A 250,013-nucleotide genomic window follows, 5' to 3' on the forward strand; every position below is an offset into this window, starting at 1 on the left:
TTTCTTATTGTCAATTACTGTTGAAAATTTACTTCTCCATATTAAAAAAAAAAAAGAAGACGAAGATTGTGGGAGAACGAATTTCCGGCTGTTTGGTACCATTTGTTGATATATGTTTCTTGAACAGCAATAATTAAAAGCTGATGCTTCCAAATCACCCTCACACTCATTCGTAATGGTGTTCCCATAGGGGACCCATCCCCTCCCCCCCTCCTATATCCTCCTGTTTCCCTCTATACACGCCGTATACTCTCAAACATTTTTTCGACATGTAGCGTATACCCTCAAGCTTCAAAAGTTTTCATATTATGACATATTATACTAATACACATAGAAATATGACGACCAACAACAGCCTCTTGGTCCAGATAGGCTGGTCCTAGTCAATTTATTAGTCCCCAATGAATATCAATGGCCCTCTTAAAACTATCCATCCTCTTGCTCATTACCACCTCTTGCGGTACACTGTTCCAAGTGCCCACAACCCTACTAAAGTAGTAGTTTTTCCTTATATTCCAGGTTAGCTTGAGTTCTGAATAGCTTAAAACAATGATCCCTCGTTCTGCTTTCGGTGCAAAAATTTAATCCATTAACATCATTCATTTTGATAAAATTAAACAACTAAATCATGTCCTCTCTGGTCCTCTTTTGCTCCAGACTATACATATTAAACCTATTAAGTCTGGTATCATAATCTAAATCTGAAAGTCCCTTTACTAGTCTAGTTTCCCTTCTTCGAACCCTTTCCAATGCACAAATATCTTTCCTCAGATAAGGTGACCAAAACTGCACAGCATACTCCAAACGAGGTCTTACTAAACTCCTATACAAAGGCAGAAGAACCTTCTTAGATTTGTTTGAAATAGATCTATTGATAAACCCAAGCATTCTGTTGGCTTTGTTACTAGCAATACTGCACTGTTGACTAAACTTGAAGTCCTGATTTATAAAGACACCCAGATCCATAACATTTTCTGCCTGACTAATGACTGAACCTTGCAAATAATAACTTGTACACTTATTTCCATGCCCTAAATGTAGCACTTGACATTTCACTAGGATTCCCATCAATGTTATCTGCTAGCCTTTGCTCCAATTCCCTTTTCCGAATCCATTTCAAATACTTAAAATGTCGTCTTGCCTTGCAATACTGGAGCCTATCTGCACTCTGACCAGTTTCCTCAAACTGACGTAAAGCCGCTTACTTACAATTTAGAGCTTCTTTAATCTCCCTGGAGAACCACATGGGCCAAATTTTAGTACTAATACCTTTTCTCCAAGTGGAACATAATCCCCAACCGTTTTTGCCAGTTTTTCCTTAAATTCCGTCTACCGATGATCTACGTCGCTATTTTCCAATCCTGAAGAAAAAACCTCTTTCAAGCTCTGCTTAAGTGCAACAAAATCAGTGTTTCTGAAATTGAGCACAAGCATAAAATTTTCAACTTTGTACACTTCAAATTCAATCCAGAACCTAATGCTGTTATGATCACTATCTCCGATATGATACCCACAAGCCCTGAAAAGAACTTCCTACGTCACACAAAACTAGATCCAAAATCGCCTCGTCCCCTGAGTTACAACTTGAGTTACAACAGAAAGAGTCAACTATTACTTTTAAAAATTCCTCTTCTCTGCTATTACTAGAATAAAATTTTTTCCAATCGCATACACATATTGTGCATAACTGATAACTGGGAGTATACCCTCATAAAAATTGAAGGGAACATCACTGCTCATTAGTGTGCAAAATTAGTTTCCATTCAATCAATAAAAATTAAGGGAAACGTTTACTTAAAAGAATATTCTGCAAAAGGTAATGTTCCTTGTGTACATTTTTAGCATTCTTTCTCAGGAGTAACCACTTTGTAAGCGTTTCTCCCCGGAAAAATGCACGTATCACCTTTTCCGAATTCGGTTTGCACAGATTCACCAACCTTATCTTTCCATTTAATGAGTTCTTAACCCCATCAAAGAAAAAAAAATCCTTCCCACGAAATATCATATCAAATAACTCTTCTAAAACGCCTCACCCAAAACTCTCTCTAAGCACTGCTTGATTGCCGATTAATTTCGGCTGCTCAATTTGCCCAATTTGCTCAGCAAGCGATGCTCTGATGCGGATGCGCGGACTCAGACTGTACACTTCCCCTGTGCAGCAAATATAATTTGCTCCCTTTTATTTTCCGCTCCATGAGCAATGTACCCTACAGGAAGCCCTGACCGCATCCGGATTGCACGTGTTCAGTCCGGCCTTTAAAAGGTTTCTGATCGCGAAATCCAATGCACGATTACGCTTCGATGCTCTGAATTGAAGATTTAGTTACCACTCTTTGTGATAATTGTTGAGATTTTTCCCTTCGTTTGTTACTTCCGTTTAAGCCTCCTTGATGCGTGGTACCTTGCCTGACAGTGATAAAAGTTTTCGGTTAAAAGTTACAGAGGGACAGAGACATTGTTGAAATTTTTGCATGGCGTGGAAACTCTCCTTGACATTTTTTAGAGGAGAGAAACTCATTTTGGAGGAGTGAAAAAATGGACTATGTGTTTAGAAAAACAAAAAAATGAAGACCATATTGATCTCTTTCATTAAAAAAGCTAGCTTCCTAAGATAGCAAAGAAAGACTAGTTTAACTTTTGTGCATTAGTTAGATTTTTAATACTGCAAAATGCTCGACATTTTGCAATTTAAAAAAAAAAAGGAGAAAGCACTCGAATATTACGTTTAAAAAATTCAACTTTTCTTCGATTTTTCACTATGCGAAATTTTATTTAAAATACAGAACGTGAAAATCGGCTTGAATAACTGAGGCGTATTTCCGATTTTGGATCAATAAGCGTATTGCTAGAGACGTTAAAAACATCTCTAATGGATTGTAGTGTCATATACAACGTAAGTTGCATTTTTAACTATCTGAAGGATAGCGGATCAAATTGAAATTTCTATTTAAATTCATTTTTTTTAACCCTCTGCATATTATAAATTTGTTTATCCAAAAATTCGCAATATGCATTTCAAGACTCTACACTTTTTTAGGTTATTTATTTTTAATTTATGAATTTCATCATCATCATTATTATTATTATTATTATTATTATTATTATTATTATTATTATTATTATTATTATTATTATTATTATTATTATTATTATAGTTATTATTATTATTATAGTTATTATTATCATTATTATTATAGTTATTATTATTATAGTTATTATTATTATTATTATTATTATTATTATTATCATTTTATTATCATCATCATCACCATCATTATCACTATTGTCGTTTTTAATTATAATCATTATCATTATCTTTATAATAATAATAGAATATAATAATAACAATTTAATTAATGTTGCTATTGATGTTGCTATTATTATTATTATTATTATTACTTTATTGACTATTAAAAACAAAATGGAAGAAGACTTTAAATATTGTCTGGTTAAAATTAGGCACCTTTGTAAAGTATTGAGCAAGAACTATCCTTACTATATCTGAGTATTTTTTATATACATTCATTCGAAATTTAAAATCAGAAAAATTATTTCTGCAATTCGGTTTTAAAATTTGATATTTGTATGCCAGACAGTAGACGGGCGATTTTTTTTTGTTTATTTTTTAACTTTAACTTTGTTTATTAGTTGATTTATTGCTATTTTTATATTTATTGCTTTTAAACGAAACAATAGTTTACTTTAACTTTTAATAATTATTTTGAGGAACTAAACACTAAAAATAAAAGAAACTACTAAAAATAAAAAATAAAAACTGCATGCTAAGATTTTAGTTATTTATTTTTGTGTACCTGGAAACATTAGTTTACTTTAACTGTTAATTTTGCCTGAATTTTTAATGCTCCTTGAACTGTAATTACCCATTAAGTTTTATAATTAAAACAAATACTTTAGAACTTACAATTAACTTGGGGAAGTACAAATACAAAAAAAAAAACAAAAAACAAAGAAATAAATATTAATAATTTTAAAAAAACACACAATTTTTTTTTTTTTAAAGTTTTTTTATGTAAGGGAATATGGAGCACAGTGAAATGGTGAAATATTTACTATTTTTTTAGCACCACCAATCCAGTATTATTTTAACCATTTAGTACCACATGTACACTATTCTAGTCATGAAAAGTTATCTCTGAAGCTCAAAGCATATGATAACACAAGCAGTTTTTAAAAATGGAGACGTATAGTGTAATATTTTAACATAAGTCAAAAATTTATTTTGTTATTTTAAAGTGATAAAGTTCTTGTCATTAACATGTTGAAAATTAATAGGGATCTACTAATATTCAGTGCAGTATTTATTTATTATATACTAGTGGAACCCGCACGGCTTTGTCCGTAATAGAAAATTAAAAGGTCTTTTAAATCGCCTGCATAATTAGAAATAATACATGGGGAATTTTCTCGCCAATTGGCTTGTGCCCATGTTACGGTTCCACGTTATGATAATTTCGTAATTTACTCGTCTATCTTATGATAATTTTGTTCTTAAAATTGGAATAGAAAAATAACCACATCGAATTTTCAAAAAATCGCTTCGAGGTGCACACCCCCATGCTACAAATTAACTTTATGCCAAATTTTCATGAAAATCGGCCGAACGGTCTAGGCGCTATGCGCGTCACAGAGATCCTGACAGACAGAGACTTTCAGCTTTATTAATAGTAAAGATTAAGCTTATTTCGATTGTAAATGTTTTGCACAATTAATCAAGTGAATGCGGTTCAAAGTAAATGGGGCAAAGTGAAATAATTCATTTCATTTACAAAATCACTCACGTATTCATTTACTAATTGATTCATTCGCATTCCTTCATTTAATAATTCACTTATTTATTCATTTGTTCACTATTTTACTCACTTATTTATTAATTCTCACATATTAATCAATTTGTTTACTTATTTCTACATTTATTGTTTCATCATCTATTCATTTATTTATTCCTTGATTCGATCAAAAATATTTGAAAAAATCAAATAGAAAATATTTTATTAGAAAAATATTTTCTTTTCCACTTTGCCCTATAAATTTTTCAAGTAAAAAAATTTTCCACTTTTTTTTTTTTTTTTTTTGAAGCACAAATTTTCTGCCCAGAATAAAAAATAATGTTTAAAAGCAAGATTTATTATAAAATACACTTTTCTTTCTTTCTGTTCTGTAATTTTCAAAACACATTTCCAATTTGTTCATTTTGAAAAAAGTAAGTTATCTTAACTATTTTACTTAGCCCCACATTTTCTTACCTAAAAACGTAATTTACTTAGCTTTGACTTTTGTCCGAATTTTAAAGACTCCTTGAACTATAATTACTCATCAAGTTTTAAATTTTAAAAAATGTATTTTATTTTTTTATTTTGCATTTATTTTGGGGGAGTAATTTTTAAATAAAAATAAAAGAAATGAATGTAAATAGTGGGGAAAAAACTACATGTTAAGATTTTATTACATTTCTGTATATACCCGGCTCAAAGCATTAGGTTTGCTTCAAGTTTTAAATTTTGTCTGTATTTAAATACATGAACTTTAACTGCTCGTTAAGTTTTAAATTTAAAAATAATAATTTACTTTTATAATAATTTATAATTACTTTCTAAAAATAAAAATTAAAGAAATGAATAAACACGGAAAGAAACTACGTGCTAAAATTTTATTAAATTTCTTATGTAGGAAAATGTGGGGCAAAGTGAAATGGTGTAACATTTACTATGCTTTTAGTGCCACCTATCTAGTAATATTTTAACTATGTAGTAGCACATGTGGTCCATTCCAGTTAAGAAAAAAATTACCTCTGAAAATCATAGAATATGATAATACAAGCAATTTTGAAAAATGGATACTCAAATTTTAATATTTTGTTGTTAATCGAAAATTATTTTTGGTATTAAAAATGATTAGTCCTTGTAATTAACAATTGAAACATTAATTGAGACCTTCAAATATTTGGTGCAGTATTTACTTAGCTTTACTTAGCTCAGTATTTACATTAAGCTTATTTGTATTTTAAGTATTTTGTACAATTAGACAAATACATGCGGGACAAAGTGGATGGGGCAAAGTGAAATAGTTAATTTCGTTTAATTATTCAATCATTTATTAAATCTCTTACGTATTCCTTCTTAATTACTTTATTAACATACCTTAATTAAGTAATTCCCCTATTGATTCATTCATTCACTTATTTTCTTATTCATTCACTCTTTTACTCACTCATTTATTTGTACTCATACATTAATTAATTTATTTAATTATTCATTTCTTCTTTTTTTTCAGTCTTTTTTTCATTGATTCATTAAACCTTTTATTTACTGATTCATTTGATCAAAAAATTTTTTTTAATAATCGAATAGAAAATATTTCATTCGTGATTTGTGTGAAAATTAGAAAAACTTCCCTAAACCAAAAGTGAGTACTGAGGAGCCCCGATATGAGCTTGAGCTTCTCCTCATTACAGAGATTGATTGGACCATGAAGTAAACGTAGAAAATAGCAAAAATTACTAAAAATGAGAAAAAAATAAAAAAAAAGTAAACATTTTAAGATTTTATTAAATTTTTCTATGTACCTGGAAACGTTAGTTTAATTTAAGTGATAATTTTTTTTTAGCCTTTAAATACTCTTTTAACATAAATTATTTATTAATTTTTAAATTAAAAAAATAAGAGTTACTTTTTAGAATTTACAATTATTTTAGATAAATAAATACAAAAAAAGAAGAGGGGGGTAACGGACAAAAATGAAAAAAAAAAAAAAAAAAACAGTAGACTGAAAGTTAATTTTACTTCTCTATATAACTACAACCTTTAGATCAAAAAATGAAACAACTTAGAGCATTACAGTCACGAACATAAAAGCTATTCCATTATCTTCGCTTCCTCATATGTAATGAATTATCAGTTACTTTTTGACGATTCATTATGTTTGATTCATCTTCACAAACCTTATAAAGCACAAAAATTCAATACAAAATCCGGAACCTGAAACTATTATTTGTCGGCGGGTTGATCGACCGATAATTTGAAGCCATGAGTTCTCTCTTTACCAGAGCTTAATTTGTGCTCCCCACATCTATCGGAGTAGAGGTAATCAGAGCATTGGGAACTGCGGATGTGATACGTAAGGCCTGAACTGGGGGATGTTCGCATCCTGAAATTTGGCGGGAATCGGCACCGAACAATTTATAAACTAGTGTTAAAACTTATTGAATCGTTTCGTTTTTACAGTAGAGAATTTGCGATGACGCGCGACACCTGCCGGTTGTTGCAGTGATAAAATGTTTTAGCTGACTGAATATTCATTGATAGATGCTGAGAAAAACAGAGCTGAACCAATGTAAAGTGTGGGAACTTGGAATCGTTATTCATAGTTTTTTTTTTCATCACAATTCAAAAATGAATGTTTCAGTTTAAAAAGTCCATAATAAAGTCATGCTTGTGAAAGTTGATCCCGTTTTTGGAGATCCCGGATTTCCACTTTAGCTGCTTCCGCACAAAAATAATATAAATAAAAAAGTTTAAAGGATTGATGAAAATAAGAGTCGGGTTGAGAAATCGCAGTTGTATAGTAAAAGCCGAACTGGTTTTGTGGTAAAGAAGTCTCGGAGTCATTCTCCTCCTCCCCCGGACTCTGCAGCCCTGGTCATGGCGCAGACTGCGCCATTGAGATTTTTAGGGGGTTGTTTCGAAGGGTAATTTTCACTTTTTTTTTTGGAGGGGGGGGGGGCTGCTACTTTTGTGGACATTTAGGGCAAGTAATATCCCCAAATGAACTTAACCCTTAAGAGGGGTTCAAAGTATACGCACGATATTTAGAGGATGCGCCCTTGTTCTAGGGGAGGGGGGGGTGTCACTTCGAGTCTGGACAATCTGGTAGGCAGTATTGGGATAAAACCTTTCGCCTTCCTAGTGGAATACGAACGGCATTTGAAGTTTTATATGATGATCACTATAATGGAGGGGGCTCTGTTATGGGGGGGGGATTGTTTTAAAGAGAGTAGATTGTTGTACAATCGGAAATTCTTTTCCTTTTTTTGCCTTCAACGAGATCCATGTTTTATCGCATAAATTAATGGGTGAAGAATCAACACGGCATCGGCAATTCAAAATCTAGCACTTTTTTTTCCCACAAAGTACATTTAGTATATAACATTTGCTCCACAGTCTGATAAACTTTGAAATGACGCACCTGAACACAGATATAGCATTTTTAATTTAAAAGAAAAAAAAACTAACTGCTACAGTAAGGAAACAACTTTGAACCACCAGAAGAATTCGAACAGAACAAGTTTCGCATTCACAGGTTTTGAAATGATGCACACGCCCTAGGAGTTGCAGACAACAGCATCCCGCCAGACAAAACAATTTCGCGAGAAAAAGAAATAAGTGCTTTCGAAATTCGAAGGGCTTGAATCTTCCCCAAACAGGAATGTTCTAAAAGAGAATGCTCAGAGGAGAGCCTTTTGTTCAGCTAATGGTCATTTTCGTACCTGGCAGGCGTTCTATAGTGTCGCTTGTTCCCCCCTGAGGGCTCAGAAGGGGCTCGCTAAACACCTTTGCAATTGCCAATCACACTCTCCCTGTCTTGACACTCTTCCTTTGTGAAAGTCAAGACAAGAAAAGGAAATGTGAAATTCAATTACTTCGACCTGATAAGTTTTCGAAGTCCTTCAGACACTGAGTTCAGAATGCCATTCCAATCTTTTCTGCTTTCTTATGTTGGAAATTGCAGGAAAAGGCACTTGGCAGATTTCGTGCGCACATAATACAAATGCGTCAAACTAAGAAAAGTATTTATCGAATTGGATGACAAGTTGCAGGAAAGGGAAGTAGTATCTATAGAATCGCTTCATTCGGAGCATTTCATTTTATTTATATTAATTAAGTTATTTACAAAGTGATGTAAAAGAAATGCTCCGTAGTTGATTTGGTTGTTATCAGTGAATGATGACATTCTCGATTTTTGAATTTTTTTTAAATTTGGCAGCCGATTTGTACCAACTGGAGGGTCTAAAATGGGGTTGTTGCCTTCAATCAAAATTATTACTTTTAGACACTAAAGTTGATAGAATGAGCAAAAAAAAAAAAAAAAAAATCATGGACCCAGATTTTTTTTTATTTTCCCAGCAGTTATTTTTTAATTATTTTTTTTAAATGTCCGATTTTTCAAACAATGTTTGGTCTTGTGACGTCAGAAATGATGAACTTTGGCGCGTATTCCACCGGCGCCCTGGATGTAGGCTTGCTGTCTACCGCGTTTCCACGTTATGATAATCAAGAAGCGAATTCACTATTGCACTCTACACTTGCTATCACCCATATCGTTGCCAAACGTGTGAGTAAAGAAGCAGATTAAATATTACTCTCAGTGCTAATGGCAACAGTGAATGGCAGTTTATCATTTGTGGTGTCATGCACAGAAGCGTTTGAAATGAAATTGAGTCTGAGCACCGATTTAAATAATTTTTAAAAAATATTAATCTTTGTCAAATTATTTTAAAAATGGTCAAATCCTACGTATTTGAGCATGCTCTTTCAGAAAAAAATACTTTACAAAATTTCGGAAACGACCCCATTACAAATTGACTTACTCACAGTTCTGTTTTTGCCAGCATAGTTAAAAATTATTATTTTGTGAATAATCATTTTAAAAAATGATTATTCACAAAATAATAATTAACAATCTACAAAACTGATCCGGAACAACGGAACAACCGGAGTTCCGAATAAACGGAAGCCGGATAAATATGTTTCTGTTTATGGCTTGCTATGAATAAAGAAAAACTTTGACTTTCATTTGTTGTTTCACTTCATTATTTTTACAGCTGTTGAGAAAGAGACCAGGGGCGAACCGACCCGAGGGCCGTTGGACCCTTGGTCCTCAAGTCTGAGCATCTTTTTTTTTATTTATTTTTTAAATTTATTTAATTTTTTGGTGCAAATTTCTTTATTTTTAAATTTTTTTTTAAAAACATTTTATCGTATTTTTTTACTTTTTGGTACAACTTCCTTATTTTGTTTTATTTATTTATTTAATTTTATTTTATTTTATTTATTTATTTGCGCTCACAAACCTGTGCGACTTCACGTCGCTTTTTTTTCTTCTTTTCTTTAAAATCGTGAACGTATGTACCATCGTTTTTTAATTGAATTGAATTTTATTTATTTAATTTTTTTTGCACTCTTTTTTTTTTTTTCCTTTTTCTTTTGCGCCTTTTGGAGGCCAAGGTTGACGCCCTCTTGCGGGACCCAGACCGTCCTTGGAAAGAAACCCCAAGTTAGTGAGACCGGCCCTACCTCCTGTTGTTTACCCATAGGGAAGGGGGGTGGGGCTTCCCTATGGGTAAACAACACATCCGGGCAATAGACTTAAGAAATACAGTATCAGATGGTTTTTTCTTTTTTTTTTAATTTTAAACTTGGTTGCAGTTCAGTGATCAGTGAACGAGATTTGGGATTCGGATACATATTCATTTTCAATAATTTAAAAATAACGTTTTTTATTTTTTTTTCGAGTCATAAATTTGAAAAAGAATGGAAGTTGTCCAAGAAAGGGTTTCAAAAAGCTGTTATTTTTAAAAACCTTTTTTTAAATTTGGTTTTAAATTTGCTCGAATTAAATAAAAAAAAAGGGGGGGGGGGAGAAACCAGTGATTAGCGTGCTAACTTCTCTTCTTTTCGGAGGGGGACAAACTACTACTCGGTGCGAAATGAGTTTTTTAACCGTAAAATTTACACATATTTTTTTTGATCTTACTATTTTAAAATGCTTTTTATTTCATTTTATTTCCAACCCCGCCCCCCTCCCCCACACACACACACATTTACAGGTATTTTTATCGGAAAGAAAGGGATCGGGTACTCTTTCTTCTTCACAGACTTCACAATGGTTGAAAACTGTATTCTTTACTCATAAAGCTTCTATCATTGAAATGTATTGATTTTTTTCGATGAAGAACTGATCCAAATGTAAACTTAAAACACAGGCATGGGTCATTCTCATGGGGCAAGTTGTAATATTCATGTCTGACAATTTGAATTTTTTTTAAAAATAATTTCTACTCAAAAAAAAAAAAAAAAAATCCATTAATTTTTGAATGATAAAGTATTAATGGTTTGTATGTAAGTAATTTATGAAGTGTTTTTAGACATTTTGACCACTTCTTGTAACAGAATGGTCAAATCATTAAGTGAGCAAATAAGCCTTCAAAAAAAAAAAAAAAAAAAAAAAAATCTAAACATGAAGAAAAGTTACAATTATTTTATAAATATGAATAAAGTAATGATTCAAAAACTGTTATATATTCTGTCCACAATTTTAAGAAAGAGAAAAACTTTTTTTTAAAAAAAAATCGTTATTACAAATGTAATGTGTAACAAAGTGGACATTCAACAGTTCAATATCAGAAGAAAAAAAAAGTTACTCACCTTGGGTCGTTGACTGCAGAATTCAATGTATAGCTAACTAAGCACGGGAGTTATTCTACTTTTAGTCCTTAAAAATATTACCAGATTCAATCAAGTGGTCATTGCGAAACATAGAAAATATTAGGACATTAATTATATTTATTTAAAAAAAAAAAACAGATTCCCCCCCCCCCCCCCCTCTAATTGTGTTGTTACTTTATTTTTCATGTAAAACATATAATATAACGGATAATTTATGTTTTTCCTGCATTTCATTCTTAGATCATATTTTAACTCATAATGATTTATAGCTGGGGTGCAGTGGAACAGCGAAGGGGGGGGGGGGGGGTTGAAAACAAAAAAAAAACCCCCCAAAAAACCCCAAAGCCATTGGTTTTAACTTAAACGCAAATTCTAATGCAGTAGTTACTAGTTTTGCATATGAAAGTTCTGTTTTGATTTAAAAAAAAAAACCTTCATAAGGTATTTTTGATCAGAAAACCCTCTCCTGAAGGCATTTCTGGCTGCGCTAGTGCTGGGGAGCGTAATATTCTCCTTTTTATTTCAAAGCAAAATATTTTCGACCCCTTTATAAATCAATTGAAAGACTTGATTAAACACAACTAAATGGAGAACTAATAGAAAAATATGTATATACTGAACGGATTATCACACGTACATACTGGACTACCCTTAGGTTCAACAAAAAATTACTTACTGTCAAAAATATTTCGCATTCAGGCTGGGGCACATATTCATCCTCAGCAATATTTTTTAAATGCTGTTTTTTTTAAATTTTTTTTTTAGAAAGAAATTTGAAAAAAAGAAGAAAGAAGGAAATTAACCAAAAAGGGGTTTAAAAAAGCTACTACGTTCTAAAAACCTTTTCTTAAGCTTGGTTTTAAATTTGTTTGAATACATAAAGGAGAGAAGCCAGTGATTTACGTGCTACCTCATCTTTTTTTCTTTTCTTTCTTTTTTTTTTTGCGGGAAGGGGGATTGGGGGGTTCCAATTACTCTCTTGGGGGATGTGGGGGGGGGGGGGGGGTGATTCCACTCCAATTACTAACACAACTAAATGGAGAACTGGTAGAAAAAAAATATTATTTGGTGGTTCGTATAAAAATTGAAGGAAAAAAAAACTCCTAATTCTCGGAGATGATTTATAACTACCATTTCTTGCGAGAATGACCCGCAATAAAATACGTGGTTTTTAGTTAGCATGAAAATAATATGATATGAGTTTGTTACCACGACTAAATATAGAATAAAAAAACACTAAGGGTCACGTTTTTTAAATTTCCCACACCATATCTGCATTTGACATTCATTACACTGCACAAGGTTTATTTTCTTTCCAAAATGATTAACCGTAATGGCATCTAATCTCCATAATATTTGTTTAATGTCCGAGTTTTACCACAAAAAAAATCACGAGAAACTGTTCTTATCAGTTGACCTTTGCTGGCAGTCACTACTTCAAGTTTAAAACAAACAAGGGCTTTAAAAAACAAACTCGCTTGTTTAATTAATACGGTTAAGACTTTTTACTATTTCCTTAACCAATTGCGATTTTTTCTTTCTTTCTTTCTTTCTTTTTTTTTTTTTTTTTTTGTGGTTTATTTCCAAAAGTAATATAGGCGTCAAGAGCAGAATGTTTTTTCAGCAGTCTGCGGAGCAGATTAGAAAAACCAAAAATAGTCTGTTAGTTAAACCAGCATTAGATAAATCATAAAACTGTTCATAAGTCGCCATCAAGCAATGCGGTCAAATGAAATGTTAAATTAAAAACATTACGAGTTAAACGTAGGCTAAAACGTTTCAAAATAAATTCAAAACTAATGTACGGAGTTTCAATAATTTTTTACTGAAATGTGGTGAAAAATCAGATGAATCATTTAAAAATGTTTTAACAACTTCTGATTAACGTTTTAGACTTTCGGTTTTTATTTGATGTTCAAATAAATCTCTACATAGTATAAAATGAATCTCTACATAGTATAAAATGAAGTGTCCAAAAAGCGTCTGTTTGTTTGAACTCGCAAAACTCGAGAACTACCCGGCCGATTTCGCTGAAATTTTCACAATTTGTTCCTTTAAGTCCTGAGAAGGTTTGCAGACCAGTTCGAAAACAATTCGATGAATAGTTCCTTTTTTATTCCAATTTAGGCCCAATTTTCATATAAATTCCCATATATGGGGGTGAAAAATTACTCGCAGTTAGTAATATTATATATCGTTGGAAAGGGAAGAATTTTCCGCGTTCTATGCAATTTGTTCCAACGCTCTAACTTAATTGCGGCGGGAGTTATTTACGTTTTTAGCTCGACTTTGTTTAGGCTTAGCTGAAATTTAGGCACCACTTTCTTCATTAAATTTATCAATAAAAAGTGAAGGAATTGTCCTACAGTTTTCTTTTTGACACCATTGAAAAAAGCTACCTTTTTTACTCCAGATCTAACTCGACCTATGGTCGGAAGTTTAACCCTCTATCTCCATTAGAAAAAAAGTTACAAGCGAATGAAATGAAGTTCAAAAATCTGTTCTCTATTCAAGTTTTTAACCATTTTATTTTGCGTTTCCACGGTAACGCTTTTTGAATCCATTATTTGCATCTTTCTCATTTTCAATTCTGAAACTTATTTTATTTTGTGTTTCTATGGTTACACTTTTTTAATCCATCTTTCTCATTTTATTTTAATTTCTTAAAAGTATTTTAATATCTGTCGTCATTGTTTGGAGGGGAAATTTTGCATGATGATTTTTTGCTTTTGTTTATGCCTGATTGTTGAATATACGTCACTTGACACAATTTTCGTTTTCAAAATAGACCGGGCAAAGCCGGGCAACGCAGCTAGTTCACAATAAATTGTTCCCAATATGAGACGACGTTTTAAAAAAAAATTATTTATATTTTTATTTTATTTATTTATTTATTTATTTCATCGATGCTGTTTAAAATTTTCAATTCCGAGTATTCCCTTAGATGCACTTCATCCATAACAGTGTCGCTGCCGCACAAAGTAGTTAGGGGAAGAAAAGATATTGAACCTATAAAGATGTTTCGCAAGGCAATCATGATGACCTAATTGTAATCCTCGCTAATTGTTTTAGGTACTAAAATAGTATGGTAAACACATAAATGAAGAATTTTAAATTGTGCGATGTTTGGCCTTTGACACTCAAGCGGTCAATTTCAGAGATCTGGTGTCACAGCGAGTACTAATTTTTCGAGTGAACTAGTCACACATCTGTTCGAATTCGATCCAAATGTCTGGACATCACATTTAAGTGCAGGAAAAAGAGGATAAAAAATGATTTGCCCATGAAAAAATATTCTGCTACTGGTTATTCAGCAGAAACATTTACTTTAGGAAAGTAAAAAATCAAAATTGAATGGATAGAAAACGGTCATGAGTATCTCACCCACATGTTGATCTCCACATCGAACGACAATCTAATAAATCAATAATTCTGCAATAGAGAAATAGATCTTCAGTTCCAGTAACACTGAGCCCCATAGTTTCACGGTTTTTGGAGGATATATCAAAACCAGAACCAAGATCACTACAGTTGCAGATTTTATCATGATAGATTCTCTCGAAAGCAAACGAATCGTTCGGCGAAATAAATTTAAAGTACTATGTTGCTACTATATTGCGATCAATAAAAAGAAGATAAAAGAAAATGTTTATGAAAATGCTTTTCTATTTTTAAAACGTTTTTATTAGTTTCACCTATATGTATATATGTGTATACCTATGTATGTAGGGGGAGACCGGGGTTAGTTGTTACACGGGGTAAGTTGTTACATTCGAATTTAAAATTAACCGCCAGGAAAAAACTGACTTTCCTTGCAGTAGATGATAGCACTCACTCATCTGCATTCCCTGACAATCACTGGAGTGCATGCTATCAGTAGCATGGAGAGTGCTCAAGGAAAACGGTTTTTTGGGTCTGGAGGTAATTTTTCTCTCCGCTGTTATTTTTCTATTTGCGACGAAGTCGTTGCAGATATCGAATTTATTTCTACACCACGTGAAAGCCTGCATTTTTAGGTAAGTGCTAACATATTTAAAAGTTTTGTACAAAGATATAATCCCAGTAATATGTGCCAAGAACTAAAGTGGCGTCGTATGGGGCAAGTTGTTACAATTTTGTTGGGGTTAGTTGTTACAAGTAACAACTTGCCCCATGCAAGTTTTAATTTAATATTATGTTTTCTTTTTAAATGTCATATGGCGGAGGACTATAAAAACAAGACAGACAGGGGCAAGACACCAAAAGAAACAAACCTGGATGTGGCTAAAGATGTAATTGTAGGTAGTTCATTACGAAAGGCAGCCGATGAATTTCATGACACTAGAGAGGTTCTGCAGTAAGATGAAAAATGCTAGTGGTGGTAAGTAATATTTCTGATCCGTTTTATTGCATGATTTAATTCATATAAAATACTGTAGTTGGATGACGATAGTAATAATAGTAATAATAATAATTCTGATACCTTTCATTCTATGATTTAATTTATTGTACATATGTATGGTTTAATTAATAATAATAATAATTACAACAATGATAATAATAATAAATAATGTATTATTCCAATGTATAGGTCTTTCTCCAACGCTGCAGGCAGTGCAGAAGAGAAGACGGTTCGCAAGTGGCAGCGCCACTTCAACAGATACACCAGTAAAAAATGTTTCCAAGCCGAAGCTGGGAAACAAAAATCTGTGAAAAGGAAATTGTGTCTAACAGAGAAGAAATCAACAGACATAAAGGCAAAAAAAAAAAAAAAAAAAGCAAAAAGGTGCGTCCAAACAGTGCGTTTTTCGGAAGAAGATGATGAGACTGGTTCTGCATAGAGTACTCCAAACCGTTCTCAGAATCCAAAAAAACAACTAAACGGCGAATGTCGTAATTGTGACAAATAGGCACATGACCGATGTGCCAAATTTGAAAAATTTCATGCTTGTAAAAATTGTAATTCGGATATTGATGATGATAGTTCATTAGAATAAGTCATTAATGAAGTAAATCTGTAAAGCGAAAAATTTTATGATTTTTAACATGGTTAAGAATTTTTTAAATTTAACAGAATAAACCAGAAAATGTGTAAAATTCATTTCATTACTAAAATATATCTCATGTAACACCTAACCCCATATACTGTCACAACATGCCCCGTGGTGGGGTAAGTTGTTACACTCTACATCTATTCAAAAAACTTGAAATATTTTAGAGTAGTGGCTCCTAATCATTTTTTAAAAAAATATGTAATGAATGTTAAACAATCTAGATACATTTTAAAGTTTCACGCGTGTAAATAATTGAAATAGTTTAGCGTAAAAAAAAATTGAAAAAAATTGTAACAACTAACCCCGGTCTCCCCTATAACGGAATTTTACAACTCAAATTTCGCCCACTTCCTGCAATTGGATTCTTTTGAAATTTGCCATGCGACCTCCGATGACAATGCAATATTCTATAACCAAATTAATTAATTAACCATTAATTATTAATTTATTACAATTTTAATCAATTTTTGCATAAATCCAATAATGAGGACGAAAAATGCTCTCAAAAAATTAGAATTAAGTATCGATAGAAGCCCCTAATTTTTCTGTATCAGATAAAATTTGCTCGAATGTTCCAAGGTACTTAGAAAGTGAATTTAATTGTTGTAAATTAATTCATGCCAAAAAGTTGGTAAACCTTCAAATGAAAATTCATTGTTGATCACGATCATTGTTGAACAATGCTTTTATTAAAATGTATCTCAAACTCTTAAAGTAATATAAGTATTAAATTCATCCACATACATTGATGAATGGTATGGGTTAGCTGGATTAGACAGGCAATTTATCGGAGCAGTTGAACATTTTTAGAGCTCGACTATTATACCCTAAGGAGTATCAATATTATTTTGGAGTTCGAACGATCCCCGTTTCGAATGTTACCCGCGTCCTTTAGTCGTATTTTTTTTTTTTTTGGGGGGGGGGGATTTTATGAATACAAAAAATCTCGAATTATATTAAAATAAATATTTTTTCGTTAAGCAAGTTAGACTATAAAAAAGAAAAAATAATAATTTGAATTTTGATATCTGGAATTCAAATTATGTTTTTCGCAATCACGAGTGTGTGTGTATGTAGGCGTGTGTGTCTGTGTATATGTGTATGTGAGGGAGGCGGGGTTTAAAATAAAATCATGGGAATTCAAAGCAGTCAAATGAGAACAGTAAGCAATGTGATTGCTCAATAGTTTAAAAAACTAAAAAAAAAAAAAAAACACACTTTTGTAGCAACATGAACTAAAAAGTAAAAAATGATCTTCGGATGTTAAGTATGATAAAATAATTGACCAAACAATTAACTTTAATGTAAAAAAAAAAGCGTGGGGGGCTTCATATCAGTAGTTTCAAATTTCTTCCATTTTTTGTCCTTGCAAATATGTAGATAAGCAGCACCCCACGGTTCTGGTTACATTATAAAGTTAATTGTTTAGTCAATAATTTTATCATACTTAACATCCAAAGATTATTTTTTACTTTTTAATTCATATTGCTACAAAAGCGTGTTTTTTTTTAATTTTTATTTTAATAGGGCTTTTAACTTAGGAAACTACACAAAATTAATATCCTTATGCAAATATTTCTGTTTTACCTGATTCTTTCACTCACATAGCGACTACAAATCAGTTACGAGGCATATATGTGACAGGCGATTATAAAATTAATGTCATGGAAAATCCAGACGCTTCAACTGAAATTTAAAGAAAAAACATGCTTGAAAAAAAAATGTTTGCGTGGGAAAATACTTAGATTCTTTCTAAAAGATTTCATTTTCCAACTCATTCAGAATCGAATGCTACTGAAAGGAATTCATTTATAACGTTTGTTTAGGTAATAAATGTTTTCCCCGATAAATAGGTTAATTTCTAAGGAGTTCAGCAAGTAACAGAATACTTTCTAGATTTCCGTCCAAATCACGTCAAAGATCAAATAACAACCAATGACCTTGTAATTACATGTTATCAAAAGCGTTTCCTGAATGTTTCTTTTCATTTAATATCGATCACCATCGGACATCTAAATAGAGATGAAGATTTTCTCACGCTTTTTTTCCTGGTAAAACCCTTCTTCTTGCTCTCGAAATAGGTGACTAGACACTGGCAGTGGTATAGAGCTCGAGACATGGGAGAGCCCAGAGACTCAAGAAGTCCTAGATAAGGCCCGAAAATTGAGAATTTTTTGCAAATAAATACCATATTTAGAAACAGCTATGCCGTGGTATTGTATACACTGTATCTCAAAACATAAGCAACGAACAGAAAAATGTTGATAAAAAAAACACTTAATGAAATTTTCACCGTTTGATGAACAAAAGAAAAGGCATTGAGAAGGGAAATAATAGAAGAGACCAACAATAATCCTCACATAAATAATAGCCGATGATCGAGTATAACCCGCGAGTTTCAACAAACTCTCGCCACGGCATGATAATTTGATAATATGTTTTGGCAGTGGCGTAGCTAGGGTGGGGCGAAGGGGGCAGTCCGCCCTGGGCGGCCCGTTTTGGGGTCGGCAGTTTCACACATGGAATGCGAAAGAATTCAACGCATTTTTCTTACACGGAAATCATGCTTTTGATCTGTCACCATAGATTTAAAAAAAAAAGTCTGAATTGTAAGGTTTTGGTGCTATTATAATAAAAATACTCTAATACAAAACACGTGTTTTTCTTTTGGACATCTCAGCACTATTACCTGTTTTTTCTCTTCCTTCGTCTGAAGCTAGACTGAGGAAGATGGTTGTGTAAAGTCAAGGGACCAAGTTTTTTTTTTTACTATTGAAGTTTATTATTGCGGAAGAAAGTTTCTGGAAAACCACCTTAATTAAAAAAAAAAAAACACTATTATTTTTAGGAAAGTGACAACAAGAGTAAGAGGAGAGAGGTCTCAAATGGTGGGCGATTTCTTGCTCATTTTCAGGATAGCATTATCTGTTTTACCAATTGCTTTGATTGGTCATTGATTACAAAATTTTCATTAAGATAGAATGCATTTTATGTTCATTTTATAAAAGCACTTATTCACAATTCAAATAATAATTGCTTGTATCACTGCTTTATATCAACAAATTTCCTTAAACAATGAGTTTTGCATTTAGTCATTCATTTTAATAAAGGTTTTTAATCAGTAAAACGATGTCCGGAAAGCTTTTCAACAAAGTAGTTTACAACAAAAGTAATGATTTTTGATGCACTACTTTTTCTTCTCATGAATCACAGTATGGTTAATCGAATGTAAAGGGCCTCTTTATTTTATCGTCCTCTATCAGTGAAAAAGAGAAGAAGAAAAGAGAAGAATCATCCAATAATATAACAGTACCGGATCTATGAAAAGGTAGGGTCTTGCTTGTACACTGGGCGGCAATTTCTGAGTTTGTCAACATAAAGTGATTCGCTCAAGCACGAATTCAAAAGGAAGTTATAACTCCATTTGAGAAACCAAGAGACCCTAAATTTGCGTTTCAAAAATAAAATTTGGAAAATTTCCCACATTTTTACGCTTTTTCCTACAGTCCTAAAGTTTAAAGCGCATTTTCAGGAGTTTAATTACCACCCCTACCTCCCTTAACATGGCGAAACATGGCCTAAAACAGCGTTTTTGAGGTCTCATTTCAACCCCCTCCCCTTTTCGCTGTTAATGTGCCAAAGATAATTTTAAAATTGAACCTTTTTTAACAGATTTAAAACAGATAGTTTATTTGGCCGGAGAATTCTGACCCATCGAAGACAGCTTAAAATTGCGTTGTTAAATCCTCAATAAATGTCACCTTTTTCGGGGAAGAGCAACCGAACCTCCCTGTCCCTTAAAGTCACCAAACAGCCCAAAAAGGCAGTTTTAGGAGTCTCGAAACATTTCCAAAGGATGACCCATCCTTTCACATCTCATCTTTTAGCCTAATATTGGGTTTTTAAAACTTCATTACCTACAAAGTAATAGGGCAGTCAAACACTGACCCTCCTTGTAACGTGATTAAAGATAGTCTAAAATGAGTATTTCGGACATCAACTTCGAACTTTAAAATCCCCATCTCATCCAATGTCTCCAAAAATAACTCAAAGTTGGGTTTTTGAAACTTCAAATCCAGAAAAACCCTAAATGTCGACGAAATAAATAACCTAACGTCCTCACAGTTGGCTGCGAATTTCGGTTTTAGAAACTTTTGAGGAAAGTCCGCCAAGCCTTTTTCTATGATGAAGAGCTTAAAATAAGCAACAGTTTCGAAAAAGATTTCAGGTGGGAAACCCCCCTCCGAACTGTCTTTCACATCGTTGTCTGTCAAACAACGGTTAAAATCTCGCTTTCAGAGCCGGCCTTAGCACATGCGGGGCCCGATTGCAGAATTCTGGCGGGGCCCTTTATAGAATTATTACAAATTTGAGAAATAACGTCGATTTTTCCGCGGCGGGCAATTATTCGAAATCACTGCAATTATTCGTCTTCCATCAAGTTGCTACATCACTTTTTATTTTGATTTATTCATTTATTTATTAAGAAATGAATGAATGAATGCCCACAAAAATCTGTTAGTTTTATAAGAACGTAAGATAAGTAGCCGTGAAATTCTTTATGCACTATCTTAGGCGGCTGGTGCACGAAAAAAGTGGTGGGTCAAAAGAAGTGTGGGGATTAGGAAACGGTGCCCCTGGTGCTGATTTTTTTTTTCTTGTTTTTGTAAAATCGGACTTTATTACGGGATTTCAACATGATTAAATAATCTCCAAAACATGTGGAATATGGCCTCCAAAATAGGGCCGAATGATCACCGTAGACTTCCCACTTTAAAATCAAGTTCAATTATCGTGAGATACACGAAAAGGTCCATTTAGTTGGAATTTTCAGTTTTTATTTGAGGGAAATAAATCAATCCACCGAATAAAAAATCATTTCCCTATAGATCATTAATTTTAACTCTGAAAAGTAAGGGGGCGGTTTCTCCCCCCTCCCCTCCCTCACGTACGAGTCGCCTATGTGAGCAATTTATTGCTTTGACAGAAAAGTAAAATTCACCGAAATTTTATAGTTCTAAAAAAGAAAATTTGGACTGTCTTTGTTGATGTCGAAAGTAGAACGGAGTTGCAGGGAATGGGAGACCTCCTCTTGGAAATTCTTCAAAATTGAAATATTTTTTTCTGAGCAGTTTTCATACGGAAATGAGGAGGGAGTTAGAAGTTAGATAAACTGACTACGGTCCCCGGAAGAGTCTTCAAAGCTGGCCTCTGAAACCGCAAATGAGGGCATTTTTTTGTGAAATTAAGGGAGGGGGGGGGCGGAGGTTTCTACTTACCTAATTATTTTTTCAAATTTAGGATAAGTTGAGGCTAATTTTGATAACGACAAGAAATTGGGCGTTTCTCTCAGAAATTTTTTCCGCAATTGTAGTCCCAATGGGGTAATGTTTGATGAAGATGAAGAAAGGGAATTTGGTGATCGCCTGCAGAAAACTTTCAAAATCAAAGGATTTAAGGCGCTATTTTAAATTATCATTAGTGACGTCAGAAGATTCGGCGACTCTTCAAATAATTTTCGATATTGATGTGTTAAAAACGTAGTTTAAAGCCCTGTTTGGTAACGATAGAGGACAAGGGAGGAGACTCTGCCCGGAATCTTTTTCGAAAATGAAATCAATTTTAGGCTATTCATGGAAAGGGAAGAATTCAAGGGTTTTCTCGTGGTAATATTTTGTAAATGCGAAATTTTAAGCTATTGTGCTGAGGCTTAGAAAAAGGGTCATTAGAAAGAGGTGTTCAGAGACCTTCCGCTGGAAATGTTTTGAAATTTAAATCGTAAAAACACTATTTTAGACTACTTTTGGAGATGTTAGGGGAGAAGGGGAGGGCGTTGTGAAATTTATGAATCTTCCTTGATTGGAAATGTTTTGAAACTGAAAACTTCGTGATGTAATTAGTCTTTGGTGGTAAAGTTGAGGTAAGGGTAGGCGTTCGGGTAGCCTCTTCCTGAAATTTTTTGAAATTGAAGTCTTAAAAAAGCATTTTAAGTTACCTTCGTTTACATTAGGAGAAATGTCAGGGTTTGATAGCTGGCCCTAGAAATTTGTAGACATTGAAGATTTCAAAACCAAATTTCAGGCTAATAACGTTAGGAGAGGAATGAAAGCAATAGGCAATTTGTTCTCTTTAGAATGGTTATAGAAAAGTTTTACGCGTATTAAGCAAGCACTATTTGAAGTTTATTATTTATTCAATTATTTATTTATTTATTTTATTATTATTTTTTTTTAGAAACGTACCTACTTTAGTTTTAATTGTATATTAGAGAAATTGTCATTGCTGCTGAGTTTTAGCATTTTTTTTTCAACAAAAATGAAGAAATAAAAAAAATAATAATAAAAGTTAATATATTAAGTGAAATAAATGAAAATGGGAATTCCCGAACTAAAACCTTTGAGAATTCCTAAACTTTCGGGGCTTTGGGTAAATTCCTGCATTGCCCATGAGATATTACGGTCCTGGGATAGGGCCCCTTGACCTGTATGTTAATGCTCACCGTATTAATCGCCGATAATCATTAAAAATTTGTCCATTGGTTCCACACTACCTAGTCCCTTTCTCTAGATCGGAATTAATGGGGTACAGTGGGTATACGGCCTTGGATATAGACAAGAAACTCTCCCTAAATCCATTAGTCGAACTGAAAATAGCTCCATAATACCAAATTAAGTATCAGTTAAGCGTATTATATAATGAATATCAGTAAAGTTCATTTGAACTTTTTCTTTTCTTTTTTTCTTATTTATTTTCTTGAGAAAGGGAAAAAAAGACTTTTTAGAGCGGGGGTCCCTGCTGGCGCGGGGCTCAATTGGATCTTTTTGCTCTAATCGGCTTAAGGCCGGCTCTGCGTCGCTTTTAGGACGTCATTTTCCAAAAAACTACAGAGGAGATGGGGAGAGCCATCTGACTTCCCAACATTTTTGGAAACATTTAGCTACCCGCTTACGCTATCAAGGATATGCCTACAATTGTGTTTTTAAAACTTCGGTATCGAAAAATTTCTAGAGAGGTCCCGAACGTTCCCTGTTCTCTTTGACGTCATCAATGATAACCTAAAACTAAAATTGATTTTTAGCTTAAAAATATTTCGTGAGGAAAATCCAGTCTTTGTTGGAGTTAGGAGAAGCCCTTACACCACTAGATACAGCCTACATATACGTGTTTTTTCCGTTTAGTTAAAGTACTTTCCGAACAGTGCCCCCGAACCTTCCCCAATTTCTTCACGTATCCAAAGATAGCCTAAAATTGCTTTTTTAACACTTGAATTTCGGAAAGTTTCCTTCAGAAGTCCCGTCCCGTTAACTTCACCATAGAAAGCATAAAACTGATTTTAATTTTGAAAATTAGCGTTACTAAAAATTGCCTAAAATTCCAAATTTTCACTTAATTTTTGGATTTTTTCGGTGATGCTCTGAATTATAATTTTTTTTTCTTCTGCAAGAAAAATATGATGGAAAAAAGTTTCTTTTCTTTTTAATTACAATCTTATTATTACTTTAAATACTTTTGACTCTTTTCTGTACTAGCTATGTCTCATCAAAAGGGCGGCAAATTGAGGAATCACCCCGGACCAGGGCCGGATTAAGCCAGCGCGGGGCCCGTAGCAAATATTTCCAAGGGGCCCTCGTTTTTGCACGATATAGTAAACAATAGCTCTTCTTCATGGTGATGGGCAGTGCACTTATAACACGCATGAGTACATAAATGTGGATATAATTTTAGAGCTTTACGATGTCTAGGAGCCTCTTATAATGGCCTTCCTCTTCCCGTTACCACACGTTTTCAACTTTTAATTCCAAAAGTGCAAATTTTGGACGATATAAAGGGAGGGGGGTCCGGGGGATTACCCCCCGGAAAATTTTCGATATTTCAGTACTAAAAACTCACTTCTAACGATTCCTGGTGATATTAGGAAACGACTCCTGGTGATAAAGATTCGGAGGTCATCATTTGGAGAAACTGAAGTCAAAGAACCTCCATTGCATCCGATCTTAGGTAAGATCAAAGGAAAAAATTTGGGTTCACAACGACTCTCTCCAGGGAGTTTTTTAAAATTGAAGCCTTAAATAAAACTAGATTATCTTTAATGATGTTGCAGAGAGAGGGAAGAGGGCTGTTCAAGGAGGTCCCATTGGAAAATTTTCGAGCTTATTACCTATTATTAATTTAAAAACACAATTTTAAGCAGAAATTCTCGAAATTATATACTCTGAAAGGGTAGTTTTTTTTTTTTTTTTTACCTTCTTTGGTGATTTTGGGGCGGAATTCACGAAAGCCATCTCCTGGAAACTTCTTGAAAGTGGAGTTGTGAAAACGTGATAAATCGCGGGTTACGTTTCAGTATGGGATGGGGTTCAGGCACTCTCCAAGGCAACCTGGAAATTTTTCGAAGTTGAAATCTAAAAAGAACATTTTAGACCATTGTTAACAATGTTGGAGGGGGAGAGGTACACTCCCATAGAAATTTTTCGAAATTATAGTCCAAAATACGCATTTGTAGGCCACCTTATTAGACGACGTTATAGGACGAAATCGAGCTCCGGATTACAACCGTGAAAATTTTTCGAAACTGAAGTTCCAGAAAGCAGTTTTAGCGGGTTTTCGATTACGTTAAACAATTTTCTTTCTGATTTTTTCTGCTTTTCAAGTTCAAATAAAAAAAGTTTTGACTACTTTTGGTGATGCAAAAAAAATGGGTTATGTTCGGGACATGGGCGGCAGCTTTTTAGTTCCCTCCCATTCAGAGGAAAAAATTAAAAACGATATTTAAAGTCTTTCTTCTACCCATAATTATTTTAGTTCATCAAAAAATAATATCCTCTTATCAATTTATTTATTTCGCTCAGCATAACTGTGAAGTCTCAGAATCTTTTACTTTTCTTCTATCAGGATCTCTTAATTTTGCTCATTGTTGTTTACAGCGCCAGATCTACGGGCTCGTGTCGCGGGGAGGGGGGGGGGATTTTGAGAGTGAAAAATTGACATGAAGTTAAGTAACCAAAGAGGATTTAAGGATAACTAATAATTACCTTTTCAGGACTCCAATTTCGAAAGCTTTAAGAAGAAAGCCACTTTCAAACAATTTCTGAATGGTAAACCTTTCCCATCTCTTGTCTAACATTGTCAAAGAGAACTTTGAAATGTGGTTTTAGGATTTGTGCTTTAAGAGTTTCAGCATCCTCCTTCTCCGGCTATCAACAAAAATTGCCTAAATTTTTAGACCCCTAATTCCGGAGAAAGCCCTTGGACCATCTCGATTTCAAAATTTCAAAAAAATTCCAAAGGAGAATACCCACCTACTCTCCTAGCTTCTCAACATTCGGGGAGAAAGGCTCCAAACCACCACTCTTTACCCAAATCTAAAACTAAAGATACCCTGCGTCTTGAAATATTTCAGTTTCTAACATTTTACGTAGCAAACCTGTAACCCCCCCCCACATAACGTCACCAGTGATAATCTAAAACCGCGTCAGAATTGTTTCTGGGGGAGTTCCCTTTCTCTAATCTTCCCACATAGCTTGAAAAATTTTGTTTTTAGCTATACCATGGGACGATCCCTTAAACCCTTTCCTCCCAAAGATAGCCTGAAATTGACTTCAGTTTTGAACACAATTTCAGGAAAGAACCCCTTCCCTTAGGGCTCTCCAACCTGAGGCCCGTGAACTCATTGGAAATATAATTGACATAATATTTTTAATTACAAATAGTTACTTAAAATTTACTTAAAATCTTTTTACCGTTAATTTAAATTGTTTTTTAATCATTTTTTACTGTTAACTACGTTTGCAGCACCCATCTCACTTTTTGCTCTTTCCAATAACAAATATCTTTTTTCCGCGCCACATTCTCCCGCTTGTCCTCTGACATTGAGTTTTCCTTGACCCCAGGGAAAACATATGCTCCATTTTACAGTTCTCTACCAGATAAAGACTTTCTAAAAAAAAATCATGCTAAAGCTATGTTTTCTCTTTTTGCATCCACTTGCAACTGTGAACAGACATTTTCAAAATTATGTTGAAACTAAATATAGATTTTCTTTATCAGACGAACATTTAAAATTTCTCTTAATCATCGGAAGTACGAATTTTGCCTCGGAATGAACTGACATTTTTAGCGGTAAACAAATGCAATCTTTTCATTAATTTTTTAACTTTTTAATTTTTTTTTAAAAGCTTTACACGTGTTGTGTTCTTATTTATTTCCAAATGTTTAATCGTCATTAATTGAATAAAAAAAGTTGAAGTACATTGCAATCATTTTGTCTTGTATCACTCACTCATTAGCCTTTTTTAAAAAAAAAAAAAAAAAAACTTCACTTTATTAAATTGTGACAAAGAATACTTTTGTTTCAGTTTCATGAACTATTCTAAATTTTACAAGACCCACTATCGTTATATTATTAGAGATTTATTGGCACATAAAATGTAGTTTAATTTAGCTAACAGTAAACATGTATAAGGAAATATAGCAACTTAGAAGCAAGCCCAGAAATTTACGAAAACCACCACTGAGCGCTTAAATTAATATATATATATATATATATATATATATATATATATATATATATATATATATATATATATATATATATATATATATATATATATATATATATTTATTCGCTATGTATGGGTGGAGGTGGGGGGTCGGGATAGTGCTAAATAGATCATCTGAGCTAAAATATTGTTGGACTGGCCCGCCTCGCTTCCAAAAATTTACAATGTAGCCCGCGAGTGAAAAAGGTTGGACACCCCTCACCAAACAACCTAAGTTTTCTTTTTTTTTAATTTAGGATTGAATAGCTGAAATTTTTAGGACCCTAACTCCCTTAAATTTCTCAAGTTACCTTAAAATTGACTTCATTTTCAAAAAAAAAGGAGAGAAAAAAATATCTAGAGAAAACCCAATTCTCCGTTCTCCAAACATTGCTTAAAATTGTAATTTTTAGGTCAGTTTTGAAACTTTTCCGACCCAACAGCCCTTTTTCTCCTTCCACTGAGGAAGATCAACTAAAATTGCGTTTTTAAGACTTCAATTGAGAGAAATTTCTGGAAAGCAATCCAACGAAAAAATAAGATTTTTACTTTACCTGAGCATTTAGAAAAGATAGATCTAAATAAAAAGAGAAAGATAGAGATAAATTTAAACGGATTAAAGTACGGAAAGTAGTTTTTTTTCTGGAATTTTTTTCTCATGCCGCGGGGCCCGTAGCATTTGCTACTTCTGCTCAATGGCTAATCCGACCCTGCCCCGAACGGCAGAAAGTGAAGCTACGCCACTGTGTTTTGGTAATGTTTAACATGCAAAGAAAGGCTTTATTGTGACAAGGCTGAACTCGATTCGGTAACTTAACTGTTTTACTGGTAAGACTGTGTCATTTCAAAGGATAAGGAATGAAGAAACGAAAGAATGGTCAACAATTAACGCTACCTACTTTAGGGTTAATCCACTGGAGTTTGGGTTAAAATTTCAACTATCAAAGAATCACCGAACAGGCAATGACTTCGTTCAAATGTAGAAGCAATTTTCACCCGTCATATCTTGACGGGAGAATTTCTAGTTTTCAAATAAAGAGCTGAAACAACATCTTTAACTCGTGCTAAAAAAAGTTTAATTGCAATCTTTATCAAATGGGTGTGTGACGACCCACCTCTATTGGAGATGCAGAATCATTCTCAAAAATTTGGAACAAAAAAATTAAGAAATTAGCGCCAAGAATAAACAAAAGTAAATTCAACCCAGCAAAACTTCAGAAATGACTCGGTTTTTTATATCTATCGCAAAATACAGCCATGTGTATTTGCAAATATTTTAGTGCGGAACTGCGTTCCATTATATTGCAAAGTACATATGTAAAATTTTTTGTTGTAACTTTCTTCTTCTCAAGTTAAGCTAATTTTTGAGCTAGAATGAGGAAAATTGAAAGTTTTAAATGAAATGAAATGCTATCTGTTTTTGATGTATTTCTCTTGTGAAAAATTTCTTATTTAAATTTAAAAAAAAAAAAAAAAAAAAACACAATTTCATTTTTAAATGGAAATGTCGTTTTGTGTCATCTTCGTGACATAATAACGTTTTTCATGCAATGTTAAGAGGTGTTTATTTTAACAGCATTTTTTTGTTTTGGACCTCAATACTATTTAGTTATCTCGTGGAACAATAAATAATTTTAGCAGCCATGAATTATCTAGTGTATATAGCTGACAGTTTAATACCTCCCATTTATTCGTAATGGTAATAAAAATGGATAGTTGCAGTTCCTCGAACTGACCAGAGAGCCAAGTATTCTAAACAGACCTCATAATAAATGCCCATTTATCTAGAACTGGTCTCTCGGCGAAAGAAATTAAACGCGCCAGCAAGAAAGAGATTTGGTTTTATTTTTCCTAGAAATGTTGATTTTGGGCAGACGTTTTGACGAAGATAATTGCCATAGCCTACGGCCTTGGTAGTACCTGCAGCGTTGTTGAGAAGTAAAAGATATTTTACCAAATAACAATTAAAGAAGCCTAAGGCTCCTAATTATTCAGAAGTTCAACTGAACCTTGATCATCAAAGAGAGAGAAAAGATCTACTCTTGAAATGGCATTTTAAAAATATTATCATTATCCAGAAATTTAAGGATGTTTTTATTATTGAAAACGGCAATTTTAGCAACAACGATAACTTTTAAATGAGAAGAGAGACAGTGTTTGCAGATTAAAAGGAAAATATTTCTTTACCATCAACATAGGAATGCATTTGTGTTTCAGCGTTCATTTTAAAAGAAGCTGTGCAGGGGTCGTCAACCCGCGCCTCAGTAGAACCATACTTGCAGAATTAAAACCTTAAATATTTCATTTTTACTGTTGTATTGATAAACTAAGAACATATTCCCACTAAACTAACTAATTTTTAACACAATTACCCGAAGAGAATCCCCTGGATTCGTAGAATTAACTTGCTACTTCGTTAGTAGACAATTTAATAAACAGCAAGTAACTTGTTTTAAACCTCAGACAATTTAATGCTGTGTTGTGCGGTGCTTTATGCGTCCCTAAACGCCCCTTTAAATGACAATAGCACGGAAAACGTATCTTAGAAAATGAGAAAATGTTAGAGATAATGTTCAAAATATTTTGAATGCATTTTTGAATTACAAAAATCGCTAACAAACGCTGACAAAACTATTAAATCCCATATATTGTAGAGAGTTTCAACTTTTATAATCCGGTTTCAGTTCTTGCTGAAACCTGTCTATTCAAAAGATATTGACAATTAAAGCCTTAGTTAAATACATGCTTACAATTAAAGTCTTAAGTGATACAATTTAATAATACAATACTAATATTATATAATTTAATTCAATTCATTTCATTTCAATCAGGGAAATATATTTTTTTTTACAAATATGCATTTCATATATAAAATAAAGAAAAAAAAAGAAAAAAAAAAAAAGAAAAAAAGAAATTACAAACAGAGATATATTTCTCCCTGTCTATTTGAAAATCCCTGATTGAGTAGATGGGAGTAAAGGCAATAGCCTGACTAACTCCCACCACTCAGAAAAGAGCTTAATTTATAGCCAGTTCATAACATAAGATAAAATTATCAAAAAATAAATGCATAATCATACAAAGAACACATAAACACAGCACAAGTAATGCAATTAAGAGCGTCTAATTTTATAACGGAATCGAGGTATACTATTACGAATATGCTACTTTATCCTAAATTGACTGCAGTAGAATTGAGTATAAAATTTTTTAGCCTATTCTTAAACAAATTTCGATTATTAATGGTAAGTATAATAATTCAATTTTGCAATTTAATAATACAATCAAAGTATTGGGTATTTTTCAGTTAGCTTACTTTTATTTCAAACCCTTTCAATTAAATCCCTTGGAGAATTAGTTTCATTGTGCCCTTTGTAGGCTGTGGGACGAAAGCAGAAAAGATGCTTAGAAACATGGTTTCGTTTGCCGATTTCGGGAGCTACAAAAAGTGGTATTTTTCTGAGTTCTTAGTGTCTAAAAAAAAAGTTCCCCCCCAAAAGTACTCTTTCATAAATTTTTTACAGACAATTACAAATACATGACAAAATGAGTGAAAATGAAAATCAAGGTGCGGGCCTATTCTGAACAGATTAAAAATATTAACATTAAAAATATTATTCATGTACATCAAAATTTTTTCTGAAATAGCCATGTATGCTGTAGTTTTGGCTACTAAATCGGTCAACTCCCCGAAGCAGTGGCGTAGCCAAGGGGGGGGGGGGGCAGGGGGGTCCGGACCCCCTCCGAAATGACTAAGTATAAATATATGAGTATAAGAAAAAAATGCATTGCGTTGAAAATAAGCATTTTACTCAAGTAAGAAAAAAAGGAACTAGAAAAAATATCCATATATATTTCTCTTGTACAATGTATAATATACAAAAAATTATAAAGTAAAATGGGCTGGGGAAGAAGGGGGCACTGTAAAGCGTAGAGCTTTACTGCAATGATTTTCAGCTTTTCCCTATTGTGCAAAAATATTCCTCTCTGCAGTCTCCAAAACATTGGTTTCCCTTCACTGTCAAAAATGAAACGCTCAATTTTGACGATTCGGCAATCCTCGAGCACTATTTCGTTATTTTCAACGATCTTTTCGTTACCGAATCACGTGATATTTGACGAAACCAGAAATCTCAAATTTTTCGGGAAATTATTTCGTCTCGATTTCGTCACATTGCAGTGCATTCTGGGAGTTTTCGTTACAATCTTGTACTTGCTCGTTAAATTATCTTACCTCAATTATTCTAAAGGATTCATAAAAAAGGTTAGTATTTATTGAAATTTGTATGTGCAATGTGCCTTCTTTTATGTATTGTTACATTTTTGTTTAGTGTTGTGTTTATAGTTGTATTTAAAACACATTAAAATTGAAAACGAACGGTTCGATTAGGTTTAGAATTATGTGTGTGTTAACTTTGAGTCACCTCCACGTTAGGCTTAGCTAGCTTGTTTTTTTATTTGTAAAAGAAAATGTTGGTTCGTTGACATTTGTTTCCAAAAGCGTACTTCTTTTATTTCGTTTAAAAGATTACAAACATGACTAAAGAGTTTGAACGAATTTAAACTTACAAAAAAAAAAAAAACCTACACCGTAGCTTAACTAACACAGATGATAAATACAGCGCTTTTATAAAAGGCATAGAACTTTGAAGCTTTTAATTTCAACATGGAATAAATTACATGGTTATGTGTTTTCACTTTACAAAAATAATTCTGTTAAACGAAGGGTATTTTTTAGTTTAATAGTTCAAATTTGTTTCATTCTGCATTTTTATTTTCTTAAACAAATACTATATACCAATCCCCCAATAGGCTTACCAGCTTACCCCATGTTGTTTATACAATCTCTTTCCCTGCGGCAGATGTTTCTAGCAATAAGTGCTTATGTTTGTTATTTGTGCAGCCTTTTTTTTTTTTTTTTTTTACTTGCATAAAACATGAAGTAAAGTAAATATGAATTTGATAAAATCATTTTAAGATAGAGAAAATATTAATTTCCACAAAGCACTCTATCTTTGTGCTTGATATTTCAGCAGAATATTTTCAATATTTTTTCATAAATAAATTATTGAAGTGAAGTTTTAATGTTTAACCTCGATTTAAAAAGAAAAAAAGAAAAGATAGTATAGCATGTTTGAAAATTGTAATAACAATAATAAGCATTTTTTGTTGTTTATTTTCCCACTTCATGCACTAAACTTATAAGTTTTTCTATGTCAATTTGTGTTACATGATTTGTCATAATTATGAATTTTTCCATTATACATAGTTTCTACAGCTAAAATAAATGCAGCATTAATTTTATTGCCATCTTTGCCGCCTCAAGATATTGTCAACAAAAAGTGAGAATTTCCGGTCTACATTAAATCAGACTAAGAAGCATTTTATAGATGAACTTCCAATAAATCCAAATCTTTTAGTTGGAATTGTGATTTTGCTGGATATAAAGTAAAATTTCTGAAAATTTAACCAAACTTCAATTGAAAAATTGATAGGATAAGAAAACTATATGAAAAATTAAAAGGATAATGAAAATATATGATAAGCTTTATATATGTAACAAGCTTTGCTCATCACACTAGTCTTTATTTTCATTATATACCTTTGAAAAAAATTCCATTGATATCAGTCAATTAGTTCTCAAGACACAAACAAACAACAAAATGCATTTTGTTATTGGGTTTCCCCTATCTTTGGCAACTCTTCTCCCTTGGCGTTTTTTTTATTTGCTGCGTGAAAATTGCATATTTTAAAAATCAAATATGCTTAGTTAAAAGGGGCTACTCTCTTCGTCTCCGTCCCAAACTAATAGAGCTACGTTTGAATATTTTTGTACTAGTGATTGATTCTGATGATTTTATGATTTTGTTCGAATATTTTTTAAAGATTTCAAGGTACTATACTATCAATTAACAACTTTACTTCGCAACATTCCCTCTTAAACTCATTACCAGCTGAGTTAAAAAAATCCAAAGTACACACGCCCTTAAGCTATACCTCATTTTGTAAGTACTCTACCCCCAGTATAGCAGAAAAATCAGTTTTTTTTTCTACTAAATCCCTATCCATCAGCTAGAAGATAGCTTTATGTAATTACTAGTTAACTTATGAAATGGAGCGTGGCTTCGAGTGTTAGAGCCCTGGGTTTTAACTCTAATTTGATAAGGGTTTAAGGAGGTAAAGCTCGGTAAGTAAATGCTGTTTATTGATAACATAGCACACTAAAATCTCTAAAAAAAGAGCAAATAAAATCATAATCACCAGTTTCAGTACTACTTAATTCATAAATACTTTATTGGAACTAATTTGGGTAGGGGGGGGGAGTACTTCAGAAAACATTTGTGAAGAAAACGGAACACGAAAATCGAAAAAAAAAAAAAAAAAACGGTGTATGTTGGCTATTGGTTAAAATAAAAAATAAATTTAAAAAAAAAATCACAGATCAACAATTTTCGCACCCTTGATTTTTTTATAGCTCAAAAAAAATGAAAATTCACGACTTGATGTGCAAAAGAATTAACTCGTTTAATGGCTAAATAATGCTGAGTCTCGATAAATTGAAGAAACTCTAATTGTAGAATATTATTCAGAAATTAATTTCAGAAACTAACTGAGAGTCTAGCTGCCTAAAAAAAAAATTTGTTCATCCGCTGTAAAAATAACTCAGTATTGCAATCTGCTTGAAAAAAAGGTGTCAGCATCGAAATAATCATATATTTTGAAAAATATGAAAATTAAATCAGATGCTTTTCAAAGTCACAAGCGAATCGTAGCTTTTTAACTTAAGAAAAAAAAACTCAGATTTTGAAAGAAATCGTGAAAACATGTTTTATTTCAGAAATAAACTGCTGAATTTAATCGTAAAACTTTCCTTGAAATAGAAAAAAGATTCATGTGCATGAAGGCATACACCCATGGACTTAAACCTTTACTTATTTTGTATATATGCTCTTTTTTAAACTTTTTTAGGATGGATCCAACATCACGAAGATAATCAGAACAAGGACAGACGAAGACTTTTTCATAATTATAACTATATTCTAAATGTTCGTATATTATACATTGATTTCATGTTACACATGTTTGGAAATAAAAATAAAAACTTAGGGGTAAAAAGCAAAGGTATATTTTTATAATTATTTAACAAACATTACACTAAATTAATTTTACCAAAAGATTTATTTCACATCTGCATTTTTTTTAAGATTTATATTTTCAAATACCTTATGCAATTTTGGCAGAGAATTGTTTTCAAAATATGAAGTATGAAATGCATGCAATAATAAAGTTCCTGATAATCCTGATTTTATAAATTTGGCCAAATAAACATTCTGCATACAAGCAAAATTAATAAAACAAATAATTGATTGGAAAAAGAAAAAGGTAAGCTTTTCTTAATATTATCTAATTTTATTTTCTGTATCTAATTTTAGAACAAATATATACTAACTTAAAGTTGTCCATTTTATTGTACTTTTTCTTTGAAATTTGTGGTATTAGTTGGATAAAAATCTTTTTTTTTTTTTCTGGAATTTTTTCATTCGATGCAATGAAGAAGAAACTTCTCAGCAATTTTCTCCCGAGCATATATCGATCTAACTGTGCATAAAAGTTGCACATGATTTATTTTTCCAGAACCCAATGGCTGCTAAGGAAGTAGCACTTTTATATTCCCAGTAGGGTAGGGCGATGTTGGAATTTCTACATCGTGATGCATCGCCATCCTTACATCGCGATGTAGCGATGTAGTTCAAACAGTTTGAAATATTCTTTCCGCTTTTGGGGCAGCCCCCCCCCCCCCACCCCCCATTAGGGGAGTTTTCCTTACAAAAATCCAGACTTTTGTCAGATCTTTTTCTAATTTGGCACATAGATTCTTTAATCACATGGGGTAGTATCCCATATGAATACTACCCCATGGGAAACTATCCTATGTGGATTTCCAGCATCAAAGGACATCTGGGCCGAATCTGGAAAAGATCCGACGAAAACTGGATTTTTATAAGGAAAACTCCTATGGGGTTTGCCACACATAGCGGGACGAAAACTACACTATGAGAATTCCCAAGCATCAAAAGACAAATGTACCAAATTTGGAACAGATCAGACAAAAACTGGGTTCTTATACGATTCCCCCCCCCCCCCACACACACGTGGTTTCCCACTCCATAGCGGGACGAAAACGGGAATTCCCGAGCGTCAAAGGACATTTGCGACAATTTTGGAAAGATCCGACGAAAAATGAATTTTTTTCATGGAAAACCCCCATCGGGGTTGCCCCCCCCCCAAAAAAATTGACGAAAGCTAACCTTTGTGAATTCCTGAGCATCAAAGAACCTCTATGGCAAATTTAGAAAAGATCGGACAGAAACTTTTTTTTATATAAGGAGAACCTCCAATGCGGGGTTGCTCCCCCCCCCCATCATGGAGGGTTGAAAACTACCATGTGTGGATTCCCAAGCATCAGAGGACCTCTGTGCCAAATTTGGAAAAGATATGATAAAAACTGTTTTTTTTATAAGACCCCTCCCCCCTCCCGTATTGGGGTTGCCCCCCGCAGCGGAAAGAAAACCACCCTATGAGAATTCCTGAGCATCAAATAATGAAACTCTGTGCCAAATTCAGAAAGATCCAACAAAAATTGGATTTTTTGTAGGAAAACTACCATAGGGGTTGCCCCCCCCCCCCATAGAGGTCTAAAACTACCTTGCGTGAATTCCCGTGCATCAAAGAACCTATATGCCAAATTTTGGAAAGATCCGACAAAAACTGAATTTTTTTAAGGAACCCCCCCCCCTCCCCTCCCCTTATAAAGTGATGAAAACTACCTTGCGTGATTCTTGAACATCTAAGAACCTCTATGGCAAATTTAAAAAAAGATCGGACAAAACTTTTTTTTTAATACGGAGAACCCCCAATGCTGGGTTGTCTGTCCCCCCCCCGCCCCCCACATAGAGGGACATAAACGACCTTGTGTGAATCCCCGAGCCTCCAATAACGAACCTCTGTGCCAAATTTGGAAAATATCCGACCAAAATTAGATTTTTTGAGGGAAATCCCCCATTATGGGGGTTTAATTAGATTCCATGGGGAGTTCAATCTGCAATGATTTGTTTTACCTTTTTTTAAGAAGTTGTTTGTTTGCATTTTTACATAAATTTGCTTAACATATTTATGTGCCTCTTTTTTTAACAATTACTTGTCTTTTTTTTGATGGGGGGGGGGGGGGGGGCTGCAGGCCCGTTGTTTCAATTTTTTTCCCAAATATGACGAAGAGTCTGTACTCAATAAAATTTTTACAGAAAATCAACTAAAACAACGGCCAGTCAAATGTAAAAACATGAATGTTCAAAAATCAAGACGGGAGGGGGGGGGGGTCAATTGACCCCCTGACCCCGTAAAAGACGGGCCTGTGAAAGTGACTATACGCAATAAAGTGGAAAACTACGGTGGTATGATTCTGAAGTTAGGATTTGATCACACGCACACAAATCTTATAAAATACAGTCGAACCTCGTTATAACGAACTTAAAGGGGACCATTAAAATCGATTATTATAAAACGCGGTTCGCTTTATCCAAAGAACAATAAACAATAAGACAAGGATTGCAAAAAAGTTCATTTCAGCAGTTATTTGTTTTAAGCGTGTTCGAATTAACGAGGTTCGACTGTATTCTCAAAAAAAAAAGGAAATAAATTTTCTTAAAAATTTACGAAATTAATGTCCTCATATATGACGAAATTAATTTGACGAAACTAATGCTCTCAAAACTACGAAAATGATTGTTAATTTGACGAAACTAGAATGAAGAAATATTTCGTTACATTTGACAAAATTCGCATCCTCAAACCACTAACAAAAGCAGTTTCTTCAATTTGACGAAATGTTCGCTCGGAGCATATCCCTGGAAGTGGTTTCGTCAAAAACGAAGAAAATTTCTTCAAATTTGAAAGTCCATTTCTGAGAGCGTGTATCGTGGAAGTTCATGCAAATTCTGAGAATATACCTGTTTAGAATCTAACAAAAGATACTTCTCCTTTGTCTAGTTCCCTCCAAATTTCTAGGAATGTTTTACTTGCGTGGGATTTTTGAAAAAGTGGGGAATGTAGCTTGCATTAAATTTTGCTGCTTATTTTTAATTCAAATGAATTCAAAATTATTACTTGTCATCAAACAGTTAAATAAAATTTTCATCTCTAAAAATCTATTTTGCTTATTTTTAAGATCTCCACCACATCAATTTGTCCAATTTCCACAGCCCCTTCCCCCCAGAAATAACTTCTTAACTACGCCACTGATTGGATCCCCTCCGAAATGAAATCTTGGCTACGCCACTGCCTCGAAGAGGCTCAAGAGGCAAACCATAAGCATTTTCGATCTTTTGCATTCAAGGAAAACGTCAAGATGTGTTAACAATGGAGATATTTTTAACAATTTATTAATGAATTCTGATCCTCTGATTTCAAATTTCAAATAAAGACTTATTATTTGCAACACGAAATGCCACAAGAAGTGAAGATTTGAAGATGATGTAATGGAAATAGGAAAAACTAGCGCTTCACATGAAGTTTGTTTTTACTTGTTAATTACGTCATTTTGCATTAATTAGGTGTGCATTTCATTATTTTTACATTTTTAATAACAAAATATGATCAAAATGTTACGTAGAAATTGGTTTTACTGAAATGTCCAACCCCTCCATACACTCGCCCCAATGCACTCTCAGAAATGGACTTTCAAATTTGACGAAATTTTCTTCGTTTTTCACGAAACCACTTCCAGGGATATGCTCCGAGCGAACATTTCGTCAAATTGAAGAAACTGCTTTTGTTAGTGGTTTGAGGATGCGAATTTCGTCAAATGTAACGAAATTTTTCTTCAATCTAGTTTTGTCAAATTTACAATCATTTTCGTAGTTTTGAGAGCATTAGTTTCGTCAAATTAATTTCGTCCCATATAAGGACGTTAATTTCGTAAATTGTTAAGAAAATTTATTTCCTTTTTTTTCTTCTTTGAGCACATTAGTTTTTTTTATTTTTGAGAATACAGTCGAACCTCGTTAATTCGAACACGCTTAAAACAAATAACTGCTGAAATGAACTTTTTTGCAATCCTTGTCTTTTTGTTAATTGTTTTTCGGATAAAGCGAACCACGTTTTTAATCGATTTTAATGGTTCCTTTAAGACTTAAAGGAACTATAAGTTCGTTATAACGAGGTTCGACTGTATTTTATAAGATTCGTGTGCGTGTGATCAAATCGTAACTTCATAATCTTACCACCGTAGTTTCCCACTTTAATGCGTATAGTCACTTTCACAGGCCCGTCATTTATGGGGTCAGGGGGTCAATTGACCTCCCCCCCTCCCGTCTTGATTTTTGAACATTCATGTTTTTACACATGACTGACCGTCGTGTTAGTTGGTTTTCTGTAAAAGTTTTTTTTGAGTACAGACTCTTTGCCATATTTGGGAAAAAATTGAAATAACGGGCCTGCAGCCCCCCCCCCCCATAAAAAAAGACAAGTAATTGTGAGAAAAAAGAGGCACATAAAATGTGTCAAGCAAATTTTTATTTATGTAAAAATGCAAACAAGCAACTTCTTAAAAAAGGTAAAAAAAATCATTGCAGATTAAACTCCCCATGTTATCTAATTAAACCCCATAATGGGGGTTTTCCTTCAAAAAATCTAATTTTTGTCGGATATTTTCCAAATTTGGCACAGAGGTTAGTTCTTGGAGGCTCGGGAATTCACACAATTTCGTTTATGTCCCTCTATGTGAGGGGGGGGGGGCAGACAACCCCGCATTGAGTACTAAAAAAATGTTTTTGTCCGATCTTTTTTAAATTTGCCACAGAGGTTTTCAGATGCTCAAGAATCACGCAAGTTAGTTTATAAGGGAGGGGGGGGGGGGGTCCTTGAAAAAAATCTAGTTTTGTCGGATCTTTCCAAAATTTGGCACAGAGGTTCTTTGATTTCCTGGGATTCACGCAGGGTAGTTTTCGTCCCTCTATGGGGGTGGGGGCAACCCTTATGGTAGTTTTCCTCCAAAAAAAAATCCAGTTTTTGTTGGATCTTTCCGAATTCGGCACAGAGTTTCGTTATTTGATGCTCAGGAATTCTCATAGGGTGGCTTTCGTTCCACTATGGGGGGCAACCCCATACGGGGGGGGGGGGTTCTTATAAAAACAGTTTTTATCATATCTTTTCCAAATTTGGAACAGAGGTCCTCTGATGCTCGGGAATTCACACATGGTAGTTTTCAACCCTCCATGATGGGGGAGGAGAGCAACCCCGCATTGGGGGTTATCCTTATATATATAAAAAAAGTTTTTGTCCGATCTCTTCTAAATTTTCTATAGAGGTTCTTTGATGCTCAGGAATTCATAGAGGTTAGCTTTCGTCACTCTATGGGGGGGGGGGGGGGGGGGAACCCCGATGGGGGTTTGCCTTGAAAAATAAATTTTGTCGGATTTTTCCAAAATTTGGCATAGAGGTTCGTTCATTGATGCTCAGGAATTCTCACAAAGTAGTTTTCGCCCCGCTATGGGGAACAACTACCAAATGGGGGGTTTTCTTATAAAAAACCAGTTTATCAGGTCTTTTCCAAAATTGTCACAGATGTCCTTTGACGCTCGGGAATTCCCGTTTTCGTCCCGCTTTGGAGTGGGAAACCATGTGTGTGTCGGGGGGGGGGGGGGGGTCTTATTAGTTTTCGTCTGATCTGTTCCAAATTTGGTGCATTTGTCTTTTGATGCTAGGGAATTCTCATATTGTAGTTTTCGTCTCGCTATGTGTGCCAAACCCCACAGGAGTTTTCCTTGTAAAAATCCAGTTTTCGTCGGATCTTTTAAAGAGCGTTTCATTTTTGACAGTGTGTGGGGCATCCCGATGGGAGATCAAGAGAGGCTGTGACAGCTCAAAAATGTTCTTTATTCGGCAAATTTGACTAACGATTCGGCAATTTCGGAACCATAATTGCAATATTGCAATTTTTAAATGCCCGAACAACTATTTTCATTAGATGTATTTATGTGTCATAACCCGTATTTCTTCATTCGGCAAGTTGAGAGAATCTGCCTCCCAAAAATTTAAGCTCGGGACACCCCTGCATACATGTGCCTCTTTAGTAGTTTAATAGTAATAAAAATAACTAAAATTCAGGTAGTTATCAAAATAATGGAAACACCTGTGAATTAAAAGTGACATTTTTGAATGTGCTTCGTACGTAATAAAGAATAAAACTAGATATCTGGTTTTTTTATATAAATAGCAATGTCATATTCTGGTAGTATATGGTGGATTAACTGAAAATCTGGACGTCTTGGATTTTTTTTCAAGCTCGTAAAATATTGGACCTCTCAAATTTTAAAAGAGGTCAAATTGTTGGAGCGCGTGTTGCTGAAGCAAGTGTAACTGAAAGATCTCATTTTTTTTTGGTGTTTCTAGAGGTACAGTATCTAAAGTCATGACAGCATACACGCAGCGTGGTAAGACAAGCTCGGCAAAGCAAAATAGTGGACTCAAAGAGAAGCTTAGTAAAAGAAACCGACGGTATTGAAGATGATTGTAATGTCTAATGTCTAAAAAGCAAACAGTATCAGCAAAAATGACCAGAGAACTCAATCACCATCTGGATTCACCAGTGTGAGTGATTAGAGTCAGAAGGCACCTTTATCAACAGAACATTTATAGCAGAGTAGCGATCCCCACACATTTGTCACAGAGTGTTTCCATTATTTTGATAACTACTTGTATTTTCCTTGAATGTTTTTAAATATTCCCTGCATGAAAATGCGCAGCAGATCATATATACATAATACTAAATGTAGATCCCGATTCCCGAAACGTTCCGACCAGGCTGATAGGGCTACAGCCCCCCCCCCCCCGAAATTTTAAAAATTAATTATAAAAATTATAATAAAGAACAAGTTTTTTTTACGATGTATTTTTGAAATCTTAACATTCGTATTGATATCAGAAAAGCGATACATGAACTTTTCTTAGCTACAGTTCATAAGTATCCCCCCCCCCCCGCTCAAAGACTTTCGAGCTCAGCCCCCCCCCCCCCCCCCCCACGAACTGATTTGTTTGCGTACGCCGCTGGTTCCGACTAAAATTGCTTTAATTCCTGCAATTGTCAAGTGGTAGCGAGCAGAGTGCTATACTGCTGTGAGCAGGTAAACGGAAATATCTGTAGAAATGAATTTTCGAACTATCTGAAGAAACGCATCTCGGATTCCATACCAACAATAGGAAAATGCATTTTTCGCGACTTGTTTTCAACGGAAACCAAATAAGCAAGCTTGTACAATGAAGCTGAAGTACAACGAATGACGAAAATGCAAAAAAAAAAAAAAAAAAAAAAAAAAAGAAAAAAAGAAAGAGGAAAATTTGCAGATACTGCGCTTTACTTTCCCACGGCAGTTTTTAGTCACAATGGTAACTGTTGATTACGTTCATTTCTCGTGGTAAATATGGTCAGAAAAAAGGTAACGAATACTTATTTTCAGGGTTGGAAAAAAAATCATAATTTTTTTTTTAAATAAAAAAAATCGGATTTTTTAAATTTAAATCAAGACTTTTTTGATTTAAATCAGATTTATTTGATTTTTTTTCCATCATATTAACATACTTTTTTGGAACATGCGTGGAACAGATGGTTATAAGAAATAAAAATTTTTAATATATGGAACATTCTACTCAAATAGATAGAATCTACGCAAAATTTTGTTGTTTAAATTTTAAATATTTATTTCTATATTTTAACCTAAAGGCATTCTATTATTTTTTTTCTTTTTTATTATTAGATAATTCAAACTAAATAAAAGTAAATTTTAAAGCACATATTAAATATTTAAATAGGAACTTTTTATTAAAGGGAAAAAAATTCACAATTCAGACTATATTTTTTAGGAAAATGAATTCTGAGGATTTAATTGCATATATATAAAACGTTAGTTTTGATGCTTTGTCAATCCTAAATTGTTACGAATGCTAGAATGAACAAAACCAAAAGATGAAAACTGTCTTTCTATTCCAACAGATGAAACTACCGGCTGTTGTTATTTAGTGTATCAGCTATATTTCTGGTTCTGTGATGCTCTCTCTACCTCCCATTGCATAAAATGAACCCCACCAGTCATAATCGGTCATTGTATCGATTACATTTTAATCAACCAATGCTGATTTTTGAAACGGGCAACTTCTTGCTTTGAAAATTGGCTACAATGCTTGGACATATTTCTTTAATAAATTCCAAACCTTGATTATTACATCCACACTAATTGAAATTTCATTTCTATTTAACACAGAAGGGCCTCAATAAAACTCCTGCACAATGGCATACATAAATTGCTTGTTTGTAAATTTCGTGGTATTTACTTATTTGATTCTTATTTAACACTTTTTCTAAATTTTTTACCCAAAATTTTCCATTGACTCATGCATTCGGCAAGGAAACAGTCCTCTTTTTGAATTTTATCTATAGCATGAGCAATGGGTTTTAAAACTTTAATCATATGTTGTACATTTTCCAAACTAAAAAGTTATTTCAATCTCAATGATTCAAATCAATTGATCATGCCAACCTTGCTTATTTTTAGTTCTTTTAAGTTATATGTATTTATTAACCGAAAATACAGAGTTATCCCGGTTTTAAAAACTTATATTTCATGAACTATTACATTTACCACTATAAATGATACATCAAATCAAAGATAAACTGTGCAAGTTTTTTTTGAATGTACTTAACTACTTAAACGTGCAAGTAAAGTACGTGGCACGTACTTCGGATTGATATTTTACCTCACTAAGTCTTTGTCTTTAGCGTACCATCTGCACCTAAATCGTAGTTTTTCAGAGCCCAAGCAAAAATGGAACTTCATGCCATTAGTCAATTAGAAGACTTATTTTATGATTTCTTAAGATTTAAACATTAATAAAAAATGTTAAAACATTTTTCGTTTGCTAAAATCAATCATATTCCATCAGTATCAAAAGTGCCCATTAGCTGCACCAATGTGATACGTAGTTGGGGCAGATTGATACAGATGAAATTAAAAGAAGAAGCATTTTTTTTTTTTTTTTAGCTTTTTGCATTAGTATTTATAAAATTATACAGTTTGCGACATGACGAAGTCGAAAATTTGAAATTTTAGCTACTAAAAATAATCAAATAAATTGTCCTACATCAATCTGCTCCACTTTCCGCAATTCCTTTTAATTATGTTTACTTCTTTTTTTTAAAAAATATTTTTTATTGCTCTTGTTGTTTTTGTTCATATTTCTACTGAAATTCATTGTTTTCCTTCGATTACTAAAATAACAAGTGAGGCCTAGAAAACTATGCTACAAAACACAGATTATTTAACAGTTGCCTCATCCATCAATCGTTTTCACTTGTTGCTTGTTACCCAGCGTTCTTCAGATTCGGTTATTTCAGCGCCAAACATCCATGAACTCGCCAAAAGCAGCATAGTTTATTACCCTCCGCCAAGCCTCCCGGAATCAGCGATCACGGCAACCCCGTTCCCCCAGTTCGAGCATCGATGCAGTGAAGGGGATATCACACGAGAGAAATTACGGGACATCGCAACCGCAATAGGAACCGTCAACGCTATCTGGAACTGGTTTTTCGGGCGGGAAGTTGCCTACAGGGTTACTGCCGGTTGCTCGGACGGTTGCTCGATTTGCTCACAACGGGGGCTACCATTTTTTAGCGTACATCCATGTGCTTGCGCTTGTTTATCGCTTTTCGTCAATTCCGCATTTGGTTATCACGATGCGTCGCGTTAATTCGACACTTATGGATGAAATTAGTAATCGAATACTTAATGCAGCTTTAATTGTATGTGGATTTGTGAAAAGATGGCAAAAAAAAAAAAAAAAAAAGGGAAATGATCGAGGCAATGATTTCAGAGCTAGAGCATCAATTATTATTTTATGCAGTCGCCAAAGCTCCTCCTGTTAAATTCATATTTGAGTTTTAACATTAATTTGTAGAACTTATGGTGAAAATTTCAGAAAAACAGAAAACTTTTATTACTATTAATTGAATGTTTGATTTAAAGTGATACTCTTGTTACATTTAAAGAAGACATACAGAATATATGACTTCTCTAGGCTTATTTTTTCCCATAACTACTAAATTAAATCTTAATTTTAGATAGGAATTATTAGTCACTTATTGACAGGTAAGAAGAAATTTTAATTCTAACAAATTATACCTAAATTCATAGCTAAAAACAAACATGACAAATAAAAAAAAAGCCAGCAAACTCTGATCAATAAGCCTTTCATAATTATTTTTTTAAACTTCGAGTTCATAAATAGATTGGAGGTGAGCTAACACTTTAACTTACACAAATATAACGCCACTAGATACATATTGCACACAGGAAAATCTGTGGTCGAGTTTATTAAAATAGTTCCAGACATTTAAAAATAAAGTGACGCTTTAAAAAAATGTAATGAAACAATGATGCGCATTTATGCAAGCTATACAAGCATTTATAATACAAATAAGCTTAATACTGAGCAAATTAACACTGCATTGAATATTAGTACGTCTCAATCAATATTTCAAATGTTAATAAAAATAACTTTATCATTTAATAATGCCAAACATAATTTTTGACGTCTAAACAAAATATTACAATGTGCGTATCATTTTTAAAAAATTCTTTGTATTATCATATTCTTTGATTTTCAGAGGGATTATTCTTCTTGACTGGAATAGAGTACATGTGTTACTACACAGTCAAAATATTACTAAATAGGTGGAGCTAAAAGTAGAGTAAATATTTCACCATTTCACTTTGCCTCACATTCCCCTACATTTTAAGTATTTTCAAATGGTACATACTGTATGTACCCATCAGTTTGAATTAAAAAAGAAAAGTACAGCTTCAATGCTATGATTTTTAAAAAGGAATTTTCACGTAACTTTTTCAAGGAAAAAATTTACTGTAATTGTTCAAGTATCAGAATGGGGCGGCTTCCTCCAGTCAAAAGTAGTACTTTTATCACTAAAATTGATAGAATAAGCAAAAAAAAAACTTGGACCCAAAAATACTTTTATTTTCCCAACCGTTATTTTTTAATTAATTTTTTTAAATGTCCAATTTTTCAAACAAGCGTCTTGACGACGTTACAAATACACGTGAGTAAAGATGCGAATTAAATATTTTGCTCTGTGAATGTCAACACGAATGGCATTTCATCATTTGTGACGTCACACGACAGAAATGTAAACAATGAAAGCGCCACGATTTAAGTAATTTTTTAAAAAATATTAAACAAAAACAAATTATTTAAAAAATGGTCAGATCCTATGTTTTTAAACATGCTCTTTCAGAAAAAAATACGTTTAAAATTTTAGAAACGACCCCATTGTAACATTTGTGCAAAACAATTTTCAAAAACCTAATGAAACGAAAAACACCAATATAAATTAAGAAATGCATAAAATTCGCACTGATGTTAACATATAAGTAGCAATTTAAATTCAAAATCAGATGCAAAACCAAAGATTAAATGTCGCTCATCCGTTTTTTAAAGTGTAACTGAAAATTTTTGAAACATAAAATAAATAGAACAATAAAAAGGAATTCCCACATTTCTGTCGCCACGATTGCAAATGTATTTTACAGTGACGCTGCCTGACGTCACGAAATCCCAGCGCCCTGATTGGTTCCTTCGTAACTTGCCCAGAATTAAAGGCAATTTTTTTCTAGCGGAGGAAAAAGTTTGCCCCTATACGAGCAACTGCAAATTTCCATAGCACACGAGAATTTTGGAGCAATCGTTTGTGGAAATGAGTAGAAAAACCAGTTCCGGATAGCGTTACGGTTGCTATTGCGGTTGCGATGTCCTGTAATTTCTCTCGTGTGATATCCCCTTGAGTGGTGCCGATCCCAGCACAACAAGTGAAACAACAGGTCGGACGGATGAGCTGTAGTGTGGTGCGAGCGGGCTAGAAAAAGTTTCTCTCGGATTGTGCGTCCGTTTTCGGAATTGTTGTGTGTGAGTGTGTGTGTGGATAAGCAATCGCGAAGACAATTCTGGATACATGCCACAGGATATTTCACCGATGTGTGCATTTTCGGACCTTATCAATGTGATCCGCAGGTAGTAGTGTCCTTAGGATAACCCAATCTCCAGTTGGGAAGAGCCCACGGCCGAAATGCCGCCGCTGTGTCATCCACCGGGCTGGTTGTTTGGATTGACCCTCTTGGCGGCTTTCGCTCTCAGACCTGTCTCTCCCAAAGGTAAGATCTTGAAAGAAAAAAAAAAAAAAGATCTTTAATTGCAATCAGGGTCCGATAAATCCAATGTGATGACTTGGTCCTGAAAAAAGTAGGTACCCTCCTCACCAGTGATGTTCCCATAAATTTTTCTCAGGTGTACTCCCAGAAATCCATTACGCACAATATGTGGATGTGATAATGTACATAATGTGTCATAATAAAATGAAAATTTTTGAAGCTTGAGGGTATACGCTATGTGTCTAAAAAATGTTTGAGAGCATAATTATGCGGCGTAGTATATGGAGACACCACTATGGAAACACCATTGCTCCTCACAAGAAAATTCATTTATTTTCAAAGTACTTGTTGTGTAGAAATAGATAAATAAATACCCTTGTGCTGAGAAATAACAGGAAATATCCAACATTTTTTAGCACAAATAAACAGATTACTGGATACACATGTTGCAGGGTTTCCAGGAGGAATCCCCTTTTCAATTCAAAGTACTCCTGTACCCAAACTTAACAATTTTAACCTTAGGCTAAAAAATTTTAGCGTTCGACTAAAGTAATTTTAGTATTAGACTGAAGTAATTTTTGTCATTTGGGAATCCCTAAATAGCGGAGCCCTAGGTCAAGTACTTTTTTGGAGCCCCTGTGTTCAAACTTTACAATTTTAAACTTAGACTTAAGTAATTTCAGCATTAGATTAAGTAATTTTAGGGGGTCCCAAAATAACGGGGGCCCAAGGTCACGACGCCTAGGTGGTCTATTCAGTAATCAGGCCAAGCTTAAAAAGTAATAAAATCAGAGTGGAAAAGGGGGTGGGGGGACCCTTCCTCACTTGAAGCTCAAGTAATTCCCATCTGTTTTGAAGATGTTTTTCACCATTTTGTCAATTTTATAGTTGACTGTAATGGTGCAAAATCATAAGCGGATTGGTAACTCCTTGAAAGCTGTCTATTTTTAGGCTGTCACCCCTCCCCTTGAGAAATTTCTTGCTATTCTTCTGAATCAAATATCCATGCCTGTATATTTTACACTAATCCTGCTAAAATAGACATTACAATTGTTTTGGTGTTCTATGCACTAAAAGGGTAGGAGAGGGAGAAGGGAATTTACTCTGTTTTCATGTACCAAAAATTATGGTGCCTAGGTCAACGACGCGCGAGATCATTCGTTAATCAGGCCCTGATTGCAAATTATTGCTTCCAAAAATATGTGTTCTCGAAAGAAATTAGCTCAGTTTGTGGACTTTTCATAAAACTCCAGACCTTTTCAAATCATAAACTCTTTAATGGACCTTTCAGTCATTTCTTTGCTAATGTGTTTTATTACATACTTCTTCTTTAAAGTTCACTTTCATACTTTGTTATATTGATGTAGGATTTCAAATGAAATGACATCATGTTCATTATGGCATCTTTTTCAGTGGCGGCAGCGCCCCCTCGGAAATGTTTTAAAGGTGGACACACCCTACCCCACCCCTAATTGTTCTTTTAACCAAAGTAGGAGTTAACATAAGTGTACATTAAACAATTTCTCACTGTAGTAAATATAAGGGGTGCATGTATAAAACATGTGCCCATGAAGAGTGGGAGGGGAACATGTACAAAATGCATGAAGTATTTGCCCTTTGCCCCGCCCTGAAAAAGATTGAAATGACGAAAATAACAGTGAAATAACTTTCCACAAAATTTTCCGACCACGACTTTTACGCTACAAGTACGTAAGAAATAATTACAGCAGTAGAAAGTAATTTGAACTTGCCTAACGAAAAAGCAGTGATACGACATTTAATTAAAAACAAAACATAAAATTAAATTAAAACAAAAACAAACAGGTATGATAGTAAAAATATTGTAAACTCTTGTTTATATCTTGGAAGAGGCTGCAGCCCAGGGCTTAATTTCTAACGGAGACAGTTCAGGAGCCCTATGCTCCTCAGAAGTTATATTCATTTGTAAATAGTCCGAAATTCTATCTAGATCGAAGATTTGAAACTTAAAAAAAAAAGAAAAAAATTAAGAAGAGAAAAGAAAATACGGGAGCTCACCGGAGCACACATGATTCATTTGCACATGTGAAAATGAAGCCGTATTGCAGCCTCTCTTCCCTCTAGATTCGCCACTTGTGAGGGTCATGACTTTGATTTGATGTCATTTTTAGAATATTATCTTTTTAAGTCCGAGTTGTGTTGCAACCAGTGCTGAGTTGTAAAAAAAAGGGGGAGGGGGAAAGCACCTTTTATAGGGCACATTTACTTTTATTCAAAAAGCAGGCAATTTTTTTAAACTAAAAAAGCTGGCTAAAACTAATTTACTTTAAATTTGCGTTATTTTTACGTATACAAACCAATGTAAAGGATTAAACTGCCGCATTCTTTTAAGTTTAAAGTTGTTAGTGGCTGTAGCACAGCGAGTCCCCTCCCTCCCTTCGAGTCCTTGCTCTTTACTAATATTGCCAATCCTGTTACCCAGGGACGGATGCAGACTACCATTGGGGGGGGGGATCATACTGAGGAATGAACCCCCCCTCCTCCCCTTCAAACGAACCTACCCTAAGGGTGCGAAACGTTTCTGAAATTGAGTGGATGTCAAAAAAAAAAAGAAAGGAAAAACACACATACAAAACCTCAACAGCAATAATGCAACTAATATGGAAAAAAAATTACTAATATATTTCATGAAAACAGTAGCATTTCAAAGTTCCCACTTAAATTTTTAATGAATAAAAAAGATTACTGCCACCGTTTACATTTTTTTATTCATAAATTGTTTGAACGCAATGTATGATAATGGGGCCGATAGTAAAGAGAAGGAGGGGGGGGGGGGGCAGGACTCCCATGATCCTCCCGCTGTTTCTGCTCCTGCCTATTACGGTGATTTTCGTTATACACATGATTCTCATTCTTGGGGTGAGGTGTTCTATCGCATTACATGCACCCCTGTATTAAAACAGGATCTTGGTCAGTTTAAGCAATTAAAATTGCTTGATTTGCAATTAAAAAAGACTATGAAGAATGAATTCCGTTGTAACGGACCAGGGTTCGAAAATATCATATTTTCGAAAATATTCGACATTTTGATATAGATCGGATATTTTGATATATATCCGATATTTTCAATTAGCCCAAACTAAAGTCTTCAAAATAGTAAATGCATCCTCAAATCATTCTTTATTTCCCTATTTTGTTATTGCAATATGTAGACTTAAAATTAAGGTTTCTTTCATTATGTTTATCTAATATTTCATTTAACAGCTTTATCAATTTGAATGGAGTTAATTTAGCATTAGCTGTTTTATTCATTTTTCTTCTGTTAGCTACTTTTACACAGTAATATGATTCGGAAATAAAAAATATGCATTGGTCGGTGCAGTCATAAGACATTTTCTTTTTGTTTTCTGACCAACGATTAATATTTTTTAGGCATTTTTAATATGAATTAAAATTGTATCATTACGGATAATTTTATAAATAAAAAATAAAAAAGGAATATTTTTTTTTCGTTGTTAAAAAATGATATGTATTACATCATAAAAAATATAGTACATAACTTCTTGGTTATTTTTAATAATAAATGAACAATATTACTATGATTAATATAGTCGCCCAGATCACATGGCGACTAAAAGCATCTGAAGGTTTCTTCTTGTTCTGAAAGAACAAGTCACCAAAGTAGTTTTTTTAGTCGCGTAGGCAACTTGTCGCCCGGGATTTTTGGTATGAAGTTATAATTGTGTAGGAAAAAAACATTTATTTGTTTAAGATTCATGCTTGAATTAAAACTAAATTGCTGCAAAAATGTTCTGAAGCAATCGTAAATGTCACTGAACCATTCGTTCTTGCGATTTCGGTGAGAAGTGCATTTTTCTACGAATCTGATTAAATATTTTCAAATAGCTAACATAACCCGGAATCCGTTCATACAGGAACTAATAATCGCTGCGAAAAAAAAATCATTCAAATCTTTTCCCAAGAACCACTTCATTCTCATGGGAATACTCCCAACCCAATCAATTCCGTATAAATCGACCATTTAGTGTGGAACGTGCGCAGGTGGTTGGAGCTTTTTCAATGGAAAAAGGGCCTGTTTATATGAACGGAACGTTTTCCAAAGGCAGCCAGCCCGAATGTAAGCAAAAATGCATGATCTCTGAGTTTGTTTTACGCATCTGTTGATTACAAAAAGACCAAAACGCACGTGCGTTTGTCACCTGATGCCTTTTCAGTGTTGAGAAGGACTAGGGCAGGGGGGAGGCAGGCAAGGTCGGTTGCTGAGCACGTGCGGTAAGGACATAATGTTTCCTGCGGAAGAACGTGGTTTTTTTTTTTCCTTTTTTTCCATGTCAGGTGGGTTCTCGAATCTTCAGGTGCATCTGTGGAATAGCTTGTAAATGGATTAATACGCAGAAAAATTCAAGATTATGATGTTCTTGTCGGAACTTGTTTAATAATAATGTCATTACCCTCACTTCAATTATATTACTTTTATTTCTGTTTCCAAAAAGTAGTGACATTTACGATCAATTGCGAACGTGATCAGGGCCAGATTAAGTAATCAAGGGACCCTAAGCCAAATACTTTTTTGGGGCCCCCTTTGCATTCTAACTTTATAACTTCAGCCGTTGGCTAAAGCAATTTTACCAAATATTTCAATCATTTGGGGGCCCCTAAATATCCGGGACCCTAAGCCACGGCTTAGTTGGCCTATTCAGCAATCAGTATCTGAAAATGATAGATAATGCACCAATTTCGTTAGACTTTGGTCGCTTCTACTAAAACAACGAAAATATCAGTTGCTGTGTTAAAATTAGGATTAAAGTAAATTATGAATATTTTTAGATAAATTTAGCAAGAAAGTTTTCAATAGTTTAATGAGAGGATGAGCTTAAACATTTTTTTTTCTTTTGCTTATTAATTTAAAATCGGAATGAGTTCTTTTTTCTATTATCTTAATACTAAAAAGTTAATTAACTACACTTGGCATGATTACAATTTGAAATTAGGGAATGGAGGTTGACAAATATATCACTTATCTAGTTCAATTCACTTAAATTATTTTAAAATTTTCTTTCTCAGATTTTTATATTATGTAAAGAAATGCGTTTAAACCTTCTATGCTCCAATGTGGTGTGCGAAAATAGAAATACAGTCCAAGATACAGAAATCAAGTGAATTATTTTGTTTAACCCTTAATTGGTTGCAATTTGCGACACAACCGAATTTAGTCTTCTAAAATACAAAAGAACAAATTGAGCCACAAAGATAAATTTCTTTTTTCGACATTCGCAAGTGTAGGACTTTTTTTTTTCTTCGGTATAGTGCGCTTGAAAACGCCTACTTTTAATTTTATCATGGCGAATAAAGTTTTACTTCTGTTGAGATAGTAAGGCATTTTTTCAATTTTCATCAAGTTTTGAGACATTTGATGGTAAATTATTCGTTGTTATATCAGTAAAACCCATAAGGGTCATTTCACGGTACAGTAGAACCTCCCTTAAGGGACACCTCTGTTTAAGGGACATTTTTTCTTGTCCCAGTCCTTTTGAATAGGGACTTCCATGTATTTGCCTCTAAATAAGGGACACTCTATTTAAGGGACAATCACAGAGAAAATCAAATTACAAAAATTATTTACAAGTGCATAAGAAAGAGTGAATTTAATGGAATTCAAGTTTCACTTTTCCTTTAAAAAATAATTGAGGATAGTTGAACATTAAACATATGTTGAAGAAACAAGTATTATACATTGTAAAAATCTTGCTGTGCATACTAAATAAATTATAAAAATCACCCAGATATGTATTCAAGTAGGCTCAGGGCCAAAGGAGAAGACACAGAAACTGATTAGCGTTTTATATAAAAATTTAAATGTGAACACTAATTGTAATTCAGAATGTCTTGCATTGTAAACTACATGACATGAAGCAAATTCACGCAATGAATTACTTCAAAATAATTGCTTTATGGGGAAAACTTTGGACTTACCAAATTTTTAACTCAATTGTAATTAATTAAATTTTAAAAAAAGTTAAAAAACACATTAAGTGTAAATTTGATTTAGTTGTGTATGAAAAATTAAAAGTATTTAATCATGTTAATAGTGTTTGAAAGTTCATAACAAAATTATACTGAGTTAACAAATTGCATGTATAAACTAAAATACCTCCGAAGAAGGGACACCTCTATTTATGGGACAAATTGTCGGGTCCCATTAGTGTCCCTTATTGAGAGGGACACTAATGGGACCCGTACTGTATTTTGGACAACTATGCAGGTCCATAACATGACCTTTTTTGCCACAACTATTGAATTTACTGTTTGATTAGCAGATAATTTTATTTTGAGTTTGTCCTACAAACACACAAACTCAAATTAAAATAATTTGAAAATCAAACAGTAAATTAAATAGTTATGGCAAAAAAGTCTCATGTTAAAATACTGCGAAATGGCCCACCAGCAGTGCTCCGAATAAACGTCCAAGAAGGAAAGTTCTGGTAGCTAGCACTTTACTAGAAAAAAAAAAGAGAGAGAGAAGGTTTCTGATGTTTTCGAAATTGTTAGCTAAAACATTTTTTTCTTGCCAAAAAGCAAAAACAGCCATTTGCTATCTTGTACAAAGGAGATAAATCCATTTCTCTGGTTCTCTCACAGTCCCATGATAGAACTGTTGGATTTATTACAGAACATTACTCTCACCAAGTAGGGGGAAAAAATGTTGAATTAAGTGACACACAGTTAGATTATAAATTGCGTCTAGGTTTACAAGTGCCAACGAGCAGAATTACCCTGAAAAAACGAAAGAAAAAACGAGAGACATGGATAATGAACTGTTTATCTCGTCACTTACAACATGTTTCCTTTTATGGTGAATATTAAAAATATTTACAAGATATGAATGTGTTCCTTAGGGTGGTTAAAAAATGCATGTAAAAAAGAGTTGCTTCTAGATAACAGGACACCCCGCAATATTTTTAGACTTGTGGATAGTAATACACTGGAAGAATTTTAGCTTCTTATTTCAACTGAAAGAGGACGCTCAACCCCCTACCCAAAACTTCATAAGTATGGGGAGAGGGGTTAAAAATGCATTGAACTGAAAAACCAATGCTACATATTATAATCTAGACTAGTAATATGCATATACATTGCAAAGAAATAATTATTTACAAAAAAAAAACAGCTGGAGAAATTAAATGTTTCTAAATTTGTAGCATTTTTTATGCTATGGCTAGTGTAAAATTAAGGGGTCATTGAGCACCCTCTTAAAATTTGAGTAAGAAGCTGAAACTTTTACAGCATAATACTATTAGTAAGTCTTAAAAAATAGGGGGTGTCCTGGACCAGGAGTGCCCATCCCCCTTAAGTTTAATGGCGCAAACTTCCACAAAAATTTTCTTCAACCCTCTTTCCCTACTTATTGTTTGTTTTAGCTCTTTTTTTTTTTCAATTTATTTTTTAAAAATATTTTTATCTATTTATTTTTTAAATATTATATATATATATATATATATATATATATATATATTCAAATATTTTTATTTATTTATTTTTAATTATTATTAAAAGTTCTGTGCTACACCAATGACATACAAACACACACACTCAAACTAAATAAATAAATGAAATAAAATATAAACAATAAAATAAAATACATAATTTAAATTTAAAATAAATTAATAAACAAATTTAAGAAAATAAATTAAAAAAAGTTTTAAAATTCCTCCCTTCAAATTTAGATGGCACAACTTGCGCCATAATCCCCCCCCCCCATGTGGGCACCTCTGTCCTGGATTCTAGCTGAAAAAAAGTTTTTTGAACCACCCTAGTGTTCCTATTAGAGGTAAATTCAAAAATAATCTAGTACCGAAAACCATTACGAAGAGATTGAATCCTGATTCGGTATCAATTTCATGTGATAAGATTTTTTCTCTCCAGAAAAATAGCTCCGGAGTTCCGGCACTAATTCACCCCTGTTTCCTAAACAAAAAGAATCTCAAAATCATGTGAAACATATTGCATTTCTTACAAAATATTGCTTGTAAGAAATATTTGTCTCTCTTTAATCAAAGCGGTGCTTTCATGAAATTGACTATTCCAGAAAACCATTTGTGAAATTAAAAAAATCTAAAACAATCCCCAAAATTATTAGCATTCATTACAATAAAAACTATTTCCTGAAATATCTGAAATTCCAACAGTAAAAAAAAAAAAAAAATAATAATTTGTGCCCGTTGCAGGCGTGATCGTTCGGTCAATCTTTTTTTTTTTTTTTTTTTTTAGCATACAAGAAATTTTTTTGCAAATTTGTTACATCATGATACACAATGGTTTCATACATTCGAATTTTTAAACTTTAAAGTCGAAGTTTAAAATTCTTGGAATAAACTTGGAATGAGCTTATTATAAATGATTGTTTTTAAGTATTATATGATTGTAAAAAAAAAAGACACTTTCGCAAAACTAAACAAATTATAGTCTTCTCATATGACCGCTGCATGGTGTCTCCATTAATGTAAACATTAATTATTAATAAACTATTACTTATTACAAAACGCCTTTTTCTTAGAAAATGACAGTCCAAAATATATTGCTATCGCCGACCATTTAATGTTTAAGTTCGTCACTGCACCCTACTCTTCCCCCCCCCCCTTATATCACGGATTTCATCGTTGACTCTCTAGAACTAGGGTGCCATGAGCAAATGTAACACAGAGGAGAAAAAAACTTTTTATTTCATTTGTTTCAGCAAGTATTACTATGTTGTGCAACATGTGGCGATTAGAATAAATAGTAGGGGAACATGGGGCAAAGTGAAATGGTGAAATATTTACTATGCTTTTCGCTCCACCAATAACTAGTATTATTTTAACTATGCAGTACCATATGTAGTCTATTCCAGTCAGGGAGAAAATACCGCCGAAGATTAAAGCATTTGGTAATACAGGCAATTAAAAAAATGACTCATTTTGTAATATTTTGACGTAAGTCAAAAATTATTTTTGTTACTATAAAATGATAAAGTTCTTATTATTTATTATTAACATTTAAAAAAAAAAGAGAACTTCTAATATTCAATGCAGAATAAGTTTTTAGTTAGTATTAATCTTATTTATATTTTAAATAAATTGTGCAATTAGTCAATCACATGCGTGGCAGAGTGGATGGGACAAAATGAAATAGTTTGTTTCATTTGCTCACTCAATCATTTAATATAAATCAATTACGTTTTCATTTATTATTTCATTAATTTACATTCTTTTATTTAGTAATTCACTTATTTATTCATTCATTCACTTATTTTCTTATTCATTCATTCTTTTACTAGTTCATTTATTATTTTTCTTCATGTATTAATTGATTTATTCATTTAATTATACAAATACAAATACAAATGTGACGACCAGCAACAGGCACTGGGCCCAGCTAGGCTGGTCCTAGTCAATTAATTAGTCCCCAATGAAGATCAATGGCCCTCTTAAAGCTATCCACTCCCTTGCTCATTACCGCCTCTTCCGGTAAGCTATTCCAAGTGCCCACAACCCTGCTAAAGTAGTAGTTTTTCCTGATTTCCAAGTTAGCCTGAGATTTAAATAGCTTAAAACAATGACCCCTTGTCCTGCTTTCCCCACAAAAATTTAATCCATTTACATCTTTCATTTTGATAAATTTAAATAACTGAATCATGTCCCCTCTGACTCTCCTTTGCTCCAGGCTATACATGTTAAGCCTATTAAGTCTGGTATCATAATCTAAATCTGAGAGTCCCCTTACTAATTTAGTCACCCTTCTTTGAACCCTTTCCAATACAAAAATATCTTTCTTCAGATAAGGCGACCAAAACTGAACAGCATACTCCAAATGAGGTCTAACTAAACTCCTATATAAAGGCAGAAGAACTTTCTTAGATTTGTTTGAAATAGATCTATTGATGAACCCAAGCATTTTGTTGGCTTTGTTACTAGCAATACTGCACTGTTGACTAAACTTGAAGTCCTGATTTATAAAGACACCCAGATCCATAACATTTTCTGCCTGATTTATGACTGAACCCTGTAAACGATATCTCATACGCTTATTTCCATGACCTAAGTGTAGCACTTGACATTTCCCTACATTAACTGCCATACCCCATTTATCTGCCCACTTAGTAATATGATCTAAATCCTCTTGCAGCTGTTTTACTTGTTCTTCATTTTCGACAATCCCCATAACTTTTACATCGTCAGCAAAACAATTCATGCTTCCAGAAATATTTTCATTGATGTCATTCATAAATATAATAAACAAAAGAGGCCCTAAAACTGATCCCTGAGGAACCCCACTTAAAACATCACTCCAATTAGAATGATTTCCTCTCACAACTACTCTTTGCTTCCTACCAGTAAGCCAATTTCTAACCCAAAGTAAAGTTTTTCCTCCTATTCCAATGTCAGCTAACTTGCTGAGAAGAGCAACATGCGGTACCTTGTCAAAAGCTTTTTGAAAATCAATATAAACAACATCCACACATTTTTTGTTATCTAAAGCTGAGGTAACCTTGTCGTAGAAATGCAATAAATTAGTAGTACAGGATTTACCTTTCCTGAAACCATACTGCAAACTAGTCAACAGACTATTAGTCTCTAAGAACATCATGATCTTAATTTTGATCAAAGTTTCGAAAATCTTACAAATCACCGAAGTCAAACTTACAGGTCTATAATTCCCAGCAATACCTTTAGACCCCTTCTTGAAGAGTGGCGTTATGTTAGCCAGCTTCCAGTCCTCTGGCACCGTCCCCGAGTTATAAGAAGCATTGAAAATATTCAAAATAACATCCACTAATTCCTCTGCACATTCAACTAAAATTTTTGGATAAATATTATCTGGTCCCGGAGCTTTAGTTGCTTTAATCTTTTTCAAATGAAATAAAACCTCCTCCCTGGAAAATACAAAATCCTCAAGCTGTATAATAGCTTGTGTCTTGTTAGTGTCAACTGTTGAGATACAGTTATCGTTAAACACACTGGAAAAAAAGTTATTTAGAACATTTGCAATATCCCTATCGTTTTGGATTAAATTTCCATGCTCATCAACCAAAGGCCCAATTTGACTGTTTCGAGCTTTCCCAGAATTAGCGTAAGCAAAAAACCTCTTAGGGTTCCCATCAATGTCATCTGCCAGCCTTTGCTCCAATTCCCTTTTCTGAATCCGTACCAAATACTTAAAATTTCGCCTTGCCTTACCATACTGGAGCCTCTCCGCACTCTGACCAGTTTCTTTAAACTTACGAAAAGTGGCTTGCTTATAATTAAGAGCTACTTTAGTCTCCCTGGAGAACCACATGGGCCAAATTTTGGTACTAACACCTTTTCTCCTAAATGGAACATAGTCCCCAACGGTTTTAGCAAGTTTATCCTTAAATTCCGTCCACTGCTGATCTACGTCGTTATTTTCCAACCCTGACGAAAAAACCTCTTTCAAGCTCTGCCTAAGTGCAACAAAATTGGTATTTCTGAAATTGGGCACAAACCTAAAATTATCATCTTTGCACACTTCAAATTTAACCCGGAACCTAATGCTGTTATGATCACTATCTCCAATATGCTCCCCTACACTCAACCCCTGAACAAAATTACCTATGTCACAAAAAACTAGATCCAAAATGGCCTCCTCTCGAGTTCCCTGAGTTACAACTTGATCTAAGAAACAGTCACCAATTACTTTTAAAAATTCCTCTTCTTTGCCATTACCAGGATAAAAATTATTCCAATCAATACCCGGAAAATTGAAATCCCCCATTATGATAACGGATCCCTTACTAGACATGTCACTAATAATACGGTACATCTGTTCATCTTGTCCCTGGTTTGAATTAGGTGGCCTATAAATGTTTCCAAAGCGTAGCTTTATGCCCTTACTGCTCATCAACTCCAGCCAAACCATATCAATATCAGTAGGCTTATCATTTATGACCAATTCATTGCAAATAAAATTGTCTCTAACATAAAATAAAACCCCACCACCTCTTTTACCTACTCTATCCTGTCTGAATAAATTATACCCAGCAATATGTAATAACTCTGCATCAGATTCGGTAGCCCATGTCTCTGTAATTCCGATAACATCCAACTTCTCATCCATAACTATGCTTTTCAATTCATCCATCTTGTTCCTAATACTGCGAGCATTGGTATAGAAAACTTTAAGCATGCCTAAGTTGCTTTTATTTAACACCCTGAAATTTCCTAAATTACAATTGTTAACATTACTACTCTTGTTTGTCACTTTATTTCCATTTCTAGCAATACCCAAAAACATTTCATTCTCTCGATACCTGGTGCTTGAACCATGCCCCCCATTCCAACTTAGTTTTTTGACTCCGAAGCCCTTAAAATTAATCCACTAACCATTTTGACCCCTGTAGAGCTCAGATGCAGGCCATCCCTAGCAATCCAATCCCGTTTACAGTGACTCCATACATCAATGAACCTGATACTGCGCTTTTCGCAAATTGACTTCAGTAGCAAGTTCATACACCTCGCACGTTGATTTAGCCAGCTCCTATGCACTCCATACCTGGGAAGCAAACCAACCACTTGGACATTCGTCGAAAAGCTGGTTGCGTTATCCAACAGGGATTCCCATTCCCTAGAAAACTCCTCATTTTTACTGTGGCCTACATCATTTGTTCCCACCCACAAAGTAACCATGTCCTCCTTATTCAATACTCCCTTCTTTTCAGCAACCATATTAATGTCTTTTACCCGAGCCCCTGGTAAACAACACCTAGCCACCTTACGCTTTACTCTCCCAACTGTGTTACCCACCTCCCTTACCATAGAGTCCCCCAAAATTACACCCTTAGTTTCCCAATCTAACTCCTCATTTGAAACTTCCCCCTGAATCTCTGGAACATTTATACCCTCTACAACTGGCTTACACCCTAATGCTAACTGGGCTTCCAAAACTAGCATCTTAAGTCTTAAGTCTGAGAGTTCAGCACATTTAGTGCAAATATAATCCTCTTCAAAAACAGACTCATTTTCCCCCTTATACAGGCAGAACATATGACATAAATCACAAGAGATCCACCTGTCCCCCTTCCCACTCTTTACCTCTTTCATAATGCATATAACACCCATTTCTACTCAGTGAATATGTTCCAAAAGGCAAAACAGTAAGATAAAAATGCAAAAAAACACAGAATAAATACTAAAAACAGCAGTAAATAAACAGAGTTGCTACACCCAATAAAGCACACAAGACCAAAAACCAGGAGATCACCACATGTTAGGCTTAGCTCCAAAAAATGCAAAAACACTTCAAGAATACAATAACAGCAAAAATGAGCCCCCAAAACACAATAAAACTAAATTACATGATAAAGTGAAGTAAAAAAACCTAAAACTAGACAGTAATAATGAAAAATTATAGTAAAAAAACACTTATCAAATTAGCAGCAAAAAACACTCCCTGCATCACAGGCGCCCTCTAGTGGCCAAAAAAAGATTATTAGTTTATTGTTTCATTATCTTTTCATTTATTCAATCAAACCTTTTATTTACTGATTCTTTTGATAAAAAATATGTTTTATAATCGAATAGAAGGTGTTTCACTTCTAAAAATATTTTATTTTTCTCTTTGCCCCATGAAAAAAAATTTAAAAATTTCCATTTTTTTAAGACTCAAATTTACTGCCAAAAATAAAAAATACTGTTTCAACGTAAGTTTTATTATAAAAGACAATGTTCTTTCCTTATATACTGTAATTTTCAAAGCAAATTTCCAATTTGTTCATTAAAAAAGAAAACTTGGTCATCTTAACCGAGGTCGCCCCACATGAAATACTCGTATTTTTAATCGAAAAACATTTAAAAAATAAATAAATAAATAAATAATAAGGGAAGGAGGTGGTATGAGAAAAAAATCTCACGCTGCAAGTTTCATGTAACTCATTTTGACGCGAGTACCGAAGGGTTAAAAAAAATCTTGTAATAAACAATCACTGTGTAAAACTTCTGGGCGGCGATTTTTTGTTCCTTTTTATCTCTTGTAAACGATCCACGAGTTTTAATGCTTTGTTTAGCTCGAAATGTTGACCGCTCACACGATTAGAAAGTCACTGGGGCTTGACGGGCAGTCGTATTTCTATCTGATCTCTATTCTCTTGTCTTCATGGTCGTGGAAAATGATTTACTCCATCAACTGGAGCATGAATGATTAGCTTTGTTTAACGTATATTCGATTAAATACATTGTTGTAGAGTCAATCGTTAATTCCGCGAAACTTAAGGATTCCATGGAGATCAATCAAAGGTTCCACGAAACACTCATACTTTATTTTAGAAAACTTAAATTTTTTTTTGCCAAAATTGTGATTTTTTAAAGCTAAACTTAAATTTTAAACTTTAATGCTTTGTGTCTACAAAACTTTGTTTTCAAAGTTGTTTTCCAATTTTATTTTTTGTTAAATTTTTGAAATTACGTTCTGACATTACAAAATTTTAGTTGAAATAGTTTTCACTTTGACTGTTAATGAAACATTTCAAGAATGTTGCTTCAAAGTATACTACTTACGAAAAAGACGGGGTTCCACGAAAAAGCTGGTAATTTAAAAGGGTTCCACTCATTAAAAAAATTAAGAAACGCTGTTGGAGAGCCATTCTTAAATTTTGTTCCGCGGAACCCTAGGGTTTCTTAGAGATCACTCTGTTAAGGGCTTCGTGAAATTTGTGTTTTTTGCTTTTAATTTAAAATCATCACATAAGATATCGATAGAAATAAGATTGAGTAAAGCTTTTTTAAAAATTATTATTTTCCGATATTCAGCTCAGAAAGTATCAAAATGAATTTGGATTAAAATCCCATTTTTGTTAATGTACAACCATTATCTTTTAGTGGGAAAAAAAAGTTCAGATAAAACTGAAGTTCAGACTAATAAATGTATATGTGTGTAAAACATACTAAAATTAAACTTTCATTTTGCCATAGTTCAAAATTATGAAAATTAGCATGTAAACAATTACGTGCTTCCTATAGAATTTGCATCATTTGCTGGCATCAATTACAAAAATGTAACAACAGGACCCAATACAGGCTGATTTTGCTACCGTTTTTCGGTACCTTCACAAAAATCTTATTTTGAAATCGGTACTTTCACAAAAATCAAGTAATAAAATCAGTAGCTTCACAAAAATATCGAAAATTTCACAAAAATTCACATTTTAAAATATGAAATTTGTTTCTCTGTTTAAAACAAAATATACTCATAAAATAGAATTATAAGCAGGTTTATATGAACAATAGCTTAAATAGAAACCTTTTTGTAGTATTTTAACTAATTTTTAGTTGTTTCACACCAAAGTGTATTTATGCAATATTATCGCAATCTTTAAACATCTGTTTTGAGGAACCGTTTTTCTCATAATTTCCTATATTGTACACAGTACATAGACCATTAAGCTGAAATTACGATGGTATTTTTCCTACTTCTTAGGTTTTCAGCTCCCCCCCCCAAAAAAAAAAAACGAAACCTGTTAAAAATACTAGATGACATTTACACTTTTCGAACTAAAATTTCACTTGTTCCACTACTTCTTTCACAAAAATTAGGATGTGCCTAAAATTTCACAAAAACAATGCTGATAAAAAAAAACTTTCACAAAAATAGGTAGCAAGAAAAAAATCCTGGATTGGCCCCTGAACAATAATAGACTACAGATTACCAGTAATGAATTAAGAATCTTAGAAACCACCTCTTCTTTTATTTAACGATTTGATAAAAAGAATGAAGCTTTAAAAAAATGTAGCCCCCCCCCCCCCAAAAAAAAGACTAAAATTAGTGTTTATTAAATCTGCATTTTAAACTACATTACCATTAAAAATAATAAAAATAATTAAAATATAAAAAAAAACTAAAAATCTGAAGAGTAATGTGAAGTTCTGCTATTCAGCTATAAATTCCTTAAAAGCTCCCAACCATAACAAGGCTGAACATTAACATTTTTTTTTTTTTTTTTTTTGCTTTGTGTTGTCAATATTCAAGAAAATTTTACTGTCCTGCGGAGTTACATTCAAACTGGAATTTTGTATTTTTTTAAGAAGCGACTTTATGAAGAGGGTCGACTTTATTCACTGGTGTCTTGTGCTTTCAAATGTAAATTAGTTTCTCAAACAATATTTCCCAACGTTGGTGATGTAGATTTTTCGTCAAGAACTTGCAATTCTTTCTAGACCCCACATCGTTATTCTTGCTTGAAACGCATTAGATAGTTTGAATCTTTTAAAAAAGATTATCATTGTTAACTGATGGTTTTCCTTGTGGAAATTCGCTGTATCAGTTGGAGATAAGTGTCATTTTTTTTCGGCTTTTTCCGAATCGTGAAATTGTGGGTAATTTATTTTTATAATTGGTTTCTGCATTATTTTTAGTTTTAAGATATATTGCATGCATTTGTATCTTCCCTACGTCTATAGCTGGCTAATACGATACCGAATAAAAAGATGAAAATGCTGCGAAAGGCTGACAAAGCGGTTTACATAGAAAACTTCATTCATAAAAGCAGAAAATAGCTTATGCTTTAGGGATAGTATTGAAAACTTATGTGAAGTATTCAAGAATAAAGATGTATTTTAAAAAAGAGATTATCAATTAGAGAAATTTGTTTGCGTATTTTGAGTAACTTTCTGTAAAAAGATTTCTCATAAACTTATTTAAAAAGTGCATAGACCCCCTACTTTTGTTAAACTTGAAAATCGCCTGTCAAGGTATGACGGGTGAAAATTGCTTCTACATTTTTAAACGAAGCGATTGCCGTTTGGTGATACATATTTTGATGTCTGAAATTTTAACCGTACCTCCAGTGAATTTAACCTAAACTCCTGTAGATAGCGTTCATTGTTGACCCCTTTTTTGTTTTTTCATTCTCCTAAAATGACAGTCCTGCCAGTCACACAGTTAAGCTACCGGATCCAGTCCAACCTTGTCAAAATAAAACATTTCCATGCATGTCAAACATTACCAAAAAATATTAACAAATTATCATGCCTTGGCGTGAGTTTCATTGTTGATGACGTCAGAGTTATTCGATCAGTGAATTCGCTATTTCTATATGAGGATAACATTATTTTCCAAAGCATTTTTAACAAATTAAAATTTTATTTCAAACAGTTTCCTAATTTTAACTGTAAAGGAGATCTTTTAATGCTTCAAGAACGCAGTTCATTTCCACGAAGCTTGGAATTTTATGCATTATTTGATACTTTAACCATAAACTTTTCTTCTGAATTCCTATTGTTCGAAAATCGCTTCAGTGCTTTGTGATACCCAGGCTAAAACTAAGACATCTTAAAACAAAGGAATTTCCGTTGAACTGTCGTTGAAGCGACGGCAACGAATCGGAAAATAACCACACATTTCTAAATCTTCTTGCTAAATCTTTATTCCACCTTGGAGGACATACGAACGGGTTTATTTCCACCATTTTATTTTTGTCGTTCTTCTTGACAGTCGACTGGGCACAAGCGGCGTTAAATTATAACTTGGGGTGAAAATATTATTTCGGTTCATTCTTTCAGTAAAAGTTAACTGTATTTTTAACCGAGACATTGAGCTTGCCAAAGCATGTTTCTTAATACTTAAGTTATGTATGCTGATTTTTTATTCTTTTGTCTGGTGGTTGTGTCGCTTCACCATTTCATAACTTGGTTGAGTTGAAAGAGGAAGTTTTCAGCACGAAAAGGTTTTTTCATTTGTTTTCATCTTATCACGAACTGAACTTTGGTTTGCTCGTTTAACTAGCAAGTAGCAACATTTAATAAGGTTTCTTTTAATTAATGCAGGTTTTCTGACTGTCAGATTGAAGACGTTGCGAAACGATATGTCTGTAACTGCTTGCTGGTCGAAAGTATCAATATATGACGCCTTTCATTTTGGAGATTTTTATGAATTCTGTTCGTGCAAAAATAATAAAATATGAATTTTTCTTATCAGACATGATATAACGTTCTCTTGTTAAAGTAATGAGTCTAAATAACATTCTCTTCCTGTGCCGGAACAACTTACTAAATTCTTATGAAAATACTTTTAACAGTGTTTTATTGGATTTACATTGACCTTACACATTTTAATCCCGAAGGTCCGCTTCTCGAAAGCATGTTTTAAAGTTAGTTGTGCAAAACTTTTAAGTTACGTATTTAAAAGCACCAACCACGATCTAATTGACAAAAAAAGAAGAAAAAAAAGCTCAATTCTAGTTTTGACATGATATTGTCTGTATAAACTTAATTAAAAGTAGTTAAAACAAAATTTATACCATCCTGAATTTCTAGGATGGTCTGAATTCAGACCATCCTAGGTTAGTTAGTAGGTTAGTTAGTGGTTAGTAGGTAATACTAACGCAACTTCTTAATTGTGTATTATTTCATTTGTATCATAAAATCCTTGTCTGAAATTCTTAGCACAAGTTGCCTGTCGAAAGTAAAAAAAAAAAGCATCATCCCTTCCTTTCAATAACCAACATTTTTTATCGAACCTATTTACAAATTATTTTTTTAACCACTTCTATTTCAGAACTGCATGCTCTTTAACGCATAGAAGGTTAAATATAGTTCCTCCTCTTTCAGATTCTAAATCACTGTCGTGATTGCTATATACCTCATTTTTACAAACTGAACTTTCTTAATGTCTTTTGCGTGAAAAATTATGTGTTGTGGGTTTTGGAAACTAAGCTGCATTGTTTTCGTCATTTCACACTTTGTTATCCATGATCTCATTTTTTTTTTCATTATTATGCTTTTTGCTTCCAAACTTTCTTTTTTTTAACCCTCTCTTTATAGCATGCACACATTGAAAATTATCTTTTGATAATCCGTTTCGCTGGGTTTGATTGGAGAGTAGACTGTTTTTTACCACCTCCGCTTTATCCAGCCCTTTTATCGAAAAACAAGTGTTTTTCTCCTTGTGCTATATCCTGACTTCAGAAAATTAAGTTTTCTAGCGAAGAAGGAAAAGGAAAAAAGAAAGCTTTTTTATTTCGAATAATTCCTTTCAGTGGTACGCCTAAAACTTTCCCTTCATTTAAAAACACTTTATTGAAAGAAGAAGAAAAAAAAAAGATCAAATTAAAACGACTAATTTACCACATTCCAACAGTCACAGAAATAGGAGCGAAAATGCTTAATTTCACACAGGTAATTTTACCTGTTCAGTTTCCCATTGCAAAACCGGTTTAGCATTGTGCTTCAAATTATTCATGTTGTGAGAGAAATTTACTGTATTAAGATATTTAATTTATAAAAATGAGAGCTAGTATGATTTGTTTTTATGACATGTTTCGGTATTCCGATTATGATTGCGTTCTGAACATGTTGGCACTTGGAAAAAATTTACACAGTCCTTTTTTGTACTATCCCCAAGCAACTTTTAGCCTTATAACTTGTAATAAGGCAAACAACACATTGCTAGTTAGCTTCGTGTTGGCCCCAGATTCTATTTGACGCACTCATCTGATTGTGATTTCATCATAAGAAATGGAGAGCATTTTAGTTATACGAATATTATCTTTGAAACTAATAGCAGATTAAAAGAATAACCTACGAACAAGGAACGGATACAGACTACCATTTTAGGGGGAGGAGGGGGAGGGGTCATGCAGAAAAATGATCCCCTCCCCCATGCTCGATCCTAAGGTTTTGGGCACGAAACATTTATGAGACTGTTTGGGTGTCAATAAAAAGCACCAAATCAGCTAGGAATAAGGAACTTAGTGCAGTTTCTTATAACTTTCATTAGCAACGAAAACAGTTATATTTCAAGTATTTACCTTTAAAAATGATTGATAAATTGAAAAGATTACTGATTTGAACACAGTGTGGATGGATAATATTGTGGATGGTCATGGAGGGGGGTCATGACCTTCCCCTTGTAGTCGCTGCGAACCAAATTCCTACTTTAAAATAATGCTGTTGACAATCACATGGCTTTAGTAAAAGGCGAAAGATAAGCACGAAGTTTGAGGGGGAACCAGAGCATTTGACACTCACATGAGCTAAGTGACTGTTCATTGGTTAAAAATGATGCGAATGTGATTGTATGGTTTGACAGGGGTGTCCCCCACCCTTAAAGGCAAGGGCGCACCCCCCTTCAATATCTCAAAGAACCCCCCCCCCCTATAAAAGCATGAGCCCCTCCAGAAATGAGAAAAATGTCCCTCAAAACAACCCTCCTAAAAATTTCAATGGCGAAGTCTGCGCCATGACCCCTCCCCGCCCCCCCTCCTAGGTAGGCACCCCTATGGTTTGATGAAAACAATAGGGATGTTTTCCCAGTATGATGAAAACTGAAAAGAATTCAGAGTGCTAGTAGTTCTTAGCTGTCAAGAAGGAAAGAACAAAAAAATCTTTTCCAAGAAGTGCGTATCCAGCTGTAAGAATTTATCGCTTATTACAATTTTTACCCAACTCCAATAAAATCATCTTCGGCGGCGGTGCTTAATAAAATGAGAATAATCTGCTAAAAGAATGAAGCTGATAAAAAGATTCTCGAATCATTCATAACTCTTTTGTTACGAAACCGTTCAACCGCAAAAGGAGTCTTGTTCTTTAGTCTGAATTGAAGCCAAGGTTGATGTTGACAGTATAGTTGGCGATTAAGTTTCTTCTGTACACAGATAATTAGGCACTAGGTCTTTCTTCACAGGGCGTGAAACATGCTTTTTAAACAATACGGTGCATTAAAGAAGTTAAAAAAAAATGATGTTAATTTGGTGTCGCAGAAGTTTGTTTCATTGTTACTGCGCTTTCTCTTTCTTGGGGTGGTTTCGAAATTTGGAATCTTGCTGTTGCGTGAAGCAATGTTGATTCGTTGGAAGGAAAATGGGATGAAGTTTTTTTGTGTGTCTCGTTTCTATAAACAAATTTTATTTGTAGAACTTACAACCGGGACCACCGTGACAAGAGTGCATTTCTATCGTTGCTCTTGTCACGGTGGTCTTTAAAATCGGAGTCTTTCCCAGGACTGCTGAATCAGAGGGAAAATGACCAGCTCTGAGTCCGGGAATTTTAGCGTATTCGACTCCAACTCCGAATCTTTTATCCAAAAGTTAGTCCGACTCCTGCTCCGCAAGCACTGGGAGAGGTGAGGGAAAATGAGGGGTTCCCGGAGCTGAGAAGTCATAGGCGAACCAATTTCGGGTAAAGAAAATGTTGGAGTCTGAGATTTTTAAATTGCCATAAGTCGTAATCGGTCCTTTTCCCCCAGAGTTTGCAGCTTTGCCAAGGCTGCGAAATAGGATTCGAGATCGAATTGATTTTGGGGTATGCCACTGGAAATAATCTACACAATTTTGCAGCTTACATATTGAAACTAATAAATTTTTCAAACCATTTTTACAGCTACAACTTGTAGAAAATCATTTAACTTGACAACCGGAAAAAAAAATGATATTTCTCAAGTTCTAAGTCAGTACCGACTGGCCTTTTTATCAATTTTAGTAGCACTTCTGTATTTGCGCATTACTACTAATTTTACCGTTTACCAGCGAGGCAGTTTGCATCAGTTGACGATCACATGCATCATTGGAAAGTTTGTACTTGCCAGAAAACAATATAGGAAATAAGGCGTTGCACACAATAAACATACAAATCAATTTCAAAATTGATTTTTAGCGCTCTAAATGTCCCAGTGCATATAACTTTCTTCGCGCTATCTCATCTAATTCTTCTATTGGCAAAATATACTTCTTACTCATTAGTAGATTATGCCAGCATCGTATCTTCGAATTTTGAAGGGCAAATCTTGAAACTGCCACCCTTACCCATCATCCTTCAAGTTTTTATATAGTGTTTAAACAAAAAATACTCAGAAATAGGCTGGATTTGTCGTCCCTCTGGAGTTGCCACCCGTGGCAAAGGCGCCGGCTTGCTCCCTCCTAGATCCGGCACTGGTGGATACAATTGAAGTTCTTTCCATCTACTATTTAACTCTACAATTGAGCGCTAAAGCATAAGCATGAATATCACTGCACAAATTGCAACCTTGATGCAACGTCAAGTTCGGACGATGAAAGAAGCATGTTATGAAAATGGGTCCGGATGGGTTTAGGAAAAACAAATGTGGGACTGTCCTCAAATGATGACACGCTTTGAGGCTGGAGGAGGGTTTGTGAAATAGTGAGTTTGTGATAAGGGGCACAAAAAGTGTGTTTGCAAAAAGTGTGACATCACGCATTTTTTAAAAGAAGAATATGCTTATGAAAAACAACGTGACATGTGACAAAGAGAGTCGGAGATCAGGTAAAGTGTGACACGCTGGGAAAGGGGAGGGGGAAGAGATAAAAGATGTTGACAAAAAAAAAGCTACATGGACGGCGCTGTTTGGAGAAAACAACGAAACATGCGGGAGCAAAGAAGGGGTGTGGTCATTACAGTTGAAAAAAGTTGGTAATATTGAGCCCAATAATGGCACACTTGCAGGTGCGTGCACAGGGAGGGGGAGAGAAGGAACACCTGTTGGCCAGGGCCCGAGCATGGAGGGGGCCCCAATATTTTTAAAACTAAGCGTGAAATATAGGGCTAAACAATGTGGAGAGGGACACGGAAAAGTCATTTGTAACGGACCCCAAAATTTCTGTGCACGCCCTCTGTACACATGTCATAAAATCTGTTAAAACCTCTGCTTTATAATTTAGACACTCTGTGAAAAAAGTTAATTGCTTCAGGTTTTTGCTTTAAGACTCTTCATTCCCTTTGTGTGACAGCCATAGCACGTAATGCGTTCCCGAAAAATGCAAGCCTAAATATCAAGGCCATTTCTTTAATGCTAATTTCACATAAATGAATCATAAGAATAACCTTAAAAAAAATATTCTAATCATATAAAGATAACATTTTTTATCTTTTCCTTTAATGATCCTGATTTATGAACAGATGCTCAGTTGCCAATCTTTTGCAAATGAATTGATATCTGTAATAACTGCAATTAATTTTCAACACTGTGACGAATATAACAGTTATTGCTTCCGAAGGATCATTGGAAGACACTATAAAAAGCGATTTATTAGATCATAAGTTCCCTGCAATCCATTCACCCAGTAAACAGAGCAATAAATCTTTGATCTCCTTGTCAAAAGTTCGTAAATTTTGAACTGATTCCATGAATGGAGGTTGTCAGAGTCGAGATATTTGAAACGGAAACTGCTTTATGAGTGGATAGAAATTTCTGAGCTCGAGTCTGTCGTATCTGCTCGAGAGGGAAATGATAAGCGCAGTGTAAGCTCCTCAAGAACGTAAGATATCTGATAAGAAGCAAGATTGAAGTCCGCAGAGAGCATTTTGTTGTACTCCGTCATCGTTGCATATCTCAGTTCTGTTTGATCGTCCATTGCATACATTGGATAACGTCTTCTAAACCGATTTTTGTCGTAGTTTCGTTCATGGGCATCAACAAGGGGACGAGGGGGGGGGGAGCTTTGTATATTACAGCACTATAATAAGACATTTAGCCTGTGCAGTTTTTTTTCCCTTTCGAAGTTTCATTAATTGCGAAGCCCCTCGCATTTGCGACAGGTTAAATCCATCACAAGGGCAAGAGAGGGAGGGGGGGGGAGAGATTCTGAATCACATTTTGAATGGGAAACAATGCATTGGTTAACTCTTCAATTTCAAACATGAGTGGTGTTGGAATGAAGTACGCTTTATCATTAAAAGTTGAAAATAAAAAGAGAATATTCGGCTTAGTTATAGTTGCGTTCTCGCTGTCATAATTTATAATTATTCATGTCAATATGACATTTAAAAAAGAAAGTTCACAAATTTGATCTGAAGATCAGGGCAAACGAGGTTCCACTGTATTTTGTTTATTACTGTAGACTATTATCGACCTCATTTATAATAATAATCATTATCAATATCAGCAGCTTTTTGAAAACAATGTTCTTCCGATTTTGTGTGGCCCAATAAGTGCATAAATTACAATCTTTGAGAAAAAAATAGATAATTGCTGAACTTTCTTCGTGGAATTATCGTTCGTTATTTAATTCCTAGATATCTGTAAAATAAACATTGATACAATATTTCAAATATTGTACGCTATTTCTTTTCCTTATTTTGAAGACTATCCTGCAAAAAAGTGTCCTTGCGATTTTGTATTTTTTTAAAAGGGTCTAAGAAATTAAAAATACTGGAAGAACTTTCGAAATTTAATGAAAACTACTATGTAATGCATCTCTTAATACAGAATGAAGTGTCTATGATAAGCGGAAATGGTCTATTTGTGCATAATATATTTGACAATCGAAATCGATTTAAAGAAAAGAGAGAGAGACAAACAAAATTTGTAAAATTTGGACAGAAATTATATAGGTGCATTTTAATTATGTAATTGAGACAGTCAAGTGCTTTTTTAGATACAAAAATGTAAATCGACCTGGTATGGTTATTGAGCTTGTCTTCCAGCATAAAACTTCCAAACAGCACCGTTCCAAAAGTCTCATACCGCCTCTTGTTGGAAAACACAGATCCAGTGGTGCCCATAGGACGGGGGGGGGGGGGGGATTATGGAGCAAAATGGCGCCATCAAAACTTTTGGGGGATTTTTTAAATTAATTTATTTTATTTTATTCTATTTATATTTCATTTCACACCTTTATTTATTTAGTTTATGAGTACGTGTGTATATGTCATTGGCGTAGCACGTAACTTTTCTAATAATAATAATAATAGCAATTAAAAATAAATAAATGAAAAAAATTAAAAAATAAATTAAAATAAATTTAAAAAAGAAAGAAAAAAAGGGAGCTAAAAAATAAAAAAGGAAAAGAGGGTTGAGATTTTTCGTGTATGGTTGGGGGGGGGAGCACCTTTGTACAGATCTAACCATCTACTATTCGATGCATTTATATTTCGTTAAACTATCTATTTCCACAATAACCCTTTTAAAAAAAATTTTAAAATTCCTTTTATTTTTTTTATTTTTTAAACATTACGATTACAAATATCACATTCGTATGTCCTGCTTCTACTTTTATTCAAGATTACTTTAAAATTGAAGATTAAACATAAGTAATGTTATTAATTATCGGCATATTTCCGAGTTAAATAATAAACCAAATTTTGCAAGTGCAGTTTTGCATCTGTAATGAAACACATATGGCCGATCCATTTTCACAAAATCTACTGAAACAATTTTAGAATTTGGCATACATGTTATTTGTAGTGCCATTTCATAATTTCACGTGCAAAAAATGTTCGTACTTTTCTGTAGAGCTTCTAGAAAAACTAGAGCTTGAGTTTAAAAAATAAATAAATAAATGACTCAAAAAATTTTTGTTGCGTGGGAAATCAATGTAATTTTTATCCTTTCCCACATAATAAGGAGAGACTTAATATTTTGTAAAATAACATGTTATTCAATAAAGATATCTGAACTCGACTTAGCACCTACACAGTCTAAATATATCACTTAATTGCTTGAGAGTGGATTTTCATTTCCTTCGAATGTGGAAAATTGTTCTATAATACACCCTCTTACACTCCCACGGTGGTTAAAGGCTTACGTTTGTGTTGGAAGTCGATTTTTTCCTCAATTGCTGTGAATCTAATCTGATTTTTTGTGTTTCAGGACTACTATCTTGCACACCAAATCCGTGCAAAAATGGAGCATCATGTGTTTCCAATCCAAATCCAAGGGGGAACTCGCACTGCAAGTAAGTGTTTATTTTGTTTATTCCTAGATTAATTTAAAACTGGAACTTGTGGAAAACGGAAAAGTGTTATCCAAGTGACGTAAAAGAGGAAATGTGTTTTGTCAATGTTATTTTGTGGTATAAAATTTCTTTATTTGCTAATCTGTATCATTCGACGGAGCAGTTGACGGATTTCACCTGATTTTTGAAATTGTTGGATTCTGCAAAATGAATTCTTTCCAGGGCTGCGATGCCGGATGTGGGTTGATTTTGGGGAACAGGAGCCCGAGTCGGGAGTTGGGAAGGTTTAAAATTCCGAGAGTCGGAGTCCGAGTCGGACATTTTCTCTCAAGCCCGCAAAACTGCCGGTGCTTGTGAATCCGGAGTCGGACGGAATTTCCGGTAAAGGAATCGGAGTTTCTAAAATTCTCCCAGTCGGTCATTTTCCCTCTGACTCCATAACCCTGGTTCTTGCCTGCTGTTGCATTTTTGTTTGATTGCGATAATGTTCTTACTATTTGTCACTCAGTTGGCACAATTTAGTGTGAACGAAAATTAATTAAATGCGTTTAAAATTTAATAATGTTAGAAAATTTGTGAATGAGTTAAACTAAATTTTCTTTTACTTTCAGTAAGTTTTCTTGCTATTATATTTTTTTTTCTTACCTAAACAAACCTGTAACATCCTCCCCCCCCACCCCCACGTATTATAATATTTGAGTTCAGACAAAATCGCTTACGACTACTATTGCGTTAAACCTTGATTTTCTCCAATGATGTCTTCTTTCCGTTGTGTTCTTTTCCTTGCCCTGGTGTGATATCTACAATTGTATAAATAAAATATTGAAAGTTTACTAAAGTCACTGAAAGCAACTAATTTAGAACAAAAGTTGATTTCTGATTCTTTCGACAGGAAATAGCCACTTTTCTGCTCAGAATGGCACATCATAAAAGCCTACATAAATAGCCAATTTATTTTTGAAATGATTTTTTTAATAACCTTTTCTTTGCTAAATTACTTTTTTTCTTTGTCATTTTTAAGGCTTTATCGTTTTGATTTCCTGTTGCCATACTTTAAAATTTATTTTTCTTGAACTTGCTCTTTTGTTTTTCCCCACACATTTCATTTTTTTAAATTGAAAGTTTACTAAAATCGTTGTATGCTACTGATTTTGAACAAAAGTTGATTTCTGATTCTTTCGACAGGAAATAGCCGCTTTTCCGTTCAGAATGTGTTATTGAAAATGTCTAGATAAATCGCCTAGTTAATTCTGTCTTCCCAAAAAGATCTTTTTAAATACCCCCCCCCCCCCTTTTGTGGCTGAATTACTTCAGATCTTTTCTTTGGTGTCATATTTTAGGCGTTATCGTCTTGATTTCCTGTTGCCATATTTTAAAACATATTTTTTTTGAAATTGCTCTTTCGTTCTTTTCCCCACTTCTCCTTTGCAAAGGTCATGTCCGTGTTGCCAAGAGCAAGAAAGACACGACGTCTTGCAATCTAACAACCATCAAAAACCTGTTTATGAATAGATAATTAAAATTTTTCGTTTGGGCTACGCAAAGATGTTTTGTAGAATGTTGTATTAATTTCAAATATTGATTGATGTATGCCGCACTTTCTTGAAATAAATACAGTAGGTGTCATTATTTGCTCGGCTGTCGAAAAGGGTTGTTTTCGCAGATTCGAATGTAGATTCCTTGCAACTCAATAAAAAAAAGAAATGCAGATTTCGCAGGAGAAGTATAAAGTGATTTTTATCTATTCTGAGAGTTTAAACCTGTTCGAAAATCGGGTAGTGACCTGTGCATTTGAATGAGGGTAAATTGTTGAAAAATTCGAAATTGAAATGCTTTATGTCTGGCGGTTTGTTGAAAGGAAATAGGGACGCCATTTTTACTTCTCTAAAATATGACAGATGGTAGAAACGTCTTAAACTTCGGGGGGGAAAAAGAGTCGAAAAATATATCAAATGATAACATCTATCAAATAGCTTCCAGCGTCTACTGAAAGGCTTTGCCAAATCTTAGCTATTTTTTTAGTCTTCTGCAAAGAATAGTCGGAGAAAAATAATCTTTCTAAAAACAAAATTCCTAGTATTGCAATATTTTATTTTTATAGGAATGGTCATTTCTTTGATTTGAATTCATAACACATATTCATACGAAATCGTTAATATATTTTGTTTTCCTCAAGAATAGGTTTGAGGAATTAATTTTAAATTGATAAGTATTTTAAATGAATTTTTAAATCTTGAACCAGAAGTCGATACAAAACTGAACAAGCCTACTTTTTTTTCATATACAAAAATTAATTTTATAGCATTTGCTATAACCGACTTCGACTTCAAATTACTTGAAATCATTCTTTTCATGTTAAAAATACTATTTCAAAACAAAACGTATCTCCTATGTAAAAGAATGCTTTGTGATTCTGGAAACTATATCAAATTCAACTTTTTAAATCGGAAAATTGTAATATATATGCATTATATTTTAAAGCACACATACATGGAAAATATGAAATGTAAAATTGAATTATGGCAAATGTTCCAAAAATAAATATTAAGTAAAAATCGGTGAAGGAAAAAAAAAGAACATTTTTAAATTGTGCTTTTAAAGTCATGAGTTATTTTAAAACTAAAGTTTACAGATCAAAATATTTCATACAGCTAATTATTATTTTAAAGGTTTTGAATTTCCTTTCGCTTGATTGAAGGTAATATATAATAAACGAATTGTGTTTTCTAATTTGAATATTTTCATGTATGCTTTTTAACAAAAAGAAAAGCGGTTGCATTGTTAAAAGCCAATGTTTGTTGCCCAATAAATTCGTTGGAATATTTACCAGCGAAAAACGCAACATCTTTAATTGCCAAACATGCATTGCATTAAATCTAATTTCTCGATGCTATTCTTACTCAAAGTAAAAGATTTTAATTACTAGTGTCTTTATTGTTAGAATATTTGAATGGTCTGAAATATATCACGTTGTGTCTTTGTTATCAGTTGAGCCTTTAATGGCGGAACTTAGTTTTTGCTGCATCATACATTAAAATTTTAATTTGTTTTTGACATTTATTTTTGCCTATCGTACTTTCTTGAACCAACTTGCGCCTCCAAGAAACAAACTTCGCTTGCTCATATTCATTTTATGATATTTCTTTCGGTTTTGTTGTCATTGTTCCTGCGGTAAAATTATCGTTTTTACTTTTCTAATTGACTCATTATGTAATTACGTTGATGTTCCAACAGGTCAGGAAGCATTTTTTTTTCTTTTTCTAATTCTTTACAAGACATTTAAAACGTTCTTTGACCTCTTTAGCTGAAACTTTTTTTCTTGTTCAGGAAAACTAATGTTTTAAGATGGATTTACTATGTATCTATTTGTTTTCAGTTGATTTACAATGTCCATTTAGGCTGTTTTAAGTACTCTTTTTCTGTCGGGGTGAAATTAATTCAGAAAATAGCCGGAAATATCTCATTTTTGTCAAATTTGGATTCAACGTCTATGTATGGAAGGGGTACTCTTTCAAATATGACCGCATAAATCGGAAGGAGGAGGTCATAACCAGGGACGTGCACTAAAATTTTGGGACCCGTCGGAAATGACTTTTACTGGTCCCCCCTCCATGTTGCTTACCCCTATATTTCACCCCGCATTAATAATTAAAAAAAAGCCCCTTCAGGCTCGGGCCCGGGCCAACAGACGTCCCTTTACCCCCATGGTCATAGCTGTAAAATTTGGGATCCAGTCGAGGGTCTATAAGACCCCTTTGACAAACTTCCTAGATCTCCATTTGATTTTGTCTGCTGTCTTCAAAATTACTTTATGCCTTAAGAATTTTGAAGTTAAATTAAGAAACAAATGGCAGAGACGCGTTTTTTACCGTATTTTGTGTAACATTCTAGAAATTGAGCGCAATTTCTTTTTGCGCGCTTTTATTATTTTATTTTTTTGCATTATTTGCACCAACTGTGATGCAACTATTCAGTCCGTTCTAATTACTTGTATCCGAAAATCAATGACTTTTTGTGTGTGTATGGGAGGGGGGAGGGTGGCAGGTTCAAGGAGTTTAAAAAAAGAAATCAGGTTGCTATTCAAAATTTTATTAATTGCTTACTTTCAGTAGTTCTCTAGTTTCCAGTTAAAAGTGAGACTTGTTTTTAACTTCTAACTGGTAAGGTGGGGGAGGGGGCTCTTTGCAAACAAAGGTGTTTAATATTTACATGCATGGCTTTATATGTTATATGTATGTCATTTACTGCTTCAAATGTATTCAATAACTAATACAAGAATCATTGTAAACTTCAGTTCTTTAATTTGCTAAATTTTATGGAGTGCACGAGAAATATAATGCTGTGAGGACATTACCACTTACGTTAGAAAAAAAAATCATGACACCAATTAAAAATTAGAAAGAAAAAAAAAACATCCGTGAAGTACAGAGAGTTTTCTTTTTCTTCGTATTAACTTTTTCAGACGGAATCATGAAATACTTAATCAAAAATGTTTTTATTTGGTAGACAGTGTACTATGGTAATATTGTCAAAATTTCAAGTTTTTAGGAGAAAAATCAAGAGTTATGACACGTCCAATAATCTGGACATATTTTTTTGAAATAAATACAATTTCTGATGACAAAACGAAATTTATTCAATAACTAATACAAGAATCATTGGAAACTTCCGTTCTTTAATTTGCTTTGCTAAATTTTGTGGAGTGCACGAGAAATATAATGCTGTGGGGACATCACCACTTACGTTAGAAAAATCACCTCGCCAATTTAAAAGAAAAAGCGAGAGAGATAGTGTTCTGTTAATACGAAGAATATATCTTTCCTCCAAGAAAAGTTTCAGATTTCACTCTCTAAAAAAAAAAAGTCATGATTTTAGCAAACCTTATGCTTTCTGCACTTAATCTCGGGTTGCCCAATTACTTCAGTCGCGCTTGTCGCTTCATTGACTTCCAACCATCTCACAGGAAGAGAACCCAAAAGGACTCCTCTCCCACAGTCCTATCGGTTTGTTTACCATAACGGTGCTTCCCTTGTCTTCCACGCTTGGCTTGTTCCTGCAGCAATTACGACAGACGTGATTCCCGTATCAATCGCTACACTGTTATATGGTTCTCGACGGATCTTGGAAAAGCAGGAAAAATGCTCTCGAACCTCTTTGCATGTTCTGTGGAGCATGGATGCCAAGTTCCGCGTCTCACGTCCCCGTCCCATCGTGACGTTAATAAGACTTAGTTGGGTGCTGTTAAGACATTGAAGACTGGTCTTTGTTTTGAGGCTATTTAATTCGTCTTTTAAAAGGGTGATTATGTGTTAGCACTCCAATAAATTTGAGGATTCCTACGGATGTGTGCTGGTTGCGTTAATGCTTGTTTTTTTTTTTCTTCTTGAGGATTCTATGTATTCGTAAATTCTCTCAGAACAAAGTGTTCGTGCACGTGGTTGCATTTCTTACCAATAACGATTGCTTTGCGATTTGTATTCCAAACTCGTTCCACTCTAAATAGCAACGATTGCATCAAAATTCAATGTTGGAAAAGGATATAGTTCGAATAGTTTTCACGACATGCAACTTGTTTTTTTATATAAATCCAATCTCTAATGTATTAATTCTTAGGTTGCAAAAATTTTTCAGAAAAAAAAAATGGTTTTATGTTTTCAGTTTCCCTATTTTTTAAAGTTTCGTAAAGATTTTGGAATGGTTTTCTGTAATGATAATTATGTCTGAGTTGCCGTAGAATATATCCTGTTTGTAAACTTCCTGTCTTTAATCCTCAAATCTGAATATGATTGTAACTTAATGGTGCTATTTCTGCCGCTTTACAACACACTGGTGATTGATCACCTTTTCGCTATTTTGAATGATTTACAAAAAGAAAATTTTTCAACTGCAATTTTCTAAGAGCAAGTTGCAGATGTTGTTGTCAGGAGAAACAAATATTTGATAAATTTTCCTTTGAAAATTGTAGGAGGTGATTATTGATAATGATGCAGATAGGAAAATGTAGATGAATGAAGAGTTTCAACCTACTTTATGTTTTTCTAACATTTAAAACACTCCTGACTTTATTTTTTATTGGATTAAAGGGAAAACCATTTATTACCTTCAAAACACGTCGTATTTAAAATTAAAATGTCTCTCCCCGCGGACTACATCGTTGAAATATGAAAACGCCCTTTTCGATTTCACTGAAATTAGAAACTCAGAAAACATAACCGTAAATGAATTTTCTCCGGTGAAGTGCAAATCGTTGAGAGAGATAAAATAGTGGGAGTGAAGACTTTAATTCATAAAACTCAGATCCCAAGTCACGTGATAAATTTTAAAGCAAAGCATTGGAAGAAATCAGGTTTCTTTCGCTTATTTCACGCAAAACGTACCTACCATTCGTCGTTGTTGAGTCACGTGACTTGGGGTCCTTGGGTCAGCTTTTGCTAAGCCAGTGATTGAACTTGCTCCCTCCATTTTAATTCCTGCTCTAAGGTGCAAATCCGTAAGCATGATCTTTGAGCCAAAATTTTCATGTTTCATTCATTGAAATAACTTTCACCATCTCTCAGTTTATATTTCTTTCGTAAAACAATTACAGCACATGTAAAAAAATAAAAATGTTTGTTTTTAACCGGGGGGGGGGGCTCATGATAAGGACTTTTTACGAAATTCAGATTGAGGAGGAAATTTGTCTCAACGCAGAAAAAACTACGTGTCCTGTCCGAAACTAAAGTTAAATGATCTGCAAAGTTGAAATTTTTAAAGATATATTTCAACATATTGGAAGGTATGTTCAGGGGTGTCCCAATGGGAGGGCACTGTGACCTCCCAAAAAATCCTCATTCTGCAATTTTTCTGACGATTCGGCAAAGTAGAATACAATACTGCAACATTGATGCAACATTGAGATATTTTTCTTCTTCTAAAATTAATTTTTAATGAGGTTTAATGTTCCTTTTCAATAGATGTTAACATGATGTGTGTGCATGCTCGTATTTTGTCATTCGGCAAATTGAAAACTTCCCCTCTACCAAAAATTTTAGTTCAGGAGGTGTCTTTGAGTACTGGAAGTATTTTCTGTACATTTGAGAAATTACCTGAGGAGGAAATCTGCACTTCATATCATCTATGCTGCTCAAGAACAAATTACTTTGTTGTTAGTATAGCCTGAATCGCAAATTTATTTATGAAATTTGCTCACATTTAATAGAATTTGTATTGATCATCAGTTTGTTTATGAGGCTCCTAGATCACGACTGTACACTTCAACCACGATTCCTTCGGTTCTTTAAAATGCTTGCGCGCTGACCCACCCTTTTCGGAAGATATTGCTTGGATTCTCAGCAGTCATGTGACCTTAACATTATCTTTCTTGTAATTATTTTATTGAACTCGGTTCTGGATTTTCTTCAATGTCCTACAAGTGAGTCCTTGTCTCATGCGGTCAAGTGTGCGCTTGTTGTATTTTTATACAATCTGATACCACTTTAATGTTTTACGTCACATGTGAAAAAGTTCTTTATCTCTAGTGATAAAGGAATCCATTCAATAATTTGTTGTTTTTATGTAACAGTTGATGACTGCTGTAGTATAAGGCTTCTTTATTCTGAAGTGAACTTTTCCCTCCATCTTATAATGTTCATGAAAGCGTTATTATGTTTTGCTTCCTTTCGGAATAACATCAATTATGGAAAAGTTTTTTTATTTTTTTTACTAAGCTGGTATGTTTGATCCGAATTTTCAATTTTAATTGTGTATGAGCATTTTTGGCTTCCTGTCCGTCTGCTATGTTCACGAAAGTAATTTGCCACAGTTTTGCTCTCTAACATTACTACCATATGCGTATACAAAACATAGAAAATGTTTTAAAAAAAGGGGGGTAAAAGAGATAAATAGAGAAATGGATAGAAATAGTAAAACGATAAAATCACGAAAGAAAAAAAAAAGAGCCCTGGTTGAAATTTAAGTCCTAGAAGAAGTAACCTTTAAAAACCCAGTTTAAATGTAGTTAAAAAATACTTATGTGTGGTTGAAAACTAAAATAAGGAACCACAACGTATGATGGAACAAATTGCAGATTACTGCGGACACGTGTTTCGGGGTCATAAGGAACCCCTTTTCGGATGTCTTCATCCATAAGCTCACTTATTTTGCATTGAAAAAATTTTCCTTGTAACTCCGAAACACGTGTATCCAGTAATCTGCAATTTGTGCTATCATACGTTGCTATTTCTTATTTTACCAGTTTAAATGTCTTGCTCCTAAGCTGCGAAGAAAAAAAATACATAGTGAAGCTGAAAAACTTAAAAGAAAACAAAAAGGATGACTTTCTCTCCGTTGCATTGTTTTGGTTGTTCCATACTTAGAATACTAAGTACACAATGCTTCTTTTGCTTTTAATACACTATTTATAAATTTTACTTTTTATTTTAAAATAAATGTATAACAAAATTTATTTGTAGCTTTTTCCGACGAAAATATAAATTGCGCATCAATCCAGTTGTTACTGGTTGAAAGGTAGTTATTGTTATTTCTCCTTATCTAGAAATTCCATCTATCCGTATCGAAACCCATTTACTGTCGCCAATTTGACAACAGCATATTCGGAGGTACTGCGTAATCCGATGACATACCTGCATGCTGATGTATGAATGGACTTCTAGAGGCCACTGAGGGGATAGTTACTTGTTGTCTGCCTTTTTAGGGTGCATACATAACTAGGCTGTATATGGAGGGGAGGAAAAAAGCCTCTGATGGGCGGTGGATCTCAAAGTAGCGATGAACCTTGAAACTTGGTCGACAACAAAAGGGAGTGGGGCAAGCTGAGTCACAAAATTTTCTTTATGGTCCATGGAACCCTCCCTTTTGGAGGTCCTTGTGGGTCCTTGTAGTCCATGGTGCTTGCAAGTAAATTTGTTTCCCCCGTCTTTTCTAATGGATTCTTCTTCAAGTGTCAGACCCCACACTGGGACCCAGACGTGTCCCCTGCCCTTTTGAGCGAAGTTTGGTGCAGAGCCAGTTTGGTGAGGGAGAGAGAACCACGTGACTGTCGTCTGGGGGAGGAATTCTATGATTGAAGCGTGCACACAAACTTAGCGAACGGGGGTTAGCTACAAAAAGCATCCCTTTCGAGACAACTCTGGTTTACTCACTTATATCGTGCCATAGAATGTGCCAATTTTAATTTCAACCGTTCGATTTGGAATTTATTATTCCTTTATTGTAACCAGGAGCAGATACACGTTTTCAAAGTAGGGAAGAAGATTTCACTTATTTCCCAGAAAATTAGCACCAAATGAAAGACATATTTTAGTTCGTTTTCGTTATATGATCTTAATCAATACACGATTCTGCGGGGGGAGCAGTCCCCCCGTTGCTTCCCCATTGGTTGCCACGCCTGATTGATTTAGTAATACTAACTCAATGGAGTGTCCAGGGAGAAATTTGGGGGTCAGACCCCTTTTTAACCCTTGGTTTTATCAAACATTGTCAATCCTAAAACGGTAGTTAATACACACTATAGAACTGTTAGGATCTAAAAATAAATTCTGGTTGCGTTAAATGGAATAACGTCACAATAACAAGTTAATGTTGAATTTTTTCCCACGTATTACCTTTTATTTTTAAATATGCATATTTTCCCCAGGCGGATTGATGAGTTCTACACTCCTGAAACACTCCACAAGTATAAAGTAGACAAAATATGCAAATATAGTCTCGCCCGTTCATAGCAAACTCAAAGAGACCAAGTAAAAATTTCGTTATACGTAACCGTATTTTCGTGAAGGGGAATCGAAGTTCTTTTCGTTATAGTTATGAATTCGGTACATACGGCTTCGCTATCGCTTATAACGCATTGTCTTAATTTGCTTCACAGTTACATACACTATATAATATTAAATTAATACACCAGATAACGATTTTTTTTTTTTTCAGTTCAACGAGTTTATAATGCTTATTTTGTGTTACTTTAAATTTGTAATAAAGAATTGTGAAATTGCTTTCAACATAAAAACATTAACAATACTTGGTTGCCAAATTGTATGGGAATTTTAGCTTCCCATTTCAACTGAAAAAGGGTGTTTAACCCCCTCCCCCAAACTTCATACGTATGGTGAGAGCGGTTTAAAAATATATTGAACTGAAAAAAAAATTAAAAACTTAATTTGAATTTTGACATTTTGAATTAAAATTATGTTTTCCGCAGTCACGAATGTGCGAGTGTGTGTGGGTATGTGTGTGTGTTTATGTGTGTAGGCGTGTGTGTTTGTGTCTGTGTGCAGGCATGAGTGTGTGGATATGTGTGTGTGTGTGTGTGTGTGTGTATGTATGCGTGTGTGTGTAGGATTGGACGCAACCTGGAGACTGCTCGCTAGAGGAGCAGCATCGGGAAGGGCCGGCCGACGGGGGTGGTGTTACAGAGGGAGGCAGGGGAAAAATAAAATCATAGGACATCAAAACTGTCAAATGAGAACAATAAGCAATGTGATTGCTAATAAAAAAAGCTACATATTATAATACAAACTAGTAATATGCATATACATTGCAATAAAATAATTATTTACAAAAAAAAAAAAAAAAAAAAAACAGCTGAGGAAATTAAATGTTTCTAAATTTGTGGCATTTTCTATGCTATGGCTAATATTAAATGAAGAGGTCATTGAGCACCTTCTTAAAATTTGAGTAAGAAGCTAAAATTTTTACAGCATAATACTATAAGTAAGTCTAAAAAATAAAGGGTTGTGCTGGACTGTAGCTGAAAAAAAGTTTTTTTTGAACAACCACCCTATGTGAACCCCCGAAAAAATTTCTTACTCGCATTAATGTTCTGCGTGAGTACCTAGTTGATAAGTGAAATAGGTAAAAATAAGTGTGATGAAGAATGTTCTTGGATAAATATATACAAAAATCATAGTTTAAATGTACATACAGAAACAGAGTAGTAAATGCAAGTAGAAAAAAAAAGCTTTGGCTATTTCTTATCTTTCGGTCAGGCGCTCATGACTAGTGGCACCCGCACGGCTTTGCCCGTAGTAGAAAATTAAAAGGTCTTTTGGTTCCCCTGCATATTTACAAATAATGCATGATGAATTTCTCGCAAATTGGCTTGCCCACGCTACGGTTCCACGTTATGATAGCTTGGTAATTTACTCATCCATCTTATGATAATTTTGTTCAGGAAAATGGAATAGAAAAAGAACAAAATTGAATTTTCGAAAAATCGCTTATTAAGGTGCACCTTCCATGCTACAAACTAATCCTTTGCCAAATTTCATGAAAATCGGCCGAACGGTCTAGATGCTATGCGCGTCACAGAGATCCTGACAGACAGAGAGAGAGACTTTCAGCTTGATTATTAGTAAAGATCAAGAAGACAAAAAAAAAAAAAAAAAAAAAAAAAGCGAAAATGGAAAAGAAAAAAAATTGGGGAATTTTATAAGAAAATTTGGCTATTTGGGGAAAAATTTTATTTTCAAGAGACAAAAATATTAGAGGAAGTCGATTCATTTTATGAAAATATTAGTGGAAAAATAATTTTTGAATTTGGGGAATTTTGATAGAAAACATGGCTTTTTGATGAAAAGTTGGAAGGGAATTGAGGAAATCTGGATTTGACCATCTGGCAACACTGCGATTCGGTAAATTAGGAGGTATGTATAACTGCAATATTGCAATAGTTAAAAGCCCGAATGTCCCTTTTCATTAGAAGTACGTATGTTTGTATACCCGTATTACTTAAACGTTTGGCAAATCGAGAATTCTTTCCTCCCAAAAACGTAAGTTCGGGGCGCCCCGGGCTCCTCACTTAATTCCTACACCACCCCCAACACGAAGAAGGTAGATTCCTAGCGAAACCTTTTCATGGTATTTATATTTATTCCAAACCTAATAGGAACGTACTGGGAGGGGGAGGTGTGTATAAGGGGAGCTAATCCTCTAGGTCTTCCCATCCCTCCTCTGAAAGGGCCTCATGGGTGTCAAAAAAGTTCTTTTGTGTTCCAGTCACAGAAGGAATGACGAATGGAAGAAAATAGAAAAGATTAAATAATATATCGGAGTCGCACCGTAAGATGGGTTCTTTCTGGGCATTCACTCTCACTTTTGTAATGTTGTTGGTTGGGGAGCCATACATATTTCGGTTGTGATAAGTCACGTATGACTGAGGCGCCTATTTATTTTTTTTTCCTCAGAACGGGACAATTGACTATTTTTGGCAACTGTACATGCATTTAAAGCGTTGCATATTTCTTGACAGTTTGTGTTTATTACAGAAAAAGCGCATAGTTGAATTTTTAAATAAACAAAATACATGCCGAATTTAACACAACAAATTAACCACATAAAAACAGCAAATTTTCTCAAAAACTTGAATCATTTTCAAAGTTTGTAAAGTTTTATAAGTCCATACCCACTTATGCTAAACCTTAAAATTAATTTGTTGACTTTATTAACTATATTAAAACCTGTGGACAGGGAATTCCTTGATTTTAACAGACACAATTAATATGGTATTTTATGCATATGTGAGGCAGTGGTGCCCATCCCCCGCAAGGGCAATAGCACCTCCCTCAGATGCTATGTAGGACACCCTCCAGAACGAAATTATCTGATTCTACCTATTTGAACGAAATTATCTGATATCTAACGAAATTATGATTAAAATCCCTCTCAAATTATCCCCCGCCCCCGACCCGTCATTTGGTTGATCAGAATGTGTCAATTGAGGCTCCCCCCCCCCCCGGATTTTAAAAACGTAATATAATTATGCATTTTGTATGTATTTTATTGTTTTTCCCCCCTGTAAAATATATTGAATGCAAACCCTTTGCGCCCCCCCCCCTCCCTCCTTCTAAATAATTTAAACCCACAGTCTGCACCATGGGACCCGCCCACTTCGTGTGAGGAGTTGTGACTGAAAGCACTGCTGAAAGGCAGAATAAAAATTCAGACTTGCTGAGCAATATACAGTAATTTACCAAAAATCGATCAAGTGAATGAAAAGTGTGTGATTTATTTGTTTTGAAAAAGTACAATTCTATCAAGTTACGTATCAATGTACTAGCTAATTTCGACTTTTAAATGCTAACCCAATGCGTTCTTCACTTTCTAAACTTTATTTTGCCTGAAATGATTTTATTGTTATGCAGCGTGTAATATTAAATGGCGGAAATTGAAAATTTACGAGTCGTCTTTTTTTCGCGATTTATAACGCGTTACCCTTTCGCGAATAGGAAAAAGTTATTCCTTCGCCTTCCGCAACTTCTAATCCGACCTAGAACCGAAGGCCGGCGCAGTGCGCAGTCGCAGAGCTCAACCGTGGGAACGAGATCTGCGGCCGCTTGCAAGCCCCGCCCACATCTCTGCCCGCGCAGTTTTTGTCTGCCACTCAACTCGGATTCACCAGGATTCACGGTGGAAAGTGTCCGGAGTTCGGGTGGAGAAAGTCCACCACGTTTGGCTCTTCATCCCTTTTTCTGTTGTTTTTATGCTTACTCGATTTTTTAAAAGCGAATGAGTCAAAATGAATTTAGTAAATTTCAAAACATGCAAAGCGTGCACTACAGACGCATTCGCCAAAGAAGTGAGAGTGAGAGAAACATTCGAGAGTGAGTTTTTGGTCAGGATTTTGCTAAGGGAGGGAGTTTTCCAGGATTTTTTTCAGGGCCGCGGAGTCAGAGTCGGAGTGATTTTACGACTAAGATGTCGGAGTTAAGAGTCCTCCACTCTACCAAGGCCGCGGAACACTATAGCGCAGCCAGAAGTACCTTCTGGAGAGTTTTTTTTTTTTTTTTTTGATTTAAAAAAAAAAGCCTTCTGAAGGGGATTTTTAAATCTAATATACCTTCTGAAAGGAATTTTTTTGATCGAAAATACCTTCTGAAGGTTTTTTTAAAAAAAAAATCAAAACAGCCCTTTTATGTGCACAAACTATTGCATTACAATTTGAATTTATGTTAAAATCAACGACTCTGAGGGGTGAATTCATCCCTAAAATCCCCCTTCGCTTCTTCACTGCCGCGGTATAAAAGTCGGAGTCGAAGGTTCTAAAATTTCAAAAATCGGACAATTAATTCAAAAGGAACACTCTTCTCGCGAAACACTGACATTTCTGTCCCCGCTGGTCAAATTTCAGTTGGGGTCATTGGCTTTACTGTGTAGAGTATGATAATAAACCATGATTTTGCAAAAATAAATAATGATTTCAGTCACAGCTTCTTGAAAATTGGGTAATTTGGTTTTGGAAAAGCAAATTTTTCATTCAGTATTTTTTAATTTAACTGATCATTAATTTTAATTTGATTTTAAAAGTGTGATGTCCCATTTATTTTTATCCTTTCCCTCCCTCCTGTCACAAACTCATAACTTCATGACCATGTATCTCAAAGTGTGACATAATTTGTGAACAACCTGCTTTTAGTTAACTCGATCAGGTTTCGATATTGACACTGATGTATCAAGCTATGATCAATAGGCAAATGCCCTGAACAGCAACACATGACGTCAGATGGATAAACTCATCCACTGTATGTCCTTCAAAAAACGAGCCTCTGCTGAAAGAGTAAAAGGCCCAAAAAACTCTCTGTTGCTTATTTATTGTAAGGCAGCTGCTTGCAGGTTCATAGGTCGCAAGCATCCCCCAACCGAAAGATAGGGTCTACGGACCGACAGACACGATCAACCTCCAAGTCGTGACATCCTTCAGCTAGAAGAGAACTTTTACTCAATAGTACTATACTGCTCCAAGCATAAACAACGTTTCTTGCTGTGATTTGGTTTTGATGGTGTTTAAATGCTGTCTTGCCTAACTCCTTTAATCATTATCTTCAATTAGTTGAGGTTCATGCATCTATCTCATCGCGATAACAGACATTGAGAGGGGTGTTCCTTCTAAACGTCTTAAGCATTATTGTTGATGACATCCATTTGCATGTTGATTTAATATGAGCTATTTCGTTTTAATGCATACTTGTAATTATTTCTGGACCATCATCATTTATTTCTTTGAGAAGCGTGTTATTCTTAAGCCAGAGATGTCCAAGAGAGGAGGAGGAGGTCATGGCGTATCACTAAAATTTTTAGGGGGCGTTTTGGGAGAACTTAATTTCGTTTTAGCGTAATTCTGATCTTTAGTCCTCTCCTCTGAGTCCTCTGGATGTCCTCTCAATAACATTTAAGAGGGTGCGTCATAGCCCTTAGTGGGATGGACGCCCTTACGAAATCACTTATAAAAACACATTTCTTTAATAGTACTTAGGTCCTGAGAAATTGGGCGCAGCAAGGTAATATTCTGCACGCCAAGACTCTTTTATTTGTTTCCAGATTCAAATAGGCATGAATTCAGAGTCGAATCATGCATAAATAGCTCTGCCGACACAAAATCAAACTTTAAAAGAAAGGTTGCTTAGCCGTCATTTATTTAACCCTTCAACACCAACTTGCTAGTTGTACCAACGGATGATTTGATTTCACGGAAAGATTTTTTTCGAGCTTTATGCATAAAAATGGAATGTATATCGTTGCCTCAGAGCAACAGTAAGACATCTAATCCCAGAAAAAACACTAAAATGTCCTGCTGTTGCTCTGAAGCGACGATATGGTAATTTCTTCCTTAAAATTGAAAAACTGCATACATATATTTAAAATCATTAGTATTTTTGTGATTTGCCATGTGCAATCTTAAATGTAGGAGAATATTTGACACTAAAAATGTGCTATATTGGTAAATTCTGTTGAAACTTCTTTGAAACTCTTGAATCTCAGATTTTAAATAAAAATTTCATGCTTCTCTCTCTATCATTGAACAATGTTCTCCACTTTACTTTTTTTGTACACTTTTACTTTTTTGTAATGACTTTTTTTTTTGTTTAACACAGGCTCATATTTTTAGATGGAATAAAAATTACTTATATGCACGAAAAAAATTTAAACTGATTGATAGCGTAACTATGGGGTCTAGCGCCCTTGGCGAACTAAAGAAATTGCGCCCCCCCCCCAGTGTCCCCCACATGGGAAGTCACCGGAGGATTGTTTTTGGAACATTTTGATTGATTGATTCGACAAATAGGAGGCAGCATTGCAGTTTTTTTTCTTATTTTCTTTTTCAGAATTATTTTTAATGGTGCCCAATGTTCCTTCTCAGTAGATGTTATGTAAGCGTATAAATATATATACACCCTCTAGCTCTTTTTACTGAGAGTTTTTTTTTTTTAATTTTTTAAAGCATTTTTCAAATTTTATGCTCAAAAAAAAAAGTCGAAATGCCGCCCTCCTGGCTGTTGCGCCCTTGGCGAAAGCCACTCTTGCCAACCCCTAGTTATGCTTGCTGATTGAATCCAATTTGTCACTCTCATAACTAATCGGCATTATGTTTCCAAGTGTATCTCAAATAGCAAATAATTTCACTATTATAGTCTTACGACGTCTTCATTAAATGATAATTTCATAGCAAATAATACTCGAAGTTTTAAGATCCTCGATGAATCCATGTGAAAATACAAAGACTTTGCAATTAGGAATGTAAAGACCACCTCCCAGCTAATCACTCTCCGAAACCAATTTTTTAAAAGGTACTTCATCTAATAACCCGCAATTAGATCATCTTAACCTTTCTCCTCAATCAGCAAGCCAATCATTTAATGAAAGTGTGTGCAGCAGCATTCGCGGCACGAAGCTCTGGGCACTGCCGACACAGAAGACAGGTGGACTGAAGGTGCCACGGGTCAAGTTTTCTATTTCACCTGGAATAGAACGTGATTCTATTTTTCTTTTCTTTTTTTATTCATTATGTGCATATGAAATTAAGAATACACCCACCGCCTACTCAAAAAGATAGGACACAGGATTTTGTTAACAGATTGTTTTGTAACTAGTCATTTCTTCTTTTTTTTTAAATTTTTTAAACGCATTATTGTTTAATATCATGTAGTGTAGCTTTTCGATATGCAAGTTAAACGGGGAGTATGTAAAGAAGAGTAAGAAGTTTCCATTGGAAAACTTGTTTTAAGCCTTTGAAAATTTTGTGGTAGTTAAAAAAAAGTCACATTTTCCACCTTTCTGGTATTCATTAATTAATTGAGCCTTTAAGAGCAAAAGTGGAGTAAGTTAATAAAACAAGATTGGAATTTAAATGGTTTAGTAGCCACTTATGCACAAAACACGATTGATGGTTCCGTTTTACGATTTCTGTCTATCAGCAAATGGTTGAACTTACCACTTTTTTATGAGGTAGAATAAGGTTAAAACTAATTTCTGGTTGGGTAAATACAAATTATTAAGAAATTGGCGTGCACCACTTTTGCTCTCAAAGACACAATTATTATTGTTTCCAATCTTAAAAAATGAATCATTTGAAGTGCAAAAGTTCCTGGAATCCACTTCATAAATTCAGCAATATTTAATTTGCTTTTACGTACTGTTCTGCATAAACAATTATGCTTACTTCTTAGAAACTGTTTTCTTTATTAAATGAATTAGTAGTACAGTTCCTAAATGCTATATCTTTAAAAAATTGTTCAAATGCTAACGTTTTCTTTTTTTAGAAATATCCTTTCAGCAAATAGTTCGGCTCTGTCTTCAAATGCAAATCAAAGTCGTTTTTTTTATATTTGGTTTTATAGAAGTTCTTTTGGTTAATTTACGATTGGGTGTAACATGGCTTAGCGTGCTGCCTACGCATCTTACACTTTACGATGTCCTAATGGTATTTCAACGTTTTATGATAGTTTGGCGAGGAGTGGCTTTCGGTTCTAAATCGTAATTTTTCGGATTGTCTCGGGTTTATGTACTTTCTGAAAACAAAGTGGCCGATCAGCACATTCTAGAAGGCGTTTTCAGACAATAATTGGACGTGAAGTCTGTTTAACGAATAGGTGCCACACGATGACTATTTTTTATGTTGCTTCATTTTTATGCATAGAAGAAAAGGAATTTCGATACACCAAAATAATTGTGTATAATTTATATTAAAATATATGCCTTCGATAAACTTTTGTTTCAAAAATATTTTAATGAGCAAGTTCATGTATGTGTCATGCTGTTTATGTAAAGCTGTAATGGTTTAATGATAATTTTTCGATAAACAGATCATTGATCGATAGCCAGTTGTAATGTCGAAGGTGGGCGTAGAATTGAGGGGGAAAGGGAGTTAACATGGAATCTGAAAATGGTTTATGAAAAATGAAGTTATTTTTGTACCACTGGAGCGTTTACAAAAGTAAATTCAAGTACAGAATTTCTCACCCCAGCATGGAACCCGACACCACTCAAAATTTAAGAAAAACGTGCTAGTTATTGATTTAAAATCTACATTTACTGCCCTTTCATGCCATAAAACTCACACAAAGATTAACATACCTGGTGCGTCGCGGCGTAAAACTGATATAATAAATAGAAATGTATCAAAATTTTCATAATTTAGAAGAAATAATTTTAAGAATGTGTGCATTATTACTTTAGACAACAAAGACTAATCACAAAGCATCATGTCACTTTTTTGCCCGTATTGTAACAAAATTACTCAAAATTACTGTTGCGTAAAACCACTTTTTTTTTTTCAAATGCTGTTTTTTTTAAGGGCCCCATCCGTGCACGCCCTTGATTGTGGATGCAAAAGATACCTATTGAAAACTGTTCTGTTTTCTGTTTCTATAAATGATGGAGATAGCTGCTATTGAAAATTGTTTCAACACTACTCATGAACAAGAAAAGTCATTCTCATTACCCATACCTGCAACAATTGACATTATCCACGCATGCTAAAATCGAACATTGCCCATGCATGAAGCAATTGAACATAACCCATACACGTAATAATTGAACCTTACGTGTTAAAATTGAACATTACCCAAACATATACGCCTGGAGTGCTGTTAGGAATCGATGTTATTTTCAATTTGTTTATTTGATGATTTGATGTTCTTTTCAATTTGAATATTGTCGAGAACTTACAGAACTTAAAAACATCTTAATCCCATCTTATGCTTCCAGCGAGAAATGCTGCTTTGATGCAAAAAAAAAAAAAAAAAATCTTCTGATGTAATTTTTTGTCATGTAACAACAAAAGATTCCATGAGCCTCCTCACCCCATCGCATGCTTGAATTGAATATTTCTTCGGTTTGTGTGTAAATGGATTAAAAACATGAAAAGGGCCGCTTCTGGATCTGCCATGAAAAAAACTTATCCGGCAAGGGATTTATCTCAGTGTCCTTTTGGCCCCTTCGTCTTACTCATGAAACTGGTTCTGTTTGTGCAAGAAAATGGAGCTGGCTTACTCCCTTTTCTTCGTTTTTAAACATAAACGAAGTTTCAAAGGAATTAAGTTATAAATGTGTCTAACATGTGCATGGTTTTATGATTACCACAAACTGTCTTGTAAGGTTTTATGAGTGAATTTATGATTTTTGATATAAGTTTAAAATGTTTTTACAACTGATTAAAATTGAAGGTTTTTTTTTCTCTCAACAAAATGGTACATGGATGAAGCTCCTTGTCATTTTTGTTTGCAAACGATTAATTGAAGTTTCTGTTTGGATTTGTGTTTCCGTGTACACCTTGGGCGTTGAAATTTTAGAATTTCAGTTACTAATGATTCCAGAATTTCAGTGACTAATGATAAATAAGGAGTTATTAGTGTGCAAGAGGAAGAAGAATGATGTTTTTGATGATGTATGACGTATAATGATGACGTATTTTGATGATCTTTTTCTCAAGATTGACTGATAAAATAAGAAGTATTATGCATTTCTAATCAATGTAATGAAATAAATTTTTCATTCATTTCATTGAAAAGTGAAGTTAATGTGTTTATAAACACTTAGTAATACCTCTGTGGGGAATCACGTGATTCTTTATTATTACTCTTCCTTAACCCTTGGAGTATTTTATTGTGTTGATGCTTCAAACTATTGATTCATTTCTAACAAAAAAAGAAATGCGGGAGTAGTTTAGTCATCAGAATATTTTTTCATTGCTTACAATTAGTGAATTCCGTCTAATGTGTGAAACTTATCATAAAATTTTCAAAATATACGTGCTTCGGCTTCTCTCTTGCAAATTAGACCGTATTTTATACTATTAATCTACAAAAGAAAAAAAGAACAACAAATAAATGTTTTCTTTTTTTGAAACTGATTACGTAAAATGTGCCTGAATGAAAAAATTTTAGAAATTATTTTAATGCAAGTGAACGAAAGAACTTCACATTTTATTAGTCGAAATTTTATTTGTAACCAATAGCATCAGATACATTGTAACTGCGAGCTGCAACTTTTTTTTTTTTTGAAACACGCTTTCAAATTTCTTGTATGAATTTAACCCAACAAAGCGTAAAACTGCCGACGGACACTAGGAAACGGCCCGTGCATGGCCGCTTGTGAAATGCTGCATGACGGCTGAAAAAGAGAAAAAGTCATTTTCATTGCCGGCCAAGTATAAAAGTGAGGAAAATTCCAAAATAAAAAAAGAATCGCCTTCTCCTTTTTCTCCCCCCCCCCCCTCAACCAACCACTTGTGATCAAGACTGAGCGTCATTTTCCCCTCCATCGTCTGTGGTGGAATTCTTATACCGTTTATTTACACTTTTGAAATGGCACCACTCCCTTTTTTTCAGAGCCGCCTCTACCACAATCTCAAATTGTAGGCTTGGTTCTGTCGTCTAGAGTTACTTTTTCCTCTGCTCTCGAGTTTCTCGATCCCTCTTGACAGTGTGGAACTTTTTTTTTTTTTTTTCAGTTTTCCTCCTTCTCTTTTTATTTTACTTTCTTTATTTTTATATTGTTTAGTTATTTTTTGTCGCGTGATATTTGGCTTGGATTATTTTCAGTATTTTTATAAGCTGTGTGTGATTTATTTTATTTCTTTTAAGTTTTGAACTTGGTAGTATAAGTATCGCGACTGTGACGTGAGTCATGGATTCTTCAGAAAACTATATCTCAGATACGGGGGAGGGGACCCTAAAATTTTAATGAAAAAGCATCTTAAATTTCAGCTTATGGAGGGTTTTTACCATATTTCTCAAGATATACCCACAGAATGCATGTTTTTTGCATTCCTTGGATACTAACATCCAGTGATGTTCTCAACAATTTTTCTGAGGGTATACTTCCAGTAATCCGTTACGCACAATATGTGTATGCGATCATATACGTAATATGTCATGATACAGGGTTCGTACGCCCTTGAAAAACCTTGAAAAAGTGCTTGAAAAAAGAAAGTTCATTTTCAAGTGCTTGAAAACCTTGAAAAAGTTTCTTAGTGCTTAAATTCTCCCAAAAATCAACGAATTGTGCTTAGAAGTTTTAAAAAAGTATTTCACCAATGCAATTTTCTGAACATGTGTTCAGTATGCAACATCGCGAAAAATTGCTTCCGTGTTTGGGATTTCAATCCTTTTGCATCTTGTAAATATTTTGATGCTTTTTACAACCGAAAGATATTTTGACATATGGTACCTTAGATTAGTTTATTTTTTGTTTAATTTCATTAATTAACGAAGAAATTAATTTCGAAACCATGACAGCATTGAACTTACTCGGGTTTCGCGGAAAATTGCTCTTGTGTTTGAAATTTCAATCTTTTTGCATCCTGCAAATATTTAAATATTTTGGCTAATCAAATGTTAGTTTCGCATATGCTACCTTAGATTAGTATATTTTTTGTTTAATTTTAATGAAAAACAAATTTATTTCATGGGAAACATGCCACGTTGAACGAACTCAGACTTTGCGAAAAATTGCTTCTCGTGTTTGTCTTTTTTGCATCTTGCAAATATTTAAATATATTCACTAATCGGATGTTATTTTCATATTTGCTACCGTAGATTAGCATATTTTATGTTTAATTTCTTTTAAGACAACATTAAACTTTTGAACTTGGTAGTATAAGTATCGCGACTGTGACGTGAGTCATGGATTCTTCAGAAAACTATATCTCAGCTAAAATAAATAAGGTGTATACAGGGGTGGTTGGGGGAGGGGACCCTAAAATTTTAATGAAAAAGCATCTTAAATTTCAGCTTATGGAGGTTTTTACCATATTTCTCAAGATATACCCACAGAATGCATGTTTTTTGCATTCCTTGGATACTAACATCCAGTGATGTTCTCAACAATTTTTCTGAGGGTATACTTCCAGTAATCCGTTACGCACAGGTGTAGAGATATGTGTATGCGATCATATACGTAATATGTCATGATAATATGAAAAGTGTTTTTGTCCTAACCACCCTTTTTGAAGCTTGAGGGTATTATACGCTATACGTCTGATGAAAAAATATTTGAGAATATACGGCGCATATGGAGTATACCCTATGGGAACACCACTGCTAACATCTTAATTTAAGAATTCCTCGGTGCCGATTTAGATATCACGATTAATCAAATGCCGATTGCGATTTATCTCTGAGACTATTTTTAAATTTTCAATCTGTGTCCCTGACTACTGATTTTTTTTTCTATTAGGGTTTCGAATACAGAACTGGTCATTGCTCTTCCTACTCTTTGTTCACTTTATTTGCTTTCAGTTCTTAAATCACTAGTGCAGCAACTCAACACTTTTGCGAATTGCGTTATCGAGTCTGTTAAAGTTTATTCTATAAAAGTTGGAGAAAACCGAAAAGTGTTTTTGTTGTTGTTCATTTTTAAGTAAGAACGAAATTGACTCAACAGTGCAAGTATTGAATTTTTTTTTTTCGAATTTAATTATTCTTTCTTTTTACTGGTTTTAATAGTTGCATACTTTTGATAATGAGACTAGTATGATTGAAGCGAATATCTTATTCGTTTTTAGTCAGTACATAAAGCTTTAAACACTGAGGCATTTACGAAACTTGTTACTCAGGCTAATAAAAAGCTTAAAACAGTATTTTTAAAACTTTATAATTAGTTTTAAATCCCCAGTATACCTAGCGCTTGCAAAACTCGTTGTATGATTCCAATGAGTTAATGGTAAAATTCAATTTGAATATATGCACCATTTTAAAAACACTAAATTATTTTTTTCTTCCACGAAGCTCTCTATTTTTACTATGAAATTTGTTAATGTGAAGAGAGATGTCCTGCAAAATAATAGAAGGAATAAAACGTTAGTTGTTTACGACCTGGTGACTCCCTGGCCCCTGTGTTTGACAGACAGGAACAAACAACTCTTACGAGTTTTCGTAGTGAACACCTTAAAACTTTAAAATTTTTGGAGGGGTCGAAGATCTTTCAGACTTGTTCCAAGTGTTCTGTTGAGCAGGCTTCGCCGGACCATATAATGTCGTGCCAGGGGCTCCCCAGGAGGGATTTGACTGAAGACCCATTGACGGTGTTGGATTTCTTGAGGGTAAACAAACTCATGGACCTGGTCTAGCACTGCTGACCATGGGGGTATGCAACAACAACATAAAACGTTAGCTTAGCACCATTAAGGCAAACACACCGCTAGTGGCCAGTGCTTCAGAGTGCTTCTGTAGTGGCCACTTTAAGGTTTATATTAGAAAAAATAGGATTCCAGGTTTCCCAATGGATTCAACGTGCACGTTTGATGCACTTTTGAATTCATTGGGATACCTGGAATCCAATTTTTTCAAATATAAACCTTGAAGTGGCCACTACAGAAGCATTAACCACAACTGGTGTGTTAATCTTATATGGAAATTTGTTCAAAATGCTTTATCCCTTCTCCCCTCTAGCGCGATTAGTAGTAGTTTCTTTCCAGCTGTGTAAAATGTTTGATAAAATAATAAAATTAATGTAAAAAAAAAATCTTTTAAAAACTGCAGTGACATATCAAAATAGCGAGGAGTCTTTTTTTACGCATCAAGTTCTCACAATTGTTTCTGTTATTTATTTGTCTCAAAAACCTAAATTCACTGCACCTGACAACAGTTGACACTGTTGACATAAGTTTCTTGTCCTTGCTTCCATTTGTTTCTTCAGCTAATTCTTAGACTACTCTGCAGAAACAGATTTCTACGTTTAGAGCAATTTCCCCTTAGAGCATCCTAAAACTTGAATCCGTACTGTGTATCAGTAAAACAGTTTTGAGAAAAATTAAAACATTCCCGTGTAATAATCCGAACAAATCTCATTTGTGAAAAGAGAATTCTCCATGGCAGTCAATGAGCTGTGTTCCCCACATAGGGGCTGAAACAGTAATGGGGCCCGGTTGGAGAAGGGGCATGAGAGGGAAAAAGTGAGATTATAACTCATTGTTCTGTGTGTATTTTGAAGCTTCGGAAACGGGGAAAGAGGCCCTGCAATAAATGTAGAGATTAATCAATGACCATCCATGAAGCTTCGCTCAAACGAAGAGTTTTTTTGAAGGTTTCCCGCACTTTTGTTATTCAGAATTACTGGCTGTTCATGATATTACACTTATTTTCAGCATATTTGACCCCCCTCACCGTTTTTGTTCCAAAGTGTCACATTTCACCGTAGCCCCTCTCCTCCGCTTGTCACCGTATAACATAAAAATATAAAAAGTTCTTATTTCAACCAAAGTGTGATGTAAAACTTCTTGCTCCCCCCCCCCCCTTCAACCTTCTCACAAATTGTCACAATTTCTCGAATCCCTTCGAAGCGGGAATCATTTGCAGGCCACCCCCCCCCAATTCGATGACGCAATCCCCCCCCCCCCATTAAAAAAAAATTCTCAACCTTCTTTCTGTTTTTTCCCCCAACCCTCTTTTTTTATTTCATTTTCATTTTTTTTTACAAATTTGTTTATTTATTTAATTATTTTTAAGTATTATTATTGTTGTTTCATTTGAAAAGTTGACATACACACACACACACACACACACACACACAAACTAAATAAAAAAATAAAATGAAATGTAAACAACAGAATAAAATAAAATAAATAGATTAAATTAAAAATGAATAAATAGAAAGATTAAATTAAAAGTAAATCAATAAATAAATTTAAATAAATGAATTAAAAAATGTAAAAAAATCCCCCTCAAAAATTTTGATTGCTCAATTTGCACTATAAATCCCCCCCCCCCTGTGGGCACCCTTGATCATTTGTTAACGACTTCTTTTGCCTCGCACAATTTTTTTTAATCTTCAAATACATATGTTTTGTAACCCTATTTTTTGAACGTACGCCACTGCAATTAGACTTTTCGTTCTAGTTTTTTTTTTTTTTTTTTTTAACTCTACAAATTTCATTTCTTGCCGTTTTCAACACTTGAGAATCCTAAGCTCACGTCCCGGGGATGCAATTACATCTGGCCGAAGTACAATACGCCATAACTCATTCAACTGTGACGAACTTTGCACAGTTTACTTATTATCAAATCGAAAATGCTGCTCATACCCGTCACTGAGAGGAGAACATCCTTACCCCGACTTGTTCAGCAAACTCACTAACCCAAAACTGTGTCCTCGTGTTTCCTTTGATCTCGAGCGGCAAGAACTCCGTAACTCAAGATTTCAGAAAATTGGAGAGATAGCTTTTTTCCGGTTATTGGGAGAAAGAGAAGCTTCGATAATGATGCCCGGAGAGTGATAGTCACTCCAGAGCAATCCTACTTGCCGAGGCGCTTCCTGTCTGAAAGAAATGGTTTCCGCAGCTCTCCCCCGCTCTCCCCCTCTCACTTTTTTCTCATTCCATGAGTCTGCATTCCGTCACTCAACAAGTGGCAACTTTGTGAGTGTGCTGCTTCATCTTTCGGTTGCTATGGCGACTTCACTCCGAACTTTTTCCTCTTCTGGGTTGTTCAGTATTTTTTAAGCTATGTTTTGCTAAATATTTTTGACTGATGACCTTAAATTCAACCTCAAGTTTGTTTTTAAAAATCTAAAGATGCATGAAAGAGCATTTACAGTTATAGGTCACAAGAACATAAATTTAGGGGTCCTATTCTTAAATGTTAAGTTTCAAATTTATTATTTTTTTAAATTGCGTCGTAATAACTATTTTAGTGGGATCATACTAAATCAGATGCTATATAGACTAACTGTACAGCATCCAATTCAGTAGGGTACTATAGGATATTATACAACATCTTATCCAGTATGATACTACGGTTCATGATAAAGATAAAATACAAGTATCAAAAATAAAATTGTAGGGGGAGGGGTGAACCTTTGCTGCTTTAAAGCCTTCTTATTCTCCAAGTTGTTTTGGTGGATATGACAAATGGGGAAGTTTGATCAAACTTATTTGGTTCGTTTCGCAGGTTTTGTTTTTCGTCGTTCCGCTCGATAAATAAGAACATTGCTTGTTTATTTTAGAAACTCTTTTGGATGCGATAAAATATTTGAAAGGTCTAAATTTACTACACCACCTGCTTTGTTAGTTTTTTTTTTTACTTAGCTCGGTTGTTTTTAATTTGTTTTTAAGTTATTATCATTAACTTTAGCTGCTTAATATTATTTATTTTTAAATTGAACGTGAGCAGATAGTAATTTTGCTACCTGTTGCGTGCTTTCGATCTCTACTCCAGGGTCATTCCATAGTATTTGGCTGTGAAATATCCAGTATGTAACGCTAAATCGCAATATATATATACAACATGAGATACATTTTGCGAACATATTTTAAATATAAATTCAAAGACATTGAAAAAATGAAAGAATAAATACTTAAGTGTACTATAATGCCAGCGCAAAACTGCTAGACAAGCTGGTAGCAAATTATTGGGACCTTCCCTCTAGCTAAACAGAAAAGGTCTCGTGAACTTAGGGACCGGTCCTCTCCTCTTGAGAAAGTGTCGGTCCCTGGCTCACCTTTTTTCATTTTTATGTTCTTGTGTTTTTGCATCTTCAGTTTTATTTAGATTATTTATTATTTATGAATATACAGTCGGACCTACCTATATCGAAGTAGCAAATTGCCGGAAAAAAAATTCGACATATAGAAATTTCGATATATAGAAACGATCTTATTTTATCATAAAAATCTCCTAAAACAGTAAAATTTAAGCTCATTTTCGTGCAAGAAACCCAATTTCTAATTTATACGAGCATCGAATCAAACGAAAGTTAATAACTGTAAAATTAACAGAAATTACACATTTTTGTGCCTTCAAACATCTTCATTCTTCGGCAATTTAGCTTGATCCGTAACATTAGGGAATTTTCGTCTTGACAATGTAAACGAGAGAAAATTAAAAAATCAATCTACTTAACTTGAATGATTTTTACTGAAGCTAAAAAGACTAGGAATGATAATCAACAGACAAAAATGATAACTTGAAACTGATTTTACAGTGTTACTGTTACAACTAAGATTTGAAATAAACTTGAAGGAATATAAGAACTTCAGAACAGAACAACGACCTATCTACACACCCCTCAAACCCAGATTTCTTATAAGTTTCTTATAGTAAACATAATTTTCTCCCCTAGCCTTCATTTCTCATGCGACAAACAGTCTACAGAGGAAAAAAAATCTACGAATGTCTCGAAATTTTTTTCGATGTATAGAGATTTTTTTGATATATAGAAAATTTCGATATGTGGAAGTTCGATATATGGAGGCTCTACTGTATATATATATATATATATACATATATATAAATTCTCTAAAAATAAAAATCACGAAGTTTTCGATTATTTTTTACTCTCATTTGGATTTTTAGTGAGAAAAATATAAATATTTCGAGATTTACGAGATTACGTACGGGACATTTCACAGACAAACATTGTAGAATGACCCTCCAGCATGCGTAGGAAAAAAGTGTACAAATAATAGATGTACCTGGAAAGGCATGTTTACGTGTTAAAATGTTATCGGTTCAAATCCTTCTCTGCTTTCGCATCTCGAGATAAAAATGTTTATTGTTCTGTGTTACGTTGCTGTTTTTCTTCTTTGGTACGCTTGAAATCAAATTTGTTGTGAATTTGTTCAGAGCTATAATTTTATTGTTTTTTGTAGCACTAAACTCAAACATTTTTCGTAAATGTTTATTTTTCGAGGTGTCAACAGATGTGTCGTATTTTGATTTAGTTCAACAAACTGCAATGAATAAAACAAAACTTTAAAATTCCTTTACAAAAGTTCACAAAATTTCAGGTAATCTTCAGTGAAATTGAATAGAAAAACAAAAGCCTTCAGTTGAGATGTCTGACTGTCACAAAACACTCACACTTGTTGAAGCATAGTACAGTGCTGGCCAAATTATTAGACTAGAGGTTTTTTTTTTTTTGTTTTTTGTACACTATTTGTACTAAAATACTATTTATTTTACTGTTGAAGTACAGTACATACTGAACACTGATTATTACGTTATTTTAGCATAATTTAATGTTTGCAGGTGGCAGAACTGTCTGCTTTGTTAATGTTCTTTGTTTATCTACCTACCAGGAACATAACCTCAATCAGCTTAAACAGTTCACTAGTTCTTTTTATTAGTGTGTTCTGTTATATTTAAAGTTAGTTTTAGGTAATTAGTGAGTATGTGTATGTGAGTATAGTATATAATAGTGAGTATAAACAATTTTTTACCTCCTTTTTTAAAAAAGTTAAGAAATGGTGTAAACTTTGTGAAAAGTATGCCAAAAAGACTTAAAATGATCATCAAGAACAAGGAAATGCATACTAAATATTAGATAATTATTTCACTGTTCGTTAATGTGTCTATAGTTATGTAATCAATAAAGAATTTGCTTTTAAAACAGTCTTAGTTTAATAATTTGGCCAGCACTCTAAGTTATTGAATGTTGATCACAACTTGCTTTCCAACCACCTTTCACTTCCTCGATTTATCTTAAACTCCATCAGGAAGGTAAAAATTTGTGTGTGTGTGCGGGGGGGGGGGGGGGATCTAAAAATCAAAATAAACTCAAACTCCGACCGTGAAGTTTCGGTCGAAAGGTGTTTTTGCTTTTTTTTCTTGTTGAATTCACTCCGCGTTTAAAGAGAAATGGGTTTTTGCATGCTCTGTAGCCTTCGATAAACGAAGCTACAATCCAGCCTGCTTCATTTTAAAATAGGAACAGTTCTGCAATCATGTATTGAGGCACCTGTTGTCACCGTTATGTGCTTATTTTGTCGCAAAATAAAGTTCTTCATGAGTAACTTTATTCCGTCTCCTTCCCCCCGTCCCCAAATATTTTTTTTTTATCACTAGCATTTGTAAACATGCATATCTGTGTTTCTTTTCATTCCTTCTGCTTAATATTTCAAAATCAGGGCTGAAAATTTTCCAGTACCGGAGCACCAATAAGAAATAGTTGAATTCCGGACCAGTGTTATGTGGAAAAGGAAATTGATTTTTCCAGTGGCGTAGCGAGAAAAAATCCTTTGGAGGGTTAATTTTTTCTGAAGTTTAAAGTAAAGCCATGCCCTCAAGTTTATACACTTATACTGTATATATATATATATATATATATATATATATATATATATATATATATATATATATATATATATATATATATATATATATATATATAATGCATATACATCTATATATATTGTTTTGGGGCTCATGGGGGGGGGTGAAAGACCGAATTTGGAACAAGTCAACATTCACCAGTGAATATATAACAATATAAAATTTCATATTCGGACTTTCACTACTGTATTTTCGAAGTGCATGTTGATACTCACTGGTTCAGCATTTACTATATTTCAAGGACGGATCCAGAAAATTTTCAAGGGAGGGACGATTGATTTTTATTGCTTACGTTTTGCTATGTATACCACTTGAAAAAATATTAATCACAAAGGTTTTGAACTTCCAATTCCGAAACAGTTCGGGATAGGAACCCAAACCTCCCTTCTCCTGACATCAATGAAACTCGTCTAAATTTGCGTTTTTTGAACTTCATTTTCGAAAAATTAGAGATGGATAGTCCCTCAAGGGAGGGCGATCGTCCTTCTCTTGTACCCGTCCCTGCTATACTTCGACCTTCAACAGTAACATGTACGTTTTTTTTTTTCTCTGTGAGACATCTTAGTTCACTGAAACAACTCTTATACAGATAGACACTCCCAAATACGGAACCAAAAAACTTTTCTACTACCGTTGTTATTTTAAGTACAAGGATCTCTCTTTATTACGTATACCTTTGACGCAATTAACCTTTTCTATATCGTGATACTATCAACGAGCGGGTCTTTTTTCCCCTCAAAAGAAAAATCAGTGAAAACACCCTGAAATTTTCAATCAAATCATCTTCAATTTCATCCACAAGTAAAAACGATATAACTTATAATAATCTCATTTACTACACGCAAAAAAAGAATGTCTTTGTTGGAAACACACTTCCACCGTTGTTCCTCCATCATCGAGCCATTAAAAAAATATAAAAGAAAGAAAGATAGAAAGATTCTTAAACAAAAATCTGGTGCAAGAATTTTTATAACCATTTCTTATCCCTCGAAGTCTTTGTAATATCATATCCTGTCCAATTAAGACAAAGATATATTTTTTCGGATCCTCTTTCACCCCAACTTTTTCTGTGGCCCTCGGGCTTTTGTCGGCTTTCTCTTTTTTACTTTTTTTTCCTTCCTTCCCTCTTTCCTTTTACCCAGAGGTAATTGTATTGAAACCGTGGAAGAGAGAAATGACCATCATTCCGTTGTCTGCTGTTTCATCCCACCTTCTTCTTGACAATTTTTCTTCTCTCTTATGACAGTCATATTAAGGTTTTGTTGCGATGTTCCTTCGTACCTCCCCAATCGCAATCGTCTTTTGTATCCTTCGCGCCGTGTTTCTCAAACCTTTTCTGACAACTCCATATGTTTACTTTCGCGTTGACGCCCCTTTGTTAATTGATTGTTGTGATGTAATGATGCGATTTTAATTATGTTTCCATGTTGCTGGATTCGTTATTTCTCTGATGTTTTTAGACTGTGGAGGATTCTTAATGCTTTCATTTCAGTTCCAGAAACAGTCTAATTTAATTGATATGCGATAGTGTTTTGCAATTCACAATTTATTACAAGATGCACATTTTCAAAAATCTTTTCTAAAAAAGTAAATAACTAAATTAAAAAAAAAAAACACCAAATTAAGTATTGTGAAAGCGTATATCTTTTTCGTGAACCAAAAGAACCACCACACGAAAAAGAAGATACATATAAAAAGATATTTTCTCATATATATCGAGAGACTTGAATTTTCGCGATTGGATCACGAGGGATTCGACAAACTAGCGAAAATCAGTACTTTTTCAGTATTACAGTGAAAATACAGTTGGACCTCCATATATCGAAGTAACAAATTGCCGGAAAAAAATTCGATATTTAGAAATTTCGATGTATAGAAACAATCTTATTTTATCCTAAAAATCTCCTAAAACATTAAAATTAATGCTAATTTTCGTGTATGAAACCCAATATACCTATTTTCTAATTGACACGAGCCTCCGATTAAATGAAAGTTAATAATTGAAAAAATAACAGAAATTACATATTTGCGCCTTCATACATCTTCATTCTTCAGCAATTCAGCTTGATCCGCAACATTAGGGAATTTTCGTTTTGACAATGTAAACGAGAGAAAATTAAAAAATCAATCTACTTAACTTGAATGATTTTTATTGCAGCTAAAAAGACTAGGAATGATAATCAACAGACAAAAGGGATAACTTGAAACTGATTTTACAATGTTACTGGTTACAACTAAGATTTGAAATAAACTTGAGGGACTTTAAGAACGAAGTAACGACCAATCTACACACCCCTCAATCCCAGATTCCTTATGAGTTTAGTAGCAACCTTTAGTGAGCATAATTTTCTCGCCTAACCTTCATTTTTAGTGAGACAAACAGTCTAAAGTGGGGAAAAAAAAAAAAAAAAAACTACGAATGTCTCGAATAAAAAATTCGATATAGAGAGATATTTTCGATATACAGAAACAATTTTTGTAACGAACATAGAAATTTACTGTGATTTCGATATATAGAAAATTTTGATATGTGGAAGTTCGATATCTAGAGGTTTGACTGTAATCTGTAGCTATCATAACCAAATTATAATTTTTTTCTTTCTTTTTTAAATGCTGAACAAATGGTGTGGAAATCTTTTTCCCAAATTACATGCCTTTCTAGATTTATTGGAAAACAATCTTATTCAGTGATGCTGAAAAACATTCATCACGATAAATTGTCCAGTTTCGAAATATCTACGTTAGTAAAAGGATTGTGATAAAAAAAATGATACTTAATATCTTATAATGACGAATTATGGATCTTTTTTTAGCATTTAATCCTTGTTAAGCTATTCAAATTAATATTCCTCCTTTCCAAACACGGAAACTAATCTTTTAATCTTTTGTCTTATGGATAGATTTACTTACGTAATTCTAATAAATTATTTTCTGCGTATAACTTTTCAAGGCTTTTTGATGTTTTTTCCCCCCTTAGTTCTCTTTAGAACGCAGCAACCTCTAATTTAGATTGTTCTAAATTCATGTGATATGCTCCATACAGAGTAGAAGTCGAATACGAAACTGAAGTCTCTGGATGTCAGAACCAGGGTGTCGGCATATGCCTGTAGTACTGCACTAGCTCTAGCTTTAGGACGGTAGCTTCAGCTTTTTTCAAACATTATTAAATTCTGTTATTAATCTCTCATTACTCCATCAACCCTACCCCTGAAAACAAATAAGATTTGCTTTCTCCAGATTTTTATCTGCAAGACAAAAAATGCTATCCAAATTGGGACTACCTTTTTTTCTTTCTTCGTTCAACTGCAACCTAATTTTTTCCTGTGTTTTTCCCCCTCATAAGGGAATTAATACGAATTGAATAGTCAGTTCGATTTGTAATTGCGGCTGTAAGATAATCGCTTCTTCTCGCGCGGTGGAGAAACAATGAATTCTGTCCTGCATTAGATTGAATGTAATCGTTAAAAGGTCATTATTCTGGCAGTTGAGTGCAATCGATCTCGTGCTATAATCTAATTACGACCTATCGAATGGTTTTGGGTTAAGTGTGTTTTACATTCTTACTTTTTATTTCTTTAAGTAGTAATTATTTCTGAGAGGAAACAGATGATTTTGATAATTTTAAGGCAATGGCGAAGCTTAAAATTTGAGGACTAAATTTAAATTTTTGTATCAAGTACAGTAGAAGTTCAAGCATTCGAAATCCTGTTATCGGAATCGCTAATTATCCGAATTGGTTTCAGAAATTTAGAGAAAGAAAGAGGAAAACGTACTTGTATTCGCAAAACTGTCGTATTCGCAAAACTGTTCGCATTCTGTAGATGCGCTTTTTCTTAGTCAACAGTTTACTTTGACCGAGACTTTCAGCAAGCAATGATTTTCGTTTAGAGTACGGAACGTGCATACTTATGTACAGCTAAGGACGGATCCACAAATTTTCCAAGGGGGGGGGGGGAGGTTGATTTTTATTACTTACTTTTTACTATGTATACCGATTTCAAAATATTGATCACAAAGATTTTGGACTTTAATTCCGAAACAGTTCCGAGACATTGTCCCAAACCCAAACCTCCCTTCTCCCAACATCGATGAAACTCGTCTAAATTTGCGCTTTGTAAACTTCATTTTCGAAAAATTACCGGTGGAGAGTCCCTCAAGAGAGGGGCGATCATTCCTGTCACCTCTCCCTTGTATCCGTCTCTGTGTACACCCCTTGAAAGTAAGCTTAACACGTAAAATAGTTTTTCAGTTTTCATTTAATGAATTAAAACTTTTTTCTTTGAAATTATTTTTTTTCCTCCAATTTTCAACATTCATGCAGTTATTAATTAAAATAGATAAATTGTTTCGGAGAAAATCCAATTAACCGAATTATTGATTATCCGAATGGGCTCCGGTCCCAATTGGTTTGGAAAATTGGTGTTCTACTGTACTTTTAATTAGCAGCTTACCTTTTCCTTATGGCACTGGGGGCCATATGGCACTCGCTGCTTAAGGAATAGTTCCATTTTGCTTATATGCTAATTTGTCATGTTGACTTTAGATTTCTTCCCCATCCCTCCCTGATACGAAAGCTCTCTGTCCTCTGTCGTAAATTTTGAATTGCTTTTGAAATCTAATACTTCTCCTTTTCCCCCTTTAAACTATATTTAACTAATACGTAAAAGCAGAAAGTTTTCCATTTTTTTCTTTAAATGTTTTTATGCCTTGAAAATGAATTTTAAGTTTTGAAATCGTGATAGATTTGTATTGGCATCAGGTGTTGCATCAGGAACACTTATTCCTGTTTTCGCTTGTATGTTATTTTATAAGGAGATAGAGAAGTTTTTTGGATGTTTTCTAATATCTTATATTGATAATAGTTAATTGTTTCAAAAATATGTGCGTTAGCTGCAGAAATACACGTTAACAGAATATTTATATTTCTGTAAATTTCAGCCTCGTGATAAAAATATTAAAATTTGATAAGTTTTGTGTTACGTATTCGCATTGATATCAAGTTTCCGTTGCTCGCAAAGATTTCATGCCAAATTTGATCAGAAAATTAAGTTTTCGGTAATTCTGGTTTTTTTTTTTTTTTAAATTTGTTTTAAGTAAATTGAGAAGAATTTTCTTAATAAAAATTGCACATCAAATTCCAGAATGTCTGCCACAGAAATAATACGCAGTACCCTACTCGTAATTTATATAGTTCTTTGACATTCGCAGTTCCCAAGTTTCCTGTAATTTGTAAAAGTCACGAGAACTTACCGGAAAGCATCTCAAGAGTCAATGGTTTTTGCAAAAGCATTGTGAATGACATAAAAGCTTGATTGTCTTTTCCTTTTTACATTTTTTAAGTCATTCTGACCACATTTGATCTTACGACGCATCACATTGCATGGCCCAATGACCTAACTTTATTCGCCATTGTCCTAAGTTCCGATCGTAAATCCGTAAGATCGTCGTGGCAGAAGTTTTAAACAGTAGAAATTGTCAATACCCACACTACTGACATCGTTCTTTGAACCGGACAGAATGGGTAAGAAAAAACGAAACTGATGCGATTATTATTAGGAAAAATTGACCGAGCCTGTTCTCATGGAAGACAATAGATGAGCCTACGTGACTTCTGACTAATCTCGTGGAATTTCGAACAATGATCTGAAGGATTTTTGTCACCCATTCTGAGATTTCTTTATTGGATATAGATCAGTAACTTTTGCTGAGTTTAGGGTGATTGAAATGAAGTGAGTGGTTGTTTGCTTTCACTAGGAAGAGAGTCTGTACTACATGGAAGTCTTCCACGGACACTTTCCCATGATTCTTTTCCCATTCTCTTTTTAATGGTGCATAAGAATTCGTGGTTACTATTTTTAGAAGAGGATTGTATTAATATTTATAGGATTTTACTTTTATTGCAGAAATTGTTTCATTTTGAGTCGTTTGAATGAAGTTCTAATTCCGAACATGTAAGGAAGATTTTAAACAACAAGCGTATTTTCAAACATTCACTTCATTCTTTGGAAGTTTTATCGTTTATCGTATATTACCAACAAAGGTTTTAATCGTTAAGTTAAAAACGTACCTTTTTCTTTTTTTTTTCAGATTTTTAAAGTTTTGGGTCGTGAAAGTAAATATACTATTTTGAACTATTTCCATTGTAGAACGGTTTTTGAAAGTAACATTTCATTCTAAATGTTCATTTTGCAAGCAAGTTTTGTTTATATTCTATATTTTCCACCATGTTTTTGGAACAAACTTATCATTGAAGGTTGTTCAGTCGAAATTCAAATCGAAAATCGTCCATTTTTTTTTTCCAAATTAAATGTTTGATTTTTGTTGACCCCCCCCCCCCCCCCCACTTTATTTGTGTAATGAATTGTAATTTCGTGTAAAGCGTTTTGCGAGAACAAACTATTTTTCAAGAGCAGTGATGCTTCAAAAAGATAAACAGGTTGTTACAATCTCATTTTGCACGCCGGTAAAAAACTGCACAGTGCAATGACATAAAGAACTTCAATTGCATGTCAGCTTCTATTTACGAGAAGTATAAAATGTTCTTTCTGTTTACGAACAAATATATTTCGAATTCCTAACAGTTTGCAACAGGAATGTGAGGCTAGATTTAGTGTGACAAATCGCAGTTTAAAGCCGAAGTAATGAAATTGCACATTGTTAATTCTTCAGCGAAAAAAGTGCACAGTACCAGAGCAGAATACGAAATTTTTCTTAGCCGTAATCTATCTGAGAGATGTTGGCGTCTTATGTACAATATTATCTTACAATATTAACTGCTTTTGGATTCTGGTCATATTTAAAGCATTTTGCACACGACTCGTTCGGCAAAAGTACTTGTTCTGTGATGCCATCAATCGTACCACGATTCCCTGAAAGTATTTCCTTTACCTTGAAACAAGCTTTCAGACTCGAGTTTCTGATGGCTCACGGCATGAAAACTTGCTCACACAGTCCAGTCCTCTGGTTGGAATGCTGGAGCCCAAAGGTTAGGTTGAACGTTTTCCCTTTCGAGATACAATTAAAGGGCAATTATGGAATAGCATTTTATGGTGTTGCCTTCTCGACGTAATTGCTCTTTTATGACTTCTTTCCCATATTCCATTCGTCTGTAAGTGAATGCAATGTCATCAACAGAAATGTGGGGGAGTGCAACAGTCTTCGTGATGAACTCCGCCCCCATCGCATTTTCTTTACCTTCGGGTACTTTTGGGGTTGGAAAACTTATCCGCATGATTTGTGTTGTATGATTTCAGTTGAGAATTAAAAAAGAAAAGTATAATGATTTTCCACAAGAGTTGTTTTTATTTCCCAGGTGATGCAGTCAAAAAGAGCATTAAATGTTGTTTACTTTCAATGAAGAATTTCTAATAATAGAACTTTTTAAACATATACATTTATATTTTCAATATACGATTGAAAATTTGAACAATTATTATTATTATTCGATATCTAATTGAATAAGTAAGCCCATGTTATTAATTTAAAGGGTAAATTATTAATATTTTAAAATTGCCGATTGTCCTAAACGTCCCTGATGTTTTATTTATGTTTTGTTTTAAATCTATCTATAGTATAATTTTTACACACGGTTTTTACCAATTCAATTTTAACAGGTCCGTTCTTGTGTGATTTAAAACGTGAAATTTCTCCATAGCTTGAAACAGTTTTTCAATGTTTAACCAACAACGATGAAGCTTTAAAAATGATAACTGTGTTTGATAAGAATAAATTGAACGAAATTTTCTGCTCCCCTCTTAATCCAACATAAAAATTTTAAAAATAAACCTTAATTTTATAAGACTTTGAAAGAAGTTTTGAAATTCATAGCGACATCTTTCGTTTCTTTCTTTTTTTTCCCCCTAACAATTTGACAAGAACTATCGTTGTTTTCGCTTCAAGGAATACTCCATGAGTATTTAAATTACGAAACCATGTACGTTTCAGCTCAAAATTAAAAAAAAAAGGAAACAACATTTCTTTAATTTGATCTAAAATAAATTTGAAGATAAAAAAATCAGTTTCATTTGTTTCATCAACACTTCAGATGGTCAATGTTGTGCTCCTTGTTTTCGTTTATTACCTTACTTTATTTTATTACTTTAATGGACTTGAAGATCATTGTGCCTTCATTATGCACTTCAAAATTAGATCTTCATTTGTTTATTTTTGTCTTAGGAAATTTTGCAAATCGTAGATACTTTTACAGCAGACTTTTACAGATTTTTTTTATTTATGCAGTTTTATATATTTCATTCCCTTGAATTCAAAATACAATTTTTACTGTGATGATGATGTCGTGTCTATGATAATGTGCATTTATGCGGCTCCGAAGCTTTCGGAGACAGCCTTTGCAATTTCGACAGCTTTATATGTATAGAGTAGGTTCACTGGGTCTTCTAAGCCGATGTTAAAAAGTTTGACTTGGATTGCTGGACAGCTAAAGATGTGTTGACGAGACAGTGGGATGTCATCTGGGCAATGAGGACAAAAGTTGGTGTAACTACGCTGTCCGTCCGCAGAAATCCTCATCCCATTTAAGTGATTTGTCCTAAGTCTGGTTATAATAGTCGATATGTCTCTGTCACAGTTCAAATCCGGAATGGAGTTTCTTTTCGTTCGTTGTGTGCAGTATATTTACCTTGACTCAGTTACACATTTTGTTTACTCTGTACTTTCATCAATTCGGACGACCTAGATCCCTTATTATTCCGGATTTATGAGGGTCTTCTGTCTTTAATGATTCTTGTCACTAATAAACACCAAGATTAAAATCCAAATTAAACAGTTAGCCTTTCGGGGGAGAGGAGAGCGACACCCGAAGACACCGAGATTATAAGCTATTACTGTGTCAATTTTAAAATTGCAGATTTGCTTCTGCAATGAATAATGCAGTTATGTTCCTGTTCAGGCGTATATTCAGCATATTAAAATTTCTGCAACGGCAATCTTACCCGTCTTCATTGTTTGAATACATTTAGCAAACTTTTTTTTTAATTTGCAGGTCAGTGTAGAATTCAAATCACGTTTTCTTTTACTTTCCTTACTTTGCCGATATAATATATTCCATCCTCCGCCACCCTCTAATATAGTTGGCCTTCGAATAAATAAGCACCCCGCCATGTAGTGGTTGTCATCCCGGCTGTAGTGAGAGGTACAGCACATTAGTGACCCCTTTGGGCCCCAGAAAGAGAAGGCTGCTTGTGTCACGGAGATCCGATGGTACAGGATTGTGGACGGACTAGTTTTTTCGTTTTCTCTTTCTTTCTTCTCTTTGAAAAAGCAAATTTTCTTTCCCTCTTACCTGAATCTTGAACCACTAACTACCCCGGCGAGGTGAAGGTGTTCTGGTACCAACCTTTGACATCGGACACTGCTGGAATAGAATTTCACCCGTCATCGATGTTCTCATGGTAGATGAGGTTACAGTTACCTTTTTTCCCTCCCAACTTTTCCTGTTATTTATCGTCTGAAAGTTCTCCAAGTTCAACTTTTTCGCTCGAAAGGCCCTTTTTATTTTTCAAGTGAAAGCTATGTCAGCGGGTAAATTGAAAATATTTTGAATAGTTCTTAGAAACAAAATAACTGAAAATAGTGTGATATGGTTATGCATAATTAAGGCCGTCAGTTATTTCAAAAGAGGGGAGGGGGGGGGGAGGTTTCGTGTGTGCTGTTATTCCGAACTTCTTAATAAATCCGAAAAAAATAAGGATTATCACTTTAATATTATTAACTGCCATGGGAGCACAATTACATTGTCTAATTAAATAGAAAGTATTTTTTTAAAAGCGCTCTTCGTCGAAGAGATTACATGTTTTTAACTGCGATGTCATTTGCGAGAATATAACGGATATGTCTAACGAATTCCTAATATCCAGCTAGTGTAGTTTTTCCAAACAATCTAATTTCATTTTTTGATGTTTTTGCACCAGAAGTGTTGAGAAATTACTGTGCAGTAAGATATAACTTACACAGGTCGGCAAGAAAACTTTCTGTGATCGTTGAGAAGGGATAAAAGGTGGTGAGAGAGTGAAGCTTTCAAATCTTGAAGCAAGGATCTCAAGTCACATGATGCATTTTAAAGTAAAGTACAAAATGATGAAATCTGATTTCATTCACTCGTTTCACGTTAAATATGTCTCCTATTCGTTGTAGTTGAACCGTGTAACTTGGGATCTTTGCTCCAGCGTTTCCTAAGCTTCGTCCAATTATTAATTCTATCCTTCTCTTAAGGTTCCAGCCGACCTGCTAGAAATTAGAACTGAACGAATTTGAGAGGATCCACCCCTGAAATATATTCATTCAAAAGTTGTTATAAACAAGCTTTATAACTTAAGAAGTGTTTAATTTTATTTCTGTTAGCTATGTCATACTTAGCTTTGAATCGCAGTCGACGTATTTCCACATACACGATTGTTTAAAATGTTTTTTAGGATATTCTTTCTTGGTGAATGTTGGAATATTTTTTTCATTTAATTTAATTTACAATAGTTTACGGATGATTTACTTTTTAAAGTAAAAGAACATTGTATTTGAATCTCTTCGCTTGTGACTGAAATTGCTGCTTACATAATTTTATTTTCATATTTTCAAAGTACACAGCAATGAATAAGCAAATAAATAGAATTGAAAGTATCGCACCCTAAAACAAAATTGGTATAAAGTAGTTTTCATTCAACATTTCAATTGTTTTGAACGATATATGAATGGGTGGCGGGAAAAACTTTGTATGTTGGTTTTCAACATTTTTTTTTCAGTGTAAAAGTGATGAGCCATAGGCCAGAGAATGAATCACCTGTGTTTTTAGTTCGTTTACACTGTCAGAAATTGCGCAAATTGGCACTAGTCTTGAAAATAACGTGTTCAAAATTTATGGAAGAACGTTGTATGTTGCAAACCTGCTTCGGGTCTTCCTTGCAAATAGGAAATGAGTAGGTAATTGCAAGGGCGCCCATATAGGGGGGCAAGGGGGGCTTGAGCCCCCCCCCTGAAATTAGAACTTCCTTGTTGTTAGTACTTTTTTCTTTGCAAAAATGTAAAAAAAAAAAAAAAAAATCTCCAGCCACTAATGAATAAGTTATTAAAAATGTCAAATTTTAATGACTCAAATCTGTCCTGAAATCAGTTTCCACAGGAAAAATATCCATCTAAACCACGAGGAAAATATTTGAGCCCTCCCCCTTGCAACTTTGTATATGGAAAAACGTTGCATGTTGCCCATCGTGGTCTGTTTAGTATATTGCACAAAGCAGATTTGTTTTTCGGCTGTAGTAAAAAGTTGTTTTCAACATGCAACATTTTTCTCGCCACCCATTTATATGCGGATCCCAATCGAGCCAAAGTGATGTTTGCGGCCTGTACTGGCAAAATTTAATGCCCCCCTCACAAGAAAAAACGTGCATATTCAAAATAGTAGTTTTAGAAAAAAAAGGGAGGATAAAGGTAGGGGGAGTACTTTAACCTATCTCGGTGCCCCTGCAGTTATGGTGCCCAGGTTCTCGGAACCATTGGACCGTTCATTGATTAGGCATTTGATTGGTCCAGGAAAAGAGCCTTTTGAAAACGGAAGCACTGATTTTATTATTAATATTATTATTTTTTAATAAAAATTCCGGTAAAGTATTAGAACGTTAACCGAGGCTTTCACTGCCTGTAGCAATAATAAAACTACTTACTATTCTTATAGGTCATGGTTTATTTAGGATGTTCTGGCGACTGACGTTCCGCTTGGCGTGTCTTCGGCTTCTTAAGAGCACAAATGAAATCAAAAAAGAAAGTCTGTTTAAAGTTTAAAATGGCTCATGTTCTTGATTTTCATTCAGCCAGAAACATCCTGTTTAGACTACGGCTTACCTTATTTTACCAAGCTTAGTTTTGAGTGATTTTTTTTTTTACTTATTGCGTATGGAAACTCACGAAAGTCCTGTTTGTGATCACCTATTTTAGTGAAACATTAATAAAAAAAAGAGAGGGGGAAAAAAATCAAAGGAGTCGCAAGAGGGGCTGATTTTTTTAAAAAAAGAATTTTTATCCTTATTTAAGTTTTACCATTGTGAAAAGAAAAGTTGCTTTCGTCAATTTGTTTCATAAACAATCATATCCACTGTTTAAAACTAGCTTGCTTGTTTCTTACTACTTAAGGAAATGAACAAGCAACCTGCACCCCACCTCCCCCTCACTCCCATTCCTCCATAAAATTCCAGTGGCCTGCCCCTGATTTTTTCGCCTGGAACAAGTTTTTAAAATTTTCCTAAGGTTTTCAACCAATAAATATATAAAAAAAGTTATCCTTGCGTTCCTTGCTCTAAGCCACTGGAGTTCAATAATATTTTGAAAAATGCGAGAAACAACACTTTGTCATCTCTGAACGCCTTGTTTAGAAAGATTTTACATTTCAATTTTGTCTGGTGAATTATTAAAATCTTATTCTTTTTTGTAGTAATTTATTTGCTAGAATAATTGTCTAGATATGATGTTCCAAATTTTATACTACTGTTAATTATAATTTAGTTAAGGCTATGGACAATGTTTTATTGATCATGTGAGTAATTTAAAGTGTAATTTTGATTTATTTTTCGAAATTTAGTAGAATATTTAATGGCCATTGTCATAATGTAGGGAGCGTATTGTAATATTAATTGGGATGCCTTCCAAAATATTTTATGCGAATTCAAAAACTTTGCTGTTTGTAAAAGACTACGGAGCAAATTAAAATATTAAATTTTTCAAAACTCATTCAAGCAATGGAAGCACTTTGTACCCCACTGTAATTATAAAGCATTTAATATGTTAATAATCTTAGAGACGAAAATACGGCTTCTAATCATGAATATCAAATAGTAAATGACCCTGAGGTCGTTGAGCTACCGACGTAATTTGGACCACTTACGACAAGTAGCAACAGGTCGCCATTTTCGAACTGCAAGTGAAAGAGAGAAAAAAAGAAACTTTAATAACAGGTCGAGCCAGAAAAGCCGTCTTCATTCGCCTAAAGCTGAGGAAGCATATTAAGGTGCAGCAAATAGTTTTTTTTTTTTTTTTTTGCCATTCCCATTTTGCAGGTTATTATAGCATCCTTGATACAGATATGAAAACTGTCTCCTGTCTTCTGTCAGCGATAGGTGTGGGCGATAAGTCATTTTCACATGAAGCTTAAATTCTGAATGTTTGTTTTTGCTAGAGATGTGCTGTTTTTCGCTGCTTAGAAACTAGAGTGAAATAATCTTATGACAGTTGAGTTTTAAATGTTTAGTTAGGTGTTTCGGTACAGCAATTAACGATACATACATGCTATTTGCTTTGAGTTTTCAGGACTTTTCGGGGTGTTATTAATTTCTCTTGGTTTTGACCCTAAAAGCAACAAAGGGGGGGGGGGGGAGAAACTACGAGCTCTTAGAATATCTCAAGGAGACTGGGATTTCATAAAAATTGCTTTTAAAAAAAAGCATCTTCAAGTAATGCAGTAACGCTACCTACCTTAAGAAAAAACTATATCAGCTACCAGAAAAATTTTCAGAATCCCAGTTTCTTGGAGATTTTCTTTTTTGTGTAGTTAATGTTAAAAAGCTCCTGTTTTTCACATTTTTGGGACATTTTCTTGTACACAGAGCTTTTCTTATGGGTTTTTTTTTTCTTTGGTGCCGAATTAATTTTTCTTATTTGTTTCCCTACTTAAATTCTTTGACAAAGAGTGTTGGTTCCTCTAAAATCTGTCTTAATCTAACCTGTTAACAAAACTTATCGAATACTAGTAACAACTTGTTTCAATGAGATCCAAGCTCGTAGACCCTTATTTTCATGTCTTTGCACCCTCCATTTTTCTTTCGTTGACATGGACCCCTTGTAGACCGGCGTAAATCGCTTAGGGTCCAATGTGGGCCACTTTGGGAACCACTGCTGTAGATGAACGTCTAGTTCAAATTTTTTACTTCTTCCAAAAAAGCTTTAATGAAAGAAAAATTGAGAAGTTTTCAAAAAGTGCATGACAGTGAAATAAATAAATGTAAGCCATATCTTGCGTAACCTAGTCATCCCTGAGGAGATGCATATTCATATTTCTTTCTCAGTTGGATCCTCTTGTCAGTTTTTTTTTTTTTTTTTTTTTTTTGAGAGGGATGTTACTGATATAACAAAAAAGGAGTTTGGAATTTCGTTCAATTCCTAAAAGAAATAGCTTATTTGAAGCTATGTTTCTAAATCCTCAAAAGTGATCAATCCCAGCCCAAACTAAGAGAAAAAGATTCAAATAAAAAAAAAAAGAAACAAACAAAAACTTAACTCAAATACTGAGTAAAAACTTAAAAAAAAAAAAAAAAAAAAAGCTGTGAAGATTAATGCACCCCTAACGTCAGATAAATTCGACGATGGATAAAGAGACCTGTTGCTCTCTAGTGCAACTATCAAATTTTTAAAAATTTCTTATTCTTTTTGCAATGAAAATGTAAATTATTAATTCCGTAATTACCCATAAGGTTCTGGGGAAATACTTCCGTTTCCGCACAATGTACATTTCATAAAACCACTCTGAATGCAATAACCACTGCAATAGATAAAATATGGCATGAGCCGCTTGTTTTCTTTCATATTCACAAAATGTCTTCGAACGAGACATTAAAAAGAAAGACGCGATAATTTGAAGCTCTAGGCAAGAAACTAGTCTAATGTTTTTGGTTCTCACAATTGCCGATAGAGGGTTCACCCGGTCAAACCCAGACGTCAACGTCAGGTCAACTTCTTCCCGTAAGAATATATAAGGGCTTGGCTCATCGTGCTTGACCCTAATAAATATGCAATATATGCGGATTTTTGCATTACCCATGAGGAAACTATGCATTGCTGTTGCTTTAATTCTGTCTTATTTGTATTACCATTTTATTAAGTTGGTTTTTTGGACGCGTTGTTTATCTTTAATGGCCTGCCTCTGCTACAATTTTACTTTTATGTTACTGACACAAGCAGGTCTGTCTTTTATTTCGGTAGTTCTTTGATAAACACCCCTGTCATTAATTTTTTATTTTCTTCACTTGGAATCTGCATACCTCGACGATTCAATAGATCTATTTCATGTTGCGAGTTTTATCAATGTGCGTCCTTCAATCTTTTGTGGAAAGTGTCAAGCTTTGTGTTTCTAATAGTCTAGTGCTGTTGTATTTTCTGCATAGATTGTCACTCAAGGAAATTTAATTGACATAAACAAGAAGGATTTGAGTTGGCTTTTGAACAGGATTTAGGACTGGACTTGTCAAGTGTTTCTTCATCAGTGAAAAGAGTTCAGATCTTCAAGTAATTTAAGTTTATGTAGTTTGACAGATCGTTTACAGCAGAATGTATTTATTCTTCAAAAAAGTCGCATAATTTGTTTACATTTCAATCAAACTGCAGAAGTTTTTTTTTTTCCTTTTTTTCCTTCAGATGAAATTTAAATAAAATAGTCAGAGGCGCAACGAGAGTGTTTTTTTTTTAATATTTATTAATTATTTTAGGGTCAACCTTCTTCCCAGAACCTTTCGTTCGATCTAGCACTATATTTTTGATCTTCATATATATATATATATATATATATATATATATATATTGTTATAGGTAAGAACTTTTTTTAACAAAAGGAAACATTCCAGTTTCCCTACAAATAATATTAAATTTAATCTCGATTTTTCAGCATTTAAAAACTATAAAAATAATTTAACACATGAAATTTAACTACAAAAGAGCTAGCAGTAGATGAAATGGTATTTCATATGTATAGATCGATGTTATTTAGAAATTGCAAAGTCGTTTCACTGCGTAGGAGTGGATCTATTTAAAAGAGGGTTTAACGGGGATGTGCTTTTTTATTTTGTGTAATTTTATCCCTTACTCTTAGCTACACCGTTCCTTAAATATCAAAGTTTTTCTTTTCTTTATTCCTTTCTTAACTTTTAATTACCATCAGATATTAGTTCTCAAAAATGATGCCCCTTGAGAATTTGTGTGCATCATCTTTTAACTTGAATTGACCTTTTTCAGTGTTTCTATCGCCACATTGCAATAATAGGGCTTTATATCGGGGACATTCAACCTTTTACACTTCGAGGGACTCTTTGAAATCACAATTTTCTTGAAGGAACCCTCCTTGATCAAAGAGAAAAAAAAAAAATTGAAAAACAAAGTTTTATTCTATTCAAACTTACAAAATTATTGTTTTATCTATTTTTTATCGCACTGCAAACATGTTAACAAAATAATGAATGGTAAGATTGCTAATCGAGGTTTTCCTACATGTTTTCTAAAATACGTTCTCTGAATAAACATAAGCATCAATATTTCAAAGTATGATGGATTATTTAACACAAAAGTTTCTTTTAAGACTTGGCTATGATTGTTTTTTTATTGCAAAGTATTTTTATATCTAGAATAATTTTATTGAATTGATAAAATATTCTTTTATGTTTAATTTTTCAAGCAATTCTAAGAAGCTCTAACTTTACAAGCAAATCTAATATTTTAAGAATTCAATCTTTTATTAAAATTAAAGTTTTGCTAAAATTTTGACGCTTTGATTAAAGAAATAGTAAACACTTGTGGAACCCCTGTCATAGTTCTAGGGAACCGTATGGCTTCAGGTTGAAGACCGTAGGGGTCAGGTTGCTCTAGATTAAAACCTTAAAATTTCAAAAGTAAGAAAAACTACACATTTTTCAGGATGAATAAATAAATAAATAAAATCAAGTAAGAATGAGAAATTGTTAAAAATAATTCATATTTATAGTGTTCGTCGACTATAACAGAAATGTGACAATGGGGTCGTTTCCGAAATTTTAAAATATTTTTTTCTGAAAGCGCATGCTTAAAAACATAGGATCTGATCATTTTTTAAATAATTTGTTTAAGTTTAATATTTCTAAAAAAAATACTTAAATCGGTGCGCTTTCATTGTTTATGTCTTCTGCCGATGACATCACATGATGAAATGAAATTCAGTTTTGCCATTCACAGAACAAAATATTTAATTCGCATCTTTACTCACGTGCATTGGCAACGATATGGTTGATAGCTAGCGTAGAGCGCAATTTTAATTCGCTTCTTGATTATCATAACGTGGAAACGCGATATAAAGATGCGCCAAGAACATCATTTGTGACATCATCAAGACCACGCCTTGTTTGAAAAATGGGACATTTTAAAAAATTAATTAAAAAATAACTGTTGGGAAAATGAAAGTATTTTCTGGGTCCATGTTACTTTTTTTGCTTATTCTATCAATTTCAGTGACAAAAGTACTTCTTTTGACTGAAGGAAACAACCCCATTGCCACTATTTATTATTCAATTCATGTTTCAATAATATTTCTGTTAAATGCATTATTTGCGCGTATCTTTCTTTACCTATCACTTAATGTTTTCAGAGGTTGTTAGGAAGTGATTTGTCGCGTTATCATCATATTTGATCAGCTGCTCCATTGATAACTTAAGAATTGTGAAGAGACATGGTGTTGATCTTATCTTTGACTTGATCTTAGGTGAGAGGGACCCTGAACAACGCTCTGATGTTAGTTGAGACCATCTTCACTGCAGCTTCAGATAGCCATCTGATTTTTCTATTTAATCTTTGCGGTAGATAGACGAGAAATGAATTTTCTGTGTCAGTGTCTTTCTTCGTTTAGATGATTTATTTTACGGTATGATGCGAGAACATGCAATAGGGATTATTTTGCAACGCAAAGCTAGTACATATTTTGTATAGAATTTTCGATTCATCACGTAATTCTTTGACTTGATGTTGTTCTGAAGTGAATGAATGAGTATTTCTGGGTATCTACTGCACTGATATGCATCACATGCTAATTTATGACTATTTCTCTGTTTGCAATTCAACTAGAGCTAACAGCTGTGATAATATGTACAGCTCAAGGAAAAATCCTTATACAAAGTTTATAGGTATAGTTAATGAGGGTGTTTTTTTTATGAACTCGAATTTTAAAACTCGAATATTCCTTTATGTCGAAGTTTTTATTGGGTCAAAAACTCTTGAGAATGTGGTTCAAACTTCCCATAACTCGAACTACCAATGACTCGACTGTGTTAGCCGTTCCCTTGGGTCTTCGAATTGTCGAGAGTTGACTGTATTGAGATCTTTCAACGATTAAATTACTTTTTACAGTATCATATCCACTCTATATTTAAAACTGATACAACTACAAAAAGGTACGATACTCAGTCCTGACATTCTAAGTATGAGCTATTGATTCTCCTCACTTCTAAAATGATAGAGTATACTGCTAAAAAGCAGTTAAAGCTCTAAAATTCCTACTTTTTACACAACGAATTTTTGGCATTAGCATTCATAATTATATTTACAACAAATTTGATCGATGAAGAGTACATAGTGCAACGCTGTCAGTTAAAAAACAATGTACCACAAACACGAGGATAGCGAACTTTCAACGAATAATGGCAAAAACTATGGAAGAATATTTAATGAAATAAAATTTTGGAAATTTAAATTTGTGCAGTTGATACGACTAAACCATTAAATTTGGTAGAAATAATTATATTGTGAAGGGTGAAATGCCTCTGTGGTTCAATTTTAATGAAAAAGCTTCATCCAATTTTAATGAAAAAAATAATTTCGATGACTTATTATAATGCTTTGAAGTCGAAAGAATGCCCAGATCTTTGGGAAATTGTGTCACATGGCAATACGGCTGTGGATAATGGATTTACATTATTAAAATATATCTTTCTAATTCTTTGATTAACCAAAGAACAGAATACAATGCTATACTCTTTAAATGGGGATTCTTAAATGTGTCCATTTCAAGAGGTGAACTTCAGATCGGAATTTAGTTTACCATCTTCCTCTTTTAGAAACAACACATGCTAAGTTAATAAACTACTTACTCATTAACCTTCAAACAGGAGTTAATTTCATGGTTTTCGTGAGGCCGCGAACGAATGCAGTAAAAACAGATCACAGAGATTCTCAATAGAAATCAATGGGTATCCCGCCAAAAATCGTCAACATATATATTCTGGCGTTGGATTTGTCACCTCATTTTCGTGGCAACAAATTCACTAAGTTGACATTTCTTAGTGTCTCGTTTCATATTGAAGTTTTTAACTTCAAAACGAATGAGGTATTTCACCTCACCAGTTGAGGGTGAGGGGACGAAAGCATGTTTCACGACACTGTTGATAAATTGTTAGGAAATATATTTTTTCATATTTTATATCATAACAGCTCCGGCAGCCTTTCGGACGAGGACTCCAGAAAATATTTTTTAAGCGGCTTCTATAGCAATTGTCGGGCTCAGCAGCCAAAAATAACATTTTTATAGCAAGCGTATCTAACCTTTTGTTACCCAAGGGCCACAATGTAAATTTTTACAGGTGGAGTGGTTAACAACCCAACATTATCCCAGTTCGAATATTGTTGGAGTATTGTTGGCTAGTTAAGGCTAGCACCCCGTTTCCCCCACACACTCGCGATTTTTTTTTTTTTTTTTTGAGATTTGCTGGGCTTAGTTCTGTTGAAAAACCCTTAAAAATATATAATATATTATTTTAAAAATAAATTAACAAATAAATGAAAACACTGTGAGCTCCCCGTGGCCGGATTAAATCTGATCGCGGGCCGTAAGTTAGGGATCCCTGCTTTATCGAAGACTGTCTGTTTGCGACTAATTTTACTTTATTCAGTAAACTATTTGTATCAAAAGCAAAATTTTCACTAAATTTGGATTTAATCGAACTGCACAAATAACTTGAATTGTGGACTCAAGTCACACTTTAGTCTCTTCATCTACAAGCTCTTTTTCTTATATTGAAAAAGGGGTTCATTGTAACCTAGAAACACGTGTCGGCAATTCCAATTGCTATTTGGGCATTTTTAACGTTGTTACTTGATCGTAACGTATCGCTCAAAAGTAAGTTTTTTACTTATAACATCCATCTTCCTTGACACACAATCTCATCTCATTTGAACTAATACTATATCTATTCATGAAATATAGAAGAAAAAAAACTCTTAATTCAGCACTCGATGCGAGTATAATTACAGCTGTTCACCTCTCTCACCAATAACTTCAAACTACCCTTTTACATGGATCGAAATCCACGTAATTACCCATCGCCAAATTTTTCGAAGTAGATGAACCGCGACTCTCGGTCCATCTTGGCAGAATTCTTTTTCAGCTCGTCTGCCATCTGTTGCCGTCTTTATTGACGGCCCTCGAAGGCCGAAGCGAGAAACAAGATTATTGGCTTGTTTCTCGTTGCTGGAAGCATGTCATCGGCGTTACACAAGTGCGCTAGATGCGGTTATTTAATTTCCCTGCATTCTTGTATACACATTAATTTTCTACTTATTTTCTCTGCTTGCGAAGATGAGGCTTGCGAGATGATGAGGATGATATTGTGGCCTTTTCTTGTTCCTTGCAGAAGGTACGGACTGGGATTGTAATTAGTTTTATATTGTGATTAAACAAGTGCTTTTATTATCTCACTGGAATGGGATACAGATGTAAGCAAAACAGTTGTCTCATTGCACAGCATGCTAAAGAGTTTCTGTAATTAATGACGGTATAATTGCTGGATGCTACTTAATGATAATATGTTTGGTCAATTGTTGGAATAGGAAAAATGCTAATTAAGCGGTTATCGGACCTGTTGGCTTGATACCAATCAACCTGTCGCAAAAGTGGTACAGCAGGAGGTTAAAGCGCCGTAAGCATGAGATCGAATCTCCGATAGGGACATGGATGTTTCTGATCGTCAAAACACTTCTTCCCGTCATGCAAGGGCGCCCATATAGGGGGGCAAGGGGGGGGGGGCTCAAGCCCCCCCTGGATCTGAGAACTTCCTTGCTTTTAGTACTTTTGTCTTTGCAAAAATGTATAAAAATCTCTTTTCCAGCCATTAATGAATAAGTTATTGAAAATGTCAAATTTTAATATCTCTAATATGTACTGAAATCGCTTTCCATGGGGAAAATTGTTGAGCCCCCCTCCCCCTTAAAATTTTGCATATGGGCGCCCTTGCCGTCATGTTGATACAGGGTTACTACGCCATAGGAAGAACCTGAAGAGCAGGGGGGAAAAAAGAAAAAAAATACAGAGAATACAAAAAAAAAAAAAAAAAAAAAAAAACAGGAAGATTCAGGGAGCTTTGAAATTTTACTCAGCCTAACATTTTGTTTCTTTCTTCTTTTTATTTTTTATTTTATTTATTCTTTATTGATTGATTGATAAATTTCTTGTTTAAAAATCTCCATCATGTGATACTGGGTTACCACGCCACAGGAAAGCCTGGGGAACAGCAAAAAATAGAGGGAATACAAAAAAAAAAAAAAAGGGAAAATCCAAGGAACTTTAGAAATTTTACTCGGTCTGGCATTTTCTTTCCTTCTTTCTTTTGTTTTTTTATTTACTTATTGATTGATTGATTTCTTGTCCAAAAATTGCCAATCACTGTAATTATGTCGAAGATAGAAAATCAAAGCTTGAGCGTTATAAACGAAACAACATCATTCGCAGCTGTAAAACTGAGGACGCTTTTCTCATGCTCAGAACGCATCAAAGTCCATTTTGAAGGTTTTTTGAAAAAATTAAGACTAAATACAAAGAACAGCTTCATCCAATTTTAATGAAAAAAATAATTTCGATGGCTTATTATAATGCTTTGAAGTCGAAATAATACCCAGATCTTTGGGAAATTGTATCACATGGCAATGCGGCTGTGGAAAATGGATTTACATTATTAAAACATATATTTCTAATTCTTTGATTAATCAAAGAACAGAACACAATACTATACTCTTTAAATGGGGATTCTTAAATGTGTTCATTTCAAGAGGTGAACTTCGGAATTTAGTTTTACCATCTTCGTCTTTTAGAAACAACACATGCTAATTTGATAAACTACTTACTCTTTAACCTTCAAACAGGAGTTAATTTCATTCAACCCTTGTCTTTTTTTTTTGTTTCTGGGAACTAAAGACGAAGTTTCTTTCACATCTCTTAACCACTCTCACTACCCTCAACCAACTAAATTTATTCCTAAATTATTATGATTCTTCAACTTTATTACTTCTCTCGTTTTTAAACTTGGCCTTTTAATGACTCCTGCAAAGAATCCCCCCCCCCAACAACCCTACCCTTAGCCATTCCCAGATGAACAAGATGAGGGTTGCAATATAAAAACCGCAAGAAATACAAAAACGAGGCATAAAATAGAAATGAATAAAGATAAAAACAATTTTTTTATCGCTTGCCACTATTTAATTGCTTTTTTTTAAAAATTCATTTATTAACCTTGATTTGAAAAAAAAGAACAACATTTGATGGAATACATATCATCTATAGATATAGCTGTTTGTGCAGGAAACTCCAATTTCTTATTCTAAAAATCTATTTTTTCAAGCATCGTAAATTTCTTTCAAATCTTTCTCTCGGACTTTTACCATTCCTTAGTAATTGTTACAACAAAAGCAAGCTAGAAGATTTTTAAGAAACATTTATTTCTGCATTGCATCATCAAAGTGATGGATAAAAGGTCCCGCTTTGTGGGTCGTGACAGGAACACTCGGAGAAATGGTCGTTTTCCAGCGCAAAATCACATTCCATGAAGATGCTGCGTTCCGGACAAAAACATACAAGAAAGCAGTTGAAAATATCGCAACAAAAAGACCCGGGATGTTAAAAATTTAAGCGCTTCGTGCAGAGAGTGACCTTTACGTTCAATGCCATGAGTAATCCGAGATTTCCTCCCCCCACCCTCAAGATTGAAGCTATTTCACCCCCTCCCCATTTTTACATTTTAGGTCGTGATTCGAATGCACACGAAGGGGCCTCATGCTGGGGTTATTAGAACCTTTCCATCCTTTTTTTGAGTGTTATTTTGTTCGATGCGCCTGGGGAGCGCAATTTCCATATCGTTTTCTGCAAGTTTTTTTGTTAACGTCCTTGAGGGATGTGATTGAATTTTTTGATTTGATAGTTTTTATATGAATTGCAACAGGCCTTTTTTTCTTCTTTTTCTTTGAATTGCATTTCGTATGGCGTCTTGAAAAAAAATCTGCTATTTCTTACACACCCGCATGACTAAGATAAACTTCCATGCATGAATAAAAATAATAATAAAAAAACATAATTCGTGTAGATATTCACATCGGAGGCTCTTGGTTCTGGTCCAAGTGAAATCCTCTCGCTGTGGCATACTCAGAAGATTCATATTAGCTTGAGGGGCCCTCGCGAAGATCAATCAGTCAGAGAGAAAAAAAAAAAAGAAATCTGAAACACTATAATATGTTGTATTTTTCTTCCTATGCAGAGAGGGGAGTTTGTGATCCGGACCCCTGGCCCCAGTGGCGTACCGAAGGGGGGGCGGAGGGGGCGGTCCGCCCCAGGCCCCGCTTTGACATAGGCCCCCAAATCTCAATTTTTGGTTTTCACCAATATTGTCGCATATCTTGGTTTGAATGCTTAAACAAGTTGGCTTAATAAATCATAACTTTTTTAAAGACCAAATATTTGTTCAGGGATACAATCAATACCTCTTCGGGATCAATGGAGGGTTTATGATACCCAGGCCCCGCTTTGACATAGGCCCCAAAATTTTAATTTGTTTTCTTTTTCGCCAGACGTGCCTTATGTCATGGTTTAGATAAATAAAAAGTAGACTTTTCATGTAGAATGAATATTTTCTCAGTGACTCTTCCCTAAACAAAGAGAGGGCAAATTATGTCCCACAGGCCCCGCTTTGACATAAGCCCCGAAATTGTATCTTATTTTTTCCAGTAGATCTGTCATATACATCATGATTAGAAATATTAATCACTTACCTATATATGCGAGCATATATCATAAATTTTGTTAAATATGACTTTTTTTCATAGTGACCCGTCCTAAGTGTACAAAGGCACATGAGCGCTTGGGCCACGAATTTAATGGGGGCTCCAAATTTTCAAATTAACTAAACCTATAAAAATCATTTGCTTTTATTTTGTTAAGTGCTTTCAGCAAAGTTTTATGCATTTTTTTTCGAACAATTTATATAAAAAAAACTAATGCATAGAGCAGATGCACGTTTATAATTTTTGATCATTACAGTATACAGCTAAAATATCTGTTTTATGTTTTGTTTTGTGTATTAAGACTACGATGGTCTAGTCTTAATTCATACACTATTTTTGAAACCAAATTCAAACATATAACCAAGAAAATCCATTCCTAAATGAGAAGTTGTCTATCCTTTGTGGTGTTGGAAAAATCAGTCAGATAAATTTTTCTTTTTATCGGACCCCTTCTGACTCAAGCAAAGGGGACTTCCTTTTTGCTATGCCCCTTTCGACAGCGTAAAACTGTTTAATTGGTCAATCCTTCGGGACTTTTGACCTTGACTGCATAATACCTCCTCCCATCCATTCTATACTCGATTGCAAGCTTACTTGACTATGGAGAAATGAGCTGCGGCCAAGCAAAAGAAATAGTTCCTAGCCGCCATGGGCGGATTTATGGGGGGGGGGGGGCAAAGGGGAGCAATGCCTCCCCAGTTTGGGAGGACTTTATGTAGTAACAACATATCTTCCAAAAAATTTTTTAAATAATATTATTTTATTCTTTGTTGAATAGTTCAGAAGGACATGGGTGGATTTATGGGGGGGGGGGCATAGATTGCAATGCCCGACAGTTTTGGGAGGACTTCATATAGTAACATTACATCTTCCAAAACCTTAAGACAAAAAAAAAATTTTTTTTTTGAATAGTCAATGAAAATGAAGAGGTTCGCGAATGTCCTTTTCTGATGGGAGAAATAAAAATATAAAAAAGAACATTAAATACAAACAGTACAGCTGTCACTGGGGTGCTGAAAATATGTCTTAATTCACCATTTGACTGAAAATCATTTGGGCAAGTATATAAATGGAACTATAGGCTAAACGAGCTATGCATTCAGCTGCAACACTTGTAATAATTGACGATTATTTTTACAAATTAGAACCTAAAACAAAGGAAACCCTCCTCCCCCATTTGCGCTAACAGAACGATCTACTCTTTATAATTTGTTTTCTTTTTTTTTCAGAATGTTTATTTTCAATTTGCGTGATTTCAAAAACTAGATATTTTGTGTTGTTACAGACGAACGATTTTGAAGAACCTTCTGAATTCACACGTTCAGATTGGTAAAACTGTAAAAACCCTTTAACTGTAAAAACTGACGAATTTTCGTAAAATTTACAAAAATCTGCAGGAAAGAGTGAATTATATACAGGGAAAGATTTGCCCATAAGATAAACAAGCTATAGCTTAGGGTCACTACTTTGAAGTGGGCCGGTAACTCGCAAAAAATGAATCATTCGCTCCTTAAAAAATGGAAAGTGCTTGAAAAGACTAATTTCATTTTCAAGAGCTTGAAAGCTTTGAATATTTGGAAACATGTGGCTACAAACCTTAAATTTTAAAATTTCTAACAAATGGTAGGGGGAGGAATGCCAAAATATGTCAAATTCAGCTCCTTGCTACATCCTCGCTGCATCAAAAAAGTAAAAATCATGGTTCTTATGTTTGTAACATATTGCTTGAAATAAATTTTTCTGACTCACATGTTTCATATCTTGCTATTTATTTGATCCCGAATGCAGTATTTTGGAAATTCTTTTCTATTGATTGCTTTTATCTTGCTTCTACTGCATATTGTTAATCTGTTTAGCCCAGAAAAAAAATTATACACTACCTCCATTCCTTTTCGTTTTCTGCACTGCTTATAATTTAAAAAAAGGTTATTGTAATGAGAATTTTATAGTTTATTTTTTCTTTTAGACTTAAAATAGCTGTTTTTTTTTACGAAGTTTGAACAAGACCGTACAACTGTATAACCTAGTACTCAATTTCAGAGACTGGAAAGTGCAAATGAGTTGCCTTAAATTATTAAATGTTCTAAAATCCTTGAAAAGAATTGGCGCAGTATAACCTACTAGGGCTCTTGTGCCAAAACACTCAATCTAAACAACCAAACCATGAAAATAGTTTGACAAGTCTTTGAAACTCCTAAGCAAAGTGTGCTTCAATTTTATTTCTTATCAAGTGTACGAATTATGAATTGTTCAAATAAGTAGTATGTTACTCTCATGTTACTTATTTTCTAAATATGTACACCATTTCTTTTAAAGTATTAACTTACATCACAAAGCACATTTAAATCATAAAACTTTTTTTAAAAAAATTGTCTATATTTTCCTGAGATTTTCGTCTATCCAATTTACTCTTATAAGGCTTCAAAATGCAGATTTTTATATCCATTTTACAAAATATCCTCCGGGGAAGAAACCCCCGGACCCCCTAAAATTGGAGATATTCTATATCCAACTTAAAAGAGAGCCCTGCGTCACTCTTGATACCAGTCACCCCTCTTAAGGTCAATTCAAAAAGGACAGCATGAAAACACACATTAATGAAAACGACACACACAAAAAAAGGTAAAGCATGGCCTTATTCATCACAGGAAAACAAACCAAAACATGGGGGGGGGGGGGGCAATTAAAAATGTTGCTCAAAAAAGATCCTGCCTCCCCCCAGGAACTTAGTCCTAAATCCGCCTATGCCTAGCCCTTTGTTCGACAATTGGGGGGAAATTACGCTCTTCGCTTTAGAAATCGGATTGGTTAGTTAAACCCACGCATACGCAAAATTTTTTTGTCTTAATTTCTGTTGAACATTAAATATTTTTAATTCTACCAGCAAAGCCGCGCGGAGCGTTTTCTCCAATCAAACGCGCCAGGCAAGTATAGGGTCGTACCAGAGTTTTTTTTATCTGAAGAACATAAAGAGCGTTTTTTTTTTTTTTTTTTTTTTTTTTTTTTGTGAGTGAGACCTAACAGAAAAGTTTTATTTAGACTGTGAACGTGTGAATTTCATCCTTATTTAGGTAAGCATGTTTTAAAAATATTTTTCTCTGAGATTAGGTGATGTTATCAGGTAAAAAGTTCCCTGGGTGTGTCTTACTCAAAGGAATAGTAAAGGGTTTTTTTTTTCTGTAAAAGCCAATTTTTATCCTAAAATTAATTAAATCTGGAATGCCTAAACGTTTCTGTTCACTGTACTTGGATGTTCAGATGCAAAAAATTTTTAAGATATTATATAATTTTAGGACTTTTTTCTGTTTTTGATATTTTCTGACAAAGCACAATTTTATTAAAAATATAGTATTTACTTAATTTTACTTAAAACCATGTGTTTTACTGTGGTATTTACAATAGTGTCCGAAATCAATCCAACACTACCTGAAATATGTAAAAATGTAACACTTAAAGTAATTACTATAATATATGGTACGTACACATAGTTTGAGAAACTTAAGGTTTAATACCAGGTAGGCCCCCATTTCGAGTAGCGCCCCAGGCCCCCATCTGTCTCGGTACGCCACTGCCTGGCCCCACATGGTTTAAAGACCAGGGGGAGAGAGTGTTGGGGTGAAAAAAAGTGCGACTAAAACTTTTTTTCTTCTCTTATTTAATATTTTGGAAAACTGAAAGGGGGAGTCTTGCGTCTGGTACGGCCAAGGGCGCCCATATGCAAAATTGTAAGGGGGGGGGGCTCAGATATTTCCCCATAGGTTAGGAGGGTATTTTCTCCATGGAAACCGATTTCAGGACAAATTAGTCATTAAAATATTTCATTTTTAATAACTTATTCATTAATGGCTGGAGAATCAATGTTTTTACATTTTTGCAAAGAAAAAAGTACCAAAAGCAAGGAAGTTCTAATTTCAAAAGGGGAGAGGGGGGCTCAAGCACCCCCTGCCCCCTATATGGGCGCCCTTGGGTATGGCCCCCCGTTTGTGTTCTCATATTTTGATAATGACCCCGCTTCATCAGAAGCAAAATCTGCTCTTGGCCTTTGCTACTGCTAATTGATAATATTTGCAAGTTTTCTGATTTATTTTTTAAAATTGAAGACATTAAAATAGAAAATGTGAGGGTACGCTAGGATCAGGTCCATTATTTAGGGGGTCAGGAGGGGGTTAATTGCCTTCGCCCTTTAAAAATTTACTATTTTTTACATGAACGTGGGTGTGGTTCTGTTTTTTGATGACATTACCATTGAGTATGTACCCCCAGGGACCGATCTAGCAAAGATGATGCCCAGATCATGGTAAAATTTGGTGCTCCTCTCACAAGAAAATGTGCGCATTTTAAAAGTAGTAACTCAGAAATAAGGGGAGAAAGAAAGAAATGTACTTTATTTTGGTGCCCCTAAAATTGTGGTACGCAGGTCCATGGACCTGTAAGACCGCGTGTTGTGTGACTCTATGCACCCCCCTCCCCCTGAAAAATAAATGACAGTCTTGGCTTCAGTTTAAAAGCGAGAGGCGCATCAGTCTCCCTGTTTAGATAAGGAGTTCCCATAGATCTAAAATTGTCAGTTCCGTGCACGTGCTAAATTCCATTTATGGTCATTGATCAAATATTTCTCCTAATTAACCTATGCTAATTATATGAAGCGGCAAGGCAATTTGTTCTTTCCCTCCGCTAAAAGGATGTCGAAGTGTTCAAACTTAACATGCCTACCTAAAATTATAGAACGTCGTCCTTTTTTGTCATTTAGAGGGCTATTAAGGGACTTGGACTTCCTGAACATTAATGGTACGACATATCGATTATTTATGAGGACTGAAATTAGCCGATTTTTAAGAGTTTTCTTTATCTATGATGTAGGGCCCACGAGGGGAGCAAATAGCGGACCTTGCTCGACGGTGTCGTCTGATGCACGAAGACGTCTCATTTGTCTTTTTGCGACGTCGGAGCTGCAGGACGAAAGTCGTTAAGGAGGGATTTGGGGACGAAGGAATTTGATGCAACAGGATATTCCGTTACCTGTAATTTTAAGCTGAATCCGATAGCTTTTTCACATCGCTTTGCTTTTCAGTTTTATAGTTAATTTTTTTTTAGGAATTAGCAAATAGTTGAAATCGATCACAGGCTCAACTTTTCTCGAAACGCAATGTGCAATGAAACCCCGATTTTACGTTTTTCATGAAACTGGGTTAAAAAGGTAAAATACGGGAAAACGTAAAGTACAGGAAGTACACAGAAAGCAAAAACAAATAGAAAAGGTAGGAAAGATGATTCTTTCAAAAGGTATAATATCAAAATTAAAAAAAAAAAAACATATTTTAGATAATTTTTACACATTTTGTTGCAAATCTGGGCATTTAGGTTAAAAATAGTCTGTCAAATTGTTTTTTTTTTCAGTCATTGAGTTTAAAGTAAATGCAGTATCTTCCAGGATTGAAATACTTAGAAAGTTTTTTTTTTTTTTCCTGGTCTTTATGGGAAAGAAAATAGTCTTTTATTTGAAAGCCAGTGTGATATTGAAAGAAGTGACGGGCTGTGCTTCAGGTTCTTCTTTTTCATCTTCATTGCCTGACAAAAAGTCTATAAGATCAGTTACGGATGGTGCAACAGCATTCCTGTTTTCATAGATAAACTTTATAAAACGTTGATGATCTTTTAAAAAGAACAAATGAAATACATTTGCTTATTTTCGAACATTTCTCTCTCTCTTTTTTTTACTTCCCAAAGAAAGCGTAAAATTTGGGAAATTCATAAATACTTACAATCCGGGTTAAATTGACATTATAAATATATGGAAAAACTGGGACTTAAGAAAAAAAAACGTTAAATGTGGGTAAAACGTGGATTCGTGGACTGTAAATTCGGGGTTTCACTATAGAACTTAATCTTAATGACAACCACGAATGTCGCATATTAATTAAATTTTTTGTTTAAGGTCCCAATTTCTACAACAGTTACTCAGTGGAAAGTGGGGTGTGGGAAGGGGGACGATGATGATGCATGTTTTACTTATTTTACATTACACGAATCCATCTAAGTAAATGTCAAACTAAAAGTGAAAGCTATAGGAATGAAATTCTGCCTAACGCTTATCTACTAAATTAAAATCCGACCGTATCTATATATGTTTGTCATCCTAACTCCTTGAGATGCCAGAGAACTGACAACCGAACCAGGCATCGATAGATTCAAAATTTTTCAGACTTTATAATTGGCCTGGTTGCATAATTATACGACTTTAATTAGCTGAGATGTTAATTGAAAACGATCGTAACAACTACATGTACATCTGTTTATCTTGTGAATTCCCACACACAATCTTATTTTTTTTTCTCTATTTTCTCTAAGCACTTTTTTTGGGGAAATGTTAGATTCTTTTAGCCATTTTCGAAATTTTCGCTGAAAAAAATACTGGAATTTCTATGTTGAAAAATAATTATAATAAAAAAGAAAAAAAAATCACTGTTTTGCGGAAAGGGGGGGGGGGGAGTAATATTTATTAAGAATTTTTTTTTTTATAACTGATGGCATAAATGTTTTCAGAAAATACATTTTATTCTTCTGTTTCTCGTTGTTCTATTTAATTATAAGTCACAAGTTTTACTGAAATTTATTTTAAGCAGTTCAGTTATTTTACAGATTAGAAAAATTCGTTAGTTTAAATGTTTTTTTTTTCAGATTTTTAAAACTGCTTAAAATCTAAGGCTCTTAATAATATAATTCTTATAATCGAAAGCCCTTATGATACAGTTACAACTTCGATTTAACTTTTTCCACAATTTAATGATAAATTTCACTGGTCCGAATTTGACTGCATTGAATGTCTATGCTCCTCGATTTAACAATATACTTGATTTAACGATGCATTTTCCCAGTGCCTTGACAATCGTCAAATCAGAGTTATACTTTAATTCTATTTAGATTAATAGTACACTTTTCACTTGCAAAATAGTAACAAATGAAAAGCAATAATTCGGAATTCTATCAGAGCAATATTACGTACAGTAGAACTCCGAAATTCAAACTCCTATTATCCGACTCGCTGTTTATCCAAATTTCTTTCAAAATTGCGATTCGCAAATTAATGATTATGTCTACTCGCTATTTCCTCCGTGAAACTAGTCAAACAGTTTATGTTTACTATGACAGAGATATTCAGCAAGCAATGACTTTCATTTCAAGTACAATGTATATACTGTACTAATGTACAGCACTTGTCAGTACGCTCAACAAGTAAAAGTGTTGCCTTTTCCTTTGATTAATTAAAAGCTCTATTTATTTAAAAATAGTTTTTCTCCCATTTTCAACATATTTTCAATAATTAATTAAAAATTAAAATAAATCTTTCTTTCGGACTAAAACAAATTATCCGAATTTTTAGTTTTCCCAATGTGGTCCGGTTACAATTGATTCGGATGGAATTCTACTGTACCATTTTAAATGGTGTTGCGAAAATGGGTGAGATTATTTTAACAATCTCCTCCCTTACCACCCTCCCTCACCAAGCTTGTTATATCGGTATTTTCGTAGCCTCTCTTAAATATAGGTTTTTCTTTAGCAAAATATTTCATTCATGAACAGAGCATGGTTTTTCAATGTTCGCAGACAAAAATCCCGATGCAGGACGGAACATAATTTCTATCTTTAGACTTCATCATATATTTCCTATAATTTTTTTTTTTGAACTCGATTTGGTATTCCCCGTGCTCACCCCTTAGAGAGTGACATCGCGAATTGAAGGTCCTTGCAGACTTGTGACAACGGCACACACCTATAATCGTGTTCGATGTCCCGTTAATCTTTGACTGTGACATCTCGAAATCGTGCGAGGAAATTTAATTGACGCGTTTCCACTCAACTCGGTTTCCGTTAATTATTAGCCTAGCACCTGTGTCGAGACGAACTCGAAGGGACAATTTGATAAAAAATGTGGATCATTCTAATCAAGTCAGCATATTACGTCCATAAGACGAATTATGTCGTTAATTTAGCAGGAACGAGCCTCAAATTAGGCATGGAATGTCTTCGAGCCTTTTTGCTGTTCAGGTTTTCATCTTTTTGCTTGATTTTATTTGATAACGCGACCAGGAATGTGTCTGTCAATTGCTCGGAATTTTAGTGATACCGCGAGTGGTTGCTTAAGCAATTTATTTCTGTTTTTTTTTTTTTTTTTAATTATTTATTATTTATTTATTTGCCTCTGATGCCTAATTTGATGTAATAATAACAAGCTCGCATCGATTTCCTGTTGTCTTTCTTGTAAGAATGAGCTGAATGTTTCAACCAGGGTTGCTGCGTCAGGAAAAACGACGTTCCGACGCCGGAAACTTTACAAACTTCGACTCCAGACTCCGACTCCTTTACCCCAAAATTAGTCCGACTCCGCAAGCACTGGTAGAGTTACGGACTTAGAGGGAAAATGACCGACTCTGAAAATCGTTACATAAAATTCATGTTATTTAAAACGGTTATTCTTAGAATCTACGGTAAATTAGATCTAACCTGCAGAAATAGAGAATAATAATTATATTGTGGGAATTGCTGCTGTCATAATTTGCGAAATATTTACCAGTGATTTGTAATTGTATAAACTAAATTTTCTCTCTTTTTTTTAAAAAAAAATAATATTGTAAAAAAGTTAAATGTTTGTTTTTATAAAAAAGAAAAGAGGAACTGTGTTATTACGAAACGTCGTTTTAGTTAAATAAATAAAGTTTAAAAGTTGTTGAGAATAAAAAGTTTCTTTAATCATCAAATCCTTTTCTAATACGGCTTCAAATCTTCAATGTTAATGTGAATTACTTTGAACAAAAGATAATCTCAATTTAGGATCGAAAGTAATTATTAAAATGCAGTGAAGTATTACGATGTTTAAGAAATGTAACTAATGATTTTAATAAGTGAAAACCTTTAACCGCAGCGTAAGGGAATGATTTTTTTCAATAGAAGTTGGTCAGATTTTTAGGACTTAGTTCAACAGGGTTCAATAAACGACTATAGTTTCAATAAACGACCAGTTTTCAGTCCCCAAAAAAGAAAAAAGATGAATAAAATACTATATAAATTATAGAAATCCCCCTCCACGCCTATAGAAAAATATGAAGAGCATTTTATTAAATTACTCTTCACAATTCGAACAAAATAAAATTCTGAATCCTAACTTCTTCATTTAGACGTAGATTTTTGTTAATTTTGAACATAATCTGACTAAAATCTCTTCACCCTGACGGATATGCTCCGCCCTTAAATTCATCTTTTTTTATTTTATTGATTTAGTTTATTTGTTTTGCTCAAACTTCATTTATTTCATCGTCATTGATATTCAAGATAGTAACACAGAAGCGGCGCGCAAATTGAAATTTGATGCTAATGAGTTATCCGACCTTCCTACCCCCTGGAGACACAATTTTTGTTTCCTTTCATCTTTAACTTTATATAAGCCTAAAACTCCGCTCTGCTTTTGTACTGTCTCATTTTCAACGCCAGACTGACTAATTAATTAGCTGATAAGAAATTAGTGAGAACTAAATTTGAATGCAGCTGATGATGGCATTTTATACTCATTGAATATTTTTAATCTCCTTTCAATTCCGTTCTATTGTTTCTTGACTCTATTTTTTTTAATAGCGTTGCTTTTACTTAGAAGATACTAGCTTATTACACGGTGTTTCCCAGGTGCTTATTAATGCCACATTTTTCTGAGACAATTGTAAGAATTAATTCTATCTACAGAGGTGTGAACAAAGTAGCGATTTGAGCTGAACCTTTTCAGTTTAAATTAGTGAGAAATATTTATTCCAAATGCTCTAATTATCATACAGACTTCGAAGAAACTTCATCTGGTGCAGTTTTTACATTCCCTAACATGACATTCAGTTTAAAACGAGACGCAAATTCGTTCCTGGGGAAAGGGACGGAAAGTACTTTGGAACGTATTTGAAATTTCGATTATATACAGTTCTTATACCTAATTATTCTTATGTTCAACAAACCGAACTTGTAATTTCATATTCGAATTCTTAATTATGATTTTCTTTTAACATTCTTATGCAAATAGAGAACAATTTGAAATAAAATGAAGATAGCGAAAAGAAAACTCAAATGGCCAACAATGCATTGAACACTGCCGCATAAATTCCCAAACACCGCTCAACGCTTAATAAAATAACGTCTTATCACTAATCTAATAATGAAAACAACCTTTCCTTATCTAAGAAACATTGTAAGCAGAGGATTTTTTTTTTTGTCGATAGCTTTTGTGGTAACAAAGGAGCACTAATGAGCGTAGGGTTCATTGAGGTTGAACAAAAACTCATCTACTACGGTCCTTTACGTGCTTCATAGCGTGCGACATGGTGTCACGCTTCCTTGAACTTCGTGTCGCAGTGGACCTTTGTTGAAGATGGCCGAAGCTGATACAACGCATCAACAATATCGTTCTAACGGAATTTGAAATGACCAGTCTCAGTTGCGGTCTATGAATGGACTGATAATAACGTGGGAGACCTAAATGATATCGTGTCAGCAGAGCATTGGGACTTTAGTAGATGGTAATGTCTTCGTGTTTGGAAGGTGGTTCCTTCGCTGGCTATTCAATACCAAATGAGCAGTGTCTTTATTAGCATGCGTTTGCAACTTTATTTGTGATTGGAGACTTCAGGAATTTGAGGTAATTGGTTTTCGTGTTGACATCGTAATTGACTGTTCGGGCTTTCAATGATGTGAATCGTCACCTGTTTCGCGATCGATCTGAAAGTACCAAGCTAATCTTAGTTTCTTAACCTCTACATTGCAAAGGTAGCTAGATGCTTGTTAGCAGGTTTCACACGTGCAATGATCTTTGTCATTCATTGATTCTGGTAGTTCGGCTGCCAAAAGTGTAAACAAGTTTTGCAAACTCTTGTTATAACTCAGCAACAATATCGTTCCAAGGGATTTAAAATACCCGGTCTCAGTTGTGGTCTGTGAATGTGCTGATGCGTGAGAGACTCTAAATCAGGGTTTCCCAAACTTTTTCATGCTTCCACCACCCCCTGCAAGATTTTCACCTATTCGATCGTCCTTAGCAAAATCTCACAAAATTCTTTTTAAAAATCTTTTTTTTTTCTCTCTTTGTTAATGGATAGCTGAATAAGTTGTTGCAGCCAGTATTTATTCTGTCAAACTGTGTAAAGTGGAACTTGACTAATTCGAAGTGGAAGAGTGATCATCTAGATTGAATTGGAAAGTACCATTGATTCTATAGTCAGTTCATGGGATGAGAAAAGTTTTCGAATTATTTATGACATCAAGTGATAGCTGTGAGTTAGTCAGTTTGCACTGTACGAGAAAAATAAGCACAAAATAATTTTCACTATAGGAAAATGGGTAGTTGGCAAAAGTGTAATCCATGAAGGAAGCGTTATTATGGCAGTAAAAGGGAATGACAAAAAAAAAAGAAAAAGAAAGAAAGAAAACAATGGAAACTGAATGAGAAGTTTGAGCTTGATGTTGAACTGTCAATAAAGGATAAATTTATTTGAAGTTACTTAAATTTTTTAATAAGTTACGTCGTACCCAAGCATTTACCAAGGTTGCCAACTGCTTCACATTTTGCGGAGTTGCTCCGAAGAAAAAGCGAAACTTCGTAGCTCCATAAAAAAATCCCTAGCCGAGCGTTTTCAAGCAGGACATAGTGTCTAAAGCTGTTTTTTATTTTTATGTTAGGGCTTATAATGATTATCAAAGCTCAAAAACTTATAATGATTATCAAAGCTCGATTTTAGATAAGTGGTTTTAGTTTTGTTTTATTGAATTTTATGCAAAATATCGAGCTGCTCAGCAAACTTTCAAAATGCTCCTCAAAATCACCACAGATGATCCTCAAATTGTTTCTTCAAGGTTAGCAACCCTAATTTACTCTATTTCCTGATTCCCATAAGTAATTATTCAAATGACTTAACATACTTCACAAGTATAAAAGTATTTTTGATAATCTTTACTAATTATCGACTTTGCTTTGACAGCTCAAAAATCTTCGTTAGAAATTGAGAAATATAAGCTTCTTCCATCAAAGCAATTTTTTAGAGTTACTAGGTATCGAAAATCATTAAAAAGTCGATGTTTCCATACATTGACGTTTTTCGTTGATATATCGATATCGATACCATCGATGTTTAATTTTGAACAGTTTCATTATAGTGTTTTCCAAATTTTATAGAAAAGAAATGCTATTCATTGATCAACAGTCATTAAGTAAAATAATAGCCATTTTGAAGAGTGAGTACAAAATAGTTTACTGTAGTTATATCGTAGGTTCGTAGGATACAAAATATATTTTTTCTGGATTTTTTTCACCTCGTTAGCGTCTGTTATGTTCCTCGAATGGTGTTTACATACACTAGATGGTTTTGAACATCATTATTTCTACTGTTGTTTCGTAACGAGTTGAAATATTAGTTCCGAAATCGTTTTGCCTTTGTAACAGCTTTTTGATCCAATGTTTATTTTCTTCAACACTTGAAAACCTCGCGGTTTCGAGACGTTAATTGGCTTATTTATTTATTTATTTTGAAGATTGTGTGCTTCTAATTTTTTATGCGTCTCAAAATATATGTAACCAAAATGCTGTTTTGTAAAAGGTGCTTTCAATTCTGCTCGTAAACGATTTGCACCACATAAACAGTCGTGAACTTCGTATTGGACTTAGTAATTTTCCCCATCTGAAGTCGATCCTATTTAATGTGATTGTTGCTAGAATGTGAACTACAATTTGTTCTACTTTTTATTTAAAAGCATTAGCTTTTAGGAGTTAAGAAAAACTTGGCTTTTTCGAAATTAAACAAACGAATTTCAAGTTCCCTTTAATTTGACTGAGCGTAAGTAAAACTAGATTAAGCAGAGATGATTTATTTTACTTCGATTCGAAACTTTGAACTGAACAAATAAAAAAAAATCTTTTCTCCCTCTCTCTCTCTCTTATTTTCATTCGTTTTTGTGTTGTTCTAACTCTGACCCAACGCTTCATTGTTCTTTTTGTGCACTAATCTATAAATTTAAAATATAAAAATAATTTCTAATTTTAATTTAACGTTTGTTTTGTTATACTTTATATTTCTCAGTCTCTCTGAATTTATTTTTCTTTCCTGAAAAATTCACCTGTGCCGCCTCCTTAGAAATTTCTGGATCCACCCTAGAGCTGACTAAACCTCATTTTCTGTAAACTCAAATTTACAAAATCTCCGAAAACACTGGAACCAAAAATAGTTCAAACATAGATTTTGTGAAATACACCGCCAGCTCAGTCATTTCCAGCCGAGGACTGCAGTTTCGTGCTTATTAGCACTCATCAGCCCGGCATAGGAAAGTGACTGAGCTGGAGATGGAAAACCTCTTAAGGAAGCCAAGAGTGCGAAACAAACTGGTAGCTAATATAGAATTAGCAGACCAGACGAGTGACCGAAGCAATGGTTCGGTTCAACTCGAAGATTGAACGCGAGGCAAGGTATATTCAGTAAATTACCGCCAATTAGCCAGGGCTAAACCATTGCTTCGGTCACTCGTCTGGTCTGCTAATTCTATATTAGCTACCAGTTTGTTTCGCACTCTTGGCTTCCTTAAGAGGTTTTCCATCTCCAGCTCAGTCACTTTCCTATGCCGGGCTGATGAGTGCTAATAAGCACGAAACTGCAGTCCTCGGCTGGAAATGACTGAGCTGGCGGTGTATTTCACGTATTTCTGCTTTAGCCCTGGCTAATGGGCGGTAATTTACTGAATATAGATTTTGTATAGTTACTTCAAAATTTTCTTTAATGTTGATTTCCAATGAAATTTAGTGTTTAACTGAGTAATCGAAATGACTTGATGAATAGGTACATGGAAATGTAAACTGATGGAATAATTAATTTTAATGTAAGTGAAGCATTTTTTGTATTTCTTTCGCTTTTTTTTTTCTACCATTATATACGAAGCATATTTGGGGGGTTTTTATCACCGAAGTGTGTGTACAACTTTTACTTGTAATTTTCAAAATTAAATCTTGAACCTTTCTTGTTTCGGAAATCTATATATATAAAAATGAATGTTTGTCTGTATGTCATCCATGAACTCAAAAACTACCCGGCAGATTTGGCTGAAACTTTCACCGTTTGTTATTTTTGGTACTGGGAATGTTTATAGACCAGTTCGAAAAAAATCCGATCGATAGTTCCTTTTTTATTCCAATTTAAGTCACAATCCATTGGATAAATACGAATAAAATTATCGGCTGCAGAAATTAATTCTCGTGAAAGATCTCATTGATAAGAAGTTAGCTGTTGCCATTTTTCTTGAGTTTGAACAAATACATTCTTTCTTTATTGTTTTATGGCTTTTCATGCAACGGGGGGATTTAAACCTTTTTCTATTTGATATTTTTAGCGATTGATTGATCTTGCAAACTGCGTGAGTACAAAAATTGAGTATAGTCACGGCTTCACTTAATACCTGTACCGATTATTATGAAAATTGCTATATTTATGTATTTTTCCATGGAGAAGATGCATAATATGCTCATTGAAGCCACTCGCCAATAGGTGGCACAGCAGAGTAGCAACTTCTGCCCCGTTCAACCGATTGTCTTGAAAATCAGTATAATGATGTATTTTTTTGTTGGCGTAGCAACGCGCGTCTGGTACAGCTAGTTAAAAAAAAAAAAAAGCTTTTATTCTTTTTAATTCCATCTATCTACAATTGTAAGCTCCCATTAAATTAAAAACACAAAGGTAATTTTCAAAACTCCCTTAGTCTTACTTTTCAGGTAATTAAAATTGTTTTTAAAATAACTAATGAACAGATCTAAGAATGAATGTTCAAATTAGAATACCGGACCGGAATACCGGAATTTTTGATTACACGTTTGATGAAATTAATGAAAAATAATGCCCCGAATAAAATGAAATTGCTTAGAATATAATGAAAAGGTGACCCAGATATCAGTCAAGTTTCTTCCCTCCTTCCATTTGCAATTTAAATCCCAGAAATCTTGTTTCTTCTTTATTATCAGAATGCACTAGCAAATAAAATGGCGATGCGTTGTTGAAGAGATTTGGCTATCATCCATAGAAGGAAAGTACATACTTGGCTGATTAAATGGTTACGCCTCGCTTGCCTTTTGCCAGCATTTCTTGTTCGTCTTATCTGGGTTAAGGTCTGCAGATGAAATTTATGAGTTTTAAAAACTGTAATGTAGAGATGGGCTCTCAGCCTCTAGCTTTTTTCAGTAATAAAATATAGCTCTCAAATCAGTACCGGTAACATTTCGAGATAATGCATAATTTGAAGCTATGTTTGTCTTTTTCGTCTTCGTAAGGGAGGTGTTTTTACTGCATTCATGCAGTTTTTTTTTTTTTTTTTTTTTAATTTTAAGAATCAAATATGAACTCCAGCAATCCATTTATTTTAGTAAAGCAGTTTAGGATCCAAGAGTAAAGTACTTGTAATATATAAGACTTTATTTATAAAGGAACTTACGAGAACTCAGCTTTTGTACGTCTTACAGATACGGCGGAACTTGAGAGTGTATGCAAGAATATAAGGCATTTTCACTGGAAATTAATCCATGAATTCACTCCCTCACCCGAGCAAAGGGCAGCGTTTGTGAAAATAATTGAGATTTGGTGAATCTCTCCTGCTCGTTAAGTTCAAAGACAAAGTTATCGTTTCGTAGTTATAATTTTTTTGAAAATGTATCAGTTTAAAATTTTTAAATAGTGCTTGTCAAAAGCTAGCAAAAGTATAAATTTGCCCCAAATATTTCAATTTCAATAACCATTCACTTTTTTTTTATGTTTCATTCAACACCGTGGAAGTGATAGCCATTTGTTATTAGTCGTCTACGAGGCGACCATCAATACCCTCGAGCAGAATGACGATAGCTGGTTTAACCTCGAGAGGGCTCCAGCAGTTATCTCCATCTCCACGGTTTAGACATGAGGCTGAAGAGGAGGAAATTTTTTTTTAAAGTATTGAACCCGTGGTAACTGCGCAACGAACGACACAGCACTTTCAAGCCCACGGGCACACATGTTGTCACCTGCAACAGCCCCCATGTTGTCGGTGGGGCTTGATATCTTCGGACATCAAACTTGAATCCTCCAATCTCGAGTCCGATGTCCTAACCACTCGGCTCCCCACAGCCCATGCTTTTCAGACTAGAATTGTGTCAAGTAGATTTCCCTCAACTTGGGCTCTAGCCGTGGCGATTGCAGGTAGCCATGCTCCAGCTAATCCAGATGGGATGAAGTGGTTAACAGCAGTTAAAATTTTAATGAATCTGGTGAGATTTTTTCTTCCCACTGCCTTGGAAAGGGTTTACTGTCTTTCTATGGTTTTTTATGACCAGACAAACAAATGCTGACTGCAGAATCTTGACGATTCCTCCTCCAACCCCAACCCACTGTGACCTTCCAAAAATTTCCTTTTTCGGCAAGTTTTGTCTGACGATTCGGCAAAATTATCATAATTCGGCAAAATTTGGAGGTTTTTCGGAAAAAGTCATCATTCGGCAAAATTTGGAGTTCTATTTGGCACATTAATCATCCTTCAGAGAAATTTGGAGTTCCATTCGGCAAATTGAGAATTTCCGCCCTACCAGACATTTTGGTTCGGAGCTCTCCTGCCTGTCTGTGGTCTTGCACAGGCCATAAGAGGCGAAAATTATTGTAATTTCCTTCAAGGATAGTTGATCCCACGGCCTCATGTCTTCAACATGCAAGCAGCTTACGCGCCGCTGAGTGATAGACGTTTGACGGGTGCATCCCCGTGACAGTATATGCAGGTAGTCTGTTTTATGGTTCCTTTTCAGCGCCGTTCCTACAGTGCACCCCTTATGCGCATCTTCAACCACTTGCTGAGAAACGGCATTGAATCTGCATCACATTTGATGATTATGTTTTGATTTAAGGAAATGGAGAAAACGCTTGGATTTTGTTTTTTCTGTCAGTCACGCAGTTGCGATAACCTTTTCTGTTTCTCATCGTTTTCTCACAACAGAAAAGTATATTTCTGTAAATAGATTCCATTTTGCGGTTGTTAGCATCGTTTTATACCGTGTACCACGTCATCTGAATCGAACAAATGTGCATTTCCTGTGTTGACGTCGAAATTATTGGAGTTTAAACATGGAATGGTTTGAATAAAAATAAAGGTGGGGGGGGGGGTATCGGTGAGATATAGGAACCTTCTACTTGCCAGATTGATTGTTAAAAAATCGTTGGAGTTGTAAACTGATAAAGAAAATAGGTTTACGTTACAATTTCTGCCCAACATAAAGTAAATAAGAAATTGCACTCTTTCACTATCCGGGTTAAAGTTTTATTTCTTCTATAAAAAAAAGAGAGAGAGAGAAAGTATTGCACAACAATAGCCTTTTAATTCTCTGCTAATAATATCAATCAATTATATACGAAGGATTCCTTTTGAACACCTTCATCTTTTAAAAATATCGTTGTTTACATTTGATAAAGTTGATAAAAATCTGTTGTCATTCAATTAACATTTTTTTAATGAGTTGATGTTCAAAAGTAGGTAAAATTGTATGAAGCTAAATGCAACTTTATCTTTCTGTTGCTCTCTTGTACAAAGTAAGGCCCCTATCTATATAGCGGCTCTAGTACAAAGTAAGCAATGTGTTGCGTCAACAAAAAATTTGCGCTTGAAATTTGTAGCTGATTTTGGAATTTTATACTAGCCTTGCGCGAGTTTTGTGAATTTTAAATATTTAACCAAACATTGTGTTAATAATATATGTGAATTTTTTTTGATGCTGAAGTAAATTTTACAGTTTCAATTAACTTTCCTGTTTCAAATTTCAAACGTTTACATCAAGAGGCACGTGTTATGAAGTTTAATACTTTGTCATTCTTGATAAATAATTTATGTTACTTTGTATGTTTACTATATATAGTATCTCTCAGTCTCTTTTGGTAATTCAGTATTATAAAAAAATTGTCACCTTATAGATGTCTGATGACCTGATGGAAAAATAAAACTCTCTCATTGATTGCAAAATCCTATAAAAAAATTTGTCAAAAATTGCAAGAAGATTATTTTATTTATTCAATATGAGGCCAATTCATAATTGCCAATTCAATGTTAACATTTGTGTAAGGATTGTAACGAACCACCCCTTCCCCCTAAAAAAAAAAAGACTGCCATCGATTTTAAACACACAAGGGAACCTAGAGGTGAGATTTTTTTACATGAATTAGGAATCTACCCAATAAATTTACAAGCAAAATATATTAGCATGTTCTGTCTTCTAAGAAGTGTTAATGATCTTGCTGAGGCTATCAAGAACACAAAATGGCGAGCCAATTCAAAATAATCAACACTTCTAAAAAATTTCTCATCAATACCTCTTCCAAATTGGTATGTAATTCGAATATTTCAGGCCTCCTTTTTTTACGCACTGGAAATTGATTAAAGGTTTGACTTCTTCAATAAAACATGTTCATCCCTATGTAGCCAGGAATTTTTATCTTAAGTTAATGATCTCGCCAAGCTTATCAATCGCCGATCATTGACCTAATGACATCATCGCCTCAGAGCGAGTAACATCCACAGTCTCTTTATATGCATTTACATTTATAACTTGTAGTTATACGAGTTTTTAATCTTTTATGTGCATCTAAAAGTTTCTAGTCTTTTAGATCGATCTTTTCTTGCTCGGGAAAATTAGCGGGTGATGGGAAATTATAATTTTTTTGCTCAACTTCGTTCGCCGGTTTTTCTTTCTACTGGTAGATAATTTTGGCCGTAAAGAAGAATTAACTGAGGAGTCTTTCTCGGAAAATCCTTTGGGGAGAGGATTATTTTACGACTTTCGCGCGGCGGATGAGCTGGCAGCATCCTTGTTCGAGGAAAAAAGTTAAACGCGTTTTTTCCATTGCTATGGCGAATTAACTATTTATGCATTTTTGCCCCTGAGAAAACTAGCGCCTTTTGTCTCAAGCGGATTTTTATTCGTATACATCAAGTATTAAAAAAGGATGGAGTTTGTTTTATGAGACCTGTACATATGTAATCTCTTCCTAAGAGAAAATAACATGATTTGCATCGGTGTGTTCTTGTCATGGACGAACCGAGAAGGGGTGATGAAGTTAACATTTGCATAATGTTTTGCAACACAAAACCAAAGGGGATCCCCCCCCCCCCGGTTTTCTCTTCCCAACTATACTGACGTTCTAAGCACAAAAGTCATATCTGTACTTTTTATCAAAATTGAGCTACGGTCACCAAACGATTCTTTGTCGCATATTTTACTTAAATAGAATGTTTTATGGTCATTTGTGAATAGGAAATATTTTTTTTTTAATTCTGAAAAAGTTGCATCCGTAGCAAATACATGGAGGCACACAACTTTTAACCGTAATTTCTCATTCTGAACTCCGATGCAGATACGGCTTTTGCGCTTAGAACGGCAGTATAACACTGTACTGTACTTGATCTTTAATCATTATAAATTGGGTAAACCTAACCAGGCAATTTCATAATGCTGTGATTAGGACTAGGATATGCGTAACTTTCACAATGTTGACAGGTTAGGTTTTCAAAGCCAATTTGTATTTTGTTGTCAGGATGTGGTGTAATGCAATATCACCATTTTTATTTTCAGTTGCCCGCCCATGTTCATGGGTGATTTCTGTCAGCACCTGAATCCGTGCCACACGTGGCCCGGGCCACGCTGTCAGAATGGGGGCAAGTGCCAAGTCGAGATGAGCGTCACCAGCGGTCCCACTTTTTCGTGCAAGTGTCCCGTCGGGTTCTCAGCGTCCCTCTGCGAAATTGCCGTCCCGAATAGCTGCAACAGCAACCCATGCCTGAACGGGGGCACCTGCACTCTAGTCACCTTGCAGAATTACACCTGTTCCTGTGCCGCTGGATTCCGAGGTAAGGCAAATGGTTACATTGCTCATAACAGTTGAAAATTTGTTGTAGTTGTGTCAATTGTAGTTGCGTGGGTTCCCAAAGTGGGTGCCGTCAAGACAGACGAAGGGTGCTGTGAAATATGCACGATATCAGTATAATATGCTTCTATGGAGGTCAGACGTCGACACTAGCCGGTGAATATGAACATCCACTTACTAAAGACATTGGGGGAAGACCGAATATTTCTGGTGAATCAGTGGTAAACATCGACATTTCTTACTTCGATCTTTTCCGTAACAATTACAATATAGATACAGTTTGACCACGGATGGAATTGGCAAACGTGCAGTTAACACGAGTCTATCTGAATGAGGAGGAAATCATTGAGAACGAATACTATCCTATTTATTCCTTCTCAATGGAGAAAACCCCTGAAAACTACGGCCGCTATAGATAGGTCGACGCATCAGCTTAAGTTCAGCCATTTTGGATCGTATTTTTCATTGTTGCGGAGCTAGGGTTACCACAGCAAAGTCTCGGGTTTCACCAAATTTGCCGTAAATAATGATTTATTCAATAAACATATCACGTGCAGCTAATAATCGCTCGCAGTGAACGATCACCAAACGCGATTACTCGCCAAAAAAGACAGCCACTCAAACTCGCGCTCCGATCCAAAATGGCTGATCTTAAGCCGATGCGTCGGCTCGTATATATTATGTATAGGGGCCTTACTGAAAACTAATAGATACGTCCATTTCCGCCTGTAAACCGGAAATTTGTCTAATCGGTGGTCAAAGACTAGGTGCCTTAAGAATATTCTGGCTCTTCAAGGGGACTTGGCTTCTCAGGTTCATAAACGTTTCTGTAGTTGCTAACGTAGTGACAACCATTTTTAAACGTTTGTTAAATGGGTAAACGTTATGCGTACTATCTGGGTTTCTTTAACGTCATGCGTACTATCTTTCTTCACTATGATCCTCTGGTTTACCTCATGTGGACAACAGATGTTGTTGTTTATTTATTTATTACCTAAAGCCCACCAGGACATAAGTGTCAAACATTTCAATCTTTGAACTTATCTGTTCTAAGCAACCGACCCAGGTAGCGCACATAAAGTTTAAACGTTACATAATCGTTTAAAAATGATTGTGGCAACGTTGACAACCACTTTAAAACGTTTATGAAACGTTATGTGCTATATAAGGAAGAAAAGATGCCAATCATTGTTAAATCAACAGCAGCTTTGTAAGCAGTAGCACCAATTATTGTCGAAACAGAGAAATTTTTCCTTTGTTACCCCGCTCATGCGATACGATTATGTATATTGCTCTGTTTTGCTCTATACCAGCAATATAGAATAAATAATAATATAATATCACGCTTATAATCGATGAAATTTTTATCAGAATGTGTTTAAGAAAAAATTAAAACTTGCTGATGATTCTATTCGACCAACGACTATTTGAAATTTATTTTGGAAGCGTTATCTAGCTTTTTCACAAAAGGCTATAAAATACTAAGCAATAATTTATTCTGGTATAATTTCCCCCGCTGAGATCAAAAAGATTTCTTTAACTGCATAAGTTTACCGTGTAGTCTTAAAGCACAGTTCATTTTCTTGTTTGTTTATTTTTTGTTGGTTTTCGTCAATTTAGTAAATATCTATTGAATTATGTAGTAATCCATTAAAAGCACTGGGCCTTGGTAATGACTTTCCTGCTGCATGCGATATATCTTTTCTTTTTAAATTTTCAATTATAACTCTAGCTGTAATTACAAGTGTGGCATAAATTATTCTCTCCCTAAGTTGATATACGACTGTCTAACCGCCACTAGAAACCGATAGCCTAAATACCATTAGCGGAAATGAAAATAATAAACGCGCTCTCAAAAAACAAAAAAAAAAAAAAAAAAACCGAACGAACATAGAATGGCGAATGGCACCCATATTTTAGAAGAGCCTTTGTCGCCATTTCAGCAGTCAACTGCTATCTAATTAAAGGGATAATCGAAAACGAAAAGGTAAAAAAAAAGTTGGCTTGATGCATTACGAGTTAGCAGGCACATTCTTTTATTAGATGTTGTGAAATGGAAGATATCCCGCGCAACTAACTAATCACTTCGAACTTGCCGGAGGGCAATGAACGTACTCATCTTTTGTGATACAGTTTTGTAATTAATGATTAGAACCGGCCGCAGAGGATGACGGGAAGTGTGACGGAATGAAGACCACACTGGTAGGTTGTATAATCGGGTGGAATAAGGATGGTAATGTCACATGTAGAATGTTGACTACCATTAAACATCGAGATCACTAAGAAATTAGGCTTTGTTTCGGAATGTTTGGTAAAATGTATTGTGTAGATACATATAAGATGTATTACTAATTTTTATTTGGGTGTGTTGAATATCTATTCCATATTGAAATCTAGTTTACGCCGGATCTTCGCAAATTTGTCCGCAGAAGCACTTTGGTGACCACCCAAGAGGAAGTTTTTCCAGAAATTTCCAAAGCGTCCTAAGTTTAAATTCTATCTGAAAAATTGCTATACGAACGAATTTACTTATAGCTTCGAATTTTACATCATTACATTTATTTATTTTCTTTTCTTTTTTTTGCTTTTATTTATTCATTTTAAGATAGAAATAAAAATTAATTATAAATAATAAAAATTAATCTCAATTAAAAAATCAATACGGAAATCTCCGTGAAAAGTCGGTTGTTGCTCTGTTCATTACTCATATTCGAAGTTTTGAGCTACGAAAATTATGTTCAAGGCATTTCAAACATTTTATATCTCAAGAACACTTGATTAAAAGTGTTCCTTTCAGGATAGAATCATGTTTTTCAGAAAATACCCCTAAAAATACCTCAACGATATATCTGAAATTATTCTCTGAAACAGACCATAACGGTTTCAACAACAAATTCTAGCATTACCCCAATTATGTTTAAGTAGAGTGCAATCTCACACTTGAACATTCATTTACACTGCAAACATTAAACCTGAGGTACATTTCCTTGCTTGCTATCAAAATTATGATCTGGTTAAATTCTTGATGGTTGGATGACTTCAGAAAGTATTTTCTTCCTTATGTTGTTTAAAAGATTTTTTTTCTCCCTTTTTTTAGAAATCTGAACCTGTGAATTTAAAAATATGATAATTTTTTTTTTGTATCTGTATGTGAAAGGAAATGTTTTCAAGTTACTCAAGCTTTTCAGTTCAGTTCGTGTTAATGCAGAAAAGAATGAAATATTTAAAGCTACTTCTACTATGAAACATGAACCAGTGAAAATAAGCTATACTTAGATTAGAATGCTTAGAACATGCTAATATATTTATGTTTTACTTTATTCTGCAAATGTTTTAAAATTCATAGTACGACGGAGAAAAATAGAATATTATTAAGCAGAAGTTTAAGCAACAAGTAGGCAGCATTTATTTTTTACATGCATAATAATCGTACATTGAATTGGGGGGGGGGGAGTATTTACATTTCTGGATTGTAAGTAAAGGATTTTTTATCTTGTACATTCAAAACTATGCTAGATTTAAAAATTGATGTAGTCGTTAAAAGTAATTAACTTTGTATAGTTCTAAACGATATTAAATGTACTGAAAGCTAGCTTAAATAAAATCTTTCTGCAAGAATTTATGCAAAGCAAAAACAACGCAGGTAGTGCAAAGACACACTCAAATGTATATCTACTTGTAGTTCTTTTCTTGCAAAATTTTACTTTTGAACTTTATTCACGTTGTTGAACGTCACGTTCGTTTTGTTTGTAACACTTAAAGCTTCTTGGCTTTATAGTATGATCATCCACATCGAGTGTGTTTCCTAAAAAAAGTGTAAAACTCTTAAATTTACTTAAAAAAAACTTTAATTAAACTTTAAAAAAAATTAAAGTTTATTTTATTTAATTTTTTAAATGTATCATAAATTAAATAGTCAGCATCAGAAATATGACTAGCGATAATTTTTGTTCAACGGTCATTGGAAAAAAGGACAAATTATTAGTTTGTAGAATTCACATTAAGTAAGGCGCTACCGATCTACAGTGCAAAATCATTGTCCAAACATAGGGCGATACCTTACTGAATACACAAAAATTAATTCAAGTAGTGTAAAAATTTGATTTTTACTTAGTCCTCCTTTTTTAAAATTGCAAATGCATACTACCATGATATGTCACTGCTCTTTTAATAAGTTTTTGATCATAATATGCAAGAACCGTCTTTGAATGATCCGGCAAGCAAAACACAGTCCTAACTAGAGTATAATCTTCTTTAGTTAATCACAGCAGTTAACAAATCAGTTACTACTATCAAAAGAAGTCGGAAGCAAACTCTAGCATGAAAATGTCTAATTAATAAAAAAGTTTGTTCTGACTTGATAGTTTCTTCAACCCTCAAACAGTGAGCGTAAAATGACATAATGAATGTTAAAAACAGGTCTTATCGCAAAAAGATCGTTTCTCTTGACATGTGTAAAAACATTTTGTTCCACATGTAATTACTTCTAGTAAACAGATCATCATTCTTCATTAGAATTCAAAAAGAAGCTATTCGAGTTCAAGCTGAGTAAGGTGAAAATTCTTGCTCATCGATAGGTGCTGTACGTAACCTCCTTACGTACTCGATTTAAATACTGTCCTTTATATATGTGAAGAAAATAAAACAAACAGTAAAAAAAAGATCCAATAACATAGCTGTTTCGAGAAAATTAAGAACGGTCCGTCATATGGAATATTTTCTTTATTTTCTTTCAATAATCATTGTCAATAAACAACTTATTATTTTTCTCCGAATTCCGAAATATACTCTTACAATGCTGGCTTTAAATCTGTACTTCGGAAAAACAACTAATGTCAGATTTCAGCCAGATTTAATTTGTATATATATCTGCCCAGGAAGTAATAAACTTTTTGGTGCAACCAGGGGGCGCCGATGGGAGTATACGGGAAGTCACTGTGACCTCCCAAAAATTTCTTACAAGGAAAGTTTTATCTGATGATTCGGCAACAATATTATTGCCGTAATTCGGTAAAAGTTGAGTTCTATTCGGCAAAATTATCATCATTCGACGAAAATTGGAGATTCGGCAAATTGAGAATTTAAGTTCGGGGCGCCTCTGGGTACAGTAACAACAACCAATGTCATATAGCGCCCCGGTACTGAGTTATAGTTACCCAATTTACCATTGTCCTAAAGCTTGAAATTTTTTTTGGTATTTTTATTCGGAGCTAAAGCTACCAATTTCCCTTGCAAGACAAACATAATTAAAATTAATTTAAAATAATACCACATTTCTAATTGTAGCATGAGGAAAAAATCTCTTGAGGTTTCAAGATTTCACTGGGTTCCGGCGTAAACCTTTGACAGAGTCAGAAAACAGAAAAGAAACTTTATGACTGCTTTTTGAAATATTGATATTTTTAACACTGACTGTTATTTGAAAGTACAGAACTAACCAAGTACTTATGTGGTACAGTAGAACCTCGATAAACCGAGGTCACTGTTAACCGAGCCGATAACTAAGTAAAGTAAGATATTAATGTTTTGCAAACAGGTAAGCCCAGGGAATGACAAGGTATTTTATTTCTCTGTATTTCAGGCGTTTTTTTTATTTTTAAAAAATAAGGTTATTTAATAAGATGATGAATTTTCAATTTGAAAATAAAAGTATTTTTTGGAAATTTGTGTTTTTTTAATGCATTTTTTAATATTTAACTTGACAGTAAAAAAATCCACTGGTCCTTTTTGAACTTACTGCGAATTATTTTCCTATTTTAGTTTTTTAACTGCAAAACATAACCTTTTATGTGTTCCTTTTCATCTTTTAAAAATAATCAATTGTATTTTTGATTAATAAATTTTAAAAATTCGCGATCCTGACAAGATTTTATACAAAGTTTCTATTAACCGAGATTTCCGACATCCGACGCACTAGTAGTCCCAATAATGTAACTCAGATAATCGAGGTTCTATTGTATTGACATTTTTGGATCGTTAACGGTTCGGCGTAATTAGTTCCAAGTATAGAATTAGTCATATTCCCAGCAAATTACATTAGCATCGATGTACACGTCCATTGCTGATTGTTCGAGATCGATTCTAAATACATGTTTGGTTTGGTTCTCTTCCTTAGGTGATCACTGCCAATTAACAGATCACTGCTCTTCTCAGCCTTGTCGGAATGGAGCTTCGTGCCAATCGCTCAAAGACAGCTACCGATGTACTTGTTCTAAAGGATTTTCTGGTTCTATGTGCACTGTCGATATAGATGAATGTCAGCATGATTTGTGTGTTCATGGAAGATGCATAAACACAGTAGGATCTTACAGGTATATAGATGTTGTTACTAACCTGTAACTCCGGACTTTAATTCTTTTCATCTACTGAATTTAAGAATTGAATATGAATAAATTTTATAACTTTACAGGTGTCATTGCTCAGAAGGCTACACTGGAAAAAATTGTGAATCTCAGTACATTCCATGCGACCCAAGTCCTTGTACAAATGGCGGCACTTGTAAGCACATAGATGATTTGAACTATCAGTGCACTTGTCCTCCTGGTAAGTGATGTGAAAAACTCTAAAACTTTATTATAGACCAGACATTTTTCTAGGTGACTATTGTGGCAGTGAGAAGCAACGGGATGTAATAAGGACTTTTTAAAGTTTTGAGAAAAAAATACGTTTGGAGTTTAGATCCTAGGTAGGCTTTCATTTAAACTTTTTCCTGAATCCTGCTGTATAGCAACACCTACCAGGGATACAAGTTCTATCACTTGCCCCGAAATAGAGAGGTTATCCTCTACAGGTTATCTGGAAATTTTTAATTTTGGCATTTACATCCTTTTCCTTCTCACTGCTTCAATTGTATCAATTGTCATTGTTTCTAAAATATATTAATGCAGTAGTTTTAGCCAAAGGAAAACCATTTAAGTCGGAGAATAGGAGGCCGACTTGATCCTTATACAAACCTCTTAATCATTAGCTTTAAATTTACAGTTGTATTTAAAGCTTTCAGAATGCTCATGAAATCGCATTTGAATATCAATGTGTTACTTTCAGCTAAAAGAAAACCACATAAGCTGAAGAATATGAGGCAACAGATAATAGTAGGGGAGATAGCGACAGTTTTTAATACATTATTTATATAAGGCCAGAATTTTTTTAAATATTAGATTAGTTTACTTAAAAGAAGAAAACGCGAGTCTACCAAAAAGTTATCGTTGCAATAATTAATAAAAAATTTTGCAATATGTTGCAAAAACTTGTGAAATTGTCTTATATATATAAGGCTGAAACTCGGTAATATTATTGATTACATATAAACATAACGAAAAATATATGTCTACCGCGTCCGAAGCGTTGCCGTGTCGTGTCTACCTCCCACGCAAGATGCGAAAAAATCAGTCAATTTTGACTTAAATATATAAGCCTAAAATTTTTTTTAGTAACTGTTTACAATGTATAAAATATAAAAACAAAAGTCTACCAGTTGTGTTATGTTGCAAAGGCATGATAGACGTCACGGAATGTCGACCTCGTACCTCTATGTACCGTTTATCGGGCCGCTAGCGCTCGCTCGAAAAAGTTTGCTTGTCGTCGCGAAATTTCAATAAATAAAGCTGATTTATTTTTTAATAAATAGTTTAAATCCTGTTTTTATTAAAATTTTTAGTCTACCGTGACTAAGAGGTTGCTTAGTCTTTGGTAGACGTTGCTTAAATTATAAAGTAGTTGGAAAAGTATGAATGATTTAAGCATATTAAAAAAAATAATTTTAACATTGAAACGAAATTAAAAAATATTTTATTAAAATTAAAATTATGTACAAAATTATAGTGAAGTTCATTTTTCATTAATAATGTCTTGACCTTTTAAATTATGCCTCTTTTATTTATTTATTTTTTATGATCAAGTACTTATGAAATAAAATTTTTTGCATCGATCTTACGTAATAAATAATTAAAAATAATCAAATAAACAGTTCTTTACATATTAATCAATCTTTACTAATAATAAAGCTGAAAGTCTCTGTCTGGATGTCCGGAGAATGCCTGGATCTCTGTGGCGCGCATAGTACCTAGACCGTTCGGCCGATTTTCATGAAATTTGGCACAAAGTTAGTTCGTAGCATGGGAGAGTGCACATCGAAGCGATGTTTCGAAAATTCGACGTGGGAGGCAGAAGGCTATGCTTCGAATGTAACATCTTTTATTGCTTGCGGTAATTGTTTTCAGTAAACCATTTAAAAACTTTTCAGTTGTCCTCAATTTTCCACCCACAATCAAGAGGTGATAAGCTTGTCAGATTTTTTAAATGAAAATTTGTCCAAATTTGCGAAATGCAAGCTGTTCTGAGGAAATGTTCACGAAGTTCAGACTAACATAGGGTTAAGGATGACGGATCAAAACTCTTCAAGTTTTCGAGAATTACTTTATCTTTTTTTAAAATTTTTATACTCTTCTAAAAACGTCATTGTTCTTGCATCATTAATTCTTTCCATTTTATTTTGTCTGTACATTCGGCGCACAACTCTTCCGAAATTTCGAGTTGTATTCGAATTTGCGACATGCATTTTACATTGTGCGATGGCTTACTCAAATTTGTTAACGCTCCTGTGTATTCTTCCGACTTGGTAAATAGAACGTAAGGTTGAACTTTTCCTTTTCGGAAAAAAGCCGGATTTTGATCGCAACCAGTCATTGCGTGTAAAGCAACCAAGGCGGAACAAACGGTTTCTCCTAAATTCTTGTAAAGTTCAGAGACATTGATACCTCTTAATGATTTTCCAACGCCAACTTCCATCCAGACCTTTATTTAAGAATTCAAAAACTTCATGTTAGCCAATATTATAACTAATACATCAGTATCTGAACATCGTAGGTGGACGTCATATGGAGGCTGCAGCTCTTCAAAAATTACAAAAATGGTAAATCATTTTTGTGTCGGATTTTTCGCGGTCTGGGGCACGATTGAGTATGATCGACTATTTTTACAACTTTTCTGTTGATGGTTTCAAATCTATAACACTGTTTGTAGTTAATATACACAAATTTATCTTCAAAATAAATCGCTTTGTTATCTCGTTCCCAGTTTGTTAGTAAATACTCTAGCAAATCTTCTTTAAAAGTAATATTTTTTAATTGATTCAAAAAGTCAGAGGGACGTGTTGCAGAGTCTCCTATCTGAATTTTTAGACCTCTGTGAATTCCGCTTAATATATCGTCGCCGCAGAACAACAGTAAGATATCTTAGTGTTATTTCTGGGATTAGATATCTTACTGTTGCTCTGAGGCGACGATATGTTCGTTATCTTTTATGGAAGGAAACGGGGTACGTGTCGAAAACAATTACTACGAATACTGCTGAACATACTTAATAATTTTCTCAATATCATTAGATGATGGAATTTCTTTCATTAGATATAATAAAAAGAATCCATCATAGATGAGAAATTTTGGTTGTTCAGAATTGATGTTTTTTAAGCACTTTTATTACACTTGGCCTGATTGTCATGGAGTAATCTGAGGCGTACTTTTGCTTATATTTCAGCAACTAGATTACTAAGAGACTTCTGGATTTTACTAAATGATTTGCTTAATCTTAAGGTACAACTTAAGGCTAAAAATTTAAAATTCTGAAGTAACATCATTATTTCGGTTAGGATGGAAAATAGCAAATTTGATGTAATTTCCCCATTAAATGTTTATATATAAAATCCATTGTTACAAATTTTGTTGCCTTGCAAATGTAATGTTAATAGTAATCATAATGAAAATTTTGAATCAAGTCCTCTCTGGAGCAAGAATGAAATTTATTCACTGACGTTGCTTTCTTAGGGTTTTTATCCTCATCTATGCATCTATGCCAATAATCGATAACGGGGCTAAGTAAAAAGACGTATTAGGGTTTTTATCCCAAGTTACTTATATGTTGTGAACCATTCTTTTGCGTATACTCAGCAACTAGACCACTTACAGACTTCAGAATTTTATTAAATGATTTGTTTAACCTTAAGGTACAACGTAACGCTAAAAAAATTAAATTCTAAAGTAAAATTTTGTTTGAACACGAAAAAGTTTAAAATAACAGATTTAAAAAAAAAAAAATAACAAGCACTTTTCATAATGCACTCAAAAGGACAAAATAACTTTTCTGGGTCAGAAAGGACAATTTAAGTGTTCCTGTAGTTTTTAATTCTTTGAAGAAAAAGATTTCACAAACGAAGAAAAGTGCGCTCAAGTCATTTTAAACCAAACTTTCCCATTAAGGAAAAAAAAATGTGTGTTTCAACACTCAAATTTATGATTGAAAGCTAGATAATGGTAAAACATTCTCTACATGACTAGAACCGCACTTTTCTTCGTTTGTGGTGTCATTTTCTTGGAAATTTTTGAAAACTACAGGAATTCTTAAATTGTCCTTTCTGACCCAGAAAAGTTATTTTGTACTTTTGAGTGCATTATGAAAAGTGCTTATTATTTTTTAAAAAATCTGTTATTTTCCAGTAAATGCAGTAAGACAGATTTTTCAGTTCTGCAGATGGCTATTATCTGTTGACCCAATTTAACATATGCTAAAGAAATATAAACATCAGCAGCAATGCTATCGCCGCGAAGCACTGGATCAAGTTTGCTCCAAAATGGCGGATGCGTCGGCTCCTCCACTATAGGGGGGCTTACTCAGGCCCAGGCCCCAGACCCAAGGTTATTAAAGGCGTGTCCTTCCCTTCTCCTTTCTTCGCAGTAGATGAATAAACAGCTTTACTTCCCCATTTACAAAATGTATTTGAAAAGGTGATGATTCAAAATATTTTTGAAGAAGTTAAAATATATATATATATATATGAATAATGTAATAAAAGTATGAATATCAATTTAAATATGATAGAAAATTATAATCATGAAAAAAAAATTGAAAAATTTCCATTCATAAAGAATGAAAAGATAAAATAATCATACTTTTCCAACTACTTTATAATTTAAGCAACGTCTACCAAAGACTAAGCAACCTCTTAGTCATGGTAGACTAAAAATTTTAATAAAAACAGGATTTAAACTATTTATTAAAAAATAAATCAGCTTTATTTATTGAAATTTCGCGACGACAAGCAAACTTTTTCGAGCGAGCGCTAGCGGCCCGATAAACGGTACATAGAGGTACGAGGTCGACATTCCGTGGCGTCTATCATGCCTTTGCAACATAACACAACTGGTAGACTTTTGTTTTTATATTTTATACATTGTAAACAGTTACTAAAAAAAATTTTAGGCTTATATATTTAAGTCAAAATTGACTGATTTTTTCGCACCTTGCGTGGGTGGTAGACACGGCACGGCAACGTTTAGGACGCGGTAGACATATATTTTTCGTTATGTTTATACGTAATCAATAATATTACCGAGTTTCAGCCTTATATATATAAGACAATTTCACAAGATTTTGCAACATATTGCAAAATTTTTTATTAATTATTGCAACGATAACTTTTTGGTAGACTCGCGTTTTCTTCTTTTAAGTAAACTAATCTAATATTTAAAAAAAGTCTGGCCTTATATATATTGTCGTAAAATTTCGGTCGCTATCTCCCCTACTATAACTTTATTGTTGTACTAAATTGAAAGAGGAAAGTTATTTGTTGTTGAAATTAAATTTAAAAACGTATTTGTGCCAGCAATAAGAAACCCACAAAGCTGAATAGGAAGAAATTAATACACGGCATTCTAGAATCTTAATTGAATTCTTCCTGTTGTCGAATTGACTTAGCTGTCGAATGAACATTCAAATAAATTATTGATCCTGTAACCTTTCTCTATTGAAGCATTTTTTTTTTTTAATTTCGTCTTGGTACTTCTAAGGATTAAAAGTTAAATACTTCAATCTTACTAGTTAATACTCACGAAGTCTCAAGAACATTTGAATCACATGGAAGCAAAGGGATGTAAGTGCCAAAATTAGAAATTTTGGAGGTAATTAGTACAAATTGTAGAAGAAACAATCATCTATTTTGTACAAGAGATGGTAATGTAATAGTTGCCTTGTCCTGGTAAATAGTGCTATACAGTATGATTTTGAAAAAAAAAATGAAGGAAATCCCTGCCAAATATTTGAGTTTGCATGTGTTTTACTCAAAATTTTTATCAGTCCACTAACATCCCTTTGATTCTCACTGCCGCATTTACACTTTTGTTCAACACTTTGTCTGATATTATTTAGTGCATCTACTTAAGTTGTAGTTTTGAAATTTTGATTGATTTCCCCCAGCTTTCTGAGCGCTCCTTCTTCGTAAGTATTTCGTAAAGACTGCGGTTTTTCTAAAGCATCCATTCTTTGTACGGATTTTTATCTTTGAAAGCAGACCTATTCATTTGACCTCTGGCGATTTCTAAAAAGCTTTTGAGATTCGCGGACGTCTCTGTTCTTAGAGAGATGGATTCTATAAACCAGTTTCAAATTTTTTTCGTTCCATTTGTTGGGGAAGATAAGAACTATTTTGTACGTGACGTGGAATAATTATGCCGCCCCGATTTGGCGCTATCAACTTTGTGATATATCCGACGCCTTTCATCGAAAGAGAAAACTTTGAAAGCTTTTCTACAAGTAATAAGAGGCACAAAAAGTTTTTTTTTTATTCCCACGTTTGGAGCATCTATTGCGCATAACTGTTTAACATTTCTTTTGTAAATGCGTATAGATCTGTAGTATTTGATTTGCAGTTCGTGATTCTTTTCATTCCCTCTTTAAACTAGAGCTACTTTAGAGAACAAACCGACTTATTCGAAATTTTGCTTCTGAGAGTTTCGGCTCCAGCCTTGTTTCAAATAGACATGGTCAATGTTTGGAGGATCCGTTCATCAGAAGATGGTTCTTTTTTTTTTCTTTTCTTTTACTTCCTAGAGACATTGAAGTTCAATTGAACGACTTCGTTCAATTTGAAATTCCTTCAAAATTATGAAATATTAATAATTAAAAAACTCGAACAGTAGGGTATAAAAATAATTAAACTTAATTCTTTAACTAACTGGCTAAACAAGATGGTGACGGAAAACTGAAGAACAAGAGATGCCAAATACCTAATAATTAAATAGGAAAAAGAAATAAAGTTAACAGTATTTTGCTTGTGAACGAACGACCAGAAACAAATGTACTTCCAATGCAGTGTTAAAAACCAATCACTGTTAGAACGAACAAACGAACTAACGAACAAAGTATGAGGAGTTCTATTAGTGCATCAGCACAGTGTTCAAAATTCCAAAACATTCACCGTTCAAAAGAACGGCCGTTCATTTTTTAGAAGATAGATCGTAGTACACCGTTCATCTTGATGAGTCCGTCTTTTAAAACCGTTCGCTCATGAACAACACATCCCTAGCTCAAACCCCTAACCCTGTGTTCGAGCTGCAATTGGCAACAATAATAAGGTTGTATATATCCATATTAGGATTCTTTTGATATGCCACCTCCCCCCCCCCCCCCGAAAAAACGTGAATTCTAGTTGCCTTAGTTTATGATTATGTTTGGCCTTAGTTTACGATCAAGAAATGAAAATGTTTAGCCGGGTTTTGATCAGCATTTCCTACTAAATTTTATTGTTTTAATTTTATGCAAGTTCGAAATGCCTTTTTTTCATTCTTTTTATTATTCCAATCTGATTGCAATTTCTAACTTCAGATTAAATGAAAGAAATTCCGAAAAAAAAACTTAGATTAAAAAATTGTTTTGATGCTAAAAAATTGAAAATGGCTAGCTACTTATCTGCTGACATCAGTTCATTACTATTTTTCAACATTTTTTTAAAAATCATTCGATGCCTGAAGAGTACCTCTGAAAGAAGCTTTGCATTTGAATTTAAAAAATTGCGAATGTTGCGCATTAATTTTGACCTTGCTTCGAAACGTCCATCCAACTGATGGAGTTGCAGTAATTATTCATCTGCTATCACCTTCCTGAAAACTTAATATTCCGAATCCATCCTAAAGAACAAAAGGTTCGTCTTTTCCCACACCTCACGCCTTTATATTCTTTATCCTTGCCGTTAATAATAATGACAACAACCGGTTTTCCCCTTAAACCGTTGTGCACTCTGGATACTGTGACAACCCACAATCAGCAAACATGGCACATGAGTTGCGCTTGAGATAAACAAAAGTATAATTATCTCCAAATTGAACTGCCTCACCCAACTTCGAATGTGTGCCCAAACAATAATTTCTCTCCCCTCGCAGAATTCGCTTGGCAGTTGAAAGATGAACTGGGATGTCCACCCACCCAGCGGGTCATCTGGAATTGTTGATTGGTCTAGTTCCATGAACTCTTCTAACAGGAACTTTAAAAGATTTCATGCATTTATTGCTTTGAGCTGTTTAAAATTTGCATGAAGATCATTGTTAACATGTTCTTTACAACATCATAAATCTTGTTAGCAAAAATTGGAATAAAACCGACATGAATGTGAGAAATAAGCTTCCAAAATTCATCTTTCTTCAGTTTTACCACTTACGTATTTTGAAAATGGCGCTGTTTGTGAGTTTAATACGTCGTTCTCTTCTGCGTACTGAACTTTTTTCATTTGAAACATCGTGGCACATATCAAAATTTTGAAAAGACCTAATAATTACTGATTTAAAATCTAAATTTGATACTCTTTCCGTCTAAAAAATTTCCAAAAGTCGAGTTTACACAGCTGGGTGCATGGTGGTATGTAAACTATATAATCAATATTGGCACATCATTAAAATTTCCTTAAAAATTCGTGAACATTAACATATTATTAATTTATATTACAAAACCAACCAGTAAGCATAGCGTCATAAATGCTTTGCGCGTATTGCGGTATTTGAGAATAAATACGTTTTTGGTTTGACTCCGTAAAATGCTTATTTATATTTTTAGTACAATAGTCGTTTACACATTTTCAAACGTACGTGTAAGGTATACTGACTAGTGAATAAGAATGAACAACTCTTTTTTTCCCCCTTTTAAATAAGGTTTGAAAAAAATTTCCTTAGATGGAGGAGAAGCTTCTATACATTTCCAAAAAGAAAACTACCAAAAAATGCTTTCATACACCGACCTCATGGCGAGAAAAAACATCGATGGGTGTGAAAAGTTGGCAAATAGAAAACTTTGAAGTTACAGTAAAACCTGTGAAATTGACCACTCTTGTAAACCACCTGTCTAAGTTGGCCGCTTTTTTCAGGAACGGAATTAGCTCTTATCATATAAACCAACCTTTGTAAGTTGACCACTGAAGTAGTGCACCGTAAGTGGTCAACTTACACAGGTTTCACTGTATTTTTATTTGTTCATTTTCTTGTTTTATTTATATTTGTATTTATTTATTTATTTTCCTTTATTCATAAATTTTATTAGCATTATTATTTCAAATTCTCTTTATATTAATCACATAACTTTATCTGATCGAGAACAATTGGATCGACTATTACAAAAATTGAAAGTAAATAAATTAAAATAAACGAATAAAATTAAATCAAGCGAAATAGTTTGTCAGTAATTGGGCAATAAAAGTATCTTTCTCTTGTCTAGATTCATGAACTTGAGTACGTCTGGATCGTTGTCTTTTAATTATTTTCCATCTTTTCTGGTCTTGATCATTTGATCTGTAAATAAAATGACGTAAGCCATTTTAGATTCATCTGCTCTCCCCCCTTCCCCCCTTTAGGTTCAAAAAATATTCTTTAATGCCTCAAAACGTAAAAAAAGCAAGTATTCAATAGAACACGAAAATAAATTTATTTATACATTTAGTTGAATTTTTACTTCTTATAGTACATTTTACGACGACAATACATACAATTTTAACTTCAAAAATAAATATGAAATTATTCTTCGATGGATTGAATTCATTTTTATTTGTAATCCCCTTTCCTTTCAAATCTTTTCATGAATTGAAAAAGTTTATTTTTCGTTTTGTTTTTATTAAGTTTTGCTATCAAAAAAAATCTTAGTTCTTCCAACTGATCATTGTTTTAAATGCTTGATTAAGCACTCCTAATCATCTGCAATATATTTTCAAAAAAAAAAAAAAACCGTGAAATAATATCAACAAATAACATTTTCAAGCACAACTTCACAATGACAGTCCTTGATAAAAACAAAATCAGGTATTTCATAGAACGCACATTTGTGATAGTGTCTTAAGGGTGCTCTTCACTGAGAGTCTGAAAGATTCGGATCTAATGTTAACCTACGGAGAAAGTTGGAGCTTGTTTTACAAATTCCTGTGAAGTTTTCGGATCCGGTTTTTTTCTGAGTATTTTTCAAGACCATGTCTGTTTCTTTTAGTTTTTACTTTTTTGATGTGTCCATTCTCCGATTTTTTAAAATTCGAGAAAAAATGAATTTGTTCGAAAACGAGGTACTGTTGGACATTTCGCTCTGTAAAACATCTGCAACTCGTGCTATCGAAATTTTAAGAACGCCCTGACACGCAAAATATTTCCAGCTCTCTTTTGAGATCTTGTTTGAAATAATGCGACCATTTTTTAAACAAATATCATGTTCTAACTATTGAAAAAAATTTCAAAATACGTTCACTTTTTGCATTCGCCCCGCCCTTTATTAGAAACCTCCCCTTTTTGAGGGGTAAGTGCTAATGGGGTGTAAGATTTATTACCCTCTCATTAGTTCCCCTCAATGACCTCCGCTGGACGTCCTTTCTTCTTTCCTCTTTTCCTAAGGCTTTCGTGAAGAATCAAGTGCTTTTGAAAGTGAATCCATGTAGATGCGTGCTATTAGCTGTTAAATTCGCAACATCTGCTTTTTTTCAAATTTGTGGTTTGAAAAGAAATAGATTTGAAAGGAATATTTCTGAGTCAAATTGTTTATTTACAATATAATGAACATTGTTACAATGCTGTCGAATGCAAAAAGTTGACATTTTTCCCTTCCAGTAGAAAAATATTTTTATATATAGATTAAATCGTATTCCAGATACTGGGTATTTTGCATCGTTTTACATGTGTTTTATGTTACTACAAATGGTACACACATAAAGTGCTTTCCACAGCTCAACAAACATTTTTGAAAATTATTTGTGTCTTTAAGAGCCAGACTCGTCAAATTTCTTTAGAAGGTTTGGGAGGTGGAAAATTCAATTGCGGAAAACATTCCGTACACCAACACACTCATTAAACACATAGAAAATTATGAAAAATATATTAGCATTTAATATAATTCAGTTAATGTAAAAAACACACCGTGGTAGAATTACTAAGCATTGTATGTATTAGTTTTAATGACGTTTTCAGCCTTATGTTGCCGACAAAGCTAACTAAAATGTGAACAATATAGAATGGGGGTTACAAGTTTTCACTGTTTTCTATTTTCATTCTCAGAAGCTAGATCAGCATTTTAATACAATGTAGAAAAAATTAATTACAGGCATAAAGGTTTTCAGGTCACATAAGCACCCCCCCCCCTCCCTTAAAAAAAACATCATTAAAGATCGTCTTAAATTTCGTTTTTATGGCTTTAATTTCAAAAAATTTCGGGAAGGAAGTTTGTGAAAAGTCCTTCTTTGACCATAAAAAAAAAGTCGTCTAAAATTGCATTTTTGGATTTCAAAAACCTGCATGTCCCCAACGTTATTAAAGATGGCCTACAATCATGTTTATAACACTTTAAAAATTTTGCCTCCCCCCCAACATCACACTAAGACTGCGTTTTTAGACTATTTCGAAAAATTTCGGGGAAAGCTTCCGAACTCCCCGTTTCCTAACAGAATTGAAGAACCTGAAATTGTGTTTTTGGCGTTTCAAGTTCAAAAATTTGCTGGCGGAAGATCACAGGACCTCTTACTTACTTCCAAATACTACCAGAGATCGTCTAAAAGTGCATTTTGAAAATTTTTATTTTCGAGAAAATTAAAAGGCATAGCCCTCAAACAGAGTGCTTGGGAAAATAGGGAGTATTTCTGAGTAAATAGTATGCTTACGATAAAGATCATGTTAATTAAATATAGAAATGGTTCCCTCTCCTAAACAAGAAGCTAAATCCTTTCTCTCGCTGTATTTACATATTACTAGGAGTCAATAGAATGGAAAATGTGGGATCTCAAAAAAGATTTTTGTTCTATACGAATGAAAATTACTTGATAATCATTGGATTAGAACATTCATTTTATTCTGTGACTGAAGACAGGATACGATAATTTTTCGGCACAGAAGTGCGTAACACAGAACTTAAAAGAAAAAGTTTGTCTTGTTTGTTTTTTTTTTTTTAATTGTGAACCCTTACTTGTACCTATAATTGCTTTCCTAAATGTAAGCTGTTCATTTTCATTTTTGTTTCAACTTTATGTATTTCCTGCAAATCTGTTTCTTGCCCTTTTTTTATTTTTTATTATTGATTCATTAAATGCAAGATGCATGAAAACGAGGCAGAGCGATAAAAACTTTAAAATCTGGCAGAGCGAGGCGTTGAGATTTTTTTTCATCTAAGTATTTCGAGATTTTTTTTTTTTTTTTTTTTTTTCAGGCAGATATACATGTAGGTAATATTTTCGTGCCTCCTGAGAAAAAGTACAACCCTTAATATTTATTATGACAACTAACGAGGATCAGACACTCACAAGACTTATTAGAAAATTTTAATAAAAACTCAATGTGTTGAAGTAGAAGCACTATATACACTATATGACCAAAAGCATTGGGACACTTTCAAAAATTCACATGTTTAGGGATTTCTCGAGAAATAATAGTCCAATTGCTCTATAATTTGTTTCGCATAAAATGTATACTCTAGTTGTCATTTTCCAATAAAAATTAAGTCTGCTATTCATTTAGGGGACCGACAACAAATTGAGTAAAAAAGTTTTTTGATAATTTTTCATTGCAAATTGCTGGGAATAAGCTATAATTTTCAGAAATGAGTTAAAAATCTATCAAAAACTTATTTTTATATTTTTGTGAAAGTATCTCTTATACCCATGGAAATATAAGCATTTCTTTCAAAAATGCAAAATTTTTTTGAAGGTTTTCGCCTTATATTACGCAGAGTATTTCGTCAAACGTTACTAAACTTTTAAAATATTTGACAGCATTTTAGAGAAACATAATAATAAAATTTGAAGTTAAAATATTGAAAATTTGTTGAAATATGAACAGTTAAAGCTATTAATTTTTCACTGCGCAGACACGAAAGATAGCAATTTATAACGTTCATAATTCAAAGCTCAGATACATCCTACAATCCATGAAAAAAATTCCACCGCAATTTCTTTAAATTTTAAAAAGTTATCAGCAATCTAATGAGCCGAATTTCTATAATTCTAGGATAGGCGACGAATGGTAAGGAATTGTTAGCAAACTGGCAACACTTTCCTGCCATCGTTATAGAGTGATTCATGATAAGAACAGATTATTTGTTGCTGGTCCCCTAAATGAATAGCAGACTTAATTGTTATTGGATTTGACGTCTGGAGTATATTTTCATGAGAAAAAAATTACAGAGCAGAGAGCAATTGGTCTTTTATTTTTTGAGAAATCCGTAAAATTGTGAATTTTTGAAAGTGTCCCAATACTTTTGGTCATATAGTGCATGTAATACCTCATGTATTTTGCCGAATTTAGTAACTGGGAATCTGAGACTCTAAAAGTGCTAGGTTTAGTTTTATTGCAAAATTTCAACGCAAGATAGTTTACAAACATTGAGAGTGGGGGAAGGAGTGATTTTTGCCTTTGAGCTTGGAGCAGGGTGAGCACCCTTGCATACAAAGATCAGAGAAAAATCTTTAATTTTTCAAATTCAGGAAATCCTTATCCGTAGCCGTCCGCGACTTTGCCGTTGTTATGCTCAATTTGAAAGAACTTTCACCATAACAACCCCTTGAGAAATGCTATCGTAGCCTTCTCATCTGCATATAGTACTTAGAAAAATATTTAAAAAATATTTTTCAAAAAGAAAAGGATTCAAAGATAAAGATTAGGGGAATTTTCTGGTCACCAGTGGTGAGAAAAGGTATTTATAGTAGCCACATTTTTTTCTAGACGCCACTACATTTGTAAAACAGGTAACTAACCAACAAAGTAGTATTTAATTTAGCACTAAAATATAAATATTATCAGTTCAAATAAAGGTTAATGTAACTAATTAGTGGCATTAATGTTTATTGTACAATCAAGTATTAACTATGCAAAGAGGATCTAGTTTCATTTTTAAGAATGTTTTCTGCTAACTCGGATGGGGTTGGGGAGAGTGGCAAACAGGCAGAGGAAGTGAAAGAATTTCGCCAACCGATAACTAGTTAGTCCCCACTTTTATTCGGCACTCGATTTTTCAAATTTATTAAGTAGGATCATCCATTTTTAAAGAATATTTTTTGGTTAGAATTTGGAGTTCATTTCGTTAAAATTCAGTGTGGTCATGCAGGCTATCTTTTTTTTCCTTCCTTTTTTGATATTATCAATTTTCAATAACGAACATTTTTCTAAAAATAAAACGAATTTATAAATTTATTTATTGCAAATATTCATTTATTCGTTAATTTTTCCTAGATGAGATCAGGAACCGTATTAATGAGGAAAAAAATCTTCGTTTCAAAAATTAATTTTAGTGCGAATGCAAATAAATTAATATCACAAGCGGGATTGCAAAATGCCGCGCCTTTTACACTGAGTTATTTTTCTTTTACCTATGTAGTCAAGACTCAAGAGGGAAAGAACTAGAATTTCCTTGGAAGGGTCTGTAAAAAGCTGCGGTTTCATTTCGCCGTCAGCTATTACCTCCTTCGACTACTCTGCACAGCAGGGGAGCGTCCGGTCTGTCCCCTTGCAAAATGTGACAGGTCACATGATCCACACTTTCATCGGCCACCGCTCGTTCTATTGGTTGTTAAAGTGTCAATCACTTCACTGATGAACATTGCTTTCGTTTAAAGAAAAAGCCCATTTTCAAGCGAGATCGTTTTTCTTTCCCACTGAAGAGCAGCCTTAAATCTTAGAAAACATGTCTACTATATAATCATGTGTCTCAAAAATTAATTTTATGCATTAAATCGTGACACAATCGTCTCGCTCTTGATCTCTTCACTTTTCATAAGTACCTAGTAAAAGGCGAGAGAAGTAACCGGAGCAGTAATTTAGGGGCTCCGTGGTGCAAAAGTAAGGCATAAAAAGAGCAGGCAAGATTTATTCTTCCAACTCTGGAACTATTATTATAAAAGCCACGCTGATGATAAAGTTGAAGGCCATATCTTTAAAATGCTTCGTACCTTTGAGAAAGCTGCTTCAAAGGATAGGGAGGGTCTTTGTTTTTTAGCGTCTTCCATGAGGTGGTTAAAAGAATAATAATAAAAAAGAGGTTTGAGGAAAATCTTAAGATGGATCTTGACCAGTTTTTCACCGGCCGCACCTATCGCTCACGTGATGATGTTGCTGAAAAAAGGGATGTTAATACACCCACGTTGCTGCAGAGGAATCGCATTGTTCTTGCTCGAGGAAGAAGTTTAAAAATCTTGTACCTTCGCAATGAGTTTTTCGTTTTGTAATTAAAATTTCTATCTTGTAATCTGTTCAAGAATTCTCTTCAAGTAATTTTTTTTTCCAAAAGAACCTTTTTTCCTTATTATTATTATTGAAAATGAAGATTCAAGAAACAGACTGCTCCATTTTTTAAAAACTACAAAAATCAATAAATAAATAAATAAATAATGATAATAATGAATGAGTAAATAAATAAATTCATTTTGGAAGAAGGTCGTTACATTTAATATTGTGTTAGAATTCACCCTACGCAACTGTGAAACCAATTTTAATGACATTTTTGTTCAATACATAATGTCATAATGTTACCCATTAGTAATTGTTACGTATGAGAGCTGTCCCGTTCTTGCGATAGATAAAAGCATGTAATAATCCAAACAAAATTTGGCTCTAATGAGGAAAACAATGCCAGTCTTGTGATTTTTTTAAAAAAAAAGAAAACTTTAGATTCGAAATTTTCAGCAAAATAGATGACAATTATCTTTACGTTCACTTAAAATCTGTGAGGCACCTAAAAAACTGCAAGATTTATTTTTCTTTAAATCTTTAAATCTTAAAATCTTTTTCGCCACAAATAAAATTTTCGAATATTTCGTTGATTGTGTATTTTATTGATGAATATGTATACTCCCACATTGTAAAGTCAAATGAAGTGATAGGTATGTGAAGTAGAAGTTCAGTTTTTATAATAAGGCAAATACTTTTTACTTTTTGAAATGTCTTTAAAGATGGTAATATTCTTGAAATTTACTTATGGGATTATGTGAAAGTGGGGGATTCTAAGTTATTTCAAAGTAGACAAGCTGAAAACTGTTCTCATACACATTGTGTCGTGTATCTTAGCAGCACACTGTCTCAAATGGGGTTTGAAGTTCCATATAGTACTATTAATAGGAGGGAAATCTGAAAGAATCATCATCAAATCGGAATTGTATTTATGTTGCCTAAAGAGAACTGGATTTCATCATTGCAATCATAACGGTGCTAACCATCACATTGAATCCCGCTCAAACTGCCTGCGTGGTCTTCTTTTGTTATGTCTTCGCGGATTTTTCCATTGTGATGCAATCAATCCTTTCCGTAACGCCGCGCCGCTCTCGATCCTTTTAAATATCTTCCAACTGCGTGGGAAAGAAATCCTATCGTAAAGAAGCGATTTGATAGTCCGATCTCAGGGATTACGTATATATTGCCGAAAGTAGGATGTAGGAAATATTTTTCCTGCTCCATTCAATACATTTTAAATAGCACATTTCGTAGAAAAATGCTTTTAAATGTTAACGCTACTAATAGTTATCCATCTTGTAAAAGTTGCGTACGTGTTATTGAACGTGTTATTTAATGATTAAAGGAAAATAAGTAAATAAGTTTCAAATACTAATAATAATAATAAATAAAATAATGAACAAATAAAAACAACTCCAAAGTTCTCTATTTGCCAACTTCTCACAACGATCAGTGTTTTTTCTCCATTAAGGATTTATAGTGTTGATGTGAGGAAGCATCTTTTGGTAGTTTTCTTTACGTGTTATTGAGGAAGTTTCGTTCTAAAATTGCCAAGAGGGAGAGAGAGAGAGAGAGGCTGAGAAAAAAATAGGGGGGAAAAAAGAGAGCTCGACTTCTGTAACATCAGTATGTTGCTGATAAATCGCGGAATACATCCATTCCTAAGATTGTTGTGGTGCAATCAAAGAAGAAAGATTGCTTTTTGCTTTGAAAACTTTTCAACACCCTTTTGTATAAACAGAAGAAAATACAACGTTGAAACAACACTATCTAGCAAATTATCGCAAACGCGTGTTTCTGGAGCTTCAAGGAACGAAACCCCTTTTTCAATTAAAAGAGAGAGAGAGAGAGAGAGATTTTTGATGTAAAGTCTTTCAAAAAAAAAAAAAAAGTGTCACAACTAATTGTTTGAGATGTTTGATGTGAACTGATTTCTGGCTCCGTGGATGGAGAGGTCCCTTATCCAAATATTGGCACCCCCTTCCTCAGCCAAAGAAAATTCTTGCCGTTTTCAACGATTTAAAAAACGTTCTTCTGAAATGGAGGAGAATGAAATTTGACATAATAAACTTTCTTAACGTAGTGACATCTATTCTCGAAACCTCACTTCCCAAGAGTTTTGAACATCAAAAAAAAAAAAAAAAAAAAAATCTCATCGCCTTTGAGTTTTCAACTATTATTACAAATATTTTAACTTATACTTTTCAGTTTTATGTTATTGTGAAGAAAAATGTCCAAGAAATGTTACCAGCTCTGGTTTTCATTAAAAACAAAGTCAGGAGTGCTGTATTTCTTTATCTACCATAGTGGTTCTACCATCCGTCACCGAACGATGGCCGTCCTTGGGCGTGTTAGGGATCTGGGCAAAAAACGGTAAAAAAACAAAAGGTCATCATCATATATATCCCGGTGAGATTTTATCATCCGCCCTCACCTCAAACCATTACTCAGAAAGACTGCATAATGTTTCCTCCACCCTATCTGCACATCCTTCTTCAACCAGTTCTTTTGTTTGTATACTTTGTCAGCGTTGATATCTGTCCACATCATCCCTGCAGTTCGTTCTTTTTGAAGCAGCATTCTGCAGAAGATGTTACCTTCTAAGATGTTGCTTTATCTGTCTCTGATGACAACAAAACTGCAGGTTTCTCTGTAAATATCTCAACCTTTTTTGTGAATCGAGTCTTCTGAAATTTACGTTCTTATGAGGAAAAAAAAATAGTTTAAAATTATACGCTTAGCAAGCTTTCTTTCTCAATAACCCTATTCGTATGTTGTTTTAATAGATTTTCTTCTTTTTTATATCATTTTGCTAAACATCTTCCCCTTTTTCTCATGCATTTGCCATTTTCGTTGTGAACAAGAATACAGGTTGAAATTTATGAAAAGTGTCAGAAATCTTTTAATTCCGACTTTGACTTTTAAAAGATGAAAACAAACACTTTTGGTATTTAAACTATTACTTTTCCGCAAATAACCTATAGCAGTTTGAAAGAGAAAGAAAGTTTTGTTGGGTTATTTAAAACCAAAGTCTTTACCACTTGATTTTTTTTTTTTTTTTGAAACCATAAACATTAACCTGGTTGGCAATCTTGTTTCGATGCGTTCTAGTATCTGAAATCAACCGCGATCTCAAGCTATTGTTTAATATCCATCTAATGTGATTTTGGATTAAGTATTGTTCTTAGTTCGCATTTCTTTTATCATGCGTCGTTCTCCGACTTTGAGTAAAATAGTATTTTGATCTCATAGGTCAGATAAATATCGAGTTGGTAACCATTAAAAAATGCGATTTAGATCTTAGAATGAAATTAGTTGAACATTACGAAATACTTGAAAATTGACTATGATTTTACTTTCAGGATTTACCGGTGCAAACTGCGAAATAAACATTGACGATTGTCCTGGGAATTTGTGTCAAAATGGTGCTACGTGTATAGATGGTGTAAACACTTATACTTGCCATTGTCCACCAACTTACACAGGTATTTTTTAAAGCTTGATGATGTTGATGATTAAAGATTCCTTTGAGTCTGATGTATATGTATTCAAAAAATTTTTTTCCCATGTTAATTACAATTTTAATGTGCAGGAACTTACTGTGGCAAAGATGTTGATGAATGTGCACTTCGGCCTAGTGTTTGCAAAAATGGAGCTACATGTACGAATAACGTTGGAGGTTACACCTGTATTTGTGTAAATGGTTGGACAGGTCAAGATTGTTCTGAAAATATCGACGATTGTGCTGTTGCAGCATGTTTTAATGGGGCCACTTGTCATGATCGAGTTGGATCTTTTTATTGCCAGTGTGCTCCTGGAAAAACAGGTATGTCTTTTCTTCCCCGCATTTATGCATCTTTTCCCTCGAATCTTAATATATTTTGAAATTGAAGTGCTCATTAAACCAGTTGGTGCGTTTTTGAGAGTATGATAGTTCAGTTCAGTTGATAAATGTGGTACTACTTTTTATTTTTAAGGCCTTCTTTGTCACTTGGATGATGCTTGTGCAAGTAATCCTTGCCATGTGGGTGCTATGTGCGATACCAGCCCGATCGATGGAACCTATATATGTTCTTGTCCGAATGGTTTTAAAGGCACTGACTGCACGGAAGATATCGATGAGTGTGAAGAAGGTAATTATTTGTTCATTGTGGTGATGGTGGTGAGGGGGCGTTTTCCCCTTGCTCTACCTTCACCCCACCTCTTCGTTTTACTACTGAATTTCAAGTTTGATTTTCCGCTGACCTCTTTGTTGTGATACTTCCAGGTTATCCATGTGAGCATGAGGGCAAATGTGTCAACATACCAGGATCATTCAGTTGCAATTGCACTAAAGGATTTACTGGACCTAGATGCGAGATTAACATAAACGAGTGTGATTCAAATCCTTGCCAAAATGAGGGTACATGTTTGGACGAAAGAGGTGGATTCCGATGTGTTTGCATGCCAGGTTTGACTTGTTCTTTGCTTTTGGACTATTATTCAAACGCGAAACTTAAGGACCTTAAAAGTTCCTTTATGGAACTTAGTTATCATAACGTGGAACATTTATCGCGATTTCAAACTGTTTCGTCCAACTAGCTAAAGCAAAGCGCGTATCTGCTTCTCAAACGTTGCAGAAAACAATGTTGCTGAAATTTCAAATCAAATGTTTAATTATAAACGAAACAAACGAAGATCACAAGTTCCGTTCCAGTCCAAACAAGCAAGCTTAAAAGTTCCATTAAAACAAAAAATAGTCAGCTATTAAAAAATAATTCCACTAAAAAATTTTAAAAAAAAATTCAATCATTAAAAAACAACGAAAGCTCCATTAAAATGCATAGTTAAAGCACGAAGATGCAAAAATTTTAACAGTAATTTCAGGGAAATATTCTCGACAGTTTAACATGGGGGGGGGGGGGTCCACGTTATGAGAATGGTGTTGTTTCTTTCAGTCAAATTAGTCATCGAAACTAGAATAAGCAAATAATTATAATAACATGGAGCCAGTGTCCCCCCCCCCTCCAGTATTTATTTTTTTTTATTTAATTTTTTATCATGTCCGATTTTGGAAATAAGGCGTGTTCTTTATGTGGTCAGAAGTGCGCTATAATATTTTTACCTTTATCTAATGCCAAAACATTGCGCTCTGCGCTGATTTCATCAGTGAATGGCACAAGGTTTAAGTTGGGTTCAAAAGTTCTTTAGCATAAAAGCTAAAATTGAGGGGAAAATGTTAGCAAAATGGTAAAATGTTACACATTCTCATATATTTATATATGCCTCAGTGTGTTTCATCTCCAGTTGAAAATACAATTCATATTTCATCTGTGACATCTTTGAAGAAATAAGTACAACAGCTATTTTTTAAAAACATAAAATAAAAAAAAAACACGATTGGTGTTTAGAACGTTGCAGTCCCCTCCTCCTAATAAAGCAGTTATTGGGGTTACATAATGCTGGATAAGACTAATAGTTATTGAACTTAATTGTAGTTTAAACATCTTAGCTAAGATTTAAAAAAGATTAAGTTGATTATCGCCATGCATGCTTCCTCTCTAGGATCATACATTTCTTCTTTTTTTTTAAATTTATTTTTTATTTGAGCAAAAAAAAAAAACGAAAATGCATTGCTTTATTTTCGCAATTCAGATAGTGTTTTCGCATTATGCGAAAAATGCGACCGTAGCGGAAACCCTGGAATGGCATTTCATCCCTTGTGACGTCACGAGCAGAAGCGTAAAAAATAAAATTGAATCTGCGCACCAATTAAAATATATTGTTTTAAATACTAAACTTTGTCAAACTATTTATTAAAAAAAATGGTAAAAACCTATGTTTTTAAGCATGCTCTTTCAGAAAAAAAAAATACTTTTAAAATTTCGGAAACACCCCAATTCTCTCAAAAGCTATCTAAACAAAGATAGATTTTGAGAAATATTTCATTGCAATTATTCATTATGCATTTAATTTCAAAGTTACTTTGCATTCTCACTCGAGTGTGCTTCATTCACTCCACAGTAAAGCCTATAGCAGTTGAGTAAAAGCTACAATCGTCTCTTAATAAAAATGTTATAAAATTAGCCTAAATCTGAATTTTTTTTTTCTTGTGAGTAAGCAAAACGAATGATTAAAAAAATACTGTTGCAAAATTTCTATCGATGTGTGGTTGAAAAAAAAAGTGCTGTGTAACATTTCGATGAAAAAAAAAAGCGATGTGCAGAAAATTGGGGTGTATCTTTATCGGAAAATCTGCCTGCTGAAAGAACTCAAATGTATAACAAAATGCCTTGAAGATATTGCAATAGTTCTTAGTTAATGTAAAAGAACTTTTTGTCTCGCGAAAATGAAGGTATTGATGATTTCGCGAATTTTATATGAACAGAACCGAAAGTTAATTAGCAAAATATTTTTCGTAGCCTTAATTTTTGCGATTACACGGACTCGTAAAAATGAGTGCTTTTGCAGTATATTGGATGTTTTTTTCTTGAAAATTTGTTCCCTCTTCTTTTCGTGAAAAAAGCCGTTTTCATGTCATGTTAGAAAGACAACTCAATGACAGAATCTGGAAATGCATGTTTCCCCTCTAAAAATTCTGCCAGTGGTTCCGACGCATTCAAAAGTAACCTTTTCAAGTCAGACAGTTTTTCGGGACAACCTTTTTTTTTCATGAGTGAGGGGGGAGGGGAGGCGATTCTGTAACTTGAGTTTGTTGATTGGATAGGCTGCTCAACACTTCTGAGAAAATTATGTAAGTAGATTTTCCCATCTTTTTAATTTCTAGAAAATTTCACAGCTTATGCATTCATATCAAAAATTATTTATTTTCATTAAAAAATAAAGGAATCATATCCCAACAAAATCAAAATCTATTCATCACATTGATCACTGGAGAGTCGAGTTTCGACAACATAGCTTTCACTAGCAGATTATTTGGCATTCCTGCAACATTTCATAATGTATGCATTTTGATTTCGCTTCAGACTTTGAGCCGACGTCAGATCTTTGCCCTTTAGTAGAAGCATAGGGGAAGGAAGTCTTGGCCCTCCTGTTTCTGAATAAAGGTTAACTTGGGAGGTTCTCAAACGATCTCGTAATTGCACTGCGCAGTTTATGAACCCGGAGCCCCAACTTGTAATGGACGCGTAGTCGTGGACTATGGTTCTTTCTCTGGCTTGACCCTTTGTGCTTCCCGGCGAAAGCTGTAATAGAGGAAAAAAGGGGTGGCAGGCCTTTTTATGTTTGTTTTCTTATCTTATCTTGCAGGTGGGATTTCAACCTTTTCTTGCATAAATATTAGAGAGGGAAATTTTTTTAGCTGAAAACGAATCGAAAGTAAATTGGTGTTAGTAGGTTTTTTTTTTTTTTTAAATGTGGTTTTAACTTTTTAAACTTTTATTAACGCTCAGGCTGACGAAGAAAAAATGCCTTGTTTTAAATACGTATTCAGAAATTTGTAGAACAAATGAAATTAAACTTCTAGCATTCATTCGACTTTCCACGAATGCCATGCATAAAATGCATCGCCAGTGGTCTCGTACTGGATATTTTTGAGCTTTGACCAATCTTTATTAATTGTTGTCATAATTAATTTTATACATTCAAAAATTGCTTTTCATGCGTCAAAAATTTAATATAGACATCGTTTTTATCATATAAACCGTCGTTATGTTCATTGTTTTCTTTTATATTTCTTTTAATTCTTAATTTCGTGTATAAAAGATAAAAGAATAACAATAGAACTTCTTCATATAATGTTATAAAAGCGTGTGAATTGTTCTGATTCATATCGTATTGTGTTTCTTTTTACAATCGGAAGAAAGTTAATATCCGGTCGTCCATGAGATACAAGTTTTCATTTTGCGGCATTTAAAAGGCGTTCCCAGCGCTAATCCTTTTAATTGTGTGCTGATGCTCGCGCTTGGGTTCCCATGTAAACGGCCCTTGAAAAGCAGATTTCTATGGTCCGCTGCATTCCCGCATTTTAGCTCAACTCTTTACTCTTTCTCAGATTCATTTTTTTCTCTGATTCTCAATGATGCGTTTACCGGAACAGATTATTTTCCGTTGCTGTTTGCTGCTGTCGAATAGAATAAATTATTTCTTTTATGGCGATTAGTTAGAATTTTTAAAATGCTCACTGCATAAAATACCATAAAAGAAAAGAAAATAACCTTCCATGTTTGCATATGTTTTAAGTGACGTACGGACGCGATGCATCGTTTCTTCTTTATTTAAAAAAAAAAACTTTTGTCGGTGCTTCTTGCGTGTGGCATTCAAAATTTAGAAAGAGAGAAGAAACTCGGTTTTTATTTCTCTCAACTGAGCACAGCGCCCTGGAATTTAATGAAATAAAATGGAAGTTTTGAAAAAATGAGCGCTATACTAAAAAGGGTTTTTGCTTTTTTTCTTCCTTTTTACTTCCTTTTACAAAAAAGGAAGTATTGTATTCGCGAAAATTTTTTCACTCAAATATCGGCCTTAAATTCCGTTTTGCTCACCCCTGAATAAATGTTAAGTTTTTTTTTTTTTTTCCGACCCGATCACACTTGGATATATGCCAAGAAACGTACAGTAGATTCCTAGTGGGGTCTAGTTGCGCACCTTCCCTTTTGGTTGCATTTGGATGTTCCTATGGGGGACTTTTACACCTTTTTTGGGTAAATCATTGTTAATTGTAGTGCTAACTCAAGTGGTGTTATTTGTCAAACAATTGGCGATATATCGCCAAGCCTTTGACTGCCAAATTTTGTCACCAACTTGGCGAAAAATGTGGCTTTTTTTTTAAATTTTATTTTTAAATCTGGTTTTAATTCGGTCAATGTTGGTGGCCACTGAATCACATTAAAATTGCCAATAATGGGGAAATAAATCAGTGTAAAACGTTTTTAGCTTCAGTTCCCAAGAAACTAGGAGTGAAAATATTTAGTGTTTCCTTACTCCAAAGTGCTATTATCATTAAATTGGCGTAAAAGGAAGTCATGTTATGACACATCAGCTTGTTTAAAAGCAGATTTTCAGTTTTAAAGTGAAGTCTTCATAAGTTTCAATTTTGAATTTAATATTTCTTGTTGTACTTGTACACTTGATGAACTAATTTCTCAGAAATTAATTAAATTGAAGATGCAGGGCATTTTTATTCCTTGCTGCTTGGGCTCCTTTTTACGCTATTTCGCCAGCTGTAGATACTAACATCAAAAATTCAATAAGGTTTGTCTTTCTTTTTTCTCATTTTTTTTTTTTTTTTTTTTTAATATTTTATTTTCCGAGTTTTATTCAAAACCGTATTGTTAATGGCGCTAATAACTTAAGTTCCTTTCTTAAGGGATATTTTTATGCTTTAAACTAGTTTCAGCTATCTCCTATGAAAATACAAATCTTTTTCGTAAGCTATTACTGAAAACAAGTTGGATTCATCCACAATTTAAATGCTAGCCAACTCTGTAGATCATAAATCATCAACAAGTTTCATGAAATACATTAGTTTTTTATATATTTAATTTTGCAAAGACTTTGGTGGATGCATGAAATACTTTTTTAAATGAACTATTGTTGGTTTTTAATAAAAGTTTTTGATTTATCACAATTATATTTCTTTTCTCAGGTTATAAAGGAATATTTTGTGAAGAAGATATTGATGAATGCTCTTCAAGACCCTGTCTTAACAATGGCATCTGCACTGATTTGATAAATGGTTTCCAGTGTATGTGTCCCATAGGATTTTCTGGGAAAAAGTGTGAAATAAATGAAGATGATTGTTTAAGTCATCCTTGCCAAAATGGTGCCAGATGTATTGATGCAATTGCCAGCTATATTTGCCAATGCCCTCCAGGTATAATTTATGTTTGATTTACCCTTTACATATGATTTTCATACATTTTGAGTAACATATGTATGATTTACATATTAAGCACTCCATTTTAGTTACAATTTTTCATATTTTTTAATGTTATGCATTCAAAAACAGCATCTGTTGAAATTGCAATGAACCGTATTTATAATCTCAATTATAAAGGAATTTTGATTTGTTTGTCACCAATTTGCTATGCCCCAAAAGTTCAGTTATTCTGCTTTTCTACCTTGCTAAAATGTTGCGAAATGAAATGGTAGTAACTACAATTTAGAAAAAAAAAAAGAAAATCATAGAGATTTTTGAAGATATATATTTTTGATTCCCCCAAAAAAACAGTGAATATTGAGTTTTTAAGTTTGTTTAATGCTTTATTTTCAGCAGAAACTAAATAATTATGAATGTATAGTAAAACTGAAGTAAGATAATGCCAAATATGCAAAAAAAAAAAAAAAAAAAAAAAAAGAAAAGAAAAAGAAAAGCATACACAAAATTTGTAGATACTGCTGCTTTTCTGCTCAAGTCAGCATAGCTCTTTGTTCTTAGACCCTGGTTAAAGAATTTATTTTTTTACCACCTTCTTCGCAATTAAGTATTATTTCCAATTTTCTTGCACTTTACATCATGGGCGCCCATATGCAAAATTGTAAGGGGGTGGGGGGTGGAAGGCTCAGATATTTCCCCCATGGTTTAGTAGGATATTTTCCCCATAGGAACCGATATCAAGACAGATTAGAGTCATTAAAATTTGATATTTTTAATAACTTATTCATTAATGGCTGCAAAAGAAATGTTATTGCATTTTTGCAAAGAAAAAAGTACTAAAAGCAAAGAAGCTCTAATTTCTAGGGGGAGGAAGGCTTGATCCTCCACTTGCTCCCCCCCCTATGGGTGCCCATGCTATACATGTATCTAAATTGCATAATTTTCTGTAGATTTGACTTACATTGCATAAATCAGTACAACACATATCAAACTTTACAATAAATTAATGGAAATTTGATCTCATTTTCAGGATTTACTGGCATTAATTGTGAGACCAACATCAATGACTGTCAGTCTTTTCCTTGTCGTCATGGGGAGTGCGTTGATGGTATTAACTCATTCCACTGCAACTGCCAACGAGGTTACACTGGAAGACTTTGCCAAACCCAAATCAATGAATGCTTGAGCAACCCATGTCAGAATGATGGCATGTGTGAAGATCTTGTGAATGGATATCAGTGCAGGTGTCTTCCAGGAACGTCTGGATTTAACTGTGAGCACAATGTGAATGAATGCTTCAGCAATCCTTGTCGAAATGGAGCTAACTGCAAGGATGGAATAAATTCTTACACCTGTGTTTGCCATCCTGGATTTACTGGTAATTTTTTAAACTGTAAACAATTTCTTCACGAGTTCTTGATAAAATGTAAAACTATTTACAAACTCAAATATATTTTTTAAAATTTTCTGCCAGAAAAACCCCATGCACTTGCTGTCCTATATCTCCCAACAGTAAAATTTTAAGTTCTATGCAAGTCAAATGCCATGATGAGATAAGTATGATAGCTAAAACATCATGATAAAAAAAATGTCGGTTTCACATGTAACAGAATCTATTATCACCCAGTCAGCATAATCAAAAAATGCTAGAGAAAGAAAGCTAGGGTAAATAACGAGCTTCCTTAAAAAAATGTCAATACTGTGTGCAATTTTTTAAACATTTTCAGTGAAACAGCATTTGCATGTTCATCCATACTATACATAGGTAGCTCGTGGGGGGGGGGGGGGCGTCAACTGCCCCCTCACTTCCAAATGTGTAGGGGCCTTTCCCCCTCATTTTTCGGAGCGAGAAATTAATGATCAATTGAAAAGTAAATTTTATAAGGTAGACTGATTTATTTCATGAAAGTGAAAACTAAAAATTCTAAATAAATGGACTTTTTGCATCTTATTTTATAAGAATTAAAACTGGAATGAAAAGGGAAAAGTCTAGGTGGCCATCTGCCCCGATTTTTGATGCCATATTCCACGTTTTTCTAATTTATGTAATCAATAATATTAAAAGTCAGTAATACAGCCCAATTTTACAAAAAAAAAAAAAAAAAAAAAAGAAGAAGAAAAAAACTGCTTCTGGGGGCAAGGTGTCTGTGTGCAAGAATCGAAACAAAATCAGTGCAGTAGGAAAGAATAATCTTTAAACATTCTTCAGCTGAGGCCTCTCCTTCCCACCTTCTTGCTTGTTTGGGACTAACATACAAAGATCTAACGACTAATCCGCTTTTAGTGTACAACTTTCTAACAATACATAAACTCATGGACCTGGTTTAGCTTCAACTAGATCAGGGGGAATAAGGCCTACATTTACTAGTAGTTTATTGCATTTTTATTCATATATACTATCTATATATTTTTTTCTGTTTAGTGCATATATATTTTGATGTGATTATTTGAAACTTATTTAGGTTTACATTGTGAATCAAATATCGATGACTGTGCAAGTAATCCATGTGCTAACGGTGGTATATGCACTGACCTTATTGATGGTTTTCGTTGTGAATGTCCTCGTGGTTATTATGATGCTAGATGCTTATCCGATGTAAATGAATGTGCCAGTAATCCTTGTCGCCATGGAGCAACTTGTGAAGATGGGGTTAATAGATTTATATGCCACTGCCCTCCTGGTGAGTTTATGTTGTGCAACACATTCCTAATCAGTACTGAATTTACAATAAGGCAAAGTAGACTTATTCTTGAATTCACTAACTTCTTTTAAATTTTCTGAATGAGTTCAACTCTTCTATTACAATGGTCTGGCCAGAGGAAATCGGAACTCTTACCTACTGTTCACAAAATTCTAATGAATCAAAATAGACCCTTCAGCCCTTTTGCTTGAATGTATGTAATCCTGTAAAGAATTAAATTTAAATTTCTCTCCTTGAATATGTGCATGAACATGAAAAATGTCCGCTCTGACTCTTTTTGTTCCTTTTTATGTAGGAGTCCTATTTTAATCATAAAACTTATTGCAAACAAAAAAAATATCTTCTTTACTCTTAACTTAGTTTATGAAATATTTTTATAATACGCTAACTAAAATTACTTCCTTTTAACAAATGGAAAAGATCATGCAATTCTTCTTTGTTTATGTCTCTTGCTTTAGAGACTAACTAAGTTCCTAACTATGACTGCAATAAGTAAAAAAGCTTTTTGTTGTATAGAATAGAAAATAAATTATATTAAAATGTTACTGTGAAGGACAGAAAACTGGTCAATGTCAACATCCGCCAGTGAATGTTAATGTTCATATAACAAAGACATTGGTGAAGGATTCAATATTTTTGGTGAATCACCAGTGATTGTTATCATAAACTGTCCATCATTAATTTATGTAAATTTTTTATAGGATATGGAGGACACCGATGTGAAATGGATATTGACGAATGCCAGTCAAACCCTTGTCAACATGGGGGAAGTTGCCGAGACTCTTTAGCTAGCTACACATGCACCTGTCTTCCTGGATATTCTGGGAAGAACTGTGAAATCAACATTAATGACTGCGCAATTGATCCTTGTTTAAATGGTGGCTCATGCATTGATCTTGTCAACAGTTACCAGTGCGTATGTGAAGTGCCTTTTACAGGAACAAATTGTGAAATCGAATTGGATCCATGCAGTCCAAACAAGTGCAAAAACAGTGCAAAATGCATTCCATCATCTAACTACCAAGATTTTGCTTGTAGTTGTAATCTAGGCTATACTGGTAAGAACATTTTGATTTATTTATTTTTTCCGGGTCTAGTAATAAGGAAACAATAATTTTTTCACGATTGGAGATATTGTTATTAAGGGGAGAAAATACATTGATTGCTTACCAGAGATCTAGTAAGAAATTTCTCAACTGAGGAGGCATAAAAAAAGTCATCTGTGATACTTTGAATTGTAAATAGAAGCAGACGTAATTTAATTTTGCACAGAGAAGGGTCTGGACACAGTGACCACCGCCTTTCACCACTGGCTTTTACTTTTCAAAACAGTTATTAGTTACAATCGAAAGATAACAAAATTACCTAACAAACATTAATGAAAGAATCAGTCATTAATTACAATGATGGTTTTGACTTGATTTCTTATTATAAGGAAACTTTACAACATTAGATTCAAACTTTTTACTGTGCACTTTTCATTGTAAGAAAAGTCAAAGCTAATTGCTCAAAAAAAAAAAAAAAAAAACTATAAATAATAACTTTAAAACCAAATGAAAACCGAAAAATAAACAGAAAATAAATGTATTAAATTATTTTTGTGTAGAATATGGCATGTGCTGTTTAACCCCAAGTACCAGCTGCGCTTTTATCTCTCAGTAAGGTAAGATTGTGCATTGGTATGCAAATCTTAATCGTGGATATAATATTATGTCACTATATTATTTTTCCAATTAAACATCAACAAGGCCATAGTGCTATTTACTTAATTTTTACTTCTGTTCGTATTGAAAATAAATACTTTACAAAACCAAAAGAAGTTTCAAAACTTGTAACGAAAGGACATGGGAAGCCGATATAAGCCAAAACTATAAACCGAGGAGGGTGGTTTTGGTTAAATTAAAATATTTTTCATAATCTCTAAAATAACTTGTGAATCATTAAAACATCTTTTCTTCTCCGACAGGCCGATTGTGTGATGAGGATATAGATGAATGTGAAGTTTCATCTCCTTGTCGCAATGGGGCCACATGTGTGAATACTAATGGATCTTACACTTGTACTTGTTCCAAGGGCTATGAAGGGAAAGATTGTCTAATTAATATAGATGACTGTGCCTCATGTAAGTGGCTTTTTCATTATATTTTACTAGTTATATTCCACTGTAGCATAAATAAAATCTCCCAATGTGAAGACCTTATTTGTGCTACACGAAGGTGGATACAATCAACCCTAGTTTATTGTGGTTAATTCATTCCAGGCTTTACCGCGATAACTGAATTTCCGCGAAGTAGGATTCTGTATTCATAAACCGAATATTTTTCTAACTAGAGCGCATTAACTTATTTAGGGCAATTTAAATAGGTTTTTAGCATAGTTAGAGCCCCCTAGACATAAAAAAGCACCCTAAGCCACCATTACATTTGCATTACTTAATGAGAAAATGAGATATATTAGATGTAATAGATATTACTTAGTTATTTATTGGGAAATAAAACTACTACATACACACATGCAGTTCTTACACACTACTACTAATCTATGAAAATAGCATAACTTGTTCGATAAAGAATTAATTGCCAGTTAGTGATCATATGTGTCCCCATTCTTCTTCTACATTTATCCTCATTAAAGGTATTGCGCATATAACTTAAAAAGCTAGTACACTGTTGAACACCATTTACAGATGAATTTATCCACTGGTGATTCATACTTTCCAGTTATAGTGTTTAACAGTTAAAATGAAATAGTGATTCCTACACTTTCTTCGGCGATTTTATACCTCCACTTCCTCAACTAGTACAACTACAGCCCCTCAGAAGAGCTTACCTTACTTGGAAGACGTACTTTGTTATTCTTTTGTAGGAAAAAGTTTACACGAGTGCATAAAAAAGGCTAATTACTATATTTAAAAAAAAAAACGAAAAAACCGCGATGTAGTGAAGTCAATGTAGTGAAGTCGCGAAAGTCGAAGCACGAAGTAGCGAGGGACGGCTGTACATTTGAATGGTATCGTTGTAATTAACTAGGGAATCGTCAAAATAAATATTTTGCGTGTCTATACGTTCTTAGGCACTTATCCATGTGTGGTCGAGTCGAAAAAAAAAAAAAAAAAAAACTCAGGGACAAACTTCATTCAGGGGTGAGTAAAATGGAAATTAAGGTCTATTTTTGAGTGAAATTTTTTTCGCAAATACAATACTTCCTTTTCTGTAAAAGGAAGTAAAAATGTATTATTTTTATGGTAAACAAATAAGATCTGAATTAAAATGCTTTGCACCTGCTACAAACATTAAAAAAGTAAATAATGCTTAGTAACTTTTATTGATTTATTTACCAAATTTTGGAAAATCATTTTTTTTCCTTTTATTTTAAATTTAAACCGTTGAACTATTGACTATATTATTATCCTTTGAAAAGTTTTTCTCCCAATTTTTAAAAATATTTTGATTGCTAAAGCTATTTTTGTCTAACCAAAGTTCATTTTCCTCATTCAAAATAAATCAGGACATTACTAAAGAATTCTTGATTCTGAAACTTTTTAAAAATTTAATTAGCTCCTTATTTATTGATCTATTGACTACAATAAATAATTTTTATGTTTAATTGTCAAATTACAAAACAGCAATTGTAAATCAGAACAATGACAAAGCCACTGTTCTAATTTGCATGATAAACCCAGGCCTGAGGAGGGTCAATGCCCCCGTCTGAATTTTGAAATATTAATGTACTTACATTAAAGTGAGCATAGTTTTTGGTATAATTTACATTGAGTATATACCCTTGCCCTGCTCCTCCCACCCCCTCGAAAAATTTGAAATGCCGGGTCTGAATAAGCCTACTGCCGAGTCAATTCGTTTGGAATTCATGTAATTAAGCTTTATCAATGAAAATATTGACAATCTGCCTCAGTACATTTAATTCCTTAAAACACTTATGTGATCAGTATAGTATCCTTATATTACGCTGTTATTTTCAAAACTCAGTTGCAAAATATTTACAGCTATAAATTTTCAGAACTGACTTGTGTTTTGCAAGTAAAAAAAATATTCCTCATAATAGTTGTAGAAGTACTATTGATATTTTAACCTAAAATGACTTGAATGAACTTCATTATATAATGATATGCTTATTTCCTTTTAGTTCCATGCCAAAATGGTGGCACCTGTCTCGACGGAGTTGGTGAATACACTTGCTTTTGTGTGGATGGATTTGGGGGTTTGCATTGTGAAACTGACATCAACGAATGTGCGAGTGATCCTTGCCAAAACGGAGCAACTTGCAATGATTATGTCAACAGTTATACTTGTACCTGCCCATCTGGCTTTAGTGGCACCAATTGTCAGACTAACGATGAAGATTGTAATCTAAGGTGAGAAATCATATTCCAGTTTTTAATGAATAGTAAATTTACTTATTTTATAAGTAAGTGAATTAAAGCATAGCTTAACTCACTGTTTTATTTTTAGTCTCTAACTTATCGTTAAATAAATCTTGAACTTAAAAATGAAAATGTCATATTTTGTGAATTATTATTTTTATTTATTTATTTATTTATTTTTTTGTGATTTATGTCTAAAGTTGTAATATGGTAAATAAATCTTAAACTTAAAAATGAAAATGTCTTTTTTTTTTTTTTTTTTGTGATTTGTGTCTAAGAACATGAAAACTATCAATTTTGTATGAACAATCATTTGGTTTCAAGTACAAAAAATTCTCTTACTTTTTCATTTTTATTTTTCTTGATTTTCAATTTTGTAAGATTGGCAAGTCCAGGTGGGGTTTTGATTGTTTATTTTTTTTTTAATACTATTGTCATGACTTGAATGCTTTTGTCTATATTGATAGCACTACATTAGATATAAGGTTTTACTACATTTACATAAGTGATAACGAGGAAAACAATATTTCCCTACAAACACATAAAAGTAATTTTTCTAAAAATGTGTACCAATGTAAGGTTTTACTACATTTACATAAGTGATAATGAGGAAATAAATATTTCCTCACAAACATAAATGTAATCGCTGAAAATACACCACCAGCTCAGTTATTCCATCCGAGGGCTGCAGTTTCGTGCTTTTTAGCGCTCATCAGTCCGGAATAGGAATCACATGAGCTGGAGGCGAAAAACCTCTTAAGAGAGCCAAGAGAGCCAAACAAACTGATAGCTAATGTAGAATTAGCACACCAGATGAGTGACCACAGCAATGGTGCGGTTCAACTCACTGCAGTCCTTGGATGGAATGAGAGCTGGTGGTGTATTTTCAGTATTTCTGCCTTAGCCCTAGCTTAGGGCAGTAGCTTACTACAAAATAAATGTGATTGTTTTAAAAATGTGTACTAATACACTGTTTATAATCTTGTTTTTAGCTCTTGTGTTAATGGAGGCACTTGCATTGATGGCATAAATAATTATACTTGTCGGTGTGCTCCTGGATATACTGGAAGTAACTGCCAACTTCATATTAACGAGTGTGATTCACAACCATGTCGTCACGGCGCCACTTGTGTTGACCACATCGGCTCTTTTACATGTCACTGTCCATTTGGATTCACAGGTTTACAGTGTGAAGTAAGTTGCATTTATTATTTTATTTCTTTTGTTAAATCTTTTATTATCCACAAACATCTTTTGTTGACATAAATCGGTAGTTCCCAACCTGGGCGTCGATTGGACCCAAAGGGGCGATTTGGCTCCTCAAGGGGGCAATAAGGGAATGATGAGTATTTAAAAGGTAGAATTATAATAATAAAAAGCCAGCAAATATCAAAACTGAAAACTTATATGAAACTTATTGTTCAGAGTTCAGACTGGGAATCACAAGTTAAAAAAGAGACAAATTAAAGTTCATGAGCTTCCTCCTCACACCTCAGTTGAGCCATAAGTAAGTACATATATTATCATTCGTTCAAAGTTAATGAATTTTCAAATTTTCACTTTTTTTTTAAAATTATAAGTGTCAGAGTTTTTAATTCCTCCAAACTCCCATTTAGAAAAGATAATAATTTCATAAAAAATTTACTTCTGTTTCTAAAAAGTTTGTCAATGATCTTAGTGAAGTGTTTCCCTTCAAATACTTGTCAATTTTATAAAAGAAAGAAGAAAAAAAGTACAAAAGATGTTTATTTTTATGTTTATTTTTGTTTTTAGTTAAGTTTGGATGAAATTGTTCACCACATAGATTTTATTTATAATTAAAATTAGACATTTATATTTTTAATAATTGTCCACTTGCGGCATGTTACGTTATTTTCAAGGAAGAAGGGGGCGGAGGTGTCAGACAACCTCTAGAGGAGGACAATGGATTCAAAAAGGCTGTGAACTACTGATATAAATCATTTTGAATTTACTGTTCTATTACTCTCTAATTCTTTAATTTTTTATTTTTATGCAGAATTTTGTAGATTGGTGTAGCACAAGTCCTTGTATGAACGGAGCAACATGTAAGCAGATTAATAATACTTATGGATGCACATGCAAGCCTGGATGGACGGGATTGTTATGTGATGTTAGCATGGTCTCTTGCTCAGATGCAGCTTTGAAGAAAGGTATCATTTTAGTTTTTATTTTGATTACAGATCTGGTTACATCTTTTCCTTTATTGCGTCTTCTCTCTTTCCAAATCTGAGGAAATTACTTTTTAAAAGGAAAAATTAAAATTCCAGTATAACTGTAAAGAAATTTCATTTCCATAATTTTGAGTGGCAGTGAGCTGGAATAACATATGGACAAAAGTTAAGCTATTCAAGTCATTCAAAATAAACAATGCTTGTAAAATGTTGATACCAAATGTTCATATACTTATATTTTACTTGTAACCTTTATAACTAATACAGTGAAGCACCGGTTATATGTTTCTCTTTTATACCTTTTTATAATTTATACGTTTTTATTTAAATTTATACGTTTTTTAATTTAGTCCCTGCAGAGTTTAATACATATTAATGTATCCTGCTATACGTTTTTTTCATTTGCATGCTTTTTTCATACAGTCCCTTCAGAAACGTATAAACGGTGCTTCACTGTATTTTTCAAAATTAAATAAACTAATGCTCTTTCTACTAGAATAAATTAAAAGTAAATCTGAAAACAAAGCAAAAAGTTATAAGAAAATATTCTTATTAAAGTAGTAGTTGATGCTGGCATTGTTTTGCTAATTCTACTGTTAATGTTGTATACAGTTTTTTTTTTACATCATTAAAAACCACTTGTGTTTAGATTTGGTCTTTGACAAATCTTTAAACGTTTTAATCAGAAAATGTGCATTTTGTAGCTCATAAAAATTGTGTACTAAATGTATTTTTAGCGAAGATTCCTACAAACACAGTATTAAACGAACCAGGAAAGAAAACAGTTAAAAAAAAAAAGAAACAACACAGTCACTAAACACAAAATACATTCATTTGGTTTTTCCAAACAATACTGCTTTTGTGTGACAAACAATGCGCCGATAAGGTCATCGTTTCGAGCTCTAACCTCATGCCAGAACATCAATTATAAGGCGCCTATATAGGGGCCTTATACCAATCATAAGGCGCCTATATACCAAGGGCGCCTATAAAGGGGGGCAAGGGGGGGCTTGAGCCCCCCTTAGAAACTAGAACTTCCTTGCTTTCAGTACTTTTTTCTTTGAAAAAATGTAAAAACATTTCTTCTCCAGATGTTAATGAATAAGTTATTAAAAATTTCAAATTTTAGTGACTCTAATCTGTCCTGAAATCTGTTTCCATGGGAAAATTATCCTGCTAAACCATAGTTAAAATATCTGAGGCCCCCCCCCTTGCAATTTTGTGTATGGGCACCCATGGCCCTTACATGAAAAACATTTTCATGTAAGGCCTTATGATTGACAAAACCTCCCTCCACCGGAGAAAAGTTGTTTTTCCAGTATTATAGACCTAATGCAGATTTATTTTTTCCTTTGTAGGTATTTCACTTGGAAATTTGTGTCAAAATGGTGGCAGGTGTGAAGATATAGGCAACAGTCATAGATGTATTTGTGTAACTGGGTATGAAGGCAGTTATTGTCAGCATGAAATCAATGAATGTTCTTCACAGCCTTGTCATAATGGAGCTACATGTAAAGATCTTGTTGGAAGATACTCTTGTTCTTGTCCACCAGGCTTCAAAGGTTAGTAATTTAATGCATTATATTGGCTGTTTGTATTTTGTATTTTGCCTCGTAAAGATAACTGATATTTCATTTAATAATCTATTCACATTTTACGTGGCTCTGTTTAACGATTTCCTGTGTCTTATTTTCTCCTGTTTTATAAGGAAGTGAACATTTTTTTTAATGGTAATTTAATTTTGAATTCTTCCAATACATTCAGCTCATTTTTGCTGAAAAGTGAAAAAAATATTTTTATTTACTTATTTCAAAGATTAGTTTTATTTTTTATGTGAGAAAAAAATCAACAACTGTATTCTGTTATTGTGCTGTATAGTTTTAAGGGAAGTATGGTTTAAATATATTTTTAATAAACAAAACTGAAACAATATAAAAATTGCGATATTTTTCTCTTTAAATATATTTATCCTATTGGAGTTTTAATGGAACTTATTATTCTCATCATTTAACATATTTTCCATGAAATTTTTGCACATTTTAAGATGAAGTTTTTGTGTTTTGCTGTAGTATTATTTCTGTATACAATTAAGTTCATTGCGAAACAGCTATTTTTTTTTTAGTAGAGGCTGGATGTTCTTATTCTTGTTTTTGTGTAAGATGCAATAGAGATACTATCAATGATGTGTACATTATAAATGCTGGAAAAAATATAGATAACTGCTTTGTTGGCATTGATTTTGTTAATTTGAAGGTTTATATAATTGGATTTTTTTAACTATCTCTAATTATAAAATTATGTGAAATTTATTGATTCATTTTTACAGGATTGAATTGTGAACATAACATCGATGACTGCTTTCCCAATCAATGTAGAAATGGGGGGACTTGTCATGATCTTGTCAATAGTTTTGTATGTTCTTGTCCTCATGGAACTCAAGGTATCTTATGTGAAATAAATATTAATGAATGTTTCGAAGGAGCTTGTCATCATGGAGGTACATGCATTGATAAAGTAGGGAATTACGAATGCCAGTGTCCACCAGGCTTTGTTGGTCCAAGGTAAGTTACTGTACTAAAATGTAGTAAGTGTGATTTGCAAGTTCATTTCAGCCATTTAATTAATATTTTTAGTGCTAAAAATCAATTTAAATGTTCCTTTTTTTCCCATGCCGTCTTGACACTTTAACTTTATATTGTCCCTTTTTTTTCAATAATAATAGTAGTACTATAAAAATAGTATTTAATTTCTTTGAAATAAATCATGTTAGCTAAAATATTTTTTGAATTAGTTGTTTTTATTTTAAGGGTTTTCCTGAGATATAGTAAACTTAAAGTCAGTATCAAAAATGATTTGTTAACTGTTAACTTAAAAGGTTTTCAATTATTAGAATATTGTGGTTCAAAACAATATTCTTTCCCTGAATTGCTTTGTTTCTATTTTAATAGATTTTTGTATAGAATGCAATTTCTCTTATTTTGAAGGTGTGAAGGAGATGTGAATGAATGTCTTTCGAATCCTTGTTATGCTATTGGAACTCAAGACTGTGTTCAGTTGATCAATGACTATCGTTGTGACTGTAAACCTGGGTACATGGGACGCCATTGTGAATCAAAGATAAATTTCTGTGCTTCCAATCCTTGTTTAAATGGAGGTGTTTGCACAAGTGTAGCTCAAGGACATGCATGCATCTGTGCTGATGTAAGTTGTTCTTAAAATTTATTATGACTTTTGGAAGTTGACTTGTGAATATAAAAATATATTAAAATAAAGAGTGTTTTGAGCATAATTTTTGAAAAATCATTAAAATATTTTTGTTAGTTCTTAAGCATTTCTAATCATTTATGAAAAATACTTTTAAAAATGTTTAATGGTTTCCTTGCATGAATTTGAAGTTGATATTTATTGGAGCCATCCTGAGAATGAGGTCGTTTCCAAAATTTTAAAAGTATTTTTTCTGAAAGAGCGTGCTTAAAAACATAGAATTTGACCATTTTTAAAATAATGTCTTTAAGTTTTATATTTCTAAAAAATTACTTAAATCGGTGCTCTTTCATCGTTTAACGCTTCTGCCGATGACATCACAAATGATGAAATGCCATTCAGTGTTGCCATCACGGTCCAAAATATTTAATTCGCATCTTTATTCACGTGTATTGGCAACAATGTGGTTGATATCAAGCGTAGAGCGCAATTGTAATTCGCTTCTTGATTATCATAACATGGAAATGCGGTATAAAGATGCGCCATAGTGCATCATTTGTGACGTCATAAAGACCAAGCCTTGTTTGAAGAATCGGACATTTAAAAAAATTAATTAAAAAATAATTGTTAGGAAAATGAAAGTATTTTCTAAGTCCATGTTATTTTTTTGCTTATTCTATTAATTTCAGTGACAAAAAGTACTACTTTTGACTGAAGGAAACAACCCCATTGACTTCACCCTAGGAAAACATTTTTACAACACTGCTCCCAACAAACACACCTAGAGTGTGTTTTAAAATTGACTTAATACCAGCATCATAAAACATAGACAACTTATAGCTTACATTGAACACATTCAATATATAAGTGGTTTGCATATTTTTGTGTATATAAGATGCTATTGCTAAACTTTCAAATAAGTTGTGCTGGTAGTCTCAAAAGCTTACATATCATCATAGTGGGGCTTGAAACTGGAACTGTTTTTGGTTGCCGAATGGTGAAGCTCCCTACTTATGCCCCTATCTTTTGTAGTGCCTGGTGTGACAGAGGTTTGGATGGCTCTGATGCTTCTCTATTATTTTTATTTTATTTTTATGTTCAAAGCAGAAGTTCATCTAAACCAGTAAATTTTGAAATTTTTATTGACAGTATAAAGGATTTTTTGGTATAAGAGAAAATGCACTCTGCTCTGGAAAGGTAAAATGCAGTATCTGCAGAAATGAGGTTTTGAGATAGTTGAAGGAACCCATTTCGAATTCCATACTTGCAATAAGGAAAGTTTGGAATTTGATGGGGTTTTTTTTTCATGCTTTATTTTTATAGGAAACCGAATGAGCAAGCTTGTACAGTAAAGCTAAAGTACAATAGATGATGAAACTAGTATACTGTGGCCATCGCCAAACTTTCTTCTATATCTTTTTTATAATTCTGATTGCTCCCCACGCTTAACGAGGAAGCAATATTCCCAACAAAAACAAAATTACACGTGCCAAATCTTGACCACCGCTCCAATTCCCGATTTATCTCAAAAGCAAAGCAAAGAATGAAAATTGAAAATTATTTTAAAAGCCTTGCTTAAAATAATTATAAATATTTATTTGTTAACAAACACAATATGGCAACAGTTAAAAAGTTTAAATTATCGCGATTTTCTGATCATTTTTCATCAATGAAAATCACACGAAATACGCAGATAACAGTCTATTACAATTTCTCTTTCTTACTGTTGCAGTTATAAAGCTATATTTATTCATGCAAAAAAAAAAACAGCCCCCCCCCCCCCCTCCCCAGGAGCGATTGGCGCCAAAATTGAAGCAATGTTTGTTTACATATGGATTCACATTTATTCCGAATTTCATCCAGAACGTAGCATTACTTCTTGAAATATGTCATTCACAATGGGAAACAAAAACGTTTCATTGTGCCACCCCCTTGTCAGCTGTTGATGCCAAAATAGAATCGGCTCTTATACCTTCTAAGGGCTACTTGTCGATAAATTTTTGTTTGATTCTGTTCATTATTTCTTGAGATACAGCAGTCACAACTAAATACAAAAAAACGTTCTATAGCTCAACCCCTGTTTGAGCTATTGACACCAAAATTGAATCAACACCTGCATCTGTTAGGGACAACATATGGACCAAATTTTGTTTAATTCCGCCAGTAACTTCCTGTGGAATAGCAAGCATGCATAACTTAAGAAACGTCCAATTGCTTCACCCGCCTTGGAAGAATCGTGCCAAAAGCCAATGGGCACAAGTTCACATAGGGGCACATACATACCGAATTTCGTTCGATTTCATGAGATTGCTGTAGAGCAGCCACAAAAAACTGATCACACACATATGTGACACACACACGTACACACACAGACAGACATTTTCCAAAAATGGTCGAAATGGACCTCCAACGTTTAAATCCGTCAAAATTCGAAATTTGAAAATTTGCACGAATCAAATACTTTCTTGTATATATTAGATATAGAAGAAAGTAAAAAGGAATAATAGAAAATTGGCAGATACTGCTGTTTTCCTTCCTGCAGTATTATTATCAAATCATTAGTAACAAAATGCTCAGATTGGGCTTGAAAAATTCAACTCATACTTGAAATGAGAGAATGTGTTGTTACTCAAAGGGTCTACCTAAGCTCTTAGATAGCTCATTCTTGTTAGTAAATATATTATTTGTTCTAGTAGAAATCAGGTACTGTCTTTCAAAATTCCAAGGCTAATACTAAAACATATTGACATACTGAATAGCAGAGTGATTAATGAAGGTAACATTATGTGCATTTACACAAACTTAGCTATTTACACCACTTACACAACCTAGCTATCAATGGACTATGCCAGTATAGGTTATCACTTAAATAAGTAATTTTTAAAAATGAGCAACAAGTGGAAAATGTGGGAAAATTTCACCTAAAGAGCATTGCCCTCTTAGAAAGTTTCAAGGAGGAATTGTCCCACGACTGCCTCAATGGACACTACACCCTTGTGCTGAAGTAACTTTTCTTGGAAATTTAGCTGATACAACTTTTAACAGGAATTCTTTAATCATGATGCATTCTAAATTTTTCTTTTAGGGGTTCTATGGTGAAATATGCAGTTATACAAATGCATCTTGCTCTTCAAATCCATGTAAGAATGGTGGTCAGTGCAGATTAAGGAAATATGATTACGTATGTGTCTGTCCTAATGGTGCAGGAGGTCAAAACTGTGAAGTTGACACAGAAAACGAATGCTTGTCATCCCCATGTTTAAATGGAGGCACATGCCATAATAGAATAGGTAAGTTTTATTGTAAAGAAATAGTGTGTTGTATAGAATAAAGTATAGAGGCATAATGAGGCAATTGTTGTGTCTTTTATATACAGTCAAACTCAGTAACTCGAATCTAAAGGGACCGACGAAAAACTTCGACTTATCGAAAGTTCGACTTACCGCTAGTTTCGGTTTTCGACATTTTAATATGAAAAACATTGAATATTTTAATTAATATGTATATGTAACAGACAAAATTACAGAGCTTTACGTTGCTTTCTCATGCAGCAAACATCTACTTATAGAAATTGTATGGTCTTGAATTGGATACTGAATTGGATACTGCTGGAACCACTTGAATAGAGCTGATTCTACTTCAGGAAAGGTGCACATCTTCATTCACTTCAAATTCGGATTCATGGATTTGTACTGTAGATTTGTACCGATTTTGAAGTTTCCCTTTTAATATTGTTGACAGAGTATTTGGAGCCATTTTCAATGCGTTCTTTTTCTTTGTGATTTTTGGAGTCCAAGGTTTTTAGCTTTCGCTTAGACATCTAAAGAAAACTCTAACCCTATTGGGAACTTATCAGCAAATGATTGGAACTAAAGAATGAAGGGAAACGCATCTTAACTTAGGTCAGCCTTTGAATAAAAAGGTACAATAAGTTGACTTGGCAACTTAACAGCTTAAAAGTAGACTCATAGTTCAGCAACATGTCTAAGTGTAAACAGTACAGTGCAACAAAATAAAACAAGCTATACTCATTTCCGCACGTGTAACTCCTTTATTGCTCATTGGCTCAACAGTTGTTTTTCTTGCTTACGAGGTCTGTTGTTCAAGAATTGCAAGTGAAGGTGAATGCATTTTTCTTTCGTAGTCACTTAAAAGTATGTTTTTTCTTTTTTCTTTTTTTTTTCTTTTTTTTGTTCTTTCAAAATAAATTTCAAGTCATCTTTGAAAAAACTTCGAGAAATGGAGCATAATAAAGATAAAAGGATCGGGACTTGATAAAAACTTAGAGTTATAGTAATATTCGAGTTATCAGACTTCGAGTTATCGCAAATTTACTATATACAGTAGAATGTTAAAAATCCCAACTAATTAAAATTGTAGGTGTTTCCAAACTGTTCATATTTTGCAAAATAACCAAGAAAATACAGTTTAGAAAAATGGTAGACCATTTAATCTAATAAACTCGATATCGAGTTTTCAAGATGACAAGGTCATAATAAAAAATATAAAAAAAATTCTAAAAATTAGTCACGATAGTTAAAAATAAGCGGAAACATACAGGGGTGCCCACCTGGAGGGGGCGTGGGGGTCATGGTGCAGACTGGGCTAACAGTGCTCTAACTTCAAATGTTAATTTTTATTAGTAAACTTGTTGCAGAAATTTAGTGATAACATTTTTATTCCTAGTTGAATTTGAAATAGAATTTTACTCAAAATAATAATGTAAGAAATTAAAACCAGACAAGAGCTCTGAAAAATGTACAGAACAATGAATAAATAAATTTAATGGAAAAAAAAGGCGTAAAAATATATTAGAAAAAAATAGATTTTTCTGTGTCAAATCATTTTTTTGAAGAAAATCAAAGAAAAAACAAAAGATATTTAGAGTATTGTTTGTACTTTTTGAGGAAGTAAAATGCAGTAATTTAGGAAATTACTGCATGAATTAAATGATCTTCTTAAAAGTACAACTTTACACAAAGAAAAATGAATTAATTTTTGAAAAAAAAAAAAAAAAACAGACTGAAACTCAATTTTTGAAAAATAAAAAAAAATGATGTTTGACTGAGAGATTGAAAGTTTACAAGCAGCTTTTTCATATCAGAAAATATTTTTGGAAATTGTTTTAATATGCAAATAATGTAGTTATTAAAAACTTGTTTTAAAGTATTTTAGCACATTTTAAATTGTTTCCTTCACAATTGTTCTTCTCCTCCCCCTCCTCTCCCAATATTTGTTATTTGGAGAGTTTTTGATGCAGAACTGTTAGTTTCTAGAAAAATGCTAGAATCATGTTAAAAATTAATGTTTCATTCATAGGAAAATGCTTTGAGTGCATTAGTGCATTAGTTTTATGTCTTAAGCTTTTAAATATTCTGTGGGACAAGCAGCAGTAATTGAAACTTAAACCAATAAATAAAATTTTTAATTTTTACGGAATAAATTCATCAGACATTTTTACATTATTGCTCAAACACAAGTGTGCGAAAAAGAAGAGAAAAAAATTCAGCTTCTGAATAAAATGGTTACTTTTCAAAAGTCTTATAATTAATAATGTAGTTTATAAAATAATAGCTAAAGTGTTGGCCATTTTGTTTTCATTACTTGTAGTTGAGAGCTTGTAGTATAAAATGGAAAAATAAGTTTTAATTTTCCTTTGTATATTTTGTACTGCCAATGCTAACTTAAAATATTTTGTGCAGTTAAAAAAATATTTCCATGCTATCAAAACAGTAAAGAAAATTAAATGGTTGTTAGTTAGGCTGGCTTTCTTTAGTAAAAAAAAAAAAAAAATCATCATTAACCTTGGTTACCATGTAATTACTGATGAATATGTGCTTTTTGTTGGCCAAAACCCCATTCTATCCTTATTTGAATATACTGCTTATTTCAGTGTACAACCAGTGTAACCAATACAGAAAACATGATAATGTTCATTATTAGGTTAGGTAATTCTTTTATTGGGTATTGTATGAAATAACAAAAGATGGGAGGGGGGGGGGAGTTACAAAATATCTGTTACTCAAAGGGTGTAATTTACAATTAGTAACATATAATTTTTTAAAGGTTGATGTTACACATGTAATAAATATTAACTTAAATACATATTTTGCCATTAAATACCTTTGCTATTTTAGGGAAGTATGAATGTGAGTGTCCTACAAACTGGAATGGTGCCCGCTGCAGTGTCTTTGATTCTTCATTTTCTGGTGGTGTCTTTCTTAGACCTGTAACAGTATTCAGAGATGAAGAAGAAAGGATTGATTTGTGTGAATTGAACGAGTGTGACAAGAAGTCTGGAAATAGGAAATGTAATGAAGAGTGTAACACAGCTCAATGTAATTTTGATGGTGGTGACTGTTCATTAGGTAACTTTATTTGAATGGTACTTCTTATTAAAATGTTGTTGACATTCCAAAAGATATGCATGCTTAGTTGTTTTTGTAAATTATTCTTAACTAGTGGTACCCGCACCACTTTGCCCATAGTTGAAAATTAAAAGGTCATTCGGTTCGCCTGTTTATTCACAAATAATGGATGACGAATTTCTTGCCAATTGGCTATGTTCATTCGCTCTCCCATTCCATGTCATGATAATTTTGTAATTTACTCATCCATCTTATGATAATTTTGCTCTGGAAAATGTTCTTAAAATTGAAATAGAAAAAGAACAAAATCAAATTTTCGAAAAATCGCTTCGAGGTGCACACTCCCATGCTACAAACTAACTTTGTGCCAAATTTCATGAAAATTGGCCAAACAGTCTAGGTGCTATGCGCGTCACAGAGATCCAGACATCCTACAGACATCCAGAGAGACTTTGAGCTTTATTATTAGTAAAGAAAAGAAGGCAGACCTTTTTTTCTGCATTAATGTTGATTTTTTTTTAAATATAAGTTTAGAAGACCTGTGAAACTTTATATAGATACTTATAGGGACTAGGACTATACAAAAATGAACTCATAAGTGGAGTGGCCATATCTCATTTAAAAAAAAAAGTCTATTTAAACTACTGATGTTAAAATAGGTATTCATGTTGCTCTAAGTATGATGGTTAAATAAGCTGAAAATATAAATTTATTTAACCAAAGCAGTAGGCTATTAGATGAATTTCTTCATTTTATATAATTAACTTGCTGCAATTCAAGACAGTCTTTTATTTCTCACTATAAGTAAATCACCACTTAAGATCGAGTCATCAAAAAATTTTACAAACTTCACTCTGGAAAATATTGTTTTATTTGCAGAAATATTAGCAAATCTCAGTTGGGTACTTTTTAAAACTTCTTATTTATTTTATTGCAGGAAGAAATCCATGGATGAATTGTACTGCTACAATCAATTGCTGGGATGTCTTTCGAAATGATGAATGCAATATTGAATGTAATAACATTGATTGTCTATTTGATGGCTTTGACTGTGAGCAGAAATTATTACCTTGCAAGTAAGTTAATTGGAGAGAATTTTGATGTACATAACTTATTTTGTAAAATGTTGATGGCATCATTCATGCAGTTTGATCATCTTTATTAATAACTTTACTGAAAAGTTAAATTCGATTTTTTTTATTGGTTTAGTGAACACTACGATACATATTGTTTGAAAAATTATGGGAATGGCTACTGTGATTATGGTTGTAACAATGAAGAATGTAATTGGGATGGATTGGATTGTGAATCTGAACCACCAAGACTTGCTGATGGATCTTTAATGGCCATTGTGCTTATGGAGCCAGAGGTAAAAGAGCATGAAATTTCTCTTTCCTTCTCGGTCTGTATGTGTACTTAATGAAATTAAATTTGTACATTACTGCTCATTGTATCAATATTTATGTGAATATTTATACATTACGAAAAGTGTAAGTCAAATCTTCAGGATATGAAAATTTACAGATTGGTCCATTTTTCAATTGTCAAATAAAGTTAATCTTAAAATATACCCCCCTCCCCCTGCCTGCTTTCAAGGAGAAGTGGGAGGAGGTTATCTAAACCTTCTGTGATGAAACAACGAAAATGAATTTATTTACTTTGAATCCATCTAATTAAAAGTTAATCATGCAGATTTAATATAAACTGTATTTGCTAAAATTTATCACCAAGGTGTAGATTTTATGTCTATTATTTGAATAGCCATGTATTGGGTTTTTGTGTTTTCAATTAGTTTATTTATTCTTCTAATTAAAGTGACACTTTTCCCAGACAAATGCTGCGTTTTGTGTCCAACTGAATATCAGAATTATTACCTGTCTAGTATAAACCAGTAAAAAATTACTTTCTTTGTTTCTTTATTTATTGATATGATGTTGATCAATTTCATAGTTAGTCCTTTGCACAGAAAGGCTTTTTAGCCAAATTTCAAACCTTGTAACATTTATGATAGTTTCCCTATTTTAATATTGAAGCTCATTCATGAAATAATTTCACATGACTTATCATTCTAGTTGCTTACATTTCTGTATAACCTGCTTGTATTCATAGCAAAATTAAGGACCATTTTCAAATAATGTTTAAATTAAGAAAATTTGTCTATCAATTTTAATCTAATTATTTAAATGTAACATTTTGCTTTATAGGTATTTCTAAATAATTCTGTTCCTTTCCTGAGAGAAATTGGTCATGCTTTAAGAACTATTGTGCGCATAAAAAAGGATGAAGATGGTTTACTCATGGTTTATCCATGGCAAGCGAAGGATGTGCCTGTTAGTTACCAATACAAAACTCATCCAAAATCTGGGTAAGAAGATTTATTTTGTCAGCACCACAATAATCAAACTATCCCATGTTTCAGTTCTTGATTATTATTATTATTATTATTATTATTATTATTATTATTATTATTTTGTAGGAGCTAAGTTTTAAACTCTTTTGTTATTCCCAGAGTACTGAGTTTAATACTTTAATTCTTGCTTCAGTTTTTTTAGCTTTTATATTTTCAATATTTTTTTGATGGAATTAACTGTAATAAGTTAATTCTGTTGACAATATTTTTAAATTTAGTGACATGAAGATTAGGTGCATTGATAATTATTACTAATTAATTTGTGTGTGTTTAATATTAAACTTCATAAAACTATTATTAACAGAAATGTACTTATTTTATAAAAATAGAACTAAGGTATATATGGAAATTGACAATAGAAGATGTGTCAAATCTGCTGCTACAGAATGTTTCCAATCAGCATCCAAAGTAAGTAATTCAATTTAAGCCAATTTTTTCAAAGTCTATTAATTTTTTTATGCCAAATATTTCTATTACAATTGCTCAATTAATCCCCATTGAAGACAATGTTACCCCCCCCCCCTTTTTAAACGTAGTTTAAATAGCAAACTTGTTTTTATCAATTCTCTCAATTTCATTTTTTCAAACAAAATTGTAATAATCTAAGTTGAAAAAAAAATGTAAAGTCTCTAGAATTTTTACCTGCATCACACTACTGGAGTGAACTCTTAGATCTCAAGTAATGTAACTAAAAATTTGGTAGTAAATTTGACAAGTAATGGGTGTATATGAAACTGAAGAACATTCGGGTGTCACAAAATCATACATATAGATGGAATCTCTGTCTATTTACTACAAAAGGTTTAAACAGTTTTACGTTATTTCATAATGTCACAAAACCAAGCAAAGTAGTTAACAATTAGTCGAAATACTTTTCACGTTGAAAAAAATTTAAAGAAAATATATTGGTGTATTTAGACTTCAAAATTGATTATAATAGTTTTAAAATATCTTATATACACTTATTTTGGATACCCTATTAGATGAAAATACCTCATAGTAAAAGTTTTAAACTTTTTGAAAATTATTTATAGCTCCATTTATTCATTTTTTAAATCAATTGTCAAGTTATAAATATAGTAACAATGATTTTTTTATTAATTATGTCTTTTATAATGTAAAGATCAAATTTTATTGTATCAAAATTACTTGAATGTACTTTATTTTGATTTTTTTTTTTTTTGAATTGCAGATTTATTCATAGACTTATATAAATGTTAATGCAAACTTTTTAATTCATTATTTGGGAAGGGGGGGGGGGGGAGAAAAAATGCAAATATGAGGTTTTGTGCTTTCTTGGCGACTCTTTATATTTCATGTTAGCAAACATGTTTTGTTATTTTTTTTTTCTTTCTTTCTTTGATTTCTTTCATTCTTTTTTGCCCGCCTGAATAAAAAATTGTTTTCTTCATTTCTAGGCTGCACAATTCCTTTCTGCAGCACATTCACGTCAAGCTTTCGCATTCCAAATCAAAGAAATCAGTGGTGCCGATGAAGAAAGAACTACAGGTGTTAAGATGTATTACCCTGATATGATGTACATAGTCATTGGAGTTATTGTGTTTGTGCTGATGGGACTGTTATTTGGTGTATTGATCACCACTAGAAAAAGAGCAAGAGGCATCACCTGGTTCCCAGAAGGGTTTTTTAGAACTAATAGTAGCCAGCGAAGGAGATCTCGCAGGAGAGGACCAGATGGACAAGAGATGAGGTAATTTATATTTCAACCGTTGGTTTTTTAATGACTATTTGTATTTAAGAGCAACTTTTCAGTCCTTGACTCTCCACCATACAAAAAATTTCTAATGAGGAATGCGGTGTTTCTGTTTATAACAAAGATTTTTTCAACTCATAACGATAGAAAGTGCTTGGGAGGAGGCACAGTAAAAAATAATTGGCCATTTTGCTTTGCACTAAATTAAGCTAGATCTTCCTAGAAAGTTCCTTCCAGGGTGTTAAGGTTTTAAGAAAATCAAAGAAACCAAGATATCGCGAGAGTAACATCAAAAATACTTATGCGTACCAAAATGCAAGTAAAGTGACCATTATCCACAATTTCATAGACTGTGGTTAAAAATTCTATTCAAAAATGAAAAGAACTGACAAAAGTTTTACTTCATATTGTATTGCAAGAGCTCTCTTATTGAGACAAAATTGCATTAACATATTTTAGAAACATACATTATCATATAAAATCTAAATTTAAAATATACTGAAAGTCCTTAACATGAAAAGTGTGAAGGGAAATCTTTCTCTTTCGAGTTTTTCATAAAATTCTGCTTAGGGATACATTTGACTGGAAGACAATTTTTTGTGGTGAATGTCGTCAAATAGAGAACCAACTGCACTTTGCTTCAGCAATTTTGAAATCTCAAACACAGATTGTAATGCAGTACTTATTTCATTTAATACTTTTTGTGATGTTCTACAAAATAAAACAATGTTGAAGTTCTATTTTTATTAACTAAACTTTTCTGATTAATATCATTGGAAACGTACTTATCATTAGATTCGTATGAATTTATTACTTCACTAACATACCTCAAAAAGTCAAACACCTGCTATTGGAAAGTAGTAATACATTATCCTACATTCAGGTGTGCCTATCGCCGCCCCCAAGTTAAATGACGAAAATTCCCCCCCCCCCCACATTTATCTCAACCCTCTTTCCTTTTTTAATTTTTTAGCTCTTTTTTTTTTTGAAATTTATTTATTTTTTTAAATATTTTTATATTTATATTTTTATTATTATTATTATAATTGTTTTATTAAAAAAGTGCTATGCCAATGACATACACACAGAAACACACAAGCTAAATAAATAAATGAAATAAAACATAAATGGAATAAAATGAAATAATTTAATTTAAAATTAAATCAATAAATAAATTTAAAGAAATAAAGAAAAAAAATTAAAATACTTCCCTCCCCAACAAATTTAGATGGTGCAACTTGCGCCATAATAATCCCCCCCCCCCCCCCCGTGGGCACCCCTGGGTACATTTGATGCAACATATGAATATTTTCCAAATTAGATATATTTTTAATTTAATAATTATTGAGTATTACATGAGTGTCCTTGACTTGTAATTGCCCCCAGAAGAATTTCTTATTGGGAGGATAAAAAGGAATTTGTTTTTAAATGCTAGTTCAATAATCCATTGTATCATTCCCTTTTCTCAAACTGAACAGTTCAGTGTATTAAAAATAGTGTTAAATTTTCAGATGTTATTTTTAGTGAAAATTGGAACTGTAATTAACAGTGATGATTTTGTCTTTATATATGTTTTAGTATGTGTTACACTTTTCTTTGCGAATACAGTAAAACCTCACTGTCGCAACACCCGGATTTCACAACCTTTCAGGATGTCACGTCACTTTTTCAAAGTCCTGAACTTATGCCATATTATTTTAATATTAAGTGGCTTCGGATTTTACGACTACTTTTTTGGTGCAACTCCGGTTACGACAACACTTCAAGCTGCTTCGACTAGATCAAATATTTCTTTGCAACTGAAAAATTTTCAGTAAAATAATAAAAGCACTTCGGAATGTTTGTTGTGGGAACTTTGAAGTCAGACAAGAGATTTGACCAGGCATGACACCTCAAGAATGGCAGGGGCAAGTAGATAAGTTGTGAAAGGCACAGGTTTCAGATTTTGACAAGATGAGGGACAATAGAAGGGATTTCAAAGCAGATGGATACTGGACGAGGGAAATAGCAAAAGAAGAAAAAGACCATAGCCACCTGAAGCTGTAGGTGGTCACTACAAGCTTTTCCCATGAAAGAAAAAAGAGAGAAGAGCTCCTCATTAGATTGAAAAAGGAACTCTAAAAGTGGATAAACGAACTACAAAGGATTTTTTCACCGTCAAAAGGTGGGGCTTAGCCGTCAAATCTAATCGAATTGGGAACAAAAATAAAGAGTCTGGAATTGGTTTCTTTCTTGCTGATAATTTCCTGCAAAGGAAGAGTGTTAAAAATGTTATTCAAAAGTTTTGCAAACACTTATTGGGAAGTATTTTAGAATTAGGGGAAAAAAAAGAGTGAAGATTTTTTTAAAATAATTTTTATTATATCTACCAATAATTCAAATTTATATTAATTTAATCTAATTAAAAACATAAATACTATTAACTTTTTATTAAATCTAATTTTGTAATTAATTAATGTTCAATTACGAATTTTTTAACTATTCCGGTTATGACGTTGCTCCGGCTATAACGACACTTTGATGACAGTACCAAAGGTGTCGTGATAACGAGGTTCGATCTTGTTTCGTGTAATCTTGTTTCTGTCTCTTTATTTTGTAACAAAATACTTAAGAAGCTTAAATAATTATAATTATCACAGTAATTGCAATAATAGTTTTTATAATTACCTAGTTTGTACATTTCAATTACTTCAGTAAATTTTCATCATTATAGGATTCATGTTAAAAACATATTAACCATGAAATAATTATCTGTTTAATAATATTTATTTCCGTACTTCTTCTTCAGAAATTTAAACAAGCAATCTTCTGCTAATAGAGTGGATGTAAATGCAAACGATAATGCATCTCCTCCAATGTCATCCCTTCCAACCACTGATGCAAATCAATGGAGTGATGATGACGATCCACCTGTTAAGAGAGTGAAGAGTGAGAAGTCTCATGATGGAAGCTTTGGTGACAGCCAGAGTTCTATTTCCCCTCCTGAGTATGACGAAAGTGATCCCCGACAATGGACCCAGCAACATTTAGATGCAGCAGATGTAAGGAATCCTGATATTTTAGCCTTAACACCACCTCAAGGGGATGGAGATATGGAACCTGGAAGTGTTGATGTTAATGTGCAAGGACCTGGTAAGAAGATTTTTGTGAGAATAAACTCTTTAGCAGGGTTCCCGATAGAGCATGAGAATTGTGCACTTTTTTAAAAGAAATTTGAAAAATATTGTGTCCTGGAACCTTCTTGCAATTTTGTCACATCTGTTAAACCGAATAATAAGATTGTTTTTAAAAATCTCTTTCAATTTAAAAAAATCTCACTCTAGTTTCAATGGAGGTTGAGATTTTCTCTCCCACATTTTTTCCTCTAATGAGAACCCTGATTGTAAGATATCTTGTGTGGCAATTAGTGATCTTTCGTCAGAACATATCTAACTCAGGGGGTGGATGTTTTAGTCTTTTAGGGAGATTTCCCTCTTTTTAAAAAATCCAAACAATGCGAGACGTAATATAAGTTAAAAAGTAATAAATGATCAGTTACTGAGTTAAATCTAGGAACTATCTTCCTTTTTATTTTTTTATTTTGTTCATTTAAAGATGTATTTTGTGATTATATACAAGTGAAAAGTGCTACTTATTACCTAATAGTGAAAAATAAATTATTCATAAATAAATTGTAATAATTTATTATTTTGTTTCTTAAAATTGTTCTAAGTTTTCATTAATTAACATAATAAATTTGAACTTTAGTTTGAGAATTCTATTTTGGGCTCTGTCAGACTGACTTTTGAACAACTTTTTCTGTTTTTTTCATATTAAATATTCCAACATTTTTATGAGCAAATAAATGAATACATCAAATCAAAATTTCATGGCTGTCCTTTCTCATTAGAATAAAAATGTTGAATTTAAAATGTTGTTGCTGCAACTCACTTTTTATTGTTTAACTCTAAAATGCCAGTGAGCAAAACCAAACGAATGCACCAAAGAAGTAGTCTTGTTATGCAAAATGAAAACTTAATAGTAGAAAAGCACTGTTGATAGCTTTAACAAAATGCGCAATGCCCATCAGCTGAATTTTTCTCCAAAATAATTTTTATGTAGAAGCCCACTAAAATGGTGGTTTCAATAGTTATTATTTCCTGCATACACTGTAATTTAAAAATTAAATTATTCTCAATGCATGTTATTTTATTTTTTTAGGTGGTTTAACACCATTGATGCTTGCCTCATTTCGAGGTGGTGGTATTGATGTCATTGAGGATGGTGAAGATGATGATGGCTCTGGAAGTATGGTCCAAGATTTATTAATGCAAGGTGCAAAGATTAACATGACTGTTGAAAGGACTGGTTAGTAGAAGATTCACAATCATATACAGTACAACCTTGACAGTGGCGTAATGTTTTTATTTTGGAGGGAGCCCACATAACCAAGATTAGCCCCCCCCCCCCACACACACACTTTCTTTTTGTAATTTCAAATTTTTTGAGGGGGGAGCAACAGTGCCCTGATCTCCTTATTTTCGAGGTGGGGGTAGGACTTCATACTGTCATACAGTGATGCAACCAGAAAATAGTGTTAGGAAAAAATTATCGCTTTTAAAAAATTATCGCTTTTGGTGGGTAGGGGGTAGATGGGGGTCTGGGGGTTCTCCCCCTTAAGTTTTTTGAATTGTAGTCCTAAGAACGCAGTTTTAGATGGTCTTTGGTAATGCTACGGGGAGGAAGAATTCAGGGTGCCTTCTGCGGAAATTTTTAGAAATTGATATCTTAAAAACTCCATTTTAGGTTATATTTGTTGACCTTAGTGTAATGACTAGAATGGGACTTTTTGAAGTTACTATCGATTGATTTTTTTTTAAATATAGTGCGAAATCCATCACCTCTCCGCCCAACTTTTCAAAATTGAAGTTCTAAAAACGCAGACTAATTACATTGATGTTACGGGCAGGGCGGTTCTGGGACTCGTCTCAAAAACTATTTGGAAATTTAAGTCCTAAAAAAAGAAGTTTTAAAGAAATATTCAGTGATACTAGGTGGATTGATTTAAACGTTCTCCACCTTAAATGTTTCGTAACTGTAGTTTTTTACATTTTCAGATTTCATACAGGAGCAGTCACACCCTCGACTGAAATTTTTTCGTAATTGAAGTCTAAAAAGCACGACTGTGCACCATATTTGGTAACGTTAGGGGTTTGGCTACTTTTTAAAATTGAAGCTGCATAAAAGCAATCTTAAACGATTTTTGATGCTTTCAGAAGGCCAGGCGTTCAGTATTGTCGACTGAAAATTTTTTGACCCTGAAGCCCTGAAAACGAGGTTTGAGGAGCTCACCTAAATATTTAAAAATTCTAATTTTATCTTCAATCAGTAACCCCAAAATCAAAAAGTTCTCAGCAGCCATTTTGTAGGAGTTAGAAAAGCAAAATGATGAAAATGAGGGATGCATTTTCCGTTTTCGTTTGAAAACTGATGGACGAAAAATCTACCCCCTTTCCTCGAAATGGACAACATGTCCAAGAGAAATGCACAAAGATTTTAAACTCTGAGGAAAATACAACACACCTGCCTCGTACCAACACTCCCCTATTATCTTGCCCAAATCCCCTATTCGCAAAATTTCCAAGAAAAGGGATAAAAAATGTTAAGCAATTGTCTGTGGAACTGGTTTTACTAATAAATTTCGAGATAGCTATGGAAAATACATAGGGGTTTTTATAGAAAATGTTGGGGAAATTTTTTTTTCCAAGACATCAAGGGTTTGGAGATAAGGAGGTTCAAGATATCAAGGTTTGACTGTAATTCAATTGCACTGGAAATGTTGACATGGCATTTTGTTTTCACAGGAGAAACATCACTGCATTTAGCTGCTAGGTATGCCAGGGCTGATGCTGCAAAACGATTACTGGATGCTGGTGCTGATGCAAATGCTCAAGACAATACAGGAAGAACTCCTTTACATGCTGCGGTTTCAGCTGATGCCCAAGGAGTGTTCCAGGTTTGTTAATTGAGTAGATTATTTTTTTTCTAAAAGACTATTATTAAAAGACTCAAATACCTTCTCTCTTAACACAAAAGGATAGTACTCAAACATTCAGGTTCTTTTTCTAATTGAAATTCCCTCCAATATTTGTACTCTTAAAATAAAATAGGAATTTATTCTGAGATAAAAAGAATTCCTAATCTTGGAACATTAGATTTCTTTTTTGCCAGTTATAGTTTGAGACACCGATTTCGGAATCCCGAAATCCAGAACTTTTTTCCTCAAGCTTTTTTTTAATCGAAATTGTTTTTTTAAAGTTGAATTCTAAGTTTTTAATGTTTGGCAAAAGTTTTTTATTTGAGGAAAAAGACATGTTTTTACAGGCTCATAAAAGGGGGAATATAGCAACAGCTTTTCAGTTTTTGTTACTTTTATTTCTGTGAATTTTGCTTAGCAATATGTTTCTTTTTAATTTTTTCCCATTCCTTGACGTTTTATATCTTAAAATTATCTTATAAACTGAGAATTTGTTGTTTTTTCTTGATAAACTGTTTATTAGATTTGCTTTTCTTTCTGTAATTGAAAATAAACTTCTCTGAATTGTTTTCTCTCTGTCTGTCCCTTGTGTTTTTTTAGATATAGAATAAGGATAAAAATTTTTAGATTAGTAAAAAATATTCAAGTATTGAGAATTTACAAAATTTAAAATTGAAGCTTAACATTGTTTAAACATAATATATATATCATTGCATGAGTAGGCTTTAAAACAATAATATAGGCAAAACAATCATTTGATTAATTATTTAATTTTTCTTATTAAACATTAAAAATATCAATGGCAAAGCGATATTAATGCATTAGTATGGAATTTGTGTGTATATAGTTAAAATAACTTTAGTAACAGTTTACTGATTCAAAAAAACTTTTAATTAGTCAAAAACATTCAACAGGCATTATACAAATATTCAATGTAACCATCTGGGTGTGTTTCAGTTTTAAAAATGAAACTTGAAACTTTATCATAATCAAGCTGAAGAGACACATTCTCAGTAACTCAAAGCATACTTCCCACTGCATTTCATAAAATTTTACTTCTTTAAATTTAAAATCATTTTTATTTACAGATTCTTTTGAGGAATAGGGCAACAAATTTGAATGCCCGTATGCATGATGGAACAACACCCCTGATACTTGCTGCTCGACTGGCAATCGAAGGCATGGTTGAAGAGTTAGTGAATGCTGAGGCTGATATTAATTCTGCAGACGATCATGGTATGTGTAATGATGAAAAAAAAGATTTTTATTCAAATATACATACTTCCTAAGCAAAACATTTAAAGTGTAACTTTAAGGTCCACTCTTTATGGCCGAAATTATTAACTATTAATATATGTATAAATATTGATTGTTTTTTTGTTAATGATTAGTTATTTGGTGGATCATAAAGTGATATTATTATGCTAACTTTTATCAATTATATTTTTATAAATTACTGACTGCATGAAGTTCCAGTTCTATAGTACAAAATTTTGCCTCAAATAAGAGCAATAGTACATAAACAAATAGAAACCTTCAGCTTATTAAAAACCAAAACCAAAAGATGAACTATAGCAAAAAATGTACAACTGCCTGCATTTAGTAACTTTAAATTATAAGCAAAAGAATTACTTAAAATAGAAGTCATACATTTTCTTAACTTTATTTTTAGTGGAAGGAGGAACATTTGTTTTTATATACATTTTGAGTTCTTATATATGTTCTTTTATTATTATTTTTATTCAGAATGATCTTTAAACAGGAAGCAAACATACACGTTTTCTTTTTTAAAAACTGCTCTGATTGCTGCTGCTTTTACCATCTGCATTTTCATCATACTGTAAATTTCCCAAGTTGTGTACAAAATTCAAGGGCAGAATAGTTGCTTACCACATTCTTAGTGATTAAAATATCTTAAAACATGATACTACATAAATATTGTAATTTTCACTAATTACCATTAGTAATTTTGCACATAGTGCAAGAATTGTACTGCAAAAACATGTCCAAAACTTATATTTCTCTTTCTATTTCTTCAGGCAAAACTGCATTGCACTGGGCAGCTGCTGTCAACAATGTTGATGCTGTCCGTGTACTGATTGCTCATGGAGTCAACAAAGATGCTCAAGATGACAAAGAGGAAACTCCATTATTTTTGGCAGCAAGAGAAGGCAGCTACCAGGCAGCAAAAATACTCTTGGAAAATTTAGCGAACAAAGAAATCACTGATCATATGGACAGGCTTCCTCGTGATGTTGCATGTGAACGAATGCACATGGATATCGTGCGACTACTTGAAGAATATGTTCCTCCAAGCCCTCAGATAGCTAATGGTCACTTAAATGCAGGCTCACCTGCAGTCCTTTTATCCAGTTTGTTAGGCTCATCAAAATCAAAACCAAAACGAAGACTCAAAGTGAATAATGTCGGTTCTGCACCAGGCCGGGAAGCTCCAGATTCTGTGGCTTTAGAAAATGGTTTGAGAAGAAAACCATCCATTAAGAGACGTAAGGACACTCATATGATGATGCAAGGTTTGGATGGCTCTATGTCGCTGTCTCCAGTTGATTCTCTGACATCTCCCAATGGACTTGCACAAAATGGGATGGAAAACTCGGAACCCATTTATACTCAGTTGAGTAATGTCTTGCATATGCAGCCAAATTCAGTGAAACAATTGCCTTCTTATGAAGATAGGCTTAAAATGAACTACTCCTTAGGACCCCCTGTTGATTCACATGGACTAAGTCAAATGTACCTTGATCCAAGCATGGCGAATACAATGCAAAATTTGCCAACTCATCACATGAGACAGAACTCAATTTCAAGCAATAATGGTGTATCAACTACACGGCCCTATAACAATGTATCTCCCATAAAACAGCGCCCTTCATTACCTACATCACCCACCCATATGGCAGCAATGAGAGCTGCTCACCACCAACGAACTACAAAATTGCAATCGCAAAGTAACGGCAGTGCAATTTATGACTATCCTTCTGCTATGTCAGATGTGCAGCAGCTGATGGGGTCTAATATCAAAATGGAGGTGCAGGGAAATGGACAATCTTTGTACTCTCATTTGTTTCATTATCCTACACCCCCATCTCAGCACAGTCACAGTGGTGGGGAAACTACCCCTCAACATTACCTTCACCCTCCCGAGACTTACTTAACTCCTTCGCCAGAATCACCAGGACAATGGTCTAGCTCTTCACCGCATTCTGCTCAGTCAGACTGGTCAGAGAGCATAGCCAGCCCAATGGGAAATAACCTTCATCCTCAGCATACTGTTGACCATTCACAACATCAGAAAGCACAGACTGTTAGCACGAATCAACAATCTGTTGTTGCACAGTCGCCAGAAGCTGTGTTTATTTAAAGAGGTTTATCTCTGTTCATTGCAATTGTACAGTCTGCCATATTTTTTGTGGACTATGTGTGTCAATCATGCATCATGCTTTTGTACATAGATCATTTTTCATAATTTTATAGATCTAGCATCATACTCATGCACATACAACAATAAATTTTAAATTCTTTGGAACCAATGCATGCCCATTCTATATATCCTTGCCTCAGAGCAACAGTAATATATCTAATCCTAGAAATAGCACTAAGATCGTACGAATTGTACTGTTGCTCTGAGGTGACAATATCTATATGAATGTATATACAGTAGGGTGGGTCAAAAAAAATTTTTTTTTTCCCGAAATGTAATGGGCAGCGGATTAAAAAGATGTTAAATGATCTCAAACTAAGATGTGTGAAATATTATTCCATTCTGATAAATCTTTTTGCCTCTGGATTGAGTTTGAAGTTTGGATTTCTTTACCCAAATAGGATATCTTCCACGTAAGATTGCAATAATAATAAATGTTACTTCGTTTACAGAAACAAGTGATGAAACTTATACCAAAACTAGATAGTAAGGACTTTCGAGCTATTTTGAGATGAATATTTTTAATTTTGAATGTTAATGATTTTCATAAACGCTTTTGTAAAAGAATGATTAATACTTGGACAACCTCAAGTTGTTATACATATTTGTAAATTTCTTTTTCAGGTTTTTTTAAAAATTTTTTTTTATTTTTTTTATGAAAATCGACTTTTTTCCTTGAATACGGGTTTTTAAAACACAATTCGGAGGCAAAAAATGAACTCCTAATCAAATGAAATTTTATATATAACCTTAAAACGTCATTTGGCACCTTTGTCTTGCCCTGTTGGATGGAAATCGGAAACCTTTTTTTTTTACCATAGGACGATGACCCACTCTAAATACAGGGTCCGACAGACAGCGAGCGACTATGATTCTTCTAGTATTTTCAGAACAAGGATCTTTCAGAAGCCAGGTTATATTGAATTTTCTCATAAACCAAGAGCAATAATTTTTCTTGCAACTAAAATGTTTTCTCAAGATAGAATTTTATGTAGCAGAAAAATTATTTCTTGGAGTTCATAGAGGAATTCAGAATAACATGCCTTTGAAAGATTCTTCATCTGAAAGAACTAGTTGCCAAAGTATTTTTTTAGTAGACTAAGCAACCTGGTGCTCTGGAATTGTCAGACACTTTATACATGTATATTATCATAGTGACACCATACCTTTAATATTTTTACACATTGTTTCATATGTATTGGTTTCTGAGAGATTTTGACAAACTTTTATCATATTGTGCTCTTTTGATGCACAACTGCAATCTACAAATCATTGATCATATCATATTAAATAAAAACTATTTATTATGCATTTTTCAAGAATTGTGTCTTAAATACCATATTTGTTTATAGATTCATTGCTTTTACTGTTAACTGTTTTAGAGAGATTTAGCATTTCAAATATATTTGTAAATATCAAATGGAAAAACATTTCATGTGTAAATTCTTCATTGAGGTATTTAAATCTTAAAGGTTTTTAAAAATGTACATGCAATGAAATAAAATGCACTTGTTTCTCTTTTACAGTACTATTGCGTGCCATTTCTTCCAAAAGAGTTAGTAATTTTTATGACAAAAAATCAAATGTCTATATTTTTATATTGTTGAAGATTGCAAAATTTTAAATATATAAATATTATGAATAAAATATAGCTTGCTTATATAAATTCACTTGTTTGTAAATGTTATCGCAGTTTGGGAAATTTATTGTAAATTCATGTTTTTGTTATTGTACATTACTTTTTTACTTTGTTAATGCAATGCAACCTCATAACCTGAGTTATAAAATTTATGTAATTATGTAAAGAACAAAATGACATAGGAACACAAGCAAGGTTAATAGAAAAGTACAATCTCTATAAGCTACTGTCAGTCTTGCATAATATAGACGAACGCGCGAACGGCGTTCGCAGAAAATTTTTGGCTCTGCAGAAATTTTTTTTTCAAACTGCTAACGTTGATATATATATATATATATATATATATATATATATATATATATATATATATATATATATATATATATATAAAAATTTTTAAAGGGATTTTTTAAGAAAATCCTAGAGTTTCTTTCTGTTAAAGCCTTTCTCCAAAAGAGCCTTTTAAAGCACATGTGTAAAAAAAAATGGTTTTGGTAGTTTTCTTCAGTTGGTGAGAAATAAGCAAACTGCAGTCGAGCCTCCATATATCGAACTTCCACATATCGAAATTTTCTATATATCGAAATCCCAGCAAATTTCTATGTTCATTACATAGAAAAATTGTTTCTATACAGGGGCGGCAAATAGGGGGTGCAAGAGGGGGCGGTTGCACCCCCAAATTTTTCACTAAGAATAATATAAAATGTTAAATTCAATTTAGATAACTTAGAAAATCATTTGCCTGAATTTTCAGAACAGAAAAAACTGATGGAGGATAAGTGTTCGCCTTAACTAAGGAAGTAATCGCTTCATATGGGTTAAATATTTCAAAATTGAGTAATCTATGTTATGATGGAGCATCTTGTATAAGATACCCGTACAGTGTAGAGTCTGTGCAATTTTTACGCGTAAATTCCATGTCATTTTACATAAATTTTTGTGCTCATATTATAACTTAATGTTCAGCTAGTAAGTGTTCATTGACGCCATGTACTAGAAACACAATTTAGCAACTCGGTGTATCATATGCTTTCATGGGAACTTTTTGTAAAGATATGCTATTTTTGAAAAACATCTCACATCAAAAAATACTTTCACATCAACAAATGTATCTTGAGGCTCTTTACTTGACAATCTCCGAGTGACACAAGATGGTCTTCAAGAGTTATAAAAGCCCTCTAGAAGAATTACTGGAAAGCGACCTTTTCATTGATTTGATGTCATTTTAATATGTATGCCTTTGTCTGAATTTTTTGTTTACTTTATTTATACTGCGGAGCGTTTTTTTGATAAATGCTACACTCTATCATAAAAATTTTAATTCGCTGATCTTAATTCTTGGATTGACAATTGAAACTCTTAGCAATTTTCGCATTAATGCATACTTGAACCAGGTGTGGAACTTTGTGACAGATTTTTTCGTAACAGTTTTTAATGTATGCCAATGTGGAAGAGGTGACAAAACCCAGATGAAGTTTTAGTCAAAATATTAAATCAATATTTTGAATAAACTGATCAATTCAGTTTCTCAAGAAATTGAGACAGGATTTAATGAGATATATTTATTATTGGTCTTAACTTCAATATTATGTAGGTCGGTTATAGAAAGCGAAAAAGAAAATATTACACTTATAAGTAATAGCATGAGGGAAGATGAATTGTTTTGTGAATTGTGATTATACTTTTTAATGACACAAAATAAATACTAGCCTATTTAAAAAGCTTTCTTGGTTATTTTAAAGAGAGGAATCTAAAGGAAATGTGCTTTTCTGACATAACTTTCTTGCTTCCATTGTTTTTTGACTGTTTCAATCACGTCAGTCATTTGAAAGATGACTTCCGTGATTAAATTGAAAAACCGATGTAAATAAAGCACAAATTTACACGAAAATACAGCATATAGCTATTTCAAGGCTACAAAAATGGAGCCTCTTCATCGGTGTAAAAAACTCAACCAGAAAGTTGTAGGAGAACTGAACGTCAACCAATTTTGACTTGCGTGTCTCAGGAGGTTAGAGAATTGCCTTCGAAGCGGAATGAGGCAAAGCAAGACCTTCCTCTTTAGCTATACTGGCAATAAATTAAGTCATTGGATATTGATTAACTATAGTTACAAAATTTTCTGTTCTTCCTGACTCCAAAAATAGCAGATTAAAACTTTACTAAAAAATAAAAACTAGTACCGAGATATTTTGTGATATAACTTATAACAAAATAAATTTAAAGCTTCGGTCGAAAAAATTTTAATTGTTCTTTACAAACCTAATTATTCTTAACATTAAAACCATTTAATTATCAGTTCTTGTGAAAAACAATATGTATTTTATACCGTTCTGAGGAAATTCATGTTCAAGAAACTTGACCCCCCAAACGAAATGCTGAAATGCCGCCCCTGTTTCTATATATCGAAAAAATCTCTATATATCGAAAAAAAATTTCGAGACATTCGTAGATTTGTTTTTCCACTTTAGATTGTTTGTCTCATTGAAAAATGAAGGTTACGGGAGAAAATTATGTTTACTAAAGATTGCTAAGAAACTCATAAGAAATCATGGTTTGAGGGGTGTGTAGATATAGATCGTTGTTCCGTTCTGGAGTTCTTAAATTCCCTCAAGTTTATTTCAAATCTTAGTTGTAACCAGTAACACTGTAAAATCAGTTTCAAGTTATCCTTTTTGTCTGTTGATTATCTTTCTTAGTCTTTTTAGCTTCAGTAAAATCATTCAAGTTAAGTAGATTGATTTTTTACTTTTCTCTCGATTACATTGTCAAAACGAAAATCCCCTCTTGTTGCGAATCAAGTTGAACTGCCGAAGAATGAAGGTGTATGAAGGCGCAAAAATGTAATTTCTGTTAATTTTCCAATTATTAACTTTCGTTTAATCCGATGCTCGTATAAATTAGAAATTGGGTTTCATGCACGAAAATTAGCATTAATTTTAATGTTTTAAGAGATTTTTATGATAATATAAGATCGTTTCTATATATCGAAATTTCTATATATCGAATTTTTTTCCGGAAATTTGCTACTTCGATATATGGAGGTCCGACTGTATATGTTATTGCAAAAAAAAAATAAATAAATAAATAAATAAATGATTTAAAGCCTTTTTTTTGTCTCTTTCATATTTGAATATAAAATAAATTTAATTTTCTATTCAAGGGTGAGTTGGGCAAAATAATTATTTGCAGAAAATTTTCCAGTTAGGATTTGTGTTCGCAGAAAGCTTTTCATTTTATCTAAGTCTGGCTACTGTATTGTGTCAGCTGGTTTACAGATCTTAGAAGTTTTTCTTTTATTATTTTTTTTTTCTAGTAATCAAAAAAAAAGCAAAATTCGTAAGGATTTTCAAAGTGAAGTTTAATTTTCTTTCTCTATTATTTCCATTAAGTCTTGGAAAACGTTTTTCATGCAAAGTTAATTTTGATGTGAAATTTCTTGGAGGAAGCCTTTCTTAAAGCTATGCATATTATTATAATGATTGTCATTTTCTCATGATACTTTACAATGGATGATATAGCATACAGAACAGGGTTTAATCTGACTTAAAAAGTTCTTTTGAAAAAAAGCAAAAATTGGGGGAAGGGAGGAAGCTTCAGAAAAATACTTAAATGTTGAAAGTTAATGAATATGTTAAAATACCCAGCAGAGGGCCCATTGCCAAAATTGTAGATCATTCAACTGATACACCATTGCCTGCTGTGCACCTCAAGGAAGTAGATCTATGTTGCACCCCAAATTCAAAATTCAGCCATGACATCTTTAAAGAAATAAATGCACAATAGCTAATATATTTTTTAAATTTTGAAATTAAAAAAATTTATTGAACTGTACTTGAAATTAAGAGAACACAAGTTATTTTTAAGAAAGTGACTGTCCCGTCCCCCAATAATGCATTTATCAGGGGGACATTAGCCCATTAATACAAATTACTTTTAAACTCAATAGCAATTTCAAGATTAAATTTAGCTAAGATTATGATAAAATTAAATTCAGGGCCGGATTTGGAAGTGTGGAGGCCCTGGGGCAACGAAAGAGTGGAGGCCTCTAATCAGGGTTCGAAAAGATCATCATATTTTCGAAAATATCCAATACTTTGATATATATCCGAATATTTTGATATGTATATATCCAATATTTTCGATCAGCACTTTAATAGTAAATGCATCCTGAAGTTACTGCTATTTATTTTTTTAATATTATTATTATTATAATTTATAGACTTAAAATTACTGTTTCTTATTTAGATCTAAACATACATTTCATTTTAAAAGTTTTAAAGGTTATCCACTTTACGGAAATATCCACTCTAGACCCCTTTTTGTTGCAAGGGCGCCTTTTCTTTTCGTTCAAATGTGTTACATAAGAACATGGTTTTACTTCTTTTTATCTACTTTGGAAAAGACATTTTCATTTCAATTTGTGAAAAAATTAACTTATTACAACGCTACGTCATTTTGAAAACGCATTGTTTAAAAATCACTACCAAAATAATAAATAACCGTGAGAAAAAAACGGAGTGAATGAATTTAAGGATCACAGATGTATTTTTATGATCGCGAATTTTGTGAACGGCATTTTCGAAATTGATTTTTGTAACAGCAAGAACACAAAACTTTTGCTTTTCATTTCTTGTAACCTTTATACATTCAATATATAATAAATTTCAAGCGATACATTATAGGGGTTTCACCAACTTAAAGGTCTAAATCCTTTCTTTGGTTAAAAAAGAAGAGCGCCCCCATGTAATCTATTGCTGATAGAAAATTATAACAGATTTTTAATGATTAATTCAGAATTTTTCGTTATTATTAAAAAATATTGAAAAGAACAAGGGGGAAGCGGGAGAAAATCGACGTGTTCAATAGATATTTTTGTTAAAAAATTTCCATTCAAGTCATTTCGTCAAATATTTTTAAATTTATGAGTTCAAGAAGCGAGAAGTTGTGAGGATGACCTGCAAAGTTAACAATTTTTCAAAATTTTTTTTACATACTTTATTTCTCATTAACTCATATGCACAAATTACAAATTAAATGCATTAAAAAAAATATATTGCCACTGAAATGCTCGATCAAATAAAAAATTGATAATAAATGGATACTTGCAATCAGAGCTTTCTGATATACCGATAATAATATTATTTTTGTGCAAGCATTCTTTGTAGAAATACAAAAAAAAAAATGTCTGGAAGAAAAAACGTAAAATTTGCTGACCCGTGAAAGTTTTTTGTAAAAATTTTATTGTGGGGCCCCTTTGTTGTAGTAGCCCCAACTGCCCTCCCTTAAATCCGACCCTGATTAAATTGAATATTCCCATGCTTGCTTCCGCTTTCGGATCGGATTCTTCTTCGGAAAAATACGACTACAGCAGAAGCCATGATACCGAATGTTAAAACACATATGAAGTTTAGTTACATATGAAGCCTTTTTTTCCCACATAACATAAAGTAAAAATTAGCATACTTTCTTATTATAGCACTCTCATTTTAAAGGGTTCATTTCTGGATTACATGATGATTGTTGCAACTAAGTATTGATAAAGAAAAACCTCATTTACTACATTTCTTGATTCTTTTCTCGGGACTGCTTCATTTGATCCATAATATGCATAGTAAAGGACTTCTCTCTTTATTTCATTTATAATAATGTGTTTAACTCGTATCATCAGTTTCTTTCAAGTGAAGGTCAAGTAATATTAAGGTTAAGAATTTAATAGAAGTGTCTATAAAGAACAAGGGAGAACCATTTTTTTTTTTAAATAAATTTATAAAAATTGTATGAAAAAATTTTGGAAGTATTACTGACAAATCTCTACAGAAAAGAAGAGAGAATTTTAAAATGTTCTTAAAATTCCATCTCCTCAAATTTTGTGGTAAATTTTAATATATTTTAGAGGATTTCTTTTGTGTTGAGTCAGATTCAAACTAGAACAAAGTATTCATTCCATTTTTATATTTGATTATTTTTTAAATAGTATTAGCAATTCAAATTTTTAAATTATTATTTCTGGTATCTAATGTTTTTTGTTGGATTGACATGATTTGTATTTAGAGTGTGATTAAATTATTCCACTTTTGGAAATATTTGCTGTTGGTTATGCAATTTTTTTTTCCTTTTTAATTTATATAGAAATACTTCATTTTTTGATGAAGTAAAAAATGTTTTTAAATATTTTTTTAATAAAAATTCATATCAATATGGAGAAAATATATTGTGATATGTACATGGATAATTTGCTCATTTAAAACTTACATGCCTTTTGAATCTTCCATATATAATTACACGTTGAAATGCAAATATGTATATAGTTTTAGAAAATATATGCAAAAAAGAATATATATATTGCAGTTAAATAGCCTTATTATAGTGATAAAAATCCGAAGCATTTTTCATTGCAAGATATTTTTGTACTTTAGATTTTTTATAAATAAAATCTTTTTTACTGAGCGTTTTGATCTAATTGTCTGATGTATCTTTTTATTACTTCAGTTTACAGGGTTTTTTTTAATTATATTTCATTCATTGTATTATTTTGTTTTATTTTTATAGTTTAGTCTCTTTTCTCGGTTTTCTATGATTTTTTATTTTTTTTTTGGCTTCTCACAACTACAGAACTTTCAAATGTTTTTTAAGTTCGGAGCATTACAATATGCCTCAAAATGATTTAGTGCAAAATTAGTAGTTAGGTTTATATTTTGTCTTTTTTTCTTTTTGAAAAACTTGGAAGAATGTTAGATTTGCTAAACGTTTTGAATTTTAAATTGTGTACGAGTGTTTGTGTGTGTGGGGGGGGGGTATGTGTGTGTAGGCATGAGTGTGAGTATTTGTGTGTAGGTGTATGTGTAGGTGTTTGAATGTATGTATGTGTGTGGTTGTGTGTGTGTGTGCAGTGGCGGATCTAGAACTTGGACAAGGGGGGGGGGGGGCTAACTTAGGTCTGTTAAAAAAAAAAAAAAAAAAAAAAAATCCAGTATAATATCGTTCAGCATCCTTTTCACGAGAATGTTACGACATTTGTTATTTAAAATAAGCATATGTTTATTTTTAACTTGTAAAACATGAAATACACTAAAAAATTGTCAAAAGAGTCTATTTTTTAAAATGATTATGAAACAATTTTTCAAAAACACAGTCGGTTCAAACACACAAGTTCGATGGAATTAGACCTTCGAGGGGAAGCACTCCAAGAAAATCTCTGCTAAATCTGCAATCAATCTCGGAAATGAAGTGATCTATCAGAGGAAGAAAGACTGTTCGTCTGAAATAAACTTCTGGATTTTCTGGAGGTGTACAGTCTCGAGCACTTTTACGCTTTCCTGATCTGGGTATTTCTAACTCCAGATCCAATTCTTCAGCAATTTCAAGGCAGTTTTTGTAAATAGTTTGAAATTCGAGTTCTGCGTTTTGTCTTACACTCCGAAAAGTGTCCAAAACTTGAGACACATTAGCTAATGCAGAAGACAAATCCTGCTTCGGGCTTTGCAACTGCTGACTTAGCCTCAGTGTCAAACTGAGACAGTAAACTGATATTTCGACGCCAACAATAAATTCACTCCTTTTTATTGAAGCATTTAACATATATGCTTTTGTTGACGCTTCGGAAGAGGCAGTTGTATGTAAACTTTCCAGCACAGTCATAACCATGGGCGGATTTATGGGGGGGCAGAGGGGGGCAATGCCCCCCCCAGTTTTGGGAGGACTTTATGTAGTAACAACACAATTTCCAAAAATTTAAAAAAAAATTTTTTTTTTTCGTTTTTGAATAGTTCAGAAGAGCATGGGCGGATTTATAGGGGGGGGGGCAAAGGGGGAAATGCCCCCAGTTTTCAGAGGAGTTTATATAGTAACTACTTATCTTCCAAAATCTTATAACAAAAAAAAATCATGATTTTTTCTTTTTTGAATAGTTCAATTAAAATGAAGAGAACAGCGAATGTCCTTTTCTGAAGGGAGAAAAGAAAAAGAGAAAAACCGAACATTAAATACAAATAGTACAGCTGTCACTGGGGTACTGAAAATTAGTCTAAATTCATTATTTTGGACTGAAAACCATTTGGGCAGGTATATGAATGAAAATATAGGCTAAACGAGCTATGCATTCAAGCTGCAACACTTATAATAATTGACGTTTGGGACCCTCCCTCCCCCTCCACAGTTTGCGCTAACAGAACGATCTACTGGTTACGATTTGTTTTCTCTCTTTTCAGAATGTTTATTTTCAATTTGCGTCATTTCAAAAACTAGATGTTTTGGGTTGTTACAGACGAAAGAGTTTGAAGAACATTCTGGATTCACATGTTCAAATGAAATTGGCTGATTTGAAATGCATGCTATTGCAAAAGAAGTACATAGCTAAAAGGTTTTTGTACAGCAAAATACTATCAAATGTAACAATTAACACCTTACTCAACGAATGTATGTAACAATGAAACAAAAAACTGGAAAAATTGTCCAACCATTGAACAAACAGAACGTAAAATCACTGTAAACACAATGCGTTAATTTTTTAGGTGAAAAAAAATTGGAATTTCAATCCCTAGCAGTTCAAAAATAAAATTTCTGATTTTCCAGAATCATACATTGTAAGGAAAACGTCTGAATAAAAGAAAAAGCGAGGGAGATATATTTCCGGCATGAAAGTTTTGCACAACTCTTGTAAGATCGCATTATTACCTGATGAAATGTTTTTATAACTGTGTTTTCTTTATTTTTTAAAGAAAAAAATTTGTATATATGAAACTAATAGTTAGAACTGTACTTATGCGCTTAGAAAATTTTCTGCTTTTTTTCTTTTCTTTTTTTTTTTTTTTTTTTTTTTTTGAGAAAGAAAAGTAAATACTATCGCAAAGTGAATAAACTTCAGTTATCTGAACGTTCTTATTAATTGAATCTTTTTACTTAGAGGGAAAGTACCATTTTCCTTACTTTCTAAATACTGTTTAAAAATTAAGGTAAGTCATAATCATCTAAGTTTAAATGAGACAGTTATTGTCATTATTGAAATCTGAGTAATTCAGTCATCAAAAATTTTGAAAAAATTTGCTGAAATTTGATAAAAACCTTACACAGATTGGTAAAATCGTAAAATTCCTTTAACTGTAAAAACTGACGAATTTTCGTTACAGTTACAAAAAATCAAAAAAAAAAAAAAAAATCTGTAGGTAACAGTGAATTACATGCAGAGCCGGATTTGCCTATAAGATAAACAAGCTATAACGTAGGGCCCCTGCTTTGAAGTGGTCCCCTAACTCCCAAAAAATTGTGATTTGTTCCTTTAAAAAATGGAAAGTGCATGAAAAACTAATTTCATTTTCAAGTACTTGAAAACCTTGAATATTTGGAAACGTGTGGCTACAAACCTTAAATTTTAAAATTTCTAACAAATTGTAGGGGGAGGAATGCCAAAATGTGTCAAATTCAGCTCCTTGCTACATCCTGCATCAAAAATGTAAAAATTATGATTCTCGCATTTGTAACATATTACTTGAAATAAATTTTTTGACTCACATGCTTCATATCTTGCTATTTATTTATTCCCGAATGCAGAATTTTGGAAATTCTTTTGTATTGATTGCTTTCATCTTACTTTTACTGCATATTGTTAATCTGTTTAGCCCGGGGGAAAAATGATACACTACCCCTATTTCTTTTCGTTTTCTGTACTACTTATAATTAAAAAAAAGTTGTGATGAGAAATTTAAAAAAAAATTATTTTTTCTTTTAAACTTAAAATAGCTGTTTCTTTCAAAGAACAATACTGTACAACTGTATAATCTACTACTCAAATTCAGAGACTGGAAAGTGCAAATTATCGACAGGTTCTAAAATCCCTGAAAAGAATTGGCGCAGTATAGTCTACCAGGGCTCTTGAGCCAAAAATCCAATCTAACCAACCAAACCTTGAAAATAATTAGACAAGTCTTTGAAACTCCTAAGCAAAGTGTGTTTCAATTTTATTTCTTATCAAATGTATAAATTAAGAATTGTTCAAATGGGTAGTTTGTTACTCTCTTGATACCTATTCTCTAAATCTGTGCACCATTTCTTTGAAAGTATTAACTTGCATCACGAAGCACTTTTAAAGCATAAAACGTTTTTTAAAAATATTTGCCTATTATTTCCAATTAACCCTTATAAGATATAAAAATGCAGAATTTTATATCCATTTTATATAATTTCCTCCGGGGGAGTAACCCCCGGGCCCCCTAAAATTAGAGATATTCTATATCCCACTTAAAAGGAAGCCCTGCGTCACTCTATTAATACCAGCCCCCTCTCTTTTAAGGTCAATTCAAAAAGGACAGCATGATTACACACAGTAATGAAAATGACACATAAAAAAGTAAAGAATGGCCTTATGCATCACAGAAAATAGACAGGGGGGGGGAAGGCAATTAAAAATGTTGCTCAAAAAAAAAAAAAAAAAAAAAATCCTGCCCCCCCAGGAACTCAGTCCTAAATCCGCCTATGGTCATAACAGGAACAAGTAGTTCCTTAAATGTTATTAGGCTGTCATGCCTTTCTACCCACCGTGTAGGGCAAAGTGCTTTCAATCTCTTTTTTTTAGTTTCCGAAAAGTCTTGCTTTTCTACAACATCGATTAATGCATTTGTTCTGTGCGCAGAAGCCGAGAGAAACACAGAGACAGTCTCAACTGTTCCCATTACGTTTCTTATAACAGGAATTTGGCAGCTTTTTGTGATGCACAAATTCAGGAAATGGCTGAAACAATGAGTATAAATGGCGAGGGGTTGCTGCTCGGAAATTAGAGCTTGAACGCCCTTAAATGGCCCAGACATGTTGCTTGCTCCATCGTAGCCTTGTCCACAGAGGTATTTGTAAGACAAATTCAGTTTTGTCAGTTCTTCGTCTATTGCGGATTTAATCGATAAACCAGTTGTCGCTTTGAGTTCCACGAATCCAAGGAAATCTTCCCTGGTTGTGAAACTGTCTATGTCGACATATCGCACACAAAACGTAAGCTGCTCCTTCTTACTTTCATCTGTGGTTTCATCACATATTATTGAGAAGTATTTGGCTTTTTGTATACTACTCGTAATCTCCGAACGGATATAATCGGCAATGCATTCGATTATGTCGTTTTGGATTGTTTTGCTGATATGTGTACTGTTTTTTCTGCAAGTGGTAAGGTGCGTTTTCAAATCTTCATCACCAGCATCAATTCTAAAAGCCAATAGACTTTTGAAAACACCCTGGTTTCCTCTTAATGCATTTTCTTGCTCTTCCCTGCTGTTCAAATTGCCATCATCCCTATGACCTCTCAAAGGCAGATTGTTATGGGCACAAAACAGTACGGTTTTTACTATAGGCTTCAAGCGTTTTAAATTTTGCTCTATTATAGAGGCTTTTCTAGCGTCTATCAGGAGGCCAACATGACTTACTGAACTTCCGGGAATAGGCTCCATGGATTGTTTAAAATGCAGGGCTTTTTCCACAGAAAATTGATGGTATTGGGTAGTTTGGTGATATTTTAGTTCTTCTGTAGCTTTCTTAAACTTAATCAACGGCTCCTTAACGAATGTTTTAAGCACCTGAAAATAAATAAACATCTTATTAAACTGCAATATAAAAAAAATTTGACGCTCAATTAATATCCCAATTTAGGTGTCAAGAACCGGGTGGAACATTAGAAGCAAAAGTCTTGCGAAATTATTCAAACTAATTTATGTTGATATTCGAGGTTTTATCTTTTAACAGTATGCATGAGTTGCTTATTCCTTTGTATTACTTGATTTCGAATTGAGGTAATTTCAATAATTCATTAAAATTACCATTCTTCCTATTTTTATGGACTTTGCTTAGACAATTAAAAAAATTTGTTATAAATAAATACAGCTTATGAATTTACTTGTCTAATATGATAACTTTTAGTTTACAAGCCTTAAACATATGTAAAAAATATGATGTATCGATGCCATCGACGTTAAAACTGTTAACATAGATATTTTGTCATTGATGTTTCAAAAATAATTTAAATGAACTGTTTTAATAATAATTTTTCTATCAACGAAGTTGTTTTGGTCTATTTCTTCCTTTGGCTTGTGAATGATGGAAGCTTGATCGATAGTGACATCGTGAAATGTATTCAGTGGGTCATGAGATTTGCGTAAAACCTAAAGCTGAGTTCGCACTAAGGCGCGGGGGTTGCGCGATTCCCGTTTTTTAAAAGATCGCGGTCTTTCTTATCTTGAATTTTTCTATTTTTCAAATGTATTTAATAACGACAGTCAGTATAAATGAAATAGCCGAAAAGAACTTTTGACCACCACTTTATGGAAGAATCTAAGAAATAAACCAAAAAAAAAAAAAAAAAAAAAAACAGAAAAAAAATATCGAGAAGAGCGCTTAAACTATTATTTTGTCCATAAAGAATATTGACATTATTAAAAAAAAAATTCAATTCAATTCTGAAAAATGCCACTTATGAACTGATGGAATTTCTCACCTGATTTCCAATTCCAGCTCCAGTTGGTGCAAACAGAACGCACATTTTACAAAATCCACCAGACGAAAGCTCACTGTAAGCAAGCCAATTGTACTGCTCCAACCATTCTCGTCTAAATTTGCGGTTCTGCTTTCCTTCAGCTCTTGTTGGAAAGCTATAACTCACCGGAGGCTTCCATGTTTCATTTAAATATTTCAGCTTTTTATCGTCATCTAAAATCTTTCCAACAGCTAATCCAATATCATATCATTGATAATTTGTTAAAGATGTTATATCAGTAGGATTCTAAAAAAAATACATTTATAAGTTAAGTAATTTAATATATTCCCTACAAATTATAATACATATTCCTATCTTAAAAATACATTCAAATAGAAATAATTTACCTGATACAAAAAATCTTGAATGTGCAAAACGGTTTAAATGCATTTAAAATGCAGTTGACACTCAATTTTACGAAACTCTATTTACGAACACTCACGATTTTAAGAATTATTCTCCAGAAAAAAAATTTAAAAATCTTAAATTTAAGCACTATAATTTTTCATTATTTTTTATGGTTAAACCAATTTTCTGAAAACGAAACTATCTTTCTCATGCAAAAAGATAGTTATTTAATAATATATGAACAAATAAGATTCCTTTTCAAAGTTTTAGTAAATTTCAAAAACTTTGTCTAATTCATTAGCAAACATTCTAAATTCACACCTTTATTTTTTCAACTTATGAGAGTACCAATGTAGAAGAGAGAAAAAACTATAGTAGTATTGCAAAAAAAAAAAAAATAAATAAATAAATAAAAAAAACCCCTCAGTATAAAATGTTGAAACTTAACATGTGAAAAATAAATAAATGAATTAAAAACTGAACAAAGGCACCTGATTTTTATCAGATTGCTTTGAAATCACCTCATCTTTTGCCCATGTTTTGGGGTAAAAAAAAAAAAAAAAAGATTTTTCAATGCAAAAAAAAAAAAAAGAAAAAGAAAAAAAGTGCAAGCTTATGGATGCAGAAATTCGTTAAACGTCTTAGACTCCATAATCTCACACCTTTTTTTACATTGAAAAAGGGGGTTCCTGCTAACATGACCCCCCCCCCCATGTACCAGCAATCATGATTACTATTTTACTTATTTATGCTTTAAACGATAATTTTAATTTTATTTTTCTATATCAATATGCAGTTGGTATGTTATAACATATTTAAAATATAGCTGAATTTTAAAGAAAATATATTTACTTGTTCTTTAGAAGTCTCACATCCAGCTGTACAGTTGTTCACATTCTTAACGTTAGATGTAGTCGGCATGCGTTGTAGTAGTCCATTATTAGAATACGGCTGTTTGGAATCTGATGGTATTTTATCGATACTAACTCCATCGTGTCCTTGGAAATCATCAGTTATATGCGTATTGCTTTTACTAAAATAATCTGTAAGTCGACGCTTCATATTCACTCGACAATACTTATATTTAAAATATCAAAACAATTGCGAAATAAATTAAGTCAAACTCCAATTTAGCGCCCGCCCTTTAATGCGCCAGTCCAACAAAATCGCCACATTTGTTTCTTAACAAAACTTCCAAGTGTGAAAAAACCAAGAATACTAGTATGAATTTTAATACAAGCAATTCGTTAAAACAACTGTTCAATACTGCGACAACCGATGCCGCGTCCCAGAAAAACTTTTCCACAATTTTCCACCTTTTATTATTTTAACTAAATTTTCGCTCTTGGTGTTTCCTTATCAGTAACCTTAGCATATTATGAGCATTACTACTTCGTTGTGCTATTGCTGGTTGTTCAAAAGAGGAGTACTCAATGTTGTCTCTGGGCAAAAACAGCCTATTAAGAGTTCATTTACAATAAACATAAGTCCTAACGAGACACATGGTCAGCAATTCAACATTACAGAAAGGAACTATTGCTTTTTTTCTAGTCCGACTGCATATTCCTAATTCAGTGGGAGGGACTCTATTATCGGTTTCCGCGGAAATAGGGATGCACCATACCTGCTCCTGATGATACCTGTCAGTAGCCATTATGTATCGTCCTCTCCGGCTTGCTTAGTACACTTGCTTAATTTACTGCCTAAACGTTTTGAAAAGGATTAGTGAACGACAGGTTTTCATTCTGGATGTCGCGGGCTTCAAAGAAAGAACAGTGGTGTCCGTTGACAGGAAGAGAATTTAGTAAACATAATCCTAGTGTTACAAATTCTGTAAATAGTAATTATTGTAGGAACGTAACCTGTAAATAGTTTCCCGTAATGAATATACAACCCCTTTTTCATATGGCTAAAATATACGACCCCTATTTTCTTTCTTTTCATTGATAACGGTCTACTACTTTACAGAAGCGTGTGGAATATTTGAGAAATTTCTTTTCGGTGTATTTAAGCCGTTAGCGATGGATAAACAGTTGAGTTTCGATTGAGATTTCGAACTGAGTGCATTTTTGCTCTGTTTATTGCGAGGCATTTTCGCTGTGTTGTTTTCGTATTTGGAAGTAAATACGTGTGTAAACGTTGAGTTTACGGTGTTGTGTGATAATTGCTTAATTGCTGATGAATAATTTAGCAGTTGTTGAAGATCTTTCCTGTACATAGTGTAAATAAATTTCCTGTGTTTTTATCAAGAACTGTGTCTTCATTTCAAGAAAGTGGAAGTCGCACCGAATCCGTTACAATTGGCGCCCAACGTGGGGCTTCTTCTGGACTTTCTTGGAGTAAGTGTGACTTTGGACATTTTTTCATAAAGACTGTTTGAATTTATAGACTTTGTTTTTATGGTGATTACTCGCGCAATGGATGACCAATTAAAACAACTTCTGGAAGCAATTAATGCTGCGAAAAGTGACTTGGCTGAAAGTTTGGCGGCTAATCAAGAGCAATTAAAAAATGATATGGCGGCTAATCAAGAACAATTAAAAAATGATATGGCGGCTAATCAAGAACAATTAAAAAGTGATTTGACTGCAAGTTTTACTGAAAATCAAGAACAATTAAAAAATGACATTGCGGCTAATCAAGAACAATTGAAAAGTGATTTAATGGTACTGAAAAATGATTTAGCTTCTAACCAAGAGGAAATTAAAAACGACCTTACTTCGGTAAAGACTGTGATGGAAAACAAATTTAATGAGATAGAGCATCGAGTTGATGCTTTTGATGAAAAATTTGAAACAGTAGAAAACCGTATCGCAACAGTTGAAAATCATGTGGATGAGAAAATTAAAAACATGGAAAGGAGATTGGCGATCGCGGAAAGCAGCTCTGTACAGTTTGGCGCTCCCACATCGGTTGCTCGACCGTCCATTAAACTTGCCACATTTGATGGGAAAACTTCGTGGCAGGTTTACAAAACTCAATTCTTGATAGTGGCGGAAGCGAACGGATGGGACTCTGCTACCAAGGCCTGCCATCTTGCAGCATCCCGGAGAGGTGACGCAGCGGACATTCTTCAGACCCTTCCGGACAGCCAGCGCCTGGATTTCGCCGCCCTCACATCTGCGTTGGAGCTTCGCTTCGGTGAGAAGTGCCAGAAAGACTTCAGCCGACTCCAGTTGAAGTCCCGTTTCCAGAAAACCAGGGAAACCCTGCAAGAGCTTGCGGCGGACATCGAGAGACTGTCTCATCTAGCTTTTTGCGACTGTCCTGCGGATGTTCGAGACAACCTGGCACTCAACTACTACATCGACGGGGTTCGAGATCCGGAAATCCAGAAAGCTCTACGGATGGCGGATGTCAAAGACCTGAATTCTGCCGTTGTGTATGCGATGAGATACGAGGCCGCCCAAGAAGCAACCCGTGTGGATCGCCATCTAATCCGGACTCAGGAAGCTGATGAGTCTGATTCCAGGTTATCCCACCTCGCTGAACTTGAGAGACAACTCGGTGACTTGACAAGACATCTGAGCAGCATAACAGCCCAAAAGAAACAAGAGCAGAAGTGCTGGAAATGCGGTAGTAAAGGACACCTGCGAAGGAGTTGTCCGGCTCGCCAAGCTACGCGAGGGAAGGAAATCACCACCACTAGAGCTCTGCAGATTTCCTCTTCTAGTAGTGGCAGTGATGTACTTTTCATTTACGCACATGTAAATGGGAACCCCTGCAGACTGATTGTTGACACTGTTGGTATGTCTCAGGTAGCTACTATAGGTAAACAGTGAATTGACAGCTACAGTTAGCTATAACACTGAATCATTTGAAAATTTAGAAATTAGAGTATTATTTGACCTCTTTTAAGTCTTAAATTATTTTGTGCTGTTGGAAATTGTTCTTAAAATTATATTTTGCTATACAACTTGTGGGATTTACTGATGTCAAATTCTAACATATCTTTCCCCATCCACTCTCTTCAACTTCAACTCAACTCTGCACTTGGTGGTATGGGGGTGAGATTTTTGGAAAGGGGTTTTTTCCTTGGTGGTTTGGCAACAGGAGGAGGAAAAGAAAAAAGACAAGGTGAGATAGAGGCTGGAAGAAGGAAAAAAGGAAAAATGAGGCAGCCATGTGGAGAGTGTGATAAAAATCCCAAGATTTGAGAAATGGAAGTGTCCTACCAAGAAAAATGTGGAAGAGGCTAGCATATACATGAGATAAGAAGGTTGAATAAGAACTAGAAAGGCCCCCTTGAAATGGAATTATCCTGATGCAGGCAGATTACAGAGTGGAACGTGGAGCTAGGGTGGCCATTGTGTGGAAAGTCACACAGGAAAGTATTCTGGAGTAACCTACCAAGTTGCCTCCTTACCCAAGCTGAACCTTCCTCATAAGGTATGTCATAATTATTAATATCAAGAAAAAATGACAGAACTGCCATAGACTTGAATCATGATTTATATACCCCCTTTGTAAAATTTGTGTAGGGTTGAGACTTCTTTGACTTCCTTTTTTTTTATTAAAAATCAATGCAAGATGAAAAAAATAAATGTTTGATGGATTCCCTCATCTTGATGAACCTGTTTGTTTTTTTTTTAATAGTGGAAACACAACGCAAGGTTTTTTTTTTTGTAAATTTGTAATATAATATTGCTTAGAAATAGAACAAAAATGGTGCCGTGTGACCAGGATATGGTGAGTGAGTTCATCAAATGTTTTGTATAATTGGTGGTAGAAGGTGACCATATTTTGATATATTTTTTTTTAATGCATACTGATTTTAATAATTTTCTTGAATCATGTCTTTAAATAACACCGAAGTTAATAATGCTGTAATTGAGACTCCTGGGAATGACCAGGTACTGCAAAATCCTGGGCTGATAGCCTTGTTACCTGATCTTACCAAACAGAATGTATCAGATTTTTTCTCTAAGCTTGATATTTTCAAAAATTTAGCCAAATGGAATGAAGTACATCTAGTAAATATAGTAAGATTGAAAGCTGACATAAATGTGAGGCTGGTACTAAATTCAAATGAATTGTGGCTAAGTTTAGTCAATTATGAGGAGTTAAAGAGCAAACTAATTGCTCATTTTAGTGTAGATAAGTCTGGTGCGGATATCCTAAACGAGTTTACATCTGCATGCCAGGCGCCTACTGAATCGGTACAAGATTTTATAACTCGGGTAGAGAGTTTGGCTTTAAAATGCTTCAAGAAAGAGGACGGGGAGGATGTAGTCACACCCAGCTTTAAAAGCAAACTGCTTCTAAATCAAGTAATTAACGGGGTGAGGCATGAGATAAAGGCAGAATTAATAGTGCATAACCCAAAAGATTTCACGCAGGCCAAAGAACAGGCCTTGCTAATCGAGAAATCCCTAAGGTTGCAAAACTCTCACATTAATGTGGTTCAAGGAGCAGAGGTTGGGCTTACACATGCACTTGTCGAGCACACATCTAAGTATGCTCAAATTGTTGAAAATCTTGGTAAGCAAGTTGAAGCACTGCAGAAGCAGTTTCAAGAATTTTCTGTGAGTAACCAAGGTGCTGGACAACAGCAGAGTTTTCGCCCAACACATGGAGGGGATAACCGTAGATTCTATCGTAAACATGAAGGTCAACGAAGGCCCATAGTTTGTTACCGATGTAATCAGGAGGGGCACATTGCTCGTTATTGTAATCAACAGCAAAACTTCAGGAGGGATCAGGAAATGGATAGGGAACTAGAAAGAAATAAACCAAATTTAAACATGTAAAGGGGCAAAGTGGTGGAAGACAGCCAGTTTTGGAAGAAACCCCATATGTCTTCGGTCTTTTCGACGAAATAAGTTTTTCATTGCCAATTATTGAATTAGAAATAAATAGGCTTAGTACCAGAATTTTATTGGATAGTGGGGCAAGCAGAAGTCTGATCGATATGGAAACATGTTCTGCTTTAAAATTAGAAATTCAGAGAAATGGTACAAATAATTTGACTGCAATTGGGGGTGTGAATATTAAAGTTTGTGGGAAGGCCAGTTTAAAGATGTACTTACAAAAGAAATTTTTTGAAATAGAAGTGTATGTCTTAGAAAATAAATTGTCCCGTTCGTTCAATGTGTTGCTAGGCGTTGATTTTCTTACAAAATTCCATTTCGTACTGGATTTTGAAAGACAGTTGGTGACAGATGGGGAGACAGAAATTTCCTGGTCGGATGAAAGTAGAAGCCCTCGGTTACGTTACCTAGTAAATTCTAATTCTCATCAATATAATACTGATATTTTTGGCATATTGTTTAATAAGGTTGAAATACCACCTAATTCAGAAAAAGTGTTTTCGGTTAGAGTCTCAAGTCCGTATAGTGACAATAACAAAAAAGAAATATTTATAGAGCCAAATGATAATTTTGTTGATAAAAATATCTTGGTCGCTAATTCCCTGTCAGTCATAACCCCTGACAACACATGTTTAGTGCAGGTAATAAATGTCTCAGACGAAATGGTGGTCTTAAATAAAAATTTAAAATTGGTGAAGGTAGTACCTGATATAAATGAGTCGGTTATTAATCATATACTGGAAAATGATGATAGCTTAGAGCCTGATTTCACGGCTTGGGGAGGCAGTATTGATCTATCTCATCTTTCCTTATCCCAACAACAAGAGATTAATAACCTTTTGGGGAAATACACCGATATATTTGCGAAGAATGTTTCAGAGCTTGGTTGTTGTGATTTAATCAAACATAGAATTAGACTCACTGACGACCTTCCCATCAGACAAAAACCATATCGTGTTCCACACCATTTACAAACTGAAATGGCTCGTCAGGTCAATGAACTATTAGAGGCTGGTGTTATTGAGCCCTCAACGACCCCTTATGCCGCGCCTGTTTTGCTGGTGAAAAAGCCAGATTCATCATATCGACTTGTGGTAGACTTAAGGAAACTTAACGAGAAAACCTTGCCTGAAAATTTTCCCTTACCAAATGTGAGTGAAATGTTAGATATGCTAGGTGGGGCAAATTTTTTTTCAACACTTGATCTCACTTCTGGGTTTTTTCAGATGAAACTTCATGAGGATGATGCTCATAAGGCAGGGATTGTGGTACAAAACATGGGCAGCTTTCATTTCTGCCGACTTCCCTTTGGTTTAAGAAATGCGAGCTCGAGTTTTCAGCGTCTGATGTCCCTTATTTTAGCAGGCCTTTCCCCTTTTTCTATTGCTGTATACATTGATGACATAGTAATTGCTTCAAAGACCTTTACTGAACACGTAGAAAGGCTTGAGATGGTTTTCCGCAGACTGCAAACCCATAACCTTAAATTAAAGCCACAGAAATGCTCTATTGCAAAATCGGAAATATCCTTTTTGGGGCACAAAATTAAAGAGGGAAAGGTTTTACCTGACAGGAAAAATGTGCAAGCAGTACTTGATTTTCGGACACCCACCACCAAGAAGCAGGTGAGGGCATTTTTGGGTTTAACGGGTTTTTACAGAAAATTTATTAAGAATTTTGCTGAAACAGCCCTACCATTAACTAAGCTGACTAAGAGTGATGTTAAATTCCACTGGTCTAGTGAAGCAGAGGAGTCTTACTGTGCTTTGAAACAAGCCTTGATATCTGAACCGTGTTTAAAACTGCCCAACTTTGAGAAACCCTTTTCAATTGCAACTGATGCTAGTGCTTATGCTCTTGGTTGTGTACTTTTGCAGGAAGATGATTCGGGTTTTCAGCATCCCATTGCATGTGCCTCACGTAAGTTATCCCAGGCAGAAATTAACTATTCTGTTTATGAAAAAGAAGCTTTGGGGGTAATCTTTGGTGTTCATCACTTCAAACACTACTTAGTGGGAAGGCCATTTACTATTTATTGTGATCAAAAATCCTTGTCGTATGTTTTTAGTTTAAAGGATTCCTCTTCCAGAATAGCACGTTGGGTACTTTCTCTGCAGGAACATTCATATGCCATAATTCATAAACCGGGGAGGTTGAATCAATTTGCAGACCATTTATCAAGAGAGGTTATCAATAGTAATCCTGATGAAATTATTCCGGTCATAAATGCTATATGGGAAACAGATTTCGGTTCTATCGATAATGACGAAATTCGTAAGCGTCAAGAACGCGATGAGTATTGCAAGAACATTTTGGGGAAACTAGAAAATAAGGAAGACACAAATGATTTGCACCCTAAATTTCAATTTTTTAAGAACAACGACAATCTTTTAATGTGTCTTCCCAAAGGTGCTAAGTATGATACGTACTACAATAGAAAACCCAAGTTGGTTGTACCTGCATCCTTAAGATATGAAATTTTATTTTTATGTCATGACAGCAAATGTGTAGCTCATCCGGGGTTATCTAGAACCTTAAGCCGGATCAGACAGTCTTTTTATTGGCCAGGCTACTTCAATGAAATCAAAAGCTATGTGGCATCATGCCATTCTTGCATTTGTCGACGGGGATTTAAGCGGAACCAAAAGGCTCCCCTGCAGCATATACCCGTGCCAAATCGTCCGTTTCAGAAGGTCTCAATGGATGCGGTTGGTCCCCTAGTGACCTCCAGTCAGGGTAATAAGTGGATTTTGGTGTTAACCGACTATTTTACACGTTGGCCAGAGGCTTACCCTGTACCTGACATAAAGAGTAGCACTGTGGCTAAGGTTCTTATTGATTTCATATCACGTCATGGAATAATGGACATGCTTTATACGGATAGGGGACAGAATTTTATTTCTGAAGCCATGCTTGATGTGTGTAAGGTGTTGGGAATTCAAAAGAGACAGACTGTTAGTTACAACCCGCAGGGAAATGGGGTGGTTGAAAAGCTAAATGCTACGTTAATCAATAACCTTTCTCATTTAGTGGAGAAAAATCAGGCGGACTGGTGTCAGTGTCTTCCACTTGCACTTTTTGCTCACAGAACAAGTAGACACGGTGCACTTTCAGATAGTCCGGCATTTGTAACCTATGGTCGGGATTTGAGAACTCCGTCGGATCTGTTGTTAAATTCACCGATTAGGTCCTATTCCGATGTTCAGACGTACTCGCAGGTTCTAAGTAATAGATTGCATTCTGTGTATGCTAATATTAAGGAAAATTTAGAAAATGTTGCCAAAAGGCAGGAGGAGACATCAAATGCAAGGGATTCTTTTAAGAATATAGCTGTAGGAAATTTAGTGTACCTACACTCCGAGGTAATTCCGGTGGGGCTTTCAAAGAAATTGGTAAAACAAAATGTAGGACCTTACCGCGTTATTGCTCAGAAGTCTCCCGTTTTATTTGAAATTGCCCTAATGGACAATGTAAAGAAAATCCAAACTGTGCACATGAACCGACTCATTCCGTATGCAGGTCGTAATAGTTATGACACGACAGCACCCTTAGTGGTAGATGTTAATCAAAATCTGGTTGAAAGGTAAAGTCCTGTCGAGTCTGACAAGTCAACTATAGTGTCCGAGCATACTGTACAAGCTCAACCTTCTGTAGATCTTTTTCACCCAATTTGGTCAAATGATAACTGTGCTCTACCTTCATCGCAGACTGTTACAAACTCTCAAACTGGTGAAAGTCAAATAGACGATGACCTAAATGTAGGAGCAAATGTAGAGGTATCAACCTCTTCCGACAATGACATATCGCAAGTACGTAACACGCGATACAATTTGAGGCAGCGAAACAATCAAGGATTCGTTGCACACTCTTGAACTGTCCTAATTGTATAGTTTCTCTGTTTATTCAAGAATTATGTTGTATTCTATTTGGTAATCCATGTGTATTATTCATCTTACTATGTAAACCCTTAGTGTTTATCCTTATGATATTGTGTATTTGTATGTATATGTGCTTGTTTGGTAATTTTGGAAATTGGTTCTGGCTGATGATATTTTTGTGTATTTCAACAAAGCTCAGAGTAATAGAAGTGCATCTTATAAATTGTTGTGTTCACAAAATAGAAATATGTGACCATGCTGTACATAATTGTCATATGAGGTTATTACTTAACATTTAAAATGTTTGTTGGTCACTTTTGCCACTGGTTATACTATTTCAAATCAATGCCACATTTGTGCCATCCTTCTTGTGTTTTCCTTTTTTCGTAGCAGGTTATATTTTCTCGCAAACGTATTCCATTTTGACATAACGTGTTTAATTAAGTTCCGCAACGGTGTTTATCATGGGGCCCCGATTTACACTTTGTGGTGTTAACCACAGTGTGAATACATGCTTGGTGTTCCATGTTGGGCTGGTGTTTAGCTTGTTTGGAATCCTGGGTATGTGCTTACATTTGTGTTTGATACTTCCGCGGTTAAATTTGGTTATCTGTTTTTGTTTTTTGGGATTGTGTATTCAATGGGGAAAAGATTCTGTGTCGAATTTAGTACTAATTATCTTTACGCGCATTCAAATTTTTGCACAATGAAAGACTGGCACATCTGTTTAAAAAAAAAAAAATGTTATTTTTTTTTCTTTCTGTGGGGGAAGATATGTTGGTATGTCTCAGGTAGCTACTATAGGTAAACAGTGAATTGACAGCTACAGTTAGCTATAACACTGAATCATTTGAAAATTTAGAAATTAGAGTATTATTTGACCTCTTTTAAGTCTTAAATTATTTTGTGCTGTTGGAAATTGTTCTTAAAATTATATTTTGCTATACAACTTGTGATATTTACTGATGTCAAATTCTAACATATCTTTCCCCATCCACTCTCTTCAACTTCAACTCAACTCTGCACTTGGTAATATGGGGGTGAGATTTTTGGAAAGGGGTTTATTCCTAGGTGGTTTGGCAACAGGAGGAGGAAAAGAAAAAAGACAAGGTGAGATAGAGGCTGGAAGAAGGAAAAAAGGAAAAATGAGGCAGCCATGTGGAGAGTGTGATAAAAATCCCAAGATTTGAGAAATGGAAGTGTCCTACCAAGAAAAATGTGGTAGAGGCTAGCATATACATGAGATAAGAAGGTTGAATAAGAACTAGAAAGGCCCCCTTGAAATGGAATTATCCTGATGCAGGCAGATTACAGAGTGGAACGTGGAGCTAGGGTGGCCATTGTGTGGAAAGTCACACAGGAAAGTATTCTGGAGTAACCTACCAAGTTGCCTCCTTACCCAAGCTGAACCTTCCTCATAAGGTATGTCATAATTATTAATATCAAGAAAAAATGACAGAACTGCCATAGACTTGAATCATGATTTATATACCCCCTTTGTAAAATTTGTGTAGGGTTGAGACTTCTTTGACTTCCTTTTTTTTTATTAAAAATCAATGCAAGATGAAAAAAATAAATGTTTGATGGATTCCCTCATCTTGATGAACCTGTTTGTTTTTTTTTAATAATGGAAACACAACGCAAGGTTTTTTTTTTGTAAATTTGTAATATAATATTGCTTAGAAATAGAACAACACTGGAGCCAATGTGACAATCATTAGGACAGATGTGGCTCGTGAATTTGGATTGAAACTGCTGTGGACATCGCCACGCGTAAGTCTCCAGACTGTGACAGGTGACAAAATTGAGATTGACGGTAAAGTGGACTTGGAAATTGTGTTTGGGAATGCCACCTACCATCATACGGCATTCGTCGCTAATATCACGGACCCCTTCATTCTCGGATTGGACTTTTTGAAGAAATATGACTTCACTCTCGACTTCAAGACTAATGAGCTGCACTCGATGAGAGAAGACATAGCCGTTTTCCCTGCAGAGAGTGATGTAAAATCCGCTCATCAAATAATAGCTCAAACAGATTTATCGATTCCCTCAAGGTCAGAATCATTAATACCTGGCTCCCTTGAAGAAAGCAATAGTTTTCGATTTGGACTCATTGAATACCCTAACCTAAGCAATAGCCTAAAAGGAGTACTGGTAGCATCTACGCTTGTGGACCTTTCTAAGGATGTAATTCCTGTGAGAGTCGCCAACGTGAGTGAAAGGCCAAGGAATATCCGAAAAGGTGAAGTGTTGGCAACTTGTACTCCAGTAAACTGCATCATTAGAAGAATCAATTCCCCCAAAACTGTGTCTTCTGAGTCCTTGACGTCGAAGTTAATTGGTAGTGCACCCTTATCGAAGGATCAAAGAACTGCTGCGGAACAATTGGTGGACGACTTCAAACATCTGTTTTCATCTACATCGGAGGATGTTGGCCGTACGAATTTAACGCAGCATAGGATTTACACTGGAGAACACCCCCCTATTAAACAGCATCCAAGACGACTACCGTTCGCTAAGAAGGAAGAGGTCGAAACCCTCCTGAAAGAGATGAAGGAGAATGATGTAATCGAACCGTCATCCAGTCCTTGGGCCTCTCCCATCGTCTTGGTCCGAAAGAAAGATGGCTCCACCAGATTTTGTGTCGATTACCGACGACTGAATGAAATCACCAAGAAAGACAGTTACCCTCTTCCACGGATAGACGATACCTTGGACACTCTTTCCGGACGCAAGTGGTTTTCGACCCTGGACTTGAAGAGCGGCTACTGGCAGGTTGAGATACACCCTGAGGATCGAGAGAAGACAGCGTTTACAACTGGACAAGGCTTATGGCAGTTTAAAGTGATGCCCTTCGGCCTCTGCAATGCACCAGCTACGTTCGAGCGTCTTATGGAGACAGTGTTAAGAGGACTCTCTTACGAATCCTGTCTGGTCTACTTAGACGATATCATCATCGTGGGACGCAGCTTCGAAGAACATCTGGCAAATCTTAGGAAGGTGCTGCAAAAGCTTAAGGAAGCCAATCTGAAGTTAAGCCCGTCCAAATGTAATTTGTTCCGCCGGGAAGTGAACTACCTTGGTCACATCATCTCTTCTGAGGGTGTACAAACCGATCCGGAAAAGGTATCCGCGGTCAAGAGTTGGAGTCGTCCCGAAAACATCCATCAGCTGCGAAGTTTCCTGGGGCTCTGCACGTACTACAGGAAGTTTGTGAAGGGTTTTTCCAACATTGCACGACCTTTGCATAAGCTGACGGAGAGCAAGCAAAAGTTTGAATGGTCCAAAGAATGCGAAGATGTATTTCTACGACTGAAGGAGGCTTTAACATCAACGCCTATCCTCGCCTATCCTCAGCCTGAAAAATCCTTCATCCTGGACACTGATGCGAGCAACGAGGGCATCGGAGCTGTTTTATCCCAAGAAATTGACGGAAATGAACATGTCATCGCTTACTGGAGCAAATGCTTATCAAAGTCGGAGCGGAATTACTGCGTCACCAGAAAGGAGTTACTGGCCATAGTGAAAGCTGTAGAACACTTCCATCATTACCTCTACGGCCGAAAATTTCTGCTTCGGACAGATCATGCCTCATTAACTTGGCTTTTGAACTTCAAAAATCCGGAAGGCCAGATAGCCAGATGGATACAGCGGCTCCAGGAATATGACATGGAGATCAAGCATCGAAAAGGGTTATCTCACGGTAATGCTGACGCTTTATCAAGGAGACCTTGTCCTGAGAACTGCCACTATTGTTCCCAAATCGAGAAACAGTATGGAACGACTAGCGCTACCGCCTTTCAGGTGACAGTGACTCCAACATCATCAGAACCTGATCCATGGAGTGATGACCAAGTTCGAAAAGATCAACTTGAAGACCCCGACATAAAACCAATTTTGGAGTTCATGGAAAGTGACAGTCGACGCCCTAGCTGGCAGGACGTTTCTATCTTCAGTCCTGCAACAAAAAGATACTGGGCTTTATGGAACTCACTCCATTTACGGAACGGCGTGCTACACCGGAAATGGGAATCTGACGACGGCAAAACATCTAGGTGGCAGTTACTACTTCCCCGATCAAGGATTTCAGATGTTCTGAAAGAAATACATAGTAGTGCGACTGGAGGACATTTTGGTGTCTTGAAAACCCTCAATAAAGTTCGGGAGCGCTTCTTCTGGAGCAAGGCGAAGGATGACGTGGAGAAGTGGTGCCATTCTTGTGACGCCTGTGCTGCTCGTAAAGGACCGAAGAAGAGAAGCAGAGGGAAGCTACATCTGTACAACGTTGGAGCTCCTTTCGAACGAATTGGGATCGACATCCTGGGTCCTCTACCAAGAACTGCTGATGGGAACAAATACGTTCTTGTTTCCATCGACTATTTCACGAAATGGCCCGAAGCGTATCCCATTCCAGATCAAGAAGCTCCCACCGTAGCAGAGACTCTAGTCCAACATTGGATCTCGAGATATAGAACACCTTTGCAGATTCATTCCGACCAAGGGAGGAATTTCATCTCTGCTGTTTTTAAGGGCCTATGTCAAATTTTCGGAATTGAGAAAACTAGGACAACACCACTACACCCACAATCGGACGGCATGGTGGAGAGATTTAACCGCACAATCCTGAACAATCTCTCACTTATGGTATCCAGAAATCAACAGGATTGGGACAAGAAGCTACCTTTGTTCCTGCTGGCCTACCGCAGTGCTGTCCACGAGACTACCGGATATGCCCCATCTCAGATGCTCTTCGGACGAGAGCTTCGGCTACCTTGTGATCTCGTCTTCGGTCGTCCTCCGGATGCGCCTGCATCGCCTGAGGAGTACATCCAGGATCTCCAGGCCCGGTTGGAAGACGTTCATAACTTCGCACGAGAGCGAATCAACATCGCGGCGGAGAAGATGAATACCCGATACGACACAAGGTCTACTGGACATGAATTCAACGAAGGCGACAAGGTTTGGTTATGGAATCCCATCCGACGGAAAGGTCTTTCACCCAAATTACAGTCGAATTGGGATAGACCCTACAAAGTCGTTAACCGACTAAATGACGTCGTAGTGAGGATCCAAAAATCACCTAATGCAAAACCTAGGGTTGTACATTATGATCGGTTAGCCCCATACTATGGCCATAGTTCATGAGTATTACGTAAACAACCATGGTTGATAACATAAAAGTTGTAGATAATTTTTGATTTTAATGTTTAGTAATATTTCTTGTTATTATTGTGTTTTCTGTATCTGTTAGTTATTAATTAATGTGTACATTTGTAAACTTGTGATAGAGGTTTCGCACCCTTTCTGGGGATTGTACTGCCCGGGACGTGCAGTCCTTGGGAAGGGGGCAATGTTACAAATTCTGTAAATAGTAATTATTGTAGGAACGTAACCTGTAAATAGTTTCCCGTAATGAATATACAACCCCTTTTTCATATGGCTAAAATATACGACCCCTATTTTCTTTCTTTTCATTGATAACGGTCTACTACTTTACAGAAGCGTGTGGAATATTTGAGAAATTTCTTTTCGGTGTATTTAAGCCGTTAGCGATGGATAAACAGTTGAGTTTCGATTGAGATTTCGAACTGAGTGCATTTTTGCTCTGTTTATTGCGAGGCATTTTCGCTGTGTTGTTTTCGTATTTGGAAGTAAATACGTGTGTAAACGTTGAGTTTACGGTGTTGTGTGATAATTGCTTAATTGCTTATGAATAATTTAGCAGTTGTTGAAGATCTTTCCTGTACATAGTGTAAATAAATTTCCTGTGTTTTTATCAAGAACTGTGTCTTCATTTCAAGAAAGTGGAAGTCGCACCGAATCCGTTACACTAGCTTAAATTTACAAAAGTGGTGCAGTAATGAAAATCGCTGAAATTTCATTTTCTATGAATGTAATTTTTAACCAAATGGTAAGGGTTGCTATAATATCCTTAGCACCTCCCCCTCCTCCCCACTGCTCTACAGATCCACCATTGAAGCTGTATAAATTTTATGAAATATTACAAACTTAGTAAAAATATTGCAGTATTAAAAATATCTAAAACTGAAATTTTATCGAGTGTAAGTTCTGACCTCAAGGGGATACTATAGACCCCCTTAGTCCCCCCCCCCCCGCATAGATCCGCCAGTGAAATGTATAAATTTAATTTAATATAATACAAACATAAAATATCCATAAGTAGTGCAGTATTAAAAAATATAAAATTTCAGTTTTATCTAGTATAAGTTTTGACCTCATGGAGGTAGGGGGCGTACTATACTCCCTTGCCCGCCCCCCCTCATAGATTCGCCACTGACGGCGTTAATTGGAAAGTAATAACTTCAGATTAAAAACCTCGATAGCAGAACAAAGTTATTGTCTCGAAGACTTTCCATGAAATTACAAATCGCATTGTAATCTGTTGTAAGTTTTAGCCAAATGGGAGAAGGGGTCACAGTCCCCTTACTACCCCCCCTCCCACCCCAAACTCGCCATTAATAAACCACCGTATATAGTGTACATATTTAATAAAATATAATGCATGTTTGTAATTCGCAGAAGTATTGACGTATTTAAAATCTTCGAAATTTCGGTTTTATCTAGTGTAAATTTTGACCTTATGGGAGAGGAGGGGGGGGGGCTATAGCTCCCTTAGCCTTGGAATAATGTAAAATATATTACGGCTAACTTTCAGATTAAAAAATACCTCGATCGCAGAATGAAATTATTCCCTCTGAGCCGTTCCGTGCCATTGCAGATCACAATTTAATCTGTCGTAAGTTTTGACGAAATGAGAGAAGAAGCTATAGTCCCTTATGCCCTCTCCCCTCCCCCATGTATCAGGGCCGGATTTAGCTTTTGAACCACTCCGTGCAAAAGGGAAAAATTGCGCCCCTTTTGAACTGCATGTATAAAGAGCCCCCCCTCCCCCCCAACAAATGAAAAAAACACATGATCTTTTTTACATTTTTTGGCAAACACATAAAATTCAAAGTAACTTGGCAATTAATGTAAATTGTAAATAACAATTTTCAAATCGGTTGACAGAGATTTGATTCTGGTGATTTCAAATTCTCCATTCATAAGACAGCGATCTGAGAGAGAGAGAGAGTAGATCTAACGTCTGTGGCTTAAGTGGGAGTAAAAAAGCCAAACCCTGCGGCACGACAGTCCATGAGGGCCGAGGCCTACTGTGCCCAACTCAGTTTTCCTGACCAGGGACTCTGGGTTGCAAGGCATACGACCCGGTTAGGTGGTCAGCCTAACGCGGAACCCCCAGTGTTTGGTTCCCAAGTGCACTTGGTACTCATTTTATCGACCCACTGAAGGGATGAACGGCTGAGTTCAGCCATGCTCCACCCGGGAATAGAAATCCGGGCCTGTGTTATCTATGTGGAATCTAGAATTAGTAGAATTATGCTTATGTGTTACATGCATATTACTAATCCTTTTTCTATGTGCAAATAAATAAATAAAACAGTTTGAATTTTGAGATTTTGAAATCAGATTATGTTTTCTGCGATCACGAATTGCGATAGGACTCTACTCCTTGGGTTCTACTAATGGCTCTTATTGCCACAAAAATTAGAATTTAAGACTTTAAAATTCAAATGAATGCCAGGGGCTGGTTGTTATGTGCTGAATGTTGTGTGCTGAATACTTTTTTCGCGAAAAAAAGATTGTGTACAATCGACGGTCGTTTCTAAATAATTCGATTCCGAGGCATGTGGACGCCTGCATTATAATAGAAAAATAAAATCAAGGGACGGGACGTCGTTCAACGGTCAAGTGAAAACAATAAGCAATTCGTGATTGCTCAAAAAAAAAAAAAAAAAAAAAAAAGCAATGTGAACATTGCGTCATGGGTAAATTTTGCGCCTAAATAGGGGGTCTAGGGGTTACACCCTGGAAAGTTTTCTGAATAGTAGCTCTGAAAACGCTATTTTAGACAATCTTTGATGATGGAAGAGAAGGAATGTTAAGGGGACCTTAGTTTGGAATTTTTCGAACTTGAGGCTCAAAAAAAAATTTTAAACGATTCAAAATTTTAATTCTGTACACAAAATTTGAAAAAGAGAAGGGAAGAAAAGGTTGTCAAAGCGTCTAGAGAGGAAAATTTTCCAAAAAAAAAAAAAAAAAAATGCAGTTGTTAGCAATCTTTGTCTTTTTTTATTTATTTCTAATGAGACTGTGTTAGAGGCTTTGACTTTTGTAGACCTAGTGCGATCTCCCGATGTAGCATCCGTATCAGATGGAGGTACCTGGGCTCTTACAATGCGAAACTGAGCTGGGAATTTAATTTTCCCGAGAGTACTTCAAGCCAAACGAATAATCGAAGGATCTTTCACATGCCGCAAAATCATACGACCCGGGCGCTGTCTATTTTATTCATCTTGAAAATCCATCGATTAAAGCCAGGTTTGAACCTTTGTCTTCAGACGTAAGATGCCAACGCCTAACCATTACACCACTCGGTCGGCAGGCAACACTTGTTAAAGTAAGGGAACGGAATGGGATCTGGGATCATCCCCCATACAATTTTTCGTCCAAAATACGTAATTGTAAGTAATTGTAAGAGAAGGAATGGGAGAAATCTTCATTAGTAAATTGTCAGAAGTTTTAATTTCCAAAATCGCAGTTTTAGACGATCTTCGGGATGTTAGGATGAGGAGAATTTAGTGCCTCTCCCCTCGGAATTTTTCGAAATTGAAATCGTTTAAACAAAAGTCGACCTTTAAAGGTGGAAAGGGAAGGTTGCAAAAACTTCCGCGAAAACTTTTCAAAATTGAAATTATAATTACGCAAATTGTAAGCAATCTTTGATGACGTTAGGGTAAAGGGTAAGATTTGTGGAGACTTCCTCGGAAATTTTTCAAAATTAAAGTTTCGAAAACAACTTTAGACAATCTTTGATGATGTTATAGGGATCAGGTTTTAGGGTTCTAGGATTTCACCTAACCCTGGGAACTCTTTCAGAATACAGTCCTAAAACCGGAAATATTAAAACTTTTAATTTTCACCATTACCTTACATTTTAACATGTTTGAATTCAAACGCTTACAGCCCCAGAAGTATATTTTATTGATTTGGACGGAGGTGTTTTTATTTATTTATTATTTTATTTTATTTTTGACTTTTGTGTGATAACTATGGTCATTTTTCTACTATGTTTCATTTTAAATATCGTGTCTCATTAATCTCCTGCAGAGTTCTTGTTTTAACCTTCGTTTTTTCCCTTCAACCATTTAACAACTTCTGGTGCGACTTTTCATATCAATCGTTTAAATCTCACTTCTCTCTAACTCTCTACTTTGATTTATCTGTTTGAACCATATTTTAACGGCATATACATTTTTCAGCATTCAGCTTTGAGATTTTCATGGTAAGAAAAAAATGAAAGCAAAAAAAACAGAAACAGAAAAACATCAGCACCCTAGACGCTCTCTTGTTTATTTATAAATTTATACATTTTTTAGTCTAAAGCGTGCCATGAGTTTCCAAATTGCACTGAATACTGTAAGAGCATTTTTTTCGCGAGGCTTTAATTTTCGCAACCCCGTCATAATAAAAATATTTAAACCTTGTAAAAAAATCTTTTTACGTCGGATTTTTCAATTTTCGCTTCTGTTTGCAAAAAAAAAAACCGCGAAATTTTGTTTTCCGATGGGAAGTCACTGTAATCTTCCAAAAACTTCATAATTCGGGACATTTTGCCTGATGATTCTGAAAATTTGGAGACATAATCTTTACTAATAATAAAGCTGAAAGTCTCTCTGTCTGGATATCCGGAGGATGTCTGGATCTCTGTGACGCGCAAAGCGCCTAGACCATTCGGCCGATTTTCATGAAATTTGGCACAAAGTTAGTTTGTAGCATGGAGGTGTGCACCTCAAAGCGATTTTTCGAAAATTCGATGTGGTCTTTTTCTATTCCAATTTTAAGAACAAAAATATCATAAGATAGACGAGTAAATTTCGAAATTATCATAACGTGGAACCGTAACATGGACACAAGCCAATTGGCGAGATACTAAATCATAACGTGGAACCGTAACATGGGTGCAAGCCAAGTGGCGAGAAAATTCACCATACATTATTTGTAAATATACAGGCAAACCAAAATACCTTTTAATTTTTCTATTACAGGCAAAGCCGTGCGGGTACCACTAGTTGAAATAATAAAATGCCTAAATGTAATTATTTACTAAAGATGTAAGCACATGTGTGAATATCCATAATTTATCATTCTGCAAAGTTTAGAGCTCCGTTCGGCAGAAAAGTTCTCTCCTCTTAAAAATTTAAGTTCAAGGCGCCCCTGCTGGTGTTGATCCTACTTATGACAAAATGATTTTAAAGTCTCTGTAATTAGTATAAAAGAACTAACACCTTTTACTTCAAACTTGTGCAGACTACGGTTATAGAATAGATAAAGGGATATCGCGATGCGCCCTCTTCATTTGTAGATGGTGCCAGTATTTTTTCCAGAGAACTTAGTTTTTTTTTTCAGCAGCTCAGTTGCAAATATTTTTCACATTTTGATTCGGTAATTTTGCGCCCCTCAAAAATCTTTACTCCGTGCCGGGGCACGGACTGACGGAGTATTAGTCCGGCCCTGCATGTATACGCCGCTCTATATAGTGCTTCTATATTTATTTAAATATAATACAAACTTAAACATGTTACAATATCGCAGTATTAAAAATCTCTGAAATTTCGATTTTATCTAGTGTAAGTTCAGACCTCATAAGGGGGGGACTATAGCCCCTTTACCCCCCCCCCCGTGGATCCGCTACTGATAGTGCTTCTATATTTATTTAAATATAATACAAACTTAAACATGTAACAATATTGCAATACTAAAAATCTCTGAAATTTCGATTTTATCTAGTGTAAGTTCAGACCTCATGGGGGGGGGGCTATAGCCCCCTTAGCCCCCCCCCCCGTGGATCCGCCACTGTGTGTGTGTATGTATACGTGTAAGTGTAGGCTTGAAGAATGTAGTGATGAGTAATGTGTAAATGTATTTATTATGATGAGATTTTTACAATTAAATATGCATGAAAGTAAGTGAAACAATTTCTTGGATGTGACTATATTAAGTTGTATCTTTTTGTTTTTTTTATTTTGAAAAGAGAGCATGTTCCTTTATTTATGCTTGGTGTCTGACCACGGATTGTATGGAATGACAAACACCGTTTTACAGCCGGAAATGGATAAATTTATTATTTTTTTACCGTTGTCAGCTTTTGCAGAAGCAAGAGTCTCATTCAAATGAGCGGAATACGCGCTTCAAATTTTTACTTTTCCCCCTTATTCACATATAGATTCGTTGATCTGGACGTTTGAAAATTCCATGCAATCTGTAATTGGACAGTACAACGGTTATGAAATTAAAAGCATGTATTAAGATTTATTATGGCTAGGCCTTAGGTTTGTTTCTAGATTATCATTCTGTGCATCTGTACTTTCAATCCGGACAAAATTTATATTTATTAATGCCATAATTAGACGTCTTTCAGATATCTAATATAATATGGGAAATTGTTGTTAGACGTTAGCTTGCATAGATGTGCATTAAATAAACGTTTCTCGTGTGCTTGAGATTTTTGCTTCCCCCCCCCCCTTGGATAATCGAAACTATTAGGCTTCTTTTAATTTCCCGCCTAAATTAACGTACATTTCTTTAAGACGTCCTTAAGGATTCTTCCTGTAAGCGTGCATGTATTCACATCATTAAACGTTTATCCTTTGTGAAACATTTAGATGTTTCCTTTTCCTTGCATAATTAAAGCTACTGAGTTGCTTAATTATCCAAAATTAACAATCATTTTTCTCAGACGTGTTGACTTTTGTCAGAATTGTTCCTGTCAGCCTTTAGCGTGTGTAAATCTGCGTCAACTAGAAATCTGTTATCGTGAGTAAATTGTTTAATTTCCTTCATTTAGTAAAACCATTTTGATGTATAATTAATTTAATTACTGCCAGAATTAAATTTATTCCTGTCATCTATTCTTAAGGGCAGATTCCTCCTGTTAGCAAAGATGTGTTTCTAATGAACGCTATTGAAAATTGTACTGTAAAGCATTTTTGTTCCTTGAACAATAAGGAATATTTAGCAGCAAATTTAATTTTCTGCCAAAATTAACTTTCTTTCAGATATCAAGTCTTAAGTAAGGATTCCTTCTGTCTCCTGTGTAGTTGAGCATCAAATGACTTCATTCTGACATTTATTTTCTTTTCCTGTTGCATAGTTGAAACCATTTAGAGCCATACCTCCGTCACATGTGGGACAAAAATACGCTTAAATTTCATTAACATTTCGTCATATCTCTTAATATTTTAATGAAACTGGGGTAAGCAATTTTTTTAATCTTTAAATTTGATACAAAGATACTTCTGAAACAATTTTGTTATTTAAATTAAAATTTATTCACATGCGTCACGTGCGGGACATCTAAAGTCAACCTCTGGTAACTTGCTTGTGGATAAGCTAATATTTTTGCTCTATTAATACAGCAATGACAAAAAAAATTGCAGATTTTGAAAGCTATGGTTCTAATGTAAAAGAAACATATCTCATAAGTTTAGAAATAATTATTTAAACCATTGAAAAAAAAAATATGTCTATGCCTATTCCATTGAAAATGGTCATTTTGTCCCGCACGTGACAGTTTCTGTATTTCATAAAAAATAAATAATTTTTGAAGAAAGTTTTGGCTAAAGAAGTCACACATGCATTTGTGATGTCTTAAGCAACAAAATTTTGTTAATTATCCTTTTAAATTATTATTTTTTATAAAATATAGGAAGCGTCACGTGCGGGAAAAAATTATCGTTTTCCATGGAATAGCCCTTTAACTGTTCAATTTCCCGGCAAAATATTTTTTTCGAAAATTAACTCTGTAAAGGTTCTTCCTGTTAAGTCCCCTTCCCTTCAACCATCATATCTTTTCTTCTTGTTGAATATTCTCCCTATTAGCCTTCCCGGTTGTGCCAAAAATGAACATTTATTAATTTTCATATTAGTGTCAGAAATCAGTATGCTGTTTAATTTACTGTCAAAATTCATGCATTTTAGGTATAATTCTTATCCAAAATTATAGATGTGTAACAAATAGGTGTTTATCATGAGTAAAATACTTATTTCCTAATCCTTACATAATTGAAACTATTTAGCTGTTTAATTCAATACTTAAAATTATGCCAGATTTTTAATCTCTACTGAACTTTAACTTTGTCTAGCAACAAATGAAAGATTTTTGTAGTTTAGTAAGAGATCGCAGAATGAAATTATTCCCTCTGAGCCGTTCCGTGCCATTGCAGATCACAATTCAATCTGTCGTAAGTTTTGACGAAATGAGAGAAGAAGCTATAGTCCCTTATGCCCTCTCCCCTCCCCCATGTATACGCGGCTCTATATAGTGCTTCTATATTTATTTAAATATAATACAAAATTAAACATGTTACAATATCGCAGTATTAAAAATCTCTGAAATTTCGATTTTATCTAGTGTAAGTTCAGACCTCATGGGGGGGGGACTATAGCCCCTTTACCCCCCCCCCCCCCGTGGATCCGCTACTGATAGTGCTTCTATATTTATTTAAATATAATACAAATTTAAACATGTAACAATATTGCAGTACTAAAAATCTCTGAAATTTCGATTTTATCTAGTGTAAGTGCAGACCTCATGAGGGGGGGGCTGTAGCCCCCTTAGCCCCCCCCCCCGTGGATCCGCCACTGTGTGTGTGTATGTATACGTGTAAGTGTAGGATATGAATGCTCCTATAGCAAAAACAGTCTCCATGGACCTGGAGACTGTTTTTGCTATAGGAGCAGCATCTTGAGGCGGCCGGTCGACGGTGGTGCTGCAGAGGGTGCTGGTGGGAAAATAAAATGATAGCACATCAGAACAGTCAAATGAAAGCAACAAGCAAACGTGATTGCTCAAAAAAAAAAAAAAAATGATGGCGCAGAAGACGCACCGGTTCGAAGGCGTAAAAAAACGAAGATGCACAGGTTTAAGAGCGTAAATAATGAAAGAAAGAAAAAAAAAAAAAAGAAACAAAGTTACACAAATTTGAGGGCGCAAAAATAAATAAATTAATTAAAAAAAAATCTAATTAAAAAAAACCCTACAAAACGAAGAGGCACACAGTGGGCGCACAGGCGGAAGGGCGCATCGGCCGGCGGACCAGTCCGCCCTTGCTCAAAGACCTGTCCACGATAATTTGAACAAAAATGCTTATTAAAATATATAAAAATGTATCATACATACTCTAATTATTTTTAAAAAATGAATGAAATAATAACTTTTATGACAATTTTAATATTGATTTTTTAATTGCTTTTTATAGTTTTTTTCCTTTAAGGTTTACTTAACTACGCATAATTGCAGTAATTGTTCTTTACATTTAAATATCATTTCTAGTGAATAAATTACTTCTTTCTTAATTCGCAACTCCAACGAACTATAGGGGGCACTGAAGTCACTGTCTAATGGCGGACTTAAAAACTAAAACAAACGCACATGGTAACGAAGAAAATGCTAAAAGTGTTGTGATTTTTGTTCGTACGTATGATTTTTTCGCTTTATTCTTTTTAAATTAATTTTCAAAGTCTTGTGGATATTCTGGCCCACATAGAAAGAAATGAGAATTCAAGAAGAATTACTAAACGTCAAAGATTAATGCAAACTACGTAGTTCGTAGTTCTAAGCAGCTATTTCCATGATGTTGAATTCGATATTTATCAATTCTTGATAAAACTAAATAATAATTGTGGCCTTACAAGAACAACAATAAATGCTAGAAAATTTAATATGACATTACAAATTATTATCGAAAGAAGATGATACTTCTTTGCCTTGCTTGGCTAGCGCTTTTTGTTTTCCATTTGTAGCTGAGTTATTTCTCTCGAATTCCCGAATCGGTTAATTTAAAAATTTTCTGTTTCGATTTTTCTAATTTCTGAGTTACGATTCAATTGTGTCATGTTATGCAAATCATCAACAAAATTCTCACGGATATATGGTGGTAGTTTTCTTTTCAATTGATTGACCATTATTTCTTTTCACTTATCGAATTCTGTAATCTTACTACCATTTTATTCCACTCATGATAAAAATTAAAAATGGTTTAACTAAAAACGCGAAATCTCGCCAAGGCTACTTTGCTCTCACTATACTAAAACTATAACCCTAAACAAATTTGGCGAAACCTTTCAGCTGAGAATAAAGGGAATAAAGTAAATTCTTTCTCGGTTATTCATTTTGTTCTACGATAGTATATTCAAGAAAATATTTTGCATACTGTCCATTCCAACTAAATGCTGCTGTAAAATATGGTAAGTTTAATTAATTTAAGATTTAAAAAAAAACCCATATTCTTACAAATTCATACAAAACAATAAAATTTTTTACCTTGTATAACGTTATCCAAGTTTGTTAATCCAGAATTTACGCTTTCACCATAATTATTGAGGAAATAATGAAAAATAACATTATTTTGAGAAGATCGAGAATATTACTAAGGGACGAATTAATTTCTGTAGCTGAAAGCAAACTAAGACACATTGATTGCGTTAATAAATACTCAGAACAAACTGCCTGTGTTTACGTCAACAGACACACGTGGAACGCAACGTGGCAATGTTTTAGTTTCATTTGCAGTTTTGTAAATCACCGCCAGGTAGCGTATTCGAGCGCTGGAGTTCCGAATTGCTCTTTCTTTTTTTATTCGCAACTCCAACGAACTGTAGGGGGCACTGAAGTCACTGTCTAATGGCGGAATTGAAAACTAAAACAAACGCACATGGTAACGAAGAAAATGCTAAAAGTGTTGTGATTTTTGTTCGTACGTATGATTTTTTCGCTTTATTCTTTTTAAATTAATTTTCAAAGTCTTGTGGATATTCTGGCCCACGTAGAAAGAAATGAGAATTCAAGAAGCATTATTACTGAACGTCAAAGATTAATGCAAACTACGTAGTTCGTAGTTCTTAGCAGCTATTTCCATGATGTTGAATTCGATATTTATCAATTCTTGATAAAACTAAATAATAATTGTGGCCTGACAAGAACAACAATTAATGCTAGAAAATTCAATATGACATTACAAATTATTATCGAAAGAAGATGATACTTCTTTGCCTTGCTTGGCTAGCGCTTATTTTTTTTTTTCCATTTGTAGCTGAGTTATTTCTCTCAAATTCCCGAATCGGTTCATTTAAAAAATTTCTGTTTCGATTTTTCTAATTTCTGAGTTACGATTTAATTGTGTCATGTTATGCAAATCATCAACAAAATTCTCACGGATATATGGTGGTAGTTTTCTTTTCAGTTGATTGACCATTATTTCTTTTCACTTATCGAATTCTGTAATCTTACTACCATTTTATTCCACTCATGATAAAAATTAAAAATGGTTTAACTAAAAACGCGAAATCTCGCCAAGGCTACTTTGCTCGCACAATACCAAAATTATAACCCTAAACAAATTTGGTGAAACCTTTCAGCTGAGAATAAAAGGAATAAAGTAAATTCTTTCTAGGTTAAACATTTTTCATTTTGTTCTACGATAATAAATCCAAGAAAATATTTTGCATACTGTCCATTCAAACTAAATGCTGCTGTAAAATATGATTAGTTAAATTAATTTAAGATTAAAGAAAACTCATATTCTTACAAATTCATAAAATAAAAAATTTTACCTGGTATAACGTTATCCAATTTTGTTAATCCAGAGTTTTCTTGTTTACGCTTCCACCATTTAATACTTTTTTGAAAGAAATAAGGAAAACTAACATTATTTTGAGAAGCTCGAGAATACTCTTAGGGGACGAATTAATTTCTGTAGCTGAAAGCAAACTAAGACACATCGATTGCGTTAATAAATACTCAGAACAAACTGCCTGTGTTTACGTCAACAGACACACATGGAACTAAAACGTGGCAATGTTTTAGTTCCATCGGCAGTTTTGTAAATCACCGCAAGGTAGCGTATTCGAGCGCTGGAGTTCCGAATTCTTTTAAAAATAGATTAATAAAAATCTTACCGATTCGCGAA

At 33.9% G+C, this 250,013-nt stretch overlaps 1 protein-coding gene across 1 annotated transcript; it reads left to right on the top strand.

The window, feature by feature from the left end:
* Window positions 1-46,219: 46,219 nt before the first annotated feature.
* On the top strand, window positions 46,220-208,719 carry LOC129222543 (neurogenic locus Notch protein-like). The gene is made up of 33 exons (XM_054857056.1): window positions 46,220-46,304; window positions 67,580-67,620; window positions 71,882-71,973; window positions 144,751-145,025; window positions 151,158-151,353; window positions 151,452-151,585; window positions 169,896-170,018; window positions 170,126-170,359; window positions 170,511-170,666; window positions 170,801-170,983; window positions 176,120-176,347; window positions 177,381-177,728; window positions 178,813-179,031; window positions 179,754-180,110; window positions 181,019-181,174; window positions 183,196-183,424; window positions 184,426-184,627; window positions 185,451-185,604; window positions 186,984-187,187; window positions 187,952-188,186; window positions 188,610-188,826; window positions 191,915-192,119; window positions 194,967-195,197; window positions 196,135-196,273; window positions 196,407-196,566; window positions 197,402-197,562; window positions 197,937-198,015; window positions 199,026-199,318; window positions 202,110-202,453; window positions 203,522-203,668; window positions 205,165-205,316; window positions 206,426-206,573; window positions 207,377-208,719. Exons 1-33 carry the CDS (start codon window positions 46,220-46,222, stop codon window positions 208,717-208,719), a joined length of 7,470 nt encoding a protein of 2,489 aa, XP_054713031.1.
* Window positions 208,720-250,013: the final 41,294 nt, after the last annotated feature.

Source organism: Uloborus diversus, chromosome 5, assembly GCF_026930045.1.
Source record: "Uloborus diversus isolate 005 chromosome 5, Udiv.v.3.1, whole genome shotgun sequence".
In the NCBI taxonomy this organism is placed as follows: domain Eukaryota; kingdom Metazoa; phylum Arthropoda; class Arachnida; order Araneae; family Uloboridae; genus Uloborus; species Uloborus diversus.

Coding starts and splice junctions, on each gene's coding strand:
- LOC129222543 (XM_054857056.1), top strand. CDS start 46,220: ATGCCGCCGCTGTGTCATCCACCGGGCTGGTTGTTTGGATTGACCCTC. Junction 195,198..196,134: donor TGGTGGTGACTGTTCATTAG/GTAACTTTATTT, acceptor ATTTTATTGCAG/GAAGAAATCCATGGATGAAT. Junction 203,669..205,164: donor CATGACTGTTGAAAGGACTG/GTTAGTAGAAGA, acceptor TTGTTTTCACAG/GAGAAACATCACTGCATTTA.